The sequence below is a fragment of the Pecten maximus genome, chromosome 16 (assembly GCF_902652985.1).
Source record: "Pecten maximus chromosome 16, xPecMax1.1, whole genome shotgun sequence".
NCBI lineage: Eukaryota > Metazoa > Mollusca > Bivalvia > Pectinida > Pectinidae > Pecten > Pecten maximus.
Window position 1 is genome coordinate 16,310,872 of NC_047030.1, and position 248,065 is coordinate 16,558,936.

The window sequence follows — 248,065 nt, forward strand, 5'->3', positions numbered from 1 at the left end:
ATACTTTTACTTTACTTTTGAAAACCGACCTATTGGAAACAGGTTTTCTAATGCAAACATGGATTATTCTCAAGAGTTTATTGATTACATGCGTCATCAAACTACACGCCAAGTGAAATATTTTGACGAGAGCGGGTTATTATAACAGATTGTAACAGAAATTATGTTCATGGATTGAAAGGAAGAAGATACAGTTGAGTGTACAACTTTTATTCTTCCTAATGTCTCCCTTGACAATGCCTCACCTTTGGCCTTTAGTTGAGCATTCGCCCCTGTGAAGAAGGCTTTGGGTTCTGTCCCCTGGCCGAGACATACCAGAGTCATTAAAAATGGTAGTTGCTACTCCTGCTTAGCGCTCAGCATATTTTGAGTGGGACGACTGGTTCGCCCGTTGTCAGTATAATGTGACCGAGTGGGAGTGCTGCTGGGTGTCTGCGGCAGTATGCTTCAGTGAGGTAGCACTATAAATCGGCAAAAGTTCCGGCCTATCACAAGAAGCCTTAACACGAACATACCGCAGCCTCCCAAAACACACATACGCACTCACCACACGCATGCATGTTACACGCACGGGAGGCCGTCCTTAAATGACCTTAGCTGTTAATAGGACGTTAAACAAAATAAACCAAACCAAAGTGTCCAACTGCCCAGAGGCAAATTGTACCTCAGGCTCTACAATCCTATTTCCTTGACGAGAACAATGTGTACTAATTACGGGTATAAGGCTATAGGTTGGTTTACGGGAAATGGTGAATTTACATTTATTATACCATTGGGAATTATACTTTTTTTTTTTTTACTTTAATATCTTTCTTTATTTTTTAAAGCAATGACTTGATATTTGAATATAACAAGATAAGAACTGCATCATTTCTTAATTTGATTTGCATTATTTTTTTTCTGAAAATATATCATTCAACATTTTACCTCTACATACCGGACACCTGCATAAACCGGCCAATACGTTTAGTCTCAATGACTTATAGTTTAGACAGGTAACAATGTAATAAGAAACAGCTTATTTTTACTTTCTAATTTCAGTATAGAATAACTTCATTTCAATAGCGTTGCTGCCCTGCAGGTAGGGCGTAAGAATTGTACCTGCTGCCCCCATTGCATGATCGTAAGAGGCGACTAAACTTGGGATCTTATCTTTTCTCTTCTTTCTTAATTTTCTTCTTCCTAACGTCTCCCTTGACACTGCCTCACTTTTGGCCTTTGGTTGAGCGTTCGCCCCTGTGAGGAAGGCTTTGGGTTCTGTCCCCTGGCCGAGACATACCAGAGTCTTTAAAAATGGTAGTTGCTGCTTCTGCTTAGCGCTCAGCATACAAGGAGTGGGACGACTGGTTCGCCCGTTGCCAGTATAATGTGACCGGTTGGGGTGTGCTGCTGGGTGTCTTCGGCAGTATGCTTCAGTGAGGTAGCACTATAAATCGGCAAAAGTTCCGGCCTATCACAAGGAGACTTAACACGAACATACCGCAGCCTCCCAAAACACACATACGCACTCACCACACGCATGCAAGTCGCACGCACGGGAGGCCGTCCTTAAATGACCTTAGATGTTAATAGGACGTTAAACAAAATAAACCAAACCAAACCTTATTATAAAGGCAAATACAACTCTTTCAATCCAACATTCTCATCTCGCATGGATCGACAGTTTACCGCCAATATTCAAACTATATTCCTCGACCACGATGATGCTTATTTTGAGGTACGTTACACTGCCCCTCCACTTAATAAAATTCGTCTCGAATTTGAATAATAATTAAATATAAACATAATGTACAACGTAAAAATTCACAAGTTATCATATCTACGATGATATTCGAAATATTAACCGTAACTTATAATATTGAAGTATTACTGTAACGTTGCAAAACTTAACATTGGTTAAAGTGAACAATGATGACATATAATTATTTAAACTATGAATGTCTGATGACGCTCGACTTGATAACATTTGGAGAATATTTATACCGGCACAACTAATAATGTTCAGGTAAGTATCGTCCGGTAAATTCCAGGTATTGATGTATATATATAATCCATACAAGGTATTTGAGGTAAGTATCCTCTGGTGAAATCAAAGTACTGTATTTGTAGAATACAGGTACTGTACTTGTGAATACCATATATATATTGTAAATGCAGAATATCACACGGAAATCCATTTTCCTTTGCGTACACTTCACGAAAGATATATTGTTACTTTGTAATTTTATATCACACTAGATATTTAAATTTAACTATTTATAAAGAGCACTGGATATTTAAATAATTCACTCCTTTGGAATTAAATATATATATTGCAATATGCACATCACTGTATAATACTAAGGAGAATAATTATATGCAGTCACTCGTTGAATTACATGATTGTCACTCTGTCCACTTTCTAATTATAAACACATTTAATAGTTACTTTCCTGAATCTTTCTTTCACACAGATTTTCCAATCCAGCCAGCTGGTAGTACTTCGCCTCAACTAGGAGTTCCTCTAGAAATAATGTTCCTGCCGGCAGGAGTCTGGCCATACACGCAAAATTAGTATTACGTAAATAATTTAAGATAAATTTGGAAGTGTCGTGGGTCTCTGTTGATGAAGTAGCTGTTGATGTTGTCAACTTCATATGGTGTCATAGGTGAGTCCTGAGCAATCATCCTTGCAAGTATTCCAGTTGGTTCATTTTCTAGGGTTTTATGGAAGTTTCAAATTTGGTCCCTCCAACATTCAATATAATTCTTTTATTCTGTATTGCAGCCATCTTCCTTAACTTTATGGTACTTTTGCCGGTTGGTATATACTGTGGTGTAGGTTGGTATATACTGTGGTGTAATGGTGATAATAGTCTTCTTCATGTCTTGTCTGTCAGATTTGGCTTTCTTTTCCATGTCCTCGTCGGTGATAAGTCGAACTGATACAGATCTAGAGTCGTCGTCCTTTGCAATATCCACATCCTTGTCCTCAGGTGATTGTCCTCTGTCGTTGTTGTTGATGTCTTGCTGGTCGTCTATGTCCTCTTCATCTGTAGATACATGTATTTCAACTACGTCATTTTCCTCGTCTGAGTCAGTCTGATTCTGACATGTTCAGTCCTAGTTGGTCCAGCATCTGACTCCCCGGAAGCCAACTTCTCCTTTTGTCCACATTGGTTGGTTGTGTTTTCTCTGCGTCCCCTTTTGCATTTACTACTGACTGTTGGGTTATTGATTTCAACTTCTTATTATATGGCCGTGCTGGTTGGGTCGGCTTTCTGGCATACCAAACGTTTTCTACTTCCTTTATCTCTTTCTTATCTGAATTTATCTCTTTTCCTTCTCTCTTTCCAATTTCCTTCCTTTCTGTATCCATCTTCTTTCCTTCTTTCTGTCCAATTTCTTTCCTTTCTGTGTCAATCTTCTTTCCTTCTTTCTGCCCAATTTCTTTCCTTTCTGTATCAATCTTCTTTCCTTCTTTCAGCCTAATTTGTTTCCTTTCTTTGTCCGCATCATTTTCTTTCTTTTCGTCTTCTTTTCTTTCTATATCCATATAATCTGTTTTCTATTTCTTTCCTTCTTCATTATTTTCCTTTCTGTCAATTTTTGTCTTCCTCACACCTCTTTCAGTTCCTCTTTCCCTGGTCATTGTTATCTTTCCGTCCAGTTTCCTTCCTCTTCAGTAAATAGCTATCTCTGATGCTCTCTGTCTCCTCTGCCTTTGTGATAGCTTCCCTTCTTATAGATTTTATTAAAGATGTAGCCCTGCTGGCGTACATTATGTATTCTTCCTCTTTCAGCTCTGTAAAGGTCATCGTCATTCTTTTAATGATGGTGAAACCTGATGAGGTGCATTTCTTGTGCTTTCCCTCTCTGGAGTACACCTGCAGACAATCATTGCATCGATAGCCGAACCCAGAATGGGCAGCCATGATATGTCTTTCACAATATAGTTGCCTATTAAACTCCTGGTCCCCATTGCATATAGCACACAGGTAGCGAGTTACCAACTGAAAGAATAAAAATTGTCTGATAGAGAATAACCCACTATTAGGTATTTCTCTTAAAAATGTATCATTTTGGTAATTCCCATCTTATTCAAGGGAGATAATTCTGTGAATTTCGTAAAGAATTGTACCAGGCCTAATAGTCGAAGCTGGTTCAGCAGGATACTTTTAGTGTGTGTATGAATTTAAATGTGAACACCCCTATTCTTTTAACCATGTGGGTGTATTTAAGCCATTGTAACGTTTAAGGTGATTGTGGTGTACAACTTTAATTCTGGATCTTGGATTTTTAGGTCACCTGAGACGAAGTCTCAAGTGACCTATTCTAATCGCCTTTTGTCCGTCGTCGTCCGTCGTCCGTCGTCCGTCGTGCGTCCGTAAACTTTTTACATTTTCGACTTCTTCTCCAAAACCACTTAACAAAATTCAATGAAATTTGGCAGAAAGTTTCTATGGCTGAAGGTCAACCAAAATTGTGAATTATATGGTCCCCAGCCCCCAGGGGCCTGAGGGGTGGGGCCAAAAAGGGTCAAATTGACTAAAACTTCAAAAATCTTCTTCTCTACTCTCAGATATGGTAGAATCGAATACTCTTAATAGATGGAAGGGTCTTAAGGTGCTTTACCAAAATTGTGAATTTCATGACCCTGGGGTCTCACGTTTGCCCCTGGGGAGGGGGTAAACTTTAGTATAGTTTATATAGGGAAATCACATTTTTGACTATTATTTGTTGGATTTGTATTGGAATTCATTCTAACTTGTATCAAATTATCAGCATGGGATGACAGTTTGATGGTATGTACATGTTGGCCCTGGTTGACCCCCAGGGGCTGGTGGGCGGGGCCAAAAAGGGTCAAATTGACTGAAATTTCAAAAATCTTCTTCTCTACTCTCAGATATGGTAGAATCAAATACTCTTCATAGATGGAAGGGTCTTAAGGTGCTTTACCAAAATTGTGAATTTCATGACCCTGGGGTCTCATGTTTGCCCCTGGGGAGGTAGTAAACTTTACTATAGTTTATATAGGGAAATCACATTTTTGACTATTATTTGTTGGATTTCTATTGGAATTCATTCTAACTTGGTTCAAATTATCATCATGGGATTAGAGTTTGATGTTATGTACATGTTGGCCCTGGTTGACCCCCAGGGGCTGGTGGGCGGGGCCAAAAAGGGTCAAATTGACTGAAATTTCAAAAATCTTCTTCTCTACTCTCAGATATGTTAGAATCAAATACTCTTCATAGATGGAAGGCTCTTCAGGTGCTTTACCAAAATTGTGAATTTCATGACCCTGGGGTCTCACGTTTGCTCCTGGGTAGGGGGTAAACTTTACTATAGTTTATATAGGGAAATCACATTTTTGACTATTTTTTGTTGGATTTGTATTGGAATTCATTCTAACTTGGTTCAAATTATCAGCATTGGATTACAGTTTGATGTTATGTACATGTTGGCCCTGGTTGACCTCCAGGGGCTGGTGGGCGGGGCCAAAAAGGGTCAAATTGACTGAAATTTCAAAAATCTTTATCTATACTCTCAGATATGTTAGAATCAAATACTCTGCATAGATGAAAGGGTCTTATGGTGCTTTACCAAATTTGTGAATTTCATGACCCTGGGGTCTCACGTTTGCCCCTGGGGAGGGGGTAAACTTTACTATAGTTTATATAGGGAAATCACATTTTTGACTATTATTTGTTGGATTTCTATTGGAATTCATTCTAACTTGGTTCAAATTATCATCATGGGATTAGAGTTTGATGTTATGTACATGTTGGCCCTGGTTGACCCCCAGGGGCTGGTGGGCGGGGCCAAAAAGGGTCAAATTGACTGAAATTTCAAAAATCTTCTTCTCTACTCTCAGATATGTTAGAATCAAATACTCTTCATAGACTGACCCCATTAGGACTGATGGGTGGGGCCAAAAAGGGTCAATTTAGTTGGCCGAAATATTTCAAATCTCAGGTGACCGTTAAGGCCCTTTGGGCCTCTTGTTCTTGATACGATACAATATGTCATTGATTCGTTCAACAACCAGATATGGACCTTCCCATGGGCAACTTAGTTTTGAACCTGTACCCTGGTAACGCGGGTTGTATCGCCAAACTGCATCAGCTTTGTTATAGCAATTCATTTGAACCCGTTTATCATACCCCTTCTTCATGTTTGATGAAGATAATTGAATCCTTTCACGAGCAAACTCATGTATATTCTCTATCTGTTTGTTGAGAAGATACGCATAGTCTGTACGAGTGTTGTATGTTTCGGCTTCAACACGACCAAGTACCAGATCTACCGGAAGGCTGATGGGGTGACCAAACACCATTTCATTGGGGGAAACACCTGTTGTATCATGTTCAGCGGAACGATATGCCATCATGAGAAGGTAAATTTCCTCATCCCAATCTCTTTTGTTTTCTGACACAAAAGCTGAGAGCATAGACTCTATGGTCCTGTTTGCCCTCTCTAACATGCCATCTGATTGTGGTCGGTAGGGTATGGTCCTCGTCTTTTCTATACCAAGTATATTACAGACTACCTTAAACACATCAGATCCAAAGTTAGCTCCTTGATCAGTATGAAGCTGACTTGGTACCCCAAAAACAGTAATTATTCTATTGATAAATGTCTGTGCTATCGGTTGTGGCCTTTTTATTCCTCATAGGGATAGCCTCTACCCATTTGGTGAAGTAATCAGCAACTACAAGATACTAATAAGTGGTAAAGGACCCAAAACATCCATTGCCCATCGTTCCATAGGAACACCTACATTGTAAGTTTGTAATGGACCATGTGCACGTTTGTTGGGTGACTTTCGTGCAGCACATTTATTGCATGTCTTGCACCAATGTTGAATATCTTTCGACATTTTATGCCAAAAATATCTCTCTGACTGTTGACAATGTTTTCTTAATACCCAAATGACCTCCAGTAATACTGTTATGAAGGTACTGAAGTATTAATGTGGTGAGGGTTTTAGGGATCACCATTTGATAGGTGGGTTGTCTCCCTTTGCCCATATCCCATTTGTGGCAAAGTATACCATTTGTATCAGGAATCTTAGGATTTTTGTCATTCGTTTGTGGTTTGTTTATATTACTTATGTTTCTATCCACAGGTAGCCCAGCGACTTCCCTGTCCATGTTGTCCAGTCCATTTCGGGGGTCGGCCACAAGTTTAGCTTTTTTTGACTCAGAAGACCTGTTAACAACAAATACATTTTCTACTTTATCATCTTCGTGTTCAGATGACATATCAATTTTTTGTTCAGCTTTTTCACAATGACCACAGTTTGACTCTTTACATGGCCGTCTAGACATGGCATCTGCGTTGTTATGCACACGGCCTGCTCTGTATTCAATAGAAAATTGATAAGAAGACAGAATTTCAAACCACCGAGCTAGTTGAGCTTCAGGGTTCTTAAAGTTAAGTAACCATGTGAGAGCACCATGATCGGTTCTTACTTTAAAGTTTTGTCCATATAGATAGTGGTGGAACTGTTTAATAGAGCTAACGATTGCTAGTAGTTCCCTCCTTGTTACACAGTATTTACGTTCAGTTCGACTGAAAGTTGTGCTGTAATAACAAATGACTTTTTCTCTTCCTTCCTGTACTTGTGACAGGACTGCTCCCATTCCAAAGTTGGAGGCATCTGTGTCCAAGATGAACTGCCCTTTGGGAGATGGAAAAGCCAAGATTGGAGAACTAGTGAGAGCCCTCTTCAACAGATCAAATGCAGCCTGACAATCATCTGACCATGAGAACTTCTGAGAAAGTTCTGTAAGTTTGTACAAAGGTTTTGCAATGATTGCAAAATTGTTTACAAATTTCCTATAGTAAGAACATATGAAGCCAAGAAACTGTCTGACCTCTTTTACATTCTTAGGAATTGCCCATGATTTCACTGCTTCTATTTTCTCTGGATCTGTTGTAATTCCTTGTTCACTCACTACATGACCCAAAAATGATGCCTCAAGTTGAAATAGATGACACTTTTTAGCATTCATTTTTAAGTTTGCCCCTTTAAGTCTATCAAAAACTTGTCTCAAGTTTTGTAGATGTGTTTCAAAATCATTTGAAAAGACTATGATGTCGTCTAGATACACCATACATATTTTGAAAGAAAGGTTTTTCAGAATTTTCTCCATTAATCTTTCAAATGTACTGGGAGCATTATATAATCCAAATGGAAGTGTGACAAACTGCCATAGACCTCCACCTGCTACTGAAAAAGCTGATTTGGGTCGGTCCAGAGGATCTAACTTCACCTGCCAATAACCACTTTTAAGATCAATGGTAGAGAACCACTTTGATCCGGCTAATGCATCAAGGGTACTATCTATTCTTGGTATTGGATGACTATCTTTGATGGTTACATCATTGAGTCTTCTATAATCTATACAAAATCTTATGGTGTTATCTCGTTTACGAACTAGTACAACTGGAGAACACCATGGGCTCTCAGATTCTTCAATTACACCTTTGAGAACCATCTTTGTCTACCTCTTGTCTACAGGAGAGTTGTACACGTCTGGGGGGTTGTTTTATAGGTTTAGCATTATCAGTGTTTATCTGGTGCTGCACTAGATCTGTCAAACCTAAATCATTTTATGATTTAGAGAAGGTATCTGGGTAATCTAGTAATAGCTTTTTCAGAGCTTCCCGTTCTTTCTCATTTAGGTTAGAGCAACTACGCGCATAGAGGGATACCAAGTGTTTTGGTAGTTCAGTTTGAGAGTTTTCTGACCTCACTTGATTTATACTAACATCCTCCTGGGGGTTTTCAACACATTCTCTAACTACTTGAATTGTAGCTACCACTGATCCTCTGTGTAATACACAATCTTGATCAGTTATGTTAAGTAAACGTAAAGGAATAACTCTTTTAGTAGGATCAACAAGACTTTTAGCCACTAATACTTCATGTTTTTCCATGAATCTTGGTGTAGCTTCTCCTAGAGCAGTTGTCTCCCTAAAAATTGGGTCCATAATTCTCCCAGGAACAATAATTTCACTGTTTGAGGGTATTTTTACCTCTTCAGAAAGTGACACCCTACAGCAAGTAGGTTCAGTTCCATTTTGGAACCTAAAACATTGAACTTTTTCCCCTCTGATATAAAGATAACTTTCTTTCAAAGACAGATCTGTAATGTGTTTAGTCATGAAGTCTAGGCCAATTATACCTTGTTGACCTATATCAGCGACAAGAAACTCATGGGTTATTGTAGTCTTTCCAAGAGTAGTTTCTAGCGTACACTTACCAATAAAAGGTTTCTTCTCCCCAGTTGCTGTTACCAAGTTCAATTTAAATGGTTCAATCTGGAGATCTAGTGAAGATCTCAATTTATTAATAAATGCTTGGCTTAGAATACTGATACCTGGCTCCAGTATCAATCAGTAAAGGTGTATACTGATCACAAATCTTGGTACATACAAACAATCCTTGTTCTTTGTCGTTGATACTACTGACTGTAATATCATGGGTCCCTCCCAGATTCGCTGCTGACTTTTGACCCTCAAACCCAGCATCTAGAGGTTTCCCGGAACTGAGAGATCTGTCTGGTTCACACGTTCCTGCTGGTTTTCTTGAGGTATCTGATAGCTTGAGTTTGGAGTCTGGTTACTTTGACCATACTGACGGTTTGGAAAATTCTGGTTATTGCCCCAGTTACCTACCTTTTGTTTGGTAATGGTTATGACCCCAGTTATTTCTTTTTGATTGATTCTGGCTATGGCCCCAGTTATTTCCCTTGGATTGATTCTGGTTATAATTCCAGTTTCCCCTAGATTGATGTCTGTTATTGTCACCATTTTGTTTTGATTGATGACTGTTACCATTCCATGAATTTCTCTTGTGTTGTGGTTGGATTTGGTCACTTCTCTTTAGTGTGTCTACCAATTGTTGTGTAGATTGATTTAAAGTTCCTATGGACTTGTTCAAGGTTTGAAAGTCGATGCCTGTTGTTTCTGTGTTAGGTTTTTGTGTTATTGACTGCCAAGTTAGGTTCTGTCTCTGCCACATGTACTAACCTACCACGTTGTCTATCTGCTTGTTTATTTGCTTCTAGACGTATTGCATGCATCTCAGCCTCGTTTATGTCTTTGAGTCTAAGTTCTCTTAACTTTATTCTAGTTTCGAACTCTGGGATGGAATCAATAAAATGTTCTAAAGCTAACACATTGAACAAAGTTGGATCAGAAGCTGTTGGATAGGCTCGTCGAGTCAACATTCTAATGTCTTGTGCTAGTTCTGACAAGGATTCGTTTTTCCCTGGTGGTCTTGTCTGTAGTTTTGCTCTGAACATCTCAGCTCTCTCCTCATAACCAAACCTCACATTTATGTTTTGACTAATGTGTTGAAGTCATGTTTTTGTGATGTGTTTAGTTCACTGAGTATAGATCTTGCTGAACCTTTTAGACTGCTTGCCAGGTATAGGGCTTTAGACCGACTGTCCCAGTTATTAATTTGTGATATTGTCTCAAATTGTGATAGATAATCTTCAAAATCATCGTCTCCATCATATGTTGGGGGTTTTATCTGGATGGATTTTGTTATCTGCCTTGAAGGAATACCATTGAAATTCTGGTCATTGATAGAATGAGAATGGAGCATGGGTTCTTCACTAATGAAATTATTTGCCACTACAGGTTCATTTCTAATTTCATTTACCCTTTGTTCCAATAAATTCATCTTTTTATCTAAAGATGTGAAATCTCTTCAATTCATGTAAATCTCTATGAACTTCATTTTTCAATTCAATTTTGAGATTAAGTAAAGTTTTCTGATTTTCTTGTCTCAATTGAGCAAATTGTTCACCAATTTCATTTAAGTTATTTCTCTCTGTTATTTCAGATTTGGAGGATTGCGTGGTTGGTGGATTACTTTCCTCAGAAGATGTGTACGAGCTGGAGTGTTCAACTTGATATCCATATGTGACACAAGAATCATCCATTTTGATTAAATCACTTGGATTTTTTTTTAATAAATAGTTCAACTTGTGTTTCGAAATTTGTTATATTTTTCAATGAGTCTTTGTACTGATGGTTTTTAACACAAAATGTATGAATCCCACTTCTGACACCAATTGTAACGTTTCGGTTTGTTGCACCATTTGTTACATAAATTATGGATCCTTTTGTATTAACTCTACCACAGTACAAAGAACAGAGAGTTGAAATAAAGTTCAATATTTAATTGGATCAAGTTTATAATTTATAATATGTACAAAATACTACGTCCAGCATTCACACAACTTCATGAGTTAAAGTATTTTAGAAATCCCCAGCATCTCCTGTTATATAGTATTAGTATTGAAATATACAGTGTTTCAGATTTGGAACATTGTTCCGAATCTGGAATCTGTTCCGAAATTGAAACATTTGCTCAAAGACTATAGAAATATGATTTATATTTAAATTAATTCCGAATCTGGATAAAACATTCGTTTTAGATTATGACCAAACTCACCAATGAGCCAAATGAAGCCATTATTTCTGCTTTAGAATGGTTCTGATGGAATGGTCGTCTGATAGAAATGTCGTCTGACAGAATGGTAAAGATGCCGAGAATTTCTGCCTTTTATACCCTTATCGAATGCGCCCTCGCGCATACTATATTTGAAACTCCCGCACTTTTACGTCACTTCCGGTTCACATACGCTATAGAAAAACATGATGGCGGCCGCCATACGAGACGTGTTTACCGGAGATATAAACAACAACAGCGTGTCTATTAAGACTTAACTACTGCCAAAGTATGATTAAATACTAAAATGAAATACTCTTACAACCAAAGATTGTCAACTTCCATGCTCGCACTTATTATAAAGGCAAGTACAACTCTTTCAATCCAACATTCTCATCTCGCATGGATCGACATTTTACCGCCAATATTCAAACTATAATGGTTGTTATGAAAAACTTGTCAATGTAATGTCTTGCATTCTTACTTAAATATATCCATTAGAGATATACAAACACAAGAATTATCTCAGTTAGCATGTACATCACACAGCTGATATGCTATGATTGCTTAGAACATCGTTTCAGGTAACAGACATTTAAGATGTTAACTTCCGTGACTGCAATATCACCAATACAGTACACTGATCCAGGTATTTTCTCGTTTACCACCAATACATACTGGTATATCCTTAAAATTAATCATCTTTTAACACGTTTTCGTTAATTGCCCTGCCAGGTAAAGCGGTGAATATAGTTATTTGTTTAACTTCCGTTACGTTATAAAACCCCACTTCTCCAGAAAAGAATCGAGAGGCTGCGTAAGAATAAGGGCCCAAGCAGTATCAACGAAGATGACATAAATGTGTGTACCGAAAGTTTAACCCCAAAGTCGCGTACAAAGAGTCGACTGAAAAGTCTGGGACTTAGTCCGAGAAAACACGGAAACATTAGAAAGAGACTTCTCTTCGCCAATGTACTTGAGCAGGATCTGAAAGAAACGGGGGGAAAAGAAAAGAAAATTGCAGTTTCTATGAAGATTGTCAGGAAGTATAGATGTGTCAAGGCCATGAGTTTAGTTCTTGGCGTGAACTGGAGAACCGTCAAAGGGAAAGACTGCGTGAGAAAGAAGAAACGTGCTGAAAAGAAAAAAAACAATTATTGAGAAAGTTAAGGCATTTCTGGAGAGAGAGGATAACGCAACAACCCTACCAGGTAAAAAAGATACGGTTGGAAAAGATAAGGAACAGAAACGAGTCTTAAACGACTACCTCGACAATCTACATGCAAAATTTCAATTGGAATATCCAGATCTCAATTCTCTATTATGAGGCCGAAACACGTATTATTGGCAAATTTTTGTAACAGGAATACGTGTCTGTGTTCTCGTCACCAAAACATGGCGTTAAAGCTCCGGTCTGTGAGCAATCAAAACCACAGATGCACAAGGAATCCAGATTCATTTATCAATTCTAATAGCAATGAGGGGATTAAAGCAAGACTTAACAGTATCAACACAGAACGTGTGAAATTTACTGAGTGGAAGAAGGTATCTGAAAACGGTAAATTCCGAATGAAGCAAGTCCAAGAGGAACTACCAAAAGATTACTTTGTGGAAGCATTCATGAAAGAGATTGTTGCATTTAGAGAGCACGTACAAAGGTTCAAGGTCCAGTATGCAGAAATGAAGGCTCTTAGAGGAAACCAGGAACAAGGACATGTCATGATTTGGATGGACTTTGCCGAGAACTTCACCTGTTCGGCTCTTGAGGAAATCCAGTCAGCCTCACCAATATGGTAACATTACACACAGATGTCGCTTATTTCCCAAAAGACCACCGAAAGTCACATATGAGCATAGTTGGTGTCTCGGAGACTCTCTCTCACAATGTAACCACCGTATTTGATATGATGAGAAAGATGGTTCCTATCATCAAAGAATAGTATCCCGCACTAGAATTTGTGCATTACCTAACAGACTCCCCAGCATCACAATACAGAAACAAGACCATTTTCCAGTGCTTGTGTGACCACAAGGAAGAGTTTGGTATCGATGCTGCATGGGACTACTTAGAAGCGGGACACGGGAAAGGACCATGTGATGGTCTAGGTGCTAGTGTGAAAAGGTCAGCCGATATGGCTATCAAGCAAGCAAAGGCTATTATCCAAGAAGCTGCCGATTTCTACAAATGGGCAATGGAAGTTAATGAAAGCGCCACGGTGAGCTATTTCTATCTTTCTCAGGAAGAATACGACAGAACACAACTTTACCTACAGGAAAAAACCCGAGGCGTCAAACCAGTACAAGGTACTATGAAAGTACATGCCGTTGTTCCGATAAACAAGATGTCGGTAGCTGTGAGGTCAGTGTCATGCCATTGTCAGTCATGCAAAGACATTACAACAACAACTTGTGAGGGCTGGGAAATGCACACTATTCGTACGGGAACTGTTGAAGAAGCGTCGGCAATAGAACAGGCAGAAGAAGAGAGGCGCCGGAACCTGCTCAACAAGATGGCTTTGTTGTTCATCAGGTTGGTGTATATGTTGCTGCAGTGTACGACGGAAAATGGTATGCTGGAGTCGTCACAGAGATCGATGCATCTGAAGCACACATCAAGTTTATGTCCCCTGCAGGAAAAGTTGGAGATCGCTTCAAGTGGCCGACGCCTTCAGACGAAATATGGATGGATTTCAAAGATATCTTAACGGAAATTCCCAATAGCTTCAGGGAAAAGCGAAAGGGTGTACAAGATGGTTGATGAAACTGTCATACCTGCAATAGAACATCGCTTCAGAAACAAAAAGTAATAACTTCCGTTACCAGGATTATCTTAGCAAGAACATATGATCCCGAGTGAAAACCTTTAAAACAGTGTAACTATAATTCCTCAAAGTATTGTGAGCATGTGAAGTACTGTATATTTCTGATGCATTTTTGGTGATAACGCACCGAGGCCGCCGTACTAACAGCAGAGGCATCCGTCTTTTAGATGGAATACACTAACTTCCGATACCAGTGGAATGTCCATGTGACACACGGTCGAAGCTACTGTATATTGTGAGTCATGTTATTGCTATAACGCTTTTGCTACAAGAAAATACATTAAGACATAAATCATCAGCGTTCAAGGGAGAACATTTGTTGTAATTGTGTTTAACTTCCATGACCGTCAATTCTAACTTCCGTTACCGAAATTACTGGAAAGGTAACAGAACATATATAAATCGTGCTTGAAAAATTGTTTAAAATTTCGTTATTGTCTACATTATTTTAGATAAAACGAATGTATTTGTTTGATTAAAAGTTATTTTTCTTACATCACTGGAATTGGGGAAATAATGTTGATTGTTAAATTGAAAATCTGCCCTGCAGGTAGGGCTTAAGAATAGTACCTGCTGCCCCCATTGCATGATCGTAAGAGGCGACTAAATTTCGGATCTAATCTTTTCTCTTCTTTCTTAATAACTTTCTTCTTCCTAATGTCTCCCTTGACAATGCCTCACTTTTGGCCTTTAGTTGAGCGTTCGCCGCTGTGAGGAAGGCTTTGGGTTCTGTCCCCTAGCCGAGACATACCAGAGTCTTTAAAAATGGTAGTTGCTACTCCTGCTTAGCGCTCAGCATATTTGGAGTGGGACGACTGGTAAGCCCGTTGTCAGTATAATGTGACCGGCGGGGGTGTGCTCCTTGGTGTCTTCGGCAGTATGCTTCAGTGAGGTAGCACTTTAAATCGGCAAAAGTTCCGGCCTATCACAAGGAGACTTAACACGAACATACCACAGCCTCCAAAAACACACATACGCACTCACAACACGCATGCATGTCGCACGCACGGGAGGCCGTCCTTAAATGACCTTAGCTGTTAATAGGACGTTAAACTAAATAAACCAAACCAAACTGACTGACCCCCAGGGGCTGATGGGCGGGGCTTAAAAGGGTCAAATCGACTGAAATTTCAAAAATCTTCTTCTCAATACCTATATAAAATAGAATGAAATACTTTTCATAGAAGGAAAGGTTTCATGGTGTTTTACTGAAATTGTGAATTTCATGACCCTGGGGTCTCACGTTTGCCCCTAGGGAGAGGGTAAACTTTGCTATAGTTTATATAGGGAATTCATATTTTTGACTATCATTTATTTTATTTCTATTGGAATTCATTCTAACTTTCTTAAAATTATCAGCATGGGATGACAGCTTAATGATATGCACATATTGGCCCTGACTGACCCCAAGGACTGATGGGTGGGGCCAAAAAGGGTCAATTAAATTAACTGAAATATTTCAAATCTCAGGTGACCGTTAAGGCCCTTTGGGCCTCTTGTTGAGTCCATCAAAAATGACAAAATTTTAAAATTGAATCATTCGCCCTTGAAGCTTTAATATTTGAAAAACCTCAACAAATAACATTTTAAACGCAAGTTTGTGTGTATGGAGTGACTATTAGACATCTCCAGTTATAGACGTACGCGGACTACGTGCACGGAGACGGAGACGTACTAGGCAGATTTCGGGGGTCGTATCAATAGTGAAGAACACTTTCCTCGACGTCCAACTTAATAGGGATTTGTTAGGATTGAAACGCATTCTGAATTTCAATATATGTGATATTTGTATAGAAAAAAGTTTCACTTATTATTGCAGCGTAACCAGTAGCAGCTTGTTTGCTTTTGTTTAATATCATATAAGCAGCCTATTGAAAATTCGATGTTCATTATCTACTCCGTATCGGCGTATGGACATCTAAAAACATCCCATACGAGTCATGTCAGGATGAAAATGTCTTAACTAAGAAGACGAAATTGTGTTTGACAATGTCACACATATTAAGTTGTTTTGTAAACACTTGCAGATAACTGCAAATGCCATTTGAAATGACTTAACAAACAAATATGATTCATATTATCTATGCAATTCATTTCGCCAGACCAAATTCACTTCTAAGATTCTGGAATTAGCAATTTGATTGGTTAATTCAAAAGTTCATCCAAACGTGACCCTTAATGGGATGTAGTTATTTTATTAACATCTCAAATTTTAATTAGATTGATTAAAAGCAAGAGACGTTTAAGGGCATGTCAGGTTTTTTAGGTGACGGAAAGCCGGATGACCCCCCGAAAAAAAACGATCTCCGGCAGTACCCCGCAACAGTCCCACGTGGTAAATAGTGGTGTAGCTAAACAATATAGCTAATTTTGAGAAGATCGAACATGATGGTTCTAAACAGATTAAGAATAAAATACACAGTTTCACAGTTTTTTTTATTTATTCACTGTCACTTGATTCAACACCCAATGCGTTGAGTAATTTCGGAATTTTTTTCAATATAAACTTGTTGTACTTCTCTTGATTTTCCCGAATTAGCTCCATTAGAGAGGGCTTTTTGTCTGTGGTTTTCTGTTTTAGGTTTCCGTCTACTGTCGTCGTCTTCGTCACTGCTAAGAGTAGTCATCGCGTCTCTCGATCGTTTCATGTCCTGCGAGGTGCCTGGCCCAGGTGACGATCGTCGGGATGTCGAAGTCGAGGTCGGCGGTCCAGAGGTTAAGGCCAAAGGGCAGGGTGTCGAGGTCAATGGTCGTCTGGAGGTCGAGCGATGACGAGGAGAGCTTGATCGTGGTGGGGATTTTTCTGAAATCTCTGGCCGACAATTGCCGGAATGTCTGGATTCAATCGCCTGGACATTGTGTACTTCTTCTCTGCAAAAATGATTGGTTGAAATGTAGATGTTATGCAAAAGATAACCACACTTGATATTTGGATCCAAGTGATATAATGCGTTATCCCAAGTATACGATTTTTACGTTAAACCACAGGGGTCATATGATCGGAAATAAAAATAATGATTTTCGAATTCTCCACTTAATAGTACAATTCAGTTGAAAGGTTCCTTTTAAATTCGCTTGTTTGGGACTAAAATTATACGTTTTTACGTAATTTTGAAATTTTTGTGAAATATATATTGATTAAAACAGATGTCCCTGAAATGTATTAATATTTTTCTTACCATATATGATAATTTTGTTTTACCTTACCTCAGGGTCTTCTATTGGTGCCTTTTGGGCCATTAATTTCCGTAACTTCAAGTCTGTCTCTTAACTGTTTACGAGACGATGTCTCATATAAACGCTGAGTCACGGCAGGCAGTTTACTCTGATTTTCCTTCATTTCGTCAATAATATCTCCCCAAGCACTGGGATGGCATTGGTAAATGCGCAGTAACATCAAAGTATCTTCTTTGCCAATAGAGATATTGGTGGTCTTTTTACTCAACAAACTTTTTTCTGAAAAAGTGTAATTAAACTTTAATTTTTGATTTTCTGAGGTTTTGGGTTTACGAGTGTCATTTAAGGACATATCAGGTTTTGGAGAAGTTAGAGGAAACCCGCAGTAACAGCAGAAAAATCACCGCCCTGCGGCCAGTACCTGCATGGCAACTTTCTCGCGTGGATATCGAATTCACGACCCCGTGATTTTATTACAGATATATGTTTAATCAATAAATAGAGATATATGTAATCAAATACAGGGATATCTTATTTTCAATAATAGATATTTCTCATTTAAAAGCAAATGTACGAATCAAACAGATAAAAAAACTTTTGCATAACCATCCACCGTGCACGTTCATGTACCGCTACACGAGGCGTAGGTGGACACATGCGATAAAGCTATGACAATTTCTGTGACCACTATCGGGTAAATATCGCTATATATATACATGTTATTATACTGAACCAGAAATGTATCTGTTGTATGTTAAATGATGAATATGGACAGAACTTACCTTTTTCCATTTTCACGATAAGAACTTCTTCGAATTGAAAATTACTTGTTTGTCGCCTACGAACTTCTGTTAACGTACACGTTAGTCACCTACAAATAATTATATGGCGGTCCTAAAGTGCTAAAAACCTTAAGGAACGTCCCTTAATTAACTCCCGTAATATTTTAAAATGATGTGCTTCTTACATTAACGATTTTAATTGATTTAATCTAGAATAATCATCGATGTTGTCTTCACATTTTATGTCAGGATAGAATATGTGTATGTGTGAACTGCGTATAAATAAATGAATATATATAAATATATATTTGATATTATATATATTTATATATATATATAATTGATAATTGACAAAAGAAGACGTTACATTTTGCACTAGCGCTTTCACTCTTTAGATCTTCAGGTGCATAGTAACAGTACATAATGGTTTGACGTCACGAATTCTTATCTCTAGATGACGTCATAATATAATGGGGCATAATCCTTATTAGAAAGTATTACATTAAGGTTACATATTTATATTTAAATCAGGTTTTAAAATGTTTATGATTTCAGATTATTTAGCCTCTTTTTGTATCCGATTTGTTTCTGATAAAAAAGTGGAAATATTTGAAAAAAGCCGTTATTGCATTCTGCTATATGTCGACTTATTGGTAAATGTCTATACCGTTCATGGGATATTTGTTCGCGGTGTAATGTTACGCGTTTGCGGAGGTTTTCAGTTTGTCTGATATAAAAGCTTTTGCATTTTGGACAAACAATGAGGTAAATAACGTTTTTTAATTTACAGTTCATATTATTTTTAACCTACCACTCTTTTCCACTTTTCAATTTGATTGATCGCCCTGTAATTATATGTTGGCACGTTCCAAATTTCTTTTCTTGACTTCTGGCAAGTTAGTTTTTGATGAAAATGATGCACGAGTTAGATATTTTTTCAAATTCTTTGGTTGGCGATAGTTTGCGATCAATTTAGTATTTTTCATAATGTTTTTCATTCTCTCTGAGCCATCTAAAATGTTCATATGTTGTTTAACCGTTCCTTCGATTTGAGGATTGTTGGGTTGTATGTCATGACAAGTGGTAGTACATTTTCATCGCTTTTTGTTTTAGGTGTACTAATTTCCATTATGGGAATTTCAGAGGCTTTCTTTATTCCATTGTTGATCAGAGATTGGGGATAGTTTTGTTACATCAAAAACTTTCTTAGTTCCTCAAATCTCTGTCCCCTTAGATCATCCTTTTCTATAATTGTGCATATTCGGCGGGCGAAGCAAAACGGAATATTTTCCCTTGTGCGTCGGATGTGAAGAATGGAAATTCAAATACTGATGTGTGTCAGTGGATTTGTAATAAATGTCTGTGCAAGTTCTCCATTTTTCTTGAAGAGCAGTATGTCCAAAAATGGAAGTCTGATCTAGCTTTTTTCCATGGTGAATTGTATTTTCGGATGGAGTTCGTTTAGCATATCGAAGAAATGTTGTAAATCATCATCAGACTTTTTCCAAAGTATGAAGCAATCGTCAAGATTTCGCTTTAATTTGTTCATGAGATATATTTTCTCTTCTTGACCGAATAGTTCTTCATAATTTTTATGAAGCCGTGTTTCTAGGAATCCTATAACTAATGTTGCGTAAGTTGGAGCCATTTTTGTCCCCACTGCTGTACCTTGTATTTGTTGATAATCCTTATCATCAAACTGAAATGTGTTTTCCTTTATAACTATTTCGACGGCTTCTTTCACGAATTCTTTTGAGATGTTGCGGGTAAGTTTAGTTTTTCAACAACTTTCTTCCTAATGTCTCCCTTGACAATGCTTCACTTTTGGCCTTGAGTTGAGCGTTCGCCCATGTGAAGAAGGCTTTGGGTTCTGTCCCCTGGCCGAGACATACCAGAGTCTTTAAAAATTGTAGTTGCTACTCCTGCTTAGCGCTCAGCATACTTGGAGTGAGACGACTGGTAAGCCCGTTGTCAGTATAATGTGACCGGGTGGGGTGTGCCTGCTGGGTGTCTTCGGCAGTATGCTTCAGTGAGGTTGCACTATAAATCGGCAAAAGTTCCGGCCTATCACAAGGAGACTTAACACGAACATACCGCAGCCTCCCAAAACACACATACGCACTAACCACACGCATGCATGTCGCACGCACGGGAGGCCGTCCTTAAATGACCTAAGCTGTTAATATGACGTTAAACAAAATAAACCAAACCAAACCAAACCTGAAAAAAATGAGCTTTTATTATTAGAAATATGGTTGCTTAAAAGTACATTTAACAACCTAGATATGTACTTACCTATTTACATCCTAATTATATATTTGTTTACTTTGTAAGAGCAATGACCATGGCCTTGGAACTTATGCAGCCTTCTTTTAACCAGTCTCATGAGCAAGCAATATGTAGTTAAAAAGAAGTGAGATGTGAAGGCCTAGTAAGGTTGTTAATACCTGTGAAAACAAAACAATCTGGCTGTCAAAGGTGAAAATATAGGTACATTTTATTGTATAGGGAAATTTTTATATGCTGTTTATTTCAGTTTTTAATATTTTTTTCATGAGTTCAAGATTGATTCCTGAATGGCAAATTCACTGGATATAACTTAATAAGTTGAAAGCCTATCATTTTGAATTTTCCAGGAATTTCGAAGGGAGGGGTGTGTGTCCAGTAATTAAGTGATAATGCGAGCACCGCAGGCGCGAGCCGTTTTTTTTTTAAATAAATTGCAGAACTTGTGACCATTGGGTGTCATTCTGACTTCTTACCTTTGAAAAGTAACACTATGACCTTCATTTTTCTGTAAGACAGTTGCAGATACTTTGTTCATACGTGAGCTAGATCCACCATAATGCCTTTTATCCATAAAAAGAGAGAATAATTAGAATGCATGTACCTATTGCAATGGATATACATTACCGTATTTATCCTACAAGGGTATTTATTTATCAGAAATTCACATTGTCCTTGACACCTTGACCCAAAAGACTGACCGTCACCCAATGACCTTGATCTTTGGTCAGTTGGACTCCTTAAGAAAATCCTTATCAGAAAAATATTTATCAGTTTTGCAGCTTCTGTATGTATTTTCTTAAACTGTGCTTCTTAACAAAATTACATGTAAATCTGTTGAATTAATAGAAGGATGGAATATTGGAGTGATTACTATAGAGCACCAATATCTCTAATACTAGGCCCTTATATCCTGTCATTTATACAAAAGAAAAATCTTAGGAACTGAATTAACAAAAAAAAATCCCTTACTGGGCCCACAACCATATCCAGTACATGCATGTGGTTCACCATTTCTGGTTCTGCCTCTCAGCTCTTTTGGGGGTCAGCTCATTTGTACAATTTTGTATTTCAAAGAGAAGTACCTAGGAATGCTTTTTGTCAATTACTAGTAGATCAAATTACCTTGCCTTCGGTGCTTTCGTAAAAACATTTGGTTGAAGTTTTCATTGGCTTGAGTAGATCCCAAGTGTAACAAATTTCTTGCTCTACTACTGTATTTTTGTGCCATTGCTTCAATTATCTTTTTTCAGGTCAGGGCTTTTCAGGGGTTCTCTATTTGGTAGACTTTTAAACCTTATATGATCAATTGATCATGTTTGAATAAAGGATTGCTATATTTTTAACTCAATTGCACTTCGTCATCCAGCTGTCTGTCATCTAGCATCTACTTTCAAGGACACATGACATCGGTAAATATATTGAATATGTAACAAAAAAACTTGTTTTCAATTATTGACAGTCCCAGGGTCATGGTACATGTATTTGGCCTGTAGCATGCTTGCATAAAGGCTACAAGGTGTGTTCAAAGGAATAAAATATTTATTTTAAGGTCACAGGAGATGTCTCACAACTTTTCAATGTCATTGGACCTGAAGCATGCTGAGGTTAAGGACTACCAAGTATATTTGAATCAATAACCTTGACTAACATTCAAGGTCACAGCTGGTCAAATATTCTAAAATATTTGAAACAACTTCCTCTCAATAACGAAGAGGCCCAGAGCCCTTATATTAATATTTGGTAATGTGCTGTGATGAAGCCTGACTTGGGTAAATGAATCACCTTTATCACCTTTATATCCAGGGTCATAGCTGGGGTCAAATTAGAAAAGAAAAAAAAAGCTTCTTCTGAAAACTAGCTATATAGGCTTGGTTTGGTTTGGTTTGTTTTTTTAGCTATTCAAATCGCCCTGCGTCAGTGGTCGGTCCGTCCGTCCCTCCGACCGTAAACAATTATTTTTATCGCTAATCCTCAAAAACTACTGAAGGGATCTTTCTCAAATTTCATTTGTAGGTTTCCCCTTGGTGCCTAGTGATGCCTATTGCATTTTGAGACCAATCGGAAAACAACATGGCCGACAGGCAGCCATCTTGGATTTTGACAATTGAAGTTTGTTTTCGTTATTTCTCAGAATGTAGTGAAGGGATCTTTCTCAATAGCGTTCGCCCCTGTGAGGAAGGCTTTGGGTTCTGTCCCCCTGGCCGGGACATACCAGAATCTTTAAAAATGGTAGTTGCTGCTCCTGCTTAGCGCTCAGCAAATAAGGAGTGGGACGACTGGTTCGCCCGTTGTCAGTATAATGTGACCGGGTGGGGTGTGCTGCTGGGTGTCTTCGGCAGTATGCTTCAGTGAGGTAGTACTCTAAATCGGCAAAAGATCCGGCCTATCACAAGGAGACTTAACACGAACATGCCGCCGCCTCCCAAAACACATACGCACTCGCTACACGCATACATGTCACACGCACGGGAGACCGTCCTTAAATGACCTTAGCTGTTAATAGGACGTTAAACAAAATAAACCAAACCAACCAAACCAACCAAACCAACCAAACCAAATCCCATGGTCCCTAGTTATGAATATTGCATTTTGGGACCAGTCGGAAAACAACATGGCCAACAGGCAGCCATCTTGGATTTTGACAATCGAAGTTTGTTATCGCTATTTCTTAGAAAGTACTAAAAGGATCTTTCTCAAATTACATATATAGGTTCCCCTTGTTTGAAAAGTACTTGAAGGATGTTTCTCAATTTGCACAGATTAGTAAGTGGAAGGGAAAAATAGAGAAAAGATCAATCTGACATGGAACCTATCAAGATCATTCAATGGTGGGCGCCAAGATTCCTCTGGGATCTCTTGTTGTTTAACGTCCTATTAACAGCTAAGGTCATTTAAGGACGGCCTCCGGTGCGTGCAACATGCATGCGTGTGGTGAATGCGTATGCGTCTTTTGGGAGGCTGCGGTATGTTCGTGTTAGGTCTCTTTGTGATAGGCCGGAACATTTGCCGATTCATAGTGCTACCTCACTGAAGCATACTGCCGAAGACACCCAGCAGGACACCCCACCCGGTCACATTATACTGACAACGGGCGAACCAGTCGTCCAACTCCTAATATGCTGAGCGCTAAGCAGGAGAAACAACTACCATTTTTAAAGACTTTGGTATGTCTCGGTCAGGGGACAGAACCCAAAGCCTTCCTCACAGGGGCGAACGCTCAACTAAAGGCCAAAAGTGAGGCAGTGGCTTTTTCATTGATGCGTTACCTTTTAACATGGCATACAGGCATTTGGATATTGATTTCTTCGTGTGGTTCTGGTCATCCCTCTTCTCCATATATGAAAAATCCTGCTTCAATTTAGCAGTGGTGGCCGAGTCATTGTCAGCATTGATAATATTGACATCAAAGTAATCCTGTAACTGGTGTGTCATAATAACAGCCATGTCCGGCTCCATACCTTTACTGCTGCCTAACCAATTCTTATGGCAGGTATGTGGTGTTGAAGCAGTTAATGCCTGGCTACACACTGCAGGTTATGCTCCTGACAGCAAATGACACCACCTTTCCGAACTCTTTCCCAATCATATTGGCATGACCTGAATGAAATTATAAAAATAACTTTCACATGAAGGTTCTCTAAACTTGAAACACGCATGTGGGTTAATGTTGCATATATATTTAAAAAGAACTAAAATCGTTATGTTTTTAAATAAATGCATTACTTAATAATTTCCCCGTCAGTTCTGTTTGTTTCCTTGACCGGATTTTAATGTTAGGTGTCCAACGTTCTTATCGGGATGTTTTCGTCGGTCCTCGTGTTGTCGCGTGACCGGCACGAAGGACTACATTAACACTTGGTCGGTAAATATAGCCAGAGCACCCAAATAACGTATTTTGCCGTACAAGCAAACGTGATACACTTGTTCAACGTACTAAGAAACCGAGGAAAAGTGCTGTACATTCTTCTATTTATTCACGTAGTTACAAAACGGCGTTATAAACTGGTATTAATTGACGAAGTGCTGATTAATTGACTACTTTTTCAATAATTTTGACGATGTTTGACATTTTCGTAAGAATGTACAGCACTTATCGTTGTTCTCGTACAATTACTTTCACGCTCTTGTCGTCTGTTTCATAGGTATTAATATTGGGTAGTCGGGTACTCTAGGACGATTTATAGAGCAAGTGTTAATGTTCACGCTTCAATATTGGAACTCTTCAGTGTTTTAAGTATTCAAATCGGCATATAGAAACGAACAAACGTTGATAGACGAATGTAATGGATCGTAATTAATTCAATTCATTTTTTACATAAGGTATAGTGAGAAGCTTTCGGTTGTACAAACAAGTTTGTAGATGTCCTCGTTGTTGCCATGACAGCCGATCTAAGCCGCGATCACGAATGCACCGACAAAGTTGAAGTCTTTTGTGCAACATGCCTTTTTTACTTAAAACTACATCCACACCTCATATTGATTGGGGTTGTTTTACCATACCTGATCAATTGAAATAAAAGAAAACTAACAAAAGCACTAAAAAACACAGAATGAAGCTTTCGTGTCAGGCAGTGCAGACACAACGCGGGATCTGTAAACAATGTGACGTCATCGGAATGTACAAGTTGCAACAATGTACAACAATGTATATTTTACATGAATACACTAATAAGCAACTAAATGGGGCGCAACATTAACCCACATGCGCAGTGATCATGATCATGGCAATTTGAAACAAGAAGCCCATGTGGCATGAATCAACTACATGATTGGCTAATTAAGAAAATAGATTGCAAAATTACCATGTCAAATGTTCATGTTGACAATAACATTTTAGTGATATGTCAGGATATGGTGATAATGACTGATGAAATGGTAAATAACAATGTAGAGTTTAGCTGTGATGAATTGTGAGTTAGCTAATAGTTGTGTGCTCTGTTGGGTGTTTTTGACAAATCACACACCCTATAGTATAATTACAGCCATAAAGAAATGAGTTGTGTATTGTTGATCCTATGTAATAAGCCTGTGTTCTTGTTAATCTTTAAACTTTAATGTATTTATAATACCGAACTCTGTTGTTTGTTCGTAGACTTCTGACTCTCTAACTTGGCAGCCAAAACAATTTCTCTGAAAATGACCCTCCCGTCTACAATAATAGCATTCATAGGGACCTCCCCCTTTGTTTCACCATTTTCTTTGGGCTTTCTATTATTTTTCTCCTGTACCCCTACAGCACAAACTTGAGAGCTGTCAGTTGGTCTTTTTTCTTTGCTTCCTATCACAGCTTCATATTCAACAGCAGAAGAGATAGCCTCCTCTAGTGTGCGGGGTTGGCTGAATGTGACCTTTTTACGTAGAGCAAAACAATTGAGCCCAGTTTAAAACTGATCAACTACCTGTTATCCAAAGAATTATATGCGACTTCTGGGTAAGCTAACAATGCTAACCTAAGTAAACTATAACCATAGTCTGAGGCTGTTTCATCCTTTCCCTGTCGCCTGTTTCTAAATTCACATCTATAAGCAACACTGCGTTCCTTGGGATTAAACCTTTGAGTTAAAAAGCCATTCATTATTGCTTGATAATCACCAAGTTGACCCACTGTGAGATTACCTAATAGCTTTTGAGCTACCCCTCTCGGACTCATGCTCAGCTGCTGCGCTTTCTCCCGAGTCCCATCCATTCCATGCAGCCACTTGTTCAAAGTGAATAACATAATCATGCCAGTCACTGGCTTTTCCGTCAAAGGTATCAGGACATTTTTCCTTCCTTGCTACTCTGCATGCTCTCCCTCTATGCCCTATGTCCTGATGCTCACGTGGTCTAAACAAGGGGCCCGTTGGAGGGCCACAACATACGCCCGCCGCAATATTTGACACTTGGAAGGGGGTAGTTTCACAGGTTGTAATGCTTTAAAATGAAATATCATTGTTGGGAAGTTGGAAGGAGATATTGATACACATAATGGTGTGTAGTCGAAACCGAAGGGCAACTTTAAATGACGAGATATATATATGTTGCAAATATGGGAAAACTTGGTTTAGACACAACAACACAAAAATTAGGTCACATGTTAATATACAGAATATATACATTAAAAGAACCATCAAAGGGGAATAACTCCGCAAATACGGGGATAAGGGGCATGATTTTGGTATGCGGCACTTTGGCTCATCAAGATGTATATGTGTGTCAAGTATGGAGAGCCTGGGTCGAGTAGTATTGGAGTTATGGTCCGGACAAGTAAAATCGTCAAAGGGGAATAACTCCACAAATACGGGGATAAGGGGCATGAGTTTGGTATGCGACACTCCAGCTCATCAAGATGTATATTTGTGTCAAGTATGACGATTCTGGATGGAGTAGTACTGGAGTTATGGTCCGGACAAGTGAATTCATCAAAGGGAAATAACTCCACAAATAAGGTGGTAAGGGGCGTGATTTTGGTACGCGACAGTCCGGCTCATCAAGATGTATATTTGTGTCAAGTATGGAGAGCCTGGGTGGAGTAGTATTGGAGTTATGGTCCGGCCACCATATGTGCCCGAAGTAAAATCATCAAAGGGGAATAACTCCACAAATAAGGGTGTAAGGGACATGCTTTTGGTATGCAACACTCCGGCTCATTAATATGTATATTTGTGTCAAGTATGGAGATCCTGGGTCGAGTAGCACTGGAGTTATGGTCCGGACAAGTAAAATCATCAAAGGGGAATAACTCCACAAAAAGGGGTAAGGGGCATGATTTTGGTATGCGACACTCCGGCTTATCAAGATGTATATTTGTGTCAAGTATGGAGAGCTTGGGTCGAGTAGTATTGGAGTTATGGTTCGGACAAGTAAAATCATCAAAGGGGAATAACTCTACAAATAAGGGGGTAAGGGACATGATTTTGGTATGCGACACTCCGGCTCATCAATATTTATATTTGTTTCAAGTATGGTGATCCTGGGTCGAGTAGTTATGGTCGGACAATTAAAATCATCAAAGGGGAATAACTCTACAAATAAGGGGGTAAGGGGCATGATTTTGGTATGCGACACTCCGGCTCATCAAGATGTATATTTGTGTCTATGGCAAGCCGTTTTAACATTTAATCCCATTTCCTCTTAAGGGGATGTTTTTTCACTTTTTCAATTTGCATTATGTTAATTTCACTTAAGTGAAAAAGAATTTCACTTAAGTGAAAAAAACATAATGCAAATAATTTATTCACCTTAAGGTGAAAAGAATTTCACTTAAGTGAAATTCTTTTTCACTTAAGTGAAATAAACATAATGCAAATAAATGTTAAAATCCCTTAAGACAAAAAGAATTTCAATTCAGTGAAAAAAAATTATGTGCAGACATAATGCAAAATACTTGTCCCTTAAGTGAAATTCTTTTCATCTTAAGGTAAATAAAACTGACCATATGTCCATAAAGTCACTCTGTCCTCCTATCCACCCCATGGTAGAATGGAATGAACCCCTTGGACCTGTCAACTAAGAAACAGTGTGAGTAAACTTTAACTTTGATACGTTCTTATCACTTATCATAAGGGAAATAAATAAAACATATATTTAATGGAATTAAAACATAAGTGAAAGTAAATCATATGGGAAATAGTATTGATTTTAATAACAACAAATGAAGTAGGGAAAAGGTCTCGAATTGGTCAGAAATTAAACACCCAATGCTTGGTCAATAGATGGACTAGTCCATATCTGATTCATGAGAGTGGGTGTCCGATTTACTCAACAGCAGCATTTGCATTGTTTTATTTCACTTAAGTGAAATTCTTTTTCACTTAAGTGAAATAAAACATAATGCAAAAAAAGTCTTTTAACCTTAAGGTTAAAAGTATTTCACTTAAGTGAAATAAATTTGAAGCATATTTTACCTTAAGAGGAAATGGGATTAAATGTTAAAACGGCTTGCCATATCAGTCAAGTATGGAGAGTCTGGGTCGAGTAGTATTGGAGTTATGGTTCGGACAAATAAAAACATCAAAGGGGAATAACTCCACAAATACGGGAGATATGGTCCGGACACCATATGTGCCCGAAGTAAAATCATCAAAGGGGAATAACTCCACAAATAAGGGTTTAAGGGGCATGATTTTGGTATGCGACACTTCGGCTCATCAATACTTATACTTGTTTCAAGTATGGAGATCCTGGGTCGAGTAGTACTGGAGTTATGGTCCGGACAAGTAAAATCATCAAAGGGGAATAACTCTACAAATAAGGGGGTAAGGGGCATTTTTTGGTATGCGACACTCCGGCTCATCAATATTTAAATTTGTGTCAAGTATGGAGAGCCTGGGTCGAGTAGTATTGAAGTTATGGTCCGGACACCATATGTGCCCGCCCGCCCGATCGCCCGCCAACATGATAACATAATACGTCCCGACTTTCAAATGGCGTATAATATACGGCCATACGTGGCAAAGTTGGTACGGACACCATATGTGCCCGATCGCCCGCCAACATGATAACATAATACGTCCCGTCTTTCAAATGGCATATAATATACGGCCATACGTGACAAAGTTGGTACTGCCTCAGTCATACCCCTATCTCCCTTATGTCTAGCCCTACCCCTGTATGTTCTGTACATGCTCTCCTCAACATCTTCCTCATAGCTACTCTCGGTTCCTGTCTCAGAAACCCAATCCCTATAAGACAAGTTTTTTACACTTGGAGGCTGTAGTAAAGATCTATCAGACTCTTCTGAGGGTACCCGGTAACCCCTATATCCATCACTGCTATACCCTTGGGTGTTCCTTACTAGAATCCATCCCTTTGGGGGTTTTGGTGTGCTTGTTACGGTTGTACCAAGCCTCACATGACTACGACGTCTACGTGGTACATAACTTGTGCTTTACCCTATCTGGGAAGTATAACTACCACGTATGGGAAACACAACATCTTCTGAGCACAGGGGTTCGGAGGAATTACCCAATCTATAGTTATCTTGCAAGGCGCTCATGTTTTCCTTACTATTACTTAGCAACCCTAGCTCTCTACGGCCTTCTCTAGCCAAGTAATATTCTTCTGCCTTATCTAGTCAAGTAATATTCTTCCAATTCTGTCTCTATGTCAGTATTCATTTTCCTGATATTTTAAGAACTTTTTGGTAACCTTCCTCACTTATAGGACTAATCATGGTCACGGCACCAAAATTTGTAGTAGGCGGGGTCAGGAGATGAGAGTTTGCCACACAAAAGACTCCGCGTTGCGTTATTTTTAGCACACCTGAAAGTATGAATGGATTTGAACTTAATCAAGTCGGAAACATCCTTGGAAGAAGGGGAACACATGTTGCATAAATGATGACTTTGACCCCCGAGGGGCCAAATTGGTGGGGCCAAATAGGGGAAATAGAGGTAATTCCTTTAAACTGCTACTAGTAATTAAGGTATGAATGGATTTAAACATAGTTAAGTCAGAAACATCCTTGGGGGAAGGGGAACACATTTTGCATAAATGGTGACTCTGACCCCCAAGGGCCACAGGGGTGGGGTTAAATAGTGGAAATATAGGTAATTCCTTTAAATCGCTACAAGTTATAAAGGTATGAATGGATTTGAACTTAATTAAGTCAGAAACATTGGAAGAAGAGGAACATATTTTGCATGAATGGTGACTGACCCCGAGGGACCAAAGGGCAGGGCCCAGTAGAGAAATAGAGGTGATTTTTTTAAAATCACTACTAGTCATAAAGTTATGAATGGATTTGAACCCAATTTGGTTAGAACTATCCTTGGAGAAAGCAAAACAGATTTTGCATTAATGATGACTTTGGCCCCCAAAGGGCAAAAATGGCGGGGCTCAATAGGGGAAATAGAGATAATTCCTTTAAATCGCTACTAGTCATTAAGTTATGAATGGATTTGAACTCAATTTGATCAGAAACATCCTTGGAGAAAGCATAACAGATTTTGCGTTAATGATGACTTTGACCCACAAAGGACCAAAGGGGTGGGGGCCTATTGGGGAAATAATGGTAATACATTTAAATCGCTACTAGTCATGAAGTTATGAATGCATGTTGTAAACTTAGAGCAGTTGGTCTCACCTTCCTGTTCTTTCTCCGGATAAGTCGAAGTATTAGGAAAGATCCACAACACCAGTATGAGTTTTACAAGTTTAATTATATTCCATGGAGGTAGCCTGTATATAAATCAACAAGTAACAAAAAGAAGTAGTTAACCAAAAATAAAGTTCAACATAAGAAAACTCAGGTGTAAAGCCAGAAGAAAAATAGAGATAACTAAATAAAATACTAACGAAATAAACAATAAATTAAACTTAGTTCATATTTAAGTTCCCATTTTTTCCTATGTTAACATTGACACCAGAACAGTTTAGTTTGGTTTGGTTTATTTTGTTTAACGTCCTATTAACAGCTTAGGTCATTTAAGGACGGCCTCCCGTGCATGCGACATGCATGCGTGTGGTGAGTGCGTATGTGTGTTTTGGGAGGCTGCGATATGTTCATGTTAAGTCTCCTTGTCTGCCCTGCAGGTAGGGCGTAAGAATTGTACCTGCTGCCCCATTGCATGATCGTAAGAGGCGACTAAATTTGGGATCTTATCTTTTCTATTCTTTCTGAACAACTTTCTTCTTCCTAAATGTCTCCCTTGACAATGGCTCACTTTTGGCCTTTAGCTGTGAGGAAGGCTTTGGGTTCTGTCCCCTTGCCGAGACATACCAGAGTCTTTAAAAATGGTAGAAATGAACTAGATCTACACATTGATATACTTTTCTGGAAATCAAAATTGAAAATTACTCAAGTTGTCATTATCTTTTCAGTTATTGCAGGTAATTCTCAAAATATGGATTTATACTATTTAAACAGTACAGGTAACACTGAATAATTGTCTAAAAACTAAAATCAAATTTTGTTATATCATTTCAGTGATGTATATTGCCAACAAAAGTAACAAATCATGGTTGATATTGAATTACCATAGCTTGCTAAAATTAATCATCACCCACCAAGCAGGATAACTAAAAATACTTTAAAATGTACAAGAGGTCAATGAGCCTTATTGGTCACCTGAGTTTTAGTATATATACTGATGTGTGATGTTTTGCTTTTAGATAAAGATTTAACACATCATATGATTTTGAATAGATCACTTTGTTAATCTGAACGTTTAGCCAATACAAGCATGCTTTCAGCCCAATAACCTAGGCCTCTTGGTTATTAAGAAAATGTCAAAAATGCAAATTGTATACAGTTTGGTTTGGTTGGATAGTAGCATCTTTCACATTTTTCAAAGATAACTTTTCTGGAACAGGATAGAACCATAGGATATGCTATCAAAATATGCAGTGCCTGACTGCAAAGTCTTAGGTTGGTAGGTTGATTCTTCTATTGGTACCGGATATGAAATTCTTAAGAGAAAACCACATTAAAATTGAGTTAATTTTGAAATGTAAATTTTAATATCTTGATAAGCTTTGAATTTAAAGTGATGGCTTTTGGTTAATACCCAAGTATAGAAATCGTGCTACTCAGAAATATAAACAAATAAGATATAGAATAAAGATCAGGGGGAGATAACTCAATGTTATCTCCTCCACCCCAAAATTTTGGTCTTTTTGTAAAATATGAAGAAAAAAAGGCCGAACGAGAGAAAAAATTACGAGTGTAGCCATTATTTAGATAAAAGAGTCGAAACACAGACACAGAACACGGAACCGGGCAAGTGACAACAAAAAATAACCAGATATATCACCAAACACTGAACTGGGGTAATGACAACAGAACCAAAACCAAAAATATCACCGAATACCGAATCGGGGTAGTGACAACAGAACAACCAGACACACACCCACACATTGAACCGGGGTAGTGCCAGCAGTACAACCAGCATACCATCGTACCCCGAGCCACGATATATACCGCTACAATTGAAATATAGAATGTATGTCCGTATCCGTCCGGTCTATGGTCCTCCTTGTAACACTACATGTGTCATATTTTCATCATCAATCCCCCCTGAATCTCAATTTCTCTCTAAATTCTGCTACAATGCCTCCAAGATGAGAATCCCGTCCGAAAATGTGCTAGTCGGTCCCATCATCTGGTTTCCAGGGACGCTAGATGGCACAAAATGTCATATGCGGTAGCTATATGTAGAGACCAACCAACCAATTGTTTTCCCATAGACCTTAGTGTTAACGTTTTGGATTATTTCATTCAAATTCTTGAATTGAATATGACGATTATGGTTTATAACAAAAGTTTAGGGTCTGATATAACACCTAATCAAAAACAAAAGTTGGGTCCTTCAGCTCAAATTTTCTCCAGGGTAGCCATTTTGAAAATAGGTGAATTTCGCAGTAAAAATTCTCAAAAATCTTAAATGTTTACCTGTTTACTATTATTACGTGAACTTTTGGGAAAAAAAACAATCGGACTTAGGAAATTTATATCAACATTTCTTATTGATAGTTACCTATCAGGCTACATATCTATTTTCTCACTTCGTAACATACTGGCCAATCAGTGGCTGCCAGACATTTTATCCTTGGCCTAACGTTCTATACACAGGGGCTGTTTCAAAAATATATTTTTTCAATTGGTTGGTTGTTCCCTAGAAAAGGTGATCTAATAATAATAGTAATAACAAATAAAGGGTCCTGGTTATGTGACCATTTCAAAGGAAAATTTGGTAGGAATCTATGTGAAGATTTTTTTTCTACAGACTACTTGATGCACAATGTGTTTCAAAACATAACAATGAAATCTTCAAATAATCCGGTGATCTTCATTACTTTTTATATAAAGGCCAAAAGAAGTAATTGTGAACCAATTACTCCATGTCGTTTAGTCAGGGTTTCCTCCAATGCCAGGCAATAGCCATTTCAAGCCACGTCAGACATCTGCCTGTTGAAATGTCTAATGTCGAGTGATTGGTCCAGAAGAAACTTGGCATAACCATCTTCTGGAATTCTCTCTTTGAAGTAATAATTTTTAAAATATGAATGCTATATATAGATAGCAGATGATATGAACATTGAACGAGGGGAAACAAATATATATATATAAATAAACTCACTTATATAAGAAAGTTTTTGAATAATACCACAAGGAAGGTTATTTCACAATGTAGTCTTTCAGGACGGTGGATCACACCATTCAGAGCTTCGAACTGATCAAGACAGTTTCGCCTAGCTTCCTGAGCTGAAAATGCCCTCTCATTTGTCACCACTTCACCCAAAAAGACTACTCTTTCTAATACTCCTTTACAATCTCTAATATGGCACAGTAAGCTAGGAATTCAACCCTTTCCCTGGAGCTGTTAATGAGTTCACAATTAAAACAAAGTTGTTTTTTTCATCTGTTCCATGAATTTATGATAAATATATTTTATATAGCATTTCTTAGTCGGGGTAAGAGAGGCAACATATTTCAGAAGAATCTGAGCTATGTGAAGAGTAATCTTTGCGAGAATGTATTTGGGACTCCGAAGGTAGCCATATTGTTGAAGGTAAAGCCATGAGTTCGGTATGTTCATGTATATTTTGCACATGGATGCCATCTGCTACTACTCTCTTCTGCTTCACAAGAGGCAAAAACCAGCGACGACTCTTTCTTTGGTTTTGTCAACTCATCTTTGAGAGTGTTATGGTTATATTTAGATTATCTCCTAATACTTCAATTGATGGGAAAATATCAGTCTGATTTTATTCCAGTGTCATTCTCAGATGAGTCATTTTCATTTCCAATATCAAGTTCACCTGCACATTTCTCAACCAGTTTTACATAATGAGTGGCTGTTCCCTTGTTTCTTTTCTCCTGCTGTTTTACAAGTTCATTTACTTCCTTATGGATGCTGGTTGATGACACTGATACTCCCAAGTCATGAAGAATGTTAATGCCCCGAAATATACAATGTGTAAAACAGAAATAACCAAAAAAAAAACACCTATAATACAAGCATACATGAAAATCTGCATAAACACTCAATTTGGGCAGCAACATGTTTGGTTTGGCTATGATGTGTTTAAAGTAATTATTTTAGGCTTTAAAGCAGTCTTATCTCAATCTGCAAAACATTCACGTGTTAAGTTTTATCCCATACTATGAACAGAAATAGCTGTTGCATGTTAATTGCTGCTATACAAACTAAAAATGTACATCCACCAATTTGCTTCCTAATGTCTCCATTGACAATGCCTCACATTTGGCCTTTAGTTGAGCGCTAGCCGCTGTGAGGAAGGTTTTGGGTTCTGTCCCCTGGCCGAGACATACCAAAGTCTTAAAAATGGTAGTTGCTTAGCGCTCAGCATATTTGGAGTGGTTCGGTTTGATTTGGTTTATTTTGTTTAACGTCCTATTAAAGGAGTTAGGGTCATTTAGGACCAAACAAATCACTATTATTTTATTTTATTTGAGTTTAAAATAAAATCAAATATATTGCATATTCATATACTTAAAATTAAAAGATTCAAATAAAAGAAAAAGAAAAAGTCTTGATGACCTGAACATTGTGATATACATAACATCAAAGGGAGTAATGTAAAAGAAAATGTCATCGAAGTCTATGGAATAGATCGAATAAAAATAACTGAAAAGGAAAAGTCAAACAAACAGGGTGAAGTGGACCGATGAAGAAATTGCAGAATTGAAACTGTATTTCTAAAATTACCTGCAGACAAAGACATGTCCTTCAAAAACAGAATGCCGAGCGGCAGATGCAAAAACCGAACAGTTTGGTTTGGTTTGGTTTATTTTGTTTAACGTCCTATTCACAGCTAAGGTCATTTAAGGACGGCCTCCCGTGCGTGCGACATGCATGCGTATGGTGAGTGCGTATGTGTGTTTTGGGAGGCTGCGGTATGTTCGTGTTAAGTTTCCTTGTGATAGGTCGGAACTTTTGCCGATTTAAAGTGCTACCTCACTGAAGTATACTGCCGAAGACACCCAGCAGGACGCCTCACCCGGTCACATTATACTGACAATGGGCGAACCAGTCGTCCCATTCCAAATATGCTGAGCGCTAAGCAGGAGTAGAAACTACCATTTTTAAGGACTCTGGTTTGTCTTGGCAAGGGGACAGAACCCAAAGCCTTCCTCGCAGGGGCGGAACGCTCAACTAAAGGCCAAAAGTGAGGCATTGTCAAGGGAGACATTAGGAAGAAGAAAGCTGTTAAGAAAGAAGAGAGAAGATAAGATCCCAAATTTAGTCGCCTCTTAAGATCATGCAATGGGGGCAGCAGGTACAATTCTTACGCCCTACCGGCAGGGCAGATAAAGATATTTGTACCTAAACACATTTCATTACAGCTCAAAATGTTCTAGTTAAGTACAGAGAATGAGTTTTCATAACTTATTAGACATGATACTTCTATAGATTATTTGTTCCCCGATATGGGAAAACCCTACTTGTTCCCAAATATGGGGAAAAATCCCTGTTCCCAGATATGGGAAAACTATCCGTTCCCAGATATGGGAAAATATCCGTTCCCAAATATGGGGAAAATATTACTTGTTTAACTTTGGTAATAAATTATTTCACTTAAGTTCATTTGACTAAAATATGTATATCAATACATAAGGATAGTATTGTCCAACTATTACAACTATATATGAACTGGTGTAAATGTTATTTTCCCCGAGATCTCAATATCTCTGCTGTCAGTGTCACTTGGAGTTTTGGTGTTCCCACCCTGGGGAAAGTTTTCTCCGAGGGTTTTTCTATACAAAATATTTCCCCATTGGTTTCCAAAGTGAACACTGGGTCATCCGTCCCACTTTTAAATTGCTTTAAAGCTTACCAAAGTTTCCATTTCTCCAATCGGGTTGAAGGGTCAATGTAAAAATACCTTCAGCGTTTTAATAAAATAAAATAAAAATTCGATCACAGGGTTTAATACCTTCTGCTTTCCTCTGTGGCTATCTTCTGTCTTCTCGATAACTCCCGGTAATGATTTATTTATCAGTATGTTAGATTGTAATTCGAGCTTCTATCAGGCTCGTAACATGAGAAAGGATATTGTTAGTGTTGCCGGTGTAGCAGCCTATTCTTTCCCCCCTGCTAAAAGTTTCCCCGGGGAAACAATTGACTAGCTGATTCTTTCCCCGTGAATATTAATGATTCTGCAGTTGTAAGTATACCAATTAATACGCTATAGAGCTATATAAAGCAGACATTTAACAGGAATTTAGTTAAAATATATATACGAGTTGCACTCAAAGCAATGTATCACGAACGTGTTCCTTATTTGAAATATACAACTGACCAAGCTATAGCTATGACTCCTAGATCCGAGATTATCTTTTCTTGGACCGGAAAATCGGATGACTTTAATAATGTGAATACAAAGGTGATCCAATTGGTCAAAAATGCAAAATCTATGATTTTCACTGATTTTTTTTTAGATTTTTACTGCCAATCGCTGCAGTGGGAATACGAGTTGTTTTTCAATTGAATAATTTTCATTTTTTTCACAGGCAAAATTGCAATGAATATACTTTTTTAATAACAACAGGCCCAGGGAGGCCCTGTATCACTCACCTGGTTGGATTTGACCAAAAGTCAAACTGTTAAATTTGGTAATATCTTTATTCATTTAAGGTTATTGGGAAGAGATCTAAACTGCTTCGAAGATTGAAAGAAAATATTGGCGAATGGTCTCCTTGCTACAGAGACAATCGACGAGATGAGGTTTTTTACGCCGTCTTAGGATGAGTCATACATTTATAACGCATTCCTACTTATTGAAGCGCGAGGACCAGCCTCAGTGCATCTGCAAAGAACAATTTACCGTTAAACACTTTCCTGTTGGATTGCATTGATCAACAACTTGCAAGAGAGTTTTTATAACAGCATGGCAAGTCTGAAGATTCTATTCGAGGCTGTTAGTATATTATCGGTCGTTATAACAGGATTTGAGTAACCATAGCCACTTTTTAGGTCACCTGAGACGAAGTCTCAGTTGACCTATTGCAATCGCCTTTTGTCCGGCGTCGTGCGTCGTAAACAATTTACATTTTCAACTTCTTCTCAAAAACTGCTGAACTAAATTCAATGAAATTTTACAGGAAGCTTCCATGGCTGAGGGTGAACAAAAATTGTGAATTATATGGTCCCCACCCCCCAGGGGCCTGAGAGGCGGGGCCAAAAAGGGTCAAATTGACTAAAACTTCAAAAATCTTCTTCTCTACTCTCATGTAAGGTGGAATCAAACACTCTTCATAGATGAAAGGGTCTTAAGGTGCTTTACCAAAATTGTGAATTTCATGACCCTGGGGTCTCATCTTTGCCCCTGGGGAGTGGGTAAACTTTACTATAGTTTATATAGGGGAATCACATTTTAGACAATTATTTGTTTGATTTGTGTTGGAATTCATTCTAACTTGGTTCAAATCATCAGCATAAGATGACAGTTTGATGGTATGTACATGTTGGCCCTGGTTGACCCCCAGGGGCTGGTGGGCGGGGCCAAAAAGGGTCAAATTGACTGAAATTTCAAAAATCTTCTTTTCTACTCTCAGATATGGTAGAATCAAATACTCTTCATAGATAGAAGGGTCTTAAGGTGCTTTACCAAAATTGTGAATTTCATGACCCTGGGGTCTCACGTTTGCCCCTGGGGAGGAGGTAAACTTTACTATAGTTTATATAGGGGAATCAAATTTTAGACTATTATTTGTTGGATTTGTGTTGGAATTCATTCTAACTTGGTTCAAATCATCAGCATAAGATGACAGTTTGGTGGTATGTACATGTTGGCCCTGGTTGACCCCCAGGGGCTGGTGGGCGGGGCCAAAAAGGGTCAAATTGACTGAAATTTCAAAAATCTTCTTTTCTACTCTCAGATATGGTAGAATCAAACACTCTTCATAGATGGAAGGGTCTTAAGGTGCTTTACCAAAATTGTGAATTTCATTACCCTGGGGTCTCACGTTTGCCCCTGGGGAGGGGGTAAACTTTACTATAGTTTATATAGGGAAATCACATTTTTGACTATTATTTGTTGGATTTGTGTTGGAATTCATTCTAACTTGGTTCAAATTATCAGCATAGGATGACAGTTTGATGGTATGTACATGTTGGCCCTGGTTGACCCCCAGGGGCTGGTGGGCGGGGCAAAAAAGGGTCAAATTGACTGAAATTTCAAAAATCTTCTTTTCTACTCTCAGATATGGTAGAATCAAATACTCTTCATAGATGGAAGGGTCTTAATGTGCTTTACCAAAATTGTGAATTTCATAACCCTGGGGTCTCACGTTTGCCCCTGATATAGGGAAATCACATTTTTGTCTATTATTTGTTGGATTTACTATAGTTGTAGGGAAATCACATTTTTGACTATCATTTGTTTTATTTGTTTTGAAATTCATTCTAAATTTGTTAACATTATCAGCATGGGATGACTGCTTAATGGTATGCAAATGTTTGCCCTGACTGATCCTTAGACTGATGGGTCAGGCCAAAAATAGTCAATCAAATTTACTGAAATATTTCAAAAATCAGGTGACCGTTAAGGCCCATGGGCCTCTTGTTTATTTTAAACTGATCGTGAGTGTACCAATATACATGTATATCTACATTTATACATGTTTCGGTTTTTTGTTTTGTCATTTTTTCTCTTGCCCATTTTGCTCGTATTTTTGCCCTTATGACCTTTATAGTGTTGATGGGCCGCTTACTAACTAATCTTTGAAGATTAAACCCAGAAACAAAGTCCTCAATCAATAGGAGTGTAAAAAGATCTGAGGAATTTTGAACAGGTCCGTGTCCAATGGTTTTGTTTTTACCTGGGTCGGATAAAACACGTCACACTTAATACAGTGAAGCACACGAGGTCGCTGTAGTAGATAAGTCTGCCACTAGGATGATATTGTAGAGAAAGTCATTATTATCAGAGTAATGTACCTAAGATCAACTCACTTCATGGTATCCAAATCTACCCTAGCAGTACATGCAGTGCAGTGATGCACGGTATCTTTTTTTGACAAGCACATACACATAAAGACATATATGAATCGGTATGGTGTTCCTTAACTTAATGATTATAATGCAAGTTTTAATATAAAAAAAAACTAGCATTCACTCTCACAATCGGTGTCTACCTCGAAAACTGTCTGTACGTTAGAGCAACTGAACCTGTGGCATTTCTTGCATTCCAGGCCATGTTTCCGACAACGAACAAAATTTCTTCTTGTCAAGTATACAAAGTGACTTGTAGAGGAAATGTACATATATTACAGTTTTATTTCTAATAACCTTATATTTACTTGTGCATATATAGGTATCCTACAACTATAAAATAAGTCTGAGGAGACAAGTGGAGATCCTGTTAATTCAGTATGTGAATGTCCAGCTGGAAAATGGCCACATGGTACATGCAAGCACATAGCTTCAGTGCTTCTCATGCAAGAAAATTTTATTTCAAACGGTACCCTACAAGTACAAAAGTCCTGTACAGAAAACCTGCAGAGCTTTCACAAGCCAAAGTCCATCTATGATGGTAAGTACGTACACAGATCTAGAAAAAAATATTTCATGGTATACAGTGTGTTTTGGGATACTTAATTTTATGTACTAGATTACACTTTTAGAAATATTTTACCTCACTGTTTCATACTGTAAATGCATCAATTCCCAAAATGTTTCCATAACAATGTAGATTTTCTACAAAAATTAGGAGTACCAGGTATCTGATAGGGCAGGCAGAAGCATGCATTTACAGATATAATTCCCAAAGCGACATTGCCAAACTATGAGATATATCTTAAAATGAAATACATGTAATATAGTGACAACTTTAAATAAATATCTAATCATAATGAAGATTATATGATGTATCGTGATTGTTGATCAGATCTCCTAGACTCTACAAATAATATTATATTTCTGTGTATGGGATATTGTCTTACCTCAAGTAAATTAAATAAATATATCATTGTATTTAATACCAACTGACTTGCCCAAATCTGTTGCCTATTTAAATTGGATGAGTGGTGGGCATAGGGATTTCTGAACATTGCCTTTTTCAATATTTTTTTGGGAGAATGGACAGTAGTTTATGTCAAGGAAGAAGAAATATGTATCAGCTATAGCTATGCATTTTTATCAACCAAGGGTGCTCTGAAGTTTAGAAGTGAAAAACAAATATACATAATTTTTGATGCAAGTTTGAGTTTACTAGCTGGCGGTGGTGTTCCTATGATTTAGTATCTTTTAGCAAGTCCAATAATTCTTTCAATGTGAATTATTTTAGAGGCAATTCTTTTATCTCGTACCACTTCCTCTGGTTCTAACTGTGTTTTCCCCTCAACATTGATGGAGTGATCATGCAATGGGGGCAGCAGGTACAATTTTTATGCCCTACCTGCAGGGTACCCCTCAACATTGATGGAGTGTTAATATGAACATCGTGGGTAGCAAACAAATCCTGTACCATGATTCTCCTACCTGTCATAATACTGTCGCCCCTTTCAAAAAAGTTTCTCTGTGGATCTAACAGTTCAGAGTGTTATATTATCTGGCGATCACTTGATGAACCCCCATATGATTGACTTGCATAGGAAACTACCACGAGGTGTACAGCCAATCATATTTTAAGTAAGAGGCGACTAAACTTGGGATCTTATCTTTTCTCTTCTTTCTTAACAACTTTCTTCTTCCTAATGTCTCCCTTGACAATACCTCACTTTTGGCCTTTAGTTGAGCGTTCGCCCCTGAGGAAGGCTTTGAGCTCTGTCCCCTGGCCGAGACATACCGGTGTCTTTAAAAATGGTAGTTGCTACTCCTGCTTAGCGCTCAGCATATTTGGAGTGGAACGACTGGTTCGCCCGTTGTCAGTATAATGTGGCCGGGTGGGGTGTGCTGCTGGGTGTCTTCGGCAGTATGCTTCAGTGAGGTAGCACTATAAATCGGCAAAAGTTCCGGCCTATCACAAGGAGACTTAACACGAACATACCGCAGCCTCCCAAAACACACATACGCACTCACCCCACGCATGCATGTCGCACGCACGGGAGGCCGTCCTTAAATGAACTTAGCTGTTAATAGGACGTTAAACCAATAAAACCAAACCAAACCAACCCTCTGATTGGAGGTTCCTGCTTTGTTGATAATATGCTTTCATTTCGTTGGAGATATAAGAGATATAATATTGGGAGGAAAAATAGACGCCGTTATAGAGATTCTAATAAGGAGAATGGGTGTGCGCTAGGTCCATCGTTAATGTGTGCGTGTTTCTGGTATGTTGTTAGTATGTGTTTACCAGGTCCGTTGTCATTTGTCAATGTGTGTGCGTCAGGTATGTTGTCGTTTGTCAATGCTTGAGCGTCAGGTCCGTTGTCGGATCCTGCGTGCGTGCGTGCGTGCGTGCGTGAGGTTAGTTGTCAATGCGTATGCGAAAGCTAAGTTGTCAGTATGTGTGTGTCAGGTAAGTTGTCATAATGTGTGTTTGTAGGGTAAGATGTCAATGTCCGCCATGTGCTGTTAAGGTTGATAGAATAGTTTAAGTGATTCGTTACAGTAAAGGTTCTAGTGCAAATCAGAACAAACTATGATAGGGTAGTCGGTATTCTATTTTGTATGGTAGTTGTTAAGAGTAAAAGTTGACCCCTGAGGTCAAGTTCAATTTCATGGATGTAGCGGTTATCTTTACAATTAGATGCTGCCCGGGCTATCCCAGTGCAGCCAGTGTAATAGATTTCATAGCTGTCGGGACACCTAGCTTTGTGACCACAGTCAATGTCAGATAACGATAGTTAATTAATTTTGGATTAAGAACAGCGTAACTATACTTCATGCCTATTTTCATTTTGTAATCGTTAGGGATTCCTTTGTGTTGTAAATGGTATATTGAGTAAACGTTGTATTTCAAGTCGGTTCCATTGTAAGCCTCTGAGCTAGGCACACGTCTATGCTTACCTTCAAGTCTAATACAAAATAGTACCAGAAGATTGGAGTTTATTATTTGTGTAATGTATCCGGGACAGTGAGGGTAACAGTAGTGAACAGGCTTTGTATCCTCAACCATCTTCAATACGCGACCTGTATCGTGTTTGGGCAAATTGAAAGACGCCGACATTTAGTCGTCTATTTAAAGACATACAGAGATGGAGTATTTTAAATGAGAAGCCGAAGATTATCACGGAGTATCACGATAACATCTTGAACTATTTCAAATGAATCTGCATCTTAATGATATAAAATGAAAAAGCATCATTTTTCCACGTGTGATATTAATTACCTTGAAGATTTTTAGGAAATTAATCTTGGTAATTCGATCCTTTTAAATTTGCTTCGCCTCCTAGGGAAGTTAAATTACCAGAGAAGGCTTCGTTGAAATAGCAGTTGTTAACATAATGACTATTTTTCCATGTGATGATATTTGTGTTCATTTAACCCCTCACAGCGCCAGCTACCTTATCGGTACTGTACTTTACAATCGTCCTTACTGTATGCATGTGTTCATTGTCGACTGTGAACACCATGACGACCTGTTAGTTGTTAATGTCCAGGATATATTGGATGGAATTCCCTTACAAAGACCAAGTGTAAACAGTGGATGACGAGAGAGATAGGCTTAAATGTCTGGGTCTCTTGTTAATCATTTGGGAAGTCTTTTGAAGGAAAATCAGTGTACAACTAAAATAGCAAATGTACATGACCAAGTCAAAAACATGCATGTGTGACCATCAATGTTGTCATCACGGCGTATACTGACGTCATTTTATCGTTAAGTATCAAGTTCGTAATGAAATGTTTTAAAATTTATTTTACCTTGACATTTTAGGGATCATCAACAAAATAAAATTAGAAAATCCTTCAGCAGACAAATACGATATGCAATCGAATACTCTCGTTTGCGACCTTGAATTTTATTCAATTTTGATAATTAAGATGCAAGCCATCGCTAGAAAAATAAGTCGAAGTATTTCTTGTGAAATTTGATGTATGTGTTTAAGAGTGTTTTTGTGAAGTTGATGCGTGTCAGAAGAATTGTTCGAGACAAATCGAGTTTACGTTTACAATTTATTTATTGCTTGTTTTATTTAATAGTAAACTACATTTATAAGCGAAACTGTGGAGAAAATGAATTTTAAAGAGTAAACAAATGGATATACTTACGGGCCATCAATATTGTTACTGGCTGCCATCGTAATGTAGCAATCAATATCAATTATAAATGAGGTTATGACTTCGATTCTACAAACACAAAGTTTACAATACGTTCAAAGACGGTCGATCCTAATTTTCAAAAAGCCTCCGATAGCACGGTGACGAGCTGAGGTGTGAAGCAAATTAGACGCCTCTCTTGAAACTAAAAATATTACTATATCGTTTTAAAATATATATTTATATCCAGGTTTTTCATGTCATCTAATAAACGATTTGTCACTATCACCATCACTGCGCCAACGAAACGTAGTTTTTAAAAGAACGCGAATGTGGTGTATTGGTCCGTCGTCCGTCCGTCTATAAATTAGTACAACAATGCAAAAATGGAAAACCGCAAAGAAACCATAGCTGTAATTGATTCAGGCTACTTAAACAAGAAAGTCTACACTTAATCTCTGCTCAGTCGTGTATGATCCCGCTTTGAGCCACTGACAATGATTATTTATTTCTTTTGTAGGTCTGCCCTGCAGGTAGGGCGTAAGAATTGTACCTGCTGCCCCATTGTCTGCCCTGCAGGTAGGGCGTAAGAATTGTACCTGCTGCCCCATTGTCTGCCCTGCAGGTAGGGCGTAACAATTGTACCTGCTGCCCCATTGTCTGCCCTGCAGGTAGGGCGTAACAATTGTACCTGCTGCCCCCATTGCATGATCGTAAGAGACGACTAAATTTGGGATCTTACCTTTTCTCTTCTTTCTGAACAACTTCTTTCTTCCTGGTGTCTCCCTTGACAATGCCTCACTTTTGGTCTTCAGTTGAGCGTTCGCCCCTGTGAGGAAGGCTTTGGGTTCTGTCCCCTGGCCGAGACATACCAGAGTCATTATAAATGGTAGTTGCTACTCCTGCGTAGCGCTCAGCATATTAGGAGTGGGACGACTGGTTTGCCCGTTGGCAGTATAATGTGACCGGGTGACCGGGTCCTGCTGTGTGTCTTCGGCAGTATGCTTCAGTGAGGTGGCACTATAAATCGGCAAAAGTCCCGGCCTATCACAAGGAGACTTAACACAAAAATACCGCAGCTTCCCAAAACACACATACGCACTCACCACACGCATGAATGTCGCACGCACGGGAGGCCGTCCTTAAATGACCTTAGCTGTTAATAGGACGTTAAACAAAATAAACCAAACCAAAATCTTTTGTAGGTTGACAACAATCATCTTACCCGATGTTCTCCGCCATCTTACATAAATGGATTGTAAGATTCACTTGAAGTAAATTGTATGCTATCTGTTTCGTTTGGAAATAAAAAAAAAAAAGAACATTGAATTGGAAAAAATGGTATAAGCAGTGGGAATTTCTGGTTAGGCTATGAGTTCGAATACCGGCCAGGGCACGAGTTATAAATAATTATCGTCTTTTCCTTCAGCATATGAAGACAGAACGGTATATAATATATTATAATGGTAAATAGTGTCCTTGTGATGGATATACATAAAATTCAATAAAAACACAAGCCACAAAATCACAAGCGCTTTCGCTTACTTTCAGAGCAAGCTCTTCAGGTGATATGAAAGGTCTCGTAACCACCTACAGAGCTTGCTCTGAAAGTAAACGAAAGAGCTTGTGATTTTATGGTTTGTGCTTTTATTTAATTATATATGTGTATATTATGTATAAATATATATATATTAGAATGATTATGAATGTTCGTTGTTATCATAGTTTGCTTATCAGCAAATATTGCACTCATGAATTATCTTGTTTACGTTAACCGAACAATAGAAATTTAAGTCTGTAGCGACCGTTTCTGTAATTTGCTACAAACTACCGGGTAAATGATTATATATCTGCCAAGATCTCCTTGGCCGTCCTTGTTCTACCATTCTACGTAAACATCACAAATGTCGTAATAACAGGCTTCAAGCCAGACAAATAACTTAAAACACTCCCTTTCCTCCACAATTTACTGGGTCGTCCCTTACTGTGGATGTCAATGACGCAACAAGACGCTCATATAAACTACCCATGGCGAGCATCTTCTCGACCCTGTGCTGGTACAGCTGCTTGTGAGTATTAGAGAAAGCATAATAATACCTAAATAGCCGATCATAAATGGAGCAGAGGAAGCGTGGATGATATAGACAGGTGGCATTTTGTTGTGAAGTTTGTCTATAAAGAACATTAAAAACAGAAGACAAGGGGCCTTTATACACAGGTGACTTTAATATTAAGATGGCCTTTATATACAGATGGCCTTTATACCTATGTTAATTTACAGTTCGTGTGTAAAGTCTGACCTTTATCGCTTTTAATACGGAGCTAGCTCTTGGTCTGAATTTTGGTTCACCCAAAATATTTTTTTTGCCCGTCAGAAAGCTGTCAATGTTGTGCAGTGCACGCGCTGAATACATGTGTATCCCTTTTTACCGTTTTTAAGAACATTAATTAATACAAACATTTTAATCAAATACATATGACTTTTGAATCACAGATTAAGTTTTAGTTGAATGTTGTAATAATAGATTATTTTTAATAGGTATACAATATACATAGTCGCTTTACCGCCATAGGATCAAGTTAAAGACCGCACAGAGAAAACACCTTTATTACATATTGCTATGGAGTGGATATGTGTTTGAGGATGTCGACGTGTTAAAAGTATCAATGTATACCCACAATAAAAGTATATCGCTTTTAATCATAGTGTAATAGATTTACATGATGGGCACCTAAAGGTATGCCCTATAGAGATAAACATTCATGGTATGTGTACCTAATGAGTACACGCCTCTGTGGTATTTATGGAGTAACAATACATATCTCAGAGCGTTGTGTATGGTAGTATGTCTCATAAGACCGAGTTAAGATGGTCCCTAGTGTATTAGAATTGATAAACTGCTGATGAGGTGTAGACGCACAGAGTAGACTTTATAACCAGATCGCGGTAATTCGGTTTTCTCCAATAGTCATCAATCTCTGGGTTTCAATTTCAGAACGATTCTTGCATTCGCCATTCTGAATACAAAAAACCGCTGATTTTTTCAAATAATCAATGAGTAACGAAACGAAGGACATTTTAACTAACTTTTCGTGATTAATAGCTTAAGCTTTAATTAAACTTGCACCAAAGTCACAGATTTATTCCAGATTTCTTCAGATTCCCATTAATTTCAACTTTCATTCAACACTCCACCGGGTTGGCAGACTTGTAACCTAGTCTCCATGTCTTACGAAACCCCGCCAGTCTAGGATATATGGAGATAAAACAAACATACACGTGTGTCTACAGTCACGTTTTCACAGAGAAATATCGGGGGTAGTGCTAATGGATTTTAAAGGGTCGCGATAAACACATATTTCTCTGTTAATCTTTAGATAAAAACCCTACCAGTGGAAGATGAATGGAGTCACTGTCGGAAAGATAGAAAGTATTGCGATGATTTTTGTTTTGGTAAAACTAAGAATCGAAGGGTCTAGTTTTATGTAGTGAGGTATTAGCGTCAAATTGGGAGCTACGTGTTGTTCAAAGACAATGCAATATGTACAGCAAATGAAAACAAGAGGCTCAGAGGGCCTGTATTGCTAATCTGGATATCTCGTTGATTATGACAAAACATCCCCATTTAATTTGTACTCCAAATACTTGAACAGTTTGGGTTCCCCCACTCAGTTTCATGAATTACAGTCAACATTTTCCTCTAACATTAGCTTTCTGGTACCAAACGTTTGACATTTGACTTCTAAATCAACAACAAAGAAGAAAAAACATACATTCTACATGTACTATGATGTGACTCTTATTTCATTCCACTTCGTTTTTGCTGTGACAATGGAAATGTAATACCAGTATAATACTCATATGCTAGCTTCGATTTGATTTATTTAAACCTTAATTAACTCCCTCCACTTATAGTCAGGGCCATTGTGAGAGATCCACTTTGTCCTTGACCTTTTGACCATAATGACCTTGTTCTTTGATCTTAGTCAGTTGACTCATCGTTTAAATTCCGATCAACTTGGCTCTATAATGTCAAAAAAAATAACCATTACTGAAAAGTTACAAAATTTGACCTTGACCTTATTACCTTCATCTTTGACATTGGCTATCGACGTCAGTATATGACTTGTGAATTGCACGTCTTGCTAAGTTTCATGTAAATCGGTCAAACAATCTTTGTTGAAAAACTACTGGGAACTGAAGAGGATGGATGAACGAAGAGCTTTGTCGACCTGTGGGATGAACCCTGCAAGTAAATCATAATTTCTAAATCTGTTTTTAATTCCATTCATTCTATTAAAAGAACATGCGCAGTGAGATTTAATGCCGAATTATTGATAAGAAAAAAGAGAAAAATATTTTAAAATCCGTCTCCTAAGGTCGATAGTCCCACCATTTAGTACAAGCACAGTTCTGGAGAGGAAATCGTTTATAGCATTATGTCCAAATTGCCGCCTTTAGGTCTTGATCCCAAGCCCAGTGGGAACACAGCCCATTACATTTCGTATGTTCAATGTCAAGTTCAAAATTGACTCGGCATTTTCGAATATAACGATGCACGCTGCGGTATGCCATACACATAAGCTCGCCAGGTGAACTAATAAAAACTAGTATGGGCACCTATTTTTGTGAATGTTCCCTTTCACATTAATATATACAGACTGGTCAGTATCACGACCGGATATTGATCGTGGAACGATCGACGTCATATATGTTAGACGTAATGGCAGTTAGGCCAGCTATTGTGGATCACGCTGAAACTCATTTGCTAGCTTCCGCATGATTTCTATACTTCTGCGGGGAAGTATATTAGAGGAGACTTGGTGTCATCCTGGTTGGAAAATGCGTGATGTGTGTGCGGGATACACCTGGACTACGGATCAGGGGTCGTACTACCACTTGTGCTCGCCGTGGTTAGAACGTGTACTGTGAACTTGTATCGTGTATTTGCGTTAACAACTGTTCAATTCAACACCATTGGAAAACCTGCCTTTAATACATGTTAGGTGCTTCTAGGTCACCCGAGACAAAGTCTCAGTTGACCTATTGCTATCACCTTTTGTTCAAAATCATCTAAAAAACACATGTGGCCCAGAGACCCGATATTAGGTCTGCAGTATGATGGGAAAATGGGCTACTAAGTTTGTTAAAGTGGATCACAATGGTCAAATATGTTCAAATCTTTAAACGACCTATTTTAACTGAGCAAGAAGATATTGGGTTTGAAGCATGCTGGGGTGAAGGGATATCAATATTGCTTAAATCAATTACCTTGACCTTCATCAAGGCCAAAGGGGTAAAATATATTAAAATGTTTAAATGACTTCTCACCAGAGACTTGTATATCAGGTATACACGTCTCTGTTCTCACTAAGCAAGAAGCCGTGATAACCGATATTTGGCCCAGAGCATGCTGGGCTGAAGGGCTATCAATATTGTTCGAATGAATGTCACTGACCTTCATTCAAGGTCACAGGGGTCAAATATGTTCAAATCTTTAAATGACTTCTTTTAACTAAAGAAGCCCTGAGACTCAATATTGGCATATATCAATGCTTGTATGAAGGCCCACCAAGAATGTTCAAATGAATGGCCTTGAACTTTATTCAAGGTCACAATGGTCAAATAGGTTAAAATCTTGAAATGGTCTCTTTTTACTGACCCAGTAGCCCTGATATTAGGCCTTTGGCATGCTTCTGAGAACCACATTGGCCTCAAATTCAAGGTTACGGCAATCAAATCTGCCAAAATATATCGAATCCCAGGTGACCGTTAAGGCATATTGTCCTCCTGTTTGTTATACGGTTTCTTCCTTTCAAAATCCTTTAATGGCAATGGGTGGGATCACAGATAAACAGTAATAATCGAGACTAGTTAAGAGTTTTTCAATTACAAAGCCAGCCAATGGCAACAACTCGAGAAGTTGCCGGAGATTTTTCCGAGATGTAATTGCCGGGCCCGGATCTAAATTTCGATATATGATGGCAAAATCAGTAAATTAGGTGGCAACAGCTGTTTCTAAATACTATCCACACCTCTTCATCCATACGCAGAAACACAAATTTTGCTTAACTCAAGAAAAGCAAACTGATTTTTTTCGTATAAGAGTATTACAGTGTGGTCTTTACGGTATCAATATATATCGCCATAAGGAATGTTCGTGAATCTGTTCTTTTCAGTACCATACAGATCACTCTCGCTGAACATCACCCAAATAGATTGTATTGAAAATGCCCTGCAGGCCACTTCGATAAAGGCCTAAGTCAACCATCCCAGTTCTGTCCCCTTGGTGTTCCAATACCTCTGCCTTCCAATCGTGTAACCGAGTTCTGACCTCCCTTTAAGTTTGATGCTAGTTTGTCTATAGGACCAGTACACGTCGGTATGATCCAACCCGTAGTGCGTCTCAAACCATGTGACTTATAATAATACATGCAATCTTGTCCTCCTTCCGAGACAAAACATCGCTCTGAACATCATCCACATACAACGTGCTGGAAAATCGGTGCAAACTGTTTCAGTTCGATTTCCTGTGTCTGCTAGCCATGATCTGCTGACAATTACTTCCCGTTCATGTCGCTGCCATTTCACTGCTGTCATCGTCTTAGGTAATACGAGGTTTTCTATTGTTTTATCGGCCTTTTTGAAATTCTGAGATGGGCCAATTATCCCATAACCGATGTTTAAAGGGGCAATAAACATCCGATAACTTTGGATTACATCTTGGGCAACAATATTAATACACCTATATAGCTAGACGACAGTCTTAGTACTATCTAAGGGGAAGTCGGTCTCCAAGGTCATACCTTCACTCGGATTACCCGATACACGAATTTTCTTCTCAAACTACATGTAGCTCTTTATCACAATAGCAAACGTCTATAAGCTTATGTAATATTTTAACAAGAAATCAGAGGAATTTTGGCGACAACAATTGAATGATCTTTAGACAACGAAATACTGATCTTTTCTCCACGTTTCCCTCTTCCTCTAAATTGATAACATGTGGAACCTAATACTAAGTCTAAGAAATACTTAAGAACTTTCTGAAAGTTACCAATAACAAGTTTTAACTAAAAATCCAAGAAGGCTTCTTGTCGGCCATTTTGTTTTCCCGATCAGACTCAAAGTTGAATGGGCATATCTAGGGGCCAAGGGGAACCCACATGTGAAGTTTGACAAATATCCCCTAGAACTGTTTAAGAAATAGCGATAAAAACCTGTCAAAATCAAAGATGACTGCCTGTTGGCCATTTTTTTTGGCGACCAGACTCGCGACTGAATGGGCAAACAACTACAGTAGGAACCAAGGGGAGCCTATATATATACTTGTGAAATTTGACCAAAATCCCTCGGATACTTTTCAAGAAATAGCGACAATAATGATAGAATCAGAAGGATAAAAGGTCCCAAGCTTTATCAATGATGTCCGTCTTCTTCATAGATCAACCAAATCACAATTTCCTCTCGAATTTGATAAAGAGGAAAATAATAACAAAATGGAAATTTACACAGCAATTGAGGTACAAGGAAATAAGACAAGGTGTCCAAGAAAGACAAGTGAAGTTTACTTCGTCCAGGATACCAACCATGGACTCAAAGGCAAATCTGGGTTATTGTACATACCCGAAATGAGAAGCAGGGCACACATGGTGACTGAGGTGGACATACCTGTGATCTAATTAGTTACTGGTTTAACATCTACCTGACTCTGCCTGTCACATTTTGATACATATGTTAGATTTCTTATATCAAGCATCATGAAACATACCAGACAACCTCGTACAAATGCATACATTTTCAGAACAAAATCTTTTTCACAAAGGAAAACTTCAAGTAGGTTGATAATATTTGTAATGTTTTATTAATTTTCTGTCCACCACGACACGAGACATCCCACATATCACCTAGAATGATGATTTGAGCAACAATTAATAAAGCTACCACCATCCTCGACATTGTATATAAGTAATCACATTATATATCTTATCAAAACTAGAGTGAAGCCTGTCTAAACTGAACACGCCCTGACAACAAAATCATTGGTTATGTTGACATATAGACTTGATTTACAAAGAAACAAACTTATCGGGAAGCACAGTTGTAACACACTTGCCTTTCACTTAAGTGGCCAAAGTTCAATTCCCCGAGCATAAAAAGATATAGGGCCTCCTGCCCGACCATGTGGGGTTTTCCCCGGGTACTCGGATTTCCTCCATATTAGAACCCTTGCATGCTTCCATCCAGGCCAACAAGTGTGATTTATACCTAAAACTTGTTAAGTGTATATAACACCAATTATTGAACAGAATATGTTACATGATTTCTAAATACAATCAAATCTTTATATTGGTTCATGATGTGACTTTAACATACATGTGTCAGGCTAATTAAGTGTTCAGTTTAGACAAAGGTTTCACTTTATATGGCAATTATGGTCAGTAAACAAAATATCATTCGGCTTGTTCGTATCCATAAACCTGCAAGCTGACGTTCTCATAACCATCAGGTGGACATTTGAAGTTACAGGTATCAGCAGCCGCAGGCTTGATCACAGACAACACATGCATTACTAAAACTGTGGCTTATAATGAGATAATAATCATCGTTTTTAATTGACCGTGAATCAGTCAAATCAATTCAAACAAGTTAACAAGCTCCTTCTGTGTGAGAAATTGAGGCTTTTAGGGCATCTCACCAGATATTTTACATATTTCAACATTTTGAATTGGCATCAATGATAGTATCCTTGTAAAATGACAATGGACTCCCCATGTCCCAATTGCAAGGATGTTTTATGGTGAATTTTTTTGCTTTTTGTCTTCTTTGAGATCTACATACAGTATATTAAGCTCATATTTCAAAGTGTGAGGGCTTCAAACTTTTCCATATTGTGATATTTCTGCTTCAACACATTTATTTCTAACAAAGTAAAAAAAAGAAGAAAAAGATTGGGCCTCAGGCTTAAGATACATCAACAAGATGACTAAATATAGCTGGCCTAATATAACTAAATATAGCACCCAAATATAACTAAATATAGCTGGCCAAATATAACTAAATATAGCTGGCCTAATATAACTAAATATAGCTGGCCAAATATAACTAAATATAGCTGGCCAAATATAACTAAATATAGCTGGCCAAATATAACTTTGGTCCATTTGATTTTGCAGAAGTCATTTAATAGTTTTTTCTACTCTATAATTATACCACTGTTACCTAAATTTAAGTCATGTTGAACATTGTTGGGTATCGTCTCAGAAAAAAAAATCAGCCAAATATCAAGACCCAAAATCTGGATGGTTTTTAAAAGTAGTTAAAAGAAAACATTGATGACAAATATTGCGCACTGCATAACTTTACATAGTTGTTAGGGCAAGGTAATTAGCTAAATATTACAAAGATGTATAAATTATGACCAGGAATGCATCAATACTGTACCAATGGTCTTTTTAATCATTTAGCACATAAAACTGTCTTTAATATGTTAGCATTTTGTCCCTTGCCTCAAAAAATCACATTATAGTTGTCACATTGCAAACAAACACGATAATACTTAGGCAATGTATTCTTTAGTTTTCCCCATTCCATTAACACTGACATTGATAGTACTGCTAGTACCAGTTTCAATAATTAGAAAAAAATAAATTGTCTGCATTGCATTCAACAGCTTTTATAAATTGAAATATTGTACACGTCTTTTCTAAATAAATGTAAATTCCAATGTCTTCCATCAGTATAGCCAAACTGATTTTGTTAAACTTCATTCTGCTGTTTTGTTCTTGTAGGACTTGTCATTGATGAATTGGACCTAAAGTCTTAAAATATGGCTGGACCAACACCAACACTGGCTATATAGCAAATCTTACTGTTAACCATTTCATTCTATTGCACATCACACCTATATATATATATATAATTATATATATATATTGTATTATTGAGAAAATAAACTCTCAGAAATCTCTATACAATCACACATGATTGAAACAGGAACACAGATTCATTGTACATGTATTACATATAATTCTTACAGAAACTTTCATGAACTATTATTTTAAAGTGCGAGACAAATCAGCATTTTCATACTGTAGAATATATCATACATACTATATTCAACACCTGTTTCAGTTTTCTATTTTAGTTAATAAAAAAACAAGATAATTTTAAGACCATGTGTTTCCTTCTTTGTACTGAGGGCATAGAATAATAATTAAAATGAACAACGGTATGCTAGTTTGGTCAACACATGCATTCTTCCCGTGTTGGTGTCATTATTTAAGTGATATTTCTAGTTCAGTGAATCATTTTCTATTCTGAGGTTTTCAGGGTCCAATAGATCTATCTGAACTGACAGTAACATTGATCCAAAATTTCAACTGTGATATTTCAGAAATATTTCAAATTCAAAAGGATTGAATCAGATTTAAATATCTATTCAAAGTTGTATTACAATATGCTTATAACACTACAGACGTTCAATAAAATTTTGCGTTCATTCGTTGTAAACTGTTGCTGAATAACTGGCCATTATTTACATGGTTATCACAGGAACATGTAGACAGTGATGTGTTGGTATATAGGAAACAAAATATGCTGTTGAGTGCATCTCATTTTCTTTTGAAGCCATCTTTCCTTCTAAAATAAATGATTACCATTCTCTACAAAGTCAAAACAAAGCATAATTTATATATTTTTAAAAAAATTGTCTTTTTCATAAAATCTCAAATATTAACATTTTTACAAAATTAACTGTATCATTACAGATGAGTGTTTTCTCATTTCTGCTGTATTCACTTTGTTCAAATCTGAACTTTTCCTTCGCAATCATACAAATTCATCAATTTGATATAATCTTGCAGTTTCTTTAGTATGCTAAAATGTTCAGAAAAAGAAAAAGAAAATAAATTTATTAATCTCTCAATGTTCAATAAAATAACATCCACAGAGAAAACAAGAGATCCCAGAGGGATCTTGGCGCCCACCATTGAATGATCTACATAGGTTCCATGTCAGATTGATCTTTTCTCTACTTTTCCCTTCATTTTACTCTAATCTGTGCAAATTGAGACATCCCTCCAGTACTTTTCAAACAAGGGAATCCTAGCTATATAAGAAATTTGAGATTTAACGATAATGGCTGTTTGTTTGTCAGGTTGTTTTCAGGACAGACTGGTCCAAAAATGCAATACAAGGGACCAAGGGGAACCTACTTATGAAATTTGAGAAAGATCCCTTCAGCACTTTCTCAGAAATAGCGATAACAAACTTCAACTGTCAATATCCAAGATGGCTGCCTGTCGGCCATGTTGTTTTCAGATCGGTCTCAAAACGCAATATGCATAACTAGGCACCAAAGGAAACCTACATATGAAATTTGAGAAAGATCCATTCAGTACTTTCTCAGAAATAGTGATAACAAACTTCAATTGTCAAATCCAAGATGGCTGCCTGTCGGCCATGTTGTTTTCAGATTGGTCTCAAATTGCAATATGCATATCTAGGCACCAAGGGGAGCCTACATATGAAATTTGAGAAAGATCCCTTCACTACTTTCTCAGAAATAGCGATAACAAACTTCAATTGTCAAAATCCAAGATGGCTGCCTGTCGGCCATGTTGTTTTCCGATTGGTCTCAAAACGCAATGTGCATAACTAGGGACCAAGGGGAACCTACATATGAAATTTGAGAAAGATCCCTTCAGTTCTTTTTCAGAAATAGCGATAACAAACTTCAATTGTCAAAATCCAAGATGGCTGCCTGTCAGCCATGTTGTTTTCAGATTCGTCTCAAATCGCAATATGCATAACTAGGCACCAAGGGGAGCCTACATATGAAATTTGAGAAAGATCCCTTCAGTACTTTCTCAGAAATAGCGATAACAAACTTCAATTGTCAAAATCCAAGATGGCTGCCTGTCGGCCATATTGTTTTCCGATTAGTCTCAAATCGCGATATGCATAACTAGGCGCCAAGGGGAGCCTACATATGAAATTTGAGAAAGATCCCTTCAGTACTTTCTCAGAAATAGCGATAACAAACTTCAATTGTCAAAATCCAAGATGGCTGCCTGTCGGCCATATTGTTTTCCGATTAGTCTCAAATCGCGATATGCATAACTAGGCGCCAAGGGGAGCCTACATATGAAATTTGAGAAAGATCCCTTCAGTACTTTCTCAGAAATAGCGATAACAAACTTCAATTGTCAAAATCCAAGATGGCTGCCTGTCGGCCATGTTGTTATCCGATTGGTCTCAAAATGCAATATGCATAACTAGGCACCAAGGGGAACCTTCATATGAAATTTGAGAAGGATCCCTTCAGTACTTTCTCAGAAATAGCGATAACAAATTCAACTGTCAAAATCCAAGATGGCTGCCTGTCGGCCATATTGTTTTCCGATTAGTCTCAAATCGCAATATGCATAACTAGGCACCAAGGGAAACCTACATATGAAATTTGAGAAAGATCCCTTCAGTACTTTCTCAGAAATAGCGATAACAAACTTCAATTGTCAAAATCCAAGATGGCTGCCTGTCGGCCATGTTGTTATCCGATTGGTCTCAAAATGCAATATGCATAACTAGGCACCAAGGGGAACCTTCATATGAAATTTGAGAAAGATCCCTTCAGTACTTTCTCAGAAATAGCGATAACAAACTTCAATTGTCAAAATCCAAGATGGCTGCCTGTCGGCCATGTTGTTTTTCGATTGGTCTCAAAACGCAATATGTATAACTAGGGACCAAGGGGAACCTACATATGAAATTTGAGAAAGATCCCTTCAGTACTTTCTGAGAAATAGTGATAACAAGAATTGTTTACGGACGGAGGGACGGACGGACGGACGGAGGGACGGACGGACGACGGACCACGGACGCAGGGCGATTTGAATAGCCCACCATCTGATGATGGTGGGCTAAAAACACACAAAGCTTAATTAGTATAAAACTAACTTTTCTAAGATGTACATTTCCCCCTAATTTGTTCATGAAGAAAAATTATAGGCAAGTTTTGCATGTTATATATAAATATTGCATAGTTTGATAAATACATATTATAAAAATACACATATTAGTTACAAATTTTCAGTGATCTTTTAAAACAAAGAATTATAATAATACAGAAAAGATTGTTTTTATAGATTTTAAAGCTTATATATTCTTTCAAGAAAATTATGCTTAAATTAATATTACTGATCAGCATAAATATTTGTTTGTTTTTAAACCCTCAAAAATTCGACATGGAGTATTATGATGACAGTTGTAATGATTTAATGCACAGCAAGGTCACATAACCGACCTCCTTATGACACAATGTCATAAATTGACAATATTTACACTTGCAATAATTGTATCATCTCTAGATGAAGCTAACAAAACCCAATGTATGTGATCACTAATGTTTATGCGTGGTGATTAGGCCTACACAAGACCAGAGACAAATTTTCTACTTAGCTTTGCTGAACCGTGTTTTACCTACTTATTTTTACTTCAGAGTTATGAGTTAAATAGAAACATATGTGAATGAATGATCCTGTATTAGTACAGATGGAAAACATGAAGGAATATATTTCTGATTATTAGTCAAAGTTTAATAGATACATTTAATTTACAGTTACTGTGGAATTCACTACTCAGTTCTGGAGTACCTTCAGAGAGTTCATTATTAGTTTAGTATGTACATAATAAGCTGAGTGTGATAGTTATAACAATATTTCTACATAACACGTGTTCAGGCACATCACTTTTTGATACACAACAATAGCGTTTGTGCCATGATACTCTAGTAATGGTTAAATTTAAGTACAGGTACCTGTAACACCACGAGAAAATAAATCACTGTTTACAGTATCATACTGAAGAAGTAGAGAAGGCAGTTTTCTCTTTTTATTTAAATTCTATCCAGAAAAAGTGACATTTTTGTCTTGTGTTCTGTTTGGGACTTCAAAACCAAACAAAGTAGTATGAGTGTTTTTATGTTCCATTTATATGATCTCAATGAAATCAGTATTTGGCCAGGAGAAATAGTTTGACACAAGGCCATTTAATTCAAGCTAAAAGAAATAAATGATATCTTTTCATGAATAATTACAAAAATAAATGTTTCAAACCATTGAAATGCAATGTGAAATCATTGGAATGTCAAAGTATGTTTTATTTTGGCTATTAATCCTTAGAATTAGGATAGGAGGGGAAAAACATGTTATTTAGGTGATTTAAGACCGTGAATACAAAATATAAAAGCTTCTATTAACAATATGCTACAGATTATTAATGTCAAGAAAATGATTCTGTTGTGTAAAAAAAAATTAGGACAAAAAGAGGAATGAAAAAATCTGAAGTCTATACAGCTGTATAAGTCTTAAAGACCTACTTAACCAGCCAATCATATCCAATCCCCTATTTGAATGAATAATACTAGTTAGGATGAAGCCTACTGTCAGTGAAGTTTGAAGATCTACTCAGATTATGTCCGTCTCCTGTATAATGAGAAGCAGTGTTAGGAGTTAAATTCTCACGGAATGTACCAGCACCATAGAGCCAAGGTCAAACATTACTTACCACAAATTACTAAAGTTCACCTGGTAAACATACATCAAACAGTCATATATACATGCTTAATATAATGGACAAAAATATACACAAATAATTTGTCGATAACATAATTACATATGTGTAATTTTGGGATCATTATCATCATCATCATCGTAAAGATGATATTCTTGAACACAATATATATTACCAATGCCAAGTTAAATTATTTCTGAAAAGAATGCATGTGCTTGGCACAGAAGTTTCAAAAGGATATTCATTGTAATTAATTTTACATTGATTTATATTCTGAAATCAATCTTACAACTGATCAATCCTATAATACTATAACTGGTGTGTTGAATAAGAGTGCCTACTGATATGAGTGGGTCTTTTCTGAACTTGGCTAGAACAGCAGTATAATCATACAAACATGCCTTAATATCACAAGTTTTGACAATATAATTATACAAATATGCCTTAGTATCACAAGTTCTGACAATATAATTATACAAACATGCCTTGGTATCACAAGTTCTTGGTTAAAGTCATCGTTACAATATACATCAATGGTAGATATAATCGACATAGTCTTTGACATAAAAATTTACACAGGATATTAAGATATTAACAAATTCACAGCACATGTCATGTACAAGTTACAACACTGGTTTGAAATAAAATATACAGATATCTCTTATTCCAATATTTTATGACCTAATGTTGACATAGGGCCTTTTCGTTTATGCGGACAAACCGGTTCGCCAGTTTTTAAATGTAATATTTCATAACATATCTTGATGGGCCTGCAAATGTTAATACAGGCCTTAGAAGTCTTTTTCAAGGCTCGTCTGAAAACAATATAAAATCACCAGGTCCGTCTTTATGTCATAAACGAACAACACAAGTCCAACTGGTCCAACCATTTGGATTGCAAAAACGAAAACGGCCATAGAGTTCAGTCTCATAAAGATGGTTATTAAAATTTGTTCAGATGCCATATGATTGAAGGGACATAACACCCGAGATAATCATCAAAATTAACTGCAAGTGCTCAACTACCTACAGTACAGGTTATAAGTACACTAATTTTAATGATTGGCAGTGAGGGAACCATGAAAAAACTTTAAACAAGGAATGATAAAAAGTTCCCATCAACTCATAAACACATCAAAGAAAAATAAAAAAAAAAAATAAACCTCACTAGACTTTGTGAAGAATTGATATTTAATTTCTATTTTATATAATGAGTGTATATTAATGTACTGATCATAAAGCTTCAGTTGAGAACGTAAGCAGCATTACACATGATAAACTTTATAGTCTAAAATCATAAAAGGAGAGAAGCTACCATAAAAAATATCAAAATAAAAGATAAATCATGAGTGGTTAACTATGTAATACTGATTACATGGGCAAATCAAAGGAAATGGCAGAAAGAATGATCAACATTACTTTGGATACAATTCTGTCCTCAGACATCCAGCATCAGCTTGGTTATAATTGTAATAAACATTTGAATGAAGCCTGTTTGCTGTCTCCTGTCAACAACAGCTAAATGACTACACATTATTATAAAGCTATATTTGATGCTAATATTGATTCAAAGTTAAGATTTTCAGAGAAAAATAAATCTTATCGTTACTCTCTATACACTACAGCTTTTCAATATGTAAAGCAGACCCCAGATTTCCTCGAGACTTGAACTGATACCAAGACCTGTAGCCTTTAAACTTTCAACAAAAGTTTTAACCAGCTATTTGTTAGTGTTGTTTCTCAACCTCATGTCTGTTAGTATCTATTTGCATTGAAGACTCTTTTAAGTTTATCAAACCAGATGTACAACAGTGACATATTACTGGATGTATTCTATAGTACAGTGATGGCAGAGTTCCTATTACCTTATAAGGTGTCTGTATATCTCTTTGTTTCTTGTTGTCGTTTAATAGACATGAAAATGAGTGATTATTTTCTGAGATGGATGAAAAAATGAGAAGCTGTCCATGAAGTGAGTAATAATGTAAGAAGATGAAATCATAAATAGCGTCGAGTAACGAGTTTTAACCGTCAGAACAAACAGCCTGACAGAAGTTTGTCTGGGGTGTAAGTTTTTTTTATTGATCTCAGGCAGTAATCGGTAATGAGTTTTAACCATGTGAGCAGGTTGACAGAAGTTTTCCAGATTGTAAGTTGTTACAGAGATCACAGACAGTTACTGTTAATTTAATAACAAAACATGTTAATAACCAACAAATAATGACCCTAAGCTTGCACTTAGTGCAAATTCTAAAACACCAGGCTACAAATAACGAAATATTGCTTAAACATGTTTTAAGACATCACAGTTGATTAACATTAATTGATCATCTTTGCATTCCTACTTTCTTCTTCCTCCTTGGCCTCCTGATCCATAGCCTGTATGTCATTTCCTGATGAAGTTTCACTGATAGGGGGCCAATCTGTCATCATTATTTCACTGCGTATATACTTGTATGTGTCTTGTGCCTTTTTCTTCTTTTTGCATAAAGCTTTTATTTTTTTCACACATTTGGTAGCTGTCAGCGTGTACTGGAAAAATAACAAGAGATCCCAGAGGGATCTTGGCGCCCACCATTGAATGATCTTTATAGGTTCCATGTCAGATTGATCTTTTCCCTACTTTTCCCTTCCTCTAAGTCTTACTTATCTGTGTAAATTCAGAAACAGCCCTCTAGTACTATTCAAACAAGGGGAACCTATATATAGAATTTAAGATTTAGCTATAATGGCTGTCTGTCGGCCATGTTGTTTTCGTATTGGTCCCAGTATGCAAAACTAGGCACTGAGGGGAACCTACATATGAAATTTGAGAAAGATCCCTTCAGTACTTTCACAGAAATAGCGATAACAAACTTCAATTGTCAAAATCCAAGATGGCTGCCTGTCAGCCATGTTGTTTTCTGATTAGTCTCAAAATGCAATATGCATAACTAGGCACTGAGGGGAACCTGCATATGTAATTTCAGAAAGATCCCTTTATTACTTTCTGAGAAATAGCGATAACAAATTTTAATTGTCAAAATCCAAGATGGCTGCCTGTCAGCAATTTTGTTTTCCGATTGGTCTCAAAATGCAATATGCATAAGTAGGCACCAAGGGGAACCTCCATATGAAATTTGAGAAAGATCCCTTCAGTTCTTTCACAGAAAAAGCGATAACAAATTTCAATTGTCAAAATCCAAGATGGCTGCCTGTCGGCCATGTTGTTTTCCGATTGGTCTCAAAATGCAATATGCATAACTAGGCACTGAGGGGAACCTGCATATGAAATTTCAGAAAGATCCCTTCATTACTTTCACAGAAATAGCGATAACAAACTTTAATTGTCAGAATCCAAGATGGCTGCCTGTCGGCCATGTTGTTTTCTAATTAGTCTCAAAATGCAATATGCATAACCAGGAACAAAGATAATAGCTTTGCAGATGTCTGTAGAATATCTTTGTTTTCAGCAATGTGATTGTTTTACCATATACAGTAAAACTTAACTTTACTGACATTGTATGGGACTGAATCAATGTATTGGATGTGACAGTAATGTCAGTATCATTCGACCAATGTAACTAGAAGAACGGCAATATGCTCCATTGACACTAGCTGCCGACACTGACTTAATGTCATTAAAGTTAGTGGTCAGTAAAGTCAGATTTCATAATGATTGTATTTTATGTTTTGTAGCTTTTGATGTCTGTAGCTATTAGATGCTAAAATAGTTGTAATGTTTTCCCAATCAACTTAACTATAGGAAACCTAAAATTTATTTTACAGGTCTCAACTCAATTTTCTGAGGTTTCAGTATTCTAGTCTGTTGGCTGTACATACTGTTTGTGTAAATAGGTTTCCTGTAGGGTGGTCCGCGTGAGAAACAAAATGCCACAGCCATATAGAGGTAGGAGGATACCAGAAATATAGTTGTGGTCTCCCAGCACTTGGTGTTTTCAGCATCATGGCTTGGCAGTGCTCTTGTGTACCTGAAATAGAAACAACATATTAGTATTAATTTTGTTGTGATGCATCAAAAACCTGTTCCAAATTGATTTTTTCCAGGACAACTAGGCTTCTGAGATGCAACTTTAACAAGGTATTTGAGAACATAGCACACCTGTACAGATAACATATTTCAAGTGAATACCAACTGATACTCAAAGAAAAACCCAAAGCTATCATTATGCAAAATATCAGCATCCTAGTATATATATTTCAGATATTATATAAACCTGGTAATATAACTTCAATTATTAACCTGTGTTGGTAAAAATAAAGACGTAATCAAAGATTTTTTTTATTTTAATTGTTTGAATGGTTTCAACAACAACACTTACCAGCTTTGTGATTTTAGGTAGAATAAAGCGCCCACTTGAACAAGTGCAACTAACACTACATGGACAATGATGGACAGCAGATTGGACAATACACAAACTCAATTGTCAAAATCCAAGATGGCTGCCTGTCGGCCATGTTGTTTTCCGATTGGTCCCAAAATGCAATATGCATAACTAGGCACCAAAGGGAACCTATATATGAAATTTGAGAAAGATCCCTTCAGTACTTCCTCAGAAATAGCGATAACAAACTCAAATTGTCAAAATCCAAGATGGCTACCTGTCGGCCATGTTATTTTCCGATTGGTCCCAAAATGCAATATGCATAACTAGGCACCAAAGGGAACCTATATATGAAATTTGAGAAAGATCCCCTCAGTACTTCCTCAGAAATAGCGATAACAAACTCCAATTGTCAAAATCCAAGATGGCTGCCTGTCGGCCATGTTGTTTTCTGATCGGTCCCAAAATGCAATATGCATAACTAGGCACCAAGGGGAACCTACATATGAAATTTGAGAAAGATCTCTTCAATACTTTCTCAGAAATAGAGATAACAAACTTCAATTGTCAAAATCCAAGATGGCTGCCTGTCGGCCATGTTGTTTTCCAATCGGTCCCAAAATGCAATATGCACAACTAGGCAACAAGGGGAACTTACATATGAAATTTGAGAAAGATCCCATCAGTACTTTCTCAGAAATAGCGATAACAAGAATTGTTTACGGACGGAGGGACGGAGGGACGGACGGACGGACGGACGGAGGGAGGGACGGACGGACGGACGACGGACCACGGACGCAGGGCGATTTGAATAGCCCACCATCTGATGATGGTGGGCTAAAAATTTAGCCTTGTAGATATTGAAGGGTGTACAACACCATCAGGAAATAATGAACCGGTTGTAAAGAAAATTGACATGAATGATCATTGTGCAACCATCTGCTTTGTTGTAAAAATTGCTTTGCCTTTCCATGCAAATTTTCTCAATATCCAGTGCTTTTGGAGAAATCTTATATAATTACCTCAGCTGTCCAACACAGGACCAAATGTGTAGCTGGAAATGCTAGCATCAACAGACGGAAATCAAAGCTCTTCTCCCATAAAGGCATTATCTGGAAGAACATATTTGTTAGTAATCTTACATCAAGTTAAAACACAAAATGAATTATATAAAGTGTGTATATAAGCCAATTGCTCAAATAAACTAACATCCCAAACAGATCTGATGTTATAACAACCAAACTATTAAAAAATAACTTTCAACTGACTGAATGTATAATACCTACTTTTCCTTTTATGGACAAATGTCTCTTCACAAGAGTTGGTAAAAATTACAGTCTGGAGTAAGGAGTTAATTTTTCTTTGATTTCAGGGTACTTGGTCAATCGAAAAGTCACTTCTATATATGTAGTAGCAATATAACTATACTTACACCAAAGAAATTGAGAATTGGATGAGGAGCTAGTAACAGCATCATTGTAGAAAATGACACAAGTGACACCAGTGTTATAAGGTAAGGAACTGCAATACAAAAACAATATCACACGTTTTTTAAAGAATGATTAAAGTAATCATTGTTTAATCCTGACTTTATGGGTCTTAGCTGGCTACTCCAAAGTGGGATTTTGTGGGTTTATTTGTAAATCATAATAATTATAGCTTTGCAGATGTCTGTAGAATATCTTTGTTTTAGCAATGTGATTGTTTTACCATATACATTGAAACTTAACTTTACTGACACTGTATGGGACTGAATCAATGTATTGGATGTGACAGTCACGTCAGTATCATTCGACTAATGTAACTAGAAGAACGGCAATATGCTCCATTGACACTAGCTGCAGACACTGATTTAATGTCATTAAAGTTAGTGGTCAGTAAAGTCAGATTTCATAATGATTGTATTTTATGTTTTGTAGCTTTTTTGATGTCTGTAGCTATTAGATGCTAAAATAGTTGTAATGTTTTCCCAATCAACTTAACTACAGGAAACCTAAAATTTATTTTATAGGTCTCAACTCAATTTTCTGAGGTTTCAGTATTCTAGTCTGTTGGCTGTACATACTGTTTGTGTAAATAGGTTTCCTGTAGGGTGGTCCGCGCGAGAAACAAAATGCCACAGCCATATAGAGGTAGGAGGATACCAGAAATATAGTTGTGGTCTCCCAGCACTTGGTGTTTTCAGCATCATGGCTTGGCAGTGCTCTTGTGTACCTGAAATAGAAACAACATATTAGTATTAATTTTGTTGTGATGCATCAAAAACCTGCTTCAAATAGATTTTTTCCAGGACAACTAGGCTTCTGAGATGCAACTTTAACAAGGTATTTGAGAACATAGCACACCTGTACAGATAACATATTTCAAGTGAATACCAACTGATACTCAAAGAAAAACCCAAAGCTATCATTATGCAAAATATCAGCATCCTAGTATATATATTTAAGATAACCTGGTAATATAACTTCAATATTAACCTGTGTTGGTAAAAATAAAGACGTAATCAAAGTTTTTATTTTATTTTAATTGTTTGAATGGTTTCAACAACAATACTTACCAGCTTTGTGATTTTAGGTAGAATAAAGCACCCACTTGAACAAGTGCAACTAACACTACATGGACAATGATGGACAGCAGATTGGACAACTTAACCAAACTACCGGGTGGTCGCTTAGGGGATAGCACTAAAGTTGGTTTGGTGTAACCCACTGAAATGGAAAGATTATTAGATAACCACAAATCTCAATTTTTCTCTGTCAATAGCTCGGACAACATTTCCAAGGGTCTGTTCAGCTTACTATGATTTCTGTACATGTTTTCCTTCCATCCCTAGTTTATTATCTTTAACTATTTTTAAACAAACAAATTTAAAAGTGAAACTTTTTGACTGAAATTCATTTCTCAGTAGGTGCTTTTCAAAATATCTGCCCAGATGGCTATCTTAGATACTGACTAATTAATTATTGCTAATGGACACCACTAGTACTTACTAAATATAGCTATACTTGTTGTTATGACGAGATCTACATACAAAAACTGAGTATCAGACAGGTTGGCTTCAAACTGGAAACAGAGAAGTATGACAACATCAGTTACAACCTGGTGGCAGGTAATTATCAAATCTCGTTTATATATTTTTAAAAACACAAATTAACTTGTTATCTATAAAAAAAATTACGAGACTCTACAATTGTGAAGGCAATTTTGTGTTGTAATGTTGTTTACAATTCATTTCTTCATAATATTTTTTCTCAAGATAGATGCATTAATTTACTTTTTTTTATTTCCTTTTCAGCATGCAAATTACTTACAAACATCTTTTACACAGTTAAAAGTAAAATATTCAATTATGTGTCTAATAAAGTTTTGATACAAGGTCTTATATTCTCGATTCAATCCTCTAATTAAGCTCAAAATAAACTATATTTACCAATATTTATATATACTATTCACACATAAAGTTGATAAGGTATTCACTTCATGATAAACACTCAAATTGTATAGGATACTCACGGAATACAAAATCATCACAGACACAAACTGTATAAAGCTGTATAGAGCCATATACTTAAAACAGGCAAAAGAAGTGGTAAGAGCAGCCCTGCCTTCTCTGCAATAGAAAATGTTTAATAGAAATCTTAATTTTCTTCCTTGCTAGCTAATATACTAAATATTTACAAAATGACCAATATTTGCTGAAGGAAAGAGAAACTGTGTAGTAATTCATTATTGCACCAATATTATCCTTATTATCAGATTTTTCAAGTAGTAAAGATTCATCAATAAAGAAAGTTCACAATTTGGCAATTGAACAAATGAATAAAACAAAATTTCATGAATTATGTGTGTGCATTTCTTAGCCAGAAATTGTTCACTTCAATATATTTTTACTTTCCTAGCCAACTCAGCCTTCCCTGAAGTATACATGACTCAGCTTCGACTGAAATGTGACAACTTCGTCCTCGACTGAATTGTCACTGACTCGGCCTCACCTGAAGTGTGACTGACTCGGTCTCACCTAAAGTGTGACTGATTCACCCCTATGCTACTCTAGCTATGACGGTGTAAGTACGCACCTTATTACAGTGTAGACACATTCTATGTGTGGTATGCTGGAGGTGAAGGGTGCTGCTATGGACGCCTCTGCCTCTGACAAAGATATTCCTACATGGGCTGCCTTCAGAGCCTACAAAACAGTATAATTATTTATTCTGCACCTGTATTATAAAAAGAAATAGGAGATTATCATCATCGAGTAGAGGTTAACACAGCTAGATGTAACAATGGAGAGGCAGAGAGATGAGAGGAATGGAAGGAGGTGATTACCAGGTCATACATGGTGCCTTGACAGTCCACCAGGCTACAAGATAGCTGGTGAAAGTGAAGGTACAATAAAAGTGTATAGTAATTACACTCCACATGGATTGAGAAGAATTCACAAGGTGTTATAAATTGTATGCACTTCCGTGGAATGAGAAGAGTTTACAGTGTTCCTTTTTGTCACTATATAATTGTTCAGTTTGTTGTTATGTTACAAATTGAAATCTTTTATTGTGGATAATCTTTGGCATGAACATTTATTAGGTAACTTCACACTTACCTCACAATCATTAGCACCATCACCACACATACCCACATGATACCTACAAATGACAAATGTTAATACCAATAAGTCTTGTTAATTCCTTCGACTATCTGTACGATATAGAAGAAGGGAAAATTTCACTCTGCAGATGCAATTTGTTTCAAGAAACAAATGAAGTTAGTTTTATAATTCAATAGTTGAGAGAAAGTATGAGAAAAGCAAATGACGAAGTACCAAAAGCATAAAATGATGGAAGATTTTTAGCTTGATATAAATGTAATCCATCATATCTATTTAAACCCTTAAAGTAGGGATATTAAACATAGAAGATAGATTGTTACTCTTCAAACTTCGACTTTCAAAAATCAATAACTTGCGATGTTTTAAAATGTTTGATTTACTGGATAACAAATTCATACTTTTAAAACTATGGTAGTATGAAGAGAGAACATGTATCGTTGAGTTTCATTGATCTGACCCTGACGTTTAAAATCAGTCAGTTCACACAACAGCTAGAGTGATGATGAAGAATGTGAGGAACTGACAGGACAAAAATATAATACTGAATGTCAAGTGGTATCACAAATGTAAAATAAAAACAACATGAAACAAACATACAGGGTATCGCTAAAGCAACACATGTCCCCTACCCGCCCAAACTATAATAGCATCAGTGACCTTGACCCAAAAACCATGAAACTCAAACCTCTCCGAAATATTAATCTCCATTTATCATTCATTGTACATGTGTGAAGCTTGATAAAAATCCCTAAAGGACCGATGTCGTTTGAGCACTGACAAACATTGACAAACATTGACGTTTTGTATGTTGTAGTTACGTAATGTAAGACAGAGAGGAAAGCCATAGTCCGCCTGGTTTAACCGGTAGGGGACTAATGAGGTATTCTTATGAACCTACCCAAGAGATTGTAACTTGTTTATAAGTTGACATTTCTGATCTGGCTTCATCCTTGCAAAAATAGTGCCGACTACACAGATCTGTAAAAATGAAATGTACACATCATTGGAACGTCTCTGCTGGTCTGTTTTAGTCAGCAGTTTTACAACCGCATGTAGTTCACACTGTATATGTTTTAGAATTGATTTCATTCAGAGTTACACATTAGAGGAAAGCAAAATTGTGAAGGACACAAGCTGAGGATTTAAGAATAAGGTGTGTGTATAGTACATGACTATTTATGACAAGAAATCCACAGTTTTACTGAATTTGTGCATCCAATGTATCATTTTAACAAAAAATGATTTACAATTCACAAAACATTGAACACTATAGATTTGATGACATTCACATATAAATAGATGACTTGAAAAAGAACTTATTGAGACTGTTGACTTTTATCATTCAGATTCCACACCAATATGTATTATACTTACCCTGGACAGTAGATCGGGAAGGTGGTTGGTTTGTATTGTACTTACCCTGGACAGTAGATCGGGAAGGTGGTTGGTTTGTATTGTACTTACCCTGGACAGTAGATCGGGAAGGTGGTTGGTTTGTATAGTACTTACCCTGGACAGTAGATCGGGAAGGTGGTTGGTTTGTATAGTACTTACCCTGGACAGTAGATCGGGAAGGTGGTTGGTTTGTATTGTACTTACCCCGACAGTAGATCGGGAAGGTGGTTGGTTTGTATAGTACTTACCTGGACAGTAGATCGGGAAGGTGGTTGGTTTGTATTGTACTTACCCTGGACAGTAGATCGGGAAGGTGGTTGGTTTGTATTGTACTTACCCTGGACAGTAGATCGGGAAGGTGGTTGGTTATCACAGATAGAGATTTCCCATTTATAGCGAAGTGGAAATTTATATCAGAGCCATCCATGTGTACTTGGGAATACTCCTGAAATCAAATACACACAAATGCACAACTCCAAAAGATTTTATTTTCATTGGATTTCCAAAAACGATATGAGGAGGATACATTGATACATCGATATTACCAAGAGACTTTATATACTACTATTACTTAATGATTCAAAAATTGTTATGAAATTCATATGGCCTACTGACTGGTAAAGCATCATATAATGCTTACAATTCTTATTGACTGGCTTTTTTGCTTTAATATAAATACTGAATTAATACTGACCATAAAATTGAATTCTGACTATAGGATTTTACTGTACATGTACCGTGTTGACGATTCTTGGTTTTAGTGAAAAGTGGTCTGATAGACACATGATAGCAGTCAAAATGAGGGAAAGGTGGTCTACAAGGAAAGAACTAACCATACTCTAAATGTTGTGAAACTCTTCACCATATCAACAATATGTCAGTTTGTCATTCCTAATAAAAAATTCTTTCTACTGTAAAAACATTTAAATAGTTTTACAGTACTTATATATTACTGAGTACAATCCAGGAACCAGCTTAAACTTGCAGGTGAATTACCAGAGAGACGCCGGTACCACTGTCAGACGGCATCTCCGAGTGTCTGTATTCTACACGAGCTGGTCCATCTCGATCAGGTGGCACAGCGTCCACAATGATTACTTTGTCATTTGGTGGTACCATACCACAGTTTCTGGCTACACTCACTGCTGTCTCTATCATGTCTCCTTCAACAAACATTACCATATACTGTACACACATCACCTCACTAGCAACTGCGATATATGTATATAAAATATGTAGTGTAAGCATTAACAAGCAGTACAGTTAGGAACAGACTGACCCAAAACAATCGATATTATGACTGTCATTTATTGATAGTTCACCAATCTTTTAATCACCAAAAGATTAATCTGGGTTAAAATGAGTTTTGTGTATGTACTACCAGATTATCTAATTTACTTAAAAGGAAATTAATTAAGATTATTAATGGTATAACGAGAGCATGGCAACCATGAAAGTCAAATCACCCAATCAGCCAAAAAATTGATCGCAAACCTTTGTAGCCATTTTGTATTATATACCATTACGATAAATTTTTACTTTTTAAATTAAGTGAGAATCATATATACCTGTTATCATGACACAGCGAATATTAGCTTCGATGAGTTTGCGGATCACTGGCCGTGTCTGGGGTTTAAGTTTGTTCTGCATTACAATCAATCCAAGGAATATCATATCCTTCTCCACTTTGTCTCTGTCAACAAACACATACAAAGGTAAACTGATGGTACTCACAGGTTAACAATTACTACTCTGTCAACAAACACATACAAAGGTAAACTGATGGTACTCACAGGATAACAATTACTACTCTGTCAACAAACACATACATAGGTAAACTGATGGTACTCACAGGTTAACAATTACTACTCTGTCAACAAACACATACAAAGGTAAACTGATGGTACTCACAGGTTAACAATTACTACTCTGTCAACAAACACATACATAGGTAAACTGATGGTACTCACAGGTTAACAATTACTACTCTGTCAACAAACACATACAAAGGTAAACTGATGGTACTCACAGGTTACCAATTACTACTCTGTCAACAAACACATACAAAGGTAAACTGATGGTACTCACAGGTTAACAATTACTACTCTGTCAACAAACACATACATAGGTAAACTGATGGTACTCACAGGATAACAATTACTACTCTGTCAACAAACACATACAAAGGTAAACTGATGGTACTCACAGGATAACAGTTACTACTCTGTCAACAAACACATACATAGGTAAACTGATGGTACTCACAGGTTAACAATTACTACTCTGTCAACAAACACATACATAGGTAAACTGATGGTACTCACAGGTTAACAATTACTACTCTGTCAACAAACACATACAAAGGTAAACTGATGGTACTCACAGGATAACAGTTACTACTCTGTCAACAAACACATACAAAGGTAAACTGATGGTACTCACAGGATAACAATTACTACTCTGTCAACAAACACATACAAAGGTAAACTGATGGTACTCACAGGTTAACAATTACTACTCTGTCAACAAACACATACATAGGTAAACTGATGGTACTCACAGGATAACAATTACTACTCTGTCAACAAACACATACAAAGGTAAACTGATGGTACTCACAGGATAACAGTTACTACTTTGTCAACAAACACATACATAGGTAAACTGATGGTACTCACAGGATAACAATGACTACTCTGTCAACAAACACATACAAAGGTAAACTGATGGTACTCACAGGTTAACAATTACTACTCTGTCAACAAACACATACATAGGTAAACTGATGGTACTCACAGGATAACAATGACTACTCTGTCAACAAACACATACAAAGGTAAACTGATGGTACTCACAGGATAACAGTTACTACTCTGTCAACAAACACATACATAGGTAAACTGATGGTACTCACAGGATAACAATGACTACTCTGTCAACAAACACATACAAAGGTAAACTGATGGTACTCACAGGATAACAATTACTACTCTGTCAACAAACACATACATAGGTAAACTGATGGTACTCACAGGTTAACAATTACTACTCTGTCAACAAACACATACATAGGTAAACTGATGGTACTCACAGGTTAACAATCGATAAACTGATGGCATTCACAGGTTAATGGTCAGTAAACTAATGGCATTCACAGGTTAACAATCAATAAACTGATGGCATTCACAAGTTAACGGTCGGTAAACTTATGGCATTCACAAGTTATCAATGATTACTCTTGTCAACAAACATGTATATTATGGTAAGCTTAGAGCCATTCCCAGATTAACAAACAACTATTTTTTTCACACTGGCTTGATTGATTCCAGATATATGACACAAGAGTTTGTATTTTTTCTTCTAGAGTGAAAATAAAGATAAGAAACTAAATCATACCTTCAAAATTAGTACACCACCAAAACAACACACTTTAGTGATAAGGAAAACCTATTGTAGGTATTAAAGTAAGATTTTACCTAGATATCCTCTGAGACTGATGCCAGGTAAGTTTAGGGTCAAGAGGTCGCCAGGAAAGGGCAATCACTCTATGTCCTTGTAAAGTGTAACTCTGCAGTACTTCTATAAAATTAACTGGCACTGAAACAAACAGATGTCGATTTAATAGAAACCTGATATACTTTTTCAGAATCAGTAAGAATACAGGACTGGAGTCTTACTTTTAAATTTGTTGGATCAAACAAAATGTTTTAGATTTTTTTGTTAATACAAAATTTGACAATAAATGATAGTTTCTGACATTCTACCAACCCTAGTTGTCAGCCTTTGACTTGTGCGCTGTAGGTCACAATTATTCCACATTTTTCAATGATTGTATCAACATCATTTACTATCACTGATGTTGTTAATAAACATGCGATACACAACACTTTGTACAACCAAATTGGGCTTTATTGTCAGTTCAGATTAGGATTTGTAACAACAGATGGAAACAGACCCTAACAAACTAGCAGAGAAGATAAAATACCCTGTACTTACCTGTAGATGACACACAAAGGGAGATAATTTTTTCAGGAGCACCTTTACAGTACAGCTCCATGTGTTCTTTGCCAAGTTCTCGTGTGATAACACTCATCCTTTGCATGTTAGAAGAAAATGTGAACTGGCGGATGATACCAATTTCAAGTGGAGGCTGCAGAAATCAGAAACAGATTGAAATCAATCTAATTAATTATACTTAATATTAATAATGTTATTAAAGAATTGATAAGAAAATAAACTGAATAATGGAAAGGATTATATATTAAGTAAAAGAACAGACTTTGTTTTTTGATTATGTTCAATATGTGAGATATTGAGTGTCATACCTGTTCCTGGTTAGGAAGGAATGTGTCTCTTGTACAAGGTTTGACAACTGTTGGCATCATTGTATCAAATTTACTTGTGTCTCGTCCAGGCTCCTCCAGCACCTTAAAATGTAATCATCAATCAACACAAGTTTTCACCTAGCCTTCTTCCTTTTCTCATCTGTTATACTAGTTTGTAGTTATTATTTTATCTAATAAGAATGTGTCTGAATGGTATTCTAATACATCGGAGGAAATATTTATTGTATATATACAATATAACTAAGAGCACACCAATTGTATTTACAGTCTAGTTTCTTTGGCAAACATATTGGATGTGACAATTCATCCTTGTATCTACTGGTATTGGTTAAAATTTGATTATGTCATCAATTATGAGAGCACGAAAATATGTACATTTATTTTAATTCTACAGTATATATAAGCAGTATATGAACATGCAGAACTTACCCATTTTGTGGATTCAAACATGATCAAGTCGAGAGGATCCCCGGACAGTTCCCCATCTATCATGGTCAGTGAGTGACAGGTAGCCATGGCATTTAAAATAGGTCCATGGTCCAGTTTAGACGGGTCTGTTTGGATAGGCAGAAAACTGCAAACAAAGACAATTTAAAATAATCATGACAGGATCTTTAATGACCATAATATCCTGTAATTCCAGTTAATTTCAATATGTAGTTTTACAGGAATAAATCAATGTTTCAAATAAATGCACAGGGAAGTATGACAGTAGGATGGACAGACATATTTATCCTGTGATGACAGTAGGATGGACAGACATATTTATCCTGTGATGACAGTAGGATGGACAGACATATTTATCCTGTGATAAACAGTGAAGAATGACAGTAGGATGGACAGACAAAGTTATCCTAAGATAAACTAAACGGCAATATGTAAACCTTTAAAAGTAGAGAATGAACTTTATCATTACATGGCAATGAAAAAGCTTGAATATAACTGAAATGTGTCATCAGAGTTAGATTCTGTCTGCTTTCTAATGACTTTCACTAAATGAGGAGAGCCTCAGATTAGTAATCCAGGGATTCCAGGTTTGATCAATAGTCACCGAGATAAATGTTATTGTGACATATACTATAATGGTGACTGGGTTACAAATATATAGCTGACCTGGTGTTGTGGACCGGAATGGTTCCCATCATGTCGAGACCGTCCTCAGTCAAAGTCCCAGTCTGTAACAAACATAATAATTTCTCCAGATGATTATTATACATAGACTCAACAACCATAGTTATCACTTTATAATATCAGAAGACTGGGAGCTTATTCAGACAAACCACACCAATACCAAAGTCTTATAAGGATTTATGCTTTTAATTCTTTTTCACTTTTATATCAATATTAAAAATTGTCAGATATTTGAAATTTTTTTATAGCATTGGAATACATAAAATGTCTTATCCGATCACATCCAACAGTAAAAGTGAAAGTATTCATTATAAGATAGTTTTTGAATGATAGAATTGTCAGAGGATATGGAAAATATATTTTTGATAACCGTTCTGTCATCATACAATGACATTCATCATGTTTTGTGTTAAATACAATCTTTAAAGTTTTATGGATGGCGAGACTGCATGAATATTGACATCTTGCTATCAGGGTTTGAAGAAATTGGATGGGATATTCCTATATAGAGTATAGCACATTCAAAGGATTTCAATGAGATTCTGCAAAAATATAGGAAGTAAAAAATCTGAAATCTTTCCAGAAAGTGCTCTATAGGAATACCCCTTCCAACTTCTCCAAAACCTCAAATGCTACCATAATATTACTGACCCAGTAATACTGTACCCGTCTACCAGATTCTGATCTATAACTTATATTATGGTGAGACCTTAATTAAAGAACAGTACCTTATCAAAGCAGAAGGCATCTAGTCGACCACCAAAATTAATCCTTGGAGGGCTAATACAATAGATGCTATCATTCTTCAGTCGATTCTGAGCGTATGCTGTGCCTATTGTCATGGCAGCAGGTAGAGCAGCTGGTACAATGATGGTAATCACATCTAGTACTCGCAGAACAATGTTAAAAGGGTGGATCTGTAATATGTAATGTCACTGTATCAATATAACAAGGTGACAGAGAAATCACATCTTAGGAGTCGACAGAGACATCACACCCTAGGGGTGACAGGGAAATCACACCCTAGGGATGACAGAGAAATCACATCTTAGGAGTCGACAGAGAAATCACACCCTAGGGGGTGACAAAGAAATCACATCTTAGGAGTTGAAAGAGAAATCACATCTTAGGAGTCGACAGAGAAATCACACCCTAGGGGGTGACAGAGAAATCACATCTTAGGGGGTGACAGAGAAATCACATCTTAGGAGTTGACAGAGAAATCACACCCTAGGGGGTGACAGGGAAATCACATCTTAGGAGTTGACAGAGAAATCACATCTTAGGAGTTGACAAGAGAAATCACACGCTAGGAGTTGACAGAGAAATCACACTCTAGGGGTGACAGAGAAATCACACCCTAGTGGGTGACGGAGAAATCACACCTTAGGAGTTGACAGAAAGAGAAATCACACCCTAGGGGTTGACAGAGAAATCACACCCTAGGGGTTGACAGAGAAATCACACTCTAGGTACTGGCAGAGAAATCACACCCTAGTTGGTGACAGAGAAATCACACCCTAGGGGTTGACAGAGAAATCACACGCTAGGAGTTGACAGAGAAATCACATCCTAGTGGGTGACAGAAAAATCACACCCAAGGGGTTGACAGAGAAATCACACCCTAGTGGGTGACGGAGAAATCACACCTTAGGAGTTGACAGAGAGAGAAATCACACCCTAGGGGATGACAGAGAAATCACACTCTAGGTACTGGCAGAGAAATCACACCCTAGTTGGTGACAGAGAAATCACACTCTAGTTGGTGACAGAGAAATCACACCCTAGGGGATGACAGAGAAATCACACTCTAGGTACTGGCAGAGAAATCACACCCTAGTTGGTGACAGAGAAATCACATCCTAGGGGGTGACAGAGAAATCATACCCTAGGTACTGGTAGAGAAATTACACACTAGGGGGTGACAGAGAAATCATTTCCAAGGGGTTGACAGAGAAATCACACTCTAGGTACTGGTAGAGAAATTACACCCTAGGGGGTGACAGAGAAATCACACTCTAGGGGGTGACAGAGAAATCATTTCCAAGGGGTTGACAGAGATACCTAGAACAGGTAAAACTGATTCTGTGAATGATGAGAAAATATTCCTTCACTAACACACGAACAAATAAAGTTGACTTACCCCATCTCTTATGTATATCACAACAGTGTAAATCATTCCAAGTGCAGCTATAAATCCCAAAAACATCACAAACTTCATGGAATCTCTGTAAAACTTGAAATCAATTGGTTTGGGAAATAGAATTGATCGTACAAGCTCTCCTTTTGCAGTTCTGAAACCTGAAACATACAAAAATAACCAAAAGTTAACCATGACCTTGGAGAGTCTAAATGGTCCAGGTTACAAAAAGCCTGAGAAAAGTACGTTATTTAAATTTCATGGAGAACACTTTCTGCTAACTGAAAACCATGTTAGCATTTGATGCTGATAATGACCAAATATTGTATAAAATATACCTGTTCGCACCACTACTGCTGTGACCCTTGCTGAGCCGTAGTATCGTGTCTGCATGACATGAGTTCCAGAGAACAGAGTGTGACGTTTGTGAGCCTCCGGAGAGTAGATTTCCTCATCCTCCTGGTGTGTGAGGGGCGTTTTTGTAACCGGTACACTCTCACCTGTACAAAAAAACACATGGAATGAGGAATTTTTCCATTCTGATAAATTCAATCTTATTTCCCAGCTGAATTTGAACATGGATATCAAAATGTAGCTGAACAATCAAATCAAACAATTTTGCTTTTATCTTATGACAGGTTTATAAAACCAAACACAAGTCATCCTTGAACATGATGACACCAGAATATACATACCTGTCAGCATGCTCTCATTGACTATACAGGTTCCTGTTACCAGCACTGCGTCACACGTCATGGTACATCCGTTTTGTGGAAGCACAATCAAATCCCCAGGGACAAGACGTGATGTTAGAACCTTTTCGTACCCTAACACAGAATCAAAACATGGTAACAATGACACACAAAAACACTTTTATCTTAAATGTTATTTTTTTCCTCCCTTCTCTTGGAAAGCAAATCTACTTCATTAAGTTATACTAATACTAATAAAAATTATGGCAAAGTCCTAATTCTCAATGTCCCAGACTTATAGACACACCTTGACTAAGACATGCAAATATAAATTTCTATCACTAACCAAATATAAATTTCTATCACTAACCAAATATAAATTTCTATCACTAACCAAATATAAATTTCTATCACTAACCAAATATAATTTCTATCACTAACCAAATATAATTTCTATCACTAACCAAATATAAATTTCTATCACTAACCAAATATAAATCTATATCACTAGTCAAATATAAATTTATATTCCTGAGTCAAATGCTTCTGTATCAAGACTACCCCAGCTCCATTATCACAGATTCTGGTTCAGTGTAGTTGTCTCCCCTTATCATGGATTTACCTTCCCTAGACTCACCTCTTCCTTGTCCCAAGCAAATTTCAATTGTCTGCTCAGACACTGCTACCATGTCATGAAGTGCTATACTTTGCTGAAAATATTGAGATAACATTTACATAAAAATTGGTGTAACTGATTATTTTACAAATTATATCTATTTGTTAATTCCTGAAGCATACCCTTGTCACAAACTCACTAAACACCTCATGGATTTCTGACATACAACAGACCAGGAAAACTTGACTGGTGTAATAATAAGACATGTGAGGAATCAACAAGAGAAAAGATATCTTTATCACATTTTTGCCAGTGAAATATAGAGATTTATCAAATTAATAAAACTTATATTTTCACTGCAGCGATCATCAGTGAAAATATAAGATTTTGCAGTGAAAATATAAGTTTTCCGTTTTTGACCAATCAGAGCGGACCTTTGTATTCACCTCGTTGAAACTTACCGATTTTTCCAATCGAAGCGGAGATAGACAAATTGGTTATTTTGCTGTATTTATGAAATATTCAGACTAGTCTTTGACTAAATACTCACTTGACGTTAGCTATTCATGCACAGATTCTCCGATAACAGCAGAAAATGCTTAAATTGCGCTGATCAGTACTTTCAAAATGGCGCCGTCAAGTTGACGTGGAGTAACGTCACAAAGAAATGATGTCATTACTGATTCCCGCACTTTCTGACTATTAATTTTTCGATGTTTTTAATTTTGTTTCTAAGTTTATGAAATGCAATAAAAAGAAAATTAAATGGTTTCCCATTAAATATAACATATATTTCACTCGTATGACAGAATATTTCGATATTCTGTCATACTCGTGAAATATATGTTATATTAAACGGGAAACCATTCAAAATCCTCTATGTACTTTTAGTATTTACTAACACTTATTCTGGTATTGTTTTTAGCAGATATTTTAAAATAATATGTTAGCTTTCTCAAAGGAAAAAATTGCAAGGTATGATGCAGAAAATAGAGTGTGTATTAAGACAAGTGTATAGAACATTGAAACAAAATTAGGTCCAGGTAAGATATATAACACTGAGAACACTTAATTTCAAGACTCGATGAAGTGTTGGACTAATTCCTTATTCAAATAATAAGAAAATATCAAATATCCATACTGGGAAATTTTAATCTATTTGAATTTAATATCCATTCCTTATTTTTGGTAAATGTATACGTAGTGAATTGAAACAATTCAACAATTGATGATAGTTATTGACAAATATATCCAATGCAGAAAGTTTACTTAGTCTAGCATTTTCATTATTTTAATATCATTTTTAAGCTGATCAACACATGAATATGGAAAATCCTGTTATCATTTTTTTCTTCTTCTATTCCAAATTTTCATAATGGTAATACCAAATTTCACCATCAATGTCACCACATGCAGAAGGCAGGTGAAAACAGGGTCATAACAAAATTGTAACAAACTCTAGACTGAATAGGTAACTGTCAGAAGTATTCAACTATGCTTCACAAATATCATCAACAAAACAGTATGAGGGCATTATAAACTTTCTATAGCCCCCTATCCCCAGCCAAAATGGCCATAACCCTAGCTACGAATCTGTAGCCAAAATAACAAAGAAACATACATATGTAACTACCAGCCAGAACTCAGTATCCAAAACAACAAAGAAACATTACCCCAGGCCATGAATCTGTAGCCAAAATAACAAAGATAACTCCCAGCCAGAATTCAGTATATCCACAATACCTTTGTATCGAAAATAATCGAGGGACAAAATCCAACTACATTTTTATATCAAAAAATAACAAAATACTCTGTAAAGAGAGGTAAATATGATCAAATTACATTATCCCTCCTTTGTGAAACCACTCAAAACATATGGCAGTTTTAGGAATATGAGAGAGTTATCAATGTGATATATGGTCTAATTATATGGAAGATCAAATGTACTGGTGGAACCTACAGCTGGTCCCTATGGCAGTACTGGTGGAGGGCTAACTGTTTTTGTGTTCTATTTTCCTAAACTATAAACTAACATCCAAGCTTAATATATAATGTATGTAAAGACAAACATAATATCCTGGAAAGGAGATATTAATTGGTACCAGCTCTTTCACTAGAATAAGCAACATCACACTGAATCTGGTCTCTGTACATATCTTGCTAAGAATCAAAGAGGAGATTCAATACTCTCTACATGGAGAAAAAAAACTCCAGACTTCGGTTATGGACAGAAAGGAAAACTAAGACATGCTTTAATCAATCATTGTCACAAATGTCTCAACACATTCCAAGCAAACAAAATCTTCAGTGTACCTGGTTCTTATGGTCCAGGAGTTAATGATGTCAGAATAAAACTACCTGCTCAAGATAAAATGTGTTTAAATCAGCATGGAAAAGTGACACATGATGTACATAATGATGCTCGGCATGGGATGTATCACCACTAATGTGACTGAACAAACAGTGAAGTCTTCGCTACTCAACTTAAAAAAGGGTTGGTGTTCATGTGTTGGATGACTTTCAGATGACTTTCAGGTATGCCATAGATATATCAAGACAATTGGAGAAAACCTATACATATTATTATCGTAATCCCCCTTTGATGAGCAGATAACAGATAAGCTATACACATGCACATCTGTAGTGATCTATTTCCAAACTGATATAAACAAATACAAACTTCAGGGACTGAAACCACTAGCTAGTGTGCTGACAAGTACCGTTATGTTATGTATGTACAAGATGGGTGGAGAGGAAAAAAGAGTTTCTCTGCCCCATCTCAAGTTGCAAAGGTAGGGGACAAATAATAAATAGATATATATTAAGACACTTCGATGGTCAGGCTTCAACAGTCAAACCTTCCTTAGCAACCTCAGAATGAGCCATAAGGGAAAGTCACTCCATATGATTAAATAACATATATCTAGATGGCTAAAGCCAAAGAAAACCTTGATAGCAGAAGATTTGTGAAATAATCCTAAATGTATTACTAAATGTTACAAGATACTTCACGAGTATGACATGTACACATTATAGAAGTATATAATCAAGCAGTATTAACATGGAAAGAGCTTCGAGACTTTTCTAAATAATTATTGCCGAAATAGTTTAAATTATTGAATTTTAATGTGGATTAGTATATATAGACATACAAACCCCAATATTATCATATCCTATTGTATGTGATGACAATATCTCCCTAGTTTTGTGAACATATTTACCTTCTTGATCTGACGAAGTGAGATGGTTATTGAGATGAGAGAGATGAGAAATATACAGGCGGCATAGTAGTAATAATTGTCCATCATCCATAGGATAATACTGAAGATTTGGAATATGTAAAATGGATTCATCACCTACAAAAATAATTGATATTATGCAATACAAAATGCAGTAAGGAATTGCAGGATCATTCTTCGTGAGATATCCTCTATACATTACACACCATTTGTGAGATATCCTCTATACATTACACACCATTTGTGAGATATCCTCTATACATTACACACCATTCGTGAGATATCCTCTATACATTACACACCATTCGTGAGATATCCTCTATACATTACACACCATTCGTGAGATATCCTCTAGACATTACACACCATTTGTGAGATATCCTCTGTACATTACACACCATTCGTGATATATCCTCTATACATTACACACCATTTGTGAGATATCCTCTGTACATTACACACCATTCGTGAGATATCCTCTATACATTACACACCATTCGTGAGATATCCTCTGTACATTACACACCATTCGTGAGATATCCTCTATACATTACACACCATTCGTGAGATATCCTCTTTACATTACACACCATTCGTGAGATATCCTCTAAACATTACACACCATTCGTGAGATATCCTCTATACATTACACACCATTCGTGAGATATCCTCTATACATTACACACCATTCGTGAGATATCCTCTATACATTACACACGTTTTGTGAGATATCCTCTGTACACCCTTCGTGAGATATCCTCTATACATTACACACCATTCGTGAGATATCCTCTGTACATCACACACCATTTGTGAGATATCCTCTATACATTACACACCATTCGTGAGATATCCTCTATACATTACACACGTTTTGTGAGATATCCTCTATACATTACACACCATTTGTGAGATATCCTCTGTACATCACACACCATTTGTGAGATATCCTCTATACATTACACACCATTCGTGAGATATCCTCTATACATTTCACACCATTCGTGAGATATCCTCTAGACATTACACACCATTCGTGAGATATCCTCTATACATTACACACAATTCGTGATATATCCTCTATACATTACACACCATTCGTGAGATATCCTCTGTACATTACACACCATTCGTGAGATATCCTCTATACATTACACACCATTCGTGAGATATCCTCTATACATTACACACCATTCGTGAGATATCCTCTATACATTACACACCATTTGTGAGATATCCTCTATACATTACACACCATTCATGAGATATCCTCTATACATTACACACCATTCGTGAGATATCCTCTATACATTACACACCATTCGTGAGATATCCTCTATACATTACACACCATTCGTGAGATATCCTCTATACATTACACACCATTTGTGAGATATCCTCTATACACTACACACCATTCGTGAGATATCCTCTATACATTACACACCATTCGTGAGATATCCTCTATACATTACACACACATACCTGTAAATTGAAAAACGTTTATACCTGTTTTTCTCCTTTTCTCCAATTCTAAATTATTATTATGTTTATTTTGATGGCATTACATTTCATAACATAACACATTTATAAGACGAACAAGAACATAGTCATTCAGATCTCTCCAAATGGATTTATACCCTGGAAACTCTGAAATCAGTGATTTTGACTATTTGTTTCCCTGGTTAAACCATGAAAATACTGAAACTGAAAACTGCTCCATAGCAAAAGGCATAATTTTACCACTTGATTGATGTGTGCATCAAGTTTTGTGAAGTTGTCTTGAATTGTTTTGGAGATATGTTCTGGAAATGCTTCAATGGACTGGACTAACAAACGATCCTTGGGACATATAGCTATTGTGTTATGGTGTATTGAAACAATTCATAACATCAAACAACTATTTGACAACTATTTGACTGTAGTAATTCTAATCAACAGAAAAGAATCATTTAGTGTTATTAGCTGATGCACAGAACATTGAAATGGAATTTTAGTTCTGTGCTATAGAATAACACGGAATAAACACCTTAACTACCTTTTACACAAGGGATATATCACAGGGTTGCTCAACTTTACTCACCTCCTCAATAAAAAGTCTCCAGTAAGATTTGACTTCCACATCAATCAGATTCTCTCCATAAACTACTTGTCTGTAATATTCATATTGTAAAGTATATTAGGTACATTTTCAGTGTGTTTGTGACATATCATTGTGTATTAGGTACATGTTATGTTACCTCAGGTATTCTTTTATATCTAATGAAAACATATCAATGTATTACTGGTACTCTTACATTTCATTATTATTATCTTTATATATATAATAATAATAAATATATAATGGAGTTTATTAATTGGACATACCATTATTTAATTTTTGTTGGTTTAATGTCTATTTATTTATCAGGTTTAATGTCCACTATTATGGCTTTTCGGCCTTTCAGCTGAGGAGCTTGGTGCAACAAATACTGTAATATTTAACTGATAAAACAACTATATATATAATATATATACTGAAATCAAATCTGATGAGCTTTGGTGCAACAAATAAATTTAACTGATATCTGATGAGCTTGGTGAAACAAATACATTTAACTGATATAACAACTTAATATTGAAATTAAATCTGATGATGTTTAGTGCAACAAATACGTACACATTTAACTGATAAACAACTATATATTGAAATTAAATCATTCAGTGTGCTATCACCTACTTCTGAGCTTGCTCTCGCTGCGACAGGCCCTGGAACGACTCCTGCATGGTGGAACATTTGGTGTTATAGGATAGATCCCTGGCAAAATAAAGTTTCTTTTTAGACATTACATCAATGATCTATTTTTATATCAAATCTGTTTTATGAGGTAGGATATCAATTCAGAAGAAAATATGCATGGCAAAAATGATAACATTGATTCAAAATTGTTTTCCCTTTTTGTTAGATCACCTCATTCTAGGGGTGAAACAGTACACCTTCAGCATGGTTCAGTATGTACAGTGTATTGCGGTTCAGTGTTAACTGTTAACTGTCCTTGTTTTCCCAGTTTGATATTTTACCAGGAAGTATGCATTGAAATATTTAGAGATGACTACTGCTACGATGACAGCTTATTGCATAAAATAATGTAAACTTTTTATTTCAGGCTTCAGGTATTGAATAACACACTATAGCAACATATAACAAAGTATATAAATATTGTTACTATAGTCGAGGTTACCTTTTTGTTTCACCAATTCGCTTGTCTGAATATTTGACGATCTTGCTATATAGTCATAAGACAGTTTTCAAAACTGCATTACCATCAGAACCTATTAAAATTTCAGTATGGCTGGCACAGATTCTGCATTTCCTAATCAAATGTGTGTATAAATTGATAGTGTTTCCATGTTTACAATGTCTGTAAAACATATTCAGCTGTCGAAGCCTGTGTAAAATAGAGGCCTTTTAGTTGGCCAATGTGATTCTCTAACAATGTTATATTTAGAGTACTCTGAAACCAAAGCAGCATCCTTCAAAATCGTTTCATCCTTTTCCATCTTCCCCAACGCAAAATAGGTTTAATGTAAGGCTGGATGCGATTGGGTATCATTTAAACTGTAGACCAATCAGAAACTCCCTATCATATAACATTTGGGATTACCAGTGCATGATGAAATAGCCATCCCACATAAAATTTACCATCCACGGTACACGTACTGTAGTTTGGAGTAACTATACTGTGGTTCAACAACACCACGGTATAGCATTTCACCTCTACCTCATTCTCATAATGAGCATGTTTTTGTGTGCAGGTCACAACTGCTTACTGGAGCTGGGCAAAGGTGAGTTTTACTTACTGGAGCTGGGCAAAGGTGAGTTTTACTTACTGGAGCGGGGCAAAGGTGAGTTTTACTTACTGGAGCTGGACAAAGGATCGCACTTCCTGCTCCCAAATATATCTCAAATGTTGGTGGTCAAAATACTTCAGACTGACATCTGGCTGTTAACATAACATCACATACAAGTTATAAATTTACTCTAGCAATTGACACATTCAAATTATGAATTTACTCAAGACAAGGAAGCCACGTTACAATATGTACATGTATAATGTATGTGACATTGGTAAACTCACATAAAACAATATCATCAATCATATATGTTCTTCTGAAAAAGAAATTCATGACAAGCTTTTGGTTAAACTGTGAAAATTCGAACAATCAAAGAAAATAAAACTTTACAGAATATAAAGAAAAGAAACAGCACCCTAACACCAGAGTTGTATTGAACCTGTCAGTTCTAAATGTTGGTATCCATGTTTGTGTACCCTGATTTTGATCCATCTGAAATTGACATGGTGAATCCTTTTTAACTGACCTGTCTTAGTTTGGTGGTGTCTGAGCAGTCAGAGTCATCGTCGTCAGATAGATCCCTGAACTGGTGGTACTTTTCTGGTACTCCACTGCAAAATGGAAAGATTCAGTCAGTTGACAGCAAAACACTAAATTTTGGTCAGTTTGAAATTGAACATGAAATACATAATAAAGCACTCACATATAATCATCAAATCCATTTGTCTTAACCTGGCTGACAAACCATCGCTTCACATGATCCTGACAAAGAGAAAAAAATATAATTACAATGCCTAAAACATTTAACCAAGTTGTCTTAATCATATAGTACTACTAAAATAAACGCTGGATTCATATATACTTGTTATCACAGTATGTATACTTAGTAGATCTAGAGTGAGTATGTCAGTACATGCATATGCAGGTCCTTTTCAACAAGTGTATATTATTTTTTATTAAGTCAGTACAACTACATAGTAATATGCTTGTTAACTCTAAGTGTCCACATTTGGATAAATAACATCTTCAATCTAATTGAATTTTGAAATGCAACATTCCCTGCATCTTGCTTAAAATCAAGGAAACAGCAAAAATCAGACAACCAAAAACAAAAACATTTGTGAAGGTACAAAGGATATATTCAGTAGTGTTTTTCCAGCCCAAAGGAAAATATTCAAATTCCTTATTCTCATCTTAGGGTGCTGTTACAGGGCTTCTAGAAATCGGCTGCTCAGCTTGTAAGGCATACAAATTATACCTGCTGCCTGAATGCATGATACGTGTAAGTGATTTAACTTGAGACCCTTTCTCTTCTTTCTTAACAAATCTTTCCTTATTAATGTCTCCCTTGACACCGCCTCATTTTCAGCCTTAACTTGAGCATTTGCCATTGAGAAGGGTGATTGGTTCAGTTTCCTGGTTGAGTCATACCAGACCTTGAGGTTATAAAATTGGTAGTTGTCACTCTGTTTTAAAACCTTCAGCTTCAAGGGGTAAGGACTGGGTAAACTTCAGCTTCATGGGGTAAGGACTGGGTAAACTTCAGCTTCATGGGGTAAGGACTGGGTAAACTTCAGCTTCATGGGCGGTGAGGATTGGATGAATTTCAGCTCCATGGGTTGGTAAGGATTGGTTCACCCTTTGTCATTACAATACGGCCGTGAGGGGTGTCAAGCTAGTGTCTAGGTGGGGCATTCGTGACAAAATACCCGATATCTTCTTAAAGTTCTAGTACATTTATTCCAAAATGTTCAAATTGTGATCAAGTTTATCTACTTTTAATACAGGTCTCATCTTGATGTTTACCTCAATTTCTATCTCTCTGTCTCCTTCAAACTATTTCTCTTTCGGAGCATGCACTGTCTTCCCATATCTGTGACCCTAATGTCTTGTTATGCCTGTTGCTACATTTGTATATACTTAACTTGACCAGTGATTCAGGGGGCCATTAAATATTATGTTTATATTGTATTACCGCTCTCTCCCCATTAGTTTGGGCATTGATGAAATAATTAAGTTCCTAATTAATATATAAGTCGTGCATGGTTTTTGCTGGTTAATTTGATCACTAAGTAACATTAATTACTTTAAGACTGTGTTTACATATATTATAATATTTTGGTTCCAACAAACCTTCAATTTAAGCCTTTTTGTAACACATTCAGTGTGGTACACTATAAAAAGTATCTGTGAGTGACTCAATCATTTATGGACACCTTAAAAAGATTAATAGGACATAAAACACTAACAAATCATCTAGAACAGTTATTTTGTCCTTTCAAGGCTATGTATATGCCTTACTTGAATGAGGATGGTGTCTGCCTCTATCAGATGGCACTTCTTCCTTTTGATGTAGCACTCTAATTCTGGGCGCCATAGCATCAACAGGAGTACAAAGCCAAAGCTGCTGCAGGAGAGGAGAATAAACAACAGCAGTTTCCATCTGTTCTCCCTGTATCCATAGCAAATCTGTAACAAAAATAAAATCAGTTTATACTGGGCAATCCTTCCTACTCTCTCTACCCATAGCAAATCTGTAACAGAAATAAAATCAGTTTATATTGGGCAATCCTTCCTACTCTCTGTACCAATAGCAAATCTGTAACAGAAATTAAACAAGTTTATACTGGGCCACCATCCCCACTCTCGCTACCCATAGCAAATCTGTAACAAAAATAAAATCAGTTTATACTCGGTAACCCTTCCTACTCTCTGTACCCATAGCAAATCTGTAACAGAAAGAAAACCAGTTTATACTCGGTAATCCTTCCTACTGTCTACCAATAGCAAATCTGTAAAAGAAATTAAATCAGTTGATACTGGGCAACCCTCCCTACTCTCTCTTCCCATAGCAAATCTGTAACAGAACTATATCAGAGGCCCAATGGGCCTGTATCACTCATCTGCTTCTAATGAAATGCAGCATTAAAGTTGATGTTAAGTAGGTCATTTATGCAGATACTAAGCTGTTAACCACTTTATTCAAATATGATTGTATTCATTCCAATGAAATATTAGTCCAATATCAGGTCTCTGGGGTCTCTTGGGCCTCTTCATGGTTATTGAGAAAAAGTCTTTTGACGATTCTGGCATATTTGACCCCTATATGACCTTTGAATGTACAGTAGGTAAAGGTCATTCTTTTGAAACAACTTAGTAAACCTTCACCCAAGCATGCTTCAGACTCAATATCGGGTCTCTGAGCTTCCTGGTAATTGAAAAGTACTTGAATGTTTAAGTGAAAAGTTGATGATGGACAGATCGTCAGATGGACGCTGCACCACAGCATAAGCTCACTTGCACTTCGGGCAGGTGAAAGTTTAACGTTCTAACAATGCAAATATAGGTACATTTGTATCTAACAGTATTTTGTTGGAAGTAATTTACAATACAGTTGTAATATAACAGACTTACAGAATAAGTATCTAAATCAAAATAGTCACAACTGACTTTCAAGAAAAACATGATTAGGTTAAAAAAAAACTCTTCCTGATAGCTATCTATTCAATTTCTATAAACAGAATACGGAAGGAGTTTTAGGGTAGCCTTAATGGTTAAATTCAAATTTTGCAGAATAACAAGTACAGCATTTGTTTTTATTTTTGTCCTTTCTCAATATCAATTGAAATTACAAGTTTTCTTCATCTGACTATGTATGATATATTAAGGATGCTAATGAAATGTTACCATAGCTATCTCAAGTAAGAACCCTCTCCTAGTGTAAAAGTTTAGTATTTAAGTTTGGGGAGGGCTTATAAAATTTTATACTTGTGATGCACTTCAGCTTTTTCATCAATTTGAAAATACTGTAGTATTAATTCTGCAGAACTTAGGTGCTTATTTGCAGATAAATACGGTAAGTCAAACCTAGCGAGGACTTACCAGGACATCCTCAGTGCCAGGGTTGAGCACCACACGTGTAGGATCGGCCCCACTGCTGAACAGGCGACTGTACTCGCTCATGCTATAGCTACCTGGAATATATAATTAATGTCAATGTCAGTATAATCAGAAATTTAAATTAGGCAACAAAGTCAGGTTTTATATTCATATATGTACATTAATAGTTAAGAGAGCCACTTAGATTCTCAACATCACAAATTTTTTTATGAAGAGATATTTAAGACAAAATTTATTACATACCACTAACATTGCTATATTGCCTTCTTTTTAATTTGTACACACTGACAGGAAGAATATCAGTGATAATCTAATCAGCAGATCACGGCACTTAAAATTAACTAATTTACCTGTCTTAACTTTATTATACATCTGATAACGAACAGATTTTCATTTCAAAATATCACTTGTTACTATTCTAAAACAGCTTCAATAGCAATGAGTATGAAATCTTGTCAGTAATATAAAATTTGATCAAATGAAATGATAAATAGATCATAGAGCTTTTTTTAAAAGCCTAAGTACAAAATATGTAGTTAATAAGCTTTTGCACAGCTGGTACGTATACATGGGTTTTCAACATTTTTTCCTTTGACAAAATCTACAAGATACCAATTTCATGTAGCAATACTAATAACCGAAATTTATAAATTCATCTAGCTGGCAACAGCATTTATCTGTTATAATGTATTGTAAACCCTCACTCCCCATTTTTTTTAGTTGTGACCTCATGATCATGATCCTCCAAAATGACTGTCTAGTCAAGTAGGGTGTATTTCCAAAGTTTGGCACAGCAAAGATGAAAATATTATCACACTATATAGCTATAGGATATATTTTAACCCTCCCTATTTAAGGATCAAGGTTCCCAATTTTTACCACAAATTCAGTTGAAATATTTAAACAAAAGTAGTAAGTAAAAAATTGAAGTATACAAAGTTGTAAAATTATGTAAAATGTATACATTTTATGCTCAACTCAATAAGTTTTTAAAATTGGAGCAAGAATAGATCATAAAAAGCTTTTAAAATGCCAAGAATTACATGTTCATTGATTACAAAATTTTCTTACTACATGTAATTCATTAAGCTAACATATATGCATGTGAGCTATATGTTATTTAACATATATATATAGCCTTGAAGAATAAGGTAACACATGTCACTTCAAATTAATGATAGGACTTTCCTGGGGTTCTGTTAATTGTTGTATAATCTTGGTCATTTCCATATAAATTGGGTGAACAAGAATAATTCAAATCAGGACATGACAGTTAGATGTAGAAGTGACAGCAGCATGAATATGTCATACAAATGTTAATGTACAGTATAAACTTCCTATAAAAACATACATATATGCCCTAAATCTCACTTTATAACCAGGATTCTTAAGTCAAGCTACAAAGATATTAAGATAAGGGATTTATCATATAACAGTCTACAGTAGTTACCAACCCTTCCTATTTAACTTGGAAAATTAAGTGTAAAGATTCCTGATTATGAATCCTAGATTCAGACATTTATCATGCCATTACTAATACTTATGTGTAACTTATATTTTTGAAAATCCAATGTCTAGATTATCTGTAAGTTTGATGTTTTATGTTCTCTCCTTTGTTTTTAGTGATAATACATATACATGTATAGTGTATGATATTTTACTGACATGGACTGAATTTATTCTGATTAGAAGTATTACATACTGGGTAATGGTAACTGAATATTTGTTTCGACGGCTACCTTATTCATGATGACTATCATTACTTTTCTATTATATTATCTAATGTGGTTCCAGCAGTAAATATGTTACAACAAAAACAAATTATTTTGACAAGGCTATACCATATACAATATATACATGTGCACTGCATGTCAACTTGTCTCAATAGCAGTACACCACCAAAGATAAATCATGACCACATGTTTACTTGCCCAGTTTTTGTTATCTGTAATTACAAAAGGATTTTCCAGAGCTCACGGAAAGAATTGTGACTGTGACTATAGACTTAATCTATTAATCAATAAATTTATGTTGTTTTCAATGCCAGTGTCACTTGAATAACTTTATAGATATAAATCTAGTAATCTCAATATTTTGCAGTAAGATGTTTTTGTTAGTTCGCTGGTTTTATTTCCCCATGCACAACCAGTGTCATTTTGAGGCGGGTCTCCTTGTAGTAGTTAGTGACTACCTCACTGAACAACATACAGAAGGCCCATGCATGCATCGCATGCCATCCACAGTAAATAAGGTAGAGTGTCTTGCCCAAGGGCACAATCACGAGAGCACAGAAGCACAGACTCAGGTAGTGAGTGTGTATATGTAGTACAAGAAAATGTCACCATAACCAATATAATTTTCAACTGATTATATCTATCAACCTTAACTTCAGTGTTGCTATTTCAAATGTATTTAAGCATCATTATGTGTATATATATATGTCAAGTAGTAATAACGACAGTACAGACAAGTAAATTGTCAAATTTTCGAGGCAATCTGCCCCTTTATCAAGACACAGGTAAATTACATACGATCACATATAGACATAATACATGGAACAGTTACACAAATATAGTAGGTATAAACAACAAAAAGTATCATAATGTTGTAAAAATGATCCCCCTCGGTCGATACTAAATTCGCCGAGGTATATATATGTACTTAATAACTAATTAATATGAAATATGTTTTATTCATAGTCAATGCAATCGTATGTATAAAACCAATTGATAATAATCAAGCCTGCACATAAAAATTCTTAATGACCCATAGAATTTTGAAAGTCTTACATAGACAAAAAGAAAAAGAGATGGCCCATAGGGATTTTTAAAATAGTAGTTAAATAATGGCCCATACTCAACGGTGGCCGAGTGGTTAAAGTGTCCCAACACATCACTAGCCCTTCACCTCTGGGTTGCGAGTTCGAAACCTACGTGGGGCAGTTGCCTGGTACTGACCGTAGGTCGGTGGTTTTTCTCCGGATACTCGGATCCGGCTTCCCTCCACCTCCAAAACCAACCTTTCCAATCCCTTATCATGCTTACCTCATTATTTTAGGTTGTGCAGCCTAGTTACCAGGTAAAGAGTTCTTTAAAAGTTGTCAAATGTATTATGTAAGTTAAGTCAGCTTAGGAATCCTGGGCCAATCATCATTGACAAGAAATTTAACAAATCTAGTTGCATAATGAATGCAAGACAAATACCTACCTGGTATTACAGATGCATGATATGGAAGTATGATTACATGGATAAGGAAGTATTTCTGGTTATTTATTCATCAAGGTTTGATTTGAACACATGACAGTAGTCACTATCTTTATCAGGAGTTCTATGGATGGAAGTAATTACGAAATTGTATATAGGCCTATATAATATATATACTTGTCACATATAGTGCAAATTAAGATCATCATCTCAAAATAATTTTGAGCATGTAAACCAGGCAGATAGCTAGCTCTTATACACAGCATTTCACCAATTCATATAACTAGGGTACAAGCCACATTTGTACATGTGCAATCGAGCCAAAAATGATCAGTGAACATTTTTAATAGATCAAGTTTCAATCTCTGGGGAATTTTAACAGTGGGCCTCACTCTTCAGTATCGATCACCTCTTTCAATTAAGAGACTTTGAAAATGATCATATATATTAAAAAAATAAAGGTTTATTCATATAAATCAATTCTGTTGCCCTTTATTTCAGATTATTGCTTACCCATGCAATATCAGGCCTCTGGGTCACTCGGTTATTGATAAAGAAGTTAAAAAGGATTTTGACCTTGTAGCAATAAAAGTTAGTCAAGGTCATTCATTGAAAAAAAAATTGGTAGGGCTTCAAACCAGCATGCTCATACAGACTAAATAGAAGGTCCCTGCGCCTCCTGGCTGTAAGCAAGCAGTTACTTAAAACATTTAGTATATTTAACCCCTGTGACTTTGATTGTAAGTTACATATATGTGTAGTAGGAGTGGAAAAATGCACGGCCAGACCGGGGTTCGAACCCGGAACCTCCGAACACTAGCCGGATGCTCTACCGATTGAGCTACCTGGTCGCTGATGATCAACCCGGTCCAGTTCCTCTACATATATGTATACATCGAGGTGATTCATTTGAACAAACATGGTAGCCCTTCACTCCAGCATGCTACAGGCCCAGTATTAGGTTCTAGGGAGCCTAATGGATATTGAGAACATTTCATTTAAATATTTTAGCCTATTTGACAGTTTGTGACCTTGAATGTAGGTCAAGATCGTTCATTTGAACAAACTTAGTAGCTCTTCACTCAAGCATGCGACCAGACCTTATAATATGAGATCGAGATCGGGGCCGTGGTGGCCGAGTGGTTAAGGTGTCCTGACACATTATCACTATAGCCCTCCACCTCTGGGTTGCGAGTTCGAAACCTACATGGGGCAGTACTAGTTGTCAGGTACTGACCATAGGCCGATGGTTTTTCTCCGGGTACTTCGGCTTTCATCAACCTCCAAAACCTGGCACGTCCTTAAATTACCCTGGCTGTTAATTATATAGGACGTTAAAACAAAAACAAACCAAACAAACCAAAAGGTCTAGATCTCTGGGCCCCACAGAAACTGAGATGAAGTTGCTTTTAAGAAAAGTTATGCCAGACGGCCAGACAATGGATGCCACACCACGTACAGCATAAGCTCACTTGCTATTTGTTAATTCTTAAACTCAAACAAATGGGGCCTACCATTAACAGCCCCAAAAAGCCCTGCTGTTGACCCACAATACCACATATTTGTATGAAGTGTGCCAATTGCAACTCTGCAGTATACAATGTACACATACATGTATGATAACATATATATATATCTCCTTATGATACTGTACTGTCAATATGACAAGACAAGTACATGTAACATGTGGAGAGATTTTAAACTTAATTCGTATATATATAGCTCATGATCAGGTTGCATTGTGAATTTGTACAAACCTAAATCGCATCCAATTTTGTATTTAATCCTGGAGTAAATTTGAAAGTTCACTTGTTTTCACTCGGAGCAATCTCTTCTTGGTGATGTCACGTCACCATTACAGAATCCATGCCTATATTATCGTGATAAACATATTAGGTACATAAAATTGCAAAGAATATTATGAGCATTTTCATGGTAAGCATTATTCACATAAAAACAAAAGCTTCTGGTCACATATTAATAATCAATACTGACTTTTCAACAACCCACAACATTTTACGTCACAGTAATGTGTTTATCACGATAATAGAAATGGACCCGGTAATAAAATGTTAAAGATTTTAGGAGATATATACTGAAACGAAAAAGAAACGCAACTTCAAATTGTAGGTTTAATAAAATAATACTTGTGAGCATTATGTTTAAATTTCATATGTAATAGTTAATATTGAATATTGATGTAACATCCTTTAAATGTTTAGAGATTTTTAAGAACAGGTCACTTTGCTAGAAGGTCATGATTGGTAGTACCCTACGTGAATCCAAGTTGAAATGGCAGCAGTTTTGAAACCGTGCCCTAATATCGTGTGTGTCCTCCTCGAACAGTTATCACATCTCTAATTCTTTGTTGCATTGAGTTCATCAGGGCATTGACTTTCCGTATTGGAATGTTATTCCATTCTTGGACCAGTGCATTTGCTAACTGAGGGAGGAGGGTATTTGGGGGGTTACGGCGATTTCGAATTCTTCTGTCTAATTCATCCCACAAATGCTCGATTGGGGACAGGTCGGGGCTATATGGAGGCCAATCTATAGGAACAATGTTCTGTGTCGCAAGAAAGTCTCTACAGACTCTTGCAACGTGTGGTCTCGCGTTATCTTGCTGAAAGGTTAGATGATGCTGCCTAACAAACGGCACAACATGGGGCCTAAGGATCTCATCCCGATAGCGTACGGCCGTTAAATTCCCATTGACTATCACCAAAGGCGTCTTCAAACCATGGGAGATTCCCGCCCAAACCATAACTGATCCACCCCCAAATCGGTCGTGTTCCAAAACACAGGCGTCAGCAAAACGTTCGCCTCGACGCCGGTACACACGTTGACGGCCATCTGCTCGAAATAACGTGAATCGAGATTCATCGGTGAAGAGCATAGACCTCCAACGTCTCATAGGAAAACGTCTGGGCATATGTGCCGTTGCCCATTGCATACGACGTGCTCGACGTTGCGGTGTTAGTGGTAAACCAAGGTACTGTCGCCTTGCACGCAAATTAGCCTCACGCAGTCTGTTGATCACTGTTTGGGGATGAATTCGACGGTTATGATTACCAATCGTATTCCTTGCCGTTTCAGCGGCCGTTAATCTCCTGTTACGCAGGTGTGCCAACCTAAGAACCCGGTCTTGACGTCGCGACGTTACGCGTGGACGTCCTGATCTCGGCTGGTCATCGACTCTTCCTGTTGCGTTAAGACGTGAAACTAATCGACTAATAGTCGATTTGTGAACTCTGAATTGTCGAGCGACGTGAAGTTGCGTGTTCCCTGCCAGAAGCATCGCTATAGCACGTCCTCTATCAACCTTTGATAACCGTGGCATAATTGTAAAAGGAATTATTGTTTGCAAAAGTATTGGCGATGATGTGGCTCAATGTTAGTGATGAATTGATACTGGTTTGAATGAAAAAAGAACGCATATGTTTGTGCAGGCACGGTTTTTGATGTTTTTACCGCGCCGGAAGTGCATAGGTCTCTAGTCACACTTGGATGATTTTGAAGATTGGTATGGGTGTTAGGCAGGGTGCATGTTTATTTCCGCGATTTTTATACAGATATGTATATTTAATACAAAATTAATCACAATTTTCCATGTTGCGTTTCTTTTTCGTTTCAGTATATAAGTGCACTATGTAATGGAATTACTTTACAGAATTTTACCAAAGCTGGTTACATTTTTGGTCATCAATCCATTTCACTCCTGGTGATTTTTTATACTTCTGTACTGGGTATTTTTTCATGAATTATTTTTGATCCTGCAACTGTCACCTCATTGATGGAATACACCCACCATATATATATTTTTGCTGTTTACAGCAGTGACGGAAAACAGCTGTATTTTGGAATCTTAAAACATGTGCGTCAATTCGACTGACCTACTTCAAAGTGGCTCGCCACTTTTGTCTTTCATCTTTACCCTCGCCAAAATACAGCTTATATTTTAAGACACTGACCATGTATTCTCTAAATATTCTAATTGATACTGATAGGTCGCAAACTCCTGTGGTATATCAGGGACATAACAGATTATATGTCCCTGGGTATATTGTCTATGTGAGGTTAATTGCATGTAACGAAGATCCGCTATAGGGATTGATTATTGTTGGAGAAGTTCAAACCCCAGCACTCAGGAGAGGATATTTTTCATCACATATATTACACATGTTATAATTATATCGTATCTATGTACATGTACCAGCAAACTATGCCAATACCATTGTGTTTACTGTACTGTAGAGCTTATCATACTTTATATTACAACACTCCGACACTAACAATTAAAATTCTTCTTGACCATACAGTAGACGTTACTTGACAAGAAACAATATTTAGCGGATTTTACTTTTGTAAAATGGTAATAAATGACTTACCCATCGATATGCTATCAGGGATTCATAATAAAATATATTCTGGATTTCAAAGAAACAATATCCGTCTGACAGTGACAATCACGGTTGCACAAGCAGACGAAAACATCCCGACTGCTGAAGTCAGCTAAAGTTTGTTTACAAATCGTTTCTGCTAGTCTCTTTTATCGCCGTATCTCTTTACAAACCATGATTAGCCCACACGCTTTGTGAATTAAAAAGATACATACCTGATCAATCGTATCCTGTTATCGCGGTATCATAGTGTCAGATTTACTCTTACACAAAGTACAAACGTCAAACTTTTAGGTCAACTGCAGAGTTGAATGGACCGACTACCGGTGCCACATGTCAAAATTCATCAATGGAACAGCCAGTGCGAAATTTATATTCTTTAGAATCGTACAGCTGAAATTAAGTGTATCAATGAAAACGAATATCAATCGATTATGTATTTAAACTTTACACCAGGGATTATTTCTGCAAGGTACAATATGATAATATGACCAAATTAATACATCGATAGTGCGTATTTTGAAAGGGGATGTTCAATGAATGTAACAGCGGAAGTGACAGTGGTTGAGGGATGAGACTAGAATGCGGATAAGTAACAACCATGATGTAGCATGCGTTATGATTAGAATGACTGTGTAGCATTTCGATTTTTATTTAACATTATAATTATATTTATTCACAAATGGGTAAAAGGATTTAAAACAATATTTTTTCTGAATAACAAAGAGGCCTAATGTCATTCTACAGACTGTCAACTTTGTTGAAATGAATGACCTTGACCCAATTTTAAGATACCTGGTACAACTTAACAACCCTATTTCTGTACCATTCATGTCACTATGCATCTTGCTTATTCCAAATAAGAAATAAGGAGAGAAATAAGATTTTTATGCAGGATTCAAGGTGATTAGATACATTTGTATTTACATTTAATGTCTGACGGGACCCAAACCCTGTTCGCCTTGGTGAAGTAAAAGTGGGATATCCCCACCAGACCAACTGCATCACAAAGTGTCAATGCAGTGGACTAGTCGGAATCATGGAAAATTTGAAAACATAATTTAGATTACACTGAGCTAAATGCATTATTGCCTGTTACCATGAATGATTATCCAAAATATGACCATTTTCTTTCAGTTGTTTCAGATTCCCCCCATTCAAATGTTGCTTTGGTGCCATTAAATGACCACTGCAACAATATTGCCTTGATAAGTCAACACTTTTAACATTTTTCATAAATGAATGATTTATCTTATTTTAAGCTTGTTTGGAATTGACTTAAAACACTCAATTGGATTTCATCACTTTCACCCTATCATCATGGACTGATTCTGTAAAATTTTTGTTTATATGCTCAAATAAACTGTTCCATATACAATCTTGTTGGCTACTCCATCACTTTACAATTCAACCATTATACCAATCTCCACGAGTCTGTAATACTTTGTAATACACATGTATATGTACACTGTATATGTACATTGTAATATGGTCTGACTATTATGATATTGGGTCATCCTACTATACGTGGTACGTCCACTATTTCTGAACTAACCTTTCACTTTATCTTGACAGAGTGCATTACTTGGCAAATGGTTTACATCTTACATTTTCATATCATTCAGTCAAAGGTCAAAAGATATTCAGAACTATAGACACAATGGTCTGTCATTTCGATTACTGTGATGTGGTGATGATCCCAGCTACAGCGACACATTGTGATTTGCTGCGATGTGTTTTCTATTTAGTTTTAGTGGTGGTTATAATCTTAAAATGTAAGTAAGAATTGCATGATCACCATATGAGCGATTAGGAGGCATTCTAAATCCCTCATCTTTCACTACAATCTTTGACTATTTGACGAATATACCAGTAATCAGGAGTTAATAATGATCAAAGTCTCCAACTCATTAAACATAACTTGATAGTGTGTTTAAAAAGCTTTAAAGAAACTGGTGGAAAACTATATATCACATAACAAGAATCAAGTACTAGTAATAAACAAAAATAATAAAATCAAAATGCCTCATGAGGAAACACAACTATACATCATAGTCATGATATTATATTCTGCGTTTCATTTTATCAAGAGAAGATGATTCTTGACCTTTCAGTTAATCAGACGAAGACCATTTTATTTTGTGTGTGAACAAATTTGACCTATGTGGCCTCTTGGCTAATGAGAAAACTTGACACCAGACAGAAGACAAGCAGACTGATGGACGAGGCACTTGGCATAAGGCTCTTTGGGCCAGGTGAACTAAAATTGTATGAGCAAATCTGAAGAAAACAAAAGCTTACACTGCTGGCATCAAATTCTAAAATAAAGATTTGCATCGAGACCCTTGAAAAAGAACAAAGGAGGATAAAACCAGGTGTTCTTGAAGGATATATATGTATCGTAGCTGCTTCATAGACGACATCCACCATACAATTCCAGGTCTAACTAGAACTGTCGCCAGAATGGCTGACTAAGACCCCCGCAATCTGCACGAATCAATGGTGAAGTGGAACTCTTAATTAGAGGCTAACTAAGAAAACCCAGTAATATAGTGACCAGTTGCCATAGCAACCATAATTTTGAGAAAAAGAAAGTGGCATGCACATCTACACATGTTCCTCTATATTTCTGTGAAGTTTCATTGAAATCGGCCCTTCGGTTTAGGAGGAGTTGTCTGGACAAACTTAAAGTTATGGTTCTTATCGGAAAACCTTTTATAGTGACCAGTTGCCATAGCAACCATAATTTTTAGAAAAAGAAAGTGGCATGCACATCTACACATGATCATTAATATGTGTGTGAAGTTTCATTGGAATCGGCCCATCAGTTTAGGAGGAGTTGTCCGGACAAAACGTCTCTACAGACAGACGGACGGACGGACGGACAACCTGAATCCAGTATACCCCCCTAACTTTGTTGCGGGGGTATAATTAGGTTAAAGTCACATTCTCCAAATTAACTTAGTATACGTGTATGGCAAACATACATGTTTTTCTTTTAAATTAAAGTATTCAGCTAAATCATAATTTGACTTTCAGTATATTGTATGATCTGATTAAATTAATTTTGCACTAAATTAGAGTGTACCAAAATACAAATGGAATCAGTTTACAGTATATAGTGATGTTATTGTTCTACTTAAATACAACAAAACAAAATTTAAACATTGATCAATCAGTATTTTATTGTTGATAAATCTACAAGTTTAGATGCATTGTAGGCATACACTTATACAGATTACAAATAGACAAAGACTCCCATTCGCAGTCTGAAACATTGATTTATCTACAGCATCACAGCTGTCAGTTTTCACCCATGAAAACATAGGGGGAAAATCTATGTGGAAAGATGTTTATCTTAAACCTGAACATAGATTTTAAAATTGTGTTTTACAATGTGAGCTTTAAAACATGTCTGTTTCCTTTGTCAGGTAAAGAGTGCAAATGAAGGATTTGATGACTGGTTACCTTGGCAACTGATGGATTCAATCACCATTTGGTAAACCTGGGTATGATAAACATCTTTCCATACAAATGTAATCAAACTGATGAAAATAAGTCTGAACATTGGAATAATTTCATTTGCTATTAATTTATTAATAATGATAATTATCAGACTTATAATGGTAAATGTAAATTGCTTTAGAAATAGAAGATCAAACACTTTCGTTCATATATACATGAACATGACCTTGTGTATTTTTCTGTATATATCTTAAACCAATTCTCTGCATACAACAAATAATTCACGTATATATCACAATAGCATCTCTATAGTTCCAAGACTCATTTACATATCTGTTGTATGAGTGACATATTGATTCTACGGAGTTTCAAATCAAATCTGTTATGGGATAAATGTAAATAAAACTTTTATACATCAACCCAAACAGCTGTTATTCACGTCAGATAATTCAGAGTTTAATGTATACCACCCTTGTAGATACATGTAGTAACAGTAGTATACTGACGAACAGTCCACATTTGAAAATCTAAATACATTTCCACTATATCTTATACCTTGTTGAATTTAATTTTTCATTTAAAAAAAAAAATTATTGTTCAATATCTGAGCAAGAAGAACATGTATATTGTAGAATATGTAACACAGAATATTTATGCTGACAGGTCAAAGGTCAACATGTTATACAGAACATTTATACATATTTACCATTATATGGCACTGCCACTATATAACTCTACCAATTCAGTTGCGAGTTCACCAGCTTATGAACTGCCAACTGAAATTTGAATTTGAAAATTTCCAAAAAAAATCGCAGATGGTAAATATAAGCATTGAACGGCTTTCAGTTGGCATTCATAGTCAATATGAATGCCAACTGAAAGCAGTTCAATGCTTAAATGTACTGCGTTTTTATTCTGTATAATCATACTTCTTAATATTCTTCCAAAATGTTCATGATCAGTGACATGAAGGTTTTAAAATGTTGCAGATAGTAACACACAATATAAAACACCGGAAATATTGTCAGTATCTCACAAAAGATAAAGTATTTGAAAAGGGATATCCTTCAACTTATTGCACTGACACTAACTCGATAGACATAAGATGAAACAAGAAATCACTGGGTATGAAGACATAACAGTAACAAGAGGCCCAGCCTCACATACCGCAGTAATATATATACTGTCACAGTAAACAACATACATAGAAATAGTACTCCAGTTTTATTTCTGGATTTATATAATGATTGATGAATCAGAGTTTGGTGTACACACCATTTTTCTTCCATACTAATGTTATCAGGGCTTCTCCAGTAAAACATCTACCCCACACCAGGGCTCCAGGTTTGGTTAAGGGGCACCACATTTATAGAATTTATTCAATAAATTACATAGATGTAATAGGAAGTAGATGTAATAGGAAGGCAATCGTACCATGTATAGATTTATTGTGGAGTCCTGGGGGCGGGTAGATATTCTAATGGAATAGTCCTCAGTATAAAAAGTCATAATAAGATAAAAATGTGTCCATATATGAAGATATCACTAGTTTTAAGTGTTATGAACACCTGTTAATAAACAACAGCTGTCATTTTACAAAATCCTCCCAAGAACAGTTCCCAGAGCTACGTGCAGCTTTCTTGTGACAGCCGACCTGAACCAGTTTGAGATTTTGTCTGGTGAACAACAGTTTGTAGAGGTGACTATGGTTCAGTTGTTTCCCCTTAGGTACGTTCTTTGCTGCCTCTATATATGCTGGAATTACCTCCCTTGACTTTTCTATACTGTAACATAAAACAGAAGTCATCAAGCAATGGTTACCAGTACATGAGCATGTTAATTTCTAAATCTATGATAGATTACCACTACCCTTACCCGTATACTTAAGCTTTCTAAACATATTTAATAACAAGAGGCCCAAGGGCCTCCATGGTCACTAGGGCCGTTTTCGTTTTTGCGGTCCAGAAGGTTAGACCAATTGGATCGGTGTTGTTCGTTTATGAAATAAAGATGGACCTGGTGATTTTATATTGTTTTCAGAAGAGCCTTGATAAAGGCTTCCAAGGCCTGTATTAACATTTGCAGGTCCGTCAAGATATATGTTTGAAATATTACATTTAAAAACTGACGAACCGGTCAGCATAAACGAATTGGCCCCTGGGTTCTTATATGTTTTACAGGACAAAAATATCATTCCAAAGTGCTAACTAAAAAGAGAACAGCAGGGTGGAACAATATACGTCCGTTATATGCCCTATATTGTTATATACTATCTTGTGTTAAAATATAATTTCCATCACCTTCATTAAGAGTGGCTATCTGGCATGCTGTAAATCTCACTGTTCATTACAATGTCATATAATCTTCTAACAGTTTGAGGAAAACAATTACTTAAGTCAGCAACATCAACATCGATAGCAATAACTTTTGGAAAACTGAAATCTTTTCAGAGAGACACAACTTCATATCATGATCTTAACATTATATACCAAGTTTGAAAGAGATTGGTTGTAAAATGTAGGAGATTGTCAAACAAATGAAAGCTTATGCTGAACAGACAGAAGGACAGCGCCATACCATAATACTCTTGTCAAATGACGGGCATATTAAAACTGCCTTTTACAATAAAAGTATCATGTCCCTTTAAAATCTAGTCAACTTCACTCCCTCCCTAGGGGCAATGCCTATAAAATCTGGTCAACTTCACTCCCTCCCTAGGGGCAATCCCTATAAAATCTAGTCAACTTCACTCCCTCCCTAGGGGCAATCCCTATAAAATCTGGTCAACTTTAAATTTACTCCCTCCCTAGGGGCAATGCCTATAAAATCTAGTCCACTTCACTCCCTCCCTAGGGGCAATCCCTATAAAATCTAGTCAACTTCACTCCCTCCCTAGGGGCAATGCCTATAAAATCTGGTCAACTTCACTCCCTCCCTAGGGGCAATCCCTATAAAATCTAGTCAACTTCACTCCCTCCCTAGGGGCAATCCCTATAAAATCTGGTCAACTTTAAATTTACTCCCTCCCTAGGGGCAATGCCTATAAAATCTAGTCCACTTCACTCCCTCCCTAGGGGCAATCCCTATAAAATCTAGTCAACTTCACTCCCTCCCTAGGGGCAATCCCTATAAAATCTAGTCAACTTCACTCCCTCCCTAGGGGCAATGCCTATAAAATCTAGTCAACTTCACTCCCTCCCTAGGGGCAATCCCTATAAAATCTAGTCAACTTCACTCCCTCCCTAGGGGCAAATGTGAAGTCCCACAGGTAATAAATTCCTAGTTATGACAAAGCACCAAAGCTCTCTTCAACAATGGAAACAGTTGGTTATCAGTAAGAATGGAGAAAAAGGTTGTTAAAACTTCAGTGAATTTAACCTTGTTTTGGCCACACCTATATATGGCCCCAAGGTCAATATTTGCATAACATCAAACTGTCATTCCATTCTATCAATAAAATTCACTATTTTTTAACCGGCACCTTATATAAGAAGCTTCCAAGGATGAAGTGTATTTGATTTTTGTCATATCTTCGTATTGGGAAAACATTTCTGAAATTTTCGTCAATTTGGCCCTTTTAATCTCACCCCACAGGCCCCAGGGGGTAGGGACGACATAATTCAGTTTCATTTGACCTTTGCTGATAGTAGGGTTCTGCTAAATTCAATTAAAATTTCTTTTTAGGGATTTTCAAGGAGGTGTAATATAAATTGTTTATGGTCACACAAAATACAATGGACAAAATGTTCACAAAGACTTAATCTTAGGTAATCTAAAACATATATTCCTAAAGGCAGCTCCCGATGTCAAAATTGTATTGCCTTTGGGCTATGCAGAAAATAATGGTACTGTAGATCAGATTTAAATAGAGGTGTTGGATTATATATCCAAATTTATAAATCCCATGGGGGAAATTATCTCTACAAATACTCAAGGGAAGAATAGGAATAGGAGAAACTACCAGGTAATGGACACTGTGATTTAAACTCTGGACTGAAGCAGTAGTTCCACGATTTAATGACACCCTAAGGTGGCTCTAACCAAGGCTCCAGACTCATCTCGGAATCAGGTTTATTACTGCCCATATAATATGTACATGAGATAAGCATTACTCTGCTCACTTACATGTGGTCTAAATTCCACTAACCCGAACAGTTGACGGTATCCTTTGGAGGCGTACGGGTTGATGGTGTGATACTTGTCACATGTTTCACTATCAAATGGACCTTCGCATTTAAACCAGCCCTTTTTGTCGCACAACCGCAGCTTGGTTCCTGCTGATCGGTCGAAGTAGGTCGCGTGGAAGTCACTGCGTTTGAGCTGGTTCAGAACATCGTCCAGACTGGTGAGTAAAAGGTCTTTATGTTCTCCAGCAGATTCTTTCTCCACCTGGTCCTTTGCCTGAAATCAACACAGATCTTTCAGATTACATGTTGACCTTACAGACAGAAATAAGTGAAACTTCAGAACATGTTCTCTCCAAATTTTGAAGACATCAATCTTCAGGATATCATATCAAAATATCTACTCATGAAAGTTTTAAACTAAAATATATTATTAGCAAGACATATGTATTACAAATTATTGAAGCACATGCATTATCATAGTAAAATAATCATGATCTCTGCAGATTTATTGCCCTTCCTGTAAGTTGACTTCATAGCACTCTGCTGCATTAAGTTTAGAGCCAAGAAAATGTTGAACAGACTAAAATTGAGCATGTAACTATTTTTCTGCGTACATACTGTAGTGTAGAAACTCCAGACATGTTTGTATACCTACCGTAGTGTAGTAACTCCGGAGACGTGTTTGTGTACCTACCGTAGTGTAGTAACTCCGGAGACGGGTTTGTGTACCTACCGTAGTGTAGTAACTCCGGAGACGGGTTTGTGTACCTACCGTAGTGTAGTATACCTACCGTAGTGTAGTAACTTCGGAGACGTGTTTGTATACCTACCGTAGTGTAGTAACTTTGGAGACGTGTTTGTATACCTACCGTAGTGTAGTAACTTCGGAGACGTGTTTGTGTACCTACCGTAGTGTAGTAACTTCGGAGACGTGTTTGTATACCTACCGTAGTGTATTTACTCCGGAGACGTGTTTGTATACCTACCGTAGTGTAGTTACTCCGGAGACGTGTTTGTATATACCTACCGTAGTGTAGTAACTCCGGCGACGTGTTTGTGTACCTACCGTAGTGTAGTAACTCCGGAGACGGGTTTGTATACCTACCGTAGTGTAGTAACTCCGGAGACGTGTTTGTATACCTACCGTAGTGTAGTAACTCCGGCGACGTGTTTGTATACCTACCGTAGTGTAGTAACTCCGGAGACGTGTTTGTATACCTACCGTAGTGTAGTAACTCCGGAGACGTGTTTGTATACCTACCGTAGTGTAGTAACTCCGGAGACGTGTTTGTATACCTACCGTAGTGTAGTAACTCCGGAGACGTGTTTGTATACCTACCGTAGTGTAGTAACTCCGGCGACGTGTTTGTATACCTACCGTAGTGTAGTAACTCCGGAGACGTGTTTGTATACCTACCGTAGTGTAGTAACTCCGGAGACGGGTTTGTATACCTACCGTAGTGTAGTAACTCCGGAGACGTGTTTGTATACCTACCGTAGTGTAGTAACTCCGGAGACGTGTTGGTATATATACCGTAGTGTAGTAACTCCGGAGACGTGTTGGTATATATACCGTAGTGTAGTAACTCCGGAGACGTGTTTGTATACCTACCGTAGTGTAGTAACTCCGGAGACGGGTTTGTATACCTACCGTAGTGTAGTAACTCCGGAGACGGGTTTTGTGTACCTACCGTAGTGTAGTAACTCCGGAGACGGGTTCGTATACGTACCGTAGTGTAGTAACTCCGGAGACGGGTTTTGTGTACCTACCGTAGTGTAGTAACTCCGGAGACGGGTTTTGTGTACCTACCGTAGTGTAGTAACTCCGGAGACGGGTTTTGTGTACCTACCGTAGTGTAGTAACTCCGGAGATGTGTTTGTATACCTACCGTAGTGTAGTAACTCCGGAGACGGGTTTGTATACCTACCGTAGTGTAGTAACTCCGGAGACGGGTTTGTGCACTGTGCCTCATCACCTCACTCTTACTCTTGTATTTTTTGTTCAGGCCTGAAAACCAAACAATCTATGTATTAGACAAAAACAATTGGATTATGTTACTATATATATAACATGAAATTTCATTGTGTATCAACTTTTGTTGTTTTTGTAGTTGCTGTGGAACAACAAATGTTGTTGTATTAGTTATATGATTGTTACATGTTCCAACCACAAATGTTTGTATCCAAAAAATAATATGAAAGCTCAAGTCATGAGAAAAGTACACAAACAATTAATGCTTAACAGTATGAGAGAGACAATTGTTCATTTGGTTTTAATTAGAAATAAACAGCACGAATGGGCATGGGGACACCATCATCTTATAACTTACAAGTACCAAAATATGGGTACATTTTTGTAAACTTGTAAATCCAAATAAACGTAATCTGTACTTAGAAACTGTTAAAAGGCCTTTATCAACATATAACTATGATGATAATAATTGAAATTTTAGATATCGCTATATCACGTACAGCAACATAACCGTCTCAAAGCGGTTCATAAATCAGTATTCCTGGTTATTGGGCCTGTAAGCATGCAATCAGCCAATGTCTTTCTCAACTCCCTGGAGAGCATGCAGCCGGAGCTTCCATTTTGATGCTCACATGCATGACATTTCTTGCACATGCCCTACCACTTACTTATTTACAACTGAGTCAGCTGAAACACAACAGAATAAAGTATCGTGTTCAAGGATACAACACAGCGCCCGTACCTTCGGTCACGTAGCCTTGCATCCTACCATTAGACCACAGCGCCTCCTAACATATTTTCAAATCTTACATTTGAAAAGCTGACAAATAAATCAAAAGCTTACTTCGGGTGATCTAATATCAAGGGAGATTATTCACCTTCAAACCAGTCCTCATCCTCGTATCTCTGTTCACAATCCGTGTTCGTCTGCATCATTTCCAGATACTGAGAAATGATATGAATTTTTTCAGGAGCATTCTCTCCCTGGAGGAGATCGCGGATTTGTCCTGCTATCTCATTCTTCCTGGAGGTACAATACAGCTTGCTGAGGGCGTCATGTATCAAGGCTCCAGCTAGTTACAATAAAGTACATCTTTAAGCAATATACTAGGGGTACATAAACTCTCCTAGCAGGAGTACATTTGCAGGACAACAAGATAACTTAGCAGATTTTATTATGGGATAGTAAATACATAGAGAAAACCTATTAGGTGTGTGGTTAATTAAATGCTGGTTACTTAACTTATCTTTAACATGACAAACATACCCAAGCATTTTAGATATGTTTTATAAATTACAGAATTCTAGCTCCTCGTACCTCCCCGCCATCTCTCTCCTTTCTGAAGGAAGACAAACACCGTCTGAGCTGGCAACTTTTTGAAGAAGGAATCATCACACACAGTTGTCCCATCATCTTCTATCACCACGGTTACTTCTTTTCGACAAAGCTACAACATACAGAAACAACTGCAGGAGTGAACATGTACTTTATTAAGTATACTCTCATAAATAACTCTCTATACTGTAGAAGTCATTATTTTGGTGGGGTTCAATTTTCTTATTTTCACTATTTTAAGGATAGAGTGAAATCTAAAAAAAAAAATCACTATTGATGATAGAATGAAATTAAAAAAAAACAAAAAAAAACGAAAAGAAACAATCCCTTGAATGTAAATTCCATTTCACAATAAAAATATCCTTTTGATAACCTTTTAACATTGTGACCTTTGCAATGTATGTATCAATTATCATTATATTTTCCATGATGTTAGAATTATTTCCATGTCCCCTCGTGATTCTTTCTGTTTCTGAAATTTTCAGAGAAATGTATATATCTTATCAATGCAAAATCAAAAGGCACTATCAAATTAATGTCATAACCGGGGTAGTTGATTTCGTAAATCACAAAAGTGTAATGGTATATGAAATATATTTCTTTTTTATATACAACATATTCATTTGTACTACCAATATTTCAGGAAACTCTCAGAATCTACAAAGAAGGAATGTGCTGTTGTATCGCCGAGGCCAAGGAGATATACAGCTGCTGAGTCTATCAAGGGTCCCAGCATCGGGGACACCCTTCCTAGCAGGAAATCAGAGTTAAACCTCAGAAAAAGCCAGAGTCTCAATCTGACAGATTGCCATTGCTGTGAGCAGGTTACCAGAAAGTTTGAAGAATTTGAAACAGAACTTAAACAAACTAAATGTGGTGAGTTTATGTCAGTGTTATACATAAAAGCAAGAAAAGATGCTCCTAGACAGTGTTCCTTTAATAGTTAAAAATATGTTCCAATATGAATGTCCTGTCCTGTTTGAACTCATGGTTATATTTTTTCAATGTTACAGACCATGCCCCGACACTCAAACAGAGACTGATGGACCAATTACAGCAGGTGTCTGTAACTCCAAATCCTGTCCCAGGTAACTATATCTACAGCAGGTGTCCCTAACTCTAAATCCTGTCCCAGGTAACTAGTAACTACAGCAGGTGTCCCATAACTCCAAAGTCTGCCCCAGGTAACTAGTAACTACAGCAGGTGTCCCTAACTCCCAATCCTGTCCCAGGTAACTAGTAACTACAGCAGGTGTCCCTAACTCCAAAGTCTGCCCAGGTAACTAGTAACTACAGCAGGTGTCTGTAACTCCAAATCCTGTCCCAGGTAACTATAACTACAGCAGGTGTCCCTAACTCTAAATCCTGTACCAGGTAACTAGTAACTACAGCAGGTGTCCCTAACTCCAAAGTCTGCCCCAGGTAACTAGTAACTACAGCAAGTGTCCCTAACTCCAAAGACTGCCCCAGGTAACTAGTAACTACAGCAGGTGTCCATAACTCCAAATCCTGTCCCAGGTAACTAGTAACTACAGCAGGTGTCCCTAACTCTAAATCCTGTTCCAGGTAACTACAGCAGGTGTCCCTAACTCCAAAGTCTGCCCCAGGTAACTAGTAACTACTGCAGGTGTCTAACTTCAAAGCCTATCAAAGGTAACTACTGTAAGCGTCCCTAACCACAAAGCATGCCCCAGGTAACAAGATATCCCTCACTCCAAAACATGCCATGTGTGTCTACATATCTCCAAACTTCATCTTAATAACCACAAAAAGATGCCCCTTGCTCCTAACTCTGTCCTAGCTAAATACAACAGGAGTCCCCACTACCTAACTCTGTCCTAGGTAAATACAACAGGTGTCCCCATCTCCTAACTCTGTCCTAGCTAAATACAACAGGTGTCCCCATCTCCTAACTCTGTCCTATAGGTAAATACAACAGGTGTCCCCACTACCTAACTCTGTCCTATAGGTAAATACAACAGGAGTCCCCACTACCTAACTTTGACCTAGGTAAATACAACAGGAGTCCCCACTACCTAACTCTGTCCTATAGGTAAATACAACAGGTGTCCCCACCTCCTAACTCTGTCCTAGCTAAATACAACAGGTGTCCCCATCTCCTAACTTTGTCCTAGGTAAATACAACAGGAGTCCCCACTACCTAACTCTGTCCTATAGGTAAATAAAACAGGAGTCCCCACTACCTAACTTTGTCCTATAGGTAAATACAACAGGTGTCCCCATCTCCTAACTCTGTCCTAGCTAAATACAACAGGAGTCCCCACTACCTAACTTTGACCTAGGTAAATACAACAGTCGTCCCCACTACCTAACTCTGTCCTAGGTAAATACAACAGTCGTCCCCACTACCTAACTCTGTCCTAGGTAAATACAACAGGAGTCCCCACTACCTAACTCTGTCCTATAGGTAAATACAACAGGTGTCCCCATCTCCTAACTCTGTCCTAGGTAAATACAACAGGAGTCCCCACTACCTAACTCTGTCCTAGGTAAATACAACAGGTGCCCCCATCTCCTAACTCTGTCCTATAGGTAAATACAACAGGTGTCCCCATCTCCTAACTTTGTCCTAGGTAAATACAACAGGTGTCCCCATCTCCTAACTCAGTCCTAAGTAAATACAACAGGTGTCCCCACTACCTAACTCTGTCCTATAGGTAAATACAACAGGTGTCCCCATCTCCTTACTTGGTCCTAGGCAAACTACAACAGGGGTTCCTTGCTCCCAACTCTGTCCCAGGTAACAGCAACTACAGCAAGTAACTCTGTCCTAGGTAAATACAACAGGTGTCCCCATCTCCTAACTTTGTCCTAGGTAAATACAACAGGTGTCCCCATCTCCTAACTCAGTCCTAGGTGAATAAAACAGGTGTCCTAATCTCCTAAGTTGGTCCTAAGTGAATACAACAGGTGTCCCCATCTCCTAACTGAGTCCTAGGTGAATAAAACAGGTGTCCCCATCTCCTAAATTGGTCCTAAGTGAATACAACAGGTGTCCCCATCTCCTAACAGGGGTTCCTTCCCAACTCTGTCCCAGGTAACAGCAACTACAGCAGGTGTCTTCTAGCTCTTACTACATAAATATACAAACAGAGGTACAAACTGTATGGGCAATATCATTAATGATAATCTGTTCATCATCATCTTTCTGTATTGTAGGAAGGCCAAGGGCAGGGATAGTGTCTTCTTCAGACGCCTTAAAATACAAGGTACACTGTACATTATGTATAATTCCTTTTTTACTGATAATGTGTATATGTCTTTACCTGGTACGTGTATCAAAAAAACTTTATACAAGTTTTTGCTTTGTCCGATAAAGTAATCACTCCCTCAAATATGAACAGTACAGAAAACATTTGATATGTTGTCAGAGTAAAAGCATGAAACAAGTCTATTTTACTTCATATACACAATTCCCACCCTTTAGTGACCTTTGTTGAACAGTGCGACTTTTGTTAATTGTGTGATCTTTGTTCCATGATCATGAAGATGGTTGAACTTTCCCCTGGGTCACATGTCTTTATACATCGTGACCAACAAGATGCCGTCATTGCTGCAGGAAGGAAACCTGGAGGTCGTGACCTAAATGGAGAGAAGATGGCTGCACAATTACTGCACATCTTCTTTCCTGAAGAGCTCACTTCAAACAATATGGAGGGGCCATGTGACGATATTGTCCAGGCTGTTACAGGTAACAATTGAATATGAGTGGCATTGATCTGTATACAAAATGATCCAGCGATTATTGATTATCACAGATACGGCATTCTGCCAGGTTTAGGATATTATATAATTTTGTGCTCATTAATTTTCTACTACCATCTATATACCTTTAAAGCATTTTATTGATGTTATCAATGTATTAAAGTCATGATCACTGTCCTAATTATATATATAAATATCTTAAGACTTGAGGTGAAATCATCTTAAATGTCCATTTAATTCAAGGGTATAAATTCATGCTGTCTATCAGTTTGATTCTGACTAGAGGAAGCTAATGACTCCATACAATGTCCACGCACTTAATTTACCCTTGGTCAATATACTGGTTATATATATATTTGACTTTTGTTACGGAAATCACTTAAATTCTGTCAGTGTTGATTTGCATGATTAACATTCCATTTTTATGCAGCTACATCGAACAACTTGTAAATGTTTTATTAATATTTCTAATTTCAGCATTCTGCCTTGCACGAAGTAGCAAGTCTCCAGGGAAAGTGAGAGCATCTATGTATGCAGAACTTGCAACCATGCAAGAGTCATGAATTTATCCTAAATACATATAGAATATATTATCAGAACTTAGTAAGTTATTACAGAATTATCAGACTTTATACAATATATTGACATATCAGTGGAGTATGCAACATTTAAAGGCATTAATTTAATGTACCTACGGTTTTCATTTTCCCAGAAAAAAGGGTGGTTGCATATATATATAAGGAGCGGGGCACTTAATATCAAATACATTTATATATCAGTATTTAAACAGCTCTATTATGACATACGTACTGCTCAACATCTAATATATTATATATTACCCTTGAAAGGTTTATATTATAACACTAATTTTTTTCAAGGCAGACAAAACTTCTGCCACTGAGTATTTCTGGTGCATTTATTCATGACCATAAACTCTGTGGACCATAGCTATATAGGTTATTGGATAAGGCAGTATTTTAGGGAATTTTTATCAATGACTTCATTAATACATGTATAATTAGAGAAATGAACAACATATATATATACACAAATAGGAAAAGATTGAGCCTAAGTTCAGAATCAAATATAAATAAGGTTTACTGCAGGCAGAAAACAACCTGTGTACACAATATATATATATATATGAATTTCCTGTCGTAGTTGTACCGAGAGAAATATATATAATATGTGTACAATTCGTATCATGTATGTAAATACATTGCGATCCAGGTATTCATATCATCTTATAGACGACTTCCATAATGATCATGTCAGGGTATCGGGCCGACCATCACTGCGCCATTGAAACGTTCTTTTTTAAGAACGCCAATGTGGTGCAGCGGTATAAGCTGCGGGTATTTCTGGCAAGGCGATTGGGTGCCGTAGATCGCGAGGCCCGGTCAGGGCACGAGTCAAAAAGTTGTCTTCCTTCGTCATTTGTGTTGCTAAGATATATAAATAGATCTCTAGATCTGTAAACAATTACTATGGTACATTCCCTATAATATTTTGTAGAGAGGGGGAAGGAAGAATATAACATAATTCTTTTATGATTTTATTTTTAGTAAACTTCCATGATGTTGTAAATGTGACATATCATTTTGTGCTAAAACCCACATTACATTATGGTATATGCTGATCGCACTACAGTGACTACACTATGCTACACATAAGTGTTGATTGCATTACGTATACACTACACATTGATATTAATGTCAGAATAGTTTAAAGTATGAAACTACCGGTATGCCTCTGTACATTATAGTTTTGACTTTGTACAATCATGAATGTTATATTTATACTGTTGTTTCATATCCAACTTGTGTCTAATCCCATTTGTGTTTTGACAATAAAATATCTTTAAATCAAAATCCAAGGCTTTTTCTCCGGAATACAGGATAAAGAACAAGACAACCAACTCATGATCATGTTCTTATGTGAGTTATATGACTTTACATACAAACTTGCATAGTCTATACCAGTTGGAATATTGCTTTGTTACTAAAAAGCCAAAATCACTTAAACAGTAAATTTTGCTATACATTATTTAAGTTAAATTTAAAGTGATATTTGGCTATTTTTGGTAACAAATTCATATTCTGGCGAGACTGGCATATAATATTAATACGAAAGTTTGCGTATTGTTTGGAAGTTGGAGGCTTTCCCCAACCTGCTATAATCTCATGATCAAAAAGTGCAAAAAAATAGAAAATATCAGTAAGAGATGGAAGCCCCCGCTGCCACTTGACACCCAGCCAGAAACACAGTTTGTAAAGGATCGCATCAGCAGTACTAGTTCCTGAGATTAGCTAGTTACACTGCGTCTGAATGTCAACTGGATGGGATGGGATGGGACGGGACAGACATGGGTAACACTATATGCACTCCATTTCATGACAGGGGCATAAAAATCCTTCATTTATTTGTGTCATGTTTTTTTTACTAAGTTTGAAACTTGTAAAAATTCCTTCTTTTCTTACTTTTATTTGAAATTAATATTCAATTTGTAATAACTGTACTGACAGTATAGCCTATAGGATCTGACTGCTTTTGGCTGAAACGTCATTGACATACATAGTCTAAAATGTCCATTGTACATGGCCAAAACTAGCAATGCTCCTCAAGCAAAGGGCATGTAACTCATACTGATATATCTTATATTAGAAATGCTTGAAAACATGTACCTTAACTATGGGATTTAGTATCTGGAAGATTTAACTGTCTATAGCATTTTATACAAATACATAAATGAACTAGAAATATTGATTAGGAATCTTCATCATATTCATTCATTAACAAGAGAGATGCCAGAAGGAACTTGGGGCCCACATGGAATGATCCATATCAGTCAAACGAAAGACTGATATTTTCTCTTCTTCTTCCTTCTTTCACTCTTCCTTCAAAACATTTAATAACTTTATATAGCACTATATATAGCAGGAACAACATGCATTTGTAAAAATCCAACTGGACATACTCTGTACATTGTAGTTCTTCCAATCAGACACAACTGGAGACTAAGGGGAATCTCACATTTGAGAAAGACCCATAATGTTGATTTAGTACTTTAATAAATTGCTATAACAATGCAGTTTCAATTGTCCAAATTCAAGATGGTTGCCTGCTGGCTATGTTGTTTTCTGATCATCACTTAATTAAAAAATTAATTCCCATACCAAAAAAAGGTATAAAAAGTTATAACTTTTTTGTACCTTTTTAGTACCTTTTCTGTACCTTTTTCAAAAGGTACAGAAAAGTTATAACTTTTTTGTACCTTTTTGAAAACTTAGAATTTATGAATGTACCTTTTGATAACTTTTTGGGACTTAGACAATTTTAGATGTAACTTTTTTATACCTTTCTGGACTTAGAAAATTTCATGTATAACTTTGTGTAACTTTTCTGGACTTCGAAAATTTGAGGTATACCTTTTTTGTACCTTTTCTGGACTTTGAAAATTTGAGGTATACCTTTTTTGTACCTTTTCTGGACTTAGAAAATATTTACAACATCTGAAAAGATTGATTAATTTTAGCAAAACTTTGCTGGACTTAGAAAATTGCATGTATAACTTTTTTGTACCTTTTCTGGACTTAGAAAATATTTACAACATCTGAAAAGATTGATTAATTTTAGCAAAACTTTGCTGGACTTAGAAAATTGCATGTATAACTTTTTTGTACCTTTTCTGGACTTAGAAAATATTTACAACATCTTAAAAGACTGATTATTTTTAGCAAAACTTGTCTGTATCTTTTCTGGACAACCATAAGATTACTAAATAAATCTTATGTTTGCTTATGACACATAATAATTACTGTTAATGTAATCACAAATAATTATACAAGACAGTGACAGTGAAATTCTATTACAGGTACAGTAAGGACCGTAGCTTTTAATACTTTTACCCTTTCCCCCGCGATTTATGGTGACGAGTGTACATGGAGAAATAATCACCGTGTTTCCTGGTGATAGACCAATTATGCCGATCGATCACCGGGGTTAAATCATCAAAGATCGCGGTGACCAAGCGTACCGCGGTGAACCTCCGCGATCGAGACACTGAGGACCACAGAGGATCAGCAGGACTCATCGGTGCCGACTCATGCGATAAAATTTACCTGTAATATGAATCGGTATGGAGTAATTACATGTATATAACTGACACCCATCAACGCTATGATCGATGTGACCAGGGACGTACGGTATAACCATTTGCCATTGGTTTTGATTGTTTCCATCTCTTATAAATGCCGTAGAATTAAACATCAGTTTTACTTAGCTTGAAAATATGATGATTTTTTTTGTCACTAGTCGTAGTCTAAAGGGGACATAGATAATGTCTAGTATATTTAGATATATAAAGAACTGTAAAAATTCCGCTGTGTGTCGCTGACAGGTAAAAGAAAGTAGATTTGATGGAAGTTATTTCTTGAGTAGTAGATCTAAGAATCACTGTGTGATGATCATTTATCATTTCAAACAACTTTAATCCAAGTAAGGATATAATTTGCATACATTTCTGGTGTAGGGCCAGAACGCACTAGCCTACTATATGAAAACATTGAATGTGCCGTCACCGTTTGGTGTCGCTAAGATATAAGGTGTAAATACAATAAAACCGGTGTGAAATCGCACGTATCTTACCAATATGGATAAATGAGATATTTATTTACCCCAGATCACCCATTTAGTCCCACCTAGGTGTTTTATTCCGTCAGTATAGACCCTTGCTTTACGCTAGTCAAAATTTCACGCTGTTGACCTGCCATTTTGTAAGTGACAGTACGACTAACAACCCGAATCGGAACGCAATGGACCGAAAAGACCATATATAATTTATTGTGTTTTTCTTCTAAAGTAGTTTGAATCAAGAAAACTAAGCTTATTATTTCACAAAACCTGTTATATTAAATTCAAAAATTCATAATTTCTTAATTATAAGCGGTAAAATCTATAGAAATAAAAGTTGTATCATCGCACATGGTTAGGTAATTAGGCCGACCGCGACCTACAATGTATAGTTAGCAACATGGCGTCGAATCCAGAATGAAATATTGACTAGCGTAAAGCGAGGGTCTATAAGGACTGAATAAAACACCTAGATGGGACTAAATGGGTATACTGGGGTAAATAACTATCTCATTTATCCATATATGTAAGTGTTATGTCATTCCCGATTTTATTGTCAGCTGTCGGAGAATTCCACGTTTTCATATCGTAGTGTGCCAGACGAGGCCAATAGAAACTCTGGCTAATTCCACATATGAAACTGATCAAAAGTGGGAATAACACTAATTATGTGTAATGATACTGGTTGCATAGTTTCTATCAAAAATGTGATTTCAATGATTTTTATCAAATCTTAATACTTGTACGAATTTCATCGGTTAGATTGACAAGTCACCTTATACAAAGCAGATGACACTGAAGTTCGTCACACCTCAGTGAGCATTGTTGCTGTCAATCAAACGCCGCGGAAAGGCTTTGCGCGTATTTCATTGGTTGATAAGAATGATTGACAAGTCATTCTCCGTGCACAGGTAAGATTTACAAGACAGTTACGAAATGTCTTGTTATTACTATGCATCAATCTTTTACAGATAAATATATTTTCAAATAAATGATAACTATTCTTTTAAAGTTTTGCTATCAGAAAGTTAGTTTTATCACGTTTATGACCATAACGAGTTAAATACATGTATATCAATCCATAATTTTACCATCGATCATTGGAATTGTGGAAGTTATTTAATTCATGTTACGGTGTTTGTCTTGTTGAGTACGGCAATAAGATGCATGTTAAAAGCACACGATTTGTAAATGATCTCCATTTCGATAGTGATACTTCACGCATACGAAAGTCAGTACATGGTATTACATCAACAGTTTCTTTGGTATTTTTGATAATAAACATTATATTTATTTAACATTATTTAAGAAGACAGTACGGTGGTTTTTAGAAGATAAAAAACATATTTGCTGATTATTTCATGTGATAACAATAAAATTTCAACGTATATTTTTTTCTGAAGCGTGTGATTTAAATATTAAGCTGTTAAAGCATTTCTTTATTTTAGAATCCATGTGACACAATCAAATGTTTTTTCCAAAGACTATATTGCTAGAGATCATATATATTTATGAATATATATGAATTACATCAATTGTATTTGACATGTATTTTGAAAGTTCATTGCATTATCTAAAAACATTTTCTAATAAAATATTTAACATAAAATGTGGGTTTTTTTTTTAGTCATACATGTATATAAAACTTTAGTCATTTCAGTATATATCACAAGTGGTACATGTACAGAGTTAAAGTTCTTGGTGTTCAAATGCTGACGTGGTGAAACTCGGTGTTAAAGTGTACCAAGAACAAAAAAACGATATTCAAACATGTTATTTTTTGTAAAAACCAATGAATGATGTCGCGAACCACATCAAAATCGGTTGGCCGAGTGCCGAGATAAAATCTAAGCATTATATTCTATACAAAACCCGCTTCAAGTCATGAAGAACACTTAATTCAGAAAGTAATATATTATAATCATCATGATCTACAATAGACTAAATCTCACGTATGAATACCAGTGTTGGAGCCTGCAACAAACTTCTACATATACAGATTTTATCCCGAGGGTATTTTACATGTCATGGTCTCGGGGATAACGGACGATTACATTCTTGAGAAAGATATAATTTTTATATGATCGTTGTCAGTGAAATTAAATAAAAGTGATTCGCAACAATTATAATATAATTGATACTTTATGTACAGGTACATAGGTTCTTACTAAAACCATCATTTTCGCTCCGTTTTTTAATATATATATAGAAAACATACAATTTAGTTCATCGTGATTAATCATAATTAATACTAAAACTTATTAACTCGCAATAATTTTCGTGTATGAATTTTTCAAATTTTATTTATTTATTTTTTATTATCATTAAAAAAATTTTTTTGTTATTGTGTCATTATTGTGAAGTGATCGAGATCATTGTGGTTTTACTTTCCATTCGTGTGTCACAAGTCATATCTTCACTTAAAACAGGACTTTAGAAGATTAGAAACATGTTCGGAGAATTACGAATTGAGTGGCTTAGTATAACCGCTAAACAATTACCAAGTGTGAAATTATGGTCCACAAGCTCGTCACACCTGTCACTGCACTACAGGTGTCTGGTGTTCTAATCGGCACACGCCGATAATTCTTGTGAGTTCTCGCGTTTGGTTTCTATGTACTTCAAAAAAGTTCCGAAGATATACTTTTACATGTTGTACGTAAATTGAGCTTGAATTTTATTAAGAATTGCGTGTTACTATAGGGAAGGCATTTTTAAGTTGTTGAAATCAAACATATTATTTTTGGAATTCAGTGGGTTTCGTTTTCCTTTCAAGCGAAAAAAATGTATCTTAAAGGTTTGTCTATAGAATGATTAACCTAAGTTACCTCATTCATAAACCCACGTTGTTGAAAATTTACTCTATGAATCTTTCCGAAAATCACAAATAACGGTATCTTCAAGTGTATCTTCAAGTGTATTTGCAACATATCTATTGCTGTTTTGGCTAATAAAAATTCCAATTTTTTAACTTTTATTTCACATCGTGTATGAATTGTATTTTAAATTTCTATTACTAGAAGTATTATAACCGAAATCAATATTGGTATGTAACAACCCGGAAATGCCCTCATAATAAAGGCTATATGATGTAAGTCGTTGTAAACGACCCATTATTCAAATGCCATACATGTTACAGCGACCCGTTAAAATAGAAAATTATTCAAATTTTACATGTTATATACGACCTGTTATATTAGAAAATGAGTAAGATGATACACGTTGTATTTGGCCCTGTATAATAGAAAATTAATAAGATGTTACATGTTGTATATGGCACGTTATAATAGAAAATTATATGCCCCTGGTTTCGGTAACATTTGTTATTAACTAACTCACAAATATAAGTCAAAAAGTTTATTCAGTACTTTCATTATTGTTGTCTCATTCGCATTAATTGCAGGCACGTGTTCACGTTTGTTTCTATATATATTTCCTATATGACGGCTCTGATCCCATTAAACCTCTGACGTCACAGGTCAGAGGTCACCGAAACGTAGTCAACGGCTCTGGATTCGAGAAAAATCGCAATTACTCTAAAACTAAAGTCGCTGTGAAAGTCGACCTTTCAGCATTTTTAGTTTCATCCTAAATCACATTTAAACTTGAAATAGCAAATCGTTACGGGTACACTTTAAGACCACCACGTAATTAAGTCAATTACGCTATGAAGGCTATTTTCACTCCATTCAATTTCATCTCATCTTAAATTGTCCTTATTTGTATTAATTACGAAAGAAATGCATTAAATCTCATAATTGTATGAAAACCTAGCATGTTCAAATTAATAGAGCTGTTAACAAGAAATAATAGAAGTTATATCTCAAATCTTGCTAAATATATTAAATTTGCAAGGAAGAGAAAATTAGAATGGCTTAATAACCAATAATTATGTATAGTCATATAATGTTTCTCATACATATGTTGTATTACTTTTATTAGTAGTTGAATTGTCTGTATGTGCACTTCCAGCACAAATCTATGATAGGATATTGTTTATGATGTAAATAGTAAATTAATTGTTATATACATGCATATAATCACATATCACTATGTGTAAGGGTATATATGTATACAATAAAAGATCCGGATTTTACAACTTACCATCAGTCCATGTTTTTTTTTATGATTTTTACGTACCAGAAACCCCAAGCTATCTATTTAAAAGTACGGGACACTAGCGAGAACTACCCAAGATGTCCGATAATTATTAAACCCGTATTCACTTAACAATGTGACGCTTACATAATTAATTAAGTATCAGACGACTATTGACTAATTTGTGTGTAATCAACCCAGTTCTTGTGATCACTGCTTAATACGTAAATGTGTATGTAATTAATAGCATGCATCTTTCAATGAGTTTCACGTAACGGTGTTACAAGCCGATATCCGTGTTTACCCAATACAAGCGTTAATGATGTTAATTACCGATCATAAATTTATTACATGTATTTGAGATTGATTAATTATCGTATCACGCACTGTATGTTTGTGCATAAATTCTTGCTAACTACGAAATAGCAATATGTGTTCCTATAAAAGTTGCCGTCTGTAAAATAACTATCATAGATATTGTACGTCAAGTTGATAAAAGCAAGACCAGGCTATACTATAAAATCCTTTAATACTGTAACATTTAGGTCGTAGAGAAAAAGCAATGTACCGTTATAAAAACAAAAGCTACACATTGTAACACAGGTAAACACCCGGGGCTATGACCTAGCAGCGGTCGCTATGACTACGCACAGTGTCAAGTGATAGTCTGTACAGCTGTCGACACGGGTGACTTGCCCCGACATTTTTTTCTCCTCGTGGTGAAGAAATCGTCCGGATTATTGAGGGAAATTTACTAATGAAAACTACGCTCCGTTCCCAAAATGGGCTTCCGGAATCGGAATCCAAATTTCCGGACTCGTGAGTACAAATAACGTTACGGAAATCCGTTCCCGTGCATTTCCGTCCGGACTGTGAGTTGTCCGGACTATCGGCGTCCGGATTATCGCGGGTCCACTGTACACGTGTTGTAGTTTAAGTTAAAACATATTTTATTGATATACAGAAATGACAAAGGGATTAGTCAGCAAATTTTACCAACTTATAAACGACTTCTCCCGTAAAATTAACAAAACAATGAATAATAACATAGTCACATGATGGTACAAAATACAAGAATATTCAATTCAAAAATGTGATAAAGAAGAGAGTATAAAAAAATTGAGCATTTTGGATTAAGTTGCTTTTGAATGATACGTGTTGTATATGTATAGACGAGTGAACAGGCACACGTATTCATACATGTGTGTGTATTGGATGAAGATATAGTAAATATACATACATGATGTATACTTGGTATTTACAATCTGAAAACTTTTTGTCCGTACCTCGAATAAAGAACTTTAAACTCGTCTTCGGTATTTTTTAGTGTGTCTTATTTAAATATCACAGACATGTACATAAATTAACCGACCATAGGATCTTTCTCCCAGTATTTTTTTTCTTTCTATGCATATTATTCTCGGTTTTGATTTTCCTGAAAAGTTTGACATTTTGTGTTCCTAAATGGTTACTTTAACTGCTTGATAATACCGCTGAAAAAAATGACGTTTGATACCTGAAATTAGCTGCAGACAATTACACAACTATCAAATTATTAGGAACACAGGCGCTAACAGATTAAACATACCACTGTCATATCAAACAAAAATTGAAAGTAATATTTTCTATGCAAGCGCCTGTTGGCTCACATGAGGGTACGTTATAAATATAAATGAAAATATCTGAATGCGTACCACTCTTATATTGTGAATGACGATGTGGCTAGCAACAACTAAGTTTTATGCCACATGATATATATGTTTTAGCAGAGACATATAATATGTCTTTGGTTTTAGTAACGACATATTATGTTTATGTTCGATAACACAGTATTTTATGTAGCAAATAAATGACCACGACAATGGTACACAGATGAAGATACGGCCGGAGACAGATGTCTGCTTATTGTAATGTTCAAGTCAACAATGTGTCTGATTTTAATGCGTTAATTGAACGAAATATGGTAATAAATAAATAATCACATGCACCCTAATTAAATTGCACTGCGGTCGGTACTGACGATCTGCGGTGTCTGATTTTTGCCGAGTCTCTACGAGTTTGCTATTGTACAGGTAACTGTCTTCTGATTAAATATATCAATCAATGTACATGTACGGTAACAAGCGAATCTATATGTCTGTTTATAGCCTTTACATTAATTTCATTAACGTGCAGTGACATCAGCAAACGATTAAAACTTCGACGATGTCCTTTGTAAAAATCATCTAGACATGTCAATCACACATGTGGCAACAAATCTGAGAGTATGTGGGCGGACCTATAGTAGGCTGTGCCTGATTATGGTGTGTCATCAGGTAAACTGTCCACCCCATTCGATGCAGGTATCCCAGCAATCTATTGTCTAATTAATTCTCTGTAAAAAAAGTCTTACGCTAGGATTTATGAGAGTGTCGCCCAAAACATAAGGGTATAATTTCACAATATTTAGTTTATATTTACTTAAATAATCACTGTAGCTGTTATCCCGTGTATTTGTTATTAATTATTGAGATAATACACGAACACTAATTGTTGCGATTTAAAACGTGTAATTTCATTTATTTATTTAAAAAAAAAAATCCTACGGTAAGATGTGAGATACAGGTAGTAGACATGGACCAACTACAGCCTAACATCCTTCTGGATAACAACATATACTCCCCTCAGGTAAAAAAACCCCATAGGGGTCCGATGGGGTCATTGCGAAACAGGTATACTCTCTATTGTAATTAAGATATGTGATTGACAGGTGTTAACAGTTGGTGAAAACATTTCTATAACGGTAATTACACGGCATGTAATTGTTCTGTGTATAGAGAATTAATCTATATCGCTTTCACTAACTTCAATTATGATTATATTACGCGATATAGAGATTTTTTTCCAGAAAATAATGATACACCATTTATAACTCATTTATAAGTATGACCGTTTAATAGATCATTCAGTTTGATTTCATTTGGTTTTAAACGGTAACGATTTGGAATATATGATTTCCTAGCGAATTTTCAATGATTGCGGTAAAACAAAACCACGATAATGATATAATATATCTATTATATACTCTTCTCCGACATTCTCTTCACAGAAGGTAAATATTTTCTTCTGGAACTCCTTTGTTACCTACCAGTTCAATGGACAATTTCAAATTACATGATCTATCATCAGGCTTCGTTGGACGTAAAATAGACTGGTCTGTAGATAGAGAAAGGACGAAATAGTTCACATTGTTTGGACGTTAGGTCTTGATCGTAATGGTGACGTCTGTATTGTTAGTACGTTATTTTGTTTTGCTTCCAAAATAAAAGGGACGGGAAAGATTCCCATGTTATGCTTATAATTAATTGAAATATGTTAAAATGTATTTTATAGATTTCTTTATTACATACACCAATGTATTATTTTCTCACAATAAAGAGGGCACATCGGACTATACATACACATCATTCTGTAGTCTATGTATTTCAAACAATATTTATTTGACAATTTCCATTTAACAATATACACAACATTTATAGTATACACACATAGATTCCAATCATGCATGTAATAGAAAAAAAAAAGAGACCTCGCATAATGATTTTGCTGTGACAATTTGGCTGTTAATGAAATAATGAAGTTGATTAACTACTATATATATAGTTTGGAAAATATGAGCATGGATTTCTATATCTACAGGTAATTTGAATGCGCCCAAGTGTATGTCTATGCTATTAGCCACCCCGGAATCGTCCCTGTAAACTGCAAGTAGCATATATATCAACATAAATAATGATAGTAAGAAAACACACAACGTCTTTAAGTCGTGTATTTAAACTACGAAATGTTTAAATAATTGTACAGTCTATGTATGAAACCCGCTACAAAAAGTCAGACGAAATAATTATAAGCTATAGTATTCAGGATAAAATTTGGTTTTCTTCAAACAATTACGAAACCAAAAACAAACATTATGTCCCCGCGAGGACAAGTAATGATCTTATCAATGTTTATCGTCTTCTCATCCGTCACAGGTCGTACACGTATATGGATCAATTTCTCAAACAGACATCTTACTAGCTATATACTTCAGATATATGTGATGACTAAATTATGCAATTAAGGACTTTGCTAGATCACGTAAAAATAAGTCCGAGATCTTTCACTAAATAACGAGCCCCTTATGTGGCCTCTCCGAGGTCATGGCATCTGAGGTCATGCACAAAGCGCCATCTATAAACAGGTCAGCTAAATCAGTAGTGATTAAATGCATAGGCCTATATACAAGTATTGAATTGCAGATCATTTAAACCACATCATTTATCAACAGCAGCAATTGAGACGTTAAGGGAATTTCGTAGACTCACTATACGGTATCCAGATGTTTTTTTTATTTAGTTATACCCATGATCGTCACGGAGAACCGTATCACTTCGAATTCGAGTCTTACATTAGGGATAGGACACTTGCATGTAAGTCACAAAATCTACCAATCGTCTCGACTGCTAGCGGTAAAAAAATCGGTACACGTACAACGATAAGGGTCGATAATGGTCAACTGAGAGCCACACCACCACAGGTAAAACCGAGGGCTGAATGTAATCGTGGCCCTCCGGGGCTGCATCATCAGGATTCGCGGCGGACAAATTGCTTTGATGTTTCGCGGAGAAACGATCACCGCGGATTTTGATGAACACATTACCACCGGGGATCGCGATGACGCCGTTTTCATGATCCCTGATAGGGATTTAGGGTGATCGGTCGCTGTGATTTACCCCTTGAATAGAAAATCAAACGCCGGCACATGGTGACTTTGTGTTCATTCCTACGGTCTGCACTGTAACTCAATCAATATATGCTCAATCCCCATTTAAATGGAAATCTTAATAATAATGTACATACAATTGATTAAAATACAATTATCAGTGAACTGTAGGGAATTTGTGATGGGTCAGAGAGGCGAATCGCCTTTAGAAGACCTCAACGACAGGTAAGCTAGGTAACAGGCGATTGGAATCCGAAATGTGTGTTGAATTGTCCATGTATAGATTAATTTTACATTCCAGAGAGGCATCAAAAATATTTTGATAAATAACATACATATAGATTTAAAATTAAAAAAGGTATTCACTTTTAATTTATTGCATTTTTAGTACAAGATTCACATCCTTGAAATGCGGGGGGTTGGGGGGGGGGGGAGGGGGGCAGTTTTTTTTTTTTAAGTTTATCTTTTATCTCAGAGAACCAATCATTGCTCAGAGGACGTGAATAATTACAACTTAGCATTGATAAGACAGGACATGAACAAACTCAGTTGTTAATCCCAACACAGACGTTCATAAACGTACGTACATAGAACATGATGATATAATTTACGTCCGTAAAAATTAGGGGATCACGTGGGACGCTGGGTCGCTCACCCACAAAAACATTTTCCGGAAAACCCAAGCTTCATTCACACCAATGGGATTAACATAGCATGGTCTTTGTCAGTGCATCGCATATTTTCTGGATGTTTGCGATTTTGACATTAAATCTTGTAGTAGCATGCACAATTATGCCGCATTGGACACAAACTCCAGCGGTAAACAAACACACGTGTGTAACACTTGTGTCATTTTGATCGTCCAAACTCTCAGACGCTTTGATTTAACTCCATATAAGTAAAGCGTTTTTATGATCTCGATATGACGTAAATTGCAATAAACATTTTAATCTGAAAACAGCGCACACGATGTTTTGTCAGAGTACACATTAAACAAAACAATCAATTGGTCATATATATATATAAGCCAGATCGTCAGATTATTCACAAAGGACATCTGCAGGAGAATTTATCTCGTAGCATTACAGTGACCTAGTGCTGTTACTGAAACGTGCACATCATGTGTGTAGGCTACCTCACGAAAAGTGGGACCACGCACCAAAAGTTAACCGACCCCGTCAGGCACAAGCTGATCACCGAAGACCTCTTCCTCGGGGCATTAATTAGAATATAATTAGCGGCAGTCTACTGTACCGAACTCATTGAATTGTGGAAATACCTGTGTACCTGAGGAGTGTCCAGTTCACCTGCTGACATAGCGGTGTCCTGGGGCGTTAATTAATTAGTTACATCGTTGTCATGCCTGACTGTCTTATGATTTGTTGCATTGGCCAGTTTACCTGGGTATCTCACCTGTGCACAATATTATCGGTATCAAGAATATAACAGATCATATGACACGTTAGTTTCTCTGTACAGACACTTATGCATGTGTGCGATCATGTGCACTGTGAAAGAGTACGATGTTGCAGTAATCATAATTAAATAAAAATATATAACAATAACTAAGATATATATATATTTAATAACATCGATAAGATTTCTTATGATATCGTAGGCGGCCTAATAACTTTATTCGACATTTCTTTTCTTCGTTCACTAGGCCCTACTGTACACATGTATACCCACCGCCAGGCGGCGCTCCCTTCAGTTTAGCGGGAGATTTGTATTACAAGTGGCGGCCATTTTGTTTGTTTACGGAAACGTGACGAAAGCTTAGACCTTGAACAAAATCACGTTATATATATATATATTGCGACATTTAATTTCCCCACTCACGGAATACCATCGACAAACTGGGATCAGAATATCAAATTTCGTCTAGCTTTTGGCGACTTATGATACCCCTTTCACCGGCAAACACTGAATTATCGGACAACATGAAATCAGGGTAAGTTATGTTCTAATTTGTCTTCGAATCGCAGATTTTGTCGCTCTCGCGATCGTCATAAAGTACATTAAACAACATTGAGTTAATATGTTCATATGAAATACTTCATGTTTCAGGACTAAATTCACCAGCATTCATGATCCTCGGACCACCCGGCCCCTACGCACAGCCGATTTATAAATGTTGCATCTTTCAATCGTAAGTTTAATTTGCTTGCCAAGTGATTATTTTTCAATCCTTCACCTTCACTTCAGGGTCAATATTATGATATATTTAAAATGGATTTACACATATATATGGCCATACACGTTTTTCGTTTATGGCGTTTGGTATGAACGTCCCATAACGTTACTTCGTTTTTCAATGGATTTTCTTGAAATTCGATACACTATATTGGGGTAGGCAATATTAATAATTTCGTCAGCTATAATATTTTACCCGATTTTTTTTCATGTTTTCCCGTACATTTGTTACTATTTTTTACTGAAATAGACGAATATATGCACCATAATTTATGGTAAGTATGAGCATTTTGTTCTTTATTCCTAATTATACGCACAACACTATTTTTTAAAATGTAATTAACATGCAATTAATATTTACGGAATCGGCTACGGTAAATTAAATATATATATAAATGAGAGGGATTGTTACTTGTTGTGTGCTTTAAATTTCAAGGAAATCCATTAAAATAAAGTCCTAATTAAAAATTTGTCAAAGTATTTAAAATAGATCTACGAAGTAAAATCTATATACAATTTTTAGCACATTTTATTTACATAGACCATTGGAAAATTTGAGAAGAATCTTTCTTCTTTTATTTTATGTGAATTATTGCTGAATTAACACACATTGATTGCTTTCACCATCAGTTTCCCTTTTAAGTTGATCATCCCCGCCCCCAATATATTAGCTTGTATGCAATGCAAGATGGCTGACAGGCTGTCATTTTGAATTTTATAATTTTGAAGTTTCTCAGAGTTATTTATGGATCTTATTCAAAAGACACATTTTAGACTTCTGTTTTCAAATTATTAAGATCTAGAAGAAGAGAAAAGTGATTCCTTATTTAGGAATCACTTTTCTCTTCCTTCTTAGGCCAAAGAACAGTCTTGTATATATGATATATAATTGATATTTATATAATAATCATACAATTACACGGTATCTCTGGGGGTGTCTTTTTTTTTATTTGACATGATAAGTTGTGTTTGTTAGCCTATAGTAATTACAACTGTACATGTCTCCCAGCCCTCAAATTTTGGTGCTGTCTAATAATTCTAGAATTTATTGACCAATTTACACGAAATGGGCCAGGTACAGTTCACAAAATTATGTCAAAACCCAGGGTCAAAGCTCAAGTTCATTAGATTGAAAGGTTAAGGTATTTTTTAGCCCACCATCATCAAATGGTGGGCTATTCCAATCGCCCTGCGTCCGTGGTTCGTCCGTAAACAATTCTTGTTATCGCTAATCCTCAGAAAGTACTGAAGGGATCTTTCTCAAATTTCATAGGTAGGTTCCCCTTGGTGCCTAGTTATGCATTTTGAGACCAATCGGAAAACAACATGGTCGACAGGCAGCCATCTTGGATTTTGACAATTGAAGTTTGTTATCGCTATTTCTGAGAAAGTACGTATACTGAAGGGATCTTTCTCAAATTTCATATGTAGGTTCCCCTTGGTGCCTAGTTATGCATATTGCATTTTGAGACAACTGGAGTAAACTGACCAAAGGTCAAGGTCACTTGGTCAAAGGCCAAGGTCAGATTTTGTTTCACTATCATTCCAACCAATATTACTCAGTGATTTAGGCAGATGGGTTCTTGATGATTATGGGAGATATATTTATTGCCTCATGATCAAATTGATGGGGTCCTTTAAATTTTCAGTGTTCTAGTTAATAAATTATAATAACCCAATTAACTCTCAGCCTGTCCTATTATTAAGTTATTACACCCAAACCAGAGTTACAATATGTAAATAGATCACTAACTGTTTTGTTTTGTTTTCTTTTTGATGGACTATAGAGTGTCAATCCGGAAGAAGAATCCTGATCAGCTCCTGGAAAAATCAGTGTTCTTGCAGTATTGTCAGTCAAATCTCAAGGAAAGGATCCCAGAAGAGGAACATTTACATTATTTCAGACTTTTTTCTTTCCTGTGTAACAATGCCTCAAACAGCTAACACATTTTATATATAGTATACAATACAATGTGTATTAATAACAGTCCAGTTAGAGTGCTGTGTTATGCAGTAAAAATACTTAATTCTTGATGACATGTTGGTTTTATGTTTACATTAAACGGTAGTTATAATATATACTAGAGAAACAAAGTGGATAATGCCTTGTACAGGAGCAGGAGTATGACAGTGTAATAGTACATGACTGCTGTGTTCATCCATGGAAGGAATCTGTTATTCGAAATAAAGTTTTCCATAAGGAAAAAAATAGTGCTTTTGTTAGTCTTTCAAGAAAATGTGCAAAGTGAAAGGAGATTTCTGTGATGTTTTATGAATAGTAATTCATTGGTCTAGAAGACATGTATTTAATAAGTATATTTCTGGATAAAAAAACATTCTGAAGCAAAATCTTTTTATATTTTTCTGTACCTTTTCCATACTTTTTCTGTAACTTTTCTATACCTTTTTTGTACCTTTTCAGTACCTTTTTCATACCTTTTTAGTACCTTTTTTGTAACTTTTTAGTACCTAGAAAAAGTTATAACTTTTTTGTACCTTTTTCATACCTTTATAGTACCTAGAAAAAGTTATAACTTTTTTTTAACTTTTTAGTACCTAGAAAAAGTTATAACTTTTTTGTACCTTTTTTATACCTTTTCTGTACCTTTTTAGTACCTTTTTTGTAACTTTTTAGTACCTAGAAAAAGTTATAACTTTTTTTTAACTTTTTAGTACCTAGAAAAAGTTATAACTTTTTTGTACCTTTTTCATACCTTTTCTGTACCTTTTTAGTACCTAGAAAAAGTTATAACTTTTTTTTAACTTTTTAGTACCTAAATTATACCTATTTTTGTGTGAAATGTAACTTTTTATACCTTTTTTGTACCTTTTTTGTAACTTTTCAGTACCTAATAAAAGTTATAACTTTTTTTAGGTACAGAAAAGTTATCAAAAGTTATAACTTTTTAGTACTAGATTGGAACCGCTGTTTAAACATGGTTCCAATCTAGCATCAAAAGTTATAACTTTTTTGTACCTAAAAAAGTATAACTTTTTTGTACCTTTTTTCGGTATGTGTACTGGAAATATCCAATCTCTACCCAGAGTTAATTTTGTCATTCCTTACACTCACATCTTGGTGATCATTGATGGGGACCTAGCGCGAATTGTTGCTGCGATGCGTTGAATTAGGATCAATTCTAATGTTGCTTTGTTTTTTACTGAAGCAGCTGCATGTTAACATGATCTTTATCTATGAAAGTTTCCTTTTGAAGCATTTGACATTGAAGCTGTAATAAACTACTGATCTTTAGACTTTTAGACTTGTTTAAGATTTTATTCAAAAATAATTAAGTGTAACATTCCACCGCTGCCACAAATTGTAGCGTAACCACCAACTGTAGCAGGCAAAATTAAATTCTAGTTGTGAATATTTTGACTGCAAAATTCCTCTGCATCCATGCATCCAGTGTCCTTTGTGGTAGTGCCAGGAACCCGCTACAATGTCCGAGTTTAGAAAGGTAATCGTGGGCAGTTGAGTAATAATAATTCCAACACCGTCGTAAATTTCGTAATTACTGAATTCAGCATTCGATAGCATCCAAGTACAAGCAAGCATATAGTAACACCTAGGCACCTCAAATTCAAAACCCATGAACTATCTCACAACTCTCCCTTCCATACTGAAGTTTCAGGGCTTTTTCTTGGGGCTTTTTGGGGCCGTTAATGGGCCCCATTCCCCAATGAAATAATTTCATATTTAAGTAAAATTCCCAAAACTTGCAGTTTACTCTTGAAAAAATCTTTCCCAATTCATCAATTTTCTTCCCAAAATGAGGCTTGGTTTGGTTTGGTTTATTTTGTTTAACGTCCTATTAACAGCTAAGTTCATTTAAGGACGGCCTCCTGTGCGTGCGACATGCATGCGTGTGGCGAGTGCGTATGTGTGTTTTGGGAGGCTGCAGTATGTTCATGTTAAGTCTCCTTGTGATAGGCTGGAACTTTTTCCGATTTATAGTGCTACCTCACTGAAGCATACTGCCGAAGAAATGCAGCAGCACACCCCACCCGGTCACATTATACTGACAACAGGCGAACCAGTTGTCCCACTCCTAATATGCTGAGCGCTAAGCAGGAGCAGCAACTACCATTTTTAAAGACTCTGGTATGTCTCGGCTAGGGGAAAGAACCCAAAGCCTTCCTCACAGCGGTGAACGCTCAACTAAAGGCCAAAAGTGAGGCATTGTCAACGGAGACATTAGGAAGAAGAAAGTTGTTCAGGAAGAAGAGAAAAGATAAGATCCCAAATTTAGTCACCTCTTACGGTCATGCAATGGGGGCAGCAGGTACAATTCTTATGCCCTACCTGCAGGCAGCCAAAATGAGGCAAAAAGGCCTTTTCCCAAACCAGTGACAAAAAGCCCTGAGTTGGTCAGGCAAACAGGACTTTAACTGCCTTTTTGACATATAACCTGACCAAATCCTGTAGGAGTGGTCGGGCCAACTATGGGAGCAGTCGAGTAAATTGACCTAATTACATGGATAAACATACATATAACATTTAGATGGTGATTAGGGATGAGTATACATGATTAGCATGGCCAGATAATATAGACAGGGACACAATAAAACACCCCCAGCGTGCACGTGGTGTAGCTTCAAGTAGATGTACATTAATTAAGGGGCAATTATATAATTATATATAATTAACACCTCCTTAGCCATGCATGTGGACCTTAAACATAACCAGTGTCCTAATAAGGGTGCAGGGCGCGGGTAATTGACACTGGGGGCGCCCTTATTAAGATTAGTTTTTCTGAAGTTTTATGAAACAGACTATACCTTATAGCAGAATACCTAAGGCTGTGGAAACGGTAAAATATTCAGTCATAAAAATATTCCAGATGAAGATATCTATTCATTATCATATGTTAAGCTTAAACATCACTTGAATATTCCTGTAAACTTGTGTAGTGGGGGATGTTTCTAATTAGTGCACATTTTGTGTTCTATGTGTTAACGTGTTGTATCAAGTTCCTGTGCTAGTTAGGTAAGAGTGCCGTTGTGTGTGCTTGTCCACGTGTACCAGTCATGCATTGTGCATTGTGTCGAGATCCTATGTGAGTGTACTGTGTTTGATTGGTCGGTCGTGTGTGCATTGTATATACGGGTGCTGCGATCATTTACAGCGGGCATTTTGAAGTAGGTCTAGATCTGGTTAGCAGTAGCGGGGTGCATTAGGCGGGATGGGGGTTGATATATAACTGATAGAATGTAGAGGGTAGGGTATAGGATATAATGTATGTTGTAAACGTTGGGCCCATTATGTGATTGTGTAGTGTACTTGTTGTGGAAATGTAATAAATATTGTTAACTGTTTAACTGTGTCGAGTCTCCTTCACCAACATAGACAAGCAAACCCATCGAACCTAGGTTGACGGACGATTCAGGGTAGTGTGCCGGGTGCAATTTGTACACAACAAACTGGGCCCGTCTCGCTCCTGTTACAATTGTAAACCATGCCAGCTGATCTTTAGACCTGATAATGTACTTGTGTTCCACCATTTATGTTCAAATGGAACTCTTTTGTGTTCTATTTATAGACACAGGTGATTTCCCAGATTATATCAGACATCGTTTTCTTTGACCTAATAATTGATTTACAGTGTACATGTCTTTTACTAGCTTTCTGTTCTGAACAAAAGTTATTTATCAACAAGAATGAAGTCTTTTACTTTATCTTCAATTTCAAATAAAGATGGTAAATTAGTTGTATGTGTGTTTAGTTTCGGGTGCTCTTTGCACCAACATGTCATCTGTAGGAATAGACAAAATGTGGCGACAACTTGTATTCCAGTTACTTAATTTGCTGAAGAAAATTGAACACATAAAGTAGCAAAACTTTTCACATGAATTATTACTTTTGAACACCATTTTGACACTCAGTCAAAGATTTATTTCCTTGAAAAAAGGGAGGGGCGCCTGAAGGGCGCCCTTATTAGATCTATATGTTATCATATTCTACTAATAACATATGCATTAATCCGAAGGGTTCTGATCATGATATGTATGACCGCCTTTAATTAAAGCTGCCTAGTGACTAAGCTTACGTAATAAGATCGTCAGAAAATTCGGACTATACATATATATATACATATGCATGAACTAATAAAGACTACAGGGTAATAAAACATGGTACATAAGTAACAACTTCGAGTAATACTGATATAAAAACCATTTAGCAATATTTCCAATGTATTAATATTTACCTTTTTTCGGCCTATCGGACATTCAGACTATCGGGGCTTCGGACTATATAAAGGACATTCGAAATATAAGGGTAAAAAATATATTATTTTGCATTGAACCAGAGTATCAGACCTAAAGTTGACAATAAGAAAGTCAGCACTAGAACTCTTCCAGCCAGTGGTTACGCTTTGCAACTTTCTCTAGATAACTTCTGGATATAGGTGAGTGACGGTGACAAAACTTACATTTAGCTTCTTGCATCCCTTTTCCAACAACTCTTGGAAACTTTTGGCTGTGATGCCTATTCGAGCTTCTCGCTTAACATCTTGGATCTTGTAAGCCCTCATACCGCCATTAAACAAGGACAGGAATCGATCCCATATCGACATTGGTTACTTCCGTTAGGCTAACTTATGCAAAATTCTAAAAATATAAATGTTAATGGCCGTCTATTGAAAAGTTGTGTTTCCCGCCATACACATGGGCGCCGCCATTAGAGTACAATGTTTACATTTTTATTACGCACATTTTAAACGCATATTTTTTATTGTATGCTCTATGCTTTATCTAGAATTTTATTTTTGTTTGGGAGGAAAAAATGAATCTGGGCTATATCACACAGAATGTTTATTCAGTTGGCGTTTCTCGTAATTTCTCGATACCACGAGATTTGGGATTCCATTGGAGTCAATGTACACAAACTTCGTTGTTGTCAAGTGGAATATAGGATATATGCCATTTTAATGACACTTAATATTTCGATGTGGCAACTTAAACCCATGTCATTTTAGGATAAAGTAAGTACTCTTAGCTGTGGAATCCCGTTTTTGTTTTCTAAGATTAGAAACTTTATTTATTCCATTTGGTACCGACCCGACTGGGCATGCTTTTCATAAAGACATAATGTCAGGTTATACCGGCCCTGAACTAGTCACTTAACAGTAGCATCCGACTCATACAATAAAAAAGAAAAGTAGATCACATTGTTGGGCAACAATTCCATCAGTGATTACGTCTAGACATATTTTATTGACCACCAGTCAAAACTAGTCGTTTAGCAGGTACATGTACCCGAATTTTCATTCACTTTTAAGAACTCTGCAATTTTTTAGCGGATTATTCAGGCCATTTAACCTGTACTTAATAAAAAAAATGTAGGCCTGCATATTTTAGGTCTGTCTTCCCTTTAAAGCAAACTATTGTTTGATTATTTCCATTATAAACAAGCAAAAAAAAAATAATTAGACACTGAAAATGGTAACTGTATAATCCAGTAGATGGTTTGTTATTATCTGTTATTTTATTATTTCTGTTGTAAAAGTTCAAGGAGTAGTAGTGTGCAGCCAGCCGGGATCGAACCTGCGACCCTAGGCTTACTTGTCCGCCGTTCTACCGACTGAGCTAAAGGGAAATTCCCCCTAGCCGGAATAAGCTAGAAGGCGACCATACAACTATGTACAATATTTACAATTAAAACCCGGCCTGCTACACTACTCCCTCCTACAAACGTGTTCGCCCCCGAACACACCAACCCAGGTTCTATCTCCAAGGAAGCCTCTTGCTTTCACTTGGAGTGGTCTGCGGCACCCATGTAAAAGTTCAAGGAGTAGTAGTACTAGTGTGCAGCCAGCCATGATCGAACCTGCGACCCTCGGCTTACTGGTCCGCTGCTCTGCCAACTGAGCTAAAGGGAAATTCCCCCTAGCCAGAAGCTAGAAGGTGACCATACAACTATGTACAGTATTTACAATTAAAACCTGGCCTGCTACACTATTATATTTTAGGTCTAGACAGCTGAATACAAATAACATTTGCTGAACTAAAACAATTGAACCTCCCTAATAATGTCAGCCAGGTATTGCAGGAAGATTCACTCAACTTAGGCTTTAACCATGCCTTCAATGTATTGATGGTAAATGCCTGTCATATCTGTTTGAACTCTTTGCCAAAAACAGCTCTACTTACAACTGTACCAATTTTTCTAGTGAATGATGTTCAATACTCCTTTTCACTGAGAAAAGGTTCTGCTGTCTAATATGTTTCAACTGTACTAGGTCAAACCATATCTCAACTTTGTTATGAAAAATTTCAAAGGGCCTGAATCTTCACCAACCTAAACGTATAAGTAAAAGTACACCTTATGTCCAAACATATTTTGAAAATCCTTTTGTCTTCTATATGTACATGTATTTTTTATGTTATATATATATATATATAATGTACTGGTTGAACTTGTGATGCATCATTTAACGGTTTCTGTGCTATATTATGATATACTCCTTTAAATTTATCTCTAAATAATTTCACTTGTAACCTATTACTACTGAAGCACAAACATTTATCTGAATTTGATATCTAGATCTTAGTACAATCCTTTTAGCACACATTTGTGTTAGTTCATTATAACTCAATGAACAATATCGTTGATATACATGTATTCTGTGACTACACGCTATATGTATTAATGAATGCCTTTTTTTCTGAATAGATATTATTATTATTCTATTTATGATATGAATTAACTGATGAATGTTCATGTTGTTAAATCATTTAGGATCCAGCCATTACAATTGTTCTGTCAATATATAGACTCATAACCGAAGTGCACTCTGAATAAATTTTGAAGCAACTGAAAAGATAAAAAGCAAATAAAACTCCCATAATGAAAATGTTTTTGGATAATTAACAACAATCATTAATCAAATCGAGTTTTATTTAACGTTGATACACGGTAAAACAATATAACAGCTCTATTGAACTATTAAAACACATCAAAGATACCCTCAAATTAATGATAAATAAAACACAATCATGATATTTTAAAACATAGTACTATTTGACCAAGGTTAGCTAAAAAATCGGGGTTACAAGTTTAAAGAAACTGTATTTCTGCTTGTATGCCTTACTCATGCATCTTGGTCCGTATCAGCTGTTCCTGTAATGTTTTAAATTGTGTTTAGTGTAGATACAACTAATTGTTCTGAGTGGTCTGGTAGGACATTCCAAATTTTTAGGGCTTGTGATCAAAATGAATGTTTGATGATGCTGGGTTGTGTTTGTCGTAGTGATTTTGGTGACATATTTCCATATTTTGGGTTGTCCTAGTCATAGTAATTTAGGCAAGATATTATTTTAATGTCCTTGGTTATGAATTAGTCATTGCAATTTGGGCAAAATAATGTCGTGTCCTTGATTGTGTGAATTATAATAGTTTGGGTGAGATGTTGTCGTGTCCTGTTGTTTTTTGTTGGTTAGTTTTATTTAACGGTCTTGAAGTCTTGGATCATCAGGTTTAAATGTGAGATGTGTATTCTGTTTGACAATAATGTCAAATATATGTTTGTATAAGATCATAGATGATTGTATAATGTCACCCGAAATCAACGTGTTTGAAAAACTAGTCATTACCTTGCAATTGTGTATGATGTAGACTGACATTAGAAGATTTGCACAATAATTTTTTCGGCTTGTCACTTGATAAAAAATGGAAAAACATTTTGCAAACAAAATTATTAAAAATTGTACAAAATGAACAGTAAAGTTTATCTCCGAGATTAAAGCCATCCTCAACTTTTATAGAAGCTGAACAAAAATGAGATATATTAGTCATTGATATCAAGGGCCATTATGTAATGCAGTTGTCATCAGCTCGTCATTATTTTGTGATTTTATGAAAGAAAATTAGTGTTGTAACGCAACTTGATATTTCTGGTATATGACACATTGTGTGTATATTGATGGGAGAGTCAATATACCTGGTGTGAAATACGAACTAGGCTTTCAAGAGAAATGCATGTATTGACTAATTGAATTGATTAATAATTGATATGCTACTGTCTAGAATTATTCAGTCCAAGTGATCTTCATAATTTCCAATTTTTTTTCAACACAATAAAATGAAATAGATCAGTGATGTTTGCAAACCTGCAGGTGATGTGATTATTGGTTCTAGACTATGAACGACAATACATGTACGGGACGTACAGGTAATTATGTGACGATTGTTTCTAGCTCACTCTAAACGACATATATGTATGGGACGGACAGGTGATTTGACGACCGGTTCTAGACAATAAACAACAATACATGTACGGGATGGACAGGTGATGTGACGACTGGTTCTAGACAATAAACAACTATACATGTACGGGATGGACAGGTGATTTGACGACCGGTTCTAGACAATAAACAATATATGTACGGGACGGACAGGTGATGTGACGACTGGTTCTAGCTCACTCTAAACAACAATATATGTATGGGACGGACAGGTGATGTGACGACCGTGGCCGGTTCTAGCTGAATATAAACAAACAATGCATATGCGGGATGGACAGGTGATGTAACGACTGGTTCTAGCTCACTCTAAACGACAATATATGTATGGGACGGACAGGTGATTTGACGACCGGTTCTAGACAATAAACAACAATACATGTACGGGACGGACAGGTGATGTGACGACTGGTTCTAGCTCACTCTAAACGACAATATATGTATGGGACGGACAGGTGATGTGACGACTGGTTCTAGCTGACTATAAACAAACAATACAGGTACGGGACTAACAGTTCACAGATGTGATGACGATGACATTTTGACAGAGTTATATAACAATGCATCTTAAATTATTACAACAATATTGATGAACAAATTTCTGATGCATCTGTCAACAACCAGAAATTATACTGGAAACTATTTAAGCAGCTAATTTACAAAACATCATCATCAGACATTCCTCCTTTGCAACATACAAATTATGATGGAAGCACTTCAACCTCCTTTTCGGATTCAGATAAGGTTAATGCTCTTAACTCTTATTTTGCATCAATATCAACTATTGACGAACCTAATACTGACCTACGTACCACAACCAGTTACTTCAAACTTCTCTCTTACAGATGTAAATGTTAATGAAACAGAGGTCGAAGATGTATTAAAAACATTAGATATAAACAAAGCTACAGGACCAGATGAAATTAGTAACAGGGTGTTAAAGAATACAGCTTCTACTATTTGCAAACCATTGTGTATTTTAATAGATCACTTTCTGAAAATTGTTTCCCAAATAGCTGGAAAATCGCAAATGTTGTTCCTTTATTTAAAAAAGACAATCCCAGCCTTGTGTCAAACTACAGACCGATTTCATTATTAAGCTGCATAAGCAAAGTGTTTGAGCGTCTTGTTTTTAAAAATATATATAACTTTTTCAATCTAATGATTTATTTTACAAATATCAGTCAGGATTTTTACCAAATCACTCAACTGTCTTTCAGTTATTGGAGATCTACCATAATATTTCTTCTGCCATAGATATTCAAGAGGAATGTTGTATTGTTTTTTGTGATCTATCTAAAGCTTTTGACAGGGTATGGCATAAAGGATTACTACATAAATCAAAAAAATATGGAATAACTGGAAATTTTTTATTATGGTTAAAAGATTATCTATCAAACCGAAAACAAAGAGTTATCTACAAGTCATGTAACTCTAAATTATTAAACATATCAGCTGGGGTACCCCAGGGCTCAGTGCTGGGTCCTTTACTTTTTTTAATTTATGTTAACGATATTGCCGAAAATATGATAAGCATCAGTAGACTTTTCGCTGATGATACCTCACTGAGTAAGTCATCCCGATCTACTCAGGAGATTGAAGCCTTTATTAATCATGATATGCTAATATTAGAAAATTGGTCTAAAAAATGGATGATGAGATTTAATGCTGAAAAAACTAAGGCTATCCTTTTCTCAAGAAGACGAAACTCACAAATACCAGATATTGTTTTTCAAAATGTCAGCTTGTCATTTACTCAACACCATAAACATCTAGGGCTCAATTTCTCAAGTGATGGTAGTTGGTCTTACCACATCGATTGCATTGCCAAATCAGCTTATAAAAAATTAATTTTACTAAAAAAACTTAAATACACAGTGTCCAGATTTTCATTATCAATACTCTATAAAACATATGTCCGTCCTCTTTTAGAATACGCATCTGTAGTTTGGGACGGTTGCTCTCTTCAGGACTCAGAGAAACTTGAAAAAGTTCAATTATTGGCCGCTCGAATAGTCACAGGTTTACCTGTTTATGCATCAAGACAATCTTTATATTATGAAACAGGTTGGGAACTACTGTCAGAACGTCGTAAACAATTAAAACTATCAACTATATTTCGCATTCAAAACAATATGACACCAAATTATCTTTCAGATCTTTTACCAAACTTGCGCTCTGTAGCATCTGCATATTCCACTCGAAACTTAAACGACTTTACAATCCCAAGATGTAGGACCGAATTATTTAGGAAATCATTTATACCCTCTTCTATATCCCAATGGAATTCCCTTGCCCCCACATTAAAAACCACTAACTCTCTTGTTGGCTTTAAAAATCAAATAAAACCTGATATAATCTCAACTCCAAAATTTCTCACTATGGGAGACAGGAAACTCACATTTTTACACACAAGACTTAGAAATAAATGCAGTATTCTCCAGGATGATCTATTTAGGGCCAATTTAACTAACGATCCGTCGTGTTCATGCAGAGATTTTGAAAACAATTTTCATTTCTTCTATTCTTGCCCTTTATATACACTACCTAGAAATCAATTACTAAACAATCTCAGAAGTTTAAATCTTCCAGACTTTTTGTTATATGATATAAATACCTTGTTGTGGGGAAACCCAAATCTGTCTGAAGACCTGAATAATGAGATTTTTAACTACGTATGCAAATACATTAAAGATACAGACCGTTTTTAGCACCTCAACATCTTTTTTAAGAAATACAACTTTTAATCAATTCATGCGACAACCAGGTAAAAAATGTTGTGCAAAAAATTGGGCATCGAAACAGCTGTCAACAACTAGTTTTAAACTATTTTCTTTCTATCTTTTTTTTTTCTTTTTCTCCTTTGCTTATCCTTTTCAACAGTGCTATTTATCCAAATAATAACAGTCGGACCTTGTTATCTTGAACATGAATTATCACATATCCAGAAATCATAAGCAATGTATAATCCTAAAAAATTGAACACACAACTTAATTATTATTGAGTCTATATTATTAAAATTGATACAGTCCCATTTCTAGCAATCAGGAGAGCTCGAGATAACAAGGTCCAAATGAAATTGAAATTGATATTGTAATTGAAATTGAAATTGTTATTGAAATTAAAATTGTAATTCTAATTCACTGTAAAGTATTTACAAATTTATTTATAGCTTATATGCAGCCTTTATACACTGTAAACATTTGATGTATGTTCAGGAGAGGGCCTCGATAAGTTTGAGAACTTGTGCCCAAATCCTATTTGTCACTATAATTATGAACCATTTAAAGGCAAATAAATATGTTTAAACCAACAATGCATACCCTAGTACATGTAGTTCATTCTAAAACTCAAAATGTCCTGGTCAACTGACAGAGGTAATTGACTGGTACAAGCAATGAACAGCTTCTTAAATGCCTGTATACTGTACTTATAATTCACAGGTACGACTGAGGCTAGCTGACTTAAATATTCATTTTGTAATAAATTGAGCGCTTGAGGGGGCCTATACTTTGATGTGTGGGATTATTGCAGGACAATAATAACATTTGTTATTGTTTTTAATTACTTACAATCACAATAGATATGAGTGGGATCAGACAATGTTCTTATTGCCAGATAAGTGTTGAACAGTTTTGACTGTCAGTACTCTAGTATTTACTTTTTATGTTGCTGAATTTTGTAGTACTAGTTGTTACTCATGTTTATCAGATTTAAGATGTTTGACTTGTATTTTTGATCCAGGTGGAAAAGGAACATTAATCAAACTACTCGACTCTTTGACAGGCCAGGTTAATCAGAAAACCAGCCAGACTTAACACAGGCTGACAGTCGTGTTAAAGGACAAATGATGCCTACTTGCTAGATAGTAGAGAAGTGTCGTAGTAAAATTATGCCACGGAAACTTCCATTTCGAGTGGTGCATGTTTCTGGCCAAGATGATGGGTACAAGGCTAAAGAACTGAACACACATAGTCCGTTGACCAGAGGATGGCAAGCTGCAAAGTAAGTAGTGTCAGTGTAATGGAACTGCTCTAGTAAAATGTTAATGTAAGCTTTCATCTTATGCCATGGTGCTTTAAACAACTTTTCAATAACCAAATGTCCTAGAATCCAGATATCCAGATGTCCCAGATTCCTGGAATGAAGCCCACAGCAAAGTCTGAAAAGAAATGACCTTGATCCATATTTTCAAGATGACAGAGGTCAAATTTGTTTAAAAGCTACAATGACTTCTAGTGAATAACTAAACTGTCAAGCAGCCTAGAATCAAGATATCTGGCTGGTAGGTTCCTGGGATGAAGCCTGACACAGAAAGGGAATCAGCCATATATACTCAATGTTACAGGAATTAACTTAGCTGTAATAATTACTGGTACTTGATTATAAGTCGTTTTGATTAACTGATCTTGAATAATTAAATCAGTGAATATGTGATGATACAGGCCCCTTGGGGCTGTTCTTTTAGTATCAACCCAAAATTATCACATTTGATGCCCTGAATGGGTGGGGGGGCTGCCGAGTTCAATCAGGGAATCACACCCCAGCCGCCTAAGCTAGGTGAATGGCAAGTGTGTAATACCACTTCCCCATCAACTGCCCGATAAGTATTTGTGTATCAGTAGGGAATAGAAGAAACTATTGTAGACTGTAAATTAGACATGCAGTTCATTGTAATATGGTGTATAATATAAATGATGTAGAGACCATAAAGTTGCATGCTTCATATGTTGTGTTGGAATAGCAGCAGAGTGATTCTAATTAAGGCAGATGATGTTACTTTATCTTTTGGTATTACAGGTTCTGTCTGTACCCCCAGGACCTCATTGTCCAACTTGATGGTCGGTCACGTTTAAGGAAAATACAAATTTTATCTCATCAGTTTTTAGTGGGTAAGTTGATCAGCCTAAAATAATTGAAATGATTTACATAGATACAGGAAACACATTAACCTGTTTACTTAGACTGACTTGAAGTGTATGAAATTGATCTTGTTGATCCAGTTTCTAAAATAAAACTACACAAATAATAATAAAACAACGAAACAAATAAAAATGAAACATATCCCTACATGAAGATTTTGTATGACTTGTAGTTTATCAACATATATATAATACAATTGTGTCTATTTTCAGCCACAAAGATTGAGTTTTTGGTCGGGGATGTCCCTGAAGATATGTCCCTGTCAGTTGACAATGCCCGGTACACAAAGCTAGGGTAAGGTAGACAGAAAACATAGTATTGGTGATGTAGTGATAAAACACAGTACCCAATCACAATGTTATGCTAAACCAATATTTATTTTAATCGAGAAGAATTGTGATTGATATCAACTTAAAGTCTTTTTAAAGTTCTGTACTATTAAGATTGTTTTTTATTGTTAAGTTAATTGCCATGGAGATAAAGGAAAAGTGAAATTTGCAAAAAGGCAATATTTTGATTATTTTTCAATTCGTTCACAAGAAATATCAAATGTGGAAACCCCAACAAAACTCAATATGTTTGGAAATGTGTTGTTGCAGGTATGTCTCCCTGTCAGACAATGAAAAGACGGCCTTTAAATCCAGAGAACTAAAATCTGTCCACGTTGATGCTATTGGCCAGTACCTGAAAATACTCGTCCACAAAAACCACATAAACAAACACAATGTATACAACCAGGTGTGTGACCTTAAATGGTTTATGGATTTCATTGACACATAACCATTAAAGTGTTTTAATATTTTTGATAAAATATAAGTTTTAAAATGGTGAAATATTAAAATTTAAAAGAGCATAAAAAACTATTCATGTTAGAAACAGGAGAAATTCATTCAGAAAAATAGCTTTGAAGAGTGTGTGAAATATAGAATTGATGATTGAACTGCAGCTGATACAAAACTGATTTTGATATGATTTTGAGTAATTAATTATGTTACAGGTTGGGGTTATAGCTGTGAATATAATTGGTGATATTATCACACGGCCGTCAGATCTGAATGATGTAAGTAAAATGTCACATCGTCTATCGGTGATTTACTGGGTAACAGTGTTGTTACACAGTTGATAAATGAATTTTGATATATGTATAATATAAAGTAAAAAGTTTCCTGTTAAGTGTATATATGTACTGAGATGTTCAGTGACTATGTTTATATGGGAGATCTAATTTTCCATTCTTGCTATCAAAACCAATGAGTACATTACTACCTTTAGTGGTTTGGTTATTATATCATACTGTCTTGTGTGTTTACAGAGGAGGAAACGAGTATGTATGGTTTAAACCGCCTAATGTCTGTTGTAGTATCCTGTTATACCCCTTCACATTGTCCTATGCAGACACTTACTATTGGAGTTTTATATTTGACATTTGCCATGTACATAGCATCAGAAAAAATTATATACAAGTACTCAGAAATTTTATTTCATGTAAAAGTCACGGAAAACCTTCATGTAATATGGTATATAATTTCTATCAGAATTCATAATAGAATATCATATTTAAAGGCTTTGTTAGCTTGCCTGCCTGAATGGAAAGTGAGATTATGCCGTGATGCAGCATCCAGTTGTCGTCTGCCTGCTAGATGTCAACTTTTCTTTTAAACAATTTCTTCTCCATAACCAAGGGCCCAGAGGTCTGATTTTCAGCCTCTATCATGCCAGGATATAGGGCTTACAAGTTTGTTCAAATGAATGACCTTGACCTATTTTCAAGGTCACAGAGCTAAAACATTTTAACAACAAGAGGCAGAGGGACCTGACATTGGGTAGCGTGTTGGGATGTCACATGAGTTTAATTAATCATTTATCTAAATAAACGCTTGGTTTATGATGTGGGCCAGGAATATGTTGGGGTAAAAGGCCAGAAAAAGTTGGTAAAATTGAATCCACTTACCATAATTCTCTCATATTGAAATGAAGAGATATTTAGCTTAGCAGCCACATAAATGGCATATCAGCTTTTGTAGCAGGTGAGTGATACAAGCCTCTTGGGCCTCTTGTATTACATAATTGCATTGAACAATTACATTTGCATATGCAAAGAATAGAAAGAGAAAGATTAAAAAAAAAATTCAATCAAAGAAACAACAAGCAATTAATTGTAACCATATTTGACACTGTCAGCTGATAAAACACCATTTGTATCACCACCAAACCTCTCACTTTACCCACCCCCAACCTGGGCCAGCCATAAAACTTTGATATATTTGATGGATATATTCTGTTTCAGCCGTATAAATTGAAATATCAAATTCATTGGAATATATTTTAGTCAGATTTCATGTTCAACTATTTCCCTATAAACCCCCTTTCAGTGTCACACCCCTAATTCCCCCCTATAGTGCCATTATCCACACATTGTCAAACCCACACTTTGTCACACTCTAATCCTCCCTTACAGTGCCACTTCCCCTCATATTGTCACACCAACACATTGTCATGCCACACATTGTGACACCCATACATTGTCACACCCACACATTATCACACCCACACATTGTCACCCCCATACATTGTCACCCCCACACATTGTAAAACCCACACATTGTCACACCCTCACATTGTCACACCCACACATTGTCACACCCACACATTGTCATGCCCACACATTGTCACACCCATACATTGTCACCCACACACATACATTGTCACACCCACACATTATCACACCCACACATTGTAAAACCCACACATTATTGTGACACCCAAACATAATCATACCCACACATTGTGACACCCTCACATTGTCATGCCCTCATATTGTCACACCCACACATTGTCACACCCTCATATTGTCACACCCACACATTGTCACACCCACATTGTCACACCCTCATATTATCACACCCACACATTGTCACACCCTCATATTGTCACGTCCACACATTGTCACACCCACACATTGTCACACCCACATATTGTCACACCCTCATATTATCACGCCCACACATTGTCACACCCTCACATTTTCGCCCCCTGTAATCCTGCCGTATTCCCATGTTGGTACAAGTCACCAACTATCTATTTGACTGATACTGTACTGGTGTGGTCAGTAAGTGTACTGAATTATATTAATGTTTTTCTTTTGTTTATCAGACGGCCATCATGACTGGGTTTTTGTACTGATTTATTTGATTTTTATTTTGTTTATAAACAGCCATCATGACCAGGTTTCTGTATCAATTGTTCAAGTTTTACTTTTGTTTTTATCATTGTTTACAAACAGCCGTCGTGGCCACATCTATGGGGTTTGGATTATAAGGCTTTGGCCACGTATGATACATTATCAATTGAAACTATAAAGGTATCCAATACACATTTTACTTTTTTCTTCTTTGATTTCACAATTTTTTTAAGAAATTTTGTGTGTGTGTGTATGTTGTTTTTTTTCAATCTTTTTTTAACTTTGTTGGGAGATTCCAGAATAGATAGGTTGGTACACTATGTAGCATGACACAATATTTGTCCAAACAGTTTATCTGCAATAACCCGGCAATTTTCAGACAGGTTTTGAAATCGTTCAATTATGAAAAAAAATTATATAATATGTACAAGTCTGAAGGTTTAATTTTTTAGAGAAAAGTATTGACTTGACTTCCTTATACTTGAGCAATTATAGAACATTATGTTTGTTTTGTAGGACTATTACTCAGACCCTGACAGGGCTAGAAAGTTGGAGTATATGGATGATGATGAGAACCAACCTAGGTAATATTGGAATTCAGTTAAATGCTATTGTCACGAAATTTAACACTATCAATAACGGTAATAATAGACAAACTTCCTTATCTTAAAATCTGATAGCGTTAGTACATCAGTACTACATTATGTCTGACTAATGTATATGTTACAGACCAGACTACATCTCGCCACTTGATGATTTGGCGTTTGACATGTATCAGGACCCGGAGATAGCCAGCATTATACGCAAATTGGAAAAGAAAAAACAAGAGGCAGTTATTCGTAAGTTGGTTTTAAAAATTTTTTTTAGGATTTACACTGGTATTGATTGGTATTCTCTTTAGGATTTACACTGGTATTGATTGATCTTCTCTTTAGGATTTACACTGGTATTGATTGATCTTCTCTTTAGGATTTACACTGGTATTGATTGATCGTCTCTTTAGGATTTACACTGGTATTGATTGATCTTCTCTTTAGGATTTACACTGGTATTGATTGATCTTCTCTTTAGGATTTACACTGATATTGATTGGTATTCTCTTTAGGATTTACACTGATATTGATTGATCTTCTCTTTAGGATTTACACTGGTATTGATCGTCTCTTTAGGATTTACACTGGTATTGATTGATCTTCTCTTTAGGATTTACACTGATATTGATTGGTATTCTCTTTAGGATTTACACTGATATTGATTGATCTTCTCTTTAGGATTTACACTGGTATTGATCGTCTCTTTAGGATTTACACTGGTATTGATTGATCTTCTCTTTAGGATTGACACTGATATTGATTGGTATTCTCTTTAGGATTTACACTGATATTGATTGATCTTCTCTTTAGGATTTACACTGGTATTGATTGATCTTCTTTTTAGGATTTACACTGGTATTGATTGATCTTCTCTTTAGGATTTACACTGGTATTGATTGATCTTCTCTTTAGGATTTACACTGGTATTGATTGATCTTCTCTTTAGGATTTACACTAGTATTGATTGATCTTCTCTTTAGGATTTACACTGGTATTGATTGATCGTCTCTTTAGGATTTACACTGGTATTGATTGATCTTCTCTTTAGGATTTACACTGGTATTGATTGGTATTCTCTTTAGGATTTACACTGGTATTGATTGGTATTCTCTTTAGGATTTACACTGGTATTGATTGATCTTCTCTTTAGGATTTACACTGGTATTGATCGTCTCTTTAGGATTTACACTGGTATTGATTGATCTTCTCTTTAGGATTTACACTGGTATTGATTGGTATTCTCTTTAGGATTTACACTGGTATTGATTGGTATTCTCTTTAGGATTTACACTGGTATTGATTGATCTTCTCTTTAGGATTTACACTGGTATTGATCGTCTCTTTAGGATTTACACTGGTATTGATTGATCGTCTCTTTAGGATTTACACTGGTATTGATTGATCTTCTCTTTAGGATTTACTCTCACCACAATTTTTACAATCAGGTAAAATGATTAATATTTGTTTTTGTTTATATAATCCGACATACTGTATTAGGGAAGCATACATTGCTACACAGGTCAATGGTTTAATGGCAGCAGAAGTTTAGAATTGGTTGTGAGTTGCTATTAGATTGTAAGTAATATAATATAAGCATGGGACAGTTTCAATGCTGTGACAGGCTTTGTTATATATATAATTAAAACAATAGGACAATAACAAAAAAAGGCACTTTAGTATACTGTTTCATATACATTGTATGTTGTAACAGAGGAGAGGTTTGACTATGCAAAGAAGCTGAAGACAGCTATCCTGGATCTACAGAAGGTTGGAGAAAAGCTAGGGAAGTATGAGGTGGAGAAACGTCAAGCGGTTGAGAACGAGGATTATGATAAAGCAAAACTCAAGAAAGTTCAGATGGAGGAGTACCGCCTACAGATTTACCATGACCTCAACCTTGGAGATCTATTGGAAACTACAGGAGTAAGCTAAACAATAACAGAAAATGGCTAAAAATTGATTTTTAAAAAACCTATCAAGCAGGGATCAATGAGTCTTTCTTTGGATTCTAATCACTAAAAGATGCTGTAGTTTTCCCTGTTTTGATCTTGATCTGATGTGCCTATTCAATGTAATATGATGTGTGTGTATTTATCGATGATGTTTTTACCTTATTTTTCAGTCGAGGCATCCACAACATGTAGACCTTGGTATGTATCCTTTTCTAAAAATGAAATAAAAAATTGAAAATGGGTTTCAATAATTTTCTATGGTAACTAAACTAAACTATTACCCAAAGTAACTTGGACATCTGTACATGTAATAGTTTCTGTAGAGATGGCTTACTTTGGCTTCTTCAGTTACTGTTTTGGTGACTCTCCTTTATAACCTGGCTGTTTGTCTCTGTGTTACAGAACCTGTCAGAGATCCAACACCGTCTCGTTTGAGTCACCTTTCACCTAGAACTCCACCTAGAACTCCACCCCCGAGGACACCTTATGATGAGCGACCCCTACCTGCAATGAAAAAGTAAAAATATCACACATTAATTAACTTCAAATTATAGCTTTTTTCCTGTCTGCAAACACTTGAATATATAAACAATTGTATGTTAAGACCCACACTTGCATTTAGTTTACACCAAATACTCATCAGTGAAAAATATTCAGTTAACGCTGACAACTCTTTGACAAATTAATTAAATTTTATTTATTGGCAGATTGGTTTGGAAGTGATGCATAATTTGTAAATGTTTTAATCACAACAATAACACAACAATATCAACAATATCACAACAATATCACAACAATAACACAACAATAACACAACAATATCACAATATCACATCAATATCACAACAATAACACAACAATATCACAATAATATCACAATATCACATCAATATCACAACGATATCACAATATCACAACGATATCGCAACAATATCACAATAATATCACAACGATATCACAACGATATCACAACATGTTAGGTCCAGTGTATGGACATGTTTGTAGACCTGTTGTAGACAAAAGTGTTTTAGGTAATGTCAATGGCCATAAGAACATTTTTGAAAACTTTTAATTATTCAGAATGTGCGATATTTTAATACACAATCTATACACACACAAAAATTCATCATTTGGGTTGTCAGTTTCAAGATGAATATTTTTCATTGGTGATTTTGTTTTGCATTCAGTTGATAACTATTACGTTGTGTAGAAAGGTAACTTTTGAAATTACATGTATTTATCAAATGTTTTAATCAGCTTTTTATGTCAAGAACTGATAACTAAACTCTCTGAATGAAAACACACCATACATTTATTAAATTTTGCTTTGATGCAGTTATCATTTATATTTTGTATCATTTAGTTTTCTAGTTTTAACGGTTTCTGCAGTTAATGGTCAACTTATATTCCTCAGCACAATGTATTATGTACATATTATATATCCTAAGCTTCTAGAAATGTAAAGTTTTATTACTCAACGACACCCAACAGTCCCTGGGTCAATAATACAACTATGATATGTAATACTTTAATGTCCATGAGCCAATTATACAACTATGATATGTAATACTTCAATGTCCCTGGGTCAACAATACAACTATGATATGTAATACATCAATGTCCCCGGGTCAACAATACAACTATGATATGTAATACATGTACTTTAATGTCCCTGGGTCAACAATACAACTATGATATGTAATACATCAATGTCCCTGGGTCAACAATACAACTATGATATGTAATAATTTAATGTCCCTGGGTCAACAATACAACTATGATATGTAATATATCAATGTTCCTGGGTCAACAATACAACTATGATATGTAATACATCAATGTCCCTGGGTCAACAATACAACTATAATATGTAATACTTCAATGTCCCTGGGTCAACAATACAACTATAATATGTAATACTTCAATGTCCCTGGGTCAACAATACAACTATGATATGTAATACCTCAATGTCCCTGGGTCAACAATACAACTATAATATGTAATACTTTAATGGTCCTGGGTCAATAATATAACTATGATATGTAATACATCAATGTCCCTGGGTCAGCAATACAACTATGATATGTAATACTCTAATGTCCCTGGGTCAATAATACAACTTTAATATCTAATACTCTAATGTCCCTGGGTCATAAGCCCCCCAACATGTCTTGTAAAACCTCCCGAGGCCAGTGTAGTAGAGAGAATTGGAAACAGACCAGCTATTAAAAGGGATTCTCCAGTTAGAAACAGTTCTGTCGTATATATTGTTAAGACATCTATTACTGATAGACATGTAAATATGGAACCAAATTATTAAACATGTGTGCTCAACATGCGCCAGTATTTATGACACAGGGACATGTGTGCTCAACATGCCCCAGTATTTATATGACACAGGGACATGTGTACACAGTATATAGATATTTGTAGTTTCCGTAGTCATTCTTTTTCCTCTCATCAGTAAAGGGGACACAACTCAACGGGAACAGATTTCCTCTCCTCGATCCCGGACACCGTACGATGAACGCCAATTACCTGTCAACAAGTAAGTATGGGGTCATCAGAAACTCCAGTCAGAAAATCTTGATAAACTTACAATGAGGACTCAATATTATGAATTTAATGTACGATTAAAAACAATGTCTATTTGTATCCCCAGTCACAAAGCTGTATATGATTTGTTTGATTATCCAACCATGTCTATTTGTATCCCCAGTCACAAAGCTGTATATGATTTGTTTGATTATCAAACCATAGTTAGTCATTTCCTGGAGTTATCTCCCCTTTTCCCCATTATCCAGGTAATTGTGTACCATTATAGACAAATTAAGACTTTATTCACTATCTTATCAGTATATTGGGATATTTTGTTTGTTTTGCAATTTGATTCCAATGTCATTATTATTAAAGTTACTGCCCCTTTTAAAAAAAAAATTATGTTGATTGATTTTTGGCCATTTTGAATATTTCCTGTCCTTAAAATTCTTCAGGCACAGTATGTTAGCTCAAGCTGGTAGTCTGGGAACTATTCCCCGGTACATTCTGGGACCTATTCCCCGGTACAGTCTGGGAACTAGTCCCCGGTACATTCTGGGACCTATTCCCCGGTGCGATCTGCAAACTATTCCCTGGTACAATCTGGGAATGATTCCTCGGTACAGTCTGTGAACTATTCCCCGGTACAGTCTGAGAACTATTCCCTGGTATAGTCTGTGAACTATTCCCTGGTATAGTCTGTGAACTATTCCCCAGTACAGTCTGGGAACTATTCCCCGGTACAGTCTGAGAACTATTCCCTGGTATAGTCTGGGAACTATTCCCTGGTATAGTCTGTGAACTATTCCCCAGTACAGTCTGGGAACTATTCCCTGGTACAGTCTGGGAACTATTCCCCGGTACAGTTGGGGAACTATTCCCCAGTACAGTCTGGGAACTATACCCTGGTACAGTCTGGGAACTATTCCCCGGTATAGTCTGGGAACTATTCCCCTGTACAGTTGGGGAACTATTCCCCAGTACAGTCTGGGAACTATACCCTGGTACAGTCTGGGAACAATACCCTGGTACAGTTGGGGAACTATTCCCCAGTACAGTCTGGGAACTATACCCTGGTACAGTCTGGGAACTATTCCCCGGTATAGTCTGGGAACTATTCCCCGGTACAGTTGGGGAACTATTCCCCAGTACAGTCTGGGAACTATACCCTGGTACAGTCTGGGAACTATACCCTGGTACAGTCTGGGAAGAATACCCTGGTACAGTCTGGGAACTATTCCCCGGTATAGTCTGGGAACTATTCCCCGGTACAGTCTGAGAACAATACCCTGGTACAGTCTGGGAACTATTCCTTGGTACAGTCTGGGAACTATTCCCCGGTATAGTCTGGGAACTATTCCCTGGTACAGTCTGGGAACTTTTCCCTGGTACAGTCTGGGAACTATACCCTGGTACAGTCTGGGAACTATTTCCTGGTACAGTCTGGGAACTATTTCCTGGTACAGTCCAGGAACTATTCCCTGGTACAGTCTGGGAACTATTCCCCAGTACAGTCTGGCAACTATTCCCCGGTACAGTCTGGCAACTATTCCCCAGTATAGTCTGGGAACTATTCCCTGGTACAATCTGGGAACTATTCCCTGGTACAATTTGGGAACTATTCCCTGGTAAAGTCTGGGAACCATTCCCCGGTACAGTTTGGGAACTAGTTCCCGTTACAGTTTGGGAACTTTTCCCTGGTACAGTCTGGGAACTATACCCTGGTACAGTCTGGGAACTATTCCCTGGTATAGTCTGGGAACTATACCCAAGTACAGTCTGGGAACTATACCCCAGTACAGTTCGGGAACTATTCCCCAGTACAGTCTGGGAACTATTCACAGGTAAAGTCTGGGAACTATTCCCTGGTACACTCTGGGAACTATTCCCCGGTACAGTTCGGGAACTATTTCCCGGTACAGTTTGGGAACTATTCCCCGGTACAGTTTGGGAACTTTTCCCTGGTACAGTCTGGAAACTATTCCCTGGTACAGTCTGGGAACTAGACCCTGGTACAGTCTGGGAACTAGACCCTGGTACAGTCCGGGAACTATTCCCCAGTAAAGTCTGGGAACTATTCCCCGGTACAGTTGAGGAACTATTCCCCGGTACAGTCTGGGAACTATTCCCTGGTACAATTGGGGAACTATTCCCTGGAATAGTCTGTGAACTATTCCCTGGTACAGTCTGGCAACTATTCCCCGGTACAGTTTGGGAACTATTTCCCGGTACAGTTTGGGAACTATTCCCCGGTACAGTTTGGGAACTATTCCCTGGTACAATTGGGGAACTATTCCCTGGTACAGTCTGGGAACTTTTCCCTGGTACAGTTTGGGAACTATTCCCTGGTACAGTTGGGGAACTATTTCCCGGTACAGTTTGGGAACTATTCCCCGATACAGTTTGGGAACTTTTCCCTGGTACAGTCTGGAAACTATTCCCTGGTACAGTCTGGGAACTAGACCCTGGTACAGTCCTGGAACTATTCCCCAGTAAAGTCTGTGAACTATTCCCCGGTACAGTTGGGGAACTATACCCTGGTACAGTCTGGGAACTATACCCTGGTACAGTCTGGGAACTATACCCTGGTACAGTCTGGGAACTATTCCCCGGTATAGTTTGGGAACTATACCCTTGTACAGTCTGGGAACTATTCCCTGGTATAGTTTTGGAACTATTCCCTGGTACACTCTGGGAACTATTCCCCGGTACAGTCTGGGAACTATTCCCTGGTACACTCTGGGAACTATTCCCCGGTATAGTTTGGAAACTATTCCCTTGTACAGTCTGGGAACTATTCCCCGGCACAGTTTGGGAACTATTCCCTGGTACAGTCTGGGAACTTTTCCCTGGTACAGTCTGGGAACTATTCCTCGGTACAGTCTGGGAACAATACCCTGGTACAGTCTGGGAACTATTCCCTGGTATAGTTTGGAAACTATTCCCTTGTACAGTCTGGGAACTATTCCCCGGCACAGTTTGGGAACTTTTCCCTGGTACAGTCTGGGAACTATTCCTCGGTACAGTCTGGGAACAATACCCTGGTACAGTCTGGGAACTATTCCCTGGTACAGTCTGGGAACTATTCCCTGGTACAGTTTGGGAACTATTCCCCGATACAGTTTGGGAACGTTTCCCTGGTACAGTCTGGAAACTATTCCCTGGTACAGTCTGGGAACTAGACCCTGGTACAGTCCTGGAACTATTCCCCAGTAAAGTCTGTGAACTATTCCCCGGTACAGTTGGGGAACTATACCCTGGTACAGTCTGGGAACTATTCCCTGGTACAGTCTGGGAACTATTCCCCGGTATAGTTTGGGAACTATACCCTTGTACAGTCTGGGAACTATTCCCTGGTATAGTTTTGGAACTATTCCCTGGTACACTCTGGGAACTATTCCCCGGTACAGTCTGGGAACTATTCCCTGGTACAGTCTGGGAACTATTCCCCGGTATAGTTTGGAAACTATTCCCTTGTACAGTCTGGGAACTATTCCCCGGCACAGTTTGGGAACTATTCCCTGGTACAGTCTGGGAACTTTTCCCTGGTACAGTCTGGGAACTATTCCTCGGTACAGTCTGGGAACAATACCCTGGTACAGTCTGGGAACTATTCCCTGGTACAGTCTGGGAACTATTCCCTGGTACAGTCTGGGAACTATTCCCCGGTATAGTTTGGAAACTATTCCCTTGTACAGTCTGGGAACTATTCCCCGGCACAGTTTGGGAACTATTCCCTGGTACAGTCTGGGAACTAGACTCGGTACAGTCTGGGAATTATTCCCCGGTATAGTTTGGGAACTATACCCTTGTACAGTCTGGGAACTATTCCCTGGTATAGTGTGAGAACTTTTCCCTGGTACAGTCTGGGAACTATACCCCGGTACAGTCTGGGAACTATTCCCTTGTACAGTCTGCGAACTAGACTCGGTACAGTCTGGGAACTATTCCCCGGTACAGTCTGAGAACTATTCCCTGGTACAGTTTGGGAACTATTCCCCGGTACAGTCTGGGAACTATTCCACGGTACAGTCTGGGAACTATTCCCGGTACAGTCTGGCAACTATTCCCCGGTACAGTCTGGCAACTGTTCCCTGGTACAGTTGGGGAACTATTCCCCAGTACAGTCTGGGAACTATTCCCTGGTACAGTCTGGGAACTATTCCCTGGTAAAGTCTGGGAACTATTCCCTGGTACAGTTTGGGAACTATTCCCCGGTACAGTTTGGGAACTATTCCCTGGTACAGTCTGGAAACTATACCCTGGTACAGTCTGAGAACTAGACTCGATACAGTCTGGGAACTATTCCCTGGTACAGTTGGGGAACTATTTCCTGGTACAGTTGGGGAACTATTCCCTGGTAAAGTCTGGGAACTATTCCCCGGTACAGTCTGGGAACTATTCCCTGGTACAGTTGGGGAACTATTTCCTGGTACAGTTGGGGAACTATTCCCCGGTACAGTCTGGGAACTATTCCCCGGTACAGTCTGGGAACTATTCCCTTGTACAGTCTGGCAACTATTCCCTGGTACAGTCTGGCAACTATTCCCTGGTACAGTCTGGCAACTATTCCCTGGTACAGTCTGGCAACTATTCCCTGGTACAGTCTGGCAACTAGACCCTGGTACAGTCTGGCAACTAGACCCTGGTACAGTCTGGCAACTATTCCCCGGTACAGTCTGGCAACTATTCCCCGGTACAGTCTGGCAACTATTCCTGGTACAGTCTGGCAACTATTCCTGGTACAGTCTGGCAACTATTCCTGGTAGTCTGGCAACTATTCCTCAGTACAGTCTGGCAACTATTCCTGGTACAGTCTGGCAACTATTCCTGGTACAGTCTGGCAACTATTCCCTGGTACAGTCTGGCAACTATTCCCTGGTATAGTCTGGCAACTATTCCCTGGTACAGTCTGGGAACTATTCCCCGGTACAGTTTGGCAACTATTCCCTGGTACAGTCTGGGAACTATTCCCTGGTACAGTTGGGGAACTACGCTGTATCTCTGTATTCAAAAAATTATTTGATTCATTTGACTTAATATCCACTTGTTTTAAAAATGAGCATCTTTGCAGTCTTTCTGACATAAAATCATATTTCTAAATATTAACAAACATTTATTTGATTCAAGAAATAATAGTTTTGCCAATAAACCCTTTGCAGCAGTAACAATAGGCTATGTTGATTGTTTAGGAAGTCATCAAGCTATTTATATATCACGTAGTCACTGTATAATCTCATGTGTTATTGTTGTAGTGAGGCTAGGTATGTACAGTCACCATACTTGTGTAGTGTGTAGTTTCTAACATTTAATCCCACTTACCACTTGGTTTACAGATAAATGTATCTGGATTGTTTTGGTGGAACTGATCAATTTAACCATTATTTATTTGCAGCATTTGATTATTATTCTATGTGATTACTACCTATTTGTAATATGGAATGAATTTTCAATTTAAAAACTTCTGATTTTAAAGCTACATATTTGTTGTATTTGAACCGAGATCTTATCTAGTCACATTATATTCACAATCAAAACGTCTGCATAACCAAAAAAAACTCTTATTTTTCATATTAATTTTGGAAGTAAATTCCATCTTTCATTTTGTCATTCTTCATACCTATGTACATTGTTTGGTACTGATATTGGTGACGACATATTGTTTAAAGAAATGTTAAATCAGAAATCTGATTATACTACCCAGCACCCATTTTCTGTATTTCTATAGATTAAAGCAAAATCACATTTTCTTATCTGAACAGAGTGAAAACAACATGTGTTGCCTGATAAGGAACATAGGAGTTTTTGTTCAAACAATTTTTAAATGTTGTAGTGGGTTTGGTGTGTAGAATTGTCTCCCTTTAATATCTAGATTAAAAATCAAAATAACTCTAAGTTTGTGATACATATTTCTAACAATTTCCCAAATCTTAACTATCTGTATGTATTGTGTATTCATGTATTGACAAGCTACACGAAGCGCTATGTGAAGCCCACCCAGATTGCCAAACATTTCATGTAGGTACATTTGTAGCATCAAGGTGTCAAAGGTCATAGTTCAAAATTCATTATACCTCTTGAGACTCCTCTATGGCTGGTGTGTGAACTAGTTCTGTAGTTTCTCCCCGTGTAGACTGGTTTTCAGTTGTAGAAACAACTCTTTATTTTAGTTTCTCATGTTATTTCCTACCTGTAAGGATTGTTGGAATCTTGTGAATTCAACTGATTACACTTATGAAATATATTCTTCCTAAAAACTTCTGAGGAAATCGAAAACTTTTTGTATTGGGGGATGATATGTTATATTTTCATCATATGTTCAATGTTTTTACTGATTAGATATAACCTGCTATTTAGTTGTACAAATATGAGGCTATTGGATGGATATACAGGTAGCATTCAGCTTCCATCATGTAAAATGTTACTGTTTACCATGCAAATATTATCAGATGTAAATAGTAAGAATGATATCATTGTAAGATTAGAATCACCATGATAATATTATTAGATATAAAAGGAATATACCATGATATTATCAGATATAAAAGGAATAACCATGATATTATCAGATATAAAAGGAATTACCATTATATTATCAGATATAAAAACCAGTAAGAATGATATCATTGTAAGATTATAAGAATCACTATGATATTAATATATATAAAAGGAATGACCATGATATTATCAGATATAAAAACTAGGACTACCCATGCAAAAATGAAGAATTATGTGTTATAACTGATGAATATCCTTGACTTTCCTGACATATTTTACTCCTCTTAAGTTTTATATTTTACTGTATGGTTGTTTAATACTGCTGGGCTAATATTATGTGGTTGTCTTATTTGGAACTAGTTCGGGTAAATTTTACAGGAGATCAAATTATGAAAATTCGGCAGTAAACTGATAAGCTGATCATTACATATTCGTATTTACTATGTACAGGTATACAAAATACATTTACATAGAATAAAATTTCTTGTACAAATATTCACCAAAATTTGTATTTCTATGCCATTTAAAATCCCTGATAAATATTACCAGCTATACAGTAACTCTGAAGTGTCAGCTGAACACAGAACATTGTTTCATTTCCATTTTACTTTCTTTTTTAAATTGATTTGATAGATTTATTGTAGTAATGTTGTCCTAAATGTCGTTATTTTAGCTAGTTGATTATGAAAGTTGGAAAACAGTAATAATTTCATCTCCTCTGGTTATGTTGGTTGATATCTTTATAAAATCTTGGTGAAATGGAGAAATCAGAAACTTTAACATCACTGTCAGTGAATATGTGTAATAAATAAATAAAAACTAATACTGTATCTTATTAGTATTGAATTGTTTTCTCTAATACTATTAATTGTTTTGTAGTGAATTAGTAATTAGAGTGAATATGAAGAACTATAAGCCTGTGGCTGTAATAGTGTCAGTTTAATTAGTACATTCTCTGTATTTTCTCATTGTTTTCATTGCAATTTGTTATTTTTCAAGTATTTCTTGTATGAAATGATAACAAATTAGTTAATTTTTCAGAAAAATGGAGTATGCCTGTGAAATAAATCAAATTGATATAACTTTCCTGTTACATTACATACCCATATTATAATGTGATATACATTAAATTGTATCATATGCATGCATTCTTCAAAGCTGCTGTTAATTCTTAAAATGGTATATAAATTTGTATTATGTTTATGTTATCAAGTGACCATTTCAAAAGTAAGATAAATGATTGTTATACTAATAATATGTTATGTGATGTCATTGTTATACTAATAATATGTTGTGTGATGTCACTGTTTTGCTACTACAGGCCTCCCCCCGTGTAGACCTCCCTCCCCCCCCCCCCCCTCTTTGTAGACCTCCCCCATATGTAGACCTTCCCCCCTGTAGACCTCCCCCCGTGTAGACCTCCTCCACATGTAGACTTCCCCCACATGAAGACCTCCCCCCGTGTAGACCTTCCCCCGTGTAGACCTCCCCCACATGTAGACCTTCCCCTGTGTAGACCTCCCCCACATGTAGACCTTCCCCCGTGTAGACCTCCCCCATATGTAGACCTCCCCCCCATGTAGACCTTCCCCTGTGTAGACCTCCCCCATGTAGACCTCCCCCTGTGTAGACCTCCCCCTGTATAGACCTCCTCCCGTGTAGACCTCCCCATGTAGACCTCCCCCGTGTAGACCTCCCCCCTATGTAGACCTCCCCCCCCATGTAGGCCTCCCCCCCCCCTATGTAGAACCCCCCCTCCCCTGTGTAGACCCCACCCCCTCCCCGTGTAGACCTCCCCCATATGTAGACCTCCCCCACATGTAGACCTTCCCCTGTGTAGACCTCCCCCATGTAGACCTCCCCCCGTGTAGACCTCCCCCCTATGTAGACCTCCCCCCCGTGTAGGCCTCCCCCCCTATGTAGAACCCCCCTCCCCGTGTAGGCCTCCCCCCCGTGTAGAACTCCCCTGTGTACACGTCCATATAGGATGTCATACTTGTATGTAGCCCGAGTTTCCTCTGGCCCTGTCACCATGTCTGGTGTAGGGCCAGAGCGCACTACTATATGAAAACGTGGAATTATCCGACACCGTTTGGTGTCGCTAAGAATTTGATGCAAAAACAATAAAATCGGGTGTGACATAACACCTACCTTACATATATGGATAAATGAGATATTTATGTACCCCAAAACACCCATTTAGTCTCATCTAGGTGTTTTATTTCGTCCGTACAGGCCCTCGCTTTACGCTAGTCAAAATTTCATACTGTTGACCCGCCATTTTGTAAGTGACAGTACTACTAACCACCCAAATCGGAACGCAATGGACCGAAAAGACCACATATCATTTATTGTGTTTTTTCTTCTTACAAAGTTTAAATTATGAAAACTAAGTTGATTATTTCCCAAAAGATGTTATATTCCATTAAAAAAATCATTATTTATAAATTATAAGCGGTAAAATATATAAAAGTAAATGTAGTATTTTTTTTTCTTTTCGCTCCATCGCGCACAGATTAGGGTAATTAGGCGGACCGCGACCTACATAGTTAGCAATATGGCGTCGAGTCAAGTATGAAATTTTGACTAGCGTAAAGCGAGGGCCTGTACGGACGAAATAAAACACCTAGATGAGACTAAATGGGTGTTTTGGGGTACATAAATATCTCATTTATCCATATATGTAAGGTAGGTGTTATGTCACACCCGATTTTATTGTTTTTGCATCAAATTCTTAGCGACACCAAACGGTGTCGGATAATTCCACGTTTTCATATAGTAGTGCGCTCTGGCCCTACACCAGACATGGTGACAGGGCCAGAGAAAACTCGGGCTAACTTGTATGTTGTGTGATGTCATTGTTTGTCACTACAGACCTCCCTCCGTGTACACATCCATATAGGATGTCATACTCGTATGTTGTGTGATATCATTGTTTTGTCACTACAGACCTCCCCCTGTGCACACATCCATATAGGATGTCATACTCGTATGTTGTGTGATATCATTGTTTTGTCACTACAGACCTCCCCCTGTGCACACATCCATATAGGATGTCATACTCGTATGTTGTGTGATATCATTGTTTTGTCACTACAGACCTCCCCCTGTGCACACATCCATATAGGATGTCATACTCGTATGTTGTGTGATATCATTGTTTTGTCACTACAGACCTCCCCCTGTGCACACATCCATATAGGATGTCATACTCGTATGTTGTGTGATGTCATTGTTTTGTCACTACAGACCTCCCCCTGTGACAGAGGAAGAAGAACAAGTGGTAGAGACCGGGGGTGGGGGTATCACTGGGGAACCAGAGCCAATGTCGGAGAAAGATTTACGTGAGGCTTCTGCAGCAGTGGACGTGTTTGGAGAGCCACTGGTAAGATGTCTCTCTTGATTAATGGGTATTACAGAGATATAGCTTTCCATCATCATGCATCGTACATATAATTTTTAGAATGCTCAAACAACATAAAGTAAAAAGAAGCCAAGGGTAATGATATTAGACCAGTGACTTGCCTGACTTGAGTTTAGAAAAAGAAGTCCACGTAATATATCAACTTTTTTCATCAAATCAACCATCATCTGATGGTGGACTAATCAAATTATTCTTCGTCTGTGGTCTGGCAGTTTGTATACAGTCCTTGTTATTGCTATTTCTGGAGAAGTATAGGCAAGATTTTTCTCAAACTTTTTGTCTGATCCACAAAACAAAATGGCCGCCTGGTGGCCATCTTTGATTTTGCCCGTTCACGTTTGTTATTGCTATATCTTGAAAAGCACTGGAAGGATTTTCTCTATCTTTATGTGTAGGTTCCTATTCTTCCCTAGTGTCATGCCCATTTGATTGTAAGTCTTATCCATAAAATAAAAATGATTGACAATACTAGATGAAGTTTAGTATTGTTATTTGTAATTTATAGAAAGATCTTCATCTTAGATCTCTCTTACATTTGATATGTTGTTTCCTCTTTGTAATTAATCACATTACAGTAGAGAAAAGGTAGATCTTATATTATAGAACCATTAAACATCATTCAATGGTGGGTGCCTGAGATCTTTCTGGGATCTCTTGTTATACAATTACATGTCAGATATTTAAGTTTGTGAATGGCGGGGAAAATTTGTAAGACAGAGGCTAAAAGTTCAACTATTCTTGGATTTATTAAGGTTTCCAAAGCGTACAGTAAAACCTGGTCATACCGTGAGGATGCATTGCTAGCAGTTTATAAACAGATGTCGGAGATGTCAACATCTGTGCCAAAGGAGGAGGTGAAATCAGCATTGAAGGGAGCCGTGTATCTCTGTAAACGTGCCATTAGAGACAAAGTTTATGCTGTAAGTGTATTTAACAGTGACTCCATGTTTAATGTTTTAGCTCACCTGCCTGAAGGGCAAGTGATATTAAGCCATGGTGCTGCGTCCATCATCTGTCTATCAAGCTGTCTGGCATCAACTTTTCATTTAAACAACTTCTTCTCTATAATAATGAGGCATAGAGACCTGATATTAGTCCTGTGGCATACTAGGGTGAAGGGCTATAAAGTTTGTTCTAATGAATGACCTTGACTTAAGTTAAAAAATCACAGGGGTCAAATATGCTGAAATCTTTATAACGACTTCTTCTCAATAACCAAGAGGCCCAGGGACTTGATATTTGATCTGTTAAGCATGCTTTGGTAAAGGGCTAGCAAATTTTTTTTCAAATAATGACTTGACCTATATTGAAGGTCACAGTGGTCAAATAGGCTTAAGTCTTTAAACAGCTTCTCAAAAACCAGTATCATGCTTGGATAAAGGGATATCATATCTGTTCAAATGAATGACATTGACCTACATTCAAGGTCACATGGTCTTAAATCTTTAAACAACTTCTCAATAATCAAGAGGCCCAGGGAGTTGATATTAGGCCTGTAGTATGCTGAGCTGAAAGGCTGCCAAGTTTGTTCAAATGAATGACCTTTGACCTACTTTCAAGGTCACAGGGGTCAAATGAGGTAAAACCTTTAAACAATGATTTCTCGGTAGCCAAGAGTCTCAGAGACTCGATATTAGGCCAATAGTATGCTGGATGAAGCTCTAGAAAATTTATTGACTTGAATAAACCTAGCCTTCTCTGATATTTGAATAAAGTGTTCATCAGCTTAGTATCTTCAGAAATGACCTGGATCAACTTCAAAGTTACTGTAGAATCAGGTAAGTAATACAGGCCCATTAGGCCTATTTTTTCTACAAACAAATGAGGGAAGCGAGACTTAAGCGTATTACTTTTCCATCAGCATCATTGTTGGCTTTGTTTGGTGTCATCATTCAGAAGTTGCATTTAGGTCCCTTTTTCAGAGAGCTAATCTAAGTGCTATTAATAGTAACCAAATTTGTCAAGTCAGGTCAAAGATGTCAATTTGGAATACTGTACTTTTATTTTCAGTTTTTGGATGAAAGACATGAAATTTTTGCAAATTTTTAGAATTGTAGAAAACTCCTTAAAAATGATTTATTTGACTTCAAATTTTGTTTTCACCTCCAATCAACAATGTTTAACTTGCTCTAAATTGTAAAAGTTTTGGTCATTGTCTTTGGCCAAGAGTGATGTAGTAAGAAATACAGTAGGTTTTAATCACTAAATAATGGTGAATGTGTGTTGTATTTGGAGGTCTGATGTGAGGATAAGGATTTATTATTCTGGACTATTACCTAATAAACTTACAAATGTGTGACATATTTGATAATTGATGTATTTGTGTATTACAGGTATTTAAAGCAGGACTTCATCTCCTAAAAATGCTCCTCACAGAATACTGCTCTAAACACAGGTAAAACACCCTAACACTGTTGTATCAATAGTAGACTGTTAAAGTAACTGAAATTTTTGTTACAAGTAAAATAAATGCATAGATTTTCGTATAGTGCAACCAGAATGGGATATTGTGTGGGACGCTATAGTGACTTCTCCATCACCTTCATCAAATTACCAGGGAAGTGTAATTAAATCAACTAGTCTTTTTTACTGCACTATAATAGTATGTACTCTAGGATGTGAAGTGTACGAGAATGTAATCAAATCGACAGGTCTTTTCTACTACACTATTATCATACACACTGGGGTGTGAAGTGTGCGAGAGTGTAATCAAATCGACAGGTCTTTTCTACTACACTATTATCATACACACTGGGGTGTGAAGTGTGCGAGAGTGTAATCAAATCGACAGGTCTTTTCTACTACAATATTATCTCATACACACTGGGGTGTGAAGTGTGCGAGAGTGTAATCAAATGGACAGGTCTTTTCTACTACACTATTATCTCATACACACTGGGGTGTGAAGTGTACGAGAGTGTAATCAAAGCGACAGGTCTTTTCTACTACACTATTATCATACACACTGGGGTGTGAAGTGTGCGAGAGTGTAATCAAAGCGACAGGTCTTTTCTACTACACTATTATCATATACACTGGGGTGTGAAGTGTGCGAGAGTGTAATCAAATGGACAGGTCTTTTCTACTACAATATTATCTCATACACACTGGGGTGTGAAGTGTGCGAGAGTGTAATCAAATCGACAGGTCTTTTCTACTACAATATTATCTCATACACACTGGGGTGTGAAGTGTGCGAGAGTGTAATCAAATGGACAGGTCTTTTCTACTACAATATTATCTCATACACACTGGGGTGTGAAGTGTGCGAGAGTGTAATCAAAGCGAAAGGTCTTTTCTACTACACTATTATCTCATACACACTGGGGTGTGAAGTGTACGAGAGTGTGATCAAATCGACAGGTCTTTTCTACTACACTATTATCATACACACTGGGGTGTGAAGTGTGCGAGAGTGTAATATCAAATTGACAGGCCTTTCTACTACACTATTATCATACACACTAGGGTGTGAAGTGTGCGAGAGTGTAATCAAATCGACAGGTCTTTTCTACTACACTATTATCTCATACACACTGGGGTGTGAAGTGTACGAGAGTGTAATCAACATCTTTTCGGCTACACTATAATCTTGTAAATACTTAATTGGTGCAGATGTACAAGACCATTCGTCTTCACTTTAAATTATTTAAAAGATATGTAACAGACAAATATTCCTGTGTAGAATAAAGAGCAAAGTGTTGTATACTCTACATATATCAGCAACTTAAGAAATCCCTAAACTACCAATAGCTTGACAGGGAATTGTTATTTTATAAGTATGAAGTAATGTTAATTGTCTTTTACAGGTTAGGCAAGTCTGATATTGTCCACACCGTGGAGTTGGTCATGCCTGAGCTATTCAACAAGTCGGCTGATACGGTACAAACACCAAAAAAATAAGCTCATGTACACAGATAAGCCCATGTACACAGATAAGCCCATGTCCATAATTAAGTTCCCTTCTTAATTTTGACTGAATCATCAAGCAGTGCTTCAGAAATAAGTTCTTCTCTAACTTTCAAACTCTAATTAAAAACTTATACACATGTATGGGAGGGGTCTTATTTGAGGATAGATATGGTACTAAACTTTTACACTTGGGGAGGGGTCTTATTTGAGGATAGATATGGTACTAAACTTTTTAAATTTGGTACTAAACTTTGACACTAGGAGAGAGTGGTTAATTTAGGATAAATACAGTACTAAACTTTTACATTTGAAGAGGGGGCTTATTTGAGGAAAAATAAATATATATTATAGATCTTGAACTAAATATAAAAGAACACATTAAATATATTTTTTTAGAATTTGAGAATGGTGAAAGAAAATTTTATGTCTTTATTAGTGTTTTTGTTTTATTTCTTTTAGGCTGCAAGGAACCGAGATGATGCCAAGAATTTCCTCAAAGACATGGCAAATTTTCCTGAAGTGCGAGTGAGTACAATTTATTATGTTAGAGCCTTAAAGCTATGATTGGTCTGTTTTTCTTATACAGGCTAGTTTGTAGGTCACAATGTAATTGTCATCTTGTCATCAATAAACAAAAGATTTTGTGATTTTTGTCAGTAACTATACAAGAGAAACATCGACTGGATCACTGTCTAATAATTCAAATTAAAACATTAAACGAAGCCTAGGTTTATGTTGATGGAACGCATTTAAAATCTGCATTACTGAATGTTCCCATCGTGATTGAAAAAGTTACCCAAAAATTGGTTTAAACTTTCACTTACTTTTAGATTAAAAAACTTATATAATAATGAATTTTGTACATACCTTTGTAATCTGTCTGACAGCCAACCAATGTTGTACCACATGAATGTCTCAAGCCAATTAAGATGACATTAGCTCCCCGGCCGGCCCAGTCACGTGTGGAGATCATAGAGATGTTGTACAAGAGTCTCGGAGTCAAGGGCAACACGTACGTAACCAATGGCATATTTTATACATATACTTAACCAAGGACAACACACTTTGTTAAGAGTAGCAAAGGGTAAAGGACAACATGTATATAGTCAAGGGCAACACACTTTGTCAAGGGCAACACATGTGTTGTCAAGAACAACAAACTCAGTTGTCAAGTGCAACAGATACATAGTCAAGGAAAACACATATTTATAAACAATAAAACTTCATTTAGTCAGGGAATACTAGTACTTGGTAGTTGTCTTTAACCAGAAGCCACACGTTATTAGTTGAGTTGCATCAGATGTAGACAAGACAACCATTTGATAACTATGTTTGTTGTTACAGGGGGTTGACAATAGACAACATTATGAACTTCTGTGTAGTAGCATTGGGTCACACCTCGGGAGAGGTGAGGGACGTATCCGAGCGGATTATCAGGACGCTGTACAAAGAAAATCCAGGAGAGCGTCAGACAATCAAAGATCACTTACCCCAAGATGATGAGAGGACACGTAAAAACACAATGTATCGACAGTTGTTTGAATATTTTGACAAAGTTGATGGCAAACCTAGCAAGTCTGACATGAAGGTATTTAATACATTCTACAAGGAAGTGCCTTTACACTCAAACTTCACAAAAGGACTTCCAAATCTCAAAAGTTATGTGTAGGAAAATGTTAAAGGTTAAAGTTCAAATTCCTTTATGTCATATACTATCAGTATTTAAACCTGGACATATCCTGTATTCAAAAATAATATTTTGAAGGCCATTAATCCTATATTACGATATCATACTGCAATGTATTCGATATGGACAAAGATTATATCCACAAATCAACATGGATACAAGTGGCTATTTTATTTTCATGCAAAGAAGAGACAAATTAACTTAATATTTTACCCTGTATCTTGGTCACATAATACAAGGTAAGCATGGGCAACAACAAAACTAAGACATGTTACATTAATACCAATATGACCTACGTACTAATGGAGGCCATTGCGACATACTTATTAATGGTGGCTACTACGACCTACATACTAATGGAGGCCACTGCAAGCTACTTGTTAATGAGGCCACTACGACCTAAATACTAATTGAGGTTACTGACCTACTTACTAATGTAGGCCACTGCAACTTACTTACTAATGGAAACAACTATGACCTACTTACTATTACTATTGGCAGCCACTATGACCTACTTACTATTACTAATGTTAGCCACTATGGCATATTTATTACTGAGGCTGTTGTGACCAAATTTCAGAGACAGAAGGTAGAGGAGGAGTCAAGGAAACAAGAGGAGATAGAAGCTCTCCAGAACCAGCTACAACAATTGCGCAGTATGGCCGCAGGCAAACAGGTCGGTATAATACACAACAGGTCGGTATCATACACACAACAGGTCGGTATTATACACACAATTGGTCAGTATTATACACACAACAGGTTGGTATCATACACAACAGGTCGGTATCATACACAACAGGTCAGTATCATACATACAACAGGTCAGTATCATACACACAACAGGTCAGCATCATACACACAACAGGTCGGTATCATACACACAACAGGTCGGTATCATACACACAACAGGTCGGTATTATACACACAACAGGTCGGTATTATACACACAACAGGTCGGTATCATACACACAACAGGTCGGTATCATACACACAACAGGTCGGTATCATACACACAACAGGTCAGTATCATACACACAACAGGTCAGTATCATACACAACAGGTCGGCATCATACACACAAAAGGTCAGTATCATACACACAACAGGTCGGTATAATACACAACAGGTCGGTATCATACACAACAGGTCAGTATCATACACACAACAGGTCAGTATCATACACACAACAGGTCAGTATCATACACACAAAAGGTCAGTATCATACACACAACAGGTCAGTATCATATACACAACAGGTCGGTATCATACACACAACAGGTCGGTATCATACACACAACAGGTCAGTATCATACACAACAGGTCGGTATCATACACACAACAGGTCGGTATTATATACACAACAGGTCGGTATCATATACACAACAGGTCGGTATCATACACACAACAGGTCGGTATTATATACACAACAGGTCAGTATCATACACACAACAGGTCGGTATCATACACACAACAGGTCGGTATTATATACACAACAGGTCGGTATCATACACACAACAGGTCGGTATCATACACACAACAGGTTGGTATTATATACACAACAGGTCGGTATTATATACACAACAGGTCGGTATTATATACACAACAGGTCGGTATAATACACAACAGGTCGGTATCATACACACAACAGGTCGGTATTATATACACAACAGGTCGGTATCATACACAACAGGTCGGTATCATACACACAACAGGTCGGTATCATACACACAACAGGTCAGTATCATACACACAACAGGTCGGTATCATACACACAGCGTATTGTGACTATAATAGTCCCAGTCATTTAAGTTATATATTTGTCAGTTTTCAACTTACATGTATATCAACCTGTTGCAGGTGATAACTTTTGATACATAGTGATTAAAATGTTTTATTTCCTATGTTACAGCCTGTGGATGAGAATGTGTTGAAAACAGAATCCAAGAAACCATCAAAGGTAGGTTTGGAAGTGCTGAGATAATTGATATATATCTCCTATCCTCAATTGGCGCCATTTTGATATAATTGTAAAATGTTTCTCTCTGCCCTTGATGAAACAGCTTATACACACACTAAATCAGAAGTTAAATTGATGTGATGATATCATTATCTTTAGCCTTATGTGCTGTTGATTCGATGATTTTAAATATTCTGTTAACTCACCAGACACATCAAAATGGGAAAGAATTATATTTCCAGTGAAAGATACAGGCCACCTATGGTAGAATATAGCTCTACCCGAGACTGAGGATTCTTATATGACATTGGCTCTCAGTAATATCAATTGTATATATACAATTTTAATTTCGTAACTATTAATGCTAACCAGTTATAGCTGCATCAAAAGAAACAAATTTTATTTGTTACTTTTAATTAATTCCAGAAAGTATTGAACAAGTCAAAACCCAAACCGAAGGATGATGACGACGCTTCTGTGTACAACATGGACCAGTAAGTTGACCTCCTTCTGTTCATCTTCTGATTTCATAATGGCTGACTTTTATTTTTCCTGTTTGTAAATAGTGTAAGCTTTAGTCATCATCAATATTTTTGTTCTGAATCATTTAAGGCATTGTGACAAATTTTGATGTTATTAAAAATTTCAGTAACTGTTGATAGCTAACATGAAAGTACGGATTAATCTTTGCAATACTACTCCTTCTGTATGGATGGAGGAATTTAACCAAATTTTACATGAAACATCTCTGGGACAAAAATCAATGTTACATGTATAAGTGATATATTGTCTCCATTATATGGAGAGTTCAGAACAGTAAAGGACACAGAATACAAAATATTTACCTGACAGGTGAAAGCCTGCTTAATGTGATTTGAAGGATTTTAATATGATTATACACAAATTACACACCATTTATGATATATTTCTTGTGTGAGGGAAATTCCATGTTATCTAATTAAATATCTTCTTTGTGTAACTAGAACAGTCTTATCATTGTGGGTGTATACTTGCAGTATCTGTATATTCTGTGAGGAACAAAACCCCAGCTTTACTGAGGACGGACTGGATCTCCACTACTGGAAACACTGCCCTATGCTGAAACGCTGTACAAACTGTAAACAGGTGATGTTACTAATTACTGGCTGTCCGTCTCTTATCATTTCTACTTACCATCTGTTGACATTTGGAGAAAGAAAAGAACAATTTACCTCCAAATTTTTGCAGCTTGTAACGATACTTATTACAGTACTGGATGTCTATCTTTGGTTTAAACATACAGTGGAACTTCGTTAACTCGAACTCGGAAAACTTGAATACCCCACGTAACTTGAAGTACTTCGTCAGTCTCGGCCAAATTCTCTTTTTATCCTAGTAAAAAAAACTCTGAAACTCGAATTCGGAAAACTCGAAAAAAAACTCAGATAAAACGAAGTGAAAATTTGGTCCCAACAATAAAAATCCTACTTGAAATGATCGAATAACTCGAAGTATCATTTTTGTGTCCAACAACAATGGGTGGTAAATGCCAACTCGGTAACAGTAACATTTTATACGAACATGCACAGCCCAACTTTCTGTGCTAATACACATGGAAATGGCGTGGTTGTCGGTAAAACGTAAGTAGAACTATCAAACAGTATTTTATATGTCCAATATAAGCTAATGGTTCTGTTACGTTTTACATATAATCTGTGTTAAATTTAAACAGTTATTTAATATTATCATTAATAAATTTTTATTCGGTTGAATTCCATTTTATCGTTATTCCTTTTGCAAACATGACATGTACATCAGATCGTTATTGAAGTGACTAAGCGAGAGAAACTTTATCGAGACTGTATATCGGCAAAACTACACCAAACTACAAATGACAGAACGAAATATTACATATACATTTACATGTATTAACCAGTCTTTACACATAACTGATGAGCGACAGAGCGGAGTTATAATGATTATATAAGAATCTGAATAATGTTGACAAATATTGACCAAACTTTGCACCTAAAATGAGAACTCGCTTAATTCGAACACTCGGATAACTCGGATAGTTTTCCTGTGGTCCCGTCGAGTTCGAGTTAACGAAGTTACACTGTATTTTGTTGCCTTGAAAATGACAAAAAGGATTAGGCACAAGTTCTAACAGCTTAGTTAGCCTTCTCCTAAGTTAAATACACTTTACATCCATCATGGCTGTCTTCACATATACATTTAAAAAGAATTTTACTTAGATAAGTTGAATTAGCAAAATAACCTTTAATGCCAATCTTGTCCTTGTTCCTACTTAACAATTTGACCTTTGGGAACAAATATTTTCAAAATTTTGTATCAATTTGTTTTCATTATTTGCTTAAACAAATATATTTTTTCAATACTTAAATAATTTATGACATTTACTACCTTCTGTAATATATGTTAAATGTTGTTGTGGTTTGTAGGTGGTAGAGATTGCCAGCTATACTGATCACTTGCTGACAGAATGTGAGGCGAAGGGAAACTACGCAAGGTGTCCTCAGTGTACAGAGGCCATTCCAAAGTCAGAATATGCCCAGCATATAGCAGACAAAAGTTGTAAAGGTACAAGCTGTAGAGATTGACAGCTTTCTCTATTTCACAATGTATCTGACAAGGTTTTGTTATAGAGACAGCTCTCTCTGTAGCACATTGTATCAGACAGCTCTCTCCGTAGTACAGTGTATCAGACAGCTCTCTCTGTAGTACAGTGTATCGGACAGCTCTCTCTGTAGTACAGTGTATCAGACAGCTCTCTCTGTAGTACAGTGTATCAGACAGCTCTCTGTAGTACAGTGTATCAGACAGCTCTCTCCGTAGTACAGTGTATCAGACAGCTCTCTCTGTAGTACAGCGTATCAGATAGCTCTCTCTGTAGTACAGCGTATCAGACAGCTCTCTCTGTAGTACAGTGTATCAGACAGCTCTCTCTGTAGTACAGTGTATCAGACAGCTCTCTCTGTAGTGCATTGTATCAGACAGCTCTCTCCGTAGTACAGTGTATCAGACAGCTCTCTCTGTGTAATACAGTGTATCAGACAGCTCTCTCTGTAGTACAGTGTATCAGACAGCTCTCTCTGTAGTACAGTGTATCAGACAGCTCTCTCTGTAGTACAGTGTATCAGACAGCTGTCTGTGTAGTACAGTGTATCAGACAGCTCTCTCTGTAGTACAGTGAATCAGACAGCTCTCTCTGTAGTACAGCGTATCAGACAGCTCTCTCTGTAGTACAGTGTGTTCTGTAGTACGGTGTGTTCTGTAGTACAATGTGTTCTGTAGTACAGTGTGTTCTGTAATACAGTGTGTACAGTGTGTTCTGTAGTACGGTGTGTTCTGTAGAACAGTGTGTTCTGTAGAACAGTGTGTTCTGTAGTACAGTGTGTTCTGTAGAACGGTGTGTTCTGTAGTACGGTGCATTCTATAGTACAGTGTGTTCTGTAATACAGTGTGTTCTGTAGTACAATGTGTTCTGTAGTACAGTGTTCTGTAGTACGGTGCGTTCTATAGTACAATGTGTTCTGTAATACAGTGTGTTCTGTAATACAGTGTGTTCTGTAGTACAGTGTGTTCTGTAGTACAGTGTGTTATGTAGTACAGTGTGTTATGTAGTACAGTGTGTTCTGTAGTAAAGTGTGTTCTGTAGTACAGTGTGTTATGTAGTACAGTGTGTCAAAGTTTAGAGACTGCTGACCAGTCATACTCCTTTTCCTATTGTCTATGAGGCAAGAAATTGACTTGTTGTTGAAATGCTGAGATGGTAGTTCACACATGAATGACATACATACATGTACCGGGGGTATATGAATACCTGTTCCCTTTAATTACCTCTAACTAAAAAAAGTTCCTTGAAATTATAAACTACACAAAATTACTTATGAATCATTAAAGACATCTGTCCTGTAAATCATGGCTGCAGGGAAAGTGAAATAAAGTCCCCTATACTTGTATTTACAATGTCTGTTATGTTTTGTTGTAGCTTCTGAACCAGACAAGAATCACTGTCCTCTTTGTCACCAGAATATCTACGCTGGCGAGGACGGATGGAAGAAACATTTGATGGGCAAAGATGGATGTAAACAAAACCCTCGCCGTCTACTGGCACTCAACAAACAGCCAGCCCAGGGTAGGTTTACTGGTACATGTAGTGACACGGTATTTACACTGGCAGAAATGTCGGGTGGTAAAAATTGATTGTAAGATAGGGATTATAGCTGTATATGTCAGACTAATAAACAAACAGGCTGTCTTGGAGGCAATGCTTATTATAACATATAACTGTAATTCAGTAGTTAAGCTATGATAGTTATAACATACAACTAATTCAGTAGTTAAGCTATGCTAATTATAACATATTATTATAACTAGTTCAGTAGTTAAGCTATGCTATTCCGTAGTTAAGTTATGTTTATTTCAACATTACCTATTCAGTAGTTGGGCTATGCTAATTATAACATGTAACTAATTCAGTAATAACTATTGTAGTCTTGTATTCTATAAATTAAAATGTATATCTATTATAGAGACATACTACAAGATATAAATTAGTTCTAAACATAAATAACATCACATAATACTATTTTTCGCTGTAGCAGCATCATAAACAAAATAACCTGAATTGAAAATATACTTAGATGAACAGTCTTATACATCAATGGTTTAGATTGTTAGATAATGTGACAACATTAGGAGGATACCTAATATACTGTAGTAAAATTGTGTAGTGTAACTATATTTAAAAACAAACTTCTTTCGGTATAGCTTTAATATAATAATAATTTTCAGTTTGGAGTCAGCATCTGCATTATAGGATTGGGAAGGGGGTATAGTAAAAGTGTCCGACCATCAGGATTTTGCAGAAGATTTGCAGAAACCATGAGAAAAGACATGTTCTTGCATTAAAAGTGGAAAAAAAATCTCTTAAGGGCAAGGCCATTGTTATGCCTTAACAATAGCTGACCAAGTTTGGTATATGAATGTATTAGATGTATACAATCCACATGGAGAGTTGAATTAGAGGTTATCTCATTTTGTCCAGTCGGCGGGGCAACAGGAGGACAAGAGGATAAATTAGACACGGACGCTCTGATTGAACTGTTACAGGGCACGCCGTGGGGGCGACTGTTGTAGGGGTATGATCACACCCACCAACACAGTGTCAATAATACTCGGTATTGTGTCAGTTATACCTCGTGGTTTATTATAGGTGGTCACTGGAGATAGCCTGGGCTGCAGTATGCTTATAATTGTTGTCCAGTCACACAATCATAAATATTTGAGTTTATATTGATACATTAGACACTAATTCTGCTGTTGCTTGTTAGCTCACCTGGCCTGAAGGGCGAGTGAGCTTCAACTTCTACTGTAGTAGCTTATTAGCTCACCTGGCCTGAAGGGCGAGTGAGCTTCAACTTATACTGTAGCTTATTAGCTAACCTGGCCTGAAGGGCGAGTGAGCTTCAACTTCTGCTATAGCTTGTAAGCTCACCTGGCCTGAAGGGTGAGTGAGCTTCAACTTCTATTGTAGTAGCTTATTAGCTCACCTGGCCTGAAGGGCGAGTGAGCTTCAACTTCTACTGTTAACAGTAGCTTATTAGCTCACCTGGCCTGAAGGGCGAGTGAGCTTCAACTTCTACTGTAGTAGCTTATTAGCTCACCTGGCCTGAAGGGCGAGTGAGCTTCAACTTCTGCTATAGCTTGTAAGCTCACCTTGCCTGAAGGGCTGGTGTTATGGCATAGACACAAATTGCTGTAGCTTATTAGCTGCCCTGGCCTGAAGTGCCAGTGGTGTAGATACATATTCTGTTGTAGCTTGCTAACTCACCTGGCCAGAAGGAGGGTCATGGTGCAATATCCATCGTCTGAAGCATCTTTAAAGGTGAAAGGGAATCAGTTTAGTATAAACAGTGCGTCTTGTTCCCTAGTGGCCTGAGGGGAGAGGTCCAAAATGTATGGAAATGTCAACTATTTTATATTTCTGTGTAAAATACAGAACAATACATTTGATTAAAGAAACTGAAAATAATGCTAGATAAAAGCTACAGTGCTGAGTAAGTCAGATACTGTGTATGAAATGAAGAACCACATTAAGAGATCAACATGGTGTCCTCTCATGGAATTACATGCATGCTCATGACCAATAAAGAATACTCGGATGCCAAATGGTATGTTTTAGTTATTGAATTAGTTGTTAGTACAGGTATATTAAATCTTTAATATAATGAAACAAAAAAAAAGCTTGAGATTGACATTCAGTGGAGGCTATATGCATCAGCAGATTGTCCGAATACCATCAGTTATGTGATAAATACAGAAAAATACCAGTATAAGGGACTACCTTGATATTGTATAAAACATTGTCTCCAAAGGGGAATGCATTTTGTATAAAAGGTCTTTAAAATCCTTCTTCTGTTGCAATTACAGGATATTGTTTGGTCTGAATCATCTGTAGATGAAGGGAAACCATTTTGTATAAACAGTGGATTTTACTTCCCGTGGTTGGAGGGATGGGGTCCAAAAGAGATGTTAAGAGATAGATCCTGTTATATGAAAGTACTTCTTCTAAATGGCCTGATGCATTTTGATTTGATTTTTAAATCCTTCTGTATGGAAAATGGATTATGATTGAATTTGGTCTGCAGCATCTTTAGGTAACCTGGTTTAGCCTTTACTCCTAGAAGCAGAGGGGGTGGTCCTATAAAAAGAATAAAAATTGATAAACAATATAAAGTGCTACTTGTATATTGATGCTAATTTGCTTTGAATATTATTTGGAAGCAGACAGCTACAATTGTTAGTTATAAGAGTGTTCATTGCAATGTGTGGTACTGAGTGGCAGATTTCAAACTAGGAAAAGTATTGATTTGATACGACTGTCTAAATTGAGAGTGTTTCACCATAATCATCGAGATATCCAGGTGAGCAATCAGGCCCTCTAGGCCTCTTTTATTACAAACACAGCTTGTGAAACTCTTGTATTACAGTCACAGATCTTGCTGTAGCTTGTAGCTAGGTTTTGTAATCTACTGCAGCCTTAATTAGGCCATAATGTACAGAGAATGGTGCATGGTGTACAGAATCGCTTTATTGCTTTGACCATGTTTGGTGTATTTTTGATAATCTGCAGCATGACATGTACTCTATGTTGATGTTCTATACTCGGCTGCTTTGTAAATATAAACACATGTAGCTGGCCAATAGAGGTGAAACACTATACCGCTGTTTAGTTGAACCACAATACTTATTCTTTCACTTCAGTACACAATATAATAATACCAAGCTACAGTACATACCCAGTTAATTTTATACAAGGGGTCTATTTCATCCTGCACCAATAATCCCAAGTGTATACATGTATAATAAAAAGTTTCTGATTGGCCTACCTTTTAAATGATACCCACTCACAAGTGGCCTTATTGAATCGTCCGTCCATGTCTGTCCATCTACAGCTGTTCACTTCAATATTTATTGACAGATTTACATGAAATTTGGGCAGGATGTTCAGTTAAAAAAAACTAAGGTCAATGATTAAGGTCAAAGGTCAAGATCAACTTTTATATCTTTTCACTGATGAATATTTTGTTATGACATGAAGTGAAGTTGGTCTTAATTCAACAGACCAAGGATCAAATTTACTAGGTCAAAGGTCAAGGTCATTTAGGTCCAAAAGTCAAGGTCATTGGGGTTCAAACATCAAGGACAATGACCCTGGCTGTTAGTGAGAGAGATAATTAGTTTTAAATAAATCAAATCAAAGCTAAAATATGGGAATTACATTTCCTTTAGCCCTGAAAATATTGAGGTGGAATATAACAAGAGTCACATCATACTACATGTATAATGTTTATTTTGCTTTCTTTCTATTATTTTTGAAGTACAAATGATAAATGTTTGGAACCAAAAAGCTAAATGCTTGTTCAAGGAAAGTGTTGAATGCAATGCATGATACTGAGTGGCATATCCCCAACTGGGAAAGTATTTGTAATATAACTTGAATTAAAGTGTTAGAGTTGTGTATGCTATAATCACTGAAATATCCAGGTAAGCGATACAGGCCCTCTGGTCTTCTTGTATGATATAAAGTTGTAAAGAGAGATTAGCCCAAAAGATAAATACCAGGGGGTAAATAGAAGCTGCCCCTACCTTGATGGTGTGACAGAGAAATCTCCAAACCTGAGGGGTTATAGTTTGGTTGTCTTATTTGAGGCACTGCCAAGGGGTGGAGATTTTTCCATCACATCCTCAACTAAGGAATGATCGATTGCTTTTTCTCCATACGTACTGATTTCATTTTTGCAGGGTCCAGTTATTCAAATATTTTCAAAAATAAAATTGTAAAGCCCCTTACCGAATACACCAAAATATATAGGACATATATGGCATATATATGTATATGTGAAAGTATATGTGACATATACATATATGTAAAGGTCTCCTATATTTACTATGTACCACTAGACATATATTTTTCGGACTTAGAATTTTCTTCAGATGAATAAAAGACAGATATTTTTTTCAAAAATTGTACAATAGATTTTAATGAAATAAAGAATGTCAATATCGATATCAAAATGATTGGAATTGCAAGACCTACCAGACTATGCCAAGCAAATAAAATATTTCTGTTTTCTATTTATTATTTTTTCTAAATATTGATTTATTTCAATATATTTCTTATCAGTACGTATACTTCCCCACCCCTGGACATACCGGTATACAATTTTATGCAGCTGCTATCAAGTGATCAACCTATATACACAGTGAGCCTGGGATCCCTGTTGCCCACACCACAAAACAATGTTGTGATGTCATTGTATTGTTGCTACCACATGCTATTTGTCATACCCTAGGGGAGAAATTAGACTCTAGGGGGTGACAGAGAAATTAGACTCTAGGGGTGACAGAGAAATCATACCCTAGGGGTGACAGAGAAATTACACTCTAGGGGGTGACAGAGAAATTAGACTAGGGGGTGACAGAGAAATTAGACTCTAGGGGGCGACAGAGAAATTAGACTCTAGGGGGTGACAGAGAAATTAGACTCTAGGGGGTGACAGAGAAATTAGACTCTAGGGGGTGACAGAGATATCAGACTCTATGGGGGTGACAGAGAAATGAGACTCTATGGATGACAGAGACATTAAACTCTTGGGGGTGACAGAGAAATCAGACTCTATGGGGGTGACAGAGAAATCAGACTCTAGGGGGTGACAGAGAAATCAGACTCTATGGGGGTGACAGAGAAATCAGACTCTATGGATGACAGAGACATTAAACTCTTGGGGGTGACAGAGAAATCAGACTCTATGGGGGTGACAGAGAAATCAGACTCTAGGGGGTGACAGAGAAATCAGACTCTATGGGGGCGACAGAGAAATCAGACTCTATGGATGACAGAGACATTACACTCTAGGGGGTGACAGAGAAATTACACTCTAGGGTGTGACAGAGAAATTACACTCTAGGGGTTTACATTTTAGGAGTTGATAGAGAAATCACACCCTCAAGGTTGATAAGAGATATCGCACCCTAGGGATGACAGAGAAATTACACACTATGGGTGACAGAAATCACATCCTATGGATGACAGAAAAAAACACATGCTAGGGGTGATGGAGAAATCACATCCTAGGAGGTGACAGAGAAATCATACACTAAGGGTTGACAGAGATATCACACCCTAGGGGTTGACAGAGAAATCACAACCTAGGGGTTGACAGAGATATCACACCCTTGGGGTTGACAGAGAAATCACACCCTTGTGATGGACAGAGAAATCATACACTAGGGGTTGACAGAGATATCACACCCTAGGGGTTGATAGAGAAATCACACTCTAGGGGTTGACAGTGATATCACACCCTAGGGGTTGACAGAGAAGTCACACCCTTGTGATGGACAGAGAAATCATATCATAGGGAATGATGAGAAATTACACCCTAGGGGTTGACAGATAAATCATTCACTAGGGGTTGACAGAGAAATCACACTCTAGGGGTTGACGGAGATATCACACCCTAGGGGTTGACAGAGATATCACACCATAGGGGTTGACAGAGATCTTGCACCCTAGGGGTTGACAGAGATATCGCACCCTAGGGGTTGACAGAGATCTCACACCCTAGGGGTTGACAGAGATCTCGCACCCTCAGGGTTGACAGAGATATCACACCCTAGGGGTTGACAGAGATATCACACCCTAGGGGTTGACAAAGAAATTACACCTTAGAGTTGATAGAGAAATTGCACCCTAGGGGTTGACAAAGAAATCACACCTTAGGGTTGATAGAGATCTCGCACCCTCAGGGTTGACAGAGATCTCGCACCCTCAGGGTTGACAGATAGATAGATATTAACACCCTCGAGGGGTTGGACAGAGATGATATTCACACCCTAGGGGTTGACAAAGAAATTACACCTTAGGGTTGATAGAGAAATTGCACCCTAGGGGTTGACAAAGAAATCACACCTTAGGGTTGATAGAGATCTCGCACCCTCAGGGTTGACAGAGATATCACACCCTAGGGGTTGACAGAGAAATGCACCTTAGGGTTGATAGAGATATTATCTCAATGTCCTTCATCTGATTACACCAACAAATAATGACCTTTTCCTGTGTTGGTGGGCCATTAAGAGCAGTACAATAACATTAACTTACATTTCATCAGTTTCATAGTTCTGGATATAAAGGTTTTTTTTATAATCATTCTAAGGTATTTCTGTATTAAAGGCATTTTAATATTAAAAAGTAAATGTATATTTAGTATCATTTGTAAAGCATTTATTAATCATAAAGAATTGATGATTTAACAATAACTCAAATAGAAATTGCAAAATAATGTGCTATTTTGTTTAATGCAGGTCAATCAAAAGGTCGACCTGGAGTGAAAGGAGGAGTTGGAAGGGGCAGGAAACGGTAAATTTTGCTGACAAGGGAATGGTGGACTCCTCTGTCAGAGGAACGGTAGACTCTCCTGTCAGAGGAACGGTAGACTCCTCTGTCAGAGGAACGGTAGACTCTCCTGTCAGAGGAACGGTAGACTCCTCTGTCAGAGGAACGGTAGACTCCTCTGTCAGAGGAACGGTAGACTCCACTTAGAGGAGGTGCAGGAATCATCCTGGGGGATCACTGATAGTGTAACACTGGGAATTTTACGTACAGGAACATCAGCAGAATCTCAGGTGGATCTCTAATGACAAGGACATAGTGAAACAAACAGACATAGTCACACAGGGACCACCAGAAAATCTCTGTTTACTGCAAGGAGGGCATTCAAATGAGGATTTGTATGAATAGTGGCAGGGAGAAAAATGAAATACAAATACAAATTAGAAATTTCATATCTTTTTTTTTCTTTGTATGGACTATGTTTGGATTTTATGTTGATCTGTAGACGTCTAGGTGTGAGGATTCATTATGTACAAGGTACACAAGCCCCAGTAGTCGTTATGATCCAGATGTAGATCTGAACGTGTACACAAGCCCATGTAGTCATTTAAAAAATGTTGGGTTATAGATCTGAAAGTTTGAATTATTTATCTTTCCGATCTCATCTACATTTTGTACTTTGTATTAAGTGAATTTGTAAGCCTACTAGTCTGTTTTTATCTCAAATGCTTTAATGTTCTGTGATAATTTGTATACAGTTGTATAGAGTTGAAACTGGGACTGGGTGGGATATTGTCTTATTTTTACGTTTAAGTGGGCGAGTGTACAGGGAAACTTGTAACAAATATTAACAGTTTGCCAGTAAATCTGTTCTCATCTCGTGCTAAGTTCAGTGACATTGATAGGTGTGGTTAACTGTCTCTGGATACTTGTTGTCATCAATTTACCCTCGTTACAGAGACGAACATTCAGCATCAAAAACATCTTTGTGTGACGAACATTAAATATTCTTTCATATGTTCACTGTGTTCCTTAGATTGTTTGTATTTGTTCTGAAGTCAATACTCAGTATAAACTGCGTGGTCAGTTTATCTACAGGTCCGATAGCTATGTAGCCTGAGGAATATTACACCCTGTGTTTGGTGTTAATGTGTTGTATCAGCTGGACTTGAGATTTTCTATTCCACCTTAAAGGCCACCTGTCTATATAAACTAGATCCTAATGTAACACAATTCTTTGCTTTGTACATTTGCATATGGACCTGTTTATAAAGGTCACCTGTTTTAGATCGTAATGAAACACAATTCTTTGTACATTTGCATATGAACCTGTCTAAAAAGGCCACTGTCTATAAAAAACACCTGTTTTAGATCCAAATGTACCACAATTCTTTATATATTTGCATATGAACCTGTCTATAAAGGTCACCTGTCTTATAAGGCATATGAACCTCTATATATTGGCGACCTGATTAGAAAGGCCACTTTCCCTGCCACTTTAGTGAACTTTATAGACAAGTTTGATTCTAATGTTGGACCAAAGGTCTGATATGTGTCTGTTTTTGATTTTCATGGCCTATTGTACAGTTTGAAAGCATTCATGATTCAGACACCAGTGTTATGATTCAGAGATGGAGTACATGTATATCAGTGTTATATGCACTGTTACAGCAACCAAATAACATTTTACCATGCATTTACTGTAAGTAGTTTTTAGAGAAAAAACACATGCTAGAAAAAAAACTGTATAACGAGTCAATATCACTTTTTTTTTTATTATTAGTTTTATAGCAAATTCTACAAAAGATATGCAATACACTGTAGCTTGAAATATTGACCAGATGTACTGTATGTGTACCTGGTATGTACCTAGCTGACATGTACAGTATGGCAATGGCCCAGTTTGTTATCATTGTACATTGAAGACATTATTTTGTAAATCACACAGTACACAACATTCTTGAAACTGTCCAACGTCAATATAGCAGTAGGATATTTAAAAAGCATCAGTCTTATTGAGGAATGACTTTATTTTAAAACATTTTGTTTTAATTACCGGTATGTAATTTGATATATACAAAAAAAAAAAAGTATTTATGTTAGATGTAATTGCTTTTGATAGTTTGAATTTTGTTTACAATTTGTGTATGTTTATGGTATACAAGTCATGTACCTGGAGATAAGAAATCACGTAAGTTATATACACAACATGTGTTATTAATAGGAACTTTAGTGTCCAGGAAGTACATGGAATGGTCTTTGTAATACAAGTTATAATGTGTAGGATTTGGTACTCGTAAGACACAGAGAGCATATAGAAACACCACAGATTCACAACATATGCTGCTAGAGCAGCGGAACAGCTTTCTTAATCAGATACAATTTACTCTAAACAAAGTACGCCTATGTGACTAGATTTAACGTAGCCATCTTGCCTCATCCGTCCATATTATTCTCTTGATTCGTAGAAATTTTTAATTTAGTTCCAAATAGCCTACTGGCATATCTCATATGTTATACATGTGTTATAGATCTCTACAATGTTATGTGTAGTCCTGTCCATGGTAACTGTTTCTGTCCATAGTAACTGTTTCTGTCCATGGTAACTGTTTCTGTCCATGGTAACTGTTTCTGTCCATGGTAACTGTTTCTGTCCATGGTAACTGTTTCTGTCCATAGTAACTGTTTCTGTCCATGGTAACTGTTTCTGTCCATGGTAACTGTTTCTGTCCATGGTAACTATTTCTGTCCATAGTAACTGTTTCTGTCCATAATAACTGTTTCTGTCCATGGTAACTGTTTCTGTCCATAGTAACTGTTTCTGTCCATGGTAACTGTTTTTCTTCCAGTGTTATAGGAATGAAATGTCTAGCAGGATAAGGAGATAGAAACAAAAGTCAGTAAATCGTTTAGAGGGAAGATATACTCTGTTTTGTAATTGAAATGAATAGAATACAAGGGTATATTTTTTTATGAAACAAGTTTTTATCAAATCAAAAGAGAAAACTCTGTTTCACAAATCAGATATCAAGTTTGCCTATATTTGGGAGTAAACAAGATAACATACCCAATACCTGGATGTCATCACCTGTCTGATGTATGTCCACAGTAACAGTAAAATGAACGGCCTCATTTTCAGAGAAGTCACATGACATTCTTGGTGCTATACTTGTCTGGCTAACTCTGACCAATAGGCAGGGAGTGGAAATGCTTGTATAGCTGGAACAACAGCTGGAAGGCAGGACAAGATTCATACTGCAAAAAACTACTGAATTGCAGAGAGTTATGATACCTTTAAAAATTAAGTGAATGATATATTATGATCGTCCATGTAAACATATTAGTAATGTTCTGATGTCAATATTGTTACCTTATGCACTTGGAAAAACACTCAATGACAAATGAAATATGCACAAGTGTACCACATAGTAATGGTAGGTCACAATTCAAGCTGGAGTCGGATGTCTTTATCAGATTCAGTCCAATGGCCATCCACAGATTTAATTTGATATAAGTCTTCATTATAATAATTATCTAGACAATAGTACTACAAGTCGGTAAAATGGACAAAACTTATACAGAAAACTATAAGTTTGTGGTGCTAGAGGTAAAACAATGACAGTTTTCCATCATCAGTATTCATCAGTAATTAGCTCCTCCACAGTTGAGGCCCCTATATGTTGAGAGTAAGCTCCTCCACAGTTGAAGCCCCTATATATTGAGAGTAAGCTCCTCCACAGTTGCGGCCCCTATATATTGAGAGTAAGCTCCTCCACAGTTGAGGCCCCTATATATTGAGAGTAAGCTCCTCCACAGTTGAGGCCCCTATATGTTGAGAGTAAGCTCCTCCACAGTTGCGGCCCCTATATGTTGAGAGTAAGCTCCTCCACAGTTGAGGCCCCTATATGTTGAGAGTAAGCTCCTCCACAGTTGAGGCCCCTATATGTTGAGAGTAAGCTCCTCCACAGTTGAGGCCCCTATATGTTGAGAGTAAGCTCCTCCACAGTTGAGACCCCTATATGTTTAGAGTAAGCTCCTCCACAGTTGAGGCCCCTATATGTTGAGAGTAAGCTCCTCCACAGTTGAGGCCCCTATATGTTGAGAGTAAGCTCCTCCACAGTTGAGACCCCTATATGTTGAGAGTAAGCTCCTCCACAGTTGAGGCCCCTATATGTTGAGTAAGCTCCTCCACAGTTGAGGCCCCTATATGTTGAGTAAGCTCCTCCACAGTTGAGGCCCCTATATGTTGAGAGTAAGCTCCTCCACAGTTGAGGCCCCTATATGTTGAGAGTAAGCTCCTCCACAGTTGAAGCCCCTATATGTTGAGTAAGCTCCTCCACAGTTGAGGCCCCTATATGTTGAGTAAGCTCCTCCACAGTTGAGGCCCCTATATGTTGAGTAAGCTCCTCCACAGTTGAGGCCCCTATATGTTGAGAGTAAGCTCCTCCACAGTTGAGGCCCCTATATGTTGAGAGTAAGCTCCTCCACAGTTGAAGCCCCTATATGTTGAGAGTAAGCTCCTCCACAGTTGAGGCCCCTATATATTGAGAGTAAGCTCCTCAACAGTTAAAGCCAATATATATTTAGAGTACCAAAGCTCGGATTCTAGTTTTTCCCTGGTTACTTTCATTTTTAAAAAGAAGGGATTTAGTAGGTTTTAATCCTTCATGCTGGTAACTGTCTGAAGCCCAGTTTCTGCATGTCAGTACGGACATTCCTGGTCTAATGTCCTCTAAAGCATATTACCAGGGTCTCACTTAACAATGAGGCAGGATGTTAAGATTATAGTGCTATCATGAAAATTGCAGCAAAATGAAATTATTAGCAGATAAATATATGTATATGTATAGTAGATAATTTGTTCCTGAAATAAAATAGTGTACCACATTCCCTTTTCATCATTTATCATAAACATTCTTCAAATATAAAGTTGGAATATATTGTTTTCATAACTATTTAATATAATTATACTTTTTTATTTTCATATACATTACAGATGTATTGTACTCAATGTGATTTACTAGATACATTCCAATTGCTTAATAAAGTATGTATGCAGTGTCGGAAATGTGGAGTACTGGTAAATTTGATTTCCCACTAGATCTGGTGATCTTTGTTAAAAGTTCTGTGAGATGGTTGTTTAACACAGCTCAGATATCATTCCCTCCCAACACTTGTGAGATATAACACCAATAAATTATTGATACCATTATTTAATACTGTTGTTTGGTTTTTTATTTCTTCAATATGTGTATAGATTTGTAATAAACGTTTCATCCCGCTATCTGATGGTGGGGTTTATAGATCGTGTGTTAATGTATTTCTTATACTAAGTTCATCCCACAAATTCTGATGGTGGGGTTTTCAAAATTTGCTTGTCCATCAACAACTTACATTACCACTATTCTGAACCTGATTGTAAGCTCAAGCTGTATTGAAGATGGCTATCATCTGCCATATTTTGAATTTTGACATTTTTCATATACATGTATATTTATTCAGAAGCCAAAACCCTTCCTCATTCTTTCAACTGTAAATTGACATGAATGCCCCATCTCCTATGCAAAAATGCATCATGCAAGGGTAAAAGTTGACCAATAATATGGTGTAACTCTAAATCATTTTTATTCTGATGTCGGGTTCAGAACCGGACGAGACCGACATGGGTAACCATATAAAGAGAGTATGCTTTATTGTAACAAAACCAGCCTTTCTGTGAGGTAAAGAACAACACCAACAAGAAGCAAATGTGGACTTGTTTTATTAAATATAAATAAATTATCAATTAGACGGAATGTTATCAGACTACAAAAAAACTACTGGCAAAATGTCTGGACAGGGAATGCTGGGATAGTAACATCAATAACAACAACACTGCAGCCAGTGACAACAGAATTTAACGTTAACTCCCAACCATCTGATGGTCACTTACTCAGTGGTAAGTTAGCAGATAGAACTCAAAATCAGTTGATGAGATCAAAGCAGAAGGCTTTCATGGATGAACAATGTTATTTCTTTTTATTACATGTATAAACTGACACGGTCAATGGCTACCACCATCTAGAAATTTCCTGTGATTTGATTTTATGGTGATACATGTACTTGATCCAAAGTCGTGTGATGAAATTTTATACTGAAGTATATGCTTCAATCATTCTAATATCAATTAAGTTCTGTGAACCAACTGGATGAATGTTCAACCCAGCTTCATTTAATTATGATCATGCAGATGAGTTATTACAAGCGATACAAATCTCCTCACAGACCAAGAATACCAACTGAAATATATTGCAATAAGCTGCTAGGCCAAATCGTTCAAGGTATTCTTATACTTCAGCACCAATATTTGAAGTTTTATTAAAATGCATAAGATAATGAAGTCACTAGAAAGTTAACAAAGATTTTATTTAAATATCGTTATTGACCTTGGCACCTTGAAACATGTTTTCTTTCACTAGGTTTACGATGTTTTATCATCAACAATGGAGATATTCACTAGGTTTACGATGTTTTATCCTCCTCAACAATGGAGATATTCACTAGGTTTACAATGTTTTATCCTCCTCAACAATGGAGATATTCACTAGGTTTACAATGTTTTATCATCAACAATGGAGATATTCACTAGGTTTACGATGTTTTATCCTCCTCAACAATGGAGATATTCACTAGGTTTACGATGTTTTATCATCAACAATGGAGATATTCACTAGGTTTACAATGTTTTATCATCAACAATGGAGATATTCACTAGGTTTACGATGTTTTATCCTCCTCAACAATGGAGATATTCAAATCTCACAAAATATACAAGACATGTAAATAGTTAAGAAACAATGTTAAAGCACTGGTTACCTCCCCTGATACAAGCTCATTATAAGGCGAGTTTCGATCATCAAATATTTATAGTCACACTGTATTCCATCTCGTGTGTTGTCATAATCACGCAGATAAATGTCTATAAAGCTCCCAAATGGTGATGCATGTACAGATGATACACATGTGGATTACAAAACACCAAAGTTTGCTCCTTCTAGAACAAGACTTTAATCACTACACTTTCTGACCAAACTCGCTCACAATGTCTTTGACTAGAGATCAAGTGGAAATTACATCATTCTCAAACTAAAATATTTCAGTATTGAACTGTAAACAAAATCCCAACATTTCAACCTAATTATTTGTAATTGCAAAGTATGAAATTCAACATTACACCATGCTGGGTAATTGGCTGGGGCAGAGATTGTACTCTCCTGTCACCAACAATAAAACAAGGGCGGTTATATTGATATGTCAATATTTAGAAGCCAATTTCCATCCTCAGGTGTAAAAGGCAATGTCTACAATCTTTGTCACAAAGCAGATTGCATGGGTGTAAGCAGAGAAACAAAGTTTTCATTAGACATAAAATCTATTATTTTGGAACAAGTAATTGTCTTAAATTATAAATTAAACCTGAAAATTGAGTAAAAGATAAAACATGGACAACTTTTTAAGAAGTCTTTTGTTTTTCCAATGAGAGGCAGAACTATTGGGGAAAATGGTTTTCATATTAATAGCTATATGTTAGGAGATCTCCAACTGTCATACATGTACAGCATAACAAAGTGAATGACTGCTGACTCAGATCAATCTTCACTTAAACTTTTGTGCGTATATAAAATTAGCACTTAATTTAATCCACCAAAAACAGGGATAAACAATCAGACTCACAAAGTGATATTCATATTATGATAGTGACAATAATGTTATAAATATAGAAAGAATAATCAGATCAACTCATGAAATAACCTCGTATTTATATCATCATAATGATGTTAATGTTATAAATATAGATAACTAGACATGTATAATCATGTAATACATATAACCTGAACTAACACTGAAATGTGTATATAAAAATAATGAGACAAAAATAACATTACATTCATTAACAACCATTTTTAACCCAACTTTGAGTATTACATCACAATCACCATGGTTACACTTGTATCACTGTTATCATGACGACCACAGATATCACTGTTGTCATCATGACCAGATATCACTGTTGTCAGGATGATCACAGATATCACTGTTGTCAGGATGATCACAGATATCACTGTTGTCAGGATGACCAGATATCACTGTTGTCAGGATGACCAGATATCACTGTTGTCAGGATGACCAGAAATCACTGTTGTCAGGATGACCACAGATATCACTGTTGTCAGGATGACCAGATATCACTGTTGTCAGGATGACCAGATATCACTGTTGTCAGGATGACCAGATATCACTGTTGTCAGGATGACCAGATATCACTGTTGTCAGGATGACCACAGCTAGCGCTATCCCTGTTGTCAGGATGACCACAGATATCACTGTTGTCAGGATGACCAGATATCACTGTTGTCAGGATGACCACAGCAGGCACATACATTCACACATTAATGTATACTCTGATCTACACAAGCGTTGTCAGAAGAAAACATGGCTCACTGAGTGGACCGAAATTTGGAATATTTTTTTGGAAAGTTTTTCAGGTAAAAGGTCATGGTCAGCATAATTATGTAGTACCAATGAAAAGGTCTTGTCACAAGAAACACATATCAAATACCTAAGCTGTATCCTCATTAGTATTGATACAACAGTTTTATTAAAACTTTAACATAGCTGTCTATGGATGCTGATGTCAGCCCTGGGGGTATATAGCTACATAGCTCTTTGTCGTGGGGAGCTAAACATGGCTGTTTTGCATCATTTTTTCAGCTTATGGACTCTGCGAACTGTCCATTCTCATTTTTGTCCACTCTCTACCGTACAAAACAGTACATCTTCTTACAATATGGCAACTCTTTTCTCGACAACAATTCAGTATCATCTAATAACTGATTTTCATTAACAACTCCTTAATCATACACATTTTGTATTTATACATGTCACAGGAACATGTACAACTTACACACGGATTAAAATGTACCACAACAAAAGTGATGCATTGCAGTAATAATGAAAATGACCAAAAGAAATAAATCATCTTAATTAATTCAACCAGATTCACACCCATAGGTAACACTTCTCACTCTGGTTCTGTTCACATGACAACAGGAATGTCTATCACAACAGCTATTGATGATAAAACGATATGTTGTACTAGGAGGCACCACTGGGGTCTGGACGAGGACTGGCACTGCTCTTAGCTGACCCTCTTCGTGATCCAGACGCTGAAATGAACATTTCACAATTACTTGAATGACCATCAGTTCTATGGTGAACAGAAATAGACGAGATACATTTAGAGATCAATGTTACACAAACATTTAATTTCAAAATTGGTCCAGTGTGACCTTTAACCTTTATTGATGATCCACCCAAATGTAATATAAACACCTCTGATTAACAGTGTATCATCAAGAGACAATCTGGCCTTCTCTCTCATGGGAGACTTGATTGCATTGACACTAGTAACTTTTTTTAGGAAGTTAAGTGTTTTCAGTAGATTAAAATTACACTGAGAAATGGAAAACGTTGTAATATCATGTAGTGTAATTAAGTACAATATATTTGTTTAATGACTCAACTAAGAGGTAGATCACACAACCTCTTGGTTCAGTCTGACATTCTACTGATTGAGCTAAAGAATTATCCTCTGTAGCTAAGCCAGCAGAAAGCTCTGTTAAAAGCTAGTATTCAACCAGGGTTTTATATCGCAAAAAAAGTGAGTTAAAACCACTAAACCATCTCCAAAGAAAATCAGAAATGCATTACCAATTTAAAAGCTAAATATCAAATATTATGGGAAAATATGATACATTAGATTAGTAAATATATGTATTGAACCCAAAACAACGAATATCATAATTTTGTACCACAAGCATGTAGAAATTACATGAAACATCACACAATGCCTTTTGCATGCATCAACAACTAACAGTGGGGGATCCAGCAATTCATGGGGTTTTAATGATCCAGGGGTTCACAGGGTTATAATGATCCAGTGGTTCATAGGGTTTTAATGATTCAGTGGTCCATAGGGTTTTAATGATCCAGGGGTTCACAGGGTTTTAATGATCCAGTGGTTCATAGGGTTTTAATGATCCAGTGGTTCATAGGGTTTTAATGATCCAGGGGTTCACAGGGTTTTAATAATCTAGTGGTCCATAGGGTTTTAATGATTCAGCGGTTCATAGGGTCTTAATGATCCAGGGTTCATAGGGTTTTAATGATTCAGCGGTTCATAGGGTTTTAATTATCCAGTGGTTCATAGAGTTTTAATGATCCAGGGGTTCACAGGGTTTTAATGACCCAGTGGTTCATAGGGTTTTAATTATCCAGGGGTTCACAGGGTTTTAATGATCCAGTGGTCCATAGGGTTTTAATGATCCAGTGGTTCATAGGGTTTTAATGATCCAGAAGTACATAGGGTTTTAGTGATCCAGTGGTTCATAGGGTTTTAATTATCCAGTGGTCCATAGGGTTTTAATGATCCAGGGGTTCATAGGGTTTTAATTATCCAGTGGTCCATAGGGTTTTAATGATCCAGTGGTCCATAGGGTTTTAATGATCCAGGGGTTCATAGGGTTTTAATTATCCAGTGGTCCATAGGGTTTTAATGATCCAGTGGTCCATAGGGTTTTAATGATCCAGTGGTTCATAGGGTTTTAATGGTCCAGAAGTACATAGGGTTTTAATGATCCAGTGGTTCATAGGGTTTTAATTATCCAGTGGTCCATAGGGTTTTAATGATCCAGGGGTTCATAGGGTTTTAATTATCCAGTGGTCCATAGGGTTTTAATGATCCAGGGGTTCACAGGGTTTTATTGATCAAGGGGTCCACAGGGTTTTAATTATCCAGTGGTTCATTGGGTTTTAATGATCCAGAGTTCATAGGGTTTTAATGATTCAGCGGTTCATAGGGTTTTAATGATCCAGTGGTTCATAGGGTTTTAATTATCCAGTGGTCCATAGGGTTTTAATGATCCAGGGGTTCATAGGGTTTTAATTATCCAGTGGTTCATAGGGTTTTAATGATCCAGAGGTTCACAGGGTTTTAATTATCCAGTGGTTCACAGGGTTTTAATGATCCAGTGGTTCATAGGGTTTTAATGATCCAGGGGTTCACAGGGTTTTAATGATCCAGTGGTTCATAGGGTTTTAATGATCCAGTGGTTCATAGGGTTTTAATGATCCAGGGGTTCACAGGGTTTTAATGATCTAGTGGTCCATAGGGTTTTAATGATTCAGCGGTTCATAGGGTCTTAATGATCCAGGGTTCATAGGGTTTTAATGATTCAGCGGTTCATAGGGTTTTAATTATCCAGTGGTTCATAGGGTTTTAATGATCCAGGGGTTCACAGGGTTTTAATGACCCAGTGGTTCATAGGGTTTTAATTATCCAGGGGTTCACAGGGTTTTAATGATTCAGTGGTCCATAGGGTTTTAATGATCCAGTGGTTCATAGGGTTTTAATGATCCAGAAGTACATAGGGTTTTAGTGATCCAGTGGTTCATAGGGTTTTAATTATCCAGTGGTCCATAGGGTTTTAATGATCCAGGGGTTCATAGGGTTTTAATTATCCAGTGGTCCATAGGGTTTTAATGATCCAGTGGTCCATAGGGTTTTAATGATCCAGTGGTTCATAGGGTTTTAATGGTCCAGAAGTACATAGGGTTTTAATGATCCAGTGGTTCATAGGGTTTTAATTATCCAGTGGTCCATAGGGTTTTAATGATCCAGGGGTTCATAGGGTTTTAATTATCCAGTGGTCCATAGGGTTTTAATGATCCAGGGGTTCACAGGGTTTTATTGATCAAGGGGTCCACAGGGTTTTAATTATCCAGTGGTTCATTGGGTTTTAATGATCCAGAGGTCCACAGGGTTTTAATTATCCAGTGGTTCATAGGGTTTTAATGATCCAGTGGTTCATAGGGTTTTAATTATCCAGTGGTCCATAGGGTTTTAATGATCCAGGGGTTCATAGGGTTTTAATTATCCAGTGGTTCATAGGGTTTTAATGATCCAGAGGTTCACAGGGTTTTAATTATCCAGTGGTTCACAGGGTTTTAATGATCCAGTGGTTCATAGGGTTTTAATGATCCAGGGGTTCACAGGGTTTTAATGATCTAGCGGTTCACAGGGTTTTAATGATTCAGCGGTTCACAGGGTTTTAATGATTCAGTGGTTCATAGGGTTTTAATGATCCAGGGGTTCACAGGGTTTTAATGATTCAGTGGTTCATAGGGTTTTAATGATCCAGTGGTTCATAGGGTTTTAATGATCAAGTGGTCCATAGGGTTTTAATGATCCAGTGGTTCACAGGGTTTTAATTATCCAGTGGTCCATAGGGTTTTAATGATCCAGAGGTTCACAGGGTTTTATTTATCCAGTGGTTCATAGGGTTTTAATGATCCAGTGGTTCATAGGGTTTTAATTATCCAGTGGTCCATAGGGTTTTAATGATTCAGCGGTTCATAGGGTTTATAAGGGTTAACATGATAAAAGGATTCACAATGTTTATAAGGGTTAACGTGATCCAGTGATTCACAGGGTTTACATGATCTAGGAGTTCACAGGATTTAAAAGGGGTTACATGTTCCAAGGGTTCACAGGGTTTACACAATCTGGGGGGTTCACAGAGTTTATAAGGGTTTAAATGATCCAAAGGTTCATAGGGTTTAAAAGGGTTAATTAACATGATCTAGGAGTTCACAGGATTAACATGGTTTAAAAAGGTTAACATGATTCAGGGGTTCACAGGGTTTAAAAAGGTTAACATGATTCAGGGGTTCACATGGATTACAAGATCATGGAGTTCACAGGGTTTAAAAGAGTTTCTACCACAATACCCTGTGTTATTCAACTCTCAGACCATCAGTTAATCATGACAGCTGTTGATTAACAATCTGTTTATACCACACGTGGTATAAACTCTGTACGCATTTTGATTGGCTAACACGGTGAACTTTGACCCAAGCTTCAATTGTTATTGACGTCATCAATAATCTAATGACGTCACATCACCGGGTCCCGGACGTCACCGGTATACTTTATTTGCATACGCGAAATTATACTTGGCCACGTTTCCCTTTGATTCAAGCCGATATTATTGTGGTAGAAACAGGTCACATGACACGAAATTGTTGGATATGGAATTTATTTCACACTCGTAAGTTATTTTTTAAAAGTTGCAAAAAACACTCGCTAAAGCTTGTGTCTTTTGTAACTTTTAAAAAATAACTTACTCGTGTGAAATAAATTCCATATCCAACAACCACTCGTTGTGTAACCTCTATTTACATGATTCCGGGCCGGGGTTCACAGGGTTTTAAAGGGTTTACATGATCCCGGGGTTCACAGTGTTTATCAGAAGTGATACCTGACATGATTCTTCAGACATATATTGAAATTAATCTTCACTATTCTGATTTAGAGATTTCCCTAATTTATTGTATGTTTTGTACCTGGATCCTCCTCTGTCTTATAGTAACATTGTCAACAACATCAAACAAGGAAAACATTTATGTTGATCAAGTGAAATGTGATGGGAAGTGCTGACAATTTGACAATACAATTATTTCAGTTACGACTGGAAATACCAAACATCAATGTCAGTGTTAAGGTCACCAAAAACATATATATTGTACATACACGTGTACATATATGATTTTACTTATTAAAGTTTAAAAAAAAAACAATTAAAATGATGGAAGTCTTTAATAAGTATAATACCATGTCTATGTATTCATTATATTAAAGGTTACATCACTTAAAGGAAGGTAAAAAATAATATAAATCATTAAAATTGATCACAATATTTAGTAAGGGAGAAAACTCTGTAAGGACTAGTTGAAAACAATATTTAGTAAGGGAGAAAACTCTGTAAGACTATCTTACCAGATTTTTTATGTCCCTGTTAAACCAAACAGTTAGAAAAATGCAAATAAAGTTCAAAATACAACACTGGGTTATTGTATTGTAAATCACAATAGTCAAGGTCTGTCTGTGACTCAGACTATTCAACTGCATCATGTTTCATTGAGATATAAATAAATTTATAAATAAGTAAATAAATATTCAGCTCTACAAAATTTGTGTTAAAAAAATGATAACTGCTTTAAACATTAACATTACAAGAGACCCTGTATTGCTCACCTGGATATTTCAGTAATTATGGCAAAATACTGTAAGCTATATTTCAAATATTTTCCTACTTTTGAACTGCCTCTCCCAACAATGGTTCAAACTACAGGTGGACCAAATTCTGTCATTCTTGAAAAAGTAAAAGGTTTCTAAAGTAATGCTCCAGACAAAATTTCATCAAAATCCATTCAGGTGTTCAGGACATGTAGGGATTTAAAGGATTTACCTTAATTTCCGCTATTGGGCCCCGCCACTCTGGCCCCAGGGGAGCCACACCCTTCCTTCATACAACGTTTGATCTTCTCTGCCCAATAATACTTCAGACCAAATTTCATCAAAATCCATTTAGGCATTCAGGACCAGTAAGGATTTAAAGGATTGAACTCAATTTTCACTATTAGGCCCTGCCCTTCCAGCCTCAGGGGAGCCGCACCCTCTGTTTATACAACGTTTGCCCAATAATGCTCAAGATCAAATTTCATCAAAATCCTTTCAGCATTCAGGAATAATAGGAATTTAAAGAAAATATTGAAGGACGACGGATGAACGACGGACGATGGACGCCGCACCATGGAATAAGCCCACAGGTCCTTCGGACCAGGTGAGCTAAAAAATGACTACTAAGATCTATTCAATCACGGTTTTGTCAATATGACAACATCCATTTGTATTGACACTAAAACAGAGAAATACTTCATTATAATTGTAGTGTTAATTGGATTATCTAGTACATTATTTTTAAATCAGACTTCATGACTTATGATGTCAAGAGCTCATGGCAAAACAAAAGATGATATCAGAAACCATGCAGTTATAGTGATCTGACATCAAAGTCATGCCTGAGCGAACTTTGACATCATATTCATGTCTGAATGACCTTAGACATCAAAAGTCATGCATGAACGAACTTTGATATCAAAGTTGTATCTAAATGAACTTTGAGATCAAAAGTGATGCCTGGCCGAACTTTGACATCAGAAGCCATGTCTGACTGACCTTTGAGATCAGAAGTTATGCAAGTGTGACTGATTTCTGACATCACAAGTAATGTCTGACTGACCTTCAACATCATAACTCATGTCTTAACACATGTATTTGTAGTCTTTAATTGAATAATGATAATAAAATACTTAGTATAAGTCCTTATAAAATAACGGCAAGGTGAATGAGTCCAGAAAATTTTGAAGCAATTTTCCCTGGTCTATAACTTTTTGAAAACAAAAACAAACAAAACAAAAACAAAAAAAATCAACAATAAACTAACATCATATCAACATTTCTGTAAGGTTAAGATCCCCAACTATTTAAACACAAAATACAATGTGCATAAAACTTCTATAGGCTTTAATAAAAGTATAAATAATTATCATTCCTTATGTGCGAGAATATGTATGTGTCCAATTGGTGTGCGAGAATATGTAAGTTTATATTGGTACACCAAAATATGTATAATTCTTTTGGTATGTGAGACCATATAATATATATTGGTGTGCAAGAATATGTATGTTTAATATTGATATGCAAGAATATGTATGTTCTATATTGGTATGCGAGAATACAGTAAAACTCGAATATAACGAACTCGGTTAGGACGAATTTTCACGAATAACGAAATAGATATTAATCCCCGACTGTAGCACTATATAATATTAGTAATGTAACCACTCGTACAGCGAAATTTATATAACGAATTTTGTTCATAACGAACTAATTCTTGGGTCCCTTCATCTCTCTGTCTTGGTAAATAAGCACTCACATAACGAACCGCCAATCACCCATAGACTTTGTTTACACAGCCGTAGAAGGTCACGGCCAGCTTGCCGGGGCTTCCCAAGGTAATAGGTAAGCTCACATACGCAAGTACATAACAGGTAAGTTTTTACATGTACACGTTTTAAATGTATAATGAAATAAATTGAATGAGTACTAATCAGTGTTGGGTTGTATATATGTCTTTGACTGTGTCGTGTCAGGTGTAGATATGACTTCGCCGTCCAGAAAGCGTAAGGCTTTAACGTTGGAGACGGAATTTATGATAGTGACAGCTGTAGAAGAAAGGAAAAAATCTAAGAAAGACATCGCAGGTGACTTTGATATACCTGCAAGTACTTTAAGTACTTTTCTTTAACACAAGGATGATAGTATTACTCAGTATTCCTCATCGGCCTCACCAAGTCGAAAACGTGGACGATTGTGATGTTTCGTCAATGCACAGTCGAATGTCCCGGATAACATTTTTAGTGCTATGCACACTGTTCAATTTTTTATCATTCTAAGGACTGATGCATGTTTTCAGCAAAAGTTCATTTTGGATTTTTTTACGAAAAAGTGAAAACGTATTTTTGTCTGTAATTAAAGGTTAATTTACCTGTTTGTTAACTTGTTTGTTTTAACAGTACTTGTCTTACAAATTTGCTAGTTACAAAAGGATTAACACGTATAACGAATTTTTTATCGACTTTTATTCCCATTCGTTTTATTTATACAACAAACTACTTTTATAACGAATTCAATTTCAAGGTCCCTTGGAGTTCGTTATAAACGAGTTTTACTGTATGTATGTTCTATTAGTATGCAAGAATATGTAGGTTCTATTGGTATACAAGATTATGGATGTTATATTGGTACGTAAGAATATGTATGTTCTATTAGTATACAAGATTATGTATGTTATATTGGTACGTAAAAATATGTATGTCCCATTGGTATGCAACAAGAATATGTATGTTCTATTGTATGGTGTGTAATCATAATGTATATATTGGTGTTTTGCGTACAATGATCTCTTTGCATGCCCGGAGTATTGCTATACCGGTAATAATCACTGCATAATTGGAGTGTGTGTGATAATCATTGTACAGAATTTTCTATGTATGTGTGTGCTTATGTACCAATGTATGAGCAGATGTACGAGTAGTGTTATGTAGTTGTGTAATAATCATTATACAAAATTTCTTCTTTGTGTGTGTGCGTATGCTGTACCAATGTATGAGCAGATGTACGAGTGGTGTTATATAGATGTGTGTAAGTACATAGATGTTGTGTGAAGATGTTACAAAGTGCTCTATTTAACATGTACATGTATCATTGTATTGAATAAAAAATATAAATTACAAAAAAAAAAAGATCCCCAACCATCAATCAGCATAGATATCAACTTTAAACAATTCTGTCACCCCTAATCAAAACACAAAACTATCAAACAGCCATAACTTCAGGACATGCGACACCAATGGATGTTGACACAAGAGGAACATGAGATCCCAGAGAAATCTTGGCACTCAACATTGAATGATCTTTATTAGTTAATGTTCTTGGGGCAATATACCCAGCAAACAAACAAGTTTACTGACCGACCATGGATGTCGGGCGATTCGAATAGCCCACCATCTGATAATGGTTGGCTTAACAACATCAAAAGTGTAACGAGTGTAGTTTTATAGTTTACATCAAAATATTTTGTAAATTCACCGAATAAGTCTTGTGTGAACATGTGGTGAGGTCAAATCTCTGCCAGATTTTAAGTGTTGTCTAGAGATCTAAATGACATTTGACATCAAAAGTCATGTCTGAAAGACCACAGACATAAGGAACCCTGTTTGTTAATTTCTATCACATACCTGACTTTCCAGCAGAGCTTGGTCGTGGTCCAGACTCAGAGAACTGTGGAGGGGGAGGGGCACTGCTACTGATAGATCCCCGACTGGTGGGACGCTTAGAACTGTCAGGTGTCCTGGGTACCTTGGGAACCCCACCACTAACGTCAGGGGTTCGTGGTATTTTAGGACGGGAACCAAAGGCCTGGCTATATTCCTTACCACTCCTGTAACACACACTCTGGTTATTCCTCATACTGTACACGGTCAGCTCACACATCAAGATAAAGTAGTATAAATATTATATCAACATAACACACAAAATAGTAGGTGAGCTTATTATAGGTATAAAATAGTACTAACTATCATTTTAACTGAATTACAATAGATATGGGTGTCCTCATTACCTCATTTTGTGCTAATCATCTTATAAATATGATAAAATCATAGTCTATACATTTCTATGTATAAGATCTATGCAATTATAGTCTATAAATGTATAAGAATTTTTCCAGATCACACAAATTCTTTCTTTCATTTTTGTTTTTCAATGGTTCAACAAATACTTAAAGAATTTTTGAAATACTGTATTCTATAAGTCATGTCTAAATTTCTTCACACTTACAGCTGAGAGGCCTTGCTCTGTGGGCGGAGACTTTTTTGACTCGACTGGCTAGTTGGACGGTCAGTATTTCTGCCATCTCCACCATCACGTGACACACCTCGGGATGGCACACGAAGGCTGGGCGGTTCAAGACTCTCTTGTGTGGACGGTCGACTGCCAGACCGTGTAGGGGGACGGTCTAAACCAGATGGAGTAGCACGACGCTGGGATAGACTAGAAACAGCTCGACTCCTGAAAAGTTATATACATGTCAATGTAAGTTCTTAAGGAAACTTAAATGGCTACAGGAAGTACAATATGCTTGAGACTTACCCTGTCTATGAGGGGTGGTAGGCGGGTCTGGTGACTTACCCTGTCTATGAGGGGTGGTAGGCGGGTCTGGTGATTTACCCTGCCTGTGAGGGGTGGTATGAGGGGGTGGTGACTTACCCTGTCTGTGAGGGGTGGTATGAGGGGTTGGTGACTTACCCTGCCTGTGAGGGGTGGTATGAGGATTTGGTGACTTACCCTGCCTGTGAGGGGTGGTATGAGGGGTTGGTGACTTACCCTGTCTGTGAGGGGTGGTACGCGGGTCTGGTGACTTACCCTGCCTGTGAGGGGTGATATGAGGGGCTGGTGACTTACCCTGTCTGTGAGGGGTGATATGAGGGTCTGGTGACTTACCCTGCCTGTGAGGGGTGGTATGAGGGTCTGGTGACTTACCCTGTCTGTGAGGGGTGATATGAGGGGCTGGTGACTTACCCTGCCTGTGAGGGGTGGTATGAGGGGATGGTGACTTACCCTGCCTTTGACGGTTGGTATGAGGGGGTGGTGACTTACCCTGTTTGTGAGGGGTGGTATGAGGGGTTGGTGACTTACCCTGCCTGTGAGGGGTGGTATGCGGGTCGGGTGACTTACCCTGTCTGTGAGGGGTGATATGAGGGTCTGGTGATTTACCCTGTCTGTGAGGGGTGGTATGAGGGGTTGATGATTTACCCTGTCTGTGAGGGGTGGTATGAGGGGTTGGTGACTTACCCTGTCTGTGAGGGGTGGTATGAGGGGTTGGTGATTTACCCTGCCTGTGAGGGGTGGTATGAGGGGTTGGTGATTTACCCTGCCTGTGAGGGGTGGTATGAGGGGTTGGTGTCTTATTCTGACTGTGAGGGTTGGTATAAGGGCCTGAAGACTTACCCTGCCTGTGAGGGGTGAGGTGAATCAGCCGCCCTACGCTGACTTGGCGTAACAGGTCGTTGAAGAGGAACCTGTTGTGCCATCACTGAGTCGGTATGCTGTAACAAAGTATGACAGTATCAGTGCATGTATATGTATGGGAAAGATCAGCATCAATTTAAAACCTAGTTCTATAATACACCTGATTCTGATACCAACAAGGATGAATGATAAAACTACACAGTAAATTTTTATGAGATTTATCAAAGACTTATGTAAATAATGAGTAGGATCACTCAAACCACTTAATCCTCTAAATGATCATCATCTTTATACTTCCATCTTGATGGGATAGTTCCCCCTTTATTCCTCCCATCAACTTTCATTTTCCTGTAAGGATGATTTATCCCCTTTAGTCCTCACCTTATTGCTATGAAGATTTATTTCCCTTTATTCCTTGTTTTATTGTGATGAAGGTACGATTTGTCTCCTTTATAATGATTTACCATTATGAAGGGATGAGTTGTCTCCCCTTTCCGTTTTACAGTTATGATGGAGGTAAGAGCTGTCCCTTTTAATTGCCCATGACTTGTTCCTCTTACCTTTTTCTTGGGTTTGGAGGCCACTCCCCCTGGGGCCAGGTAATCTGCAGAGAGAAGCTGTTCACCACTAAGTTCATTATCCTCTGGTCGGATAGGTTCATCCTTGTCAAGGTCAAGCTCCATAGCATCCTGATCCTCCTGGTAACAAATCAAACATTATAAAGACCGAGATCCATAAAAACATGACAGGGCAGCAGTGAAACATCTTTGTATTACTGTTATTGACATTACAGTTGAACTTGTATTTAAGGCCACCAGTACATAGCAATGACAACATTCTATAAAGGTCATCTGTTTTGGTTGCTAATGTAACACGACTTTTGTATATGAACCTCTATAAAAAGGCCATCTGTATATCATGGCTACTTTCCTCTGCTGCCATGAATGACCTTTATTGACAGGTTTACACTGTTTAGTAAACATTATGAGTGTAGTACATTTCATCATCATATACTTATCAGGTAAAGTTTGACAATGCACTCATATTTCAGCATGTCAAAATTTATACACTGCTTTATTTGAGAGGGAGTAATATCCTTCTCACAAATTTTAATATTTGCTTATAAACCCAATGAATAACAACACTGAAAATTAAAAAAATATATATATATACAAGCAAAAATATCAAGATCTACTGCAATAAGCAAGAAATATAATTGCATTGTATAATTTTGTTTATTTACTGTGGTGTGATACAAAATCTAATAACTCTACATAGGACTAAATACTATGTTTACATGGATCCTATAACACTGTAGTTACATGACTGTACTAAGGTGATACAAATTCTATATTTAGTCTGGGTACTTCACATTGTGTTACTGTAATACAGGCATATAAACAAACTGTACCACTGGTTGCTATGGTGATACAAATTCTATATTTAGTCTGGATACTATTATATACATTGAGTTACTATGAATACTGATGTATAAACAAACTGTACCACTGGTTGCTATGGCAAAACAAATTTTATATTAATCTGGGCACTATACATTGTTACTATATATACAGGTGTGTAAACAAGCTGTACCACTGGTTGTTATGGCAATACAACTTCATATATTCATAAAGGTATGTATAACTAGAATCAAATTATCATATAATTTTATTAGTTTTCAGATGAGAAGTCAATAATCTATTGGAATAAGGCAAGAAAAAAATCTACATGGATTGTACTGTATATTGTGTCATTACAGATTACAATGTACTATCATTGGCAATGGAATGCAGCAATCCCAGCGGTGTATATATACTAAATGACCCGCCTTCACTAACTCTGCTCACAGTATTCTACAAGCCAAGGTTTTCAAATTTGGGACTTTGATGTGGATAAATGTTAAAAATAATCATTCAAAAATAAGAAAAAAAAATCTAATGTACATATCAAGGTATCTCCAATCAAAATTTTACTGAACAAAATAAACACGATTCAATATAATCTACTGAACAAAATAAACACGATTCAATATAATCTACTGAACAAAATAAACACGATTCAATAAAATCTACTGAACAAAATAAACACAATTCAATATAATAGTTATGTTTTGGTATTTAATACTTTCAAATAAACAGGTACTGCAATTACTAATGATGTCAAAGAGAACATGAAAACCAATCCTAGAGGGACCAGTGTTTAACTCTGGTAACAGTAAAATAGCATGGAGATACCTTGTATACCAGTCTTACCATGAACTTATAGTCCTTTATACAAACAAAACAAGGGGTTTTAAATAACACAATGTATCTCCTAAATAAGTAAGACTTTCTAACCTCAAATAGTCACTACTATCACCGAGTTTTATATAAATCTAGGTCACAGTGTCATACTGATCCTTCAAAGAATTACAGTGCTTATTGAAATATTCACATTACCAACATGCTCTAATTTAGTGACTGGTTATATGGAGAAAATATAACCTTTGGCCAAAATAGCTCTTAGACTGGACACAGTTATGTTATTTGTTGTTGAATAAAACAGGATAATGAAGCCATATGTAAAATTTCAAAGTAACACCAACATTTTAATTCTATCGTGCAGAAACTGCTCAGTAACTTTGACACACTAGACAATGTCTGATAATGTTTGTCACCTACCTCTTCCTCCTCCTCATCCTCATCATCAGACGTGTAATCATCCACTGTCTCCGCTAAAAACACAGTAATATTTTTATCACAAAGCTACAATTACCATAAATACATAGCATGTATATGTAGTACTTATATTAGTAAAGATATTGTATATTACAGAAAAATCTGGTCAAATCATGCACGAATATTATAGTTCATTAGTAATATGGCTGTTGATTGGAATAGGGAGTTTATCAGCTGGGTTTGCCACGCTGTCAACAGCTAGGATCATTTGAGGCAGGGTATTCCTGTAGTAGCTGGTGTCTACCTCACTAAACAGCATACAGGAAGACTTATTAGTCTTTTGCATGTTTTGACCATGGGCACAACCATGACAGCCCACTTGAGAAAAGTCTGTTATCACAGCTTCCTGAGAAACACAAACTACTTAGGACAGGGATATAACTATACACCTCAGATCTGATAATCTGATACTCTTCAGACTAAGCTATCGCAGAGTTATTAGGAAGACAAATGTATACATGATAAACCATATTACTGAATACATTGTAATATCTCATAATATATCCACACAATTGTATTCCTGCTCAATTATGTTAAAGTGAATCTACTGTAGAATGAATACTGACTTGAGTTGAGTTGTTTGATGATGAATTCAATCTGTCTGTTCATATCTGGCTGGTCCTCCTTGATAAAACACCGTAAAATTTCCTCCATACCCTGTAACACAAGGACTGAATCGTACTACAAACAACATAACATCTCCTCCATACCCTGTAACACAAGGCCGAATCGTACTACAAACAACATAACATCTCCTCCATACCCTGTAACACAAGACTGAATCGTACTACAAACAACATAACTTCTCCAGTAACACAAGGATGGAATCGTACTACAAACAACGTACCATCTCCTCCATACCCTGTAACACAAGGACTGAATCGTACTACAAACAACATAACATCTCCTCCATACCCTGTAACACAAGGCCGAATCGTACTACAAACAACATAACATCTCCTCCATACCCTGTAACACAAGACTGAATCGTACTACAAACAACATAACTTCTCCAGTAACACAAGGATGGAATCGTACTACAAACAACGTACCATCTCCTCCATACCCTGTAACACAAGGACTGAATCGTACTACAAATAACATAACATCTCCTCCATACCCTGTAACACAAGACTGAATCGTACTACAAATAACATAACATCTCCTCCATACCCTGTAACACAAGGCCGAATCGTACTACAAACAACATAACATCTCCTCCATACCCTGTAACACAAGACTGAATCGTACTACAAACAACATAACTTCTCCAGTAACACAAGGATGGAATCGTACTACAAACAACGTACCATCTCCTCCATACCCTGTAACACAAGGACTGAATCGTACTACAAATAACATAACATCTCCTCCATACCCTGTAACACAAGACTGAATCGTACTACAAACAACATAACATCTCCTCCATACCCTGTAACACAAGACTGAATCGTACTACAAATAACATAACATCTCCTCCATACCCTGTAACACAAGGACTGAATCGTACTACAAACATAACATCTCCTCCATACCCTGTAACACAAGGACTGAATCGTACTACAAAAAACATAACATCTCCTCCAGTAACACAAGGACTGAATCGTACTACAAACAACATAACATCTCCTCCATACCCTGTAACACAAGACTGAATCGTACTACAAATAACATAACATCTCCTCCATACCCTGTAACACAAGGACTGAATCGTACTACAAACAACATAACATCTCCTCCATACCCTGTAACACAAGGACTGAATCGTACTACAAACAACATAACATCTCCTCCATACCCTGTAACACAAGACTGAATCGTACTACAAATAACATAACATCTCCTCCATACCCTGTAACACAAGGACTGAATCGTACTACAAACAACATAACATCTCCTCCATACCCTGTAACACAAGGACTGAATCGTACTACAAACAACATAACATCTCCTCCATACCCTGTAACACAAGGACTGAATCGTACTACAACCAACATAACATCTCCTCCATACCCTGTAACACAAGGCCGAATCGTACTACAAACAACATAACATCTCCTCCATACCCTGTAACACAAGACTGAATCGTACTACAAATAACATAACATCTCCTCCATACCCTGTAACACAAGGACTGAATCGTACTACAAACATAACATCTCCTCCATACCCTGTAACACAAGGACTGAATCGTACTACAAATAACATAACATCTCCTCCATACCCTGTAACATAAGGACTGAATCGTACTACAAACATAACATCTCCTCCATACCCTGTAACACAAGGACTGAATCGTACTACAAATAACATAACATCTCCTCCATACCCTGTAACACAAGGACTGAATCGTACTACAAAAAACATAACATCTCCTCCATACCCTGTAACACAAGGACTGAATCGTATTACAAACAACATAACATCTCCTCCAAACCCTGTAACACAAGGACTGAATCGTACTACAAACATAACATCTCCTCCATACCCTGTAACACAAGGACTGAATCGTACTACAAACAACATAACATCTCCTCCAGTAACACAAGGACTGAATCGTACTACAAACAACATAACATCTCCTCCATACCCTGTAACACAAGGACTGAATCGTACTACAAACAACATAACATCTCCTCCATACCCTGTAACACAAGACTGAATCGTACTACAAATAACATAACATCTCCTCCATACCCTGTAACACAAGGACTGAATCGTACTACAAACATAACATCTCCTCCATACCCTGTAACACAAGGACTGAATCGTACTACAAAAAACATAACATCTCCTCCAGTAACACAAGGACTGAATCGTACTACAAACAACATAACATCTCCTCCATACCCTGTAACACAAGGACTGAATCGTACTACAAAAAACATAACATCTCCTCCAGTAACACAAGGACTGAATCGTACTACAAATAACATAACATCTACTCCATACCCTGTAACACAAGACTGAATCGTACTACAAACAACATAACATCTCCTCCATACCCTGTAACACAAGACTGAATCGTACTACAAACAACATAACATCTCCTCCATACCCTGTAACACAAGACTGAATCGTACTACAAACAACATAACATCTCCTCCATACCCTGTAACACAAGGACTGAATCGTACTACAAAAAACATAACATCTCCTCCAGTAACACAAGGACTGAATCGTACTACAAACAACATAACATCTCCTCCATACCCTGTAACACAAGACTGAATCGTACTACAAACAACATAACATCTCCTCCATACCCTGTAACACAAGGACTGAATCGTACTACAAACAACATAACATCTCCATACCCTGTAACACAAGACTGAATCGTACTACAAATAACATAACATCTCCTCCATACCCTGTAACACAAGGACTGAATCGTACTACAAACAACATAACATCTCCTCCATACTCTGTAACAAGGACTGAAACATACTACAAACAAGGAGCCGCAAAGCCTGGCATTATCCCCCGCGCCCCGCAGTTGGTATGAAAACCCAAGTACACATGTACATGTATAAATTAAGCTCAAAGTAAGAGTTATTAAGGAAACAGTAATTTGGTATTTTTGATTAAGTTTCCATGGTGACAGAAAATGGAGTTATAGCCCAGAAAAGAATCTCGGACGGACACACGGACGGAGGGACGCACGGACGGACGGACGGAGCCCAATTTAATATCCCCCGCAAACGCGTTTCGCGGGGGAAAATAACATTCTTTAGGTCAGTGTCATGCAAAATGAAGAAATACTTTGTAGATAGTCAAAGCAGTCATGAGAGCTTTTCCCAGGGGAGTTAACCCCTAAAAACAGGCAGAAGACTTCATGACAAGTCAGAATTTAAAATGGAACTCTTTAAGTTTTATTGAGCAATGACAATTACCAAGGATTTTTTATACTCACCATAGCTTTTGCCTCCTCACGGATGGACGGGATGGCTAGAATACTGTACAGGGCACCATTTACATATGGCCGGATCTGTATAATTACAGCAGAAGTTAGCAATAAGTTCTCAATTTCTCAAACCTACAGAAATTAAGTTGTACAGTCACCTTTTCAATAGCTTTTTGTTCAAGAATTTAATCTATTTGGTCAATGTTATCAAAGGGTTTTGAAATTTCAAAAAATGTTGTTGCAAGAATTCATTTAATATACTTACAAAATGGCTAATTTCTAATCAATGTTTTGCCAGTCTCATTCAGAGTCAGTTTCTAGACATACATGGCCCTTGTCATCAAACTGTTAAAATGATAGTAATTTATCTGAATTATACCAATGCCCTATCTAAAGTATGTACCTACCTCCTGATTTTCATGACCCAGAAGATCACTAAGTACTTTCAATGTCTGGTTAGCGTGGGTCACACATCTCCTCTTTCCTGTGTAACAAATCATAATCAAACACATTAATTTCTGTCTATCCTCAGACAGAGAAACATCAGTAGGGTTACAGAGGGTCGTACCTGATGTCCTCAGACAGAGAAACATCAGTAGGGTTACAGAGGGTCGTACCTGATGTCCTCAGACAGAGAAACATCAGTAGGACTACAGAGAGTTGTACCTGATGTCCTCAGACAGAGATACATCAGTAGGACTACAGAGAGTTGTACCTGATGTCCTCAGACAGAGATACATCAGTAGGGTTACAGAGGGTCGTACCTGATGTCCTCAGACAGATACATCAGTAGGACTACAGAGGGTCGTACCTGATGTCCTCAGACAGATACATCAGTAGGACTACAGAGGGTCGTACCTGATGTCCTCAGACAGAGATACATCAGTAGGCCTACAGAGGGTCGTACCTGATGTCCTCAGACAGAGATACATCAGTAGGACTACAGAGAGTTGTACCTGATGTCCTCAGACAGATACATCAGTAGGACTACAGAGAGTCGTACCTGATGTCCTCAGACAGAGATACATCAGTAGGACTACAGAGAGTCGTACCTGATGTCCTCAGACAGATACATCAGTAGGACTACAGAGAGTTGTACCTGATGTCCTCAGACAGAGATACATCAGTAGGACTACAGAGAGCCGTACCTGATGTCCTCAGACAGATACATCAGTAGGACTACAGAGAGTTGTACCTGATGTCCTCAGACAGAGATACATCAGTAGGACTACAGAGAGCCGTACCTGATGTCCTCAGACAGAGATACATCAATAGGACTACAGAGAGTTGTACCTGATGTCCTCAGACAGATACATCAGTAGGGCTACAGAGGGTCGTACCTGATGTCCTCAGACAGAGATACATCAGTAGGACTACAGAGGGTTGTACCTGATGTCCTCAGACATAGATACATCAGTAGGACTACAGAGAGTCGTACCTGATGTCCTCAGACAGAGATACATTAGTAGGGCTACAGAGAGTGGTACCTGATGTCCTCAGACAGAGATACATCAGTAGGGTTACAGAGGGTCGTACCTGATGTCCTCAGACAGAGAAACATCAGTAGGACTACAGAGAGTTGTACCTGATGTCCTCAGACAGAGATACATCAGTAGGACTACAGAGAGTTGTACCTGATGTCCTCAGACAGAGATACATCAGTAGGGTTACAGAGGGTCGTACCTGATGTCCTCAGACAGATACATCAGTAGGACTACAGAGGGTCGTACCTGATGTCCTCAGACAGATACATCAGTAGGACTACAGAGGGTCGTACCTGATGTCCTCAGACAGAGATACATCAGTAGGACTACAGAGGGTCGTACCTGATGTCCTCAGACAGAGATACATCAGTAGGACTACAGAGAGTTGTACCTGATGTCCTCAGACAGATACATCAGTAGGACTACAGAGAGTTGTACCTGATGTCCTCAGACAGATACATCAGTAGGACTACAGAGGGTCGTACCTGATGTCCTCAGACAGAGATACATCAGTAGGGCTACAGAGAGTCGTACCTGATGTCCTCAGACAGATACATCAGTAGGACTACAGAGGGTCGTACCTGATGTCCTCAGACAGATACATCAGTAGGACTACAGAGAGTCGTACCTGATGTCCTCAGTAGGGCTACAGAGAGTCGTACCTGATGTCCTCAGACAAAGATTCATTAGTAGGGCTACGGAGTACTCCAGTGTGTAATCCGACAGCGAGTCGTTATCCTCTAGGACCTTGACCAGCCACTCAATCAGTCCAGCATCAATCATTGATGTCTGCAGGTTACGTCTGAAAAAGATTTAGTCACATAGATTTAGTCACAATGAGATTTAGTTGCTTTAAAATTAAAACTTTGATGATGCCAAAAGCATAATGTTGTAATTTAAAAGTACAACAATTTGAGTAAGTAATTCACAATATTTTTTCTCTAGAGACTCGCAGTCATCCAAGACAAAATCTCACTGACTCCACCCCCACCACTATTGAAGAATTACTCCATCAATATTCCTTGCTTGATATTGAATCATTTGACATTTTATACAGCTAGAATAATGTACAATTATCATCTATACCAATAAATGTATCATTGTAACTACTGATCTTAAATATTCTTTTAAATAACTAGATGCAGGGTATATCATAATCCCCTTCAATTTGTTGAGGTGAGCTATTAACTGAACAAATAACTCAGCCTCTATACATTGAATACATCTTCATAATAGGTATTCCTATGGGAACATGACATGAATACAAAACCAGGTAATCGTTTGTGATATAGCATATAACATAAGCCATGGACAAAGTTATTCACAGATGGATGGATTGTGTGACAGACTGAGCGATGGATTGAGTGATGGACTGAGTGATATTGGACTGATGGACTGAGTGATGGACTGAGTGATGGACTGTGTGATGGACTGTGTAATGGATTGAGTGATGGATTAAGTGATGGACTGAGTGATGGACTGTGTGATGGAATGTGTGATATTGGACTGATGGACAAAGTTATTCACAGATGGATGGATTGAGTGACGGACTAAGTGATGGATTGAGTGATGGACGGTGTGATGGACTGAGTGATTGACTGAGTGATGGACTGTGTGATGGACTGAGTGATGGACTGTGTGATGGACTGTGTAATGGATTGTGTGATGGACTGAGTGATGGACTGTTTAATGGACTGAGTGATGGACTGAGTGATGGACTGAGTGATGGACAGAGTGATGGACTGAGTGATGGACTGTGTGATAGACTGCGTGATGGATTGTGTGATGGACAATGTGATGGACTGAGTGATGGACTGAGTGATGGACTGAGTGATGGACTGTGTGATAGACTGAGTGATGGACAGAGTGATGGACTGTGTGATAGACTGAGTGATGGACTGTGTGATGGATTGTGTGATGGACAATGTGATGGACTGAGTGATGGACTGAGTGATGGACTGTGTGATAGACTGAGTGATGGACAGAGTGATGGACTGTGTGATGGATTGTGTGATGGACAATGTGATGGACTGAGTGATGGACTGAGTGATGGACTGTGTGATAGACTGAGTGATGGACAGAGTGATGGACTGTGTGATAGACTGTGTGATGGACTGAGTGATGGACTGAGTGATGGACTGTGTGATGGACTGAGTGATGTACTGTGTGATGGACTGAGTGATGGACTGTGTGATGGATTGAGTGATGGATTGAGTGATGGACTGTGTGAAGGACTGAGTGATGGACTGTGTGATGGACTGAGTGATGGACTGTGTAATGGACTGGGTGATATTGGACTGATGGATTGAGTGATGGACTGAGTGATGGACTGAGTGATGGACTGAGTGATGGACTGTGTGATGCATTGAGTGAAGGACTGAGTGATGGACTGTGTGAAGGACTGAGTGATGGACTGTGTGATGGACTGAGTGATGGACTGTGTAATGGACTGGGTGATATTGGACTGATGGACTGAGTGATGGACTGAGTGATGGACTATGTAATGGACTGAGTGATGGACAGAGTGATGGACTGAGTGATGGACTGTGTGATGGACTGAGTGATGGACAGAGGGATGGACTGAGTGATGGACTGTGTGATGGACTGTGTGATGGACTGAGTGATGGACTGAGTGATGGACTGAGTGATGGACTGAGTGATGGACTGAGTGATGGACTGTGTGATGGACTGAGTGATGGACTGTGTGATGGACTGAGTGATGGACTGTGTGATGGACTGTGATGGATTGAGTGATGGACTGAGTGATGGACTATGTAATGGACTGAGTGATGGATTGAGTGATGGATTGAGTGATGGACTGTGTGAAGGACTGTGTGATGGACTGTGTGATGGAAGGAGTGATGGAAGGAGTGATGGACTGTGTGATGGATTGAGTGATGGATTGAGTGATGGACTGTGTGAAGGACTGTGTGATGGACTGTGTGATGGACTGAGTGATGGACTGTGTGATGGACCGAGTGATGGACCGTGTGATGGACCACTTCTGTGTGTAGACCTTTTAGTCCCATCCAGTTGTCGGGATTTATTATAAATCACTCCTGTACATTAATTACAAGTCTAACAGAAAACTTACCGTAAACTGAGTTTCTGTAAGGCTCCCAGGACCATCTCCCTGGTGACTGACTCTTTCTCTTCACTGTGGAGACTGTCCAGTAGGGAGGTAAAAAGGTCCTGGTTCTGAGCTAAATATGTCCGTCCTACAATAGGAGTTATATATTAGTCTGGTTTTTTATCGTCCTACAATAGGAGTTATATATTAGTCTGGTTTTTTATCATGTTATACTTTCCATTAAAGTGAATTCTACATATGATCACTTTACAACCCAAATCATATTCAAAATCTGATAGTGTTGCAAAACACTACAGCATAAGAAATGTTCCTGTCATTTTAATTTTATATAATATGCAGTCAAACCGGTCTATGAAGGGAGCAGAAAAAAGGTGGCCTTAACAGACAGGTGGCCTTTACACACAGGTGACCTTTATAGACAAGTGACCTTTATGGACAGGTGAGCTATATAGACACGTGACCCTTATGGACAGGTGATCTAAGATGCTCATAATATTACACACTGAACTGTATTACATGTACATAGACAGGTTTTTGTTACATACAGATGACCTTTATAGACAGGTTTTTGTTATACACAGATGAACTTTATAGACAGGTTTTTTATATATACAGATGAACTTTATAGACAGGTTTTTGATATATACAGATAACTTTTATAGACAGGTTTTTGTTATATACATATGACCTTTATAGACAGGTTTTTGATATATACAGATGACCTTTATAGACAGGTTTGACTGTGTATAAGAGTTGGAAAAACAGAGCCATGAAATGTCATGAGACCATCAAGTCACTTAACACACCATTATAAAAGATATACAAAGTTTGTATTTGACTTAACATCATAAAATTTTAGAGATATATGTACAAAGTTTGTCTGACACTATAAATTATGCAATTTTCTACAACCATCATTCATCAACAGGTTCCCTTACTTTCTGATGTTGAGGATAATATCTAGGTAAAATGGAATTATCCAATCTTTATGTACCTTTTCATGAAACATGAAATAAATGTTTTTTTTAAAGAAGTATAAGCTATATATATACATCTGACATACAGCTGTTGAACCCTACCTGCACATAGAGAGGCAAACGCATTGAACAGTCTGGCCGCGCTCTGTTTCACCAGCTCATCCGATGACGTCAGTAGGCCTAACACCACCGTCTGTAACAGAAATCATTAACCTCTAAGCTATATACAGGAGATATAGGACTAGTCATCAGGTCCCAGCCAATCACAGCTGTGGTATATGGGTTGTTTGCTGGTATGTTGGGAGGCTAATCTCCTTGTACAGGTCAAAACAAACTATATTTATATAAGCAATGATATTATGAGATTTATTTCATAAAAAAACAAACTGGTAAGTCTGATAATATGGTTAATGAATAACTTTGCCTAATAGTCAATCTTTGAAACAATTGAGAAGCATGGACTTATATAGACTCACCCAAACTAAAACGGATAACAGTCCGGGAGAATGAACCCTATTGTGTCTTCAAATGCTAATCTTCTTTCTTTTTCATTTATTATTGACAACATGAAAAATATTTACCATGTAGGGTCCCCCTTATCACAATATTTACCCTGTAGGGTACCCCTTATCACAATATTTACTCTGTAGGGTACCCCTTATCACAATTTTTACCCTGTAGGGTCCCCCTTTATCACAATATTTACCCTGTGGTGTCCCCCTTGTTAACATGGCAATATTTACCCCCTGGGGCTCCCCTTGTTAACATGACATTATTTACCCTGTGGGATCCTCCTTATTAACATGACAATATTTACCCTGGGGTTCCCCCTTGTTAACATGACAATATTTACTCTGTGGGGTCCCCCTTGTTAACATGACAATATTTACCCTGTGGGGTCCCCTTGTTAGCATGACAATATTTACCCTGTGGGGTCCTCCTTATTAACATGACAATATTTACCCTGTGGGGTCCTCCTTGTTAACATGACAATATTTACCGTGTGGGGTCCTCCTTGTAAACATGACAATATTTACCCTGTGGGGTCCTCCTTATTAACATGACAATATTTACCCTGTGGGGTCCCCCTTGTTAACATGACAATATTTACCCTGTGGGGTCCCCCTTGTTAACATGACAATATTTACCCTGTGGGGTCCCCCTTGTTAACATGACAATATTTACCCTGTGGGGTCCCCCTTGTTAACATGACAATATTTACCCTGTGGGGTCCCCCTTGTTAACATGACAATATTTACCCTGTGGGGTCCTCCTTGTTAACATGACAATATTTACCCTGTGGGGTCCTCCTTGTTAACATGACAATATTTACCGTGTGGGGTCCTCCTTGTAAACATGACAATATTTACCCTGTGGGGTCCTCCTTGTTAACATGACAATATTTACCCTGTGGGGTCCCCCTTGTTAACATGACAATATTTACCCTGTGGGGTCCCCCTTGTTAACATGACAATATTTACCCTGTGGGGTCCCCCTTGTTAACATGACAATATTTACCCTGTGGGGTCCCCCTTGTTAACATGACAATATTTACCCTGTGGGATCCTCCTTATTAACATGACAATATTTACCCTGTGGGGTCCCCCTTGTTAACATGACAATATTTACCCTGTGGGGTCCCCCTTGTTAACATGACAATATTTACCCTGTGGGGTCCCCCTTGTTAACATGACAATATTTACCCTGTGGGGTCCCCCTTGTTAACATGACAATATTTACCCTGTGGGATCCTCCTTATTAACATGACAATATTTACCCTGTGGGGTCCCCCTTGTTAACATGACAATATTTACCCTGTGGGGTCCTCCTTGTTAACATGACAATATTTACCCTGTGGGGTCCCCCTTGTTAACATGACAATATTTACCCTGTGGGGTCCCCCTTGTTAACATGACAATATTTACCCTGTGGGGTCCCCCTTGTTAACATGACAATATTTACCCTGTGGGGTCCCCCTTGTTAACATGACAATATTTACCCTGTGGGGTCCCCCTTGTTAACATGACAATATTTACCCTGTGGGGTCCTCCTTGTTAACATGACAATATTTACCCTGTGGGGTCCCCCTTGTTAACATGACAATATTTCCCTGTGGGGTCCCCTTTGTTAACATGACAATATTTACCCTGTGGGGTCCCCCTTGTTAACATGACAATATTTACCCTGTGGGGTCCCCCTTGTTAACATGACAATATTTACCCTGTGGGGTCCCCCTTGTTAACATGACAATATTTACCCTGTGGGGTCCTCCTTATTAACATGACAATATTTACCCTGTGGGGTCCTCCTTATTAACATGACAATATTTACCCTGTGAGGTCCTCTTTGTAAACATGGCAATATTTACCCTGTGGGGTCCCCCTTGGACACATCCCAGTAGATCGTGATCCCTGTAGGCCGTCATTGTCACGTCCCGCTGCTGTGGGTTGGACTTTGTCAGCCGCTGTAGACAAATCAACACAAACATTATAAACCTGGATATAATTACAATAAAAGTCAACAAAACCAACATGAAAAACTATAAAATGTCTGTAAGACATATATATGTTCATGCTCCTTCTATATTTAACCTATATTGCAGAAGTGGTCAAATGCAACCTTTGACCTTTTAACACCCAATGAAAATTACCAGAATTTGATCAATGTGAAACTTTCCTGATCTATTTTGTGAATATGATCCAGATATAACAAGAGTGGGGGTACATTAAGACTTACCCATATCAAGGCCTGTAGGAGTAGTACCTTTACTAAGTGGGGTATAATAAGACCTACCCATCTCATCACCTGTAGGAGTAGTACCTTTACTAAGTGGGGTATAATAAGACTTACCCATCTCATCACATGTAGGAGTAGTATCTTTACTAAGTGGGGTATAATAAGACTTACCCATCTCATGGCCTGTAGGAGTAGTACCTTTACTAAGTGGGGGTATAATAAGACTTACCCATCTCATCACCTGTAGGAGTAGTACCTTTACTAAGTGGGGTATAATAAGACCTACCCATCTCATCACCTGTAGGAGTAGTACCTTTACTAAGTGGGGTATAATAAGACCTACCCATCTCATCGCCTGTAGGAGTAGTATCTTTACTAAGTGGGGTATAATAAGACTTACCCATCTCATCACCTGTAGGAGTAGTATCTTTACTAAGTGGGGTATAATAAGACCTACCCATCTCATGGCCTGTAGGAGTAGTACCTTTACTAAGTGGGGGTATAATAAGACTTACCCATCTCATCACCTGTAGGGGTAGTACCTTTACTAAGTGGGGGTGCATTAAGACTTACCCATCTCATCACATGTACCTTTACTAAGTGGGGTATAATAAGACTTACCCATCTCATCACCTGTAGGAGTAGTACCTTTACTAAGTGGGGTATAATAAGACCTACCCATCTCATCACCTGTAGGAGTAGTACCTTTACAAAGAGGGGGTATAATAAGACCTACCCATCTCATCGCCTGTATCTTTACTAAGTGGGGTATAATAAGACTTACCCATCTCAAGGCCTGTAGGAGTAGTACCTTTACTAAGTGGGGGTATAATAAGACTTACCCATCTCATCACCTGTAGGAGTAATACCTTTACTAAGTGGGGTATAATAAGACTTACCCATCTCATCACCTGTAGGAGTAGTACCTTTACTAAGTGGTGTATAATAAGACCTACCCATCTCATCGCCTGTAGGAGTAATACCTTTACTAAGTGGGGTATAATAAGACCTACCCATCTCATCACATGTACCTTTACTAAGTGGGGGTATAATAAGACCTACCCATCTCATCGCCTGTACCTTTACTAAGTGGGGGTATAATAAGACCTACCCATCTCATCACATGTACCTTTACTAAGTGGTGTATAATAAGACCTACCCATCTCATCGCCTGTAGGAGTAGTACCTTTACTAAGTGGGGTATAATAAGACTTACCCATCTCATCACATGTACCTTTACTAAGTGGGGGTATAATAAGACCTACCTATCTCATGGCCTGTAGGAGTAGTACCTTTACTAAGTGGGGTATAATAAGACCTACCCATCTCATGGCCTGTAGGAGTAGTACCTTTACTAAGTGGGGTATAATAAGACCTACCCATCTCATCGCCTGTAGGAGTAGTACCTTTACTAAGTGGGGTATAATAAGACCTACCCATCTCAAGGCCTGTAGGAGCAGAGCTTTGCGTTTGTTGGTAGCGTCTGCCATGTCTTGTTTGATCTTTGTGAAGTCCAGTGATGGATAAGGCTCTGGTTCCTCCATAGCTTTTCTGAGAAAGCAATTATATTTAGTATGATTATACAAATGTACTGACAAAATGGTGGACATTTACTGATCATCCCTTGTATATAGCAAAACATATTGCTGAGTTATCAAATCAATATTCATGGATTACCAGTCAAAAGTCAAGCCACCTGTTAGATCTGAGACAGTCAACTGTTAGATCTGAGACACTCAACTGTTAGATCGGAGACACTCAACTGTTAGATCGGAGACACTCAACTGTTAGATTGGAGACACTCAACTGTTAGATCTGAGACAGTCAACTGTTAGATCCGAGACAGTTAACTGTTAGATCTGAGACAGTCAACTGTTAGATCGGAGACAGTCAACTGTTAGATCTGAGACAGTCAACTGTTAGATCGGAGACAGTCAACTGTTAGATCTGAGACACTCAACTGTTAGATCGGAGACACTCAACTGTTAGATTGGAGACACTCAACTGTTAGATCTGAGACAGTCAACTGTTAGATCCGAGACAGTTAACTGTTAGATCTGAGACAGTCAACTGTTAGATCGGAGACAGTCAACTGTTAGATCTGAGACAGTCAACTGTTAGATCGGAGACAGTCAACTGTTAGATCTGAGACACTCAACTGTTAGATCTGAGACAGTCAACTGTTAGATCGGAGACAGTCAACTGTTAGATCGGAGATAGTCAACTGTTAGATCGGAGACAGTCAACTGTTAGATTGGAGACACTCAACTGTTAGATCTAAGACAGTCAACTGTTAGATTGGAGACAGTCAACTGTTAGATCGGAGACAGTCAACTGTTAGATCTGAGACAGTCAATTGTTAGATCTGAGACAGTCAACTGTTAGATCGGAGACAGTCGACTGTTAGATCTGAGACAGTCAACTGTTAGATCTGAGACAGTCAACTGTTAGATCTGAGACAGTCAACTGTTAGATATCCGAGACAGTCAACTGTTAGATCTGAGACAGTCAACTGTTAGATCTGAGACACTCAACTGTTAGATCGGAGACAGTCAAGTGTTAGATCCGAGACAGTCAACTGTTAGATCCGAGACAGTCAGCTGTTAGATCCGAGACAGTCAACTGTTAGATCTGAGACAGTCAACTGTTAGATCGGAGACAGTCAACTGTTAGATCCGAGACACTCAACTGTTAGATCGGAGACAGTCAAGTGTTAGATCTGAGACAGACAACTGTTAGATCCGAGACAGTCAACTGTTAGATCGGAGACACTCAACTGTTAGATCCGAGACAGTCAACTGTTAGATCGGAGACAGTCAACTGTTAGATCGGAGACAGTCAACCATTAGATCTGGGACACTCAACTGTTAGATCGGAGACAGACAACTGTTAGATCTGAGACAGTCAACTGTTAGATCGGAGACAGTCAACTGTTAGATCGGAGACAGTCAACTGTTAGATCGGAGACAGTCAACTGTTAGATCGGAGACAGTCAACTGTTAGATCGGAGACAGTCAACTGTTAGATTGGAGACAGTCAACTGTTGGATCGGAGACACTCAACTGTTAGATCTGAGACAGTCAACTGTTAGATCCGAGACAGTAAACTGTTAGATCTGAGACAGTCAACTGTTAGATCTGAGACACTCAACTGTTAGATCCGAGACAGTAAACTGTTAGATCTGAGACAGTCAACTGTTAGATCTGAGACACTCAACTGTTAGATCTGAGACAGTCAACTGTTAGATCGGAGACACTCAACTGTTAGATATCCGAGACAGTCAACTGTTAGATCTGAGACAGTAAACTGTTAGATCGGAGACAGTAAACTGTTAGATCGGAGACAGTCAAGTGTTAGATCCGAGACAGTCAACTGTTAGATCCGAGACAGTCAGCTGTTAGATCCGAGACAGTCAACTGTTAGATCTGAGACAGTCAACTGTTAGATCGGAGACAGTCAACTGTTAGATCCGAGACACTCAACTGTTAGATCGGAGACAGTCAAGTGTTAGATCTGAGACAGACAACTGTTAGATCCGAGACAGTCAACTGTTAGATCGGAGACACTCAACTGTTAGATCTGAGACAGTCAACTGTTTGATCTGAGACACTCAACTGTTAGATCTGAGACAGTCAACTGTTAGATCGGAGACACTCAACTGTTAGATCGGAGACAGTCAACTGTTAGATCGGAGACAGTAAACTGTTAGATCCGAGGCAGTCAACTGTCAGATCGGAGACAGTCAACTATTAGATTGGAGACAGTCAACTGTTAGATCGGAGACAGTCAACTGTCAGATCGGAGACAGTCAACTGTTAGATCTGAGACACTCAACTGTTAGATCGGAGACAGTCAAGTGTTAGATCCGAGACAGTCAACTGTTAGATCCGAGACAGTCAGCTGTTAGATCCGAGACAGTCAACTGTTAGATCTGAGACAGTCAACTGTTAGATCGGAGACAGTCAACTGTTAGATCCGAGACACTCAACTGTTAGATCGGAGACAGTCAAGTGTTAGATCTGAGACAGACAACTGTTAGATCCGAGACAGTCAACTGTTAGATCGGAGACACTCAACTGTTAGATCGGAGACAGTCAACTGTTAGATCGGAGACAGTCAACTGTTAGATCGGAGACAGTCAACCATTAGATCTGGGACACTCAACTGTTAGATCGGAGACACTCAACTGTTAGATCGGAGACAGTCAACTGTTAGATCCGAGACAGTCAACTGTTAGATCCGAGACAGTAAACTGTTAGATCTGAGACAGTCAACTGTTAGATCTGAGACACTCAACTGTTAGATCCGAGACAGTAAACTGTTAGATCTGAGACAGTCAACTGTTAGATCTGAGACACTCAACTGTTAGATCTGAGACAGTCAACTGTTAGATCGGAGACACTCAACTGTTAGATATCCGAGACAGTCAACTGTTAGATCTGAGACAGTAAACTGTTAGATCGGAGACAGTAAACTGTTAGATCGGAGACAGTCAAGTGTTAGATCCGAGACAGTCAACTGTTAGATCGGAGACAGTCAGCTGTTAGATCCGAGGCAGTCAACTGTTAGATCTGAGACAGTCAACTGTTAGATCGGAGACAGTCAACTGTTAGATCCGTGACACTCAACTGTTAGATCGGAGACAGTCAAGTTGTTAGATCTGAGACAGACAACTGTTAGATCCGAGACAGTCAACTGTTAGATCGGAGACACTCAACTGTTAGATCTGAGACAGTCAACTGTTTGATCTGAGACACTCAACTGTTAGATCTGAGACAGTCAACTGTTAGATCGGAGACACTCAACTGTTAGATCGGAGACAGTAAACTGTTAGATCCGAGGCAGTCAACTGTCTGATCGGAGACAGTCAACTATTAGATTGGAGACAGTCAACTGTTAGATCGGAGACAGTCAACTGTCAGATCGGAGACAGTCAACTGTTAGATCTGAGACAGTCAACTGTTAGATCTGAGACAGTCAACTGTTAGATCGGAGACAGTCAACTGTTAGATTGGAGACAGTCAACTGTCAGATCTGAGACAGTCAACTGTTAGATCCGAGACAGTCAACTGTTAGATCTGAGACAGTCAACTGTTAGATCAGAGACAGTCAACTGTTAGATCGGAGACAGTCAACTGTTAGATCTGAGACACTCAACTGTTAGATCTGAGACAGACAACTGTTAGATCCGAGACAGTCAACTGTTAGATCTGAGACAGTCAACTGTTAGATCTGAGACAGTCAACTGTTAGATCGGAGACAGTCAACTGTTAGATCGGAGACACTCAACTGTTAGATCTGAGACACTCAACTGTTAGATCTGAGACAGACAACTGTTAGATCCGAGACAGTCAACTGTTAGATCTGAGACAGTCAACTGTTAGATCGGAGACAGTCAACTGTTAGATCTAAGACAGACAACTGTTAGATCCGAGACAGTCAACTGTTAGATCTGAGACAGTCAACTGTTAGATCGGAGACAGTCAACTGTTAGATCTAAGACAGTCAACTGTTAGATCTGAGACAGTCAACTGTTAGATCGGAGACAGTCAACTGTTAGATCTGAGACAGTCGACTGTTAGATCTGAGACAGTCAACTGTTAGATCGGAGACAGTCAACTGTTAGATTGGAGACACTCAACTGTTAGATCGGAGACACTCAACTGTTAGATTGGAGACAGTCAACTGTTAGATCGGAGACAGTCAACTGTTAGATTGGAGACAGTCAACTGTTAGATCGGAGACAGTCAACTGTTAGATCGGAGACACTCAACTGTTAGATTGGAGACACTCAACTGTTAGATCGGAGACACTCAACTGTTAGATTGGAGACAGTCAACTGTTAGATCGGAGACAGTCAACTGTTAGATCGGAGACAGTCAACTGTTAGATCTGAGACAGTCAACTGTTAGATCTGAGACAGTCAACTGTTAGATCGGAGACAGTCAACTGTTAGATTGGAGACAGTCAACTGTTAGATCAGAGACAGTCAACTGTTAGATCGGAGACAGTCAACTGTTAGATCTGAGACAGACAACTGTTAGATCTGGGACACTCAACTGTTAGATCGGAGACACTCAACTGTTAGATCGGAGACACTCAACTGTTAGATCGGAGACACTCAACTGTTAGATCGGAGACAGTCAACTGTTAGATCTGAGACAGTCAACTGTTAGATCTGAGACAGTCAACTGTTAGATCTGAGACAGTCAACTGTTAGATCTGAGACAGTCAACTGTTAGATCTGAGACAGACAACTGTTAGATCTGAGACAGTCAACTGTTAGATCGGAGACAGTCAACTGTTAGATCTGACAGTCAACTGTTAGATCTGAGACAGTCAACTGTTAGATCTGAGACAGACAACTGTTAGATCGGAGACAGTCAACTGTTAGATCGGAGACAGTCAACTATTAGATCGGAGACAGTCAACTGTTAGATCGGAGACAGTCAACTGTTAGATCTGAGACAATCAACTGTTAGATCGGAGACACTCAACTGTTAGATCTGAGACAGACAACTGTTAGATCGGAGACAAACAACTGTTAGATCTGAGACAGTCAACTGTTAGATCTGAGACAGTCAACTGTTAGATCGGAGACAGTCAACTATTAGATTGGAGACAGTCAACTGTTGAATCTAATTGATCTGAGACTGCAGACTAACAGAGATACGTACTGTTTAGGAGCGATGGATTGGCGTAGAAATTGGCTGGCTGTGCCTGGACGTGTAAAGTCTACGGACTGGTTCATGTGTGCACTGAACAGGCGAGCACAGATCTCTTGTAGGTACTCTGGGGTTACCTGTAGGCAATAAAGGTCAGAAGTCATACAGGCTGACACAGAGTAAAGATTTGGTGCAATAGATTTCAATGTATATAAACAATAGTGACGAAAAACGGTTGAAATTTCGTGATCGATTGTTAGATTTTTGTCTATGAAATGATCAATTAAAATGGATTCATGCTTGATTATCTTTCTTTCATGGTATCTAAACATTTACATTTCCTTGTAGTTCTTACTTAGCCGTTCCAGTCATTTAGACGCTTGTATTTTATATAAGTGACAACTACAATCGAGCGATTGATTGTTATCAGTTTTCTTTGCATGTTATACCAATTAGTTATTTATCATGATGATGTCTGCCATTTCTGATGAAACTTAATTACAGAATTTGAACTCGATTAATTGGTCAAATACCTCAAAACACTTCTAATAAACCACCACATTAGAAAAATACAGTCACTCCGGTCAATTTTACACTGAGTCAAAAATCAGCAGGAATATAAAAGCTGTATAAATGTCTACTAGGATTTTCCATACCGGTTTTCCTGTGACTGTTGACTCAAGGGCTTCCACCAAGTCAGCTGTTATCCCAATCAGATTGTGGTAATCAGCCTGAAAAAAAACACAGAAATCAACATACACATTCCTCATTTGGAATATACAACTTGATAATTATTCAATCTGTAAAATGAACTTTTATTTTAAAAAAAAGTCTTGCATGAAAACAAAATGAATTTAACAAAAAATAATCTTTTTTTTTCGTGAGTATACCATGATCAAATATTGTATAAAATATCATTACAAACATTACACTGTATTCAGTATAAATAAGTACACAATGACCATACCGTTAGTACTAATTTTAAAAGTCATCAACTATAATATTTCTAGCCAATAAATATTTTGAATTTTGTGGAATAACAGCTTTCAAAATGAAGAAATTTGAAAAGTGAAAACTTAAGCTACAAAAAACAAAATAAAACAGAAATCCAGAACAAACTAGCCATAAATCTCTTTATCGTCATCTTCAAATCTTCATTAGCTGATTTTATCTGGGGCAGTCATTCACATTGTATCCTTAGGTATGGTCCAAGTTATTTCTATTCACTAACGTAATTATCGTTCTTAATTTCTTCTTGTTTTCATCCGAGAGTATATCAGCCAAATATCTTGATTCTAGCAATTTCGGTTATTGGGAAGAAGTTGTTGAAAAAAATTGCCGCTGGACAGACAATATGCTGAAGATAATGAATGACAGATGCCGCAACACAGCATAAGCCTTTAGGCAGGTGAACTGAAAATCTCCACCAATCTTATCTTACCCAATCAGAAAACAGTAATAGCAGAGTTTACAATGCTATAATATCATACCTACAATATATATGCCTCATTTTACCAGATTTGCAGCATCTTAAATTCTACCAAAAGGCTCTTATCATTCAAAGTGATTGATAGAAAACAGAGAAATGAGGAACACAGTCTTACAATCACAAAACACTCACACAAGATATTACAAGGAGAAAGTGGAACACATGAGGAAACTAAGAGATAAGTCAATCATGTCCTTACTATTTCTACACTCTAAAGAGTAATGACAGCTGTTACCATGCAAGGTCCCCTAACTATACTTCTTTATTTGGTAATAGCTGTTAGGAATTTGGATTTAATCAATATCTGGTATATAGTAATAAGTAATGATCAAGTACAAAACAAACAAAGTGTTAATTGGATAATTAGAATTTAAACAGTGAAGAAACTGGTATCATGTATCATTATATTAATGAACGTAACATCAATAGGAAAGAATTAACATTTTTCTACAATTTTTTCTACAATGAAGGGTTGTTTCATGACACTGGTGTTGTCTGAAGTACGAAAACAGACTGAAGTCTGTAATGGAAAGGTATAGCCAGGTAATCTGTGTAGCAGTAAAGTAAATTCCTGATCATGGCTGTCATGTTTGGTAAGTCACCCTTCCAATCAGGAGGATCGAAAACACCAACAGGCAACACTATGAGATAATCAACACCTAATCTATATATATAACGTATCCAATATAGCTACAATTTTAATCAAATTGTAACATATCCCTTCTGTTTGATGGAACCAAATAAAGAAAATAGCATTACATTGTACTAACAGGACTCGTAAAAAAATATCTGAAAAATGTTGCTTTTCGAGATAAGTGGAAATGTACATAATTGATATTCAAAGTGCCAATCACAACTACCCTTACTTAATTCTTTACACTACCAGAAGATTGTAACAGTAGGTCCATACAAACAGCCAGTTTCATTTCAAGACAATGTATACAAATTACTATTTCATATTCATAATCATTTGTTTTTCTAACATGATTTTTTTTAATATACAGGTCAAGCATTTAATCTGAAAATTTTAAAATTCAATAGGCTTGTAACACTGTTGGTTTGTACCACAATATATATACTATAATCAGAAACTTTTAATCAAAAGGACCAATAGGCCTGTTACAATCTGTTAGAAACACAGTGTTGGTTTATATCCATAAATGGTAATGTCTATACTAAAACCAGGAATTTTTACAACATTAAGTTCTGAATGGTTATTCTGGGTAAAAAATTCAAGCTGGTGACATGCATGAATCATGTGGATTTTGAATCACCTGTGTGAAAACAGAAAACCATGTTGCACTCTTCTCAGTTTTCATTACTTAATTATCGAGGGATTGCGCAGATGGACAGATATATATATTAAGATTTTAGCTGATATTTCATTTCATATTAGATTTAATGAAATGAGTGTTAGAAGTTTTATATTTTGCAAGTCTTGGCAAGCAAAAATTAAAACTTTAAAGTGAGTTTCATAACATCCCAAAATAAAATAAAATTTAAGATCATACTTTTTATCACATAACTCAGAAAACTTCATTTAACAGCTTTGAAGTCAAAATTAGCCAGACAAAATCAAACAGAGACAGCCATTTTGTTGCATCATTTTCAAATCATGACATGAGGTCATTGCCTATATGACATTTCCCACAGGGTATATTACACTAGTGATTTTATAGGAAAATATTACATGGATGAATAACTAGGTAACAGGTTGATTATGTGATGAAGAAAAAATGCATTAGACGTAAAAAAAAATATCATTTAGAAATGACAGAAATCCACAACAATTATAAAGATAAATAAATATCTAAACTAACTAAAACTGCGTAAACATCAAAAATATGGACAAAAGCCACACTATGACAAAATACTCTTTTGATCTTGTATCAAAGGTAAGGTAAAATCACTGATAAACACTCCAAACAAATATTTTGGTAACTGGTTACTAACAACTGAGCTAACACTTTAACATTTGGTTACCATGGTAACTAGATGTCTGTTACTCACCAGTGTTGTCCTAGCTGGTGTTAAAAAGACAAAAAGTATTATTTTTGTTAATTACTAAAATAAAAAACAAATATTAGATGGCTATATATATATTAGGTACTTGTTATAAAAAGTAGCTGGCTGAGCTTTAGACACACACCATTAATCATGTCACACACCCATGAGTAGATCTAAACAGCAAAAACAGTGTCAGTGTGTCGGATAAACTGAAAAGTGGAAGAGAGTTCCTCAAATCTCACCAGTTCTCATCCAGGCCATAGGCTTTATGAATTTCACATCCGAAATGTGTGCCAGGAGTTAGCTCCCTTCTATATTGATATCAGTACTAATAGCAACAGTAGTAATCAAGAAGTCTGATAGTGCCACAATTAATCAAAATAATCATTTTTAAGAGATATTTAGACATTCTAGAGTGGCATCTTCCGAAAAGGAAATGAATTAAAACTTTGATCAGTATGGTGACATACACCCTTAAATCCAATTTCTGCATAAAACTTGAGCCAGATAGACAGGAACTCCGATATTTGAGGACTTTGTATGTTAGCAGCTATAGTAAGAGTGTGAAGATACCATGCTCATGCACACATATTATATATGTATATAGATAATACCTGTAGACGATTATGTCGCTTAATGTACGACATCGTCTTTCTCTCTGCGTCCACGAGTTGTTGTTGTAGGCGGGAGATCTGCTGGAAATTATCTGACAAAGACATATAATACTACTGTCATACACACATTACAAAGACCAGAAGATCTAGACCTAGAGGTCAAAAGTCAAACAGTAAACCCAGGTTCATTTTAAATGGTTTAATGCAATAATTTACATGTCGAATATATTGTATATGGAAATTGTATTTACCAGTGATGTTTCTTTTTTTTACTGACCTGAATCAGATGTGATTTGTTTTGTGAAGAAAGTATTAGATGAGTCAAGCACTGAAACAAGCTTTTCACCAGATAAATATCATATCCTGTCAGAATTTGTGTCATAAATAGAGTCTCATACCAGATAAACATAATGTTTTGTCAGAAATCCTGTCACAATCACAGGATCTCACACCAGATAAATATTATATATCCTGTCAGAAATCATGTCAAAAACACAGGATCTCACACCAGATGAACATCATATCCTGTCAGAAATCATGTAATAAATACAGGATCTCACACCAGATAAATATTATATCCTGTCAGAAATCATGCCATAAACACAGGATCTCACACCAGATGAACATCATATCCTGTCAGAAATCATGCCATAAACACAGGATCTCACACCAGATGAACATCATATCCTGTCAGAAATCATGTCATAAACACAGGATCTCACACCAGATGAACATCATATCCTGTCAGAAATCATGTCACAATCACAGGATCTCACACCAGATGAACATCATATCCTGTCAGAAATCATGTCACAATCACAGGATCTCACACCAGATAAACATCATATCCTGTCAGAAATCATGTCGTAAACACAATGTCAAGATCTTACATAAGTTTCCAATTCATATAACTGATCCACTAATGAGGTTAAATAAAAAGCTTTTGACAAAGTTTTGGAACTTCATTTGAAATGAAAACAAGGGTAGGGTTTATTACATTACGAAGATATTTTTGCAGATATTCCCGAGAACAGAATTTGTCAAGCTGACATAAAATTATGAGTTCTATGAAAATCACCGCAGGAAAAACATTTATTAAAAGTCTAAATGCAATCCAGGGGTTTACATCCAATCTGTCTATATGATCATGTTGAAAATGTGGAATGCAAGCACTAAACCTTAACAATAACGATGGCCATGTCCACAATCATTTTTATCGTCAGAATTCAAACTGACCATTGGTCAGCTAGCAATTACTAATGGTAACAAGTCCTTCAAGTTTCACTAGGATCACATCAGTGATTCTGGAGAAATGGGGTTACAAGAATTGTTTATGGGTCAAAGAAAAGAAATTCCAAAATCCCAGGCTCCTGCCATTTTATGAAGTGAGAGAAGGGGATTTGATTCAAACACTGTGACTTATACCCAAGTTTGTCAAAAAGAATGAAGTTGATCAAACTGTCACACAGTGACCTTTAATTCACGAGTCAGTACTCACCACTGTCTTCGTCATCTTTACTTCCGCGCTAAATACTGTTAAGGAATGATCAGCATCATACAAAATTCCTACAAGATCGTGGCATTATAACCCTATTTTTTTTCAACCCTAAAAAACATAATGGACTCTGCCATGCACTTATGATGTGAACTCCAACATGGCCAGTAACATCCAACATAGCCAGTAACATCCAACATAGCCAGTAACATCCAACATGGCCAGTAACATCCAACATGGCCAGTAACATCCAACATAGCCAGTAACATCCAACATCGACTGTAACATCCAACATGGCCAGTAACATCCAACATAGCCAGTAACATCCAACATGGCCAGTATCATCCAACATGGCCAGTAACATCCAACATAGCCAGTAACATCCAACATGGCCAGTAACATCCAGCATGGCCAGTAACATCCAATATGGCCAGTAACATCCAACATGGCCAGTAACATCCAACATAGCCAGTAACATCCAACATAGCCAGTAACATCCAACATGGCCAGTAACATCCAGCATGGCCAGTAACATCCAATATGGCCAGTAACATCCAACATGGCCAGTAACATCCAACATGGCCAGTAACATCCAACATAGCCAGTAACATCCAACATAGACAGTAACATCCAACATAGCCAGTAACATCCAACATAGACAGTAACATCCAACATGGCCAGTAACATCCAACATGGCCAGTAACATCCAACATGGCCAGTAACATCCAACATGGCCAGTAACATCCAACATAGACAGTAACATCCAACATAGCCAGTAACATCCAACATAGCCAGTAACATCCAACATAGACAGTAACATCCAACATGGCCAGTAACATCCAACATAGACAGTAACATCCAACATGGCCAGTAACATCCAACATGGCCAGTAACATCCAACATGGCCAGTAACATCCAACATGGCCAGTAACGGTGAAAGGGCTAACAGAAGATCTCATTACAAAATGTTTTCAAAAGTTCAATCACAGATTGTGATATACATCTCACCTGTCCAAATGATATTGATCAATATCAGCCTCTATTAGATGGAAACCTTTTGATGGCATTTCTAGAAAAATGTTGGTCTTACTGATTACAGGTAACAAATTAGAGGCAGACAATATTACCCATATACTGTACCTCTTTTGATTCTTTTATGACGCTAACATCATCTTATTAAAGAATACAAAATGTATCCTCGGACTTATGGCAAAGTATTTCAATATATTTTCTTCTTTGATTACTTTCTAATGGTCATTTCACCATAATAACAATTCCATGTTTCTTTATATAAATGCCAGACCTCATGATAGTGATGATAAGGATACATATAAATCAAACAGTTTGGGTTGTGGTGTTGACTTCAAGGCTAAAGTGAGAAACTTCTCCAGTCGGTTCTCCAGATCCTTCACCCAAGCATCCTAAAATCAGGTTAGAAATATTCATTGAAAATCAAGAGAATTTCTCCAAAGTTCTTGTCTCTGTTGTAGGGAACAAAGGTCATCAGACAGATATTAGACAGCTTAGTGTATATTTGATTCCATAATAACTGTATCGATATGTAATGATATTTTTGTAATATGAAACACTTTTGGTCCTTACCTGACACCCAATTTTATGCAGACATACCTTTTTACATTAAATCTGCATCTTATTGAGGGGTTTCAATATATGTTATGTTAGAGAGGATTCAATATGTGTTATGTTAGAGAGGATTCAATATGTGTTATGTTAGAGAGGATTCAATATGTGTTATGTAAGAGAGGATTCAATATGTGTTATGTTAGAGAGGATTCAATATGTGTTGTGTTAAAGAGGATACAATATGTGTTATGTTAGACAGGATTCAATATGTGTTGTGATAAAGAGGATACAATATGTGTTGTGCTAGAGAGGTTTTCAGTATGTGCTGTGTTGTAGAGGTTTTCGGTATGTGCTGTGTTAGAGAGGTTTTCAGTATGTGTTGTGTTAGAGAGGTTTTCGGTATGTGCTGTGTTAGAGAGGTTTTCGGTATGTGCTGTGTTAGAGAGGTTTTCAGTATGTGTTGGGATAGATAGGTTTTTGGTATGTGCTGTGTTAGAGAGGTTTTCAGTATGTGTTGTGTTAGAGAGATTTTCGGTATGTGCCGTGCTAGAGAGGTTTTCGGTGTGTGCTGTGCTAGAGAGGTTTTCGGTATGTGCTGTGTTAGAGAGATTTTCTGTATGTGCTGTGTTAGAGAGGTTTTCAGTATGTGCTGTGTTAGAGAGGTTTTCAGTATGTGCTGTGTTATAGAGGTTTTCGGTATGTGCTGTGTTATAGAGGTTTTCGGTATGTGCTGTGTTATAGAGGTTTTCGGTATGTGCTGTGTTATAGAGGTTTTCGGTATGTGCTGTGTTGTAGAAGATTCATTATGTGATGTGGGACTATATATCTCCAATGATCATGTAACATCACCAATCTCATTGTTCTAATAACTTCACAAATTGACATTAGGAGAGTGTAACAAGGGACACTTACTGAAATGTGTGAATATTAAATATACAAAATTAATATACTTACAGTGAAGAGCTCCTTATAAGAGGGATGACTCTTGGCATTAGGTACAAAAGGAAGGGCATAAAACGGAAGGAACTCTGTTGTCTGACTAAGTGAAGCACCACGGTTCTCAAGGTACTTCTTAAAATCTGTCATACATCGGTCAGCTTCTCTCTGTTCAGATACAGGTACAGGAATTGATAGCAAGTCAGTTAAACTCAGAGATTTTTATTTGTAGTTTTGTGAGTTGGTAAGTAACAAATTTAGATACTTTGAAAATAAAGCAATATTCAAATATGTAAATATCACAAATCAGAATACATGCATCTTGTAAATATAATAATTGTTTACATTTCTGTTGAATCAGTTAAATAACAATATATATATATATGTGTTTATATGTTAAAATTCTGAAATTCAAGTATCTATAAAGGTTTCTCCAGCATTTACCTTAACTTTGGAATATCATTTGAATCAGCTGATTTACATACTCCGAGGAGGATGTAATTTGGCTATATACAGTACAGCTTTGTTTATAACCAAGTAATCAGGTATATAACATGACAATGCTCCCCTCCTACACATAGTAGATGAATTGACTTGTATACTGTCTGACACCTCATTGTAAATAGATTAAAGTGTAGACGAATCAACTTGTACACTGTACACAGATTATAATGTAGATGGATATGAGGTGTCAGTTTGATTGCCATCTCTAACACTTACAACCTCAATGTGCGAACTCTTCTCTGGTCATTTGTCTGATGAAGATGAACAAAATGTCATGCTTACTATTTTAGTAAATCCCATACTGGTTGTGATATACTTAAGTCGGGGTTAGCACTGGGCATTTCATAAATGGGATCCTTTTCAGATGAAATGTGATTCCTGTGAATAATTTGAATGGAGCTTCCAGAAATTTTCTATGCTTCAAAAGGCTATTGGGATGGCTGCAACACAAACCCTGCTTATTAAGTCCATTCATGTTCATATACTTACCCAGCAGAAGACTATTTTCACATCATCATCATTAATGTTCAGAAAAGACTACTCACCTGTCCCCTTCCAAATTTAATAGGGTATATAGCAAAGTAGATATTCAGGTAAAATTCAAGTTTCTTTGCCACAGCATCCGAATCTCTGACATTTGGGGGAAGGTTTTCATTCCAAAGTTTGAAGCATCGATCACGTTTTCCTTTATGGAACTGCTGCATAAGGTCATTCTGCAACACATAATCAAGACGTGTCAAAACGAAAAACAGTGACAATATCGTACTGAAGACAATAGGTTTTGTGAATCTAGTTTTCTGTTAAAATGATGTTGATTGTCAGAGGGAAAAAGACCAGAAATGTCATGTTCTACACCTTCATAATACTGTTAAAACAGCTTGCAATCTCTTGATTTTGACAGATGATTATGCGGACAGGTAGTGTGAACAATTCTACTGATTTGAATGATATTCCTCTGGTGATATAAAACTGAATATTACCTGAATCGCCAGCAGTTTTTGATTTGATTTAGATTTGATGCTGTGTGATGTAACAGGTTTATTTTTTTGGTCACATTCTTTTTGAAAAGTTGACAATGTTCGATCAAATCCTCCAAAGTCCAGAAACTACAAAGAAGGAAAATCAAAAAGTGAATATCAAATGGAACTTGCATGTAGTACAAGTGAAATATCTGGCTACAAATTGTACAACAAAGTCTGCATTCTACTACAAAGTCTGCATTTAGACAAATTATACTAAAAACTTGTAAAAAAGTCTGCATTCAGACAAATTGTACAACAAAGTCTGTATTAACATCAGACACGTATTTTGTGTTCACTTACTTCACTAATTATAATAATTAAGTGTTCTTACAATTAATCACATCCAATCACTGATAACTCATTTAACCTTTTACTGATCTGCATCATCACAACATTTGGTTCAAAGATAGCATGGAATATTGAATGGTACGTGCATGAATATTTTTCTAGGCATATTTGTTTATACGATTTCTATTTGCTTTGCACATGCATTGTCACTATATATATAATAATTATACAATCTTATAGTTTAAAAAGTTATCTTATGTATAATCTTAACACACAAAATATAGACAGTTTTCAGATCGTAATCCTGACATGACTTGAATGACTTCCATTGGTATAGTGATATTAGTGATATTGTGTTTAATTCAATTCCCATTGGATACGCAAAATTTAACTTTAGAATGAGATAATACTGCTACAGATTGAATAAAAAAAACTTAATTGCAATCCTGTGAAAAAAATTAGGACCATAACTTTTCAAAGAATGCAGTTTAATAATTATATTTCTGTCTTGAAAACATTTTCTATTTTGATTAAAACTAAACCAATAGTTTTTCTAGTCAAGATCTAGTTTTTATGTGCTAGCATATATACCCTAGCTGGTATATATAAACTTCTAAAATAATTTACATGTAATTCCTATTTCTCCAACACTAGATCACTCTAAATCCGCACAGATATTATCAAAATTCTCCCCTTCTTTTGACTAATAATTTCAGAAACAATGTTTACAATTGTGTTAATCACTGTCCTTGCCAAACTGCATGTAACACACAATTGTAATCCAGATGCTAAATTTGATAAATGTTTACTCACACTTTCTTTAAGCTAATATATATATCAATAGTGACATAATCTAATAATAACCATTTTACCTCTTGAACAATGGCGTTGAGTTCCCCTTCGAACGACACCACAGACAAGGACCCAGACATTCTTGGGTATTAGAATATACACTGCAGTCTGTGAAATGAATATATAAAAATATGATTTGTTTCCAAAATTACATCATCAACTTGAATACATCTTCAAAAATGTTCGAAATAAGTTATATCCTCTTGACATTGCCTGTGAATGCATTACCTGGAATTTCGACGATGATTCAGGTACATGTCTGTCTGAAATATTCAGTCTACACAGACATTTCACAATGATTCATACTATTTTTTTTTCTTGTTGGAAATTTTTTAGTAAGACAGCTAAATCTATCTTATCAATCTCAGCTGGTATACATGCATCAAACTAAAATTTAGGATAGATTATGTCTACAACATAGAAACAAAAACAGAAATCCAGTGGACAGGTACTCATAGAAGATTTACATGTAGAAGCGGTTTACTTCGATTTGAAAATCCTCAACTTATTGTACTAGAGTTGTTTATCTTACAAAGCAGTGTTATTTTACCTTGTGGGGGTTGGATAATGATAATGTCACCATGGTAAAATACTAGCTGCTTCCTTCCAACTTGGCTAGAAAATTTCATTTTTTAATATCAATTGGTAGGACAACAGACCATTGCAAGGAGTCTAGATTAAATGATTTAAAATCCTTATTGAGGTTTTGAAACAAATATTATTGTAATGATATCTCTGTTTCAAAAAAAATGTTATCAAAATTGAATGTATTCATATTATTTCAATGAAAAATATTCTCTTTGAATAGCCTCTTACTCTCTGAGCCAACATCCTTACACTAGGCAAAAGGGAAATTCTCGTTGGTCAGTATCACTGTATGTGACCTATACTCTCCACATTTACACTACTGTGTATTCCCTCGCTATATACTAATATACTGTACTGTAGTATGTAGTGCAAACTATGAATAAAAACATATCTATAGTTTAATCAAAGTCAGCTGTGACCCATAATACTAATAAAAGGACACATGCTTAATATAATTTAGACACTTATCTGAGAAAATGCCAAATGTGTTTCAGCCAATGAATATACACATGCAGGTTAGCTACCTAGCTAAAGATTATAATGTCATTGTGCCAAAATGGGCTACGTATTGTATTAGTTTCGAATAGGATCCCATTTCCTAAATTATTTTGCAATTCAAAATTACCCCAAGGGCATAACCATCTGAATTGACCGAACCCTCGTAAAATTAAAGAAGATTACCAGGACCAAGTTTTAAGCATGCATATGCATGGTAGAGGATTTCTAAAAACGTAACATTTTTCTTAAATAAACTGACATCGCATCTTAAGCAGCCTGCATTGTTTATTCAATGACTTTTGACAAACGAATCCTAATCCATATTGAATTGTATGTATACATATATGGACTGATGAAGACTTGGATTGCCCTGTAGTGTAGGACATAACCTGCTAACGTATAACCGCGTCCTATCATAATTTGCTTTCATTATCACTTTTAATGTACTATAAACATTTGCATACGTTACTAACGAGTGGATATACACACATGTGTTTAGGTTGTCGCCGGAAGGTGTGCTGGGCTTCAGATCATGATGAATGGAAATAATCTCTAACGTGTATGATGGTGTTGTTCTCCTCACCCTGGACGTGAAGTAAACAATGATCATGGTTGTATAAGCGCTTTATAGAACGTATAGCCTGTTCCATTCAAACGCTCAGATGACGAAGTTCGGGATAATTCTCGCGCGAAACGAGATTGAACCTGAGGCTGCACAGGCAAGTGAGGTCTCAACATCAAACCGATCCTATGTAGAAATAATAAATGGAGCCAATCTAGAAGTAAACATGCGAAAATATAAAATTGTTTCTGCTTGTTAGAGACGTGTATCTAGGGTAGCTCTATTTTTTTTTTTTTTATATTTAAGAGGATATGTTTGCTTAATCTGAGTTAATAACTATATTTCTGATATTTATAACGTTATTAATCATTTACGTACCGTACATGTACAATGTATATCTAGTACAGTTAAGATTGGAATATGTGAAATTTTCTTCGTCCGGGAATCCGTTAAGAATAAGATAGTTTTGTTTTTGTGTACATGGATTTCTTACTATTTAAACCAAATTTGTTAGAATTCTCAAAAGCAGAGACTTGTATATACGTCTCTGTCAAAAGGAAGTTAAAATCAAATTCATAATTCTTAATTAAAATGTCCCGCTTTCCACCACTTTAATATTCTGAATTTGTTTTCAACCTTTCATCTTTCACTTTTTATATACAAAATGGCGTGTTGCTAGAATTAAAAAGAAAGAAAAAAACTTTTGTTCTCTGTTTTGATTCTGTCTTAATACTTGCATGGTTGATTAATTGATCCATGATTTCTGTTTGTTCTCTGTTGTGTCTGAGAGTTGTGATCTTTGTGTCTCGAGATAATTCCCACTGTAGGTTCGGAGCAACAAGCAAAAATGTCAAGCTTGCATGAATTCGAAGCAGAAAAAAAGGTAACGAAAAAAACCTTAGCAGATGAGGACACGTGCGCGGGTTGTGAACGCATTTCTCATAAAATTATATAGATCTAGCGGCATTAAAAATAACTTATACATATATCTTTTTCTAAATGAAAATTACAAAATATATGCTTTTGGTCGCCAACTTTTACAACTCTTCATTTCAAATACACTATATAGACCAATAGATTTTAAGGCGATAATTCATTGTCACTTTTAGTTAAAACTTACACCTGGATGCCCTTGTGGTCTCATCAAATTTTTAACAACGATTATTTTGACAACTTAGAATGATCATTTCAAATCTCACTACAAGATAAAAGAACATATAAGAACACGGGTGCATTGTTAGATTAAGTTAGTCACTTTTGTCGCCTCATACAATACTTATCTCATGAGTCATGACGAATACTTCCTGTACGGGACTCTCACAATTATCTGCTTTTTACGACACGAGACACGAAACATGATATTGATGGCAATACATGTATCTTGTAAGTGAAATATGTCCCCGTCGTGTTCAAAATGAGTCGGTATACATGTTAAACAGGAGATAAAAAATCGACAGCACCGCTAAATTATGTCATTTTATTTTGAAATACAATATACAGGATAACGTACATGTCCTCCTATGGGATGTGATCCAAGTCTAATGATAGGGAAAATGAGGAAATATTTATTTCCGTTCACAAATTGATCATCAACAGAAATGTATTCTTATGATCATTGTATGTCCGAGATAGGATTATTGTATATCTGAGATAGGATTATTGTATGTTCGAGATAGGATCATTGTATGTCCGAGATAGGATTATTGTATGTCTGAGATAGGATTATTGTTGTCCGAGATAGGATTATTGTATGTCTGAGATAGGATCATTGTATGTCCGAGATAGGATCATTGTATGTCTGAGATAGGATTATTGTATGTCTGAGATAGGATTATTGTATGTCTGAGATAGGATTATTGTATGTCTGAGATAGGATTATTGTATATCTGAGATAGGATTATTGTATATCTGAGATAGGATTATTGTATGTCTGAGATAGGATCATTGTATGTCCGAGATAGGATTATTGTATGTCTGAGATAGGATCATTGTATGTCTGAGATAGGATTATTGTATGTCTGAGATAGGATTATTGTATGTCTGAGATAGGATTATTGTATGTCTGAGATAGGATTATTGTACATTTTGTATGTCCGAGATAGGATCATTGTATGTCTGAGATAGGATTATTGTATGTCCGAGATAGGATTATTGTATGTCTGAGATAGGATTATTGTATGTCTGAGATAGGATCATTCTATGTCTGAGATAGGATTATTGTATGTCTGAGATAGGATTATTGTATGTCTGAGATAGGATTATTGTATGTCTGAGATAGGATTATTGTATGTCCGAGATAGGATCATTGTATGTCCGAGATAGGATTATTGTATGTCTGAGTTAGGATCATTGTATGTCTGAGATAGGATCATTGTATGTCTGAGATAGGATCATTGTATGTCTGAGATAGGATTATTGTATGTCTGAGATAGGATTATTGTATGTCTGAGATAGGATTATTGTATGTCCGAGATAGGATTATTGTATGTCCGAGATAGGATCATTGTATGTCCGAGATAGGATCATTGTATGTCCGAGATAGGATTATTGTATGTCTGAGTTAGGATTATTGTATGTCTGAGATAGGATTATTGTATGTCTGAGATAGGATCATTGTATGTCTGAGATAGGATTATTGTATGTCTGAGTTAGGATTATTGTATGTCTGAGATAGGATTATTGTATGTCTGAGATAGGATTATTGTATGTCTGAGATAGGATTATTGTATGTCTGAGATAGGATTATTGTATGTCTGAGATAGGATTATTGTACATTTTGTATGTCCGAGATAGGATCATTGTATGTCTGAGATAGGATTATTGTATGTCCGAGATAGGATTATTGTATGTCTGAGATAGGATTATTGTATGTCTGAGATAGGATCATTGTATGTCTGAGATAGGATTATTGTATGTCCGAGATAGGATCATTGTATGTCCGAGATAGGATTATTGTATGTCTGAGATAGGATTATTGTATGTCCGAGATAGGATTATTGTATGTCTGATATAGGATTATTGTATGTCTGAGATAGGATTATTGTATGTCTGAGATAGGATTATTGTATGTCTGAAATAGGATTATTGTATATCTGAGATAGGATTATTGTATGTCTGAGATAGGATTATTGTATGTCTGAGATAGGATTATTGTATGTCCGAGATAGGATTATTGTATGTCTGAGATAGGATTATTGTATGTCTGAGATAGGATTATTGTATGTCCGAGATAGGATTATTGTATGTCTGAGATAGGATTATTGTATGTCCGAGATAAGATTATTGTATATCTGAGATAAGATTATTGTATGTCTGAGATAGGATTATTGTATGTTCGAGATAGGATTATTGTATATCTGAGATAAGATTATTGTATATCTGAGATAAGATTATTGTATGTCTGAGATAGGATTATTGTATGTCCGAGATAAGATTATTGTATATCTGAGATAAGATTATTGTATATCTGAGATAAGATTATTGTATATCTGAGATAAGATTATTGTATGTCCGAGATAAGATTATTGTATATCTGAGATAAGATTATTGTATATCTGAGATAAGATTATTGTATGTCTGAGATAGGATTATTGTATGTCCGAGATAAGATTATTGTATATCCGAGATAAGATTATTGTATATCTGAGATAAGATTATTGTATATCTGAGATAAGATTATTGTATGTCCGAGATAAGATTATTGTATGTCCGAGATAAGATTATTGTATATCTGAGATAGGATTATTGTATATCCGAGATAGGATTATTGTATGTCTGAGATAAGATTATTGTATATCTGATATAGGATTATTGTATGTCTGAGATAGGATTATTGTATGTCCGAGATAGGATTATTGTATATCTGAGATAGGATTATTGTATGTCTGAGATAAGATTATTGTATATCTGATATAGGATTATTGTATGTCTGAGATAGGATTATTGTATGTCCGAGATAGGATTATTGTATGTCCGAGATAGGATTATTGTATATCTGGTATAGGATTATTGTATGTCCGAGATAGGATTATTGTATATCTGAGATAGGATTATTGTATATCTGAGATAAGATTATTTTAAGTGTATATATCTGGCATCTTTTTTATTTTGAAATTTCGAAAAGCAATTTTTAAATTATTTGGATTTATTTTCATTTTCCCATATTTTGTGTAAACCGTTTGATATAAAAATTATTTTTTTTGTGTGTGTTATTTGGAATTTGTTTTAACTTCACATACATACACATATCTTGCAAATTTTGTATATAAAATGCAATGCATTTGACATTGATCTTTCAGGTCCTGATTGGTCTAAAATGTTAGCGTAAGTATTTTGCAATTCTGACAACCACCAGGGAGCTTTGTTACATCAGGTATATCATTTTGAGTTGTGTCTGATGGTTATTGCGGGGCGAGCTGAAATTTCTTCCAAAGAAACATGTCTTAGGACTTTTCTTTGTCTCATTTTAACCGACCGGTTGATTGCGTTCCCTGCCACGTAATGAGTAGTTATATCAATTAGTGGGTTTGATTAGAACCATCACCTAGGGACAGAATTCATATTTTGTCTATAGATAAACTCATATTAATAGTAGAGCTTTTTGATTCTTTGGTTTTTGTTTTTTGTTTTCTTTTGTTTTTTTGTTTCATTTTGAAAACTGATGTGTACGCAACTGCGTATTGGCGTATAGGCAGCTACGCGCCTGCACGCTTATGGTATAATTTCCAATCGTTATAATGTTTTAATGCTCTTGCATATAATTCCATAAAGAGCTCTAGAATCTTAATATAGGATATAATGTGAGATATTTCAAATGTTATACATGTATGGGGTATCTCATCTTCTGTAAGATATATCTCATATACTATATCTGATATAACATAATATATCTACTGTCGCTTTATGAAATCAAGGATTGACATTGCTCCTTGAATAGATATCAAGTTAGCGTGCCATACCTTATGTGGAGGTAAACAATGTACACGTATATGATATGAACCCCTACATTTCCTGTTCAATGTTTATTCACTTTAAGCATTACGGCTCATAAGCATACAAAAAGATTACATCATATAACTTACAATCCTTAATATATAATACAAATTAACGAAAGATGGACAGCATTAATATAATTACTTTACATATACAGTAGATCTATGAAAATATATCATATTGAAAATAAATATTACAGTAAGGTTACAAATGTTATAACATTTCTAAGCGGCAATGTCGAATGGATGAGTGAGTGGAGTATACAATAGTGTAGTCAGGGGATAGACGGCTATATGTTGGTAAACCTACAAACTGATATGAGTGAAAACAAAATAAGCTAAAGCTGGGATCTACATTGTGCTGTAAAACACAATTAAACTCGTCCTCTAACTGGTTTTGGTCACAATAACGACATATTCTATTCACCCTTGGAATATTGCGATACCTACCTTCTTCTACATAGAGCTGGTGAGATGACAGTCGTAATTTCGAAATAATCTTAAGATATGTATCTGGAAAAGACTTTGTTTAATAAATTTTAACGTATAACTATCAATAAGGAATTTATACAAAAAGCATTTTGACGACATTTTAACAAATACATTGTTAGCTTGAATAAAATGATCTATTAGACGCTGCTTAAAACACTGTAAAGAAACACCCTATCATTATCGACATGAGTAAACCAAACATCACCGAAACGTTACCAGAAGACAGTAATACATTTCTAACTTGACAACGCCAATTACACGCCCAGTGTTTATTTTACAGGAGTTAACGACTTGTCAGAAAAAAATTCCTTGACACGCACGAGACATTTCAGTAACTTTTTTGAACACTTATTAATCTAATCAACATATATAGAAAACAACAAAAATATATCAGTAATATATTGTGGTAAATTTGTGTCATTTATGACAATATATTCGATCATTAACGAAGTAAGTTGCCATGGGCAGAGACAAGAAATATTAACGTAGTAAATAGCAATTTTGGTTTGGAATTTTATCAATTCGATTGAAAATGAAATTGAAATTTAAATATGAAGCCCGCGTAGCTCAGTCGGTAGAGCATCAGACTTTTAATCTGAGGGTCTAGGGTTCGAGTCCCTACGTGGGCGTATATTTTTTTTCTGATTTTACTAAATCGTTGGTATCGTACCACTAAATGGTAAATGCAGGTCATATATCGGTAGTTTAAACATATTTTTTAAGATTTACCAACTGATGACTTCTCCCGTCATAATAACAATGTTATACACTGTATATACATATACAGTAGTCACGTGGTGACATATATAAATATTCTTCTTATAATAATTCTTCTCCGTTAATAATGGCGATTATGTAGAGTGTTGGGTGCACAGGGGCGCTAACTAATCAAGAGGCTAAGGGCCACGTAGTTCTCTGTGCATGGTACGTATTAGTATTCAATTCATTGTTGTAAATTTTCTAGCATTTGGTAATTATAGTTTGTTTGTCTGAACGCTGCAGCCTTATAGTTGACCAATGAAGAGGCCATTGTATAGATACTTTTATAATTGAACTTTAATCCAGCATTTATTATAATTTCATTTAGGGCATATGCGGGTCAAAATGGCCTTAGAAATCGACAAGCCGTCAAACAATTTTGTTTTAATGCACAACGAGGGCTTGTCGCTACTTCTTTACTCATTTTCCTTCCCTGTAGGTGCATGTAGCCATATAGCGCGTGAAAATTAATATTGTGCCCGCTGCCAACATCTCATGATTGTATAAGAGGCCCAGATGACCTGTATCACTCACCTGGTTATTTAAGAAATTACATGTTAAATGATTTAAATCAAAAGTTACCTAAAGTGCATATTATCTGTGCATCTAGACCCATATTTTGTAAGTATATTACTAAATGGACCCATTTTGGCACTGCCCTTCGGGCCCTTAGGTTGTCGACCCCGTTAAATTGAATCAGTCACCTAGGGATGTTATCTTTGTAAAATGAGCGATTACATATGATAATATCCATAGTCAGGAAAGTGGTATGAAATTCCTTAAAACACACAATCTGAAATTTACTGAAAATTTCGCTTTTGAGATCTTGTCGTGAGTGCTATTCATTTAATGTGATGACACAATCTAATTCAGATCCTTATTATCACTCCGTTTCAAAGAGGATCTGACGACATCCAGGTAACCTTTACGATTAACAAATCAAATTACTGCCTTCAGAATCTTGAAGATAAATTCAATATGTGCGAACTAGCATGACTAATGTGCATAACTTGCGTACGCAGATCTGGTACAACCAACATCGAAACTGTAAACGATCTTTTATAGTGCAGCCCTTACGACTTTCTCAGCTAAAGTTCCAAATTTAACCATCAACCGATCCTCGGTCAATTAGTAACCGAATAACCGATTAAATTTCATCATCAATCAAAAATCGATAACTGAAGAAAATCAATAATTGATCACCAACGAATGATCTGTTTTGAACGATTGCTACAAAGGTTATGATGTATCACAGTATTATAGGATTACAACCTAAAATTATTTTCTTGTAACGTATATGATTATTGTTATTTCTATAGCTGCCGACGTTCAAATTGTTTTAATGTATTTGTACGTTATCGTGTCGGACATTTTGAGTATCTGCATGTTCAAAATACGTTCATATTTACTACTTTTATAGAAAAGAAATTTTAGTCACAGACATTATTAGAGATCGAGGAACAACAGTTAAAAGGACACCTATTAGAGCTGGGGTAGACTGGCCACCAGACCCTAAGTTGTTTTGTTAAGAATTGCCAAGCTAAATTCTAATACTATATTATCTGCCCCTAGATTAAAATTCGCTAAAAATACACCCCACCCCTTTCCTTCTTAAATAATCATAGGACTCTGCAGCAACTTTTCAGATCCCGACCTGTGGTACAATTCACTAAAAGATTGCAAATAAATATTCACAAGAGAAATTATGCCGCGGGAAGGATGTCATAATTAAATATTTTTGCCTTGACAAAATTATTTTTGCCTAGGCAGAAATCGAATTTTGCCTAGGCAAAAATAAAATATTGCCTACGCAAATATATTTCTGCCTAAGCAAAAATAATTTTGCCTCGATTTTTGCTTAGGCAAAATTCGATTTTTGCCTAGGCAATAATCGAAACAAAATTATTTTTGCCTAGGCAAAAATCGAATATTGCCTAGACTGAAATATTTTTGCCAAGCAATATTCGATTGCCTAGGCATGAAATAATTTTGCCTAGGCAAAAATATTTAATTATGACATCCTTCCCGCGCCATTAGAAATGAACACAAACTTTCCCAACTTATCACAGACCTTATCTTCAATAAATCGATTTGTATGCGATAGATTATAATATTCTATCTAGGCATAGCAAATTTAGTCAAACCGATTGTTTAGGCAACTGTTATATATGGTCCTCGATCATGGCTGTAATTCAGTACATGTACATAGAGAAAATGATGTAACTATCTTATAAGGGACACGCACAGATAAAATGATGTAACTATCTTATAAGGGACACGCACAGATAAAATGATGTAACTATCTTATAAGGGACATAGACGGGGAAAATAATGCAACGATCTTATAAGGGATATAGACGGGGAAAATGATGTAACTATCTTATAAGGGACATAGACAGAGAAAATGATGTAACTATCTTATAAGGGACACGCACAGATAAAATGATGTAACTATCTTATAAGGGACATAGACGGGGAAAATGATGTAACGATCTTATAAGGGAGATAGACGGGGACATGATTTAACGATCTTATAAGGGACATAGACGGGGAAAATGATGTAACTATCTTATAAGGGACATACATAGATAAAATGATGTAACTATCTTATCAGGGACATAGACGGGGATAATGATGTAACTTTCTTATAAGGGACATACATAGAGAAAATGATGTAACTTTCTTATAACAGGGACATACATAGAGAAAATGATGTAACTATCTTATAACGGGGACATACATAGAGAAAATGATGTAACTATCTTAAAAGGGACATACACAAAGAAAATTTTAAGAGACTTTATACTAGGGAGAATCAATTTACTTGGCCTGAAAAAGTCGTAGTTACGGGAGGTAGCAAAGACAATGGGATACAAATATTTGCAGACAGTTTCACTTCCAATCCCCCATGCCACAATTTTCACTCTGTTGAATGTCTTGTAAATGTCACAGAAAACTAGACAGTAGCGGTTTCCCACATTCTGTTACAGATTAACAGTAATATTCCCCGATTGGAAACCCGACTGATATCTATATAAATGGGAAATGCCAACGAAATAATTCTGCAAAAGAAGAGATATTGTGTCGGTGAAGGGTTTGTACCATGTACATCAAGGTATTGTTTTGAATATGGTTTCGGTGATTTTAAGATGATGTCCTGTTTTTCTTTTTTGACTAGTTGCAGTTAACGTGAAAATTCAAATAAAATGTAAAAAGAATAGAAATAATCAATACTACATACGTTGAGTGCTGACTGTAGGTCGTCACCGTTTACCGGGGCGGTTGGAGTGTCCGGCGGAGATAATTGTCGGGATTAGTATATAGAGGTACTGACTTGGGTAGGGATTAGTACTGGGGAGGGGTGAACTGTACTTAGTCTACCTGAGGGGACAAAACAAGAGTTACCTCCTACATTTTTGTCAGGGAATGAAGTAAATTAAATTCATCCCAGTACTTCACTTTTGTTTCTTGAAACCAAATTAATATGTGAATGTTAAGAATACTCTGAAACGTATTTAAACAAATTTGTTGAACATGAAACGGCTGCAGCGATATAAAAATATATCGAAAATATATGTACATATAGGAAAATCGATTTCTTTTGGTATAAATGTGTAGGTTTTTGCAAGAACAACTGCACGTTTATTTTCAAGCACAGGTGCGAATATGTACCGCTGTGTAATCAAAGGTCCCCTAAGCCCCAATTGGCCTTTCCTATGCTTGACATGATGCAAATGTAAGGCGATACAGTGTACTAACACTGTGATGCAGTATTAGTACGCTGTATCACAGTGTTAGTACACCGTATCATCTACAATCTACTTTTGCATATCCTCCATTGAATGAAGGCAGCTATTGGAGTTCCTACTTAACTATTAAATGGGTGTTTTCATTCATCGGAGATGTCATGTAAGGAAAGGATAAGAGTGTGAAATAGTCGCTGTTCGTTTTATAAGATTTATTATTTTCAACTGGTGTAACAAGAGGTACTATATACAATATAATTGACGCCAAAACTTTCTAAATAATTTGATATTTCAGACAATATAGTCATAGTATACGGAAACAGTATGACGTAATTATCACCATATTAAACAAGGCATAATCATACCTACAAATAACGGAAGGATTTTCTATAAAAATACTGCATATCCAGTCCAGCAAGATCCTGGTGCGGAAAATGGACGACATCTCCAACCTCCGTTTGCTTTACTTTTACCCATTTAGGATTCAAATTGCCTTGAAACTGTGAATTCCATATATACATGTACATTAAACCGTATTCGTTTAAAATGTTTTGTATAAAACCTAAAACTGTCAGGTTAATTAAGTGATTATCTATATGGTATGTAATCAGTATCAGCGTAACTGGAAGGTCAAAGGTTATTAGCAAGCTTTATACATTTACCAAAACTTGTCAATTCTTTAGGGCTATTTGTATAAAACAATTCCTCTCATTTGTACACACTTGGATTTGTTACAAAATAACTTCTGGAGAATGTATTTCTTAAATTTGCTAAACAAGGCCACACTAATACAAAAAGGAACTCGTCTTCAATATCATTCATGTTACCTATATGACAAACTCTTCGGTGTCGTTCAATGTTATGATATCTACCCTTATCAATATTTAGAGTGTGTGACGATAGTCGATTTGGTTTGGTTTGGTTTATTTTGTTTAACGTCCTATTAACAGCTAAGGTCATTTAAGGACGGCCTCCCGTGCGTGCGACATGCATGCGTGTGGTGAGTGCGTAGGTGTGTTTTAGGAAGCTGCGGTATGTTTGTGTGAAGTCTCCTTGTGGTAGGCCGAAACTTTTGCCGATTTATAGTGCTACCTCACTGAAGCATACTGGCGAAGACACCCAGCAGGACACCCCACCCGGTCACATTATACTGACAACGGGCGAACCAGTCGTTCCACTCCTAATATGCTGAGCGCTAAGCAGTAGTAACTACCATTTTTAAAGACTCTGGTATGTCTCGGCCAGGGGACAGAACCCAAAGCCTTCCTCACAGCGGCGAACGCTTAACTAAAGGCCAAAAGTGAGGCATTGTCAAGGGAGACATTAGGAAGAAGAAAGTTGTTCAGAAAGAAGAGAAAAGATAAGATACCAAATTTAGTCGCCTCTTACGATCATGCAATGGGGGCAGCAGGTACAATTCTTATGCCCTACCTGCAGGGTGACTTTTAATACCAGTGCAATGACTGGGCTTAAGTGACCCACACATACCTTCATACAACTCCCAACGTATTTAACAACGCAATTTTCCAAATAAAGATGGAACATCAACTCCGATTTTCATTTTTTCCCGTGATGAGCGAATGTATTATAAAAGATAAAACAATCAATAAAAACATTTATCCATCCGTCAAATTTATTTTAAGAATAATTTGTTGGCGAGATATAAAGTTAAAAAGCTGATATTTGTCGGTAAATTGATTACGACCTCGTGTTTAATTAGATATCTTAACTGGAGTCCTGTTTCCACATTGCTGATCCCGGGTATTCACTAATGATGTTCAGTAACTCGTAATGGACGACTGGTCAACATCATCGGCAAGCTAACGACCTAGCTTTATAAAACCCGATACCAGGAACCTTCTAACAAGCACGCCATGTTTTAGCTTAAGAAACAGTTTTATCTAACCGATCTGTGACTAGGCGACATTAAGTTGTAAAGTAAACGTGTTTTTTCTTGATAGCTCGCAATTATTGACATTTTAGTCATGGCGTTTAATTCTAGAGAAAGTGCAGGTAGGAGCGCTGTCGACAAAACGTGACCGGCTATCACGCTACCTTGTTAAAGTACATGGTATAATTTTATTACATTCCTTACGGCCTATCCACACAAACAGAAGTAATTAAGTAAATTGTGAGTAGTTAATGGTAAAAACGCAAATCAACATCAAACCAACTAAAGATGGTTGTTACTAGACTATCATAAACATGTGGATGACACAGTAAAAATGACAATGCTTAATAGAATCTAAACCAATATACCAATAGCCTTTAAATAATTCGTGGTTGTTATGTATTTTAGCAGCACGTCACCGTAATTATGTGAGTAAATCTTAACGAACAGAACAACCAACTAACACATTGTATACGAATTAAGCAGGTGACTATATACGATGGGCTGGGCTAATTACTAGTTTAATGTCCTTTTAACGACTAAAGTCATTTAAGGACGACCTTCTGTGCGTGTGACATGCATGTGTGTTTGGGAGGCCACTACGTTATGTTCGTTTTTAGTCTTTTTGTGATAGGCCGGAACTTTTGCCGATTTACAGTGCTACCTCACTGAAGCATACTGCCAAAGCCAGCCAGCAAGACACATTATACTGACAATGGGCAAACCAGTCGCCCCATTCTCAAAATGCTGAGCGCTCAGCAGGAGCAGCAACTACCATTTTTAAAGATCCTGATATGTCTCACGGGGCGAAGTTTCGTCGACTCCATAACAAATGTGTTAACACCAAAATCACTGCGAAAAATGGTGGAAAACTGTCAAGCTACTATTGCAAACAAATTTGGATACAACCATTCTACAGTTAATGACTCAAATGCAAATCTCCCTAATATTGATGACGAATGTAACAATTCCTTATCCAACATTAACATCACAGTTAATGATGTCAGAGATGCTATTCTTACCGTAGATTGTTCTAAAGCTCTATGGTCCTGACCTGGTAAATCATCGTCTTTTAAAAGAATTGGTAAATATCGTTTGTGAACCCTTAAGTAATCTCTTTAATAATTCAATAAGTTGTTATATATATTGTGACAGCACGGGTCCGGTAGTTGGATGAATCCTTTACATGTTTTGAGCGATAAGATAGATCTAGCGATAATTGATACTAAATATTATAAAATGTTATCAGAATATGTTATAGATAGTTAGGAACGTTATATTCATTACCTGTTATGTAGGTATTTATTAGGTCAGCTCGATGCACGAGAGAGAGAGGGTCAGCAAGGAAAAGCATGGTTGTTTACAGGAAGCGAGAATCGGAAGTGACGTAGTACGCAAGTTATTGTGTGGAAAGATTACTATTTTTAGAATAACGGGATATTTTGTAGTTTAGGTTTGTAGTCGTACGTGGTTGGAAGTGTAACGGAATCTGTATGTAAGTCGAAGTTGAATTATATTGTAAGTAATATCGTAAATTGTGCACGCAATATTTTCCAGCAAGATTCCAGCAAGGGAATACTCTCACGTGGTTACTATGGTAATCCAGCAACGCTCCAGCGTAGTTGGTTGTGTTGGTTTTTTACTCACTTCTATCGCAGAAGCTTAGGTGGGTGTACGTTGTGTGATGTCTCTCCGTGTTTTCTCCGCTAGGGATGCCAGAGGCTATTTCCTCCTTTCCCAAAGCGGCTGTCTTGTCTTGTCTTGTGTATGTCCCTGTGTGTATTTGTGTACTAAATGTAGGAATAGTAGTAATTATTGGCGAATTTAAATTAGGAAAGATTAGGAATTTATTTTACTAAGTTTGGGAAGGCTAGGTTAAAACATTATTATATTCATTGGAAAGGGTCTCATCTTTGTCGTAACAGGGATTAATTATAAAATAACTATTTCTCAGAAGGGAATTTTTTTCTCTTCATCTTAATAGTTGAATATGATTCTTAAAAGTGCTACACCTTCGACAGACCGTATTTTTTATCAATTAAAAACACGAATAGACTCGTGTATGTATTTTTCTTCAGCAATAAAAGTTACACACTTAACAATATTACCACCCTCGGAAAGTTTCATCTTCTTGTTTATCTTTAAAATTAAAAAAAATTAAAATAATTATTTGCGTCCCGAAGTAATTCCATTTCGCTCCGCCTCCATATTGAATTAACTACTGATTGCCCATGCGCCGAAAACAGAAACACAAACGAGAAGGAACCACATGGCGAAGCGAGGAAGATAACATGTGCTAGCCTAACATCTCCAGAAAGAAGGAAGCATAAATTAGATTATGAAAGAGAACGAAGAAAGGGAAGATTTCAATCGGAGAACAGACAGGTGGAATTATAAACGACAACGAAATCGGAACTCATGCGGAAATGACACAGTTGAGTTTTTATTGGAGAGGCAAGTGTGTAACGTACATACGTACGTAACGTTCGGTCTGTTGTCGTGCATCTTTACTGTAAACTGTAAGCATATGATGCGATTGAATCAATGGTTAAGATTTCTTTTGTGATATGTAGTGATTGCAGATTCACTATTTATAGATCATCAGTTTAAACCTGTTGATAAATCACACCTGTATCAATCCAGCGAAATCGGTCCGAAGGGGATAACGCTAAGAAAGCGTTTCGGTTCGTGGGCGACAACATGCACAGGATCGTGATTTTTCGCAATGGATAATATTGAAATGTTTGTTTAGTTTTTATTTTCTGCTTGCATTAAAAGCTCGCAATTAAAATTTGTAGTTATGATAGGCAACAGGCAATATATTGTTGTCCCAGCTGAATAAAAATAAGTCCACAATGTGTGTTTTCTTCTGTATGTAAATCTCTCCCAGAATGCACTGCGATCAAGGTCAAGTGTATGCAAAGTAGATTATAATGTTCAAAAGTTCGTAGCTTCTTGGCTTCATTACGACAATTTTTGACGGTATAAAATTATTGTTTTTATTTGTAGGTCTTAAATAGGCATATATACATGGACTGAATTTCATTTATTGTCAAAATAATAACAATTTATTACACACTGTCGGAGGTGTAGCATCTTTAAGATAGGGAGATTAACTATTAATTTTATTCAAATTCAAAAGGCTGGAGCTTGCTGGAATTAGGGTTTAGGAAGTTATATTTAATTAACATTGTTCATTCCGTTCACCCTTTATTCAAATCCTTCATTGTAAATATTCATAGATTTAGTTGATCATAAGTGAGAGATAGGTAGAGTTGATTGGTTGATAGTTGATAGACATCCTACCACTAGCAGAGAGTGAAGATAGCGATGAAGATAACTTCAGCTCGATTAGGAGAATACAGATAGCTCATGATAAAGAGTGTAGAACTGATATCAAGTCGGTTGAAGTGAACACAGAAAACATCACTATTCCAGCACATGTAAAAAGTATATATGATGGTATACAGCATACACTAGATGAAAGTCAACAAAATAAAATAGCCAATTTGTTTGTCACATATGCATACTCCTTCTCAAAGGATGAAACAGACCCAGGATTGACACATTTGGTAGAACATGAAATTAATACATCTAATGCCAGACCAATAAAACAGAGAGCAAAGCAAGTACCATTAGCATTTGCTGGAGGAAAAGAAGGCCATAGAGCAACTAGAGAAGCAAGGTGTCATTCAAAAGTCATTCTCACCCTGGAGTTCACCAATTGTATTGAATAGGAAAAAGAATGGTGAAGTCCGACCGTGCGTGGATTATATGAAGATTAATGAGGTCACAGTAAAAGACGCTTTTCCCCTACCCAGAATTCAAGACTGTCTAGATTCCATGAATGGTTCGAAATACTTTTCCACATTTGATCCGACTTCCGGTTACCACCAAATACCAGTCAAGAAAGAAGACATACCAAAACCAGCTTTTATCACAAAGTATGGTCCATTTGAGTTCAAAACTATGCCGTTTGGTCTATGCAACTCCCCAGCAACATTTCAACCGTTCATAGAAATAGCTGTAAGTGGACTACAATGGCTCAATTGTCTAGTATATTTAGATGATATAATCATCTTCAGCTCAACCTTTGATGAGCACATCAGTCGGGTCGAAGAAGTTATTGACAGACTCCAGAATGCCGGGATGAAATTAAAACCAGAGAAATGTTCTCTCCTACAACATGATTGGTTTGGTTTATTTTGTTTAACGTCTTCTTAACAGCTAAGGTCATTTAAGGATGGCCTCCCGTGAGTGTGACGTGCGTGCGTGTGGTGAGTGCGTATGTGTGTTTTGGGAGGCTGCGGTATGTTCGTGTTAAGTCTCCTTGTGATAGGCCGGAAATTTTGCCGATTTATAGTGCTACCTCACTGAAGCATACTGCCGAAGACACCCAGCAGCACACCCCACCCGGTCACATTATACTGACAACGGGCCAACCAGTCGTCCCACTCCAAATATGCTGAGCGCTAAGCAGGAGCAGCAACTACCATTTTTAAAGACTCTGGT

General features: G+C 36.9%; 6 protein-coding genes, 1 long non-coding RNA gene and 1 other non-coding gene across 14 annotated transcripts; 4 read left to right on the forward strand and 4 right to left on the reverse strand.

Annotated features, from left to right (window-relative positions):
• Positions 1–2,417: 2,417 nt before the first annotated feature.
• Positions 2,418–3,535, reverse strand: LOC117344675 (myb-like protein X). Its single transcript, XM_033907503.1, has 3 exons — positions 3,139–3,535; positions 2,834–3,032; positions 2,418–2,532 (listed from the first exon to the last, which is right to left on the reverse strand). Exons 1-3 carry the CDS (start codon positions 3,533–3,535, stop codon positions 2,418–2,420), a joined length of 711 nt encoding a protein of 236 aa, XP_033763394.1.
• Positions 3,536–52,940: 49,405 nt separating this feature from the next.
• On the reverse strand, positions 52,941–96,380 carry LOC117344906 (probable cation-transporting ATPase 13A3). 2 transcript variants are annotated; one of them, XM_033907789.1, is made up of 34 exons: positions 96,237–96,380; positions 88,400–88,491; positions 86,819–86,986; positions 85,221–85,279; positions 85,044–85,128; positions 84,584–84,666; positions 83,403–83,480; positions 82,767–82,836; positions 80,666–80,800; positions 77,466–77,538; positions 76,832–76,963; positions 76,475–76,636; positions 76,140–76,297; positions 74,725–74,913; positions 73,979–74,040; positions 73,295–73,439; positions 72,845–72,946; positions 72,516–72,669; positions 71,996–72,116; positions 70,088–70,212; positions 69,516–69,682; positions 68,857–68,964; positions 68,023–68,102; positions 67,119–67,161; positions 66,595–66,704; positions 66,032–66,128; positions 65,509–65,581; positions 65,076–65,226; positions 64,584–64,732; positions 63,951–64,039; positions 63,541–63,630; positions 60,539–60,725; positions 58,188–58,207; positions 52,941–54,283 (listed from the first exon to the last, which is right to left on the reverse strand). In XM_033907789.1, the coding sequence occupies exons 2-33, from the start codon at positions 88,478–88,480 to the stop codon at positions 58,197–58,199; spliced, it is 3,537 nt and encodes a 1,178-aa protein (XP_033763680.1). In that variant the 5' UTR covers positions 88,481–88,491; positions 96,237–96,380; the 3' UTR covers positions 52,941–54,283; positions 58,188–58,196. The 2 variants fall into 2 exon arrangements, with proteins under 2 accessions (XP_033763680.1, XP_033763679.1); XM_033907788.1 differs by lacking the exon at positions 52,941–54,283 and having other exon boundaries at positions 56,551–60,725.
• A 2,800-nt stretch (positions 96,381–99,180) lies between these two features.
• On the reverse strand, positions 99,181–132,984 carry LOC117344969 (DNA fragmentation factor subunit beta-like). Its single transcript, XM_033907875.1, is given in 7 exon segments — positions 99,181–101,270; positions 103,612–103,628; positions 103,630–103,887; positions 105,542–105,621; positions 106,464–106,658; positions 106,904–107,033; positions 132,749–132,984. Coding segments are annotated over 7 exon segments (1,020 nt in total). The 5' UTR covers positions 132,893–132,984; the 3' UTR covers positions 99,181–101,074.
• LOC117344970 lies at positions 106,963–111,859 on the forward strand. The gene is made up of 6 exons (XM_033907876.1): positions 106,963–107,068; positions 107,565–107,797; positions 107,935–108,009; positions 110,102–110,151; positions 110,432–110,633; positions 111,125–111,859. Coding segments are annotated over exons 1-6 (648 nt in total). The 5' UTR covers positions 106,963–107,066; the 3' UTR covers positions 111,211–111,859.
• Positions 125,769–128,460, forward strand: LOC117344971. The gene is made up of 3 exons (XR_004536315.1): positions 125,769–126,072; positions 126,189–126,270; positions 128,102–128,460. It is a non-coding gene; the product is annotated as an uncharacterized LOC117344971 (long non-coding RNA).
• Positions 132,985–133,161: 177 nt separating the features above from the next.
• Positions 133,162–183,344, forward strand: LOC117344610 (centrosomal protein of 104 kDa-like). Of its 5 annotated transcripts, none has more exons than XM_033907422.1 (28): positions 133,162–133,300; positions 140,347–140,565; positions 141,361–141,452; positions 141,696–141,777; positions 142,083–142,221; positions 142,481–142,543; positions 142,796–142,807; positions 145,181–145,248; positions 145,394–145,503; positions 146,969–147,180; positions 147,380–147,407; positions 147,612–147,726; positions 149,674–149,757; positions 155,718–155,765; positions 159,495–159,630; positions 160,422–160,589; positions 162,003–162,064; positions 163,479–163,551; positions 164,041–164,106; positions 164,469–164,593; positions 164,926–165,169; positions 165,849–165,944; positions 167,180–167,227; positions 167,654–167,721; positions 168,244–168,352; positions 169,669–169,807; positions 171,219–171,365; positions 178,100–183,344. In XM_033907422.1, exons 2-28 carry the CDS (start codon positions 140,453–140,455, stop codon positions 178,156–178,158), a joined length of 2,706 nt encoding a protein of 901 aa, XP_033763313.1. In that variant the 5' UTR covers positions 133,162–133,300; positions 140,347–140,452; the 3' UTR covers positions 178,159–183,344. The 5 variants fall into 5 exon arrangements, with proteins under 5 accessions (XP_033763313.1, XP_033763315.1, XP_033763312.1 ...); XM_033907424.1 differs by lacking the exon at positions 155,718–155,765 and adding an exon at positions 155,003–155,011 and having other exon boundaries at positions 133,179–133,300; positions 140,305–140,565; XM_033907421.1 differs by having other exon boundaries at positions 133,179–133,300; positions 140,305–140,565.
• A 3,625-nt stretch (positions 183,345–186,969) lies between these two features.
• Positions 186,970–231,725, reverse strand: LOC117344881 (lisH domain-containing protein ARMC9-like). Of its 2 annotated transcripts, XM_033907747.1 has the most exons (25): positions 231,602–231,725; positions 230,047–230,134; positions 228,845–228,970; positions 228,410–228,577; positions 227,379–227,528; positions 226,169–226,261; positions 224,844–224,871; positions 223,346–223,437; positions 219,892–219,966; positions 219,248–219,372; positions 214,007–214,121; positions 212,203–212,298; positions 209,937–210,027; positions 208,861–208,984; positions 206,429–206,568; positions 204,690–204,766; positions 204,292–204,366; positions 200,945–201,035; positions 200,322–200,374; positions 198,222–198,359; positions 197,641–197,738; positions 196,471–196,701; positions 195,870–196,072; positions 192,004–192,019; positions 186,970–187,333 (listed from the first exon to the last, which is right to left on the reverse strand). In XM_033907747.1, the coding sequence occupies exons 2-24, from the start codon at positions 230,104–230,106 to the stop codon at positions 192,012–192,014; spliced, it is 2,457 nt and encodes an 818-aa protein (XP_033763638.1). In that variant the 5' UTR covers positions 230,107–230,134; positions 231,602–231,725; the 3' UTR covers positions 186,970–187,333; positions 192,004–192,011. The 2 variants fall into 2 exon arrangements, with proteins under 2 accessions (XP_033763638.1, XP_033763637.1); XM_033907746.1 differs by lacking the exon at positions 192,004–192,019.
• Positions 231,726–237,713: 5,988 nt separating this feature from the next.
• Positions 237,714–237,786, forward strand: Trnak-uuu. The gene has a single exon. It is a non-coding gene; the product is annotated as a tRNA-Lys (tRNA).
• The last annotated feature ends 10,279 nt before the right edge of the window (positions 237,787–248,065 follow it).

What these genes read in the sequence shown, in the direction of transcription:
- LOC117344675 (XM_033907503.1), bottom strand. Translation starts at nt 3,535, where the DNA reads ATGGATATAGAAAGAAAAGAAGACGAAAAGAAAGAAAATGATGCGGAC. An exon ending in CAATGTGGACAAAAGGAGAA is followed by an intron (nt 3,033 to 3,138) that starts GTTGGCTTCCGG and finishes ATGTATCTACAG; the next exon opens with ATGAAGAGGACATAGACGAC. An exon ending in ATTATCACCATTACACCACA is followed by an intron (nt 2,533 to 2,833) that starts GTATATACCAAC and finishes GTGTATGGCCAG; the next exon opens with ACTCCTGCCGGCAGGAACAT.
- LOC117344906 (XM_033907788.1), bottom strand. Translation starts at nt 88,480, where the DNA reads ATGAGCGAGTACAGTCGCCTGTTCAGCAGTGGGGCCGATCCTACACGT. An exon ending in CAGACACCATCCTCATTCAA is followed by an intron (nt 85,280 to 86,818) that starts GTAAGGCATATA and finishes TCTCTTTGTCAG; the next exon opens with GATCATGTGAAGCGATGGTT. An exon ending in AATGGATTTGATGATTATAT is followed by an intron (nt 85,129 to 85,220) that starts GTGAGTGCTTTA and finishes TCCATTTTGCAG; the next exon opens with TGGAGTACCAGAAAAGTACC.
- LOC117344970 (XM_033907876.1), top strand. An exon ending in AACTCCAAATCCTGTCCCAG is followed by an intron (nt 108,010 to 110,101) that starts GTAACTATATCT and finishes TCTGTATTGTAG; the next exon opens with GAAGGCCAAGGGCAGGGATA. An exon ending in TATTGTCCAGGCTGTTACAG is followed by an intron (nt 110,634 to 111,124) that starts GTAACAATTGAA and finishes TTCTAATTTCAG; the next exon opens with CATTCTGCCTTGCACGAAGT.
- LOC117344610 (XM_033907422.1), top strand. Translation starts at nt 140,453, where the DNA reads ATGCCACGGAAACTTCCATTTCGAGTGGTGCATGTTTCTGGCCAAGAT. An exon ending in GCTGTACAAACTGTAAACAG is followed by an intron (nt 168,353 to 169,668) that starts GTGATGTTACTA and finishes TGTGGTTTGTAG; the next exon opens with GTGGTAGAGATTGCCAGCTA. An exon ending in AGCAGACAAAAGTTGTAAAG is followed by an intron (nt 169,808 to 171,218) that starts GTACAAGCTGTA and finishes GTTTTGTTGTAG; the next exon opens with CTTCTGAACCAGACAAGAAT.
- LOC117344881 (XM_033907746.1), bottom strand. Translation starts at nt 230,106, where the DNA reads ATGTCTGGGTCCTTGTCTGTGGTGTCGTTCGAAGGGGAACTCAACGCC. An exon ending in TTAAATTTGGAAGGGGACAG is followed by an intron (nt 227,529 to 228,409) that starts GTGAGTAGTCTT and finishes GTATCTGAACAG; the next exon opens with AGAGAAGCTGACCGATGTAT. An exon ending in TTACAGAAACTCAGTTTACG is followed by an intron (nt 206,569 to 208,860) that starts GTAAGTTTTCTG and finishes AATCTTTTTCAG; the next exon opens with ACGTAACCTGCAGACATCAA.